General features: G+C 43.9%; 5 protein-coding genes and 1 non-coding gene across 12 annotated transcripts in view; 5 read left to right on the top strand and 1 right to left on the bottom strand.

The window, feature by feature from the left end:
* Positions 1-7,803: 7,803 nt before the first annotated feature.
* Oaf (out at first homolog) lies at positions 7,804-11,621 on the top strand. The gene is made up of 4 exons (XM_041656876.1): positions 7,804-7,837; positions 8,214-8,506; positions 9,349-9,532; positions 10,684-11,621. The coding sequence occupies exons 1-4, from the start codon at positions 7,804-7,806 to the stop codon at positions 10,941-10,943; spliced, it is 771 nt and encodes a 256-aa protein (XP_041512810.1). The 3' UTR covers positions 10,944-11,621.
* Positions 11,622-24,301: 12,680 nt separating this feature from the next.
* Positions 24,302-107,925, top strand: Pou2f3 (POU class 2 homeobox 3). 2 transcript variants are annotated; one of them, XM_041657552.1, is made up of 13 exons: positions 24,302-24,329; positions 30,833-30,901; positions 53,611-53,645; positions 85,974-86,078; positions 87,488-87,590; positions 89,986-90,068; positions 92,772-92,954; positions 93,352-93,493; positions 95,628-95,764; positions 97,948-98,109; positions 103,680-103,746; positions 104,951-105,086; positions 106,717-107,925. In XM_041657552.1, the coding sequence occupies exons 1-13, from the start codon at positions 24,302-24,304 to the stop codon at positions 106,754-106,756; spliced, it is 1,290 nt and encodes a 429-aa protein (XP_041513486.1). In that variant the 3' UTR covers positions 106,757-107,925. The 2 variants fall into 2 exon arrangements, with proteins under 2 accessions (XP_041513486.1, XP_041513485.1); XM_041657551.1 differs by having other exon boundaries at positions 85,974-86,097; positions 87,486-87,590.
* An 11,817-nt stretch (positions 107,926-119,742) lies between these two features.
* On the top strand, positions 119,743-127,352 carry Tlcd5 (TLC domain containing 5). 4 transcript variants are annotated; one of them, XM_041656715.1, is made up of 4 exons: positions 120,774-120,957; positions 122,384-122,583; positions 124,241-124,795; positions 127,124-127,352. In XM_041656715.1, coding segments are annotated over exons 1-3 (741 nt in total). In that variant the 5' UTR covers positions 120,774-120,955; the 3' UTR covers positions 124,780-124,795; positions 127,124-127,352. The 4 variants fall into 4 exon arrangements, with proteins under 4 accessions (XP_041512650.1, XP_041512651.1, XP_041512649.1 ...); XM_041656716.1 differs by lacking the exon at positions 120,774-120,957 and adding an exon at positions 119,743-119,829 and having other exon boundaries at positions 124,241-127,352; XM_041656717.1 differs by lacking the exon at positions 120,774-120,957 and adding an exon at positions 119,764-119,829 and having other exon boundaries at positions 122,409-122,583; positions 124,241-127,352.
* A 2,487-nt stretch (positions 127,353-129,839) lies between these two features.
* On the top strand, positions 129,840-261,928 carry Arhgef12 (Rho guanine nucleotide exchange factor 12). Of its 2 annotated transcripts, XM_041657884.1 has the most exons (41): positions 129,840-130,813; positions 187,487-187,510; positions 188,563-188,648; positions 190,782-190,838; positions 205,387-205,485; positions 206,268-206,317; positions 209,611-209,668; positions 211,848-212,026; positions 213,201-213,278; positions 213,456-213,575; positions 215,334-215,474; positions 221,109-221,183; positions 223,143-223,235; positions 225,258-225,368; positions 225,573-225,671; positions 227,608-227,650; positions 227,919-228,024; positions 228,589-228,726; positions 229,268-229,300; positions 229,573-229,687; positions 230,457-230,562; positions 232,659-232,871; positions 234,061-234,193; positions 234,484-234,519; positions 235,014-235,168; positions 236,447-236,593; positions 237,517-237,602; positions 240,282-240,407; positions 241,666-241,780; positions 243,899-243,999; positions 247,844-247,921; positions 249,180-249,255; positions 249,714-249,881; positions 251,739-251,826; positions 252,503-252,589; positions 252,702-252,781; positions 253,031-253,264; positions 254,866-255,336; positions 256,053-256,369; positions 257,641-257,710; positions 258,243-261,928. In XM_041657884.1, the coding sequence occupies exons 1-41, from the start codon at positions 130,782-130,784 to the stop codon at positions 258,251-258,253; spliced, it is 4,635 nt and encodes a 1,544-aa protein (XP_041513818.1). In that variant the 5' UTR covers positions 129,840-130,781; the 3' UTR covers positions 258,254-261,928. The 2 variants fall into 2 exon arrangements, with proteins under 2 accessions (XP_041513818.1, XP_041513819.1); XM_041657885.1 differs by lacking the exon at positions 190,782-190,838.
* On the bottom strand, positions 193,966-194,072 carry LOC121452041. Its single transcript, XR_005974778.1, has one exon. It is a non-coding gene; the product is annotated as a U6 spliceosomal RNA (small nuclear RNA).
* Positions 261,929-283,268: 21,340 nt separating the features above from the next.
* The window catches only part of Grik4 (glutamate ionotropic receptor kainate type subunit 4), a 426,914-nt gene continuing 422,620 nt past the window's right edge, over positions 283,269-287,562 (top strand). For both annotated transcript variants that reach the window (XM_041657560.1, XM_041657559.1), the window contains exon 1: positions 283,269-283,423. The gene's annotated coding sequence lies outside the window, so the exon portion shown is untranslated. The remainder of the gene's footprint in view (positions 283,424-287,562) is intronic.

Below are 287,562 nucleotides of genomic sequence, written 5' to 3'. Positions count from 1 at the left end.
GAGGAGTAGCGGGTAAGCTCACACAGACACCTACCCCACAGGCAGGCAGGCGGATGACCCAGCCTGGAGATGCAGACAGGGTATGTGGCATCCTGTATGGAACAGTTACTCTGATCACGCATGTGGTCCTAATTGTCCGCACTGCCGCATCATGAGGCACATTTGCCTGCTCTCTTCAGAGGCACACACTCAGCTTGGAGGTGACATTGGTGACAAGCTCGGTCAGACAGCTGGTAGTGACTCAGGGTTAGCTCCCAGGGATCCTTGTACCACATTCTGACTGACTGGGCTCCTCTGGCACTCTGCGTGGGCTCCTTTGAGAAGGATGGAACACACTGTGGAGAAGCAGGAGGAGTGTGGAAGAACCCAGTGCACAGGAACCCACAAACACTTCTTTATATACGGCTGGTGTGGGCCCTGTTCCCCAAACTCATCATTCCCAGGGAATCCACGGTTGATTTCTCACCAGTGCCCTGGGTGGCTCTGGGGGGTAAAAGGCCAGGTCCCTGCATTTTTCTTCCCTTTGCTGGCTGTGTGATGCAACCGGCCGTTTAGCCTCTGTGAGTCTGGGCAGAGTGACTGAGGGGACTCTACAGAACAAGGGACCTATGAAAAATGTATGTCGTCCCAATGCAGGCAGCCAAGCAGGCCCCTCTACTGCATCTCTCCATCCCACATGTAATTCCAACTTTTGTCTTCTGCACTAGGGACCAGTTCATCACTAGGAACTTCTGTCCTTTAAATTGGCCAGTGTTTACTTACCTGTCAGTGGGGATTCCGATGAAGGACAGGGAGTGAGGGAGGCTGGAATCTAACTGAGAAGGAAGTGTGGTGCCCCATGTCAGGAGCTCTGAGTCAGCTAGACAGTGGGGAGCAGTTGATCCACATAAAGCCTCACATTGTTCCCCTGGGGCAGTCAGGATTGCCGTGACCTTTAGGATTTGGCTGACAGAGCATGAGGGGCTCTTGGGAAGGCTGGGAACTGGCAGTGAGGGGCATGGGTCCTGGGTAGTAGTTGTACTAACCCTATAACAAGAAGCCTCTGTCCAGGTCTGTGTGCACAGTGAGGGTGCCTACGTCTCCTGTACCATCCTACCTCTGGGTTGAGCGCATCTGGTTCTCCTCCTGGGAAAGAGCCTAGACAGAGCTACAAGGGGCTCCTGAGTCTGCCCTCCCCAGCCCAGCCTAGTGAATCTGGCCCCTTGTCTGGTCATGAAGCAGTTCCAGCCAGGAGCTGAGGGATAAATATTTAGATTGGCTCAGCCAGGGCCCCAGAGTCACGAGCTCTGCTGATGAGGGGATGGGGATGGCAGAGCACACTCCCCAGAAGGCAGTGAGCCCCCAACTGGCCAGTAGCAAGGGGAGTGGGGCTAGAAGGGGTGGGGGTAAGTATTGCTTTGTGTAGGCCCTGGAGCAGTGGCCAGTGCTGTCTGGCCTGGGCTCTCTCTGTCACACACACACAGAGTTCTGCTCCCTGAGCCCCTGTAGGTTTCAGCTGCTCTGTAGCATAGTGGCAAGTGTGATGAGGAAGGGTGTCCTGGAGCGCTGGGAGCTGGAGTCTAGGAGCCTGAAGGGAGTGAGGGGAGCTGAGGTGATGGTACGTGGCTCACAGCGCCTGTCTAAGCAGAGTGGTTGGGCTGTGGGTGAGATAATGTGTGAGCCAGAGCCTGCTGAGGGGTGTGTGTGTGTGTGTGATGGGAGGCAGAGCCTGCTGAGTGTGTGTGTGTGTGTGTGTGTGATGGGAGACAGAGCCTGTTGAGTGTGTGTGAGTGTGTGTGTGTGTGTGTGTGTGTGTGAGCCAGAGCCTGCTAAGGGTGTGTGTGTGTGTGTGTGTGATGGGAGCCAGAGCCTGCTGAGGGTGTGTGTGTGTGTGTGTGTGTGTGTGTGTGTGTGATGGGAGGCAGGGCCTGCTGAGGGTGTGTGTGTGTGTGTGTGTGTGTGTGTGTGATGTGAGCCTGCTGAGGGTGTGTGTGTGTGTGTGTGTGATGGGAGGCAGAGTCTGCTGAGGGTGTGTGTGTGTGTGTGTGTGATGGGAGGCAGAGCCTGCTGAGGGTGTGTGTGTGTGTGTGTGTGTGTGTGTGTGTGTGTGATGGGAGCCAGAGCCTGCTGAGGGTGTGTGTGTGTGTGTGTGTGTGTGAGTGGTGGGAGCCATTATGTGAGAAAAGAACAACAGATCTGTGTGAAAGATGGCAGACTGTAGCCCAGGGGTAGGGAAAGCCAGTATAAACTTGGGTGTGTCAGCTGGACTAGACTGACTGAGGGTAAAGTAATATCCCAATAACAGTGGCCCAAGCCGTGTGTTGCCCTCTTCTCTAAGTCTCACAGGCAGCCATGGAGGGCCATGCTGCTCCTGTCTTGGCCCATCACAGGCCCAGGCCTCCCTCCCCCTGCAGGAAGCACTCTCTGGGCCTCTCTGGGGAAGCGGCCTGAAGGGCCCACACAGGGTGTCTCCTGTCACGGGTGTTTTTCCAGCACAGCTGTCTGCTGTCATTTCCCTGTTCCCATGGAACCCCATCAAGGCTGAGCCAAAAGTAGCCCCCCTCTCTCTGGGAAACACGGTGGGTCTCAGAAAGATAGACTGGTGGGGGGGAGGACGCAGAGGAATCCCCTCAGGGTGAAGCAGAACACTGCCCTAAGAGTAGGAAAGTCTGGTTTCTGGTGCTGGCCTACAGCTGTGTGACTAGTGAAGTCCCTTTCCCCTCATGATCCTATGAAGTGGCCTTTTAGAATGCAAAACAGTGGTAGCCATTGAATGTCCGCTTGCTGGAGTATGTCCCTCCACCTCCATAGGTAAGGCCAAGAAGATACAGAACCCATTCGCCCAGCTAGTGAACGCGGAGCTTCTGCCCTGTGCCAGCCCCAAGCTGCCACATAAACAGGCTTCAGCCACTTGTCTTTGACCCCAGAGCCAGACCACAGAGGACCTGGATGAATCATTCCCCAAGCAGATGTAATACAAGGACCGCAAGTGGCTTTAGAGTTAGTGTATACCCTCCGGGGCACAGCCTCACACTGAGTCAAAGCCAGGTGTGAACCACACCAGCCCCAGGCTCAGAACCCACCAGTGACATCCAGGGACCTGCAGAGTTAAGCCCAGGCTCTTTAGCCAGTTCCTAGACCCCAGATCCTGCCACTCTTGCTGATTGCCTCTTGAGTCACCTCCCACCCTCCCCTGCTCCCCCTCTCCTTCCCACCTGGCCCTTCGCTGGTCTCAGGACCCCCTCATACCCTTGCTGTTTTGTCTGCCTGGTCAGGCATTTCTTAAGCATCCACTGTGTCCTAGCGGGCAGGAGTGCACTGAGAAGGAGATGTGCCCCTGGCCTGGAGCAATGAGTCTAGGAGAGAATTTAAATGAGGTGGGCTGGGCACTGGGAAGGTGGCTCTAAGGACTGGAGATCCTGACCTTGAACCGTGCCTGAGCAGCTGGAGTGTGTGGGAGCTGAGACAGATCCCTTCTGTCCACCTTCCTCAGGTGTGGGACATCCCCTCTGAGTAACAGACTCACAGAAAGGTCCAGGAAATGATCCTACACTGCTCATGCTAGGAACTGCATTTCACTATAGAAGCAACCTGAGAGTTACTCTGGGCAGGAGCCTGGGGTGGCAGCCTCTAGGGTACACTTTATAGTGCAGACAGTGACGACATTAAATACTCGAGGCCAGCAAAGTGGAGGGGTGATTGGATGTCCTACCTCACTCTTGGCTGGAAAGTGTACATCCTTTCTGTCTCAAGAACCACCCTCAGTCTAGGGAGCCTTCCTGTCCTTCCTCCACCCCAGCCCTGCCCTTACAAGGATAGCTACTCCCTTATCCATCTGTTGCCTCCATAGTAGTGAGCATAAACTTCAACTCTAGGCGTTATACCTGCTCTGAAGGTGTAAGTGTGTATAAGAGTGACTTCACTGTGTGAAGTCAGCCTTCCTCTCCTCACAAGTCCTATAACGACAGGGCCCTTATACGTGGTTCTTCCTCTGCCTTTCAGAAACTTATGAAAGTCCTGCCTAGGGGAAGACTAGTCCTTGTTCTCCTACTTATTTCCTGCACGCAAGCCTCACAGGGGTCCCCGACCTGCCTGGACCTCCAGTCCATCTACAGAGCAATCTTTACCACTTCTCAGGGCTGGAGTAGATGATGTCTGGAACGAGGGATTGCAGAATCAGGGGAGAAACCCAGAGTTCCACCCACGCACGTCCTGAGCTTTTTCACTTTTCCATTGCTCCCAGCAGTCCCTCAAGGCAGTACTCTTGCTGGGCCTATTTTGCAAGTGTGGAAGCTAAGACTCAAGAGAATTTTACACTGATTTCGCCCCAATGTTATGTAGCCAGTAGCAGCAAGGCCAGGGACCAAAGCAGGGAGCCCTGGCTCTCAGCATTCCATTTTATTTTTTTTTTTTTTTCCGAGTCAGGGTTTCTCTGTGGTTTTGGAGCCTGTCCTGGAACTAGCTCTTGTAGACCAGGCTGGTCTCGAACTCACAGAGATCCGCCTGCCTCTGCCTCCCGAGTGCTGGGATTAAAGGCGTGCGCCACCACCGCCCGGCTCAGCATTCCATTTTAGCTACTGTGATATGTTGCCTCATCCACAGACAGAACTTCAACCCTCCCTGTTCCTGCCTGGCCTCTTCTTGCTGTATGCCACAGTACTTCCTTATGGGCTGAAGGTTCCTGGGAGAAAGGACATTACAGAGCCCTCCAAGTTTGGGAGGTCCAGATGCTAAATCTCTGTCCCCTGCCAAAGGCTCTTACTCTGTTGTGCTGTCTGCCTTGAGCATTTGACAACATCTAGGTGGATCATCCCAGAGGACTCTAGGCAAGGAGAGAGGCTGGGAGCCGGGTTTCCATCTGGCTTGGACTTAACACCTGTCCAGATGTTCCCAATGCATCTGCCCCGCAGAGGAGCTCCATCACACTGTCCTTCTGTCTGTTCTGGAGCCTTGCCTGGGGGTCAGGATGTGATGCCCACCCCCTCTCTGGGACCAGCAGAGGACATGTGACTTGGGCGGGGGGAGAGAAAGGATCAAGAAGACCAGAGAACCTGGATAGAAAGAGTTTTTCACAGTGTAGCTAGATGGGGTAGGCGATGTTCCTGCCTCGTGCTTTATTTGCGTCAGGCTGTTTGTTAGGCACACACAGTGAGAGCAGAACTGCCATGTTCCTGGGCATTCAACCAAGGATTTAGTGATAGTGGCCAAATGAATATGATGGGAAATGACCCCGGCTCTAGTCCTGTCTGCCGCTCTACTGGCTCTATGGGCCTAGGCCTCAGTTCATTCATTCTTCCCTCCCTCCTTTCTTCCCTGATTCCGCTTTCCCTTCATTTTCTTTTGAAACAAAATCTCTCTATGTAGCCCAGGTTGCCTTCAAACTGGCAATCCTCCTGCCTCCACCTCCCAAGTACTAGGAATACACTACACCTGTTCTGCCTATTTCTTTAGTTTAACATCAGGGAAATTAGACTAGTTGATTCAGGAAGCAATTGTGTTTTCTGGGGAAAAAGCTCGACTTTGGGACAGCATGGGCAGTTTTGGAACAGCCTGGACCACCTGGGTTAAAATCCCAGGGGCATTGCCCCTAAATCCATGACCTTGAGCGGGTTACCCAATCCAGGCTCCATCACAGTTGAGCCCTGCCGCCTGTCGATGCGACTTCAGATAAGATGTTGCAATCCGTTTGACACACAGTAACAGCAGTTTCTCTTTCCCAGTTATCAACATCAGTGAAACTTCGCCCTCCACAGTTAACAGAGGACTTCCTCTACCTCGGCCAGAAGCCCTCCCTTCTGCACCCAGGCAGCTTCCCATGTTGGTAGCATCTGGTGCTTGTCGTTGCTGTTGGTTTCTAATTCTGAAACAGGGAAGGAACTCAAGCAGGTTTCGTGTGTGTGTGTGTGTGTGTGTGTGTGTGTGTGTGTGTGGTGTCTCAAGCAGTGTGCATACAGCAGCTATGTATTCACGAATGCACAGGTACGCACGTGTGCACCTACATGTGAACATGTATGCATATACATGTGTGTGGATGAAGCCAGTGGTCAACCTCAGGTGTCATTACTCATTTTTTTTTTTTTTCTGAGCTAGTCCCTCATTGGGACCTGAAGTTCATGGATTAGACTAGCTTGGCTAGCCAGAAAGCTCCAGGGATCCTCTGGCCTCTGTCTTCAGTGCTGGTATTACAAGCACATACCAGCAAACCCTCTTTCTCCATAGGTGCTGGTAATTGGACTCAGGTCCTCGTGCTTGTATGACAAGCACTTCATCCACTGAGCCATCTTATCAGCTCCTCAAGCAGAGCTCTTCTGGTCTCAGGTCTGGCTCTAAATGTTCGGTGCCTTCCACTGCTTATGGTGGGCAGGTGGCTGGCTGCTCACTGAGCCCCGCAGCAGCCCTGAAGCCACCCGGTAGTTCATGCATGTGGCATAGAGAAGAAGGCATTATCCAGATAGCCTTCCCACAAGGGGCAGAGCTAAAAATACCAGCAAGGTGGACTTTGGATCCTACATGAGACACCTCCCAGGTACTGCCTGACTCAGACTCTCGGAGAGAGAGAGATCTTGTGTGGATTCCCACCTGACAGGAACTGTGCCCGGGATGGGATCTGCCACCAGCAGATCAGCCCCAGTGTCCCCTCAGCCGACCTGAGTGGATGGAAGATCAGATGGCCCAGGCTGGCAGGATAAGGAGATGCCAGCATGGTGACCCAAGAAGGGATTTCCTGTCTAGAGGAAGTGGGAGTAAAGCCAAGCTGACTCACCTTCCTTCCAAGGCGCTGGATGAGAAGGGGCCTCGTGGAACCTTTCTCCCCAGCGGAGACTCCATTTCTCTCTTTTAGGAAATCGCTCTCCCCATTCCCATCCCCAGCATTTATAATAAAGTCATTACTAAAGTCATTTCTAGTAAAAGTGCAAGAGATTCCTTGCAGAGTTACAGGGTCGGTGAAAGCCACAAGGCTTTAGAAGATGCTTAGCCCAGTGTGGTGGCACACGCCTTTAATCCCAGCACTTGGGAGGCAGAAGCAGATGAATCTCTAAGTTCGAGGCCAGCCTGGTCTACAAAACGAGTTCCAGGACAGCCAGGGCTACATAGAAAACCCTGTCTCAAACCAAACAAAGATGATGGGCACTTGTCCCAGATCATCGGTGACATTTGCTGGTCGCTACAATGATGGCAGTAACCTCTGCTTACAGTGCTCAGGGCTCTTTCCTTCCATATCACAAGCTCCACAGTAACCTGTCAGGTACACAAGCTGTCCCCTGTCACAGTGAGGCCTGGAAAAGCCTGGGGCAGCTAATGGTGGAACCATCTACCCCTCCCTGCCTATATCTAGAATCCCAGGGAACTCTCTTGAGCCTGTTCTACAAACACTTGAACCCTGGCAGTTGTACAGCAAGCCCTCAATGAAGGGGCCTTCCTGGTGGGGCAGCCCAGGTGTAAGTGTTGAGCAATGAAAAGCCTAGGGACGCATCTCCGGGTGTCCAGGAAGAGCCATTGGCATAGGGACCAGGAAGATTCCCAGCCATAGTGGCTGAGGCCAGGATGCCCCTGTGGCAGGAGGGCTCTTCACAGATTGAGACCTCTGCTGACTTCCTTCTCCCCAGGGAGGAGCAGAGTTAGGAATGTAGTAGGTGAGAAAGGCAAGGTGCTTGGGGTTGGGGGTCAGGGTGTGGAGGATGGAGCAGAAGGTTCTAGCTATAACCAGACTACACACGGTGCCTGAGGCTCTGCTCACTCTTCCTGCTCCAGCCTCCCTCATGCATGCAGTGATTCAGAACAGGAAGGAGCTGTTGGCCCATTGGTCATGCCATGAGTACCCCCATGGGGAAAGGGGAAGTGGAGAGGGAAAGAAAAGGTAAGCCTTTCCAGCCTTCGAAGGCTGCCACAGCTGCAGCCAGCTGCTTCTGCCTCCTGATCCCGGATGGAGGTGGAGGGCCAGGGGCTAGGCTGACTGCAGAATACCCAGGGATGTTCTGAGTACCAGAAAGCTCTGGAATGGGTGCTTGTAAAAAACGTAGCCACTCCCCCATGGTGTTCTGCCCGGTGGTCTCAGGAGCCCTGATCCACTCTGATTAAGGACACTGGGGTCTCTACCATGGGGAGATAATCTGTATCAAAAATAGGTGCTGTCTTTTTTTTTAGATGAAGGTCTGTCTGGTCAAAGGGTTCTTTTGAAAACCTCTTCAGTGGTTCACTTGTCAGTTTTCCAGAAAGCTGTGGAATCATTTGAGGTGTGATCTTTGAAGTCACGGGTATAAATGGAAAAGATAAGCCGTTTCCTAGGGCAGGAGAAGGCGTTGTCTTTGGGGAAGGCACTGGGGCAGTGTCCAGGGCTGGTCTGGGGTTCCTCCCTCCAGCTGGTCTCCATCGTTTCTCTCTTCCTCTTCAGGATGTGAAGATCTTCCGAGCCCTGATCTTGGGGGAGCTGGAGAAGGGGCAGAATCAGTTCCAGGCGCTCTGCTTTGTCACCCGGCTGCAGCACAATGAGATTATCCCCAGTGAGGCTATGGCCAAGCTCCGGCAGGTGAGCACCCACCCAGGCTTGTCTGGTCAGGCCCTGACCCAGAGTTCCCACCCTTGAGGTCACCCTGTCCTCATTCAAACTCAGACTCCGACCCTGCTCTTCCTCCCCACACTCTCTCAACACTGCAGTCATTGAGAGTCCCAGTCCCCTGGTTTTGCTCCAGGCCAGACTGACTACAGAGCCCCAGATCTCTAACCTGTATCGAGCCCCAACTCTCAGGTCACCCCAAGCTGCTGGCCCAGGCCCTACCTCTCTTTGGATGGAGATAGAGGCGTGGATTCTGAAGATGTATTGAACATCACCTCTCCCCGTGTCCCTCATTAGCTAGGGATACTGGACAAATGACCTTGTCTGTAGAGCCTTCGTCTCCTTGTTGAGGAGCGGTTAAAATCAGAACTCAACCATGAAAGTGTGTCAGAAAGGCCACTTGCAGCCTTTCAACTCACTGACCACTGGATCCCTCCCTGGAGTTCCAGCTTTCCATAGCCTGTCTTGGCTGCCTTGTGGCGTCTTCCCTTCCAGGGCTTTCCCTTTGCCTGCTCTTCTTGGAAAGATGTAGTCCCTTGGATTCAGCAAGCATATGTCCACACTGACGTACCCCGAAACAGCTTGCCTAGCCTACCTAACCCTAGCCTGTCTCCCAGCTGCACCTTGAACTTACCAGCAAGCTCTAGAAGTTAGTTCTGTATACAGCCCACTTCGTGTAGAAGCCAGAAATGCCTTAACTGCCCCTGAAGCATTGGTTTCTTGGGTTGGGGCTCGGTGCCCCTCCACTGCTTTGGCTCCATGGGCCTGGGATCAAGGAGGGCATGGCAGGCGATATTCTCCTCTTGCATCTACAGAAAAACCCCCGTGCGGTGCGGCAGGCTGAAGAAGTGCGGAGTCTGGAGCAGCTACACATGGACGTCGCTGTGAACTTCAGCCAGGCGGGCCTGCTGAGTCCCCATCTCCGCAATGTATGTGCCGAGGCCGCTGAGGCCATCTACACACGCCAGGATGATGTCCGCTTCTGGACGGAGCAGCGAGGTCAGCTGGGGGCTGCCCTCGGTGGGGAGAGGGAGAAGCAGGTTGGCTGAGCGACTCTTTGTTGTGTTTGGGGGCGAGTTCCTGAGGCCCCTCACGGATGGACCACACAGACAGGCCCAGTGTGGACACCCTGTTGCTGCAGCTGGTGGCGGGTAGATCTGTTTGGCACCAGTTCAGTGTGAGTGTGAAGTCATGAGTGGCAGGCATTCTGGGAGGAGGGCGAAACCCCCCAGGGTAGGCTGGGACAGGGCACGAAGGCTTCTGGAGGAGGTGGTGACTACGTGGCTGGGATGAGGAGACTCACAGGAGACAGCCTGCCAGGTCTGGGAAAGGAGACTTTGCCACATTCTTGTCACTACCCATAGTGAAGACACAGATGTTCCTGCTGTCATGTCTGCTGGCACCTCTCACAGGAAGCATCTCACCGTCCCTGGTGCCGGCATTGCTCCCAGAGCCCTCAGGGTCTCCTCCCAGCTCCGAAGGGCTCCTCTGCCACTCTGCTGGTCCTTCTCCAGGTCCCTTTGCTAGGACTGTCAAGTCCTGTGTGTAGAAAGGACAGGGAGATTCAAGATGCTTGCTCCTGGGCCTTCTGCCCAGCCAGCTGCACAGAGAGAAGCCTGCCCCTCCCAAGGCAGGGCTGAACTTTGTGTCCATTTCCATAATACCAGACCACACCCCAAATGAAGGGGCAGGCCTGACCCTAGCGCTTGTTCCTTCCCATAGTCGCCAAGCAGAGTCCTGGTCGGGTGGGTCCCTGTCACTCCTCATGCATGCTCTTCTTGTATCTGTCCCCATCCCTGCCGTGCCCACTCAGGTGATGTCCTTCAGGTAGTTTTATCTAAAGCATTGGTGGCTGCTTGACCCAGTGTAGTCTGTGAAATCAGACAGGCCTGCTTCAGGTCCTGACCCCCACCCCCCACCCCCTTCATTGTATGACTCCAGCCATGTCAGTGAACTTCTCTGGGCCGACTTTGAATCCCCAGCACATAGTTGAGACTCCGTGGAGGATGGCTATGATTTGGTATAACCCATTAGCCTTGCCTCAGGCCTGGGTCTCAGCCCTGTGTCCGTCCGCAGGGCAGCCTTGAAAGGGGAGACAGGAGAGAAAGCTGTGCTGTTTCTACCTTCTTCCTGCTTGCCTCTTCCCCCAGGTGTGGATGGTTCAATGTTCGAGGCCCTCCCCAAGGAGCAGACGGAGTTGCCCCGCTGTGGGCAAGTGAGGGACCGAGGAAAGCCCTGTGCCTGCCGCTACAGTCTGAGCCTGGCCTGGTACCCTTGCATGCTCAAATATTGCCACAGCCGTGACCGGCCAGCACCATACAAGTGCGGCATCAGAAGCTGCAGGAAGAACTACAGTTTTGACTTCTATGTACCCCAGAGGCAGTTGTGCCTCTGGGATGAGGACCCCTAACTGTGGGGAGCTTGACCCAAGGAGAGCTGCTTGGGTCCACAAGTTCTTCACTGGCCACCAGAGGATGTGGCAACCCTATCTAGGGCCTCAGGTCCCTTCCTGTGCCTCACATGCTGAAGCCACGGCCTCATTTGCCTGACTGTGAAAGGGTGTCGCCCAGCAGGGACAACCTTGGGCAGCCCTGATGCCTACCTGTGCCCATCTGGGGACAGAGAGGGATAAATCATTCTGCAGACTGGTGCCCTTCCCTCTACATGTCCCCTGAAATGTCCCACATACATGCAATCAAAATGCACAGGCCCAGGTTTCTTCTGTGGAACTTGTTCCGGGGGTGTATGTGCCGACATCATGCCTACCCCACCAACAAAGGGACCTTTGACCAGAGAGGAACTTCTGGGGACTCATGTCCCAACTCCCGTGTCTGAAGTGCTTTCTCTCTGCCTTGGAGGCACCGGGGAGCAGGAGACTGCTGCCCCAGAGATCACCACATGTGCCTTTCCTGGGACCAAACTTGGCTGCTTCAGCAAGCAAACACCAATTCTTCCTCCCGTTGGACTGAAGTACTTCGGCAAGGTTCTGGGGCAGGAAGAGAGCATGAAGTACAAGGAAAACTTGAATTCCAGATTTTTAATGCAAAATATTTATCGTTTGTACCAGAAATAAAAGTTTTTAAAAAGTTTTCACTCACCTAATGGCGCGCGGCCTAGGCGTTCTGAGAGAACTTTTGCCCAATGCTGCCACCTAGTGTCAGAAATGCGCCTCTGCCCAATGAGTGCCGGTCTGGGCAAAGCAACTTCTAAAGCTCCTGCTATGTTGTCTGGGAGCGGTTCTGTGCTTAAGGTGATGAAACAAGGGGACCGGGAAGACGCAGTAGTTAAGAGCACTTGCTGCTCTTCCAGAGGACCCAAGTTCAGTTCCTAGCACCCACATCGAGGGTGGGGAGGCTCACAGACACCTGTAACTTCAGCATAATGGGGCTCTGTCACTCCTTTATGGTCTCCAAGCACTCACACTTAAACATAAAAGGGCTAGAGCAATGGTTCTCAGCCTTCCTAATGTTGCACAGTTCCTCATGTTGTGGTGACCCCCCCATCACAAAATTATTTTCATTGCTCCTACTTGGCTGTAATTTTGCTACTCTTATGAATTGTAATATAAATAAATATCTGTGTTTTCCGATGGTCTTAGGTGACACCCCCCACCCCACAGACCCACGTGTTGAGAACCGCTGGGCTACAGGATGGCTCAGTGATGAAGAGCACTGGCTGCTGGTCCAGAGGACCCATGTGCCATTCTCAGGACCCACATGGCAAGTTGATTGCCCCCTTCTGGTCTCTAAGGATACTGCATGCATTTGATACTCAGACATACCTGCAGGCAAAACACCAATGCAAATAAAAATAAGATTAAGATATATATTATATATACATATGTATTATATGTGTATAATTTATGATGAGATAAGGGCTAAAGGTGTAGCTCAGTTACAGACCTTTCCTCAGCATGGACAAAACCCTGGGCTCAATGTCCTGTATAACATAAAAAACAAAACAAAAAAACAGTGAGTAATGGCCAAAGCAAAGGCAGAAACGCAGGGCTGATATTAGAACCAGACATCCAGCATCCACATCTGGGCCCTCGCCAAAAATGGTGTTCACCTGTAGTGCCAGCACGGTGGACGCAGAGGGTCTTTGCAAATTAAAGTCCAGCCTGTGCTGCATAGCGAATTGCAGGCCAGAGGCTGCTGTGCTAACTGAAGAATCTTGAGGTGGGTGTGAGCCGAGGCTCCAGGACAGTGACAGTTTGGCAAGGTGAAGGCAGCAGGGGTTTGTGGGTAACAAAGTCTCTGGTTCCACAAAGGACCCAGCTCCTCAGGAGAGGAGTCAGATGCAAACCCTCCTTCAGAGGCCTTGGGGAAGGAAGCAGGGGGCAAGCAGTCCCATCTATCCAGTGCCTCCAGAACATGCTTGCTGGCCAGAGCGTCTGCTGAGAGCCAGGTCAAGTGCAGCGTCTGTGGGAGACAGCCTTCTCAGGTAACAGCCTTCATTCTAAGCCCATCGTTAAGGGCCCTCTGCAACCTTGCCAGTAGACAAGGAATGAGGCACATTGCCCTTTTCTCTTTCTCCGTCTTGCCTAATGGAACTCAGTCGTGGTCCCCAGTCTCTGCTCTGGGTGGAGGAAGGGCTTCTTGAAGGTTTACCCTTCCCTGGTGGACTCCCTTACTTCTTTCACTCTTCCTGCAGACTTCCAAATGTTCAGGAGTAGCACATTTAAACAATGAATGCCTTGCCAAATATGGTGACCCAGCACCAAGGATACTGCAAGTTTGAGGCCAGCCTGGGCTACATAGCAAGCTCTGTTCTGGGCTAGGGCTACGGAATGAGACCTTGTCTCAAAAACAAACAAGGCTTCAAACCAGGTGTGATGCCTTATGCCTATAATCTTAGCATTTAGGAGGCCATTAGGAGTTTGAGGCCAGGGCTGGAGAGATGGCTCAGTGGTTAAGAGCATTGCTTGCTTTTCCAAAGGTCCTGAGTTCAATTCCCGGCAACCACATGGTGGCTCACAACCATCTGTAATAAGGTTTGGTGCCCTCTTCTGGCCGTCAGGCATACAGATAGAATATTGTATACATAATAAATAAATATTTTTTTTTAAAAAAAAGAGTTTGAGGCCAGCCTGAGCTGCAAAACAAGTTCAAGGCCAGCCAATGTGTATTACTTGAGGTGGCTCAGCAGTGAAAAGCACTTCTGCTCTCCCAGAGGGCTAGAGTTCGATTCTCAGCACCCGTGTAGGGAGGCTCACAACTCCAGCTCCAGAGGATCCAGTGTCCTCTTCTGGCCTCCGAGGACTCAGACCCACAGCACACAAAGACATAATAGAAATAAAAATAAAAATCAATCTTTAAAAAACAGCAAGCTGCCAGGGAGTGGTGGTGTAGGCCTTTTAGTCCCAGCACTCAGAGGCAGGTGAATCTCTGAGTTCAAGGCCAGCCTGCTCTCCAGAGTGAGTTCCAGAGTAGCCAGGACTATTGGACAAAAAAAAAAAAAAAATCCCTGTCTTAAAAAAACAAATACAAACAAACAAAAACCATAACAACCAGTGCTATGTAGAGAAACCCTATCTTGAAAAACCAAAAAATAAAACAAAACCCACAACCCAACAAACAAAACAAAAAAGACATCAAGAATGTTTTAAACTAAGGTTTTAAGAGAGACATAGTGACACATGTCTATAATCCCAGTACTTGGGAGGCAGAATGTTCTGATTAGGTGTGGTAGCACACACCTATGATCTCAGCACTCAGGAGTTATGCCAGGAGGATTGCGGGGAGCTCAAGTCAGCCTAGGCTGCAAATCAAATACCAGGCCAGCCACAGCAAGACTGTCTGAAAAATAAACAATAGGTAAAATGAATGTCAAGACCTAGAGTGTTTTTCTCAACTTCCTGTCTGGGGACCTCTGAGCTTGCCTATCCCCTGCATTGATGGACCTCTGAACACTTTCTCTCTGGGCATCTTTGACTAGGGCCCCTTGCTGGGCATCAGGGATGGGGGTGAAAATGTAAGTTTGCCTGAGTCTTTGGGGTTGGTCTTACATTCAGTAAACTAGAACCAGTTACTGTGATATCCCAGGGTCCGAGTAACAGATGTCCTCCCAACCTCATCCCCACCCCTGTCTTGGCATCCCAGATGCCACCACAGTAGTTAGTGCTTTGTCTGGACAAATGGTTCCAAGTCATCACCATTACTGGGCTGTTTAGAGCTATGGGTGGTCAGCCACGGGAGGCACAGGGAGAAAAGGCTTTGCTTACTGTCTGTCTTAGTCACTGTTCTATTGCTGTGAAGAGACACCATGACCAGGGCAGCACTTAGAAAACATTTAACTGGGACTTGCTACAGTTTTAGAAACTTAGTCCATGATCACCATGGAAGGAAGCAGACAGGCTTGGTGGAGTAGGAGCTGAAGGCTTTACATCATGATCCACGGTCAGCAGGAAGAGAGAGAGACATTGGGCCTGGAGTGAGGTTTTGAAACCTCAGATCCCACCCCCATTGACACATCTCCTCCAACAAAGCCACACCTCCTAGTCCCGCCCAACAGTCAACCAAATGGGAACCAAGAATCAAATATGTGAGCCTCTGGGGTGTCGTTTTCATCCAAACCATCATGCTGCCCTGGGACGTTCTGTGACAGCCCCTGGAAGAGGTGATTTCATCCACAGCCATTCCTCTGTGACACTTCAGTGTTTACAAAGAACCTTTCTAGCAAGGTGTGGGGACTCAGGCCTGTGGTCACAGCACTCGGAGACCTGAGTCTCAAGAACTGAGAGCTTGAGGCTAGCCTGGGCTACATAGCAAGATGTTGTTTGATAAAACGAAGCAACAGAAGTGTCTGTATCAGCTATTCCACTGGATGCTTGTAGGGTCAGGGAGCATTTTATAGAGGAGTAACTCACATATAGAATGGAGTGGCTTGCCCAAGGTCAGTGACCAGCCAGCACAAAGCTGAGTCAGGCATGGCGTCACACCTGTAATCCTAGCCCTTGGAAAGTGGAGGCAGGGGGATGGGATGCTCAACACTAACTTTTTGTCAACAAAACAAGAAAGAAACAACACAAAAAGAACCAGAATGTGGTGTAGGAGGGTCCTTCTGTCTTTGTGTTGCTCTCATTGGTTAATAAAGAAACTGCTTTGGGCCTGTTGATAGAGCAGAATTTAGGTAGGCAGGGAAGACAGAACTGAATGCTGGGAGAAGGAAAGAGTCAGAGAGAGACACCATGGATCTGCAGGAGACAAGATGCTGGGAATTTTACCCAGTAAGCCACTGCCACGTGGCAATACACAGATTAATAGAAATGGGTTAAATTAAGATGTTAGAATTAGCCAATAAGAAACTAGAGCTAAAGGGCGAAGCGGTGATTTAATTAATACAGTTTCTGTGTGATTATTTCGGGGCTAAGCTAGCCAGGCAGCCTGGATGAACAAGCAGGCCCTCCTTGCAACAAGAATGGGTATGGTGGTTTGAATGGGAATGGCCCCCACAGGTACATATATTTGAATGCTTGGTCAAGGAGTGGTATTACTTGAGAGGGATTAGGAGGTGTGGCCTTGCCATAGCAGATGCAGCTTGTTGGAAGAAGTGTGTAACTGGGGGTGGGCTTTGGGGTTTCAAAAGCCCAAGCCAGTCTTGGTTTCTCTCACTTCCTGCTGCCTGTGGATCCGGATATAGAACTCTCAGCTACTTCTCCACTAGGTCTATCTGCATAGACACATGCCTACCATGATGACAGTGGGCTAAACCTTTGAAACTGTAAGTCAACCTCAATTAAGTGGTTTTTTTTTAATAAGAGTTGCCATGGTCACGGTGTCTCTTCACAGCAATAGAATGCTGTCTAAGACAACAAGGTTTATCTGACTGACCAACTAGAGCCTTCAAGAACATAGCTCCTGGGGCTGGAGAAATGTGGCTCAGTGGTTAAGAGCACTGGCTGCTCTTCCAGAGGAGCGGGGTTCAACTCCCAGCATCCACATGGCAGCTCACAACTGTCTGTAACGTAAGTTCTAGTAGATCTGACTCCCTCACACAGACATACATGCAGGGCAAATACTAACACACATTAAAAATTAAAAATGAATTAAAAAAGTAAAATTACTTTAAAAAATGAACTTGGTTCACCTACAAAAGAGGGCCCAGGTTTGGGGGGGGGGGGGGAATCTAAAGTGTAGGAGCAGTGCCCTCTGGTGGTAGCCACTGGACAAAAGAGGAAGAGGAGCACAAGGGACACAAGATACACAGTGAAGCTGAGATCAGAGTTGGCAGGACAGGATCCTGACTGGTCCCCTTTTTATGAAGTGAGAAGGCTCCAAGGAGAGCAGAAGTCTGAACTGCTGGGTACCTCTGCCTCAGAGGGAAAAGCTCACACCAGCCACACCCTTCCCCCTGCAGCATCAAAAGCCTCAGAACCTTCTTGCAGGTTTTCCAGGCTTCCTTTCCACAGCCCTGGAAGATCTGAAGTAGAGGAATTAGGGGCCCCACAGTTGAGGGGTCTCTGCTTCAGAGTCTTCATAGGACCTGGGTCTGTAGGAAGAAACTTCTCGAATAAAGTAGGCAAGGGTCCCTTTAAGAACCAAAGCTTTACTGGGCAGTGGTGGCACAAGCCTTTGATACCAGCACTAGGGAGGCAGAGGCAGGTCTACAAAGCTAGTTCCAAAGACAGGCTCCAAAGCTACAGAGAAACCCTATCTTGAAAAACCAAAGCAAACCAAAAAAAAAAAAAAAAGCTTCATTAAGTGTCGGGGACAATGGCGCATGCTATAATCCTAGCATTTGAAGGCTGAGGTACGTACCGTAACCTCAAGGCCATGCTGGGCTATATAGTGACTTCCAGGACAGCCAGGTTCCCTTAGACCTGCTGGCACCCTGTAAATAAGCCACAGCTTCACAAAAGGCAAGCCCAGTTGGTTCTGCTCCCTGCTGATAAACACCATAGTCCCAGCTTGGGACCTTGGAGGATGGCCATAGAAGGGAAGAGGACAGAGTAAGTGGAAAGCACAGGGTCACACAGCAGGGACTCCATGGAGACCTCATGAGCACAAGTCCAGAAAGGAAAGACCGCCCCAGAACCTAGGCTCGGCTGAGCAAGGTTGACCTTTGATCTTCAGGAGTGGTGGCTTTATCTTATGGACTGGTGGTTTCGCTGTCTGGCTCTGGCTTCTGTTGCATATCAGGACTTGAAAAGCAGGGAGAGACAGAGATAGTCCACCCCTGCCTCCCTCCCCCTCTTCTTACAGGAAGTAGAAGCCTCCAGCTCCTCCCTGATTCCTCAGTAGCTTCTCCACGTGGGCAGATTGCCCCTTCGCTTTCTCTCTACTTCTCTTTCCTACCTCTTACCTTTCAGCTAGAACCGTTCAACTTTTCCTCTCCTAAAAGAAAAGCTGAAACCACACCAAGTATGCATTGGTCTTTGCCACCTAGCTCTGCTGTGCTGCTTCAGCAAGCAAATGCACTTTTTTGATTTTTTGTTTTTGTTTGCTTTGTTATTATTTGTTTATTTATATGAGACAGGTTCTCTCAGTGTCTTCCTGGTTGTCTTGGAACACTCTGTATAGACCAGGCTGGCCTCGAACTCACAAAGATCCTAGTGCTAAGATTAAAGGAGCACACTACCTTGCCGGACTTGTTATTTTATAGACAGGGTCTCGCCCTGTGGCAAAGCTGAACAGAACTCACTATGTAGCCCAGGTTGGCTTTGAATTCAAAGCAATCCTCCTGTCTTAGACTCTCAAGGACTGAGATTACAGAACAGACTTTTTTTTAAATTGATTTTTATTGAGCTCTACATTTTCCTCTGCTCCCCTCCCTTCCTCTCCCCTCCCCTTCAACCCTCTCCTATGGTCCCCATACTCCCAATTTACTCAGGAGATCTTGTCTTTTTCTACTTCTCATGTACATTAGATCCATGTATGTCTCTCTTACGGTCCTCATTGTTGTCTAGATTCTCTGGGATTGTGATTTGTAGGCTGGTTTTCTTTGCTTTATGTTTAAAAACCACTTATGAGTGAGTACATATGATAATTGTCTTTCTGGGTCTGGGTTACCTCACTCAAAATGACGTTTTCTAGATCCACCCACTTGCCTGCAGATTTCAAGATGTCATTATTTTCTTCTGCTGTGTGGTACTCCATTGTGTAAATGGACCACATTTCAGGACGGACTTCTTAACAGCAGTCTCCTCCCTACAAGCTCCTAACCCAGGAGTTCTCAGGCTAGGCTGGGCTTCAGTCAGCTGAGCCATCCCTGAAGCCAGGCCCCTCTCCTCTGCCTAGGAAGGGCTGATTGACTGTATTCCAGCACCCCATCACCCCACTCCCAAGCCTTTCCATCCCCTGCACTTGGTCACTGCCCCCACGAGAGCTGCTCATGACTCTCTTTACCTTCCATCGACTACTCTGGCCTTTGCTTTCTATTCCTGGGCTCACTCATCTTAGCTTAGAGTCCTTTCCTATGAGAAGCCCTTCTTGAGGTTTCCTGCCAGATCCCAGCAGGGTATACCTCATTCCAAGGGAGCTTCATGACAAACCTATATTTTCCTTTTAGGCCCTGTACTTCAGGATGAAGGACTCATCTTAGGCTTTAAGAGACTGGGAGCTTGCAGAGGAGGCCAGTACCTGTAACGTCTCGAGTTCCTGGGCTAGTATGTGGCTCTGGTGGGTGTTTGATACAGCTATGGATGCATGGCTGACCTCTAACGCCTCCATGAGTGGGTTCAGGGTAACCACAGTGACGGGTAGCTTTAGAGGACAGTAGGGGAGAAACATCCCCCCCCCAACCCAAATTGTCTCTGTTTTGATCAATCTTGGATCCATAGTGATGTATGGAAGGGTTTGAGGACTTGAAAACCACACAGCATCAGTATCTCTGCTCGCCTGGAGCTGGGGTCCTGACCTATGGTGGTGCCCTAGACACAGTGGGGTCCATTTCTGGAATTTTATAGGCAGAGATTACACCCCCAACTTCCACAAGAGGGCGCGCTGGGCCTAAACTTGCTCTCAGAGTGCAGGTGTCCTGAACCATCACCACCTGGTCTTCCAGAGTCAAGAAAAAAGTGGCTGAACCAGGCTGGAGGGAGGTGTGGTTAGGGTTCACCTCCCGGGCTCAAGGTCAAAAGCTGATTGGGAATGGCATATTCAATCTATTATTCTAAACCTTCAAGAGCAAAATGAGCTATGAATTTCTATGATGACATGGGGGAGGGCTAGAAGCTGTCAGGAGGCTGGGGAGGCTGAGAGAGGGGCACAGGTAAGTCAGCATCGGGGACATCAGAGCAGAGCATGGTTCTGTGTGTCCCGTGTCCTTTCCTGTCCACTCCTCAGACGCAGCTGCTTTTATCCTGGTTCCTAAGACACCTCTGGCTTTGTCACCTTGGCACTTCCCTTCTGTCTGTCTTCTGCAATTTGCCTCTTGGCAGTGGTGCCATCACATTTACTCAGCGGTGTTATTCGAAACAGGCTTGGAAGTCCTTCCCGGCCTCTACCTTCCTTCCTTCTGTTTTTCTGTGAGGTGGGGGAGCTGAACTTGAATTTGCTGGCTTTGATGAATTTAAGCCAGAGAGAGAAGGGAGAGAGATTCCCCACCACCCCAGTCAACAGCCCCATGCTAGGGGCCCTGGAGCTCATCTGGCAGAAGGAAAAAGCTAGAAGGGACTTGTTGCTTGGTGGCCTTCCAGGATGCCTTGCTCTCCACCCTTCTCCCAGCCCTGACAACTCAATCCAGCTGACAAGACAGGAAATGGGAGTGCTTGGCAGGCCAGCTGCCAAGAAGGCCACTTTTCCCTCTGGGGAGAAAACAAGGCTGGGGTGGCCACCCTCACCCCCATCTCAGCCCCTCTCAGGAGTCTCATGCTTCCAGCTCAAGTGTTGGGAAGAGGAAGTTAGACCCCAGTCTCTGGCCTTGAAGCAAGAGAAGCTAATCCGAGTACAAATGGAACCTGGGGCAGCTTCTGCTGCCACTAGAAGTGCAGGCAAGAAGGGGACAGATGTCACACCAAAAGGACTCAGGGAGGGGTCAGAGACATCACCGTTTCACAACCACAACGTCCAACTTGGGCTACTCTCTGAATGATTCTTCTAGCTCTAAGGAGAGGGCAGAGGGAGGGAGAGGCAATTTGCATTGTATTTACATGTCATTTGCATACAACTCTTTTGATGTCCAAAGGCATTGAATTTTCCTGCCCTTCCTTCTTTCTCTCTTTCCTCTGTCCCCCTTTAAACCTCCAGGCAGCCTCCTATCTCAACCTCTTCTCTGTGGTTTCTCTCCTGCTGACAGAGAGGCAGGAGGATTAAGCCTGGGGGGGGGGGATGTTGCTCACCAGGCCCAAGCTCAAAGCAGGTTTTCATGCAGCTGTGTTGGGAAGGGGGGGTCTCAATTCACTCCATCTAATTGAAACAATTATCAAGCAAGATCACAAGGGAGAGAATAGAGTGGTCTAGCTCTCCTCCTTGGCCCACACATCATGCATGCGCGTGCGCTCTCTCTCTCTCTCTCTCTCTCTCTCACACACACACACACACACACACACACACACACACACGCCAGTGCCGGACTGGTAGGCCTGAATCTAAACCCTAACCTTACCATCTACTGGTTGTATTAATCTCCCTGAATCTCAGTTTTCTCATCTATAAGTAGGGGCTAATAACTTTTCATCTAAATGACAGTGGACTTAAAATTCAATGGACAAAGAAACAAAAAAGATGCCCTGTGGGGCCTGGAGACATAGCTTGGTGGGGGAAATGCTTATTTTGCAAGCACAAGGGCCCAAATTCCATCTCCAGAGTCTATGTAATCCCACTGGCCAGCTAACCTCTCCTGCAGTTCCAAGTCAGGGCAATGATAGGCCCTGACCCAAGAAATAGGGTCTATTAAGGAATAGGTCAATAAATAATGACCCTTGAGGTTCCTCTAGCCTACGTGCACACCCATACACACCCACGCATGCACGCATCGGTGTGCACACACATGCATGCACAGGAACACACGAACACAAAGATGTCGTATATTCAACATGGAGCACAGTTCTCCATACTAGGGAAGCACATACTACTAATTGATAAGTAAAGAGATGAACAATAGCTAAAATGATATTTGTCAACTTCACCCCCTCCCCGTCTTATCTCCCTCCTTCCAAATCTCTGGAACTTTTAAGCTTTGCTTCCAACAGTGAACTCCCAAGATCCTCTCTCCTCCTCAGTGCTTCCCTCCCAGAGAACTCTATAAACTGCCCACCCCACTAACACACACACACACACAAACACAAGCACACATACACACAACCCAATCCCAGAATCCTAGGTAGTTCTTGGACATTGGCAGATATAAACTTCTCTGACTTCTGGAATACTAAAGTGCAGAAAAAAAGCAACAAGATTACAGTTGGGGGAAAAGCAAACCGGCAACAGATCCTAGATAGTGGTGAGCCAGACCCTGAGCGCACAGGGCCATGCAAATATATGCAAATAGGGAGCTGGGACTCAGGAGCACACGACAGACTTGGAGCAGGGGCTTCTCTGGGATGCTGGCAGACCAGTGCAGCAGATTAGACCTTGAGCACAGGGAAGAAGCCAAATAAGGAAAGGACGGGAGTAAGGAAGGAAGGGACAGGCTGAGAATGTCCTAAGTGGGACTTCCAGGGTCACTCGGACCTCCAAAAGCCCTTGCTGATCTCTTTCCAAGAGCAGAAGAAAGAAAAAGAAAGTCCCTTCCTTCTTGCCAGGAAAGGCAGGGGAGTTTGACTAGGACAGGCAGTTTGCCTAGCCCTGAAGACTCGCTTATGCCCTCCCATCTCCTCTACTTGGCACTGATGTCTGGTGTGTCCAGCATTGTTCCAGGACCTGAAGACAACAGAACGAAGCATCCAGTCGGGAAACAAAGCAGCAAACAAATAAAAACCTAAGAAGTGAGCTAAGAAGGGCCCATACCACCCTCCTTCACACAGGCCAGGAAGCTCTATCTCCAGCATCTTGCTTGCATGATGCATGATGCCCAGTGCAGGGGGTAAAAACAGAGGGGGGGGGAGCATCTCCTTCTCCCCAGCGCCAGACCCCTTCCAGCTGCAAAGAGAGGGGGCATTTGAATCATTCACTGGAGAACAAAAAGTTTCTGTTCTTGGTGGTATGGGCTATGTGACATGGCAGGTTAAATTCCTTAAGCCTCAGTGTTCCCATCTGTGAAATAGAAATCATGGTACTTCAGGGTGTGGTGGCACACACCTTTAATTCCAGCACTCAGGAGGCAGAGGCAGGCAGATCTCTGTGAGTTGGAGGCCAGCCTGGTCTATAGAGTGTGTTCTGGGACAGTCAGGGCTACACAGAAAGACCCAGGGGGAAATAAATAAATAAATAAATAAATAATGGTACTATTCACAAGGTTTAATACATGCTAAATTCAGGAGGATGGAACTTAAAGGCCTAGACTACATAAGGTGACTCTATCTCAAAACCAGAACAGACAGTCTGGGAATATAGCTCAGAGCTTGCTTTATGCCTGGAAACATCTTGATTTGGAATCTGTGGCAATTCAAAATAATAATGATAATGGCATTAGAGATGCTTTTAACGTTTTTCAGTACCCTGCCCAGTCAAGAGTGGAAGCACAGTAAACTTGGGGTGTCATGAATGGAAATCCCAGGAGGAAAGAACATTATATAAAAGGTCTAGAGGCAGAAAAGCCCAAAGCCAGCCTGGGAAATGGCCTGGAACCAGGGCAGTGGGGATCCTAAGTGAAGAGGAAATGGGAAGTGTGGCTCTGCCCTCCTGTCTACACGTGGCTTTCTGAGCTGGCTGGACGTTTCCTAAGCCAGAGTCACTAATTAACTTCTGAAGAGTAAGAAGTCTTCTACCCCTGCAGGGTGCCCTGGAATCGGAGTTTGGGCTCCAGCGCTAGGGAATTACGGGCTTTGGATAATTCATTTCCAGTCCCAGAAAGGTGAACTTAAGAACAGCTGCTGGCATTGGTGAATATTAGCCACGTCCTTCTCTCTCATAGCCTGGGACCGGAGTGGGTGACAGCAGGGAAGGGGCAGGCCTGCCTATCTAGAAAGGGTGAGGAGAAGCTGCTGCAATCTAGAGCTTACACTGACGAGGGTAAGCCACGGGGAACCAACCCTGTTTGGTCGCCTGCTTAGCCCTGATAGATACCAGTTATTAGCACAGGCCCCGTTTTACAGATGCTTAAAATGAGGTCAGGGAGGTGAACAGTACGACCCAAGCCACAGGGGTGGTAAACGGTTGGAAAGGAGGATTGTAAGACCATTCGCAGCATCCCCTTAGCTTCTCCAGACTCTCACGGATTCTCCGTAGCACTGTTTACTTTTCTTGAGCCCAACCAGGCAGAAACTTGGGGTTCCCCAAAAGGTCAAGCTACCCCAGTAGACTGAGCCGCTGAGGGCGTGATGGGGAGGGACTGCCAGGCGGGGTCTCGACAGACAGGTGTTCCTCAGGGCCGGGACCCGCCCCGGCAGCACCTCGACACCCCTCTCCTGGCCCCCAGCTCCATGTATGCAAATCGCTGTTTTGCATGGGCTCAAGGCCAAGCGCGGGGGCCCTGCCAGGGGGCGTGGCCGAGGCCCCCGCCCCGTGCCGCGTGCTCACCTGGGGAGTGTGCTAAACCTGGTCGCGGAGTGCTGCTGCCCCAGCCGGAGCAGCTGAGCGCGCGACTGAGGTGGCAGCGGTTCCCGCAGTGGCGGCAGCTGCGGCGGCAGAGGGCGGGAGGAAGGAGACCCTGGCTTCTCCGGGGGCCAGGCTGGGGCAGCCGCGAGGGACCTGGGGGGGCGCTGGTTTTGGCCCCGCCTGGGGCAGGATGGTGAATCTGGAGCCCATGCACACAGGTGAGGGACGGAGGGAGTGAGCTCCGACAGGTGTCACCGCGCACGCGCGTGTGGAAAGGGACCAAGGACAAGGGCACCATTGCACCGCTCGAGGCACTGTGAGGGGCTAACTCCCCGGCGGCCAGGAGAGGGCGATGTGGATAGCGGGCCCTTTTGGGCGGGTGAGGATAGGTAGATGTTGGGGGCAGGGAGGGGGTAAAAGAGGCAAGTTTGGAATATGAAACCTTGGAGAACAATAACGAGGTGCATGAAGTTCCAGAAACCTTAGATCTGAGAAGTTAGACAGTGCGTGGGCCTTGGGTGTGCTGAAGTGCTGGAGTCCCAGGAGCTTGCAGATGGGTGGTTCACTCACTCAGTTAGGGTGTGGACCTGGGAGTGCATACAAGTATCCACATGCTGCGTGTTTGGTGTCCGGGCACCTGTGTGAAATGCAGGCAAAGTGGGCATGGGGGGTGCCTAGGGGAAATGCTAGTAGGGCGGAGCAAAACCAAAGGCGCACCTGGGGCAGATGCCACGCCGCAGGATCGTCCATTGATTAGGACTTGTGCAAGCATGTGTTTGTGTGTGTCGGGAGTATCTGACTGTCCCGAGCGTGTGCTGGGAGAATTGGTGGAGCAAACCCCAAGGAACGTCTTGGGCCACACGTGTTCCAGATGTGTCTGGATGTGTTGCAGGTGTGTCCACTCACGTTATCCATCTGCGCTATGGGTTCAGTGTATAGTAAGCCTGTATCCCAGAGGGGATGGTGATAGACACCTCTGAGCACGATATCTCACGACCTCCTTTCCGGAGGAATAGGAGCCCTGGAAACGAAAAGGCCAGGGATGGACAAATGAGAGGCGGGTGTGGAGAGACCAGGACCCATCATCATTCTCTGATCCTTCCATTCACAGCTGGGCTAAGGATGCTACTAAGCTAAAGGGTTGGACTTGGTGATGTGGGTTGAGGTGGGGAGGACTGATGTTCTGATTAGCTGCCTGAGGTGTTGAGCAAGGAGCAGAATCAAAGTGAAAAAAAAAAAGCTGGACCTAAGTTAGCTACTCAAAGCCTAGCCTCTTACCTCTGTCATACACAGTGCAGGAACCAAGTAATTTTTCTTTAGGACGTCAGGTTGCTGCAGAGATTATGTTAATTGCTCTAGAGAGCAGGGAGGTGGGGAGGAGTTGGAAGAAAGCAGATCTTCTGACCCACCGCACAAAGCAAAACAAGCTAGATCTTCCTATCTCCCACCATTCCCGGAAAAAGGTATCAGTAGGGGCCCAAGGGGCCCATGATTCCTAGTTCACTTCCCAGCAGGGCTAAGTGCAAGGGTAGCTGGCAGAGAGATGCTGGCACCCAGTGCCTGGTGCCCCAGGATTTGCCAGGAAGGACTAGGTGAGGCTGAAGGAGCCATCCAACTGGGTGTCGTCCAGTGTCTGAAAAAATTCTCAGATCCAAAGTGCTACAGCGGAACTGAAAGTAGCTGGGGACAGGGCCTCTGGGGGAGGCATTTCATCCCTCATTTCCTATCAGGAAGGCCAGTGTTCAAATGGGAATTTGTCTTAGCCAAAGGTAGCTCAGTAGAAAGTGGGGAGTTCTTTAGAACCAAGATCAGGGACTTCCTGGGGGGTTTCCACCTCCCTGTCCTACCAGAGGTTCTGCCTGGGGAAGTGGGAGGAGGTGGAACAGCTGGATCCTGGTAGGGGAGCAGCCTGGGAGCTGGGAAGACCTGGTGGAGAGCAGGAAGGGAGATGTTGGGAAGAGAAGGCCAAGGCCCTCCACCCATGCTAGCCCCTCGTTGATGCTTCTCAGAGACCCATACACCCCCGCTGCTCGGCATTGCTGTGAGCAGTGTGCTGAACGCACCCCAAAGTGGGGTGCTTCCTCCAGATGGGGGTTCACCATTCTTTGTGCTCATTGCCTGATTTACCTCTCCAATTGTCTTAAAGGTCGGCTTGCCATATTCTTTTGCCAGTTCCCCCAGGTTGTTGGTCTTCCTCCATGTCACTCATGATGTCTTGGCCCCTCTGTGGTGTGTGCTCACCTCTCAGTGACATAGCCAAAGATTCTCTGGGTTTGGAGTTTTCTGTGCTGTGCTTACTTTCTCAGCTTCATTATTGTTTGTTTAGTTTTGTTTCGTTTGTTTGTTTTTGGTTCGAGACAGGATTTCTCTGTAGCTTTGGAGCCTGTCCTGGAACTAGCTCTTGTAGACCAGGCTCTCCTCAAACTCACAGAGATCTGCCTGCCTCTGCCTCCCAAGTGCTGGGATTAAAGTTGTGTGCCACCACTGCCCGGTGAAGTCATTGTTTTTTGAGACAAGGTCTTGCCACATAGCTCAGGTTTATCTCAAGCTCAAATTAATTTTTTTGCCTCAGCTTCCCCAGTTCTTGGAGTACAGGCATAAGCCACTATGCCAAGCTTTTGAGGTCTTTGTAGGTCTTTTTGGTGTGGTCCCTGCTGTGTGTGTGTGGAGGGAGGGATCCCCTTCTTTCTTTGGATTGTCTCATTATAGTCTCTTCCCCTGGGTAGGTCTCTTAAGCCTAGCTCCTCTTTCCTTTAGTCCCTCCATAGTAATCCTATATTCTGCTGCCCCTTAAATGTCCTCTGGAATTCCCAACTCCAGGCCCTTAAGGAAGCCTCCTGGTTGGTTTCCTGGAGTAGTATCAGTGTGGAAGGAGGATGATAGCCGTCCCCTAGCATGGACATAGACTTGCTCCTGGGTCCCTTTTCAGAGGGCTTCATAATTGTGAGAGCCTGGGGGCAAACTCTGATTCCGGTGTGCCACAGCCTCCACGCTGTGTTCTTATAGAACCTTTCATTGCGGAGCCTGGAGATCTGAGCAAGTAGCGTGGGAGTTCTCAGATAGAGAGGGGCTTCCTGCGCTCAAGCCTCAAGGGATGGACAAGAACCAATCAGCTAGGAAGGGAGAGAGGTGGTGTAGTCAGCCAGAGGGTCCCCGTGTCTGGCCTTGTGGGTCTTTCTGTTTCTCACTGTCAAATGGGGGAGGGAGACCGAATGTCTGAGACCTGTGTTAGCCGGAGCTCAGGAATGCTATTCCCGTCAAAAGGCCTGTCAGAGGGAGGGAGAAGAAAATAAGTCTACAGCAGAATAGTTGGAGCCTTGGCTGGCTCAGAAGTGGCACTGGAGGGTCCTAGGAAGGCCCCCTTGTGGAGGGACCCACAAAAGCAAGTGTTTGAGAAAAGAACCAAGGACAGGAATAGAGAGAACAGTAGAGAGGGGTGGGGCTCCCATTTGCTCAGAATAGCCTGGACTCAGGAGGACACTGCCTGTGCCCACCTCAAGAGAGCACTGCCTTTGGGTGCTTATGTTTCTAGATACCAACTAGGGGAACTACTTCTGACCAGGCCTCAGGAAAGCCAGGTCATCTTCACTCTGTGACAGTGCTAGATGAGGCAGATTGGGGTCTACTTGAGGTATCTGGGCCCTTACACTCAGCAGCTGAGCCTCCTCAGGGAAGGGAGGGTGGCAGAGAGCCGACTCAGACAAACTAAGATAAGAACATAGCCGAGCTGGCCCCACCCCACACCTCTCTCACTCACCCCCGGCGGTGCTGTCGGACAGGTGAAGGGTTACTGCCAACATCTCAGGGAGTTTCGGTGTTGGCCCATTTTTAGGCTGAGACCCAAGGATTCGTCCCACCCATCAGCATCAGCCTCCTACCCAACAAGAACAGGTTCTTAGCATCTGAGCTTGCTGGGGACTGATGGAGGGAGAAGGTTTCCAGGTTAGCTCACCCTGCCCCTCACGAAGCCCCTCCCCCCTCCCCCACCTGGAGAGTCAGGCTGTCACCAGGTCAAGGCAGCATGAGCAGACTTGGATGTCTTTAGAAATAACTTTTGGACACGATTAAGACTAAGTTCCAAGTTTATTTAAAGGACAAGGGAGAGACTTCCTGGTGGTTGGAGGAAATGGGTGTTGGAGGAAAGTTGGGGTGACAGGCAACAGAATAAGGCTCAGCTCAAAAAGCTACCTGTTTCAGCCAATCCTCATGGTGCAGGCATGTATTCCCAGCTAGTCCTGGAAGGCTAAAACAGGAAGAGCATAAGTTCAAGTCCTGCATGACCTAGAGTGAGTTCAAGGCTAGCCTGGGCAACATTGAGACCCTGCCTCAAAATAAGGAGAGCTCTGGGGATATCTCAATGGTAGCAGAAGTAGGACCCTGATTCTACTCTCAGTAGTGCACACACCATGTTATCTGTTTAAATGTCCGGAGTTTGGAATAAGTTGATTTAGTAACTCTGATTGTCTTCATGTTGTTGCTGTCCCTCAAGCTTTTCCTGTCCCCATGAGCAGTTTTCCTTTGATGTGGAATCTAGAGAATTCTAGTGGCTTCCTTGGTGAAGGACAGTTACAGAGACGCAAGACTGAAAGCCATAGATTTCCCAGGGAATCGGGAAGGGATAAGGAAGGGGCATGACCAGGATGCAAGAGGGGACTGGAACTCGTGTCTAAGGCAATGCGATTTAGTAGGCACCCTTCACTCCCATTCATCATCTCATTAAATCTTGTCCATGCCCCTGGGAGGTGTGTTCAGCATCCCTGGTTCTGGGGGAGAAACTTCACACTCCCATTTGTAGCTAAGGTCCCCTGGCTACTTAATGATGGCATTGGCATACACTCTGGTTTGTCTGCTGCCAAAACCTGCGCTCTGAAGTCCTGACTTGTGTGTGGCTCTGCTAGAGCAGGTTCAAAACCAGCAGAGGGAGAGACTTTCCCTCCCGAGACTTCCCAGCAGGCTCTGGTTTGGGGCTTTTTCTCTGCACTTCAGCGGGGAAGTGTGGGGGACAGATGGATGTTAGGCTTTACCCAGCTCCAAGCTGGGACAAAGTGAAGCCCATTTCCCCAGGAGTTGCAAATGAACAGAGGCCCCTGCCAGTTCTGTATACGCATGCATATACTACTGTCTGGAAAATGAACATCTGCAGCAAGAAAAGCTAAGGTTCAAGGGAAGCCGCCCAAATGCAGAGCAGAGGGGGTGTTCCTGAGACTTCACGACCCCCTCCCCAGTGCAGCAAGGCTGTCTAGGAAGACCCTACCGAGCTCTTACTATATACCTGGGTGTCTTCCCTCTTTAAGCAGTGCCCTCAAACCCATAGGGACTCCTAGGGTGGCCTGATTTCTTCCCCTACTTCTGGTACATTTGCTGGTGTCTGCATCGCTGCTTTGCCTGGCACCACAGTTACTTCCTTACAGAGCCGTAAACAGATTTAAGAACTACACACATTAGTGCCATACCAAAAAGAAAGGGCTGGCGCTTTCTCTCCTCTTTTCCTGGGGCAGAGGTCCACTCTTTTCCCTCATCCTGATCATCTCCAGACCTCCAATGTCTACAGTGCCAACAGCCTGATTACCTGATGCAAATTAAGGCTGCCTCCTTGACTGGGATTGGCTGAGGAGCATCATATGCAAATGAACTCACCAAGACTTTATCTGGTTTGAAAGAGTTAAAGTGCTGCCCCAGAGAAGAGGGTGCGGTGGGGGTGGGGGGGAGTCCATACAATTTGAATAAAATATTCTCTGTCTTAAATGGCCAGATTTGGACGGTTTAATAAGGAGAGGAGCTGAGAGAGCTAGTTCAAAGTTGCCTCTTTCTGTCCCTCAGCTGACCAGGGAGGAGATTTAGGGCTTCTTAGGTGGTGGCAGCCTTCTGTTATGGGTAAATGTTTAATTTATTGCAATGGAGCAGAAAGTAGAGGCCAGAGCAGCGGCACTCGGACACTGACACGGGACCCTGAGCAGGTTTGCTTTCTCAACTGAGCAGTTTGGAGGAAAAAGAGGAAAGGGAAGGAGCCTCAAAGGGCAAGATCTCTGAAAAGGGTGGCAAGCAGGTAGGATTTGATTCCCCAGGCAGTGCATGACCCTCTGAGAACCAGACAGCTGAATTGGGGATAGAAAGGTAAGAGGGGCAAACTTTGGTTAAAGTATGCTTACCTTCTTGGGTAGCCTTGTTATATAGAATGGGAAATGGAAGAGTATTGTTTGATTTGTATTTATCACTGTTTTATTATTTTTAAGACAATGTCTTCCTCTGTTAAGTTCAAGGCTGGCCTGGAAGTTGTGATCTTCTTGACCTAGCCTCCTGAGTGCTGGGCTTAAAAGCATGTGCCACCCGGATTTCTATGAAATTTTAAGAAAATGCATTCCCCCAATTCCAAAAGAAATTAAGGGTGGGGATGGGCAGCTTCTAGGTCCTTATTCTTGTTAAATTTTATTCACTACGTCCAGGCGATGGAAGGGTGGTGATGGTTGAGGCAGACGATGAGAGACTGCAGTAGCTGTGGAGAAATGGAGGAAAGGTCAGGCTAGGAAACTAGCCCAGGAGGAGGGGATTTGCACCTCCAGGCTGATGAATATTCTATGGCTGTGTGTTCAGGAATCAGGAATTTGAAAGTCTGATGGTTGCGGTAATTACACATTCATCCTCGCTGTTTAGTTAAAGTCACCTATGTCACAGCAAGAAAAATGGTGACCTGCTGTTAAAATCAGTCGTGTTTTCCTTGCAGAGATCAAGATGAGTGGGGATGTTGCAGATTCAACGGATGCCCACAGCACCTTCAGCCAGGTGGAGTCAGGTAAGGTGTTCTCTTCTGGGGGTGAGTGGTTAGGAGACACTGCCCAGCACTGTGATGTTGCTTCTTGCTCAGCGTTTCAGATCCCAAAGCTGGATCTTGGTCCCTGAGGGACTTGTCTGGAGATCCCAGGGCCTGACTCTGGAGCCTTGGAGTAATAGATATTGACCTTAATAGAATAGGCCAGGAAGGAGCCAGAGCCTTGGGAACAAAGGACAAAAAGTTATCAGGGAGAGACTTGCAGTGTTGGACATCCAATCCAGGGCTTTGCACATGCTAAGCAAGCAGCATTCTACCACTGTATCCTGTGATGTGTGTGTGTACGTGCATGCATGTGCACGTGTGTGAGCGCGCGCACATGCACAAGCACATTAAACCCAGAGCTTTGCTATGATAAGCAAATGCTCTTCCACTGAGCTATATTCCAGCTCTTTAATTTTATTTTGAGACAAGGGTTTGCTAAATCAACCAGACCTCTGAAACTCACCATGTAATGCAGGCTGGCCTCAAACCTGAGATCCTCCTGCCTCAGCCTCCTAGGAAGCTGGTATAAGCATATGTTTCATTTTAAAAAAGACTTTATTTTTATTTTATTATTATGTGTTTATAATATGTATGCATGGGTGCACATGCCATGTGTGCATGAGAGGCTGTCAGAGGACAACTTTGCAGAATTTCTTCTGCCTCTATGCAGGTTCTGGGGATGGAACTCAAGTCCTGAGGCTTGCACAGCGAGCACCTTTATCCGCTGAGCCATCTCACTAGGCTACGACCCATGCCTTGATGTGCCGTTCTAACATAGAAACAACCGGCTGTATTGCCAGCTCCAAAGAGAACCTGTCTTTAGTAGATGCAGACCAGGGTCTTCCATCCATGGTTCTTTTTCTGTTTGGTTGTTTTTTCGAGATAGGGTTTCTCTGTGCAGTCCTGGCTGTCCTAGAATTGCCCTAGACAGGCCTCGAACTTACCGAGATCTACTGGTTTCTCCCTTTGAGTGCTGGGATCAAAGGCATGCGCCACCGCACCCGGCTTCCACCCAGGTTCTTAACAGTCTTTCGTAAAGAACTAAGCAAACGGGTCTGTGTACAAGCGTTGGCCTTCTGAATGTTCTGTGCGTAGCCAGTGTGTGAGCTCCGAGAGGGATTGGTGCCTGGGCATGACTTTGCCTTGTGACGAGAAGAAAGGAGTCAGGAAAGAATTGAGATGTTTCTTTCTTCTCACTTGTTTCCACCATAGCCCAACCCTTGGTTTGAAAATGCAGCGTAATTAAAAAGAACTTGAAGGAAGATAACCAGGAAGATAACTTTAATAGCCTCCCAACAAGGCCCCAATTAGTGTTTCATCTGGATCATTAGAGACACAGAAGGGAGAAGGGGAAGGAATCGATGTCATCGAAAACTAAAATCTTTTAACTGTTCTCGAACATTCTAGTTCTTGAAGCTAAAAGAGTGACAGGAGAGCTGAGGAGGGAGTATGGGCAGAGGCTGGTCTTCAGAATCCACTTGCTACAGATTCTTCTGCTCTTTAGTTTAACATTGATACAGTGTCATTTGTTTGGGTAGCAATGGTGTAGAGCTACAGTCCTTATGTTCTCCTTTGTATAGAACAGCTGGACTAAAGAGTATGGACTAAGTGCACGCATTTCTCAGGGTGTTGTTAGCCCCACCATATTGGTGATTGAACTTAAGTACTTATGTATAGTGACCAAGCACTCTACAATTGAGCTATGTCCCTCCTTATTTACTATCTATCTATCTATCTATCTATCTATCTATCTATCTATCTATCTATGGTGTTTTGCTAAGTTGTCCTTGAACTTGCTTTGCAGCTCAGGCTGGCCCCCAGCTTACAATCTTCCTGTCTTAGCCTCAGCTGGGATTCCAGGCCTGCGTCATCATCAAGTCTGACTTCGGTCAGCTTGCTGGTGTCATATGTGTTACTAAGGTTGGTGGGAAAGGGTGATCTCATTCTAAACTTCCTTCAATCTCAAAAAGCCGAGATGAGCTCTGTTGACGGTTGCTGGGGGCTGTGCCTGTACTAATAATCTCCCCTGGAGGAAAATGGAGTTTAGAGCAGTGGTTCTAGGGAAACTGTTTTTTTTTTTTTTTTCCTGGAACCAACTCTGTTTGCCCAGGCTCCGTTGGGCAGGACACAGTTGAGCAGTGTCCACATAGACAAAGACCACCCTTATCGACAGAGCCAGGCTTTGCTGTTAGTTATTCTGACCAAGGTAGGGGTCAGTGTGAGGAGTCAGAATGAGACACCCGAACCCCGACAATGAGAAGGAAGGTGAGGCTTCAAGCGCAGGAGGAGGCCAGGAAGTCAGTGTGCTATGTGCTGCTTGGGCAAATTCTAATCTCCTATGTGGGACTAGGGGAGCTGTGTACCAAGAGGATGAAGGGAGAGGGCATCCAGGGATAAACTGGGACTGTTGGAGGCATCCTGACATGCTGACAACCTCTCCTGACTCTTTGCCTCTTCAGGAGGTAGACGTTTGAAGGGCATGGTTTCAAATCAAACGGACCTGGGATAAAGAGGGGGCCAACACGCGAGGCAGGGTGCTGCTTTTCTGTAACCAACACTCGAGTTCTGACTGTAAGGAGTTCCAGGCCAGCCTGGGCTACAGACTGAGTTCCTGCCTCTCCCTCCACATGGCCAAGAAGATGCCTACAAATGGAGCCACTTACTAGTTATCTGATTTAATCATTTATCCTTTTCACTAAGTGACAAGAGAAAATGGATGTTGTCTTAGAGGGTAGATAGCCAGCCGAGGGCTAACGTCTATACCACTATCTTGTTTTTGTTTTATTTGAGACAAGGTCTCACTCTGCAGCTCTAGGCTGTTCCATAATTGTACGTGTACTACTTGAGTAGACCAGGCTGGCCTTGGACTCACAGAGTGCTGGGATTAAAGGCGTGTGCCACCGAGCTTCGAGCTACCACTGTCTTTTTACAGCACAGAAAGTGCAATGAAAAGTGCCTGTGGAGGTCAGAGGTCAGAAGAAGGTGTCAGATCCCCTGGAGCTAGAGTTTGGGTATTAGGTTCTCAATAAGAACAGCAAGGGCCCTTAACCACTGAGCAGAGCGGGAGCTGCTGTCTCTCCAGCCCTTATCACCACCGTGACTCTGTAACCCTGGGTAGTACTTCAAAGGGCCACAAGTGCCTGGGGTTCCCTTTCCCCTTCACCCGAGCAAGTGGGTCAGTTCCAGAAGTTGGTTTTGCTCTGCTTGCCAATCAAGAAGAGATTTTACATGGGTCCTCTACTCCGGAGAGAGATAGTGATGCCTTCCGTCTCCTGGAGATTTTCTGCCCTCCCATCTGCCCTTCAGGGCTTAGCTCAATGGTAGGATTAATGCTTAGGTGATCCTAAATTAAGGGTACAGAAAAAAAAAAGAAGTAGCTAATTAAAGTAAGCAAACTTCCTGGAAAGTCATTCTGACCCCCCCCCCCCCTTTTTTTTAAACCCGTGGAATGGAAAGCTTGTTACCAGTTACAATGGTTACCAACTAAGTTTAATGGTTTCCTTTGAAATTTTTAAAGACACATTCACCTCCCCAGCAGGGGCTGAGTTAATGGGTGGTTTGCCTCTGGGTTTTAAAGGAACTATAAGCAAAGATGACCTAGAAAAAGCCCTGTGTACTGGAGAGCACCCACAGTGTTGTGTGAAATCCCTAGGGCATTAGGGCTGGGAGCTGGGAAAAGGAAATGAGTTGTCCGGTCCACTCTGAGTTGGCGGGAATCTTTGGAGGGCTTTCTCAGACCTGCAGGGCAATTCATACTCCCCTTTTCTGCACAGCCGAGGACAGAATGCTCAGGACCTCAGATTCTCTTTTTTGCTGGCAACCAAGGAAAACTCTGGAACTCCTGTCTCCATATACCCCCCCCCCCCCAACTCCCCTCCGCAGCAGGCTCTAAAGCCTACCTCCTCTGCATCCAGCTATTGACTTTTCGTTATTCCTATTACTTTCTCCCTGCTGCTATTTTGCCTTCACTCTGTTTTATTCATTTTGCAGCACTGGGGGTTGAACCTAGAGTATCAGACGTTCGAAGCAAATGCTCTACCACTGAGCTATACCCCTAGCCATGTGTGCACCCTTGCAAATGCATGCACATGGAGCCCAGAGGACACATCTTTCCTCAGCTACTAACCACCTTGTTTTAATATAGGGTCTCTCGCTGGTTTGCTTAATCGGCTGGGCTAAGCTAGCCAGCAAGTCCCTAGGCTCTTCCTGTCTTGCATCTCTGTTCCAGCTCTGGGATTACAAGAGCACGCCACAATGTTTTATTATGGCGGTTCCAGGGATTGAATTCAGGTCCTGATGCTTATGTGGCAAGCACTTTACCAAGCCGTCTGTCTGTCTGTCTGTCTGTTTGTTTTTGAGGCAACCAGACTGGTCTGAAACTCACATAGCTCAGCAGGCCTGTACTTCAGGCAGACTCTCTGCCTCAGATTCTCATCTCCTCTTCTCAACAAAACAATTGAATAAAAATACAGTCTTACTGGAGCTGGAGAGGATGGTGCAGTGGTTAAGAGTACTGGCGGCTCTTCCGGAGGACTTGAGTTCAATTCCCAGCACCCACACGGTGCTTCACAACCATAGGAAACGCCAGTCCCAAGGATCCTATGCCGCCTTCTTACTTCTGAGGGCACCAAGCGTGTATGCACGGTGCACACACACATGCAGACAAAACATCCACACATAAAATAAATTTAAAAAAATAAACAAAAATATAACCTTACCCATGTTTCAAAAGCCCTCTGGTGACACCAGCACAGCTGGCCTTTGGGGCTTTTGGCCATGCTGATCACTTGTAGCCTCAAACACGAAAGAGGAAAGGCAAAGCCGTGATTTCAGCAGGAAGGAAGGAAAGCCCGTTGTGGCATATGCCTCCTCCTGCCCGGCCACATGAAAAGCTTTATGGACATCATCTCATTTAAGTCTTACAATAAACATAGAGGTGTTCAGCCCTATTTCCCCCAACAAGGAAATTGTGGCTAAGAGTGGAAAATTAATGTGTTTGGAAGCTAGAAATGTGTTTGGAAGCTACCACCAGGTTCTCATCTCGTCTCTACCTGCGTATTTGGCCAGCATTCCTCCATGGATCTTTAGTCTCCTCTTTACAAGAGAAGACTTTGAACTAGATCGCCTGGGAAGGCCGATGCTTAAGGTCTCTTCCAGTGTGCTTTCCCCTCTGTGTGCACCTTTCTCAGCTGCATGAAGGTTTCCCAGGGAGTTGAGCGCCGGCTTACAGCCCCTTCCTCCCAAGTCTCCTCAGTCAGCACTGCTTCTCTTACTGCCTTCCATCCTATTCTCTGGCCTAGCCGACAGTCCCATGACCATGGTCTGTGACCTCCACATTGCAGCCTAGGCTGGGCTCTGGAGTCCCTGCCGCCGTGGAGTTTTCCTTCAAGGACAAGGATTCCTGGTGCTGTGGATAACAGTGATTCTGGGGTCTGTTTATGAGCTGTGAGCACATTTTGGACCAGAGGCACTGAGAATGGGTGCCATTATCCCACTTTGCAGGTGGAAAAATTGAAGTTGGGGATGAGAAAGGATGTTATCTCAGGTTCCCAAGGTCCCTTACCCAGCACATGACTGGCTGAAGTTTCCTTCCTTCCTTCCTCCCTCCCTCCCTCCCTTCCTTCCTTTCTTCCTTCCTTTTTTCCTTGCTTTTTGAGACAGGGTTTCTCTGTGTAACAGCCCTAGCTGTCCTGGAACTAGCTCTGTAGACCAGGCTAGCCTCAAACTCACAGAGATCCATCTGCCTCTGCCTCCTGAGTGCTGGTATTAAAGGTGAGCACCACCACCACCCAGATAGTTTGGACTTTTCTAGTGACTTTCTACCCATAGATGCTAGTGGGAAGACCAAGACCCGCCCACTATGGGAACCCAGAGGAGGGGCAGCATCATAGCAGGTGTCTGGATGATGAAAGGAGGTCTTGGAGGACCAGAAGGAACTTTGGTCCAACCCAAGACACAAAGCCCTGCCTGGAGCCAAAGAGTCTTTGCTGGGTGTCTTAGTTAGGGCTTCTGCTGCTGCAATGAAAACAAAGGCAAGGTGAGGAGAGGAGGAGAGGGGTTTTGTTTTTTTTGGTTTTTAGCTTAAATGTCCATATTGATGTTCATTATGGAAGGATGTCAGGACAGGAACTCAAACAGTGCAGGAGCAGGAGGCAGGAGCTGATGCAGAGGCTGTGGAGAAGTGCTGCCTCCTGGCTTCTTCATGTGGTTTTGCTCATCCTGTTTTCTTATAGAACACAGGACTACCAGCCCAGGAATGACCCCACCCATAATGGGCTGGGCCCTCTCCCATCAATCACCAATAAAGAAAATACTTTGCAGCTGGATCTTATGGAAGGCTTTTCTTAGTTGAGGCTCCCTCCTTACAGATGGCTCTAGCTTGTGTCAAATTGACATAAGAATAGCCAGCTTACTGGGGACCAGAGGGAAAGAGGAGGGTCAGCTGCTTCTGTTGGTGAATGGTGAGGGTCTAGCCTGGGAAAGAACTCCCTCCCCCACCTCTTTTGGGAACCAGTGTTCATCATACTAGCGGGGAGGGAGGATACTGGGCTTTGTTGTTCATTCCTCCCAGTTGAGACATCCTTGTCTTATCTGTGAGACTGAATGACTAACATCAGTCTGCAGTCTAGAACCACCCAGAAGACTCAGTTGTCTGGTGGCCCAAAGAACTTCCAGTGTGACTTTAAACAAGATGGGCATGTCTATCCAGGGGAGGACCAGCAAGGCACAGAGAGATTTGTGGTCTCCTCAGACCTTTGAGAAAGAGTAGTGATGCCCAAGGTCTAACTAATTCCCTCTTGGGTAAGGGTCTGCTCCTTCCTGAAACTCACAGAGATCCACCCTCCTGAGTTCCTGAGGAACTAAGCTGAGGATTGCCACCAAGAGGCGGGGTTCCAGGAAAGTCTAGGAGGGAAGTTTTGGGAGATGAAGGTAGCTTTCAGTTCCTATGTAAAGTGGTCTTTCAAAGGCTGGAAGGACAGGAGGAACCCAGAGGTGCTTTAGGGTCAGGTAAGACTCTGGGACTGTGTGTAAAGAAAGAGGCTCCTCTTGACACCTGTTCTAAGGAGACTCGTGTGTGAGCGCGTGTGCACACACGTCCTGCCTGTTTATGACTAAATAAGAGTGGGTGTGAACTGCTTGAAAAGGACACACCACCACAAAAACACCATCTATCATACGGTTGTAATTAGGAAACGTGCTATTACCGAGACGTGGGGAAAGTGCCGGAGACTTCAGCTTCCTTGTGATGGGATGGGGTGGGGGAGGGGGGTGATCTGCAAAAATAAAACAATGAGAGGGTGTAGCTGGTCTCTAGGACTGATCCTCAGTCTGCCTCAGATCCATCCCTCACTTCTGCAGAACCAGGATGGGTTCCTGACAGTATCAAGATTCTGAGAGCACCTCTTACTGTGCACCCTGTGCCCTTTGTAAACATTCAAACCCATCCTTGGAAATGAGATCCCTGTTAATGAAAGTACCTAGTCTCCTTGTTGGTCACTTGGTGACCATCCCTAAGAAAAGCCAAACCCACAGGGTAGTGGTGGCACGCACCTTTAATCCCCACACTCGGGAGACAGAGACAGGTAAATCTCTGTGAGTTCAAGACCAACCTGGTCTACAGAGTTCCAGGAAAGCAGGGCTACACAGAGAAACCCTTGTCTCAAGAAACACACAAACAAAAAGTCAAACTTTCTCCTTTCTCTTGGTTCCTTGTTCATATAGGAATTGAAGTGTCTGAAGTTCTTACTATCCCTCACATACAAGCTGGGTGGTGGTGGCACACACCTTTAATCCCAACACTCAGGAGGCAGAGGCAGGCGGATCTCTGTGAGTTCGAGGTGAGCCTGGTCTACAAGAGCTAGTTCCAGGACAGGCTCCAACGCTACAGAGAAACCATGTCTCAAAAAATAACAAAACAAACAAACGAAATCTCTTATGTGCAACCCTTGTGCTGTAGTCTCGTTTTGACTAACTTCAGAGTGGCTTCCATCTCACCTTATTTCTGTGTGACAGGGAAATTAGAAGTGATTCACCACCAGGCTTCCAACTGCGACTCTATTTGCTGAAGGAGAGTAGCCTACTGATCTCCAGCCCTTGGAGAACCATAGCAAATAGAACAGCCACAGAGGTAGCTTGTACCTATGCCCTGATGATTTCCAGCTATAGCTGCTCATCTGTGGGTTCCCAGCCCAACCTGCATGAGTAGCCAAGGCTACAAACCCAACCAAAAGTCCTACCTACACCACTATCTCTTTCTCTTGGAAGTCTATTTAAGGAAATGGCTTCCTTCTTTTCCAGCATGACAGGGGCCAAGTTGAGGACATAGGCAGGCAAGTGTGAGCTGTCTTTATCCCCTGGCTTTCCTTCCTTGCCTCTGAGTATATTCCTGTGTCCCAAACAATCCCAGAGGGAGGACCATTGTTTTTCCAGTCTGTCACAGGTTCAGGCCCGCAGTGTTGTTGTGATGGGATTGAGTGAGACCCTAGGGTCTGACCTAAGACTGCTTCCAGCAACATTGAAAGAGCTCCAGGTCAACAGGAAGCTCCTGGTGAGCCACTAGCCTTTCTAAGATCTCACTCTTTCAGTCTGTACCTGACCACAGACCTTAATGCAGATAAGCCTTGGCCAGTTGGTGCACTGCCTAGAAACAGTTTGTGTTTGGTAGAAGGATATCTCTTGCCTTTGACTCCCTTGAGCTGGATACACCGGAACCTGGGCACATCTTCCTATGGCCTTGGTCCAGAGATGGCGGACATGGGTGGATGATGTTGGGTCTCCGGTAGGAGACAAGGCATTAGTATATTCATGAAATGCGTGGCACCTTGCCTCTAGCACACAAGGAGATCAGGTACTGAACAGTGTGTCCAGGCCACTGCAGCAACCTAGGCCTTCATCCTTTTCCAAAACCCGCTTCCTCCTCTAGAAACAGATGAGGATGGGGCTGCAGGGACAGGTAAGTTTCAGGCAGCACCTGTGAATGAGTTCCACTTTCTAAGCCGTTTGCTGTGGCCTGGGGCACTGCCAAGGACAAGAACAGAAAGGGACAAGGAGGCCCAGCTTCTCTCTCATTCCTTTTTGGGGAAGTGAGCCTCTGATTTGGGGACACAGGGACCAATTCAGAGCTGAGTGTACTTAAATGGGGGGGGGGGGGGGGACTATACGAAATCATCCCAGCTTTCTCTTATGTGAGTCTGAGTGGCCAGGGCAGAGCAGGGCAGGATTAAAGTATGTTCAAGGTCCTTCCTCTAAGATGACCAGATTAGATATTTAGGGGCTTCAGCCACCAGCAGTTCAAAGTGACCTCCTGAGTTCTCCAGAGACCTGTGAGGGGTCATGGGTTAAAGGCAGGGAGGGGAGACCTTTGTGCCAAGACAGGCGCCTGGGAAACAGAGCTATGGGCATCTCCCAAAAAGCACCAGTGAAATACTGTTGTTGACTCAAACAATAATAGGTGCTCATTTGCATGGTATTTTACATATAGGTTCCATCAAGGGCTTTCATCTCCTATCACTGCAACAATGGAGCCCCTACACCCCCTCACTCCTAACTCCATTCCTGGGGAGTTCATTGTATCCCCTAGAGTCTAGAACCTCTCCCCCACCTCCCACCCCCCACCTCTCACCCCTACAATCTTTGGTTTATCCTAGAAAAAATTGTGGTTGGCCTTGCTTGCGTGTGCCTGGTCCAAGCGTGCTCTCGAGCAGGTGGCCTGGCAGGTCTGAGCCAGCAGGTGACCTCAGGGCTGGATGCCCCACCTGCCGACTGTCAGTTCCAACAAGGCCCTCAGCCACGGGACTTGTCCGCTCCCCACCCTTGTTCAAGCTGGAAAGAGAATAGAAAAAGTCAAACCTGAGAGCCCAGAAGAGGTACAGAGAGGAGAGGAAACCGGGAGGTTGCTATGACAATGGGGTCCCGCTCATCATTTGCATAGGGTGATGATTTCCATACTGCAGGATAAATTTCCATATTCCTGCCTCAAAGCCCGTTGGGGTGGGGAGGGGGAGAAGGGAGAGGTCATTTGAAATTCAAATGAGGCTGATTAAGGTTGTCTTGAGGAGGGAAGCGTGGACAAAAGGGGTTAAGCTGGCCGGCAAATGTTGGCTCAAGGGCTCCAAGTTATCAAAGGAAGGCGTGCCCAATGCTTCCTAACTCCCACCTCCCCAGACCCTGGAAACCTGCCTGTGGAAGTTATGACTACCCAGCCAGAAGACAGACTAGGTCTCTATCCCCTCTTACACCCTCTTGGTGGCCTCAGGTCATGGGGTCAGGACCACCACATTGTAGTTCTAGGTTCTGAACTTCGTTCCTCTGAGGGCTTCAGGACTGGTCATGTCTGAGTTTTTATTGTCTGAGAAACAGTCTCTGTAGTTTGTTTGCCCAAGAAGATGAGAGGACAGCTGGATTCTGGTCTCCTCTTTCCTACTCTACCACCCAAACTGGCGATGTCCCTCTTTGAGGTTGTGTTTGTGCCTCAGGTGAAGAGTGGCGAAATGGGAGTTCCCTCTAGCCATGGTCAGCGCTAACCCACGAGGATGGTGTGCACACCCAGTCTTTTCCAGGCTCTTTGAATGATGTGAATGGCTCAGGAAGGGCTCTGTTGCTTCTCTAGCCAACTCTGACCTCGGGGTCATTAGTTAAAGGCTTACTACTCATTGCTCATTATTTAAAGGCTTTCTGCTCATTTTTCTCATCTATAAAATGGGATTAATAATAGTATCTACCTCATAGGCTTCTGTGAGGATCAAAGTTTGTTTGTAAAGCACTTAGAACAATGCTTGCCAGTTAGTGTCATTTCTTAGTATTCATTCCTGGAGGACAAAGTGTCCATGCAGTGGGTGCAGTGACCTAATAGCCAATTAGAAGCATGAACTCTATCTCCTAATCAAGCTGGTCTGTGGTCCAGGACTTCAGAGCTAAAACCATGCTCCAGTGACTGCTAAGTGTAGTATGTAGTGTGTGTGTGTGTGTGTGTGTGTGTGTGTGTGTGTGTGCACATACTCTTGTAAGGACTGTGTTGGTCCTAGCTCGAGTGTGTCTCCATCTCTCAGGAAATAGGGACAAGAAGAAGGGAGGGACCTGAGGCAAGAGCCCTCTTCCACCTACTGCTAAGAGATGGGAGAGTCAACAAGACCAAATGTTATTTAAAATTCTAGAAAACCTAAAGCTTCTTTCTTGCTTACTTGACTTACTTCAGCCATTCCGAATGAAGTTTATGTTGGCAGTAATATGGTGGCATTTGGATAGCCAGTCATTCATTAGCCTTTCTCTAGGGCTTAGTGTCCTTACCTGTAACTGATAAGTCCGGGTTTTAGACCCTGTCTCAGAACTTGCTAAGTATCCAAGGTTGACCTTGAACATGTGACCTTCTTACTTCTAACTCCAAAGTACTGGGATTACAGGCAGGTGTTGTATTGTCCTGCAGGTTTCAGGTTTGACCTCATGAACACACAGAGGACAGACATCTTGCCTCTCTGATCTCCTCTGATTGAAAAAAAACCATGGTCAGTGTGCTACATTGAAATGTGCATATTGAGTATGACTAGAATAGAGGTTTACTTCACAGAGCATAATTAACTGCCTTTGAATGCAGATTCAACTATTTTTCCAGGGTCAGGAGACTCTGATGTGTGCTTTTGATGAGAAATCTTAGGTTGCTGTGTACTGCTTCCTTGCATCGGGGAACTGAGACCCTAGACCCTTTCTGATCTCAGGAGGCTCTTTCGTCTTGGTCCTAAACCATCTAGCCCAATTGGATTCCTTCTATTAATGATTTCAGCAGCAGTGCTTCATCAAGAAGAGATGCAGGGGCAATGTATGGATGCCCCAGAAATCCCTATCCATAGCCCAAATGGAAAAGGAATGGGGATTATATTTCCTAAGATATTGGAAGACTGTGGTGAGATGGATTTTAGGGAAGATGATAAAGATGCTCAGGTTCATGAGTGATGTCTGCCCTAGGCACAGTGTCCATGATTATGGGCATGTGTAGAACTTTTCATCACCATCCATACCCTGACCGGACCAGCGATACTTAACGAGTAGAAAATTGAACCTCCTCCCTCCTAATTCCTACGACAGCCCTCTTCCCACAGTTCTTCTTGGGTCCTTCTGGGTCCTGCTCTTCAAGCAGCTTCAAGGGTTGCCTCTAGGTTCTAGGTATTTCCTCTTAAAAGGAACGTGGCAGGAATGTCATTAGGAACTTTTGTTTTTGTTATTTTAAATTATGCATATGTGTCTCTGTTTGTGAATGTGCATGTGAACATGGGTGCCCTCAGAGGCTGAAGGTATCAGTCAGATCCCCCTGGACCTGGAATCACTCTTGGTTTGTGAGCTGCCTGTTGTAGGTGCTGAGAATTGAACTTAGGTTCTCCAGAGGATCAAGAAGAGCTCTTAAGTACTGAGCCAGCTCTCCAGCCCCTAGAAACTTTTCATTTTCATATCGAAGGGAGATGAACATTTTCAGAAAATTCAGGAAATGTAAAACTGTTTTGAAAATGAACCTACAGCCCATTCACAATGTGTTCTGAGGACAAAACCTTGAATGGGTGGGTTATACTTTCTAGTTCACTGGTAGAATTATTTATTTTATTGGTGCGTGTGTGTGTGTGTGTGTGTGTGTGTGTGTGTGTGTCTATGTCTCAGAATAACTTTCCAAGGGCTTACCTTCATAGTTGCTTGCTTAAGAAGTACCAGCAAGTTGTCAAATTGTCCTTAAGTGTCACTGGATGTTCTAGTGAGTTCTATTGGGAAGAAGAGCTGCTGAGAACCATCCAGAAATGGGAGAGGCCCAATCTCTGTGCTGAGTGCTCCTTGCATTGTTTACCAGGCAGAAGTGAAAAATCCTGCTGGAACAGTTCTTGGTATGGGCTTCCACCTCCCTCACCCAGAGAATTGTTCCCCAGGCAAAATCACATCCCATTGCTGCCAAAGCCATGCAAAGCAGGAGGCCCATCAGTCTGGGTGTCAGCTCTCTCGGTTCAGAGGTGGGAGGGCAGGCCTTCTCCTGGACCCATCTCCTGGTGCTGGGGAGGCCTGGCAGGCAGCACAGTTCATTTGCTGTCTCTTGTTCGTCAGATGCAAAGGGGAGGAGGGCTAGAAACAGGAGCTGCCCCCCTCCCCCCCGAATCACACCTCCTGGATTCCGACCCTTTGCTTTCTTCTCATCTGTTGGGTATTTTGACCATCCTGGCCTAAGGGGAGTCTACCTAGAATCCTGGGAATCTAGAGTTCAATGTGCCTTTTACACTGTTTTGAGCTCCTATAGTCTGTTCGCTAGGATGTTTATTCAGCTCAATGCCTTCAACTGTGGCCTCTCTGTTGAGAGCTTCTTGGTAGAGATGGGGTCTTGGATAGCAGGTAGGACCAAGGTGATGGTAGAATTGGGAAGTAAGCTGAGCCTTGGATGAATGCTCAGACGTTCTCTGAGTTTGTGCTGTTGACAGTGGAATTGCGCTAGTGGGGGAAGTCACACCACATTAGGCTCAGTGACCTAGAGCTTTGGACTTCCCGCGGGGATCATCCCCAACCCATACCAACACTTTCAAGCTTCTGTCACAGTGGGTGCAACGACCCATCAGCCAAGCCTGTGGACTTGTGTTGGCAGTGTAGACTGTCTCCCAAGCAGGCTGGGCTGGGCTGTAAATTCACTCCTGTCATGTCTACACGTAACTTGAACTTCAGAGTTGGGAGATTGTTTCGGGGATGCTTGAGACTCAGCTTCTCATTTGTAAAATAAAATAATAATTAACCTCATCTTCCCTAAAGCTAAAAATCTACCTGGGCAATTCCCCTGGGTTCCTGGCAGGCCCAAGAGCCATGGTTCCAGGGAGTTTGCCTCACCTCTTGCTTTCTCTCCTGTTGCAGAGATTCAGAAGGACTAAAAGCTAAAAGAAGCTTACAGAGACCCCAGAAGGCGGCCCTTCCAGTTTAACAGAGATGTCACCCATTAATCCTTAGGGTCACATACAGGAGATTCTGGATAAGCTTTGGGAGCCCTCTCTGCCCTGCCCCTCCCGCTCCTTCTTCCTCCCATTACTGATCTGTTTGTGTACACAGCAACTGCAAGGAGGCAGGTGAGCCTTCCTGCATCTGAAGAGGCCCAGGTAGAGGGAAGAAATGGCCCTGATACCTTTTCATCAACTGCATCCAATCCTTAGATTTTAGAGATGGAGAGAACTGTAGAGCTCATCTGATGGCCTTTGATAAGTTAGTGATGTCTGCTTGAGTGTTTCCAGGGCCACAGCAACTACAGGCTCCCCTGTGGATAATTCCAACAGAATTTCCCTATACCCCGGGGTGAAGCCTGCTTTCCTATACACCCTTGCTCTTCTCTTTGAATGGATCTGGCTAAGCTTGCTTCTCTTCCACACCAGACTTTGGGAAGGACGGAAAAGAACAGCTGGTTTCGGCACTTGCACATGAGATGCAGCAGCAGCTTTTAGATGTCCCCTCATTGAATCTTTTTTCAACTTTTACTTTAAAAAATTTTTTTTTTAGTCAGAGCTAGAGAGGTGGTTCAGTGGTTAAGAGCGCCGACTGCTCTTCCAGAGTTCAGTTCCCAGCACTTGCATGGCAGCTCACAACTGTTGGTTGTAACTCAAGTTCCACTGGATTCAACTCCCTCACACGGACATACAGGCCAAATACCAATACAACTAAAATAATAGTAATTTAAAAAATTTTAGTCATATGGACAAGAAAAAATTAGTTTAAGAATTAACTCATCTCTCTGTCTCTGTCTCTGCCTCTTTCTGTCTCTCTGTGTATGTTTGTGTATGTATGTCAGACTTGCCATGTAGCTGAGCTTGACCTTAAATTCCTGGTCCTCTTATATCCACCTCCCAAGTGCTGGAACTATATAGGCCCGTATCACCATACCCGGCTCATCTGTATTTTATTGTTATTTTAAGTTTTAAATTTATTTTTATTTCCTAGAAACTCACTATTTTTTAAATTTTTTTAAATTATTTATTTGGGAGAGGGATGCTTACTCTGTCACTTGTGTGGAGGCCAAAGGTCAACTTGGCAGGAGTCGGTTCTCTCCTTCCACCATGTAAATCCTGGGATTCAATGTAAGTCTTAGGCTTCTTGACAAGGGTTTTTAACTCCTGAGCCAACACACTGGCCCCTTACCTGTATTTTTTTTTTTTTAGATTTATCTATTTTATGTCTATGAGTACTTTATGTTCACATGTGTATATATACCACGTGCAAGCCTAGTGACTTCTGAAGTCAGAAAAGGGCATCAGATACCTAGAACTGAAGTCACGGATGGTTGTGAGCTACCATATAAGGGCTAGAAACAGAACCCAGGTCATCTGCCAGAGTAACAAGTGCTCTTAACCACTGCCGTCTCTCCAGCCCCCTATATTCTGTGTTTTTGAAAGATATAATTGGTATTTTATTCATGTGTGCTTAGTCAAACTTATACTGATTTATCATGGTCCTATCAGGTATGGAATGCCTTTTTAAATTTTTTTTAAAAAAATGTATTGATTGTGGGGTATGTATGTGCGTGCCATGGTCCATGTGGAGGGCAGCAGTCTCCACGTGGCTTTCAGACATCACTTCTTGCTTGCTGAGACCAGGCCTTTCTTGCTTCTGCTATGTAGTATATACCAGGCTAGCTAGCATAATAGCTCCCCAGCGATCCTCCTCCCCCTCCCCCTCTTGCCATAAGAGTGCTTAGAGCACAGATGCACACCATTGCATCCAGCTTCTTACATGGTTCTGGGGATTGAACTCAGGTTGCCAGGTCTGTGTGGCTTGTGATTTTTACCTACAGAGTCATCTCCTGAAACCCCCTCCCCACCTGGAGACAGGGTCTCACTGTGTATCTCTCTGGCTCTCAAGGAATTCACTATGTAGACCAGGCTGACATTAAACTCATGGAGAGGCTTGCCTGCCTCTGCCTCTTGAGTTCTGGGATTAAAGACACAAACCACTATGCATGCCAGGGTTCCCGAGCCCATTTTTACAAATATTACCAAGCAAAGTAGCGGTATAGAGAAACACAAGGCCCAAAGGAGTAATCAGTGAGGTCTATTTCAGCTTAACCCTTAGCATGAATAACAGGCTTTTAAACAGGTAAATCCTTCCAATCATCAAAAATGAGAATAATAGTTCCTCACACAGCCTTAAGCCAGGCTTGGTGACACACACCTGTAACACCAGGACTTGGGGACAGAAGCAGGAGAATTGCCACAAAGTTAAGGCCAACCCGATCTACACATGTTATACTTCCTATACTTGAGGTTCAATTCTGTGTCCTAGAGATACTTGTATTAGACCTACCGATCTGTTCCTGGAGGTGTCCTGTCTGTAGCAGATGAAGTTCCCAAGAGCTCCTTGGTTAGATTCTGACTATAGCCCTTTCTCCAGATGGACATGGCAAGAAAGTTTCAGACAAGAGATCTAGGGAGCGGAAACTGGGGCTGTGACTTGGCGGGAGAGTTCTTCCCTAGCATTTTGTCACAGTTGCTTCAGCCACTCGTTTCTGCCTCATTTTATTTAGCTTCATTTACTTTTGTATTTTTTTTATTGTGTATCCTTTCAAAAGCACAAAGGGTAGAGGCGAATACAATCAGCCCCCCCCCCCCCCCCCAGGTATCACTCTCAACTGCTGTCAACTTTCAGCCATTCCTGTTGCTGGAATATTTTCTTATAAATTATAGACGTTGTAATTCTCGACTCTAAGTGTGGGAGTATGCATCTCTAAAACATAAAAGACAGTTTCCTTTTCATGTCCAATTAGCATTATTACACATAACAAAACTAATCCCTCATTTTAATTCCTGTGGTGGTTTTGGTGGTCAAGTGTCTTAAAATATGCCACTTGAGTTTTTAATTGCCCGGTGTATCAGCTGTGATTATTTCTATTCTTGGTTCCAGTTTGACGCTAGCTATTAGCTTTGTTGACAAAAGACTTCATCAGGATCCTCATTGTAACAGCGATTGTAAAAGTGGGGTGTATCTGTGCAATTTGACCGCTTTGGCTGACTATCCACTCTAGACAGAAAAGCAAATTGCCAGCTTGTTTGTTAAAACAATTTCCTAATTAGAATAAACCAGTGGTTTACTGATTTTAAAAGTGATTGACTGATTGATTACTGATGGGATCTGGGAAGGACGACTCACACATCCCACAGCACATTGCGGGAGGTGGGAAGACTGACTTTCTAGAGTTGGTTCTCACCTTCCACTTGCAGAGGCAGAGGCTCAATTGTTTCTGTCTCTTCACTCCAGGCTAGCGCTCCACCCCCCCCCCATCCCTATCCCAGTATCAAGTGCTGGGACTGCAGAGCAGATACTTGCCACCATCACAGCTGATTTTTAGGTTCCGGGACTGAACTCAAGTTCACAGGCAGTGCTTTTACTTGGTGAGCTATTTTCTAGCAAGAGAGAGAGAGAGAAAGAAAAAGAGAGAAAATATGTTACATGCCATCGTGGTGGCACACACCTTTAACCCAAGCACTCAGGGCAGAGGCAGGCGGATCTATGTGAGTTGGAGGCAAGCCTGGTCTAAAACAAAGTTCCTGGACAGTCAGGGCTACACAGAGAAACCCTGTCTCCAAACCAAAAACAAACAAAAACAAAAAACCCCAAACCCCGAAATACATAACATAAATACTTCCATCTAAGCTGTTTCTAATTGTATGATTCAGTCTCCCCCTCTTTGAGTTGTATCATTAACTTACCTGCACTGCCTCCCACTTTGGTTTTCTATTAGCGCCCACCAACATGTTTCCTAATGCCAACCCTGTCACCCACTTTTTTGTATTGTCTTCTGTCTGAACCGCTTACAAATCCAGTCAGCGTGCATCCTGCTTACTCGCCTGAGCTGTGTATTAAAGTCTAATGGTCACTTCTGTGTATCAAACATTGGCTTGGGTAGATCTGTTGGGTTGAGAATTTAATTTTATTGTATAGAATTCCTCACCGGAGTTCTCCGAGGCCAAGCGACTGTGGGAAGGGGTTTTCTCTTTGGTTATCCTACTTCAGTGTAGACTCTAAAAGGAAAGGCCCTGGCTGCATGTGCTTTGCTATGCTTTTCTGCAAGTGACAGAAGAGGCTCCCAGAGGGAGCTGGGGCTTAGCAAGGGAAGTGCGTTTTGCGTGCGTGCGTGCATGCGTGTGTGTGTGTGTGTGTGTGTGTGTGTGCATATGCACACGCACACGTGTTGCATGCACTCAAGTGGCTAGAGAGGTGCTAATGCTTGGAGATTCTATGTGCAGATAGGTTAGCTTTAACAACAGTCTCGGTAACTCAGATTAGTTAAGACAGTCATTGAACTGTGTTAAGCACTCAGGGCCCAGAGATAAAGATTATAATAAACCTGGATTCCAGGAGCTCATGAATTCACGAGGGAAACTAAAGCACAAGCCACTGACTCTAAAAAATTTGGCACAGTCAGGTATGGTGGTATACACCTGTAATCCTAGCACTCAGGAGACAGAGGCAGGAGGATCATGAGTGTAAGGACAACCTGGACTATATAGTAAGTTTCTTCCTCAAAAAAAAAAAAAGAGAGTAAACAGGGCTGAGGTTGTAGCTCATTTAGCAGAGTGCTTGTCTAGCATGCAGGAAGCCTTGGGTTCCATTCCCAGCCCTGTATAAATCAGGCATGATAGTGCAAGCCTATAATCCTCTCTGGAGGTGGAGGCAGGAAGATGGGAAGTACAAGATCACCTTTGGTTATATACCACATTCAAGGCCAGCCTGGGATACATGAAATCCTGCCCCCAACAACACCACCAGAAGAAAAAAAAAAGGAAAAAGAGAAAAAAAAACAAATGAAAATGAAGAATATAGCATGTACCCTAAGTAATATAAATGAAAGGAGATGCGGGAGGAGAAATTACTTGCTTTGGGAATGCCTTGCTGAGGATGTGACACTTGACTGGGACCTGAAGGACACTCATCAGATGCTCCAGCTAGAGAAGGGTGTTCCAGTCAGCACGGGCAAAGTCTCTAACACAGGTACTGCCCGTGGGAAAATGGCCCAGGACATATCAGGACTTCCCAAAGGAAACTGTGTAATTTCCAGTTTTGTCTCACGCAGGCCTCTGTGTTTCTGGGAAGGAGGAGATGCTATAAGTCTTTGTTTAACACTGAGAAGCCTGAGACTTCAGCTGGTCCCTGTTTTGACCAAGGAATTCACACAGCTTGGGGCCTGGACTGTAGCCCTTTGATGACAAGTCTGGGATTCCTTCCAAGAATGCTCTGCTGTGCCCCACACCTTGAAGGGATGGCCAGCATCCTAAGAAGAGTCTGGTGACCCTGGGCCAATGCTTAGCACGTCACTACCACCACCTCCCTTCTCTGTGAAAGGGAGCCAGGAATAACTCACCAGACATCTCGATCTGGAGCACTGGGGCAGCAGCCGAGTCCCAGTAAGCCAGGTCACAGCCTGAAGTTCACAGGTGCCACTTCCCAGGCTTCCTGGAGGCTGGGAGGGAGAGCTGCCAGGTCAAACAGATCCAGGGCAGTCTGGGAGGGAAGCTGGGACTTGCACAGAAAAGAAGTGAAGGACGAAGCAGCTTCCTCATTCAGATCTGGAGAGGTGGGCCACGATGACCGTCAGGCGTGTACCTCATGCCTCTGTTGGGTCACAGCATCTTGTTTTAGCCTAGATATCCACATGCTCCCAGTACCTTCTGAGGGGAGCTGGGGAAGTCACTTGGGCCACACCCAGCCATGTCTCAGGCATTTCTCAAGCCTCTGATTTGTGTTAGGGTCTCGAGAAATTGACTAGAAACCACACAGATGAATGGGAATTTAAACAGTGTGTATCTCACGACTAGAGGGTTCTGCCTTGCCGAGGAGGGAGGGAGAGAGGGACTGAGTTACCCTGTGAAGTGGGGTGGTAACATGTGGACCCTTTAAGGTTCTGAACAGAACTCAGTGGGCCTGGGAGGGAGGGAGGGAGGGAAGGAGGGACGGAGGGAGGGAGGGAGGGAGGGAGGGAGAAAACCACAGAAGACAAAACACAAAAGGGCTGCAGAAAAGAGGGCAAGCGAGGTTAGATGCCATGCTAAGCAGTAACCCATGCATTTATTAATCCATTTAACCAGTATTCTGAGATTCTATTATATTCTAAGTTCAGTGCCAGCTTATAAGTGAGCAGTGCTTTTTAAAAGGTTTTTTTTTTGTTTGTTTGTTTTGTTTTTTGTTTTTCGAGATAGGGTTTCTCTGTGGCTTTGGAGCCTGTCCTGGAACTAGCTCTATAGACCAGGCTGGTCTCGAACTCACAGAGATCCGCCTACCTCTGCCTCCCGAGTGCTGGGATTAAAGGCGTGCGCCACCATCGCCCGGCTAAAAGGTTTTAACATTAATTTATTCACTCATGGGGGATACGCATGTGCCACGAGCACTCTGTGGAGCTCAGAGGACAGCATTTCTGTTTTTTAAAGATTAACTTGGGGCTGGAGAGATGGCTCAGCGGTTAAGAGCATTGCCTGCTCTTCCAAAGGTCCTGAGTTCAATTCCCGGCAACCACATGGTTGGTGCCCTCTTCTGGCCTGCAGGCATACATACATGCAGAATATTGTATACATAATAAGTAAATAAAAAAATTAACTTGTGTGTGTATGGGTGGGTGGGTAGGTGCATGCATGTTCCCTGGATCTGGAATGATAAGCAGGCTATGAGTTGCCCAATGTGGCCGCTGGGAATGGAGCATGGGTCCTCTGGGAGAGTAATTTAACAGCTGCAGCATCTCTCTGTCCCTCAGAGGACAGCTAGCAGCAGTTGGTTTTCTCCTTCCGTTGTGCTGGTCCCAGGGATGAACTTGGATTATTATCAGGCTTGGCAGTGGGTACTTTAACCCACTGAGCCATCTGGTTGGCTGAATGTACAACGTAATGTTTAATAAATGCTAATTTTCCCCCACACATATGGAGTCAATAGTCCATGGGGCCCAAAGGAAGGTTGTATTGCAGCTTCTCTCATTGAGGGATAGCTGAATACAATAATAAAACTACCGTCAGGTGGCGCAACCTTTAATTCCAGCACTCAGGAGGCAGAGGCAGGCAGATCTCTTGAGTTTGAGGCCAGCCTGGCCTACAAGAGCTAGTTCCAGCACAGCCAGAAGTACACAGAGAAACCCTGACTCTAAAAACCAAAAAAAAAAAAGGCTATAATTACAAAGAGTAGAAGCAGTTTATCTAGTAATAAGTATATATTTAAGCAAATTACTGTATGTCTATATAATGGAATATTATGTATCAATTAAAGTGAAGTTTGAAAGCATAGGAGAAGTAGTCATAGTTCTAATAGCATACAAAAGCAGATTTACCATGCTCCCTGGAAAAAGGGTAAAAGTCTAGACAGATGATAATCATTCACAGAAAAAGTTAGAATGAAAGGCTATAAAATGGCCCTGGGATATGGACAGGTGATAGGGTGGTGGATTAATAGGCACAAAGCCCTGGGTTCCATTCATAGCATAGTTTAAACCTGGGGTGGTGGTACATGCCTGGAATCCCAGCACATAGGAAGTAGAGGCAGGAAGATCATGAATTCAATGTCATCCTTAGCTACATAGCAAGTTTGAGGACAGTTAAGAAGAGACCTTGCCTCAAAAAAGAGGGAGGGATAAGGCTGGAGATGGCTCAGTTGTTAAGAGCACTGGCTGTTATTCCAAAGGATCTGGATTCAATTCCCAGCACCCATATGGCGGCTCACAACTGTCTATAATTCTAGTTCTAGGGGATCTGACACCCTCACACAGACATACATGAAGGCCAAACACTAATTTACATAAAGATAAATAAATCTAAAGATTTTGGAAAAAAAAAGAGGGATACTACAAAATACCCACAAATATTAATTGTGGTTATGTCTCTATAGAGAAATCTTCTTGCCATTTTAGGCTCTTGCACCAAGCAGCTTTTCTGTTAACCATGTGTTTATTTATTATTTTATTTATTTATTTTGTCAAGAAAAGAAAAGGTTGGGTGTGGTGGCACACACCTGTTAATCCCAGCATTTAGGAGGTGGAGGAGGAGGATCAGGAGTTCAAAGCCGTCCTCAGGAAAGAAATAGGCCTGGACTACACTTGACCTCTTTTTTTTTTTTTTTAAGACAGAGTTTTTTCTGTGCAGCTCTGGAACTCACTAGTAAACTAGGCTGGTCTTGAACTCAGATCTGGTTGCCTCTGCCTCCTAAATGCTGGGATTGAAGACATGGGCCACCACACCCAGTCACACCTGATCATTTTAAACCAACAACGGAACGGAACAAGATGATGAAGGAAACAAGAAGTACAAGTGGACTAAGGGGAGGGATGGAGGGATAAGACAGACGGTACCCGGGTACCGTGATTTAGGCATCAGAATACCTAGACGACAGGGCTGGTTGTCTCAGTTACCTTAGGACAATCCCTGTATTAGTGCGGCTGGTCAGTCCCCTCTTCTCCTCAGTGAAGGACAGAACACCTGCGGGGGGGGGGGGGCATAGACTTTAGGTGGTAGATCCGGAGCTCTGGTTGGTCAGATAAAATGTCTATCCCTAGGGGGACTGTCTTGCTGTGTGACCTTGGGCAAGTCAGGGCACCCCCCAAGGTGACTCCCTGGCTACTGAAGACAGCAGAGGCAAACCGACTCCCCTCCCAGCATCCTTTTCCCTTCCCTCACTCTCTTCTGGTTGCACTGGGGTCTAATATATATGCATCTGTTCTCTCTTTGCAGGAAATGATCGAAATGGCCTAGATTTCAACCGACAGGTAAGAACTTGGGTCAGAAAACATTCATCCTATAAATTCTGGGGGTGTCAGACAAATATAGCATTTGTTGGTGATTATTCTCCATCATCCCTTCTAGAGAGCTCTGGTGGGGGGGGGGCTGCTTTCAGATGAGTGTCTGTAGTTGGGAAAACTACCTGCTGAGCTTCAGCCTTTGACTGAGCCTCAGGGGATCTGTGGCGTGAACTGTCTGAGGATGGAGAGGAAGTTGCAGAGCCCCAAGGAACAAAGTGGCTCTTCCCAAAGAAACGCTTGACCCAATGCAAGATGATAGAGGCCACGGCAGGGAAAGAAGCATTTGGACAGAAGCACTTGGGGACTGGGGAAGCAGCCTAGGGGAGGGGGCACAGTGCTTGCCTAGCATGCAGGAGGCCTTTGGTTCTATCCCCAGTATCAAGGAAACTGGGCCTAGTGGCCAAAGGAAGATCAGAAATTCAAGGTCATCCTTTGCTCCTAGCAAGTCAACTGTCTAAAAACAGGAGTGTGTAACCAGGCTTGGGAAATGGAAGCACTAGCTTAGGACTTCGGATGGCTCCTAAAGCAGGTGAAGTTAGACTTAATTCGGAAGGGCATTAAGTGCCACGTGGAGTTGAACAATAGCAGAGAAATCAATGGGAATGGTATAGAGAAAGTTGAAATGACGTTGTCAAGGTGACAAGCTGGTGGGAAGCCTGGGAGTGGGGGAAGTAAGGTAGGATGTGTTGGGGAGCGGAAGTCTGGACTGATACCAATAAAGGGAAGCTGGGGGGTGGGGCTAAGGGTAGACACAAGGCCAGGAAGCCTGGGTGTTTGCTTCTGTTTCTGCCGGTCTCTAACTGGTTAACGTGTGTGTGTGTGTGTGTGTGTGTGTGTGTGTGTGTGTGTGTGTGTGGTGTGGTCTTAGATGATCACCGGGCTCCTTTCCTATACTTTGATATTCCCCGTCCAGGCTTGGGTGGAAATCTGGGAAGGAATGAGTCAAATGTGCATTCCAGGAATTGCATATATTCCTGTGTTTTCTTATCTGAAGATGGAATCCAAAGTTATTTTTAACATCTCCTAAAAAGGGGGGCTGGAGAGATGGCTCAGAGGTTAAGAGCATTGCCTGCTCTTCCAAAGGTCCTGAGTTCAATTCCCGGCAACCACATGGTGGCTCACAACCATCTGTAATGGGGTCTGGTGCCCTCTTCTGGCCTGCAGGCATACACACAGACAGAATATTGTATAAATAATAAATAAATTTAAAAAAATTTCCTAAAAAGGCTGTTTATTCTAGAAGCATTCTTCATGGTTAAAAAGAGGGTAGAGTCCTAAACCAAAACCTCTCAGGCAGGCAAGTGATCCACTTTTGTTCATCAGAAAGGCTGAGAACTTTGTCAACAAATGAAAACCAACCACTCTCCCCCCGCCTTGGAGATCAGGGGTCATAGACCCCATCAAAGAGAGATCTGGGTTATCTATGAGGAAGGACTCCCAGCTTAAGCAGGATATTAAATTCTGGAGCAACTAGAGGTGAAGACTACAGAATTAGCTTCTTGCTCAATAGCGCTAAATAGGAGACGGGTTCCTCGTATCTGAGAGAAAATTCCAGCCAGGCAGACATGGGAGCCCCCACCTGGTACACTCGTGCTGTGGGAGGCAGGATTATTACTATGAGTTTGAGCCCAGCTTGAGGTGTGGGAGTTAGACCCTCAATTGCCCCCAACAAGATGGGACAGAGTTGTAATCTAGGGAGGGGATTGGAGGGAGAGACTTGCTGCCTAGGCATTGTACCCTTCCCTGGGACTCTGCTCACGTTCACAGCCTCTCAAGACTCCTCTTCTCTGCCCCTGTCCCTCCAAGGCCGTCAGATCTCAATATCCACACTCTCAGAGCACCCTCCTGCCTCTGCTTGGCAGTCACGTCTGTTTTCCCTGTACATCCTGAGAGAAGGCAGCCCACCGTCACTGACCACCAATGCTGCAGGCCCCTTTATCCCATATCATTCCTACTGCATCCAGGAGATAATTATGTGTTGCTAGTCTGACTCTATGGGTGAGGAAATTGCCTTCCAGGCAGCCCCACCTTTTTTCAGCAAGGACCTGAGAGATTAAGCAATTTGACAAAGGTCATGCAGTTGGTCAACTGGCTGGGCCAGGATTTGAACCCACGCCTCTGATTTTAGCGCTTATTTTCCCTTGGTTCCTTTGCTGAATCCTCCTCTGCATCTCTCCATCTAGATAGAGCATCCTTGGGGAGAAGCCTGGGAGCAGAGACTGCAGATGACCTCATTATGACTAAATGGGAGGCAGAGGGAGTAGGGAGAGGACACGAGGAAAGCGCGGCTGTGCTCAGACACAAACAAGGTGTTGTCAGACTTCCCCAGAGCGAAGGAGTCTGTTGCCCTTGGTGTAGCCCCTGTGCAAAGCCCCAGGCTAGTTGGTGCAACTCAGGAGTTGCAGTCTGGAGCTAGATGAACTGTAGTTCTGAAGTTGCATGATTCAGGGGTGTTGATTCATCCACCGTGTGTGAAGTATGACCACGCCGAGCCAGTGATCTTTAGGAGATGGTTGGGTACAGGCGAAGGACCCAGTAGTAGAAGTACTTCTTTGTAGTGAGATTTTGTTTGTGCTTTCACAAATAAAGCTTGCCTGAAGATCAGAGTGCAGAGCTAAACCACAAGAGGCCAGGCAGTGGTGGTACACACCTTTAATCCCAAGACTTGGGAGAAAAACAGAGGCAGACAGATCTCTGTTAGTTCAAGGCTACCCTGGGTTGCTCCAAATTGATCCAGTCTAAAAGACAGATCTCACACAAAGGTGATCCCAGCACTTGAGATCATATGCCTTTAATCCCAGTACTAGGGAAGTAGAGACACGAGTGATATGGTTGGGTAGAGAGAGGAATATAAAGTGGGAGGAGACAGGAGCTCAGTGCAGTCAGAGGCAGCAGTCTGAGAAGCAGTCAGTGTGGAAGATGAGGTCAGTCTGAAGATGCAGTCTGAGGACAGGATCGCCCCTTTGCTCTGAGCATTGGCGGAGGTAAGAACCCTAGTGGCAGCTGGGCAGTGGTGGCGCAAGCCTTTAATCCCAGCACTCAGGAGGCAGAGGCAGGCGGATCTCTGTGAGTTTAAGGTCAGCCTGGTCTACAGAATGAGTTTCAGGACAGCTACAGAGAAACCCTGTCTTTAAAAACAAAACAAACAAACAAGCAAAAAAAAAACCAAACAAACAAGACTCCGAGTTTTTATTATTAAGAACAAATAGAATTTGTGGCACACCTCTTTGTCCTAGGGCAGACACATGGGATTGAGAGGTAGCTGGAGGAGATCAGATACCTGGATAGAGGGAAGCAGGGGCCTCCAGTGTTGCCTGCTCTTTGTTAGTTGCTGGCTTCTCCCTTTTGAGCCTGAGCTTCCCCATGAACAAAATGAAGAGGTTTGGATATGATGTCTCCAAGATTCCTATAATGTATGTGCTAAGGAAGCACTAATGAGTTGGACTGGGGCTTCCACTTTTGTTTGAGACAGAGTCTTGGGCTCATTCTGCCTTCAAGGTCACTAAGTAGCTGGTGATGACCTTGAACCTTTGACTCCTGCCTCTGACTTCTGAGTACGGTACCTCAGCTGTCATTATTATTTATATTCTTATAAAAGAAATGGGGCCGAGAGTTAGCCTGACCTGTAGAATTCAAGGAAAAGTAGATCCCTGAAAGCCTTTCTAGACTTTTCAATCTTGGACTATACGATGAAAAGAATCCTTTGTAATGCTGGAGCAATGGCAGAAAGACCCAGGAGGTCATATTGCTACCCTCTGCTGATTCCCTGGATATCAGTTGTTCTTATATGTGAGACAGGGGTGCCCCTTGTAAGAAGAGAAATTACAGTCTGAGTAGGGAATGAGGATACTGAGCTCGGCAATATTGCCTGAGGATCTCTCTGAAATGAGGGTCCTGGAAGTGTGTGGCTCAGGACCAGTGGGACTCTTAACTGGCAGAAAGTGTCGAGAGTGTTCCAGGCATAGAAGACAGTGAGTATGAAGACTTCACGCAGAGAAAGGGCTAAATCTGGGGAAACTGGAGAGGCCAGGAAACAAGCTGGCAGAAAATGAAGCCGGAGCTGTGGGTTGGGCCAAATCAGAAAGACTTCTGTGTGCTAGCCATGAAGTTCAGAACTTCTGCAGGGAGTAGGGGCTCACGAGGCATTTCAAACACAACTAATACCAGTCAAGGGCAGAGCACTGATGGGGCACAAGGGTGAGGAAGAGAAGGAGGACAGATGGAGAATGGATGCTGGATAGGTTAAATGGGGTGGTGGTGTAATGGACAGAGCTGGGTAAGTTTACAACCAGGAGACAGCAAAGATGCCGAGTGTATCATCAGAGCCACCTTGCCTGGGCTCAAGTCCTGGCTCTGTGCTCCATGACTGTGTGACCTTGGGCATGTTCCTCTATCTCTGCGTGGCTCAGTCTCATCTGGAAGATGGTGAGAATAATGTTATCTGTTGCATGGGGTGGTTGTGGTGTTCAAGGGTGACATGAGTATGTGCCCCCTACACAAGATCCTGAACACATGGACTGTAGCATTTTTCTGTGACTAGCACATCACTGGTTGGCAAGAGTCTCAGATTTGAGAGAACCCTCTTTGAGATATGATCAGGGGGTGTTAGGGCAACAAGGTAGATGTAGACCAAAAAAGAGGAGGCTGAGTAAGATGTAACCTTAAGGCCCCTTAGCGCTGGTAGGAATGCCATCCAAAGACAAGAGGGCAGAGCCAGGGCCAGCTCATTCAGCGGTGGGTGGAGGAGGGGGGATGAGATATGGAAGTACAGGTACTCATAGTTAGTGAGAAGTTTGGATCTGGAGCCCAAGCTGGACATGGGTCAGGACTGAGGCTACCCTGATTCAGGCTCCATGAAGAGATGAAGGGATGCACTTAAGGAAGGGAGAAGGAGCTCTCAGAGATGGGCTAGAGACAGGGTGCTTGTAGATGAGTCTAAGAAGGGATGGTGACGCGGAGTAGAGGAGAGCCACGCTGAGGCAGGGGCAGTTTTGTGGTGATGGGAACAGTGTGCAGAGATACTGGTGAGCCCCGTCTAACAGTGGGAGAGTAGACTAAGTAGGGAGCAGCAATGGTGGTGGCCTGTGTAGTCCTTGGTGAGAGCCAATACCAAGCAACCATGGTTGGGAGTTGAATGAGTTAAGGAAGTGATGAAATTTGTACTGCAGAACCCCCTCTCAAGAAAGGGGATTGTGAAGGTGTCAAAGCATTGGCTTAGAAAGAAGATTGTAGAGAGAAGACTTTTGGGCGCTGAGGAGGCAAGAAGTGGGAAGATGCAATCTAGACAGGGGATATGGTGGCACCCAGGGGAACCCAGTGGAAGCCTTAGGTGATGAGCAGGGCTCTTCTGAGAGGGATGGAGGCTGCCTTGAATGGTTTGGAGGCTTTCTATTCTGTTTTGTTTGAGACAGTCTCATGTAGCCTAGGCTAGCCTTGTACTCATTATGTAGCCAAGGTTGGCCTAGAATCCTTCTGCCTTTATCTCCGAGGCTCCAGAATTACAAAGGTAAACAGCCCCCTAATTCTGTGAGCCACCAGGAAAGTCTGAAGCAAGTTGGAAAGTTTATTCTGTCCTCCAAGCTGGGCATCAGTGACCTGAGGTTTCCTGTCAGTCTGAGCACGGCAGTATTTGGGGCCCACTAACACTATAAATGGCTTCCCTGTGTCCTGTTGACCTCATTGTCATATTGTACAGAGCAGTTGCCCTGCTGTGTCCCTACACAGCACTGAGTTTGTCTCTGGCTGCTAAGACACAGACTGACTTGTAGTATTTAATTAATTGGCTCCACAGGGCACCTTCTCTAAAATCAGCAAGATTCAGCATAAGGAAAGGTCTCTGCGCACTCAGAGTACTGGAGAATCTTCTCTAAGGAGGCCCACAAGGGAGACAAACAGGCAACGCCAGTCTCCACAGCTGGCATGAAAGAGCTTGTGGGTAGCAGAAGAAGCTCCTCGCAGGGGGCACCTAGGAACAGTTGAGCTTAAAGAGAAAAGAAAGGAACTGCCTGGGTTTGGCTTAGTCCTGCAAACCTGTGCTTGGCTGGGTGCTGTGGAGTGGGAAGGTGGGAAGCATGGTCCCTGCCCACAAGCACTCCCGGTGCAATCTGGGGAAATGGACTGTGTCTAGCAGGAGGAGAGCCTGCGTATAGTAACATCCATGGGGTGAACCCCTAAGTTAAGAGTCCCATGAGCAGACACAACTTTGCTGGAAGGAAACAGAGGCTCCTGTGAATGGCCCAGGAGGCTGAGAATGAAGGCTGACAGGTTCTCTGATTTTCTGGGGATTCTGAAGTATTCCAGAACTGTCCTGTGTGGATGCTGGCTCTGCCAAGATGAGTCTGGATAAAAGAGAGATGGGGCTAGGCCTGTAATTCAGCTACTCAAGAGGCTAAGGCAGAAGGTGTGGTAGGCACATGGGAGCCTCCCTGGGCTACAGAGGGAGTTCAACACTGGCCTGGACAGCTTAGCACGATCCTGTCTCAAAACATAAAGTCAAAAGAGGGCTAGGACTGCAGCTAGTGGTAGAGTGCTTACCTACTACGCGCAAGGCCCCAAGTTCAATTCCCAGCACCAGGAATAAAAGGGAGAAGAGGAGCCACTAAACCACAATCTGTCACCTCTGTGAAGCAGAATTGGATTACAGGATACCATTATATATCTCCCCCTGGCCCCCACTACAGCTCCAAGTCAGCAAAGCATTGGAAAATAAAGAAACTGGCAGCACTATACTGGAAGCAGTGTTTTGATGGATGGCCACGGCAAACTTCCTGAGACCCCAGAATTACAGAATTATCCACACAGAGTCTGGCAGAAGAAAAACTAGACACTGGAGCCAAGCATAATACGCACACACACTTTTTTCTAAGTCACATCCTCACCAGACCCAGCATTACAGGATTCTGAAAAGCCCCCTTCAAATCTTAAAATGAAATTGTTATAAATTTTAAAAATTTCCCGGCATGATGGCTCACCTCTGTAATCCCAGCACTTGGGAGGCATAGGCAGGTAGATCTCTGTGAGTTTGAAGTCAGCCTGGTTTACATAGTAAGTTCCAGAGCAACCGGGCAGCATAGTGAGACCCTATATTAAAAAAAAAATTAATAAAATTTGCCTGGTGGTGGTAGCACTTGGGAGGCAGAGGCAGAAGGATCTCTGTGAGTTCAAGGTCAACCTGGTCTATAGAGTGAGTTCCAGTCAGCCAGAGCTACACAGGGAGACCCTGCCTAGATAAACAAACAAAAATTAACAAAATTCTCTAATTTGAATAAAAAGGAGAAAGCTAGGAAATTTACAATTAAAACAATTTACTTCCAGAAAGCAAATCCTTGGACACCCCCCTGAAAGGATTAATGAGATGGCTGTATGCTTACGCCTCTCTGGATGTGATAGACACATGCAGACAGGGTTTGAAACTGTCCATTGGCAGTTCAAACAATATAAAACAAAAATGTCCTCGTCAACATGAAACTAGGCATTCTGTACATATGTGTAATCCAAGTTCTCAGGAGGCTGGATGGGGGGTCACCTCCAGTGTGAGTGAGCTCTCAGGAGGCTGGATGGATGTGTTACCTCCAGTGTGAGGCTAGCTCTCAGGAGGCTAGATGGGAGATCACCCCCAGTGTGAGGTGAACTCTCAGGAGGCTGGATGGGAGGGTCACCCCAGTGTGAGGTGAGCTCTCAGGAGGCTGGATGGGGGGTCACCCCAGAGTGAGGCGAGCTCTCAGGAGGCTGGATGGGGGGGTCACCCCCAGTGTGAGGCTAGTTTGGATAGTGAGTTTAAAGTCAATTTGTTACAGAATATGACTGTTCTCAATCCAAAAAAAATTTTTTTAATTAAAAAGGAATTTGGGCCTGAGTTTATAGTTTAGTGGCAAAGCATCTGTTTGGCTTCTGTGAAGCCCTGTTGGATATATAATACCACCAACAAAAAGAAAACAATCTGTGCGCTGGTGGTGCACATCTTTAATCCCAGCACTTGGAAGACAGAGAGGCAGGTGAATCTCTGAGTTTGAGGCTAGCCTGGTCTATAGAGCTAGTTCCAGGACATCCAGGGCTATACAGAGAAACCCTGTCTTGAAAAACCAGAGAGAGGGGGAGGGCGGGAGGGAGAGGGACAGAGAGAGAGAGAGGGGGAGGGCGGGAGGGAGAGGGAGAGAGAGAGAGAGAGGGAGGGAGGGAGGGAGGGAGAGAGAGAGAGAGAGAGAGAGAGAGAGAGAGAAATAGAAACACAAAAAGCAGCATATATATACCCAGGGAAAGTGCATGCTGAGTGTACAAAAGGACCAGGGAGATAGTTCTGGTCAGTGCACTGCCAACTGATTAAGCACCAGGACCTGAGTTTGGATTCTTCAGAACCCACGTAGAAAATCTGGGCATGGTTGCCCTTATATGTAATATAACACATAGGGCAGAGCTTTCTGCCCCACTAGTCAAGCCAATGACGAATGACAGGTTCAGTGAGAGACCTTGTCTCAAAAGATAAGGTAGAGAGGAAGCTGTCTGATGAGTTCCCATGCGCACACACGTGAATACACACACACGCACACACGCACACACGCACACACGCACACACACACACACAAAGTCTATAAAAGAGCTGGGCATGGCGATGCATACCTGTAATCTGAGCACTTAGGAGGGATAGCCAGGAGAGTCACAAGTTAGGATCATTCTCAGGTACAAATGGAGTTTGAAGCCAGCCTTGCCTTCATAAGACTCTGCCAAAGAGAGAGGAAGGAAGAAAGAAATGGAAGGAAGGGCAAAAGATAGTTTGTGTTTGCCTACAAGGTGGAATTGGGGTGTAAATTTTGTGATTAAAGATCAACCATTTGCCAACTCAAATGTCCCGTGGGGCATTTGAAGATACTGCAAAAGCTGTTTGTAACACGAACACATGTTTCTTGTTTGGCTCCGTGTCCTGCGGCGCTACACAACTCTACGGCAGACTCTGCCCAGTGGATCTGAGTGGAGCCGCCTGTCGTTAGGACAGCCAGCAAAACAACCCCATGGACTTCAGCAGACAGCTGTCCCGCCTGCCAAGAGGATGCCACTTCTGCTGCACCAAGAGCCAGAGCCAGATGAACCTCTGGCTGTTTTCCTTATACATAGAGATACAGGAAGTGAGGCCTGGGGGCTCCCCCTGGTCATGGAAACGGGCTCCCCAGAAATAAAACACAGCCTCTGTGTCCTGGAACTCAGTTTGCTATCTAGCCTAAAAATGTCAGGGTGATAATACTGGAGGACCTAGAGAGTTGCTTCTGCTGCTTATCTGTTTCTCTCTCTCTTGTTTTTTCGAGGCAGGGTTTCTCTCTGTAGCCCTTGCTATCCTGAAACTCACTCTGTAGACCAGGCTGGCCCAACTCAGAGAGCTGGCTGCCTCTGCCTCCCAAGTGTTGGAATTAAAGGCATGTGCCACCATGCTGGGTACTTCTTGCCACTCATTATCCTGCTGTCTGCAAAGCTTAGTCCACTTGGTACTGAGGCTGCTGCCAAGGCAGGGAGCAGCTGATACTGACCCTCCGGCCATAGTACAAGCATGGCTAGCAAAAGGACACATTTTTTTTTAAAAAAAATCATAACTACATTATTTTTTTAATTTAAGAATTTTGAGAATTTTATTCATGAGTACACTGTATTTGCATCATTTTTAAAGACATTTATTTGTTGGAGAGATTCAGTGACTAATATGAGCAGTTTATATCCCCGAGTATATTCTTTTTTTTTAAATTGTTTTTATTGAGCTCTACATTGTTCTCTGCTCCCCTCCTTGCCTCTCCCCTTCCCTTTAACCCTCTCCCATGGTCCCCATGCTCCCAATTTACTCAGGAGATCTTGTCTTTTTCTACTTCCCATGTACATTAGATCCATGTATGTCTCTCTTAGGGTCCTCATTGTTGTCTAGGTTCTCTGGGATTGTGATTTGTAGGCTGGTTTTCTTTTGCTTTATGTTTAAAACCCATTTATGAGTGAGTACATATAATAATTGTCTTTCTGGGTCTGGGTTACCTCACTCAAAATGGTGTTTTCTACTTCCATCCATTTGCCAGCAAATCTCAAGATGTCGTTTTTTTCTGCTGTGTAGTACTCCATTGTGTAAATGGACCATATTTTCCTTATCCATTCTTCAGTCGAGGAGCATTTAGGTTGTTTCCAGGTTCTGGCTATGACAAACAATGCTGCTATGAACAGAGTTGAGCAGAAATCTTCACCTCTCTAAAAGTGTACGAGTTTTATCGTTGCTTTCCCATTCTAGCTTGGGGAGGTGCTGCATCTCAGCTCCCAGAATTTGGGAGGTGAAAATAGGATGGCCAGAAGTTCAAGGTCACCCACTGCAAGAAAGCAAATTGATGGTTAGCCTCGGCTATATGAGATCCCATCTCAGATCCTCTGTCAAGAAAAAAAGAGTCATTGAATGGAAAGAGTGTAAGCCAGGGCCACCTCCGCAAAGAATAAGCTGGCTCGACTAGGTGACTAGGGAGGGGTGGAGCAGAGTTTTCAGGCAGAAGATAATCGACAAGATTAAGTGACTCTACCGATTTCCCCACCACAGCCATCGTGTGTATGATAATGTGTCATTCATTGGCATTTGACCATGCTCCAGACACCACATAAGAAGTGTTTTTACAAACATTGTTTCTTTTAATATGTGTAGCAACCCTGTTAGATAGTTGGCGTCGTCCCCAGTCTATAGGTGAGTAAACCAAAGCATTGAGGGGTTAAGGGATTTCCCATGCCACGCTATACACAATATCCAGGTTGAAAGCTGGGCCGATGAGTCTCCCAGTCCACAGTTCTGTGGCCCTGATGCTCTGCTTGTCTTGCACAGGGTGGTTTGATGAAGAGGTACAGCCAGCCAGGTTGCCCTGGTTACTGACTCCTCTTTATAACTTAGTTTTCTCATCCAAACTTGACATCAGTAACTGTGTCGACTTCCCACGATGTCTTAAGAATGAATGCAGATCTATACAGTACTCGAGAGTGTTGGCATACAGTAGCCTGCCGATAGTCATCAGCCCTTAATACTTGCCGATAAAAGGAAACCAGTGTCTCTTCTTCTTGGCTGGACTTAGACCAGGTAGGTCAGGCTATAGATGCTTCTAGAAAGGCCATTACCCACCCTCCCCCAAGGCTCTGTCATCTTCTGGTCTAAGCTTCCCCAAGCTTGGACAGGGATGCAACAATAAACGCGTGTGCTTTTTGCAGAGGTGATTTGTCCCCCTTTGCCAGCCATACTTGATGCTTTGGGCTAAAGCTGGTTAACAGCTGTTTCTTATTTACAGCCTGGGCAGAACCCTCAGTACTGAGTAAACCAAGCCTTTTAGAGAGGAGGGTAGAGTAGTGAGTGGCAGGCAGGAACAGGAGGCTTCTCCAGACTTTTGTCACAGAAACCACCAGAGAGGCTTTGTGCAGTAAGATTAGGTCTGAGTGTTCAGGCTCTAGTAAGTTCTGCGGTTACTTGTGGGTCCAATCTGGAAACCTCTCTTTACCCAGGTTGTTGGAGCCTGTCCTGGAACTAGCTCTTGTAGACCAGGCTGGCCTCAGACTCACAGAGATCTGCCTGCCTTTACCTCCTGAATGCTGGGATTAAAGATGTGCGCCACCACTGCCTGGCCTCCCTTATTCTCTAAGCATCAAAGATATGAGCTATCCTGGAAGATGTCAGTGAGTGGCCTTTCATGTGCACAGATGCTCGTGAGGCTACACGTGGGGCTAGCGATCTCCCTTCCTGTACAGTCTCTCTGGAACAGAGGTCTTAAAAGAGGAGCCGGTTTTGGTTCCAAACAGTAACAGAAGTCAACGCCATTTATTGAAGCTTTAGTTTACAGAAGTCAATGACTGTACACAGTATAAGCAGTAGCTCATTAAAACCTCACACTGGGCTGGGATTATTATACCTAGCGTGAACAAAGCTCTAGGCCCCATCACCACAAAAACAAGCAAAACAAACCTATAACAACCCAGAGAGGTTGATTCTTTTCATCCATTTTTAAGGTGGGGAAGAGGTCAAGCTACTCGCTAAGGGCCTGGGCTCCAGCCTAAGAGGCTGGGTACCCGGCACTTTCCATAGGTTCTACTTTATTTGAGATTGCTTAATCCTTACGACAGCCAGTGAGGTGAGCGTTGCTATTCCTATTACAGAGCTGGGGAAACTACAGCTCAGAGAGGTTCCGAAACTTCCCTGTGGAGGGCCTTGGCGGCCAGGTAGGCCTGTCTGACTTCTCACCACACCAGGCTGGTTTGAGAAAGAGAAGCAGGGGTGAGCAAAGAGAAAGGAGACTCCCGCTAGTGATGCCCTGACTGAGTCTTACCCAGAGCCCCTCACTGGATGACCTGTACTTTTCCACACCGACAGAACCTTCTCACTCCTACCATCTCCTGCAGACCTCTCCTGCCTGGGGCTTGCCAGTGGGGAAAGCAGAGATCATATCTTCGCCTCATGGAGGGTTGCCAGGTGAAGGGGTGGGGTGCAGAAGCGTTCCCACCCAGAGAGGGTTCCCCTGGCCCTGGGAGTTACCACTTCCCTGGGCTGTTCGTGAGAAGGGTACAGGGAGGAGAGCCTGTTTTCATGTTGTGCCCGCAGGCCCGGGGCGGGGCCTGGCTTTCTCTCTGCCCTAAGGCAGAGGGCTTCCTGGGAGACTGCCCTAGTATCTCTTTGAGAATATTTCTCGAGGAATTATAGCTTCAAATGAAAATATTCCAATTTCCACCAGTCCGGGGTCCCTCTGCTGGGCTTTAGTGTGTTTGCTCTGTTTTTTTTTTAGAGATGAACCATTATAATCTTTATTATGCATTTATTTATTTATTTATTAAAGATTTCTGTCTCTTCCCCGCCACCGCCTCCCATTTCCCTCCCCCTCCCCCTCCCCCCAATCAAGTCCCCCTCCCTCGTCAGCCCAAAGAGCAATCAGGGTTCCCTGCCCTGTGGGAAGTTCAAGGACCACCCACCTCCATCCAGGTCTAGTAAGGTGAGCATCCAAACTGCCTAGGCTCCCACAAAGCCAGTACGTGCAGTAGGATCAAAAACCCATTGCCATTGAGCACCGGACAGAAATCTCAAGGTCCAAATCAGGAGCAGAAGGAGAGAGAGCACAAGCAAGGAACTCAGGGCCGCAAGGGGTGCACCCACACACTGAGACAATGGGGATGTTCTATCGGGAACTCACCAAGGCCAGCTGGCCTGGGTCTGAAAAAGCCTGGGATAAAACCGGACTCGTGTTTGCTCTGTTTATGCTAAGACCAGGTCACCTCACACTGTGTGTTTCTTGCTTGATTATTTACAAAAGACTGCTTTAAACCAATAGGTTTGCCCTCTGGAAAGCCTGTGCAAAAACCAGGCGTGTAAACCTAACACTGGTGGCTGAGGCACGAAGATCACTGAGAGGCCAGCCTAAGCCATGGTGTTAACAGCCTTCCTTAAACAAAAATAAGAGGCCAGGTGCATTGGCAAACACCTTTGATACCAGTACTGAGGAGACAGAGCAGGCCCATCTCTGAGTTCAAGGCCAGAGTTACACAGTGAGAGACGGTGCCTTAAAAACGGTGGAGCTGTAGCTCAGTAAACAGGGCATGATGGTGCATGCTTGTGATCCCAGCATTGAGATCAGAAGTTCAAGCCTAGCCTCAGCTATAGAGAAAGTTGGAAACCAGCCTGTGATAGACGACCTGTCTCAAACAAATAAAAATCCTGGGGCGGTGGGGGAGGGGAATGTGTGTGAATGAGACTTTCAGACTTTGCTATAGATAAGGAAACTGAGGCATAGAATTCTAAAAGGACTTGCAGTAGAGGGACATAGTGGGACTTAATCCCCTTCATTTAGTGCTGTGGTCACAGGTCGTTCAACCACTTACCCTTGCCTTCATCTTCATCACCCCACTGCCCTCTAGGCTTCTGTGGCTTGTACCTGAATTGTGTGTGGACAGTTGACCTCTTTTATCCCATGGCACAGCCCTCCCCAAACCCTTCTGACTCCTATTCCCTGAGGATCCCAGTCAGAGCTTGTTTTGCTTGTCTTTATAGACCCCTCTCCTGCCCTGGCATCTTCTGTGTGCTCCCTAGATTTGGTTACACGGACTGCCACAGAAAGCTCCAGTCCAGCCCTGCAGAGGACAGTGTGGTAGCCGCAGGTCCTGGATGCACCCTGCTCAGCTCTATGCTCAGGAGCTGTGCAACCAGGGCACTGGTGAGCTCCAAGCCTCAGTTTCCCCTCTGTAAAATGGAAGGGAATAATAACATTAAACATAACGAAATGAACTCCAGGAGAAAGTGTCTGCACAAAATAAATGCTCTTCTTGGTGGGTATATTCTTAGTTTCAAATGCTGAAGCAAGATTGGTCTCCATTGCACTGCTTTTACACCAGCCTACCTCCAATGAGCCCCTTCTTCTCAGGATTGCCCTTGGGCAGGCTCTGGAGCCCAGCTGACAGTTCTGCTTAGGCCTCCCCATCTGCTGGCCCTCCCCCGAGTCTCCTTACCTATGTCCATGAGCACAACCCAGCCTGTTACTAAGTAATGAGGAGAGAGATATGGCTATCTTGAAACACACAGGCGTGCCTCACTGCACCTAGACGAGTGATTTTTGAGATATTTACATAAATCACTTTGGTAAGTGGTATCTTATTTTTTCATCACCTAGAGAACCTGCATTAAAGAAATACTAGCCAGGTGGTCTAAGACTATAGTCCTAGCAGTTGGGAGTTCAAGGACATTCTCAGCTATATAGCAACTTTAAGGCCAACCTGGGCTACATGAGACCCTGTCTTTTAAAAAAAATTGGGACTGGCAAAATGGCTCATTGAGTAAAAGCTGCCAAGACTGACAATGTGAACTTCAACGCTGGGACACACATGGTAGAAAGATAATCCTCTGACCTCTGTATTTGAACTGTGGTACATGAACACTCACACACATACACACATTCATACATACTCACTCCTGAACACACACACACATACATGCACATGTACAGACTAAATACATGTAATATATTTGTTTAAGTGCTAGGTTGAATCTTTTCAGAAAACAATGCTTTTTTGGGGGGGGGGAGGGGGCGCAGTTGAACCCAAGCATCAATAGGGCTTCTTGAATGTGAGTTACATAATAATCTCACTTTTCCTTACTGTGTATTTGTGTGTGTGTGTCCGGGCGTGTGCAATGTATGCACAAATACAATCATCCACAGGTGCATACGGAAGCCAAAGGAGTACATTCCGTGCCCTACTAGCCACCAGATTTTTTTGGGATGCACAGATTCTCAGTGAACCTGGAGCTAGGCTAGGTGATTGCAACTCTGTCTCCAATGCTCTCTCTCCCTGCCTCGGAGCTGGGATTACAGGTGTATGTGATCAGGCCTGGCTTTTACCATGTGCACAGGGTTTTAAAATCAGGTCCTTGTGCTTGAGTAGTAAGCACTCACCCGCTGACTCCTTTCCGGAGCCCCCGTCACTGTTTTTGAGACTATCTCAAGTAGCACAGGCTGACTTCAACTTTGCTTTGTAACTGGCTTTGAACTCCTGATCTTCTGAACTCTGGGATTTATGGCTATGTGCCATCATGCCCAACTCCTAATAAGTTTGGAGGTTTGGACCCTTAATCCTACCTTACTCAGTAGGAAAGGGCATTTTCCATCAAGCCTTACAACCTCAGTTCCTCATCATGGGAAGAGGGAACGGACTTCAAGTTGTTCTCTGGCCTCCAGACGTGCGCCACAGCATGCGAGTTACATATTAATCTCACTCTTTCCCTTCCTGTGTGTTTAAGTGTGTGTGTGTGCATGTGTATGTGATACATGCAGACACGCCACAGCATGCTTCCTACACGGGTAGGCAGTAGAAGGAACATGCCGATCTCTTACTCCCCTCCATCCTGGGTGCTATGAATGGCTGTCCTCCCCTTGGATAGGTCACCTATCTGCTGTCAAAGACTTTTCTCCTTTGGAGCCACGAAACTTGCTCCTTTTTTCCAAGCAAGGTGAGCTTATTGGGTTTATGCAAACAGACACTCTAGTCAGCTCTGGGAAATATTTCCCAACTTCACATCTTGCTGCTAGGCCCTGGAGCTGTTTGTGGAGGCACCCTAGCTCTTGGCCAAGTGGGTGTTGAGTGCTGGGGCCTGTCTCTAGGGACCCAGGGTGTGAACAGGACTCTGCCAACTCTGTGTGAGCTTGGTCATTCAGCTACTATCCCAAGTCAAAACAGCCCTCTATAAAGACCCCTTAGGAAGCCATTTGACTTCTTTGTCTCCTGCCGTCCTGGCCATTTTAATGGAAACAACATGATGGGGATGGGGTCATTCTTGACATCTGTACCATTATGGTGGTTTGGCTTTTTATCAACTATGGACATAGGTTGGGGTTGAAACTCTAGGGTACAGAGTCACCCAGATTCCTAGGCCTAAAGTGCCAATGAGGCTGATGCCCCTGTCCTCAGTAGAGATTCATAGATCTACCTGTCCCGGCATGAGGACTTTCTTTTTCCCACCTTCCATCCTGTGCCTTGTCCTGTTGGGTATTCCCAGTCTAAGATCCCATGCCTTAGTTTATGCTCTCTTCAGTGAAAGTAGAAAATAGAAAACAAAGTGAACTTTTGTGAAACTGGACATATTCCATTCTTTTTTTTTAAGAATGAACTATTTTATTTTTATTTATTTATTTATTATATTATGTGTGTAGCATTCCTTCCACGTGTGCCTGCAAGCCAGAAGGGGGTGCCAGGTCTCATTATAGATGGCTGTAAGCCACCATGTGGTTGCTGGGAATTGAACCCAGGACCTCTGGAAGAGCAGTCAGTGCTCTTAAACTCTGAGCCATCTCTCCAGCCCACATATTCCATTCTTATAAGTCAAGATTTTGCTTGCACTGGAGCTGAAATATTTATGTTATATAATGAAGTAGTGGTGAAAGCGGGTGGTACTACTTTAACATCTTCCTGTGTATGCATTGTGTGTCTCTCTGTGTGTGCACGCACACACATGTTTCTATGCACTCACATGAGTAGAGGTCAGAGATCAACTTTGGGTCTCATTTCTTTTGCATTGTCCACTTTAAGTTCTAGAGACGGAGTCTCTCTTTGGCTTGAAGTTCACTGAAGCTAGACTGGCTGGCCTTTGATCTCTGGGGATTTGCCTGCCTCTACCTCCCCAGTACTGGGATTATAAACAGGTGCCAAGCTTTTTTACACAGGTTCTGAGGCTTAAATCCAGGTCTCCGTGCTTGCCTGGTAAACACTTTACAGACAGAGCCATCTTTCCATCTACTTAACATTCTTATTTGGCAAAATAACCCTACCGAAATTCATCAAGAGAAAAAAAATATTGCCAGTCATGAACCTTAAAAACCCAGGCGTGGGAGACTCTGGTACGCAGAACCCACATCACATCTGTGCGAGACGGCCTGTGTCAATTAGAAGAGCACACAGAGCTCTTCTGGATGTGTTCAGCTCACTGCGTAAAAGGGAGCCAGCCTCAGTGCTGTGGGGTGAGGTGTCAGGCCCTCTTAGCTCCAGGCCCGAGCGGGTCCCGTTTACAGCGCAGTTCGTTGGTTTTTGCGAGGAGTCAACTCCCACCACCTTCCCAGGCAAACACCCTGACTTTGGTAACCCATTCCATATATCCTGTTTCCTGCTGCTTTCCCTATGCGGGGGTTCTCAACCTTCCTAACGCTGGGACCCTTTAATATGCTTCCTCATGTTGTGGTGGCCCCAACCATAAAATTATTTTCATAACTTTAATTTTGCCACTGTCATGAATTATCATGTAAATATCTGATATGTGACCACAAGGAGGTCGCAATCCACAGATTGAGAACCACTGTGCCTATAGCTCCTATGCTCTTTCCCATAGACTTTCCCCTGTTTAGTCCTGAGCCGAATCTGGGCAGTTATTCCTATGATCAGTGCACTGTGCATACGTCTAGAAGACTTTTCCCCTTAAAATAGTTGAAAGGAAAATGTGTCCTTTCTGTGGCATTTAAAAATACTTAATGTGTATAAATGTTATAAATGTTATGGTATGTGTTCTTTTGCAACTTGCTTTTAAATCTAAAAATATGACTAATAGATTGTTTCTTAGCAGTACACAGCTGAGTTTTGACTTTTGTTAACGACTATATTCTAATTGTTTTAATATAATTTTACATTTCTCTTCCCCCTCTATAAACTGCTGTCTCAATAGGTACAGTTAATTTCAACAATCTAAGTAGAGGGTTTCCGCATGCTTCTGTATGGTGACTAGTTAACTCTCCCATCCTGGGTAGGTTCAAGCTTTTAAAATTTTTTTCTTTCTTCCTCCTGTCATCCCCGTCTCCTGCCGCTGCCCCCCCCCAAAAGGGTTTTCCCATGTAACTTTGGCTGTTTTGGAACTTGCTCTGTAGACCAGACAGGCCTCGAAAGCACAGAGATCTTCCTGCCTCTGCCTCCTGGGTGCTGGGATTAAAGGCATGTGCCACCGCCTGTCTTAAAATTTCTTTATCTTGATGTCTTTGTGGAAAACACTATTGGGTTCTGCTCCGGGTAGAGTTTTGGTGCATCCATGCTTCATCATCATCATCCACAAAACTGAAGGTATTGCTTGGGTGGCACTGAATACCATCTTGGTGGCAGTGACCCAATGGTCTTTGGTTTTAGTGTTGAGATAGGATCTCACTGTGTATGGAGACCAGGGTGGCCCCAAATTTAGAGCAGTGCTTCTGCCTCTGTTTTCCAAATACTGCAATTACAAGCCACACCCAGTTTAGTGACCCAGTTTGGTTAACCAATCTTGACAACTCTATCTTGACCCCCCAGAGTCATGTAATTCGGCATCTGTTTGGTCCCTCACCTTGGCCCCCCTGCCATACACATGTAGTAACTGTGGTTTGGCGTGACTTTTTTAGCCATGTAATCTCATGAACCTGGATTCAAATCCCAGCCCTGCCACTTCGTAGGCGTTGGAGAAATCACTTAGCTTCTGAGGCCCCGTTTCCTGTATTTGAGAATTACTATGGTGGAACCCTTGCCTAATATTCATGAAGCCTTGGATTCAATTCCTAGGGCACTGTTAAAAAAAAAAGGACTTAGACAGGCCGCCCACACCTACTTGGTAAGTCACTAAGCAATGAAGCCTCATAAGTAAGCTGGGTTCTCTCGCGTAGTCATTGAGCAAAACCAATATCTTTATGTATATGGTTTTGGTAGCAACAACAAGGTTAGCTCTCCCTGAAATAGGTTTTATAGACACATAGCCCTAACCCTGGAGGGAAATGCCCAAATTATCTCCTTTCATAGGTAAGAACACTAAGGGGCAAGTTGGGTGTCTTTTGGGTGTGGCAGTTAACACCTGTAATCTTAGCACTCTGGAGGCAGAGACAGGATAATCATAGGTTCAAGACTAGGAAGTGAAGAAGTTGAATATTCACAATGTTTCAAAATCCAAGACCTTTCTGAGTGTCAGAAGGACACCTGTAAGTGGAAGATTCCGCACTTGACCTTGTATGGTTGGTTACTGACACAGTGCCGGTGAACTAAGAAGATCCTACCAGATTGTCTTCAGTCTGTGTGTATAAGGTGCATAGGAAACAAATAGGTATTTTGATAAGACTTGGGTCCCATTTCTAAGAACATTCCATTATTTTGTGCAAATATTAAAAATCTGAACAATTTCTAAATCTAGTCTGAAGCATTTCAGATAAAGGATTCTCACCTAACCTGGATGCCCCAAAGAGAGTTTCTTGACTCATGTTCTCAGCCTTTTGATAACGAGTTGGGTAGCTGCTCCCAACCTTGGAGAATTTCACTTAAAATGTCAGTGGTGGGCTGGGGTAATAGCTCCGTCAGGGAAGCATTTGCTTTACCAAAGCTTGAGGACTTGGATTTGATTCCCAGAATACGTGAAGAAAAAAAGGTTGAGTGTGTGTTGTGCACTTATAATCCTAGAGACGGGAGGTGGAGACAGGAGGATCCCTGGGGTTAACCCACCTGGCAAGCTCCAGGCCAGAGAGAGACCCAGGACTCAAGGGGTAGCAAAGGCAAGTGTGCACTGCCTTGTTGATTCAGAGGCAGCTGTGCTACTCCGTATAGAGAAGAGAGGTGACAATAGGAACCGCAAGCCAGGTCCTTCCTCAGATGCTCAAACTTAGACATGGTTTTATACCCAATGGGCGAGCATAGATGTGGTGTCATCTGGCTGTAATCTCAGAACTGGTGAGACGGAAGGAGGGAGATCTTGAGTTGCAGACTTAACCCTGGCTGCTTAGTGAGAGCCTATCTCGAAACTGTTCTAACTAGTCTGGTTTTAAATGAATGATCCAGTTTTCCCAACCCTTAGCAATTAATGTGAGCTGGAATAGGGGGCTTCTAGAAGCAAACATACAAACAGTAGCAGAGAAAAACATAGTCAAGAGGAAAGAGGCAAAAGTTCCGGAAAAACAGAGATCCACCCTGCAGAAATAAAGAAGTGTCTGGCTACATGGGGTGTGTATTGGCCAATGCAGGTCGAAGCCCTCGGAACCCCCGAGGGGATGATTGCTTTCCAAATGAGCTGGAATTATGGTTCTGAGTCATTGGCTAAATTAGCGTTCAGGTGCTCTTCAAGGGAATGTGGAAATGTATATAATTTCTCTTAGCAAGATCTCTATTCAAACAGAAACCAATAAATAGCTCCCCAGACTGAACAAGGTTTTGGAGCTTCAAGGGATAGATTTCAATAACTTTGAAAAGTCCACTTATTTAGAAAGATTTCCCATGAAACCTATGTGTCTGCAAGGCGGTTGATTTCTAAATCAGATGATGTAGATTCTGATCACAACCCTCCTGCTAGCCAGCCTCATCTTGTGGACAAATCCCTTCTCTTCACAAATGTTACGCGTGTGCGTGTGTGTGTGTGTGTGTGTGTGTGTGTGTGTGTTCTCTCCTCATGAGTGTTGTTCCCCTCAGTAGTGTGGGAATCCCAATCCCTGCCAGCCTTTGCAATCTCCTGGGACTATTCCGAAAGGCAGCGGACAAGATAAGATTTGAGAGTGTATTGTAAACGGGGGGCATGGTGGAAATTACGAGCAGGTCTACAGGTCATGTGCCGGTGACTGCTGGGACGGACTCTGGATGTAGTGCAAAGTGACAGGTTTCCAATTGTTTTAAACGTGTTTGTGAGTGTGTGTGTATATACAGTGAGTGCTAGGACTGAACCTAGAGCTCTTGTGCATGTTAGGAAGCTTTCTACCAGCTGAGCTACGCTCCGAGCCCCTGGAAATACATTTTATCTCATTAAAGGCTCTCTGCTTTCTGTCCTGTCTCTTCCGTGTGTGCCTGCTGCTTGGCCTTTTTCACACTCTGGTGGGTCCCAGCCTAGACTTGTGCAATGGGGCGCTGGGTACCAGCTGCCCGTTTGTTCTCCAACACCTGTGCTCTCCTCAGCACCACCTGCCTCCTCGCTTTCTTCCCTATAAGCATATGCTACTCCAGAGTCCACTCTGACCTCTTCACACACCCACCAGTCTGTCTTCTCCGTGGTCCCTACTGCTTCTAGCCCACATGGCATCAGAATGGGACTGAAAGGGGTTCCCATTGTCACCTCTGACTTTGGACAGGCATCTTCCACTCCTTTCAAAGCCCCTCTTGCCTTCTTGGTTTATTAACCCCTTTCATACTTCAGGGCTATGAAAAAGGAATTTCTGAAAGTCATCCCTGCCTCGTCCTCCCCCCATTCTCTCCTTCCTCCTGCCCCTCTCATTTCTTCTCCCTCTCATTCCTTCTCTTTCTCTCCCTCCATTCCTTTTTTCCCTCCATCCCTTCCTTTCTTCCTCTCTTCATATTTTACTGGAGCGAGAGGGATATGATAATATCTCACTATGTAACTGAGCCTGGCCTCAAGCTCTCCCTGCTCTGGCCTCTGTCTCAAGTGCTGGGATTAGAGGTGTGCACCACCACACCCAGCTTCCTTCCTTCCTTTCCTTTTGTCTAACTGTCTTTCTCCTCAATGTTGTCAACTGCAGCCCTTTCTGTGCTTGCCATCTGTAGTTTTGATTGTGGGCGTTGACTTTCTCAAAGATCCCTGCACCGCTGTGTTCCTGTTAGTGTCCACTAGGTGCCTCATAGATGCGCTGAACTAAACTGCGCTAGGAAGGGACCCTGATGGTGCATAAGGCTCTGAGCCGCACTTCCGGCTGGCTCATGGAAGACCACCCTACTCTGCACTGCTGCTGGCACAGACCTGGTGACATCTCACTTGATTTTGGTGGCACTGGTACATAAGAGACAAGTCTGTGTATTGTGGTATGAGCCTGTTAATCCAGCGATTGGGAAAATATAGCAGGATGATAGCCATGAATGCTGCCATGAGGCCTGCAGGCTGGTCTGAAAACAAAACAAACAAAAAAAAAAGCAGAAAAAAATGAAAGACAAGAACCTTAGTTTTACTACAAGGCTATTCTAAAAGATGAAAATTACCAGGGAAACCTACTTTGTCTAGTGCTCTGACTTTTAGGGACAAGCTTTGAAGTCACCACAAAATACCAAAGAAAATCCCATTCAGATTTATTTGTTAGTTTGTTTGCTTGTTTTGGTCTTTTGAGACAGGGTTTCTCTGTAGCTCTTGCTATCCTGGAACTTTCTCTATAGACCAGGCTGGCCCTTGAACTCAGTGCTTGCCTCTGCCTCCTGAGTGCTGTAATTAAAGTGTGTGCCATCATACCTAGCCCTATTCATTTTGAAATTTTACTTATTTTTGAAACAGACCTTTCTCAACCCAGTTTACCTTCAAACTCATGATCCTCCTGCCTTAATCCTTAGTCTCCTCTCTGATCGATTATGGACATACTGTATCATACTGTACCTCCTAACCTGGCTGAAACTTCATTTTCAAGAACCTAGCCACATAAACCTATGGAGGTTCTAGGCTACGCTTGAAACTCTGCAGGGGTGGAGAGGTGGAGGCAGGGATATTGGAGCTGCTTAAGGCCTGGTAACGAGGATGGAAAGGATGAGCGTGGAGGCCAAGGGTCCAAGTAGTCAGTATGATTGTGCCCTTCCGAGCTGGTGGCATGAGACGTGTTGTTTATGCTCTCTGAGCTTTCGTTACCAAAGTTATAAAAATATGAGATGGAGTCGGTCAGTGGTGGCGCATGCCTTTAATCCCAGCACTTGGGAGGCAGAAGCAGGCAGATCTCTGTGAGTTTAAGACCAGCCTGGTCTACAGAGCTAGTTTTAGCTAGGACTGTTACAGAGAGAAACCCTGTCTTGAAAAACCAAAACAACAACAACAGCAAGAAAGATGGTTTAGTGGGTAAAGATACTTGCTGTCAAAACTGATGACCTGAATTCAACCCCCAAATCCCACAGAGTGAAAGGAGAAAACCAACCTCTGTAAGCTGTTTTCTGACCCTAGATGTTCTCCATGATACTCCATGACACTGACTAGCACATTTGCATGCCTGCACACACACACACACACACTAAATAAATAAATAAATAAATAAATGCAATGAAAAATTTTAAGTCCTTTCCCTCATTAAATATTTGACAAGACACCTCTTACTGATTTCTTGTAAGAATATCTTTGTTTATTTTTGAACATGCTATTAATCTTTAAGGTACTCGAAAACTAGTTTCTGTCCTTCTTTCTTCGTCAGAGACAGCCTGTGGAGCGCTTTATATGCATGCATTGGTGCTGTCCACATGCATGTATCCAGAGAGGCAGGACACCTCCCCCCCATCAGTTTCATCTGAAGCCCACTCGCATCTCGTCCCACCACTGCTAGCAACATTCTCAGCAAGATGCATTGGTGGCCGGTCTGAACCTTCTTCTTTTTCACCTCTGCCCCACAGCACAGGAGGGAAAAACAAATACTAAGCCCCAGACATTGTACATAGAGTCAAGGATGCGGGATGCTGGTCCCCTTCACCTGCACCAAACCTCACCCTGAGTTGTAGCCAAGAGTTGAGTGTGTTCTATTTTTTTTTAAAATATTTTTTTGGGGTGGGGAGGGAATGAGAGAGGAATTCTCCGTGTAGCTTTGGAGCCTGTCCTGGAACTTACTCTGTACACCAGGCTGGCCTCAAATTCGCAGAGATCCTCCTGCCTCTGCCTCCTGGGTGCTGGGATTAAGGAAGTGCGCCACCACCGCCCCGCTAAGTGGGCTCATTTCTTGTCTGATGCTAACCCTCACTAGGGCAGCAGGGTTAGGGCTCCTTTCGGTTATTACTGGAGCCAAGGGGGGCAGCAGTGTGAGAGACAGAATGGGGAGCAGAGCCACAGAGCAATGCAGAGGGGGAGCTGAACAGAGTGTGGGGAAGTTAGGAGCCCCGACTCGGGTGCTGGCTTGGATGCAATGCCGCCCGCGCTTCTCTTAGCAGGTTACTTCCCCTGTCTGGGCTTCAGGAGTCATGCCCCCATGGTATTTGCATTTCCTCCCCGCTCTGATGGAGAAGGAAGAGAAGTCATACTTTCCAAACGCCTGCTGTGTAGCTGGCACACTGCACCTGATGCCTTAAAGAGCCTCAGTGACTCCATCACACACAGTGAGTCAGGATTACGGAGAAGAGCTTCAGAGTCAGACAGGCTTGGGCTGAAATTGCAACTCCATTATCTGCCAGCAGTGTGACTTTAAACAAGTTTCTTAAGAATGCCAAGCCCTCAGTCTTCTCATTTGTAAAAGGGGCCCAGTAATAACAAAAACTCTCGTGCAAGCCTATTCCTGCTCTCTTTTATATGTGATAAACTGCTTAAGTAGTTTACATCCAGCCTATTTCCCTTCTTTTATGGAGGAATAATCTTGGTCTGAAAAGAGAGTGAAGCTGTGTGTGATGATCGTGCCTATAATCCCAGCACTTCAGACTTGCTACTGGAGGACTGAGCTGGAGATCATCTGGGCTACATAATGAGACTCTGTATCAAAAGGAAGGGAGGGAGGAAAGAAAAGAAAAATAAAGAAGAAAAACAAAAGCAAAAAACTGATTGTGGTGGCTGGTGTGTAATTCCAGAACCTGGGAGGCTGAGGCAGGAGAATTACTTTGAATTCCAGGTTAGCCTGGTCTACATAGAGAGATTCTGTCTTAAAAAAGAAAAGGAAGAAAGAGAGAAATAGCTTAGTAGTAGATGATGGAGGGCGAGTAGTAGATGTACCCGGGTCAGGCACCCTGCGAATGGTGGATGTACTTCAGTCAGGTACCCCAGAATGGTGGATGTACCCAGGTCAGGCACCCCAGGAAAGGTCAGGCACCCAGGAAAGGTAGATGTACCTGAGTCAGGTACCCCAAGAATGGTAGATGTACCTGAGTCAGGTACCCCAAGAATGGTAGATGTACTTGAGTCAGGCACCCCAGGAATGGTGGATGTATCCCGAGTCAGGTACCCCGGGAATGGTGGATGGACCCGGGTCAGGTACTCCAGGAATAGTAAATGTGCCTGAGTCAGGCACCCAGGAATAGTGGATATACCCGAGTCAGGTACCCCAGGAAAGGTGGATGTACCCGAATCAGGTACCCCAGGAAAGGTGAATGTACCTGAGTCAGGTACCCTAGGAATGGTGGATATACCTGAAGCAGGTACCCTGGTTGGTTCACAGTCTTGCCCTTGATTCCTGGATGCATTTTATTTTTAAGTAACTTCAGCTCTGATAGGAATAGCAAATTCCTCCCATGGTGAGCATCAGCCCGGGCAGTGTGAGGACATACTGCATCTGTACACTGACCTTCCCAGGCAATGCCACTGAGCTAGGAAATAGTTCTCAGTGTTGTGCTTACTTTTTCCCACCAGCTTGCCTCCTGCCTCATCTAGGAGCAAACAGCCCTCCAGACTCCAGAGCCATCCAAGAGCTCCCTGTGGTACCTCTACTTGACTGAAGACTTGGAGTGACCACTGTGTCCTCTGGTCTATCAGGTCAGCCAGCAAGAGAACCAGGAATCAAAGAGCATCAGGGTACTAGAGAGAGCATCCATAGGTACTCTGTGGTGGTGTCCTAGGAGGCTGCACAGCACTCTGCTCAAAATTGCCCATCTCCTAGACCCCAGGAAACACCGGCAAGTATGTGTCTTTCCTGAGGGCCCAGCCCCATTCCACTCAGCGCCAGCACTGCATGTCCTGTGTCCTGCCACCAGAGACCCAGAACCATGAAGAGAAGCCTCTTGCCCTTCTTGAGCAGACACAAGCAGAATACACCAGATCTTCCCATCAGAAAGCTGCCTTTGGGGGCAGTACCTATCAAATGGCTCTGGAAGAGCTTGTGTTCCTTAAAGACCCTAGGGCTGAGAACGAAGCTCTCGCTTAGTAGCTAGGGTGCCTGCTTAGCGTGCAGGAAACCCCAGGTGCCATCCCTGACCCCACACAAACTTGGCGCGATGGCCCACACTTTGCAATCCCAGCACTTAGGAGGTACAAGTCAAGGCCATTCTCTGTTATGTGTCCAATTCAGAGGCCAGCATTCGAAGGAGACCCTGTCTTCAAACAACAACAAATAAAAATAAAGGACCAGTGTCCGCTTGTCCATGGCTTTGTTGTGGGAAAGTTTGATTTTTCTCAGGGAGATGACCCCAGTTAGCACAAGAAAAGAAGCGGCACAGTCAAGTCAGTCTGCCTTAGGGGAGACCAGAGACCAAGGACTGGATGAGGTTATTTCTGCAGGCACCTCCTGGAAGCCTCGAAGCGGGACAGGGACCTTGGGCTCTGAGAGAGAAGCCAGGAACCCTAGAGAGAAAAGATCTTCCAAGTAGAATCAGCCGTGTTGGGGGTGTGGCTCACGCTAGAACACTTGCTTAGTATGTGAGGTTCAGTCTCAGCACAATTTAAAAAAAAAATAGATAAATTAAAAAAAAAGGAGGGGAGGCTACCAAAACCCAACCTCAGCCAACACCCACCAAATGGGGTGCCTTCAGCCCTGTTCACCCGAGATGCATTCGTTACCTGCCTGCCCGATTCTCCTACTTGGAATATATTTTTAGAATGTTTTCGTGGGGTGCACCTTTGCCAGCTCTTTATAGATAAGCTACACAGAAACTTTGCCTTGCTGCTCAGGAGAAGCATAGAAGGAGGAGAGAGAGAGAGAAAGCACCACCTTGCCTGTAATTGAAGGCAGGTTAGGAGCTGTTCTGCTTTGAAACGCGCCTTCTTGTGAAATATTTTATGAAACACTTTCCACAAACGAGTTATGCAACCAGAACAACAGCTTTGATCGTTTTCATCACCAGTGATATATTCATTAGTGTTGGACTGTTTTTCCCCTGAGTGGGTTATGTGATTGTGTCCTGTGGAGGGAGCTAAGGAAAAGGACCCCAGCTCCACCATGCACTTGTCCGCAGGGGGAGAGCACAAGTATGTTGTAGGCCTGGGCACCACCTTGCCCATTCCTGGTGATTTATTTCTCAGATGTTTCTATATAGTGTCTTCTGGTAGAAGAAATAGTGGAGAGGGTCAGGAGACCATGGCCTTGAAGTTTGGGGGTAGCTGGCTGTGTATCTGTATCTGCGTCTTAAGCTCACTAGACTTCTGTGGGATGAGAAGGTTCCACATCCTCCAGGCTAAGGAAGACACCAGTGAAGCCAGCGAGGGCTTCTACCTCTTCAGGAGGAGCATCTTCCTTCTAGAAGGAGGCTACTGCTTTCTAAAGTAGTGAAGTCAGGGAGTTCACTTGGATTAGAAAAGATAATCACTCACGATAGCTTTTTACCTCCCTGGTCACTGCCCAAGACTCATTGCAATACTTCTTCAGAGAGTCGTGGGTGGAGGAGATCCTACACTCTCAAACCTCGTCTGCTAGAGTGGCTAGGATGTTCTGGGCCTGGGCCAGCGTGAGTGCACACTGTGGCGGACCCTGTCCCCAGGATTAGCCTGCCCAGGTAGAACCCAGAGAAGTCTTTCCACTCAGGTAACAGGAACTGCCAGTGAGACCCTGGAGACCAGCTTTGTGGTTCCAGTCAGGCCGTGGGTTTAGTTGGATTTTCACAAGGATGGGGGAAATTGGGTTTTCATCCAATTTGCCTGCGGTTCTCACCTTAGAAGTCAATGGGATCCGACAGAAGTCTCTATCTCATCTTACAGACCCACAGCCAACACCCAGTTGGCCTGGAAAGGTTCCAGCCTTTTCCACTCTACAGCTGTGAAAAGGGATTTTTTGTGGGGATTAGTGACGGCTTTATTTCTTAATTTCTTAGGTTCTTTAGCCCCTGAGAGTATCAAAAAAGAAACACACACAACAAAACAAAACAAAACAAAACAAAAACAAACCCACAAAAAAAAAAAAAAACCATGCTGGAGGCAGTAGTTGTCTGTACACCAGCTTCCCATACCAGGGAAGAAAGGTTTCTCAAGAAAGGGTTTCTTTGTGTAACCCTGGCTCTCCTGGAACTGGCTCTGTGTAGATCAGGCTGGCCTTGAACTCAGGGACGTGCCTGTCTCTGCCTCCCTGCTGGGACTGGAGGTGTGCCACTATGCCTGGTTTCCTGTGTCTTTTTATTTGCTTATGGCTGTCTGCTTTGGGAACTACACTCGGCACTTCTACCCCAGGGGGTGGGGAATTGTAGGAAAATGAATGACTAAAAAGATCGGTGAATCAAAACAAGACCAATTAATCTCAGAAGAGTAACATAGAAAGTTACCAAGAAGCCCACAGCTTGAGAGGGTTCGACAGCCAGGTATTTTGTTTGTTGAACTGGGAGGTGCGCGTGCCCCCCCCCCCCCCAAACAGGAGAGTGTGGGGGCATCGATCTAGGAGGCAGATGAAAGGATGCCTTTTCTTTTGTGGTGGTGCTGGTTTCTGAACTTCAGCATTGCAGGAAGACCTGGCAGCGATCCTAACAGATAGCACCCAGGTTGGAGGCAAAGCGCATGCTTCTGCGCTCCGTCATAGCTTATCTCTCCCTTCCGAGCATAATGAGCCTGGAAAGGAACCCGCCACTTGCCTGTGCGCTGGAACTATGCCAGGCTGCCCGGGGTGGTTCTACCGGTGTGATTTCTCCTCCAGGTTTCCGTGCTCTCCCTCTGTCCCCCTTCCTCCATCCTGCCTCCTCAGCCTCTCTGGCACGGGGGTGCCTGATGGCAGACCGAAATTTGCTTTGGTGGTGGTGGTTTTGGTTATCTAGTCTTTAAAAACCTGCTAACAAATATTTCAATGTGGAGACTCTAAGGACGGTGATGGAAGCTGGTGTCAGCACCTCTGAGATGGAGGTACCAAGTGTGATGGGAGAGCTAAGTGGCCGCTGGGAGGGGAACTCTGTAGGCCAACCCACATGCCATGCCTTTTGAGTTCTCAGAACCCCTCTGTCTGCGTAGTGCTACAAACCCATTTCTTTTCCTTCCTCCCTATTGCTTCAAGGTTCCAGAATAATCTGTCTCTGTGTGGGCAGTGATTTGCAAAGCCTGCTTGGAAAAGCCAGCTCTTTCTCCAAGCTGTCTGCCCAGGGCTTCTCTGGGGTCTCTTGGTCCACCATGTGTGCACGTGACTAGAGTTGACTATTCCCTTTTAGAGCCAAGAGGGAGAAAACCACATAGGAACATGTAGCAGGTGGCCAATAAACCAAGTCTCCTATTGCTCAAGATCACATAGGAAGTTAGAGTCGGGGTTATGATGAGAAACAGGGTCCACCTTGCCTGGTGTTCAGGGTTTTCCTCATGAATAGGTTTTGTCTTATTTTAAATAGTAGATTTATTTATTTTTAAAGATTTGCTTACTGATATACATATGTGTATGTGTGTACATATGTGTGTAGGTACCCTTGTAGGCCAGAAGGCGGCATTGGGTCCCCTGTAGCTGGAGGTACAGGTGAGCCTCCTGATGTGGGTGCTTGTCGTCTGGAAGAGCAACAAGTGCTCTTAACCACAGAGTTATATCTCTGGTCCCATTATTGTCTTTTAATCAAACAATATTCTTTAGATTCCCACTATTTGCCCCTTCCTCTGTCAGCCAATGAGAATCCTTTCCTTAGTGATCAAAATCCATTTTCCATAGGGATTCAGCACAGGCTCAGATGTTAATCTCAGTTTATACATTTATTTATTTGTTTGTTTATTTATTTATTTATTTTTGTTTTCTGAGGCAGGATCTCCTATGTGGCCTAGACAAACCTCATCCTGGAGATGCTCCTGCCTCATCCTCTAGCAGCCAGCATGCCCCATCTGTCTAACTCAGATTCAGCTTTTGCTTGGGTTAGTCACATTCCCAGTGTAGGCCGAGACAACATTCTAAGCCAGCATCTTTTATGCACCAGAGTTTTATCGGTCAAGAAAATCAGCTGGTCTATTTCAGAAGGTCCCACCAAAGTTTCTTGAGGGGCGGTGTAGATTCTGCATTCCTCGATATATTGTATACACTCAAAGTCACTTGGCTCCCCTCCCAGTGGACTTCCTGAAATTTTGCGAGAGAGTAATTGTTTAGGAGTGGGGGGGGGGCATAAGCAGTACTTCCTGTCTTTCTCAGAGATTCCTGGGAAACCCAGGAGTGGGTGGTTCTTGTGTCATGGAAGGGGGGTAGAGACTGGAAAGAACTGGAAACCACCAAAGGTTCCTCAGGCTACGGTATGGAGGGCACGTCTCTGCTCGTAGGGAGACTGCCACCCTGTCACCAAAACCATGCAGACCCAGCGGGCCTCAGCAGATGCGGTTGGCATGGGGAAGGTGGAAGGAGGAATGAGGAGACGGAGTCCCCTGACCTGCAGCTTTCAGGCTTCTGGGCCTCCCAGATGGGAATTGATACAGAAATAAAGAGCAAACTTTGGAGACCAATTCAAGGATGTCATGTGTTTTGCTCTTTTGAGGTGGGGAGTTTTAAGGATACCATTTAGAATCTTAGTCATCTCAAAGGAAATTCTGATAGTGGTGGAAAAGCAAAGGATTTATAAACATTTGCTCTAGTAAGCTTTTGTGTGTTCCTGTGTTTGTTTTGGTTGGTTGATTTTGTGTACACCCAGGCTGAGTTCAAATATGATCCCTCTGCCTCACCCTCCCAATTGCTGAGATTGCAGTGCACGCACTACACCTGGGCACTGAAGATTATTTTTTGGTTTCGGGTTTTGTTTTTGTAGTTTTTGTTTGTTTGTGACAGGGTCATATTGTCCTCCAAGCTAATCCTTCAGTCATGACAGCCATTTTTGTCATCAGAACAGCTGGGACTGTTTATAAGAGACCCCCCAGATCAGGCTGTTGACTGTTGATGTTCCCACATAGTAGGGGTGAGAAGGGTCTTTAGACCTTCCCCCAAGATCCCTGTCATTCCCTCTGTACCTTCTGGCCAATTGTCGTAATTCTGACCCCATTATGTGTGTACAGACCACGGACAATTAACTGGAGGGGGTACTCTATGGAGGGGTGAGGAAGTCATCATCAGTGCTGGGTAAAGATTTTCCAGTATGGCTGTTTTGGGGTCCCTTATTCTCCTGTATGTACCCCTCCTCATGCTCTCTAAGTAAACCTGTTAAACTCACTGCTTTCCCAGAATGCACTTTGGTGGAATCATATTTGGTTTGTTGTTGAGGCCTTATAAGGAGAAGACAGACTGTATATATATCTCCCCAAGGCAAGAATTCTTCTTTATTTTAAAATAATTTGTTTATTTTTATTTTATGTGCATTGGTGTCTTGCCTGTATGTATGTCTGTGTGAGGGTCTCAGGTCTTAGAGTTATAGACAGTTGTGAACTGCTATGTGGGTGCTGAGAATTGAACCCAAGTCCTTTGGAAGAGCAGTCAGTTCTCTTAACCACTGAGCCATCTCTCCAGCCTTGGCAAGAATTCTTATATAAGCCCCAAAACTCACTATGTAGCCCAGACTGGCCTTAAACTCATGGCAGTCCTCCTGCCTCGGCCTCCTAAGCATTGGCATCACAAGAATGCACCACCATTCCTGGTTAGCTTTCTCATTACAAACTTTTAAGTTACATTTATTGTGTGTGTGTGTGTGTGTGTGTGTGTGTGTGTGTGTGTGTGTGCACGTGTGTGTGCATATGTGTATACATGTGCCACGGCACACATACGGAGGTCAGATCATCAGCCTTGGGAGCAAGTGCTTTACCCACTAAAAGTCATCATACCAAAAGGGTGAGCAGGTCTAAGCTTTCTTCTCTTTTTAGAAGTCACTATGCTACCCTGGTTTTTCTCATTCCAAGGAGGAAAAGTACTGTGTGCTGACACAGCAGCAAGGTGGTGCTGCTGGTAGACTGGTCCGCTTTGCAGACTGGTCCTGTAGAATCAATCCTCTTGGGACCCATCCATGCCTTCAGCCCAGGGGATACTGAGCTACCCGCTTTCTTTCCAGACTTGTCACTCATCTCCTGCTTTAGCCTCACAGTGCTGTTTCTGTCTGCTGGGGGTGTCCAGGACTCACCTTCTCCTTCTGCCTCTATTGCAGATTAAGACAGAGGATCTGGGTGACTCTCTACAGCAGACCCTTTCCCACAGGCCATGCCACCTGAGCCAAGGGCCCACCATGATGCCTGGAAACCAAATGTCTGGGGTAGGTGCCAGCCCGTGCCATGGACCCTGCTATACTTTCTAGGTTGATGAGTCTGTTCCAGCCCCTCTGCAAAATGTTGGCTCTCTATACTTAATACCCTGTGAATTCATTCAAGGAGCCCCCATTACAAGCAAAGGAGGCCTTTGCAGAAGTGAGACCTGGTGAGGGACACAAAGGGACATGTCACTGCTTTTGCAGTACCAAAAGCTAGTCTTGACAAAAAGGATCCAATAGCTATGTTGCAACACTGAGGGCCTCCGGTGATTAATGCTGAGTAGTGACAGACCCTCTCTGTCACCAGTGGGCACACTCGGTCTCCATCAAGATTATATGATAAAGCTAAACTAGCGAGGAGGGCTCGTGTCTGGAGAGCAGTGAGCCTCAGCCCAGTAGCATAGAAGTTTCCAGGGCATCTTGTGGTTCATCCAGGGAAGAAAGATCTACTTTCTGAGCCATTCCTGCGACTGGCATGTGTCACCTCCTTCATTCTTCGAGGTGTGTCAAGTGTGTATGCCACAGGTCTCAGGTCTGTGGGGTCTGGAACCCCCAGATGCTGGGTTCGCCATGTGTATGTCTTGAGGCGGTGAGGGAAGCTTAGAGCGATGAACATTCTGTTTAATATTAAAAACTAAGCCTGGGGCAGAGCTTGATGGTGCACAGCTTTAATCCCAGTACTCAGAAGACAGAGGCAGGTGGATCTCTGTGAGTTCAAGGCCAGCCTGGACTATGGAGAACACTCCAGGCCAACTAGCATTATATAATAAGAGACCCTGTCTCAAAACAAAACAACTAAGTCAGGCATGGAAGTGTATGCCTGTAACCCCAGTGCTTGCCAAGTTGAGGCAGAAGGAATAGCTGCAAATTCAAGGACCCCCTGGCCTATGCAGTGAGTTTGCAGCCTTTCTTGCTAGAGAGCGAGACCTTGTCTCAAATAAAACAACAACAAAATAACTCATAGCTTTGCCCCATCTTCTAGTACTTTCTAGAAAGACTCGGGTACAAGAAATAATTAAAGAGTGACTTTTAGCATAATCGAGTGACATGACGGTTTAAGAAAATGTACAGTTGGGATTGCTACCACTTCTAGATAAGCCTGTGTAACATGGGTAATGCCTACTGTAGGTCCTCAGGGCACCTGCAACTGGGAGTCAGGACAAACGAAAACATTAGGACAGAGTTAAGTAACTGTATATACTTCAGGGACTGCTTGGTGGGTTGCAGGAGCAACACCAGCAATAGTAGCAATGTCTAGCTACTGTGTGCCATGTGTTAAGGACGCATGGCAACATGAAGCAAGGACGCTGCCCACAACCTCCCAGAATTTGCAATCCTAGGCACTACAGGAGTTGTAGGTCAACAGGCTTCAGGTTCCCCGACTGTATAACATCTGTGCATCTCCCCACCTACAGGATATGGCTTCTCTCCATCCACTCCAGCAGCTTGTGCTAGTCCCTGGCCACTTACAGTCTGTATCCCAGTTCCTGCTTTCCCAGACCCCACCTGGACAGCAAGGTAAGCACCCTGGGCTTTGTACAGTCATTGCCTGAGTCTAGAAAGGACTGTTGCTGCTTACTGGGCATGAGGGGTAGGTAGAGAAATTGCTCACCCCTCCGGTATGAAAACTAACTTGGGGCTGGGAATAGCTCTCATCTGAGAGAAAGTTTACCTAGCATCCAGGACGCCCTGGGTTTGAGCCCCAGCATTACATAAAACCAAACCTAGTGGCACCTTTAATCCCAGCACACATGTAAGTGGAGGCAGGAGGCTGATCCTTGGCTATACAGCAAGTTTGAAGACAGCCTGGGCTATATGAAATCCTTTCTGAAAAAGACCAGCTTTCCTGCCTGGGACCTAGGAAGGGGTTCCTACGGGTCGGTACGGGGGCTCCAGATTCTTTATCTTCCTTGTTTCACCTCTCTGCTCTGGCTCTTGCTGAGACTTCATTTTCATAGGAACCGACTCTAAAGGTGCAGGATGGTGGGCGTGGGGGTGGGGTGGAGGTGACACAAGGAAGAAGCAGCTAGCTCCCAGGGATTCCTTTGGAAGTCTGGCTTGCTTTGAGCCTTTCCCCTCCCATTGGCCTGGCTATGATTCTGTCTGGATGGAACAGCAGTGCCTCCCACAGGCTACAGAAAATAGGTCTGGTTGTCTTTGGCAGGGAAATCACTCCCGAGCTCTGAGCAAACACATCAGAGCTTTAATAACACTAAGTATCATTGCTTAACATGCCCGGGAGTCTGTTGAGTTGTTTTCCTGGCTTATTCCTCAGAGTAAACTTGTGCTATTGATAGCCCTATTGCATGCTGGTGGACCTACTAGAAAGTTCCAAAAGAGTCTAAGACCCATGTTCTAGATGACCGCACTTGTCTTTCCACTCACCACTGCCAAACGGGGCTGAAAATGCTATCGGAAGTATAAGCTCTCCATAGCTCATACTCTAGAGGAGAATTTGGAAGTCCAGGTAACTGTTCTCCACTCCGGTTACCTGCCTAAGACACAGGCCCTATGCTTAGCTTGCCAGGAGTCTCAGACTAGCGCTAGGATGAATGGGAATACATCTGAGTGTTTATTTTGGCTAACTGACACCCATCATACTCCTGGACTAGGAAAGAGAAGATAAGCATTGGTTCAGTTTATTTCTAGATGACTCCAAGTGACGTGAACATGGCCTAGGTACAGAATTCACAGGCATTGGCATATCATATACAATGGAGGGGACAGAAAAACAGGCTAAATTTGAAGTCAGAGAAACTCTTAAAAAAAAAATACTGGCTGTGCTTCTCTAGAAAACTTACATAATCTCTACAAGTTTGTTTCTTCTGCTACAAAAATAAGAAAATAAAGCTCTGCACCCCAAAGTTATTATTGATGGGTACTTGGGCAGAATGCAGTGTAAGCAAATTAATACTCCAGCTTCCTCATTCCTAGACCAAAGTTCCTCCAAGACCTCTCTTACCTTTTGACCTTTGGGGTAGAAAGGTCAACTCTAGCAAATGTGGTACCTCGGTGACCCAGAACCGTCTGGGGACAGCAGATATGCCAAGGAGCTCCTCTATGCTGAGTGGCAGAGATGGCCTGCTCCCACTGTCGGTCTTGCTGCTTTGGGCCCTCCCCTCCCCCTGCTAGGAGTGAGAACTGCTGACTCTGGCCATCTGAAGACAAGAGCTACTGATTACAGTCATCAGGCGGGCAGAGCCTTTTCTTGGCAGTTTTCCTGAAGATGGAGGGAGAGGGAGGTCCCTAGGCAAGGTAACATGTAGGTAGAGTCTACACTGCCCAAAGGGAGTTTGAAGTCCCCAGCATCTGGCCTTCCCTTTGCTCTCAGACCTCCTTCCAATGAATTTAATGACCAATGAATTCCAATGAATTTAATGAATTTAAGGGCACTGGGTCACTAAGAGCCTCTAACCAATGACCCAGTGCCCTTCTGAGCAATATGGCGCCAGCTGCTTGCTCTGCTCTTACAGATCTGGTGGGCCTAAACATCCCAGCTGCTTTCCCTTGCAGACAGTTTGAAACACTCTGGTCCCCCAGGGCTCTGTAGTCATCCCTGTGTCCTTGCCCCTCTGGGCAGATTCCAGGGAGACTGTCCTGACCCTCCTAAGCAATAGCAGCTCTCCAGTCAGGCAGGCAGGCAGGCAGGCAGGCAGGACAGGTTTGGGGACTGCTGTTTACATCTGTTTATCTTTGGGTCTGGTTGGCCTCCACCTGTATGTGGCAATTCCTGGCAGTGCCCACAGGGCCTTTGAGTCAGGCTTAAGGTGGGTTGTGGGACCTGGATGAGGTGAGCAGGAGGAGGGGGCAGTTAACATGATTTCAATGTCCAGCTGGTCTTTCAAATGGCCTGGATTTTGTTTGTTTTGTTTTGTTTGTTTGTTTGTTCCTTTGTCCCTCCCCTGTCACTCAGGTCTGCAGCCGAATCTTCTCTCCTTTCCACAGCAACAAAGCACTCTACTCCTCCCACAGACAGGGCCTGGCCTCGCCTCCCAGGTAACTGCCAACCCCTCCTCCTGCTTCTTCATAGATCCTCAGACTTCCTGCCTCTTTAGCAGGACACTTGCTCCTTAGGGCCTCTCTCCCTGTTGGCATCTGAGAAAACCCCAAGCTACTCCTAAGGAGGTAGGTTTCCCTGTCACTAAAACATGGCTCTCCGGCTGGCCTTATATCTACTATGGGCACACAGTTCCAGGTCTGTCAGGTTCTGGCTTCACCCCTCTAAGAACTTAGCCAGCTACTGCTACTCAGGATGCTAAGCTACCCCATTCCAAGTTCCACCCAGATGCCATCAAGCCCCAAGAGGCTGTTTCTTGCCAGCCTCATGTCAGGGTGTCTCCAGGACGTCAGATGCATTATTTGTTCCTACAAGGGATGACTGGAATTGACCACAGAGTCTTGTAACACTCCTTCTCTTGGTCTAAAATCTCCCAGACCCAACGTCCACAGAAAATAGCAAGAAGGAGAGCGCCACCTAGTGGTTGAAAGAAGTGGGAACAGCTAAGTTGGATGCTGCACTTTTCTTCTGGCTGCATCCAAGAATGGCATAGTTATAGAAACTGATCTATATGACATTGAGGTCCTAGAGCATACCCAGGACCTACTCAAGAGACTTGTGAAATATAGTCCAATTAGAAAACAATTAAGGTCTTTCTACTTGGGGTGCCAAGGTTTCTGTCTGTAGTCCTAGCTACCAGGGAGACGAAGGCAAGAGAATTACTTGTTGAAAACCAGCTTGGCTGTCTATAAGTAAATAAGTAGAGGAGTCCTCCTGGAGTAGGATGACTGACCAGCAGTCACAGAAACGAGAACAGAGAGGGCTAAGTGAATGGTGTCTGGGACATCAAACTGATACAATTGGGCAATTGATGGGATTGTGGAGGAGGAGGGGAATGTGTAGCTCAAAGTTCTTGTCAAATGCAATAGCTAGTGAATTTACAGAAAGGAGTGTTCCAGGGTGACCAGAGCTTTTCTCTGGGGATCTGGTCTGGGCTGCCTCTCTCTGCTCCCATCCTCATCTCCTGCCAAACAGGACCCATCTGTGATGTCTCTAGCCACTCCAATCTAGAAGACTGATTCCTCCTCCTCGTAAGGATGCCTATCTCTGGGAAAGCAGAACAGGAGAGAGGATTGAAGCTCCTCTAAGGAAAAAAGAAAACCAGGAAGGAGAGACAGGGGATTTCTGCTCATTGCAGTGCGCAGTTCTGTGCTAGACACAGTGTCTGGCCCCCAGTTCTAGACTGCACTCCTTCTTGGTGGAATAAGAGATAGATCAAGCGGCTGGAGAAGTGGCTCAGGGGTTAAGGGCTCTTGCTGTTCTTGTAGAGGACCTAGGTTTGGTTCCCAGTACCCACATGAAGACTCACAACCATCTGTAAGAACTCCCATTCCTAGGGGATTAGATTCCCTCCTCTGGCCTCCAAGGGTCGCAGGCACACGTGGGGTGCATTTACACACAGACAGACAAAACACCTGTACACATAAATAAATCTTTTTAAAAATAGATATTTTAAACTAGATATATTCTTGATCTCGTGTGAATGCAGTGTGGTCCTAAATTAAATGGTAGATTTTCCTATGAAAACAGACTAAAGAAGAGATATCTTCTGGCAAGTTATGCTGAGATAGCAGTAGTTAAAACAAATAAATAACAAACCTTTGCTTGGGGCCGGAGAGATGGGCCAGCATTCTGCTCATTCCCAACATTCACATAGTGACTCACAGTAATCTAGTTCCAGGGGATCAAACACCCTTCTTGCTTCCACAGGCCATGGGTACACATGCATGCATGCATACATACCTGCATTCATGTATATACACACACATATATGCAAAACCACCCAAACACATAAAATAAAAACAAATAAGTCTTTAAAAACCACCTTTGATTAAAACTTAACCCTCTCCAGGAATGGTGGTGTGTATATCTGTAAACCTAGTATTGCAGAGGCAGGAGGATTGTGAGGACTAGTCAGATTGGGTGACATAGCAAGACCTTTTCTCCATCCCCCCCAAAACGGATACATAAAATAAACTCATAACATTCTCATTAAAGAAAACTGGTATAGGCTGAGTGGTGGTGGCACACGCCTTTAATCCCAGCACTTGGGAGGCAGAGGCAGGCAGATCTCTGTGAGTTCAAAGCCAGCCTGGTCTACAAGAGCTAGTTCCAGGACAGGCTCCAAAGCCACAGAGAAACCCTGTCTCAAAAAACCAAACCAAACCCCTCCCCGCAAAAAAGAAAAGACATCTGCTCTAGGAGGAAAAGTGACACTCATAACTATATCTTGAATTTCCAGATGTCCCCCACTATCTTCAGTCTGTGACTGTAGTGCCTCTATCACCTTGCTCTGTGGAAAAGAACAGGCAAATAACCTTTTCCTTATCCCGTGCTGGGATTTATCCCATGCTGAGATCTTAGATCTTGTAGTAAACAACCCTTCCAGTTGCTTTTATGGCGGAAAGCTAACAAGAGGAAGTCACCTACTCTGAGTCAGTGAGTCACAGACCAACACCGAAGAGGCCACCTCCTCGTCCTGCTTCATTCAGTGTTGGATCCAGATTCATAGAAATGCCAATCTCTACCGCAGCAATAAGGCTCAGCATGTTCCCTGGAAGTGAACCATTAGTAACAAACGTAGAGGCCTGTGCTTGGCTGTTGAAACACTGTGGCTCACACCAGCTTGTGTTCCTTATCAGGCAGTTGGGCGCCCTGGGCTGTCCGGATCCTCTTTAGAGTCCCATCTGGAAGCCCCTCAGCATCTACCAGTGCCCAAACATCTACCTGGCCCTGGAGGGACTGATGAGCCCAGTGACCTGGAGGAGCTGGAGAAGTTCGCCAAGACCTTCAAGCAGAGGCGCATTAAGCTGGGCTTCACACAGGTTTGCTTTGGGAGCAGTGGGTGGAAGAACTGGGTTCTGTGACAGCGGCTAGGTCTTCCTAGTGCAGTCTTCAGGAGTGTCCTAACACCAGTTTGGAGTGCGTTCACTGCATCCTGCTCCCTGCCAACAGTGGACAGGTTGCTAGTGGGAAGGAAACTGAGGACATTGTACTCGGGAGAGACAGGAATAAAGACCAGGCAAGGGCATGGCCCATTCAGAGCATAAGGAAAGAAATAAGACAGTTTTGTATCCTAGAAGAAAAAGCCCTGGGAAGGTGCGAGGTCATGGGCTTCATGGTTCAGAGCTCTGTCTGTGTGGTAGCCCTGGGGCCATAGAGAATGCAGGCAAAACAGTGACATCTGTCCCCCACCTTCCTCCCTCTCAATACCTCTTGCAGGGAGATGTGGGACTGGCAATGGGAAAGCTGTATGGCAATGACTTCAGCCAGACTACCATCTCACGATTCGAGGCCCTCAATCTGAGCTTCAAGAACATGTGTAAACTCAAGCCACTGCTGGAGAAGTGGCTGAATGATGCAGGTGGGTGGCAGAGAAACGAGAAATGAGCATGGAATGGGCCCCAGGAGACGCCACAGGGGTGATTCTAGGGGCGTGTGTGTGTGTGACGGGGCTTGACCAAGTCAAGGCATAGAATCTCCTTTATGCCCTTTTGAGCCTGGTGTGAACAAAAAGGTAAAATCCAGGAGAATGGTGAGCAGAGATAAAAATGTGTCTTTTTTTTTTTTTTTAACTGAGGGAGTCTTTTGGCAGATGTGGCTCCTCTGTAACAGGACAGCTTGCTTCTCTTCTCTTCTCTTCTCTTCTCTTCTCTTCTCTTCTCTTCTCTTCTCTTCTTGTTGAAGAAGCTGTGGTCTGCGTTCCTTCCGCCCTGCTCCCTGCCGCCTGGCTAGCTTATGCCCCGAAATAACAACACACAAACTGTATTCTTTTAAAAACTGCCTGGCCCATTATATATAGCCTCTTCTAGGCTAATCCTCATGTATTAATTTAGCCCATTTCTAATAATCTGTGTAGCACCAGTAGGTGTGCTTACCGGGAAAGATTCATCATGTCTGACTTGGCGGCTTGCTTCATCGTGTCTGGCTCTGAGAGGAGCTGCATGATTTCTGAGCTCACTTCCTCTTCCTCCCAGCATTCTGTTCTGTTTACTCCGCCTATCTAAATTCTGCCCTATCAGATGGGCCAAGGCAGTTTCTTTATTAGCCAATGACCTTCCTCCATCATCTTTTCTCCTCTCCTCTCCCCTCCCCTCCCCTCCCATTCCCTTCCCTCCTCCCCTCCCCTTCCCTCCCTTCCCCTCTCCTCTCCTCTCCCCTCTCCTTCCCTTCCCTCCTCCCCTCCCCTTCCCTCCTTTCCCCTCTCCTCTCCTCCCCTTCCCTTCCCTTTACCTCCTTTCTTTTTATCCCTTGTCCCAGAGCTACCTATCCTATATTTCAAGACAGCAGCTTAGAGGTTAAGTTTAATCCACTGACTCAAATTGTTGTATGGGATCAGTCTAGGTCAGAAGATGGCAAAGAGGGCCCTGCAGGGTCCCGCTGAGGCAAAAGACCCAGGCCTAGCTCAGGTCTTTATTTGGCTGTTCTGGAGCAGGATAGGCAATTGCTGTGATGAGTACTGGCCAGAAAAGCACGACAGCAGGAAGGGTGATGAGGAAGTAGGTTTTGTAGGATCCAGGTCAGGGGGTAAGAAGATTGGCAGGGCATTTGGAATGATGGCCAGAACTTGGCATCTAGAAAGAGTGAAAGGGAGGGCTTCTGACATTTGGACCGAGTGAAACTGTTCATCCTTAGGAGCTGACCTCGGTGTGGGAGGTGAGCAGCCTGAATCTCTACCTACTCTAGCATCTGCTTCACCTCCCCAGTTGAGAGACCTCCCAGAATATCTCCAGACATTGCCAAGTGTGTGGGGCAGGGTGGCCCCTGGCCCATGTGGAGAGGAAAGGAATAAGCCCCTCTCCAGGGCTAAGCTCTGTCGAATAGGAGTGTAGGTTATGAATTACTACTCCAGTGTCAAAGGCAGGAGTAGCTTGGGTGGCCAGGCTGGGTCCCTTTAAGGAAGTCCCCTCACTCAGAAGAATACGTGGGAATCCTCTTCCTCCTCCTCCTAAATACAGTGCTCCCAAGACAACTTTTACTGAAACATCCAAATAGAAGAAATGATAGAAGCTCCTAGTATCTTTGGGAAAGGGTTTGCGGGCTCATCATTACTATAACTTTTCCCCACCCTGCGGCCTTGGCTTCCACCTTTCACTCAAGGACAAATGTCTTCAGAATAGCTTAGGTTCCTACGTGCCAGAGCAAACTGGTTTCACTCAGTACGCACAGAGGGTCATATCTTTTAAAACAGGCCAGACCACGTGACTCATAGTTCTACCTCATCCCCCACACCCAGACAGGCCATTGAGGCCTAGGCATCCCTGAACTGTGGCGGCGAACACATGGAGACCTGTGGTGGGAGCCCTGGGGGACATTCACCCGGAGCATCCTGGAGAAGCAGGACTCCATCTGTTCTGGATTCTCTGCTGGGGTCAGGGCTAATTCTGAATATAGCCCTGCAGGGTCCGTGGGAAGGGCTGAGAAACCTCAGGTTTACTCCAGCAGACTGGGCCAGCCACACATCTCTGTCTCTGAGCTTCATTTGTTCCTCTCTCCAGAGTCCTCCCCATCAGACCCTTCGGCAAACACACCCAGCTCCTACCCTACTCTCAGCGAAGTGTTTGGCAGGAAGAGGAAGAAACGGACCAGCATCGAGACCAACATCCGCCTGACACTTGAGAAGCGATTTCAAGACGTGAGCAACCAATCTCCTAGGGTGGGAGTGGGGGGGCCAGTCTTGTGCAGGTAGGTTAGCAGGTCCCACATGTGCAGGAAGCTGGGTTCAGTGCAAGATGCTAAACACTACTCTCCCCTGCTACACAAGTACCTGTCTTGGGAGGAAACCTAGTCACTCTTCTCTAGGAGCCCAGAAATGCTTTCTTCAAGAGTTCCAGAAAACTCTTTTCCTTGTTGACATGTATTTGGGTCTCATTATTCTTCTCACTGGAAGATTCAAGAACAAGCACAGCATACCAGTAGGGCATGTGTTTCTATATACATTTGAGGTGACAAATGAAAGCCAGGGCATTATGTAAAAGTCTCCATCTCTTTTGAAACAAATTTTGCTTCTCAACTTAAAAGTATAATAAAGGGCTGGCAAGATGGCTTAGCAAGGGGCAAAATAGGGCTTGTAGCCAAGCCTGATGACCTGAGTTCAGTCCCTAGAATCCACATGGTAGAAGAAGGACCAGTTCCTGCAAGTTGACCCCTGAACTCCATCCTCCTTTGCCATAGTATATGCCCCATTCTCAAATAAATAAACGTTAAATTTTAAAAAAAATTCTAAAGTTTTTAAAAAAGATTTTCAACTTAAAAAATAATACAGTTGCCAGGCAGTGGTGGCGCACGCCTTTAATCCCAGCACCCGGAAGGCAGAGGTAGGCAGATTTCTGTGAGTTCAAGGCCAGCCTGGTTTACAAGAGCTAGTTCTAGGACAGGCCCCAAAGCTACAGAGAAACCCTGTCTTGAACAAAAACCCCAAAAAACAAAAAAATAATACAGTCAATGTTCATTATGAACAATTTGGAAAACATAGGAAGAAAAGTAGAAAGGAAAGACAACCCATTGCCTTTTGTTTTCATTTTGCCTCTTGTCTGCCTGTCTTGTCTTTGCTTTTTAAAGATATGGTCTCACACTGGAGTTTACCTAGGTTGACCTGTATATAACACTATGTAGCCCAGGCTGGCCTCAGACTCATGCCAATCTTCTTTGTGCCCGCCCCCAAGTGTTAGGATTATAGGCTTGTGCCGCCACCCAGCTTCCAGTGCCTTCTGAAAGCAATTGTAGTGTTGCTCTTAGTGCTCATTTAGACACTTGTGATTATATTGCACAAGTCTCTTTTTGTTCCACCAATTAGAATGTTTTGCTTCTTACAGTTATTTCTAAAACATGTGTTCATTTTTTTTAATTAAAAGTTTTCAAATCTTTCCATGTTCTCAATTAGATATTCTAACCATAGATTCTCAAGGATAGTAAGAGCATATTCTTGAGGCAGTGTCTGCTGGCTGTGAGCCTCGTGGGAGCCGGGGAGGAGTGAGAAGAGGGAAATACAGGTGATAACAGCGAGTCTCTATGAGATCTGTCGTGTAGCTTCCCCTAGAGCCTCCCTGTTACTGAACACTACCCAGTCTAGGCTTGTAGGTCCTGGCTGCTAGTTCTGCTGGCCTGGAGCAGCTCCCCTGCTGAGTCTGGCTCAGGGATTCCGTGGCTGCATCCTGCCAGCAGGATGGCTGGAGTTGAGTTTCCCATCTTTCGGGTTTCTTAGAGCAGTATAGTTTAAGTTGGGGGATACAAGAATGAGGAAAAGGGGCTCAAGCCTCAGACTGGGTGGCAGGTCAATGGAACAGAGCGATGACATCATACGGCCTGCAGCTCTCCCACACACCTGGTGGGCCTGAGCAGTCCAGCCTCCTCGTTTTCTAGGAAGAGATGTGAAGGGAGAGGTCACGAGGAAGGACTTAGGAGGGAGGTTTTCCTCAAGGACTCCACCTCCCCTCCATAATTCACCCATGGAGGCCTTGCTGTGTGAATACTCCAAAGGGAAGGAGGACAGGAAGGGACCAACCTTTGGTATCCGCTCATCCATTCCAGCCCTGTGCACATGGTGGACACATGCTTTCTCTTGTAACCCTTACCATAGTCCTGTGTGCTAGGCAGGTAGTCTCACTCCATATCTGGAAAGACTGGGGCTCAGAGGTAAAGGGAATTTCTAAGGACGCTCAGTGCACAGATGATAAAGTCAGTATTCCACCCTTGGTCTGACTTTAAGGCATTTGACCCATATGTTCAATGTTTTGTGTTTGGAACATCTGACCCTCACCTCTAATTTCTGCTCCTGTTTCTGTCTCCTGACCACACCCTATCCCTTTGTCCCTATAGAACCCTAAACCCAGCTCAGAAGAGATTTCCATGATTGCAGAGCAGTTGTCCATGGAGAAGGAGGTGGTCAGGGTCTGGTTCTGCAATCGACGGCAAAAGGAGAAGCGGATCAACTGCCCTGTGGCCACACCTATCAAGCCGCCCATCTACAACTCCCGGCTGGTAAGTGACTTGGAGTTGGCTGACAGGCTGCCAAACACTTGGGGGCCATGTACATGGAGGCCAGGAGTCTTCCATACCACAGCATGGTAGGTAGTAGGCAGGGGAGATTCAGTACATGAATAAACAAATAGATACAACATATAAAGTATGCATAATATAAGAAGATTAAAGAGGAGTGGAAGGGAAGGGGGGCTGTTGGGATGGCTCAGCCAGTAGAGATGCTTGCTGCCCAACCTGATGATCCAGTTTCCATGTCTGAGTTTCCATGTCTGGAAGAAGACAGCCAATTCCCAAAAGTTGACCTCTGACCTCTCACACATGCTATGTGTCACCCACATGCCCACACATATTTGTAGCATGAATAAAGTGTTATACAGTTAAACAAACAACAACATGAACAAGATGATTGGTGTGTTTTCGCCTTTTTAACAGGAAGGTTAGAGATGCCCTGTCTGATTAGGTGGTATTTGAATGAAAATCTAAATTTTTTAAGGGGATAAAATATGTGTATATCTAGGGGAAAGAGGTGGAGGGACCACCAAGGAAGTCTATGCAAAAGGGTCAAAAGGCCGATGAATTCAGAGAAGTACCAGAAACTAGACTACCTCAGGTCTTGGAGTTCAGTGAGAGGACTTCAGTTGACTCGAATAGGAAGGTGTTGGAAAAGCCTGGATGTATAAATCTGAGCTGGTTGACATGGGCTGCTGAGTGGAGAATAACTCGGGAAGCCGGAGACATGCCAGAAGACAGCCATCAGGCTGAGCAGAGGAGGTGTGGAGGGTGGTAGCCATGGTGATAAGAATAAGTGCTTGGACTCTATGTTCTTCAGCTGTGAAGTCAGTAAGATTTGCTAATTGCTCAGATTCCAAAAGCAAACTGTTTTTCCCCGGATGCTTTGGTTTTGTTTTGTTTGTTTTATGGTACAGGGTTCAAGTAGCCCAAGCAAGCCTTGAGCTCACTGTGTAGTTGAGGGTGACCTCTATCTCCTAAGTGCTGGGATTATAGGTATGCACTAGCACACCTGGTTTTTCTGGTGCTAGATATGGAACCCAGGGCCTCCTGTATGCTAGGTAAACATGCTACCAACTGAGCTACCTGAGTACTGGATGCGTGTTGTTGGCACTGCCCTTTTAAAAAATGTCGGTCTGGACATGGTAGCACACACCTTTAATCCCAGCACTTGGGAGGCAGAGGCAGGCAGATCTCTGTGAGTTTGAGACCAGAATGATGTGCATAGTGAGTTCCAGAACAGCCAAGACTACCTAGAAGGACCCTGTCTCCAAATAATGATGATGATGATGATGATAATGATAATAATAATAATAAATTTGGAAGACTGAACGAAGAACAGGCTTGAGAAACAAAGACAGCTGAGAATCTGAGACCATTTATATTAAGTTGTGTGTGCTTCGTAGGCACCCGAGAGGCAGTACCTAGCTGGGGTTAAATCTTAGCCTCTGATGTTCTAGGAAAAGCCAAGTCTGAGAATAACTTGAGGTTCTAGGGAGACACAGAGGATTGGGAATTAGAATGTGTCCTGTTCTGTCTAGGGAGAGATGGGATTCAAGTTCTATGGAGACACAGAGGATTGGAAATTAGAATGTGTCCTGCTTCATCTAGGGAGAGATGGGACATGGTTAATGGTGTAGTTTTCTATCTTTGGTAGCGGTAAAAGGGTAGAGAAGTTGGATAAAATGATGTCCTCTAGTTTTCCAGCAGGCTGGTTGCAGGCTGGGTAAGACCTACATAAAAAACTCCCACATTGTTGACTTCCCCTATATATCCACAGACCAGCTCTATGTTGGTCTTTGTGCCAAGTGCTGGAGATAGATGCCATTTATTCCCAGTGCCAGGGGACCTCATCGTCTAGCAGAGGAAACACACAAGTAAACAAGAGACAAACAGCAGAATCATTTCTCTAAGCGACCTTAGGAGCAGCTGCTAACACACCTTGGGGACCGTGGCTAGGAAGGCTTCCCCACGGGAGGTCATTAGTGCCTGAGTTGAGTTTACAGTGGCAGGTATGTGTGAGGTGGAGCTGTCTCCAGGGGAAGTGTGAGAACAGCAAGGTGGGGAAAAATACACAGCAAATTCATGGAACTTCAGGCGGTTCCATGTAGAGGAATGTTGGAAGGTGGGGCTGAACTGGTCATGGGACAGGGGAGAGAGGAGAGTGTCAAGTGATAAACAAGGGTTATGGGTGTGGTTTAGTTGGTAGAGTGCTTGCCTACTATGCATGAAGCCCCAGGCTCCACCTACAGCACCACCGTGGAGTCTCAACACCTGGGGTGGCTCAGAAGTTATCCTCTGTTACTCAGCAAATACATGAGGCCCTACGTCAAAAACAAACAAAAATATAAGCAAAAGGCCTCAGTTAATAAACTCAGAGCTGGCTTGGAGCAGGGAGAGCAGTGGAAGGGGAAGCCTGGGAATGACTCAGTGTTCAGGCTGGGCTAGCTGGGTAAATGGTAGCATTCTGTGTGGACCCAGCAAACAGGACCAGCTGGTTTTGGGGTGCGGAAAGGTAGTGCTCCAGTTCTTTGCGTCGTCATGATGTAGGCCTGCAGCACACTTAAGTGGGACTGCCCCTGGAGGCTTGGGACATTGGCTACAGGGGCCAGGAGAGAAGCTGGGAGGGAGCCATGGGTTGGGACTATCACAAGCAGGTGGCTGTTGAAGTTCTGGGTAAGAAGAATTCCGTTATGGAATTTGTATAAAGACAGAAAGGTTCACTTCCACCCTCTGGTGACATCAGCCATTTGAGAACAAGAGGATCAAGGGAAGAAAGCGAGAAGGAAGAGACTGATAATGCAGGAAGTAAAACCAAGCATGTGTGAGAGGTCTAGCCTGGTGAGTCCCACAGCAGCATTGTGGGAATGCAGATAAAAGACACTCCACTCTCTGGGCGAATTTAATCCCAGCACTTGGGAGGCAGAGGCAGGTAGATCTCAGAGTTTGAGGTCAGCCTTGTTTTACAAAGTGAATTCCAGGGCAGCCAAGGCTATACAGAGAAACCCTGTCTTAAAAATAAAAAATTAAAAAAAATTAAAAAAAATTAAAAAGTCAGCATGGCAGCATTGGGGAGCCCAAGATTTGCCTGAAGAACATGAAGTAGCAAGAGTGCTTTAGTAGGCAGAAAGAGGAGCCTGTGAGAAGGCATGCGCTTGAAAAACCACAGGCTAGGGCTGGAGAGATGGTTCAGCAGGTAACAGCACTAGCTGTCTTCCAGAGGAATCCAGGTTCAATTCCCAGAACCCACATGACCGCTCACTCACAACTGTTCAGGGGATCCTCTGATGTCTTCTGGTCTTTGCAGGCACCAGGCATGTCCATGGTGCACTGACATACATGCAGGCAATATACCCGTACACACAAAATAAAATTAAATAAATCTTTAAAAAAAAATAAGCTTCTGTAGATAGTAATGGTCATATCACGCCTGGAAGACAAGAGTTCCGCACCCGACGTCATGTAGGTTGGATGAAGGTGTGTCTTCTGATCCTGTCTTTTCTTCGGGTCTTGGTGGGATGAAAACTGATGTCTTCTATTTCTGACACAAAGCAATCCCGAGCTAGCTAAGTCAGAAAAATAAATGAATAGGCACTGGAGAGATGGCTCCGTGGTTAAGAGTTCACCCTGCTCTTGCAGAGGACCTGAGTTTAGTTTCCAGTGCCCTCCTGTGCACCCGTCTACCAGCTCCAGGGTATCTGACGCCCTCTTCCAGCCTTTGTGGGCACTGCAGGCACATGCACCCCCCCACACACACATACCAGCACATGTATACATAATTAAAAATAAAATCTTTTAAGAAATAAACAATAAAATTTTAAAGGGGGCTGGAAGGTATATGTAGCTCAATGTTATATATAACCCTGGCTTAGCATATATAAGACCATTGCCTCAGTCCCCAGCAAAACACACACACACACACACACACACACACACACACACAAAGCATCTTGGTACTGTTTTGCTACCATATGTAAAAACAATGCTTAAAGTAAGGGACCATATATATGTATGTTTGCATATGCAGAACCCATCTTTAGCTGGAAGTGGAGGAAGCAATCACAGTGACTGTGCACACACTATTATTTATTTGAAAACAACAGGGTTCTTGGGTGTGGCATCTGGGAGAGGAGGAGAGGAGGTGACTGATAGCATCTCTTACCACTCTGCCACCCCTCCCAAACTGCCTCCACCCCTCCAGGCCCTGTCCATTGTAAACCCAAGGGTAAGAAGAAGAGAAGGAGTTCTGATTAGTTAGGAAAACAGGCTACTTCCTGCTGGAGGGGCTGTTCCAGAGTTGTTTGGGATCCTAGCAGATGGCAGGTCCCTAAGTGGAGTCTCTGTATCAATATCCTATGAAAATGCTGGTCAGAGCTTCCTGGTCAACAGGAGAAAAGTAAGAGGGGCAGAGCTCAAAGGTGGCGCTAAGAAAGCACCTAAAGATAACCAACAGTCCACAGCCCTTTTCTTCCGGGAGCAAGGCAGCTAACCTTTAACGAGCCGGTGCTCTTTGCCAGCCACAGGGCTGGAACCTTTATAGACATTATCTCATTAAATCTTAATTAAAAGAAATATCAGGGAGGTGCTGCTGCTGTTTCACAGAAGAGAAAACCAAGCCTCCCTGGGGTTGATAGCTTACTCATAGTCACGCAGACCGTGGGTGACAAGGCCAGGTCTCACACCCAGATCTGTCCACTCATTATTTCTTATCCTAGGCTGCTCTTGGATAATCATAGTGAGGGATAGATTCCTGAACTGGGAAATTAAATGTGTGTGTGTGGGGCGGGGGGAGATGGGAGTGGGGGGAAGGCAGAGGGCAACATTGGGTATTTTCCTCAATTGCTTTTCATCTTATTTTTTGAGATGGGGTCTTTCACGGACCCTGGAGCTCCCTGGTTTGGCTATACTGGTTGACTAGCAAACCCAGGGATTCTCTTGTTTTTCCTCCTCAGCTTGAAATTGCAGGCTGTGACTGTTAAAACTGAGTTTTCACATGCTTGGGATTGAGAGGCAGCCACTTTAGTGACTGAGCCAAGGTGTCTCCCTAGCTCCTGAATGGCCCCTTCTGGTGTTTTAAGTCTCTACCTGCTTTCTTTCTTTTTTTTCTTGACAGTGTCTTGCTATGCATCCCTAGCTGACTCAGAATTTATAGTAGTCCCCTCGCCTCAGTCTCCCAAGCACTGAGATTATAAGCATGCAAAGTAGAAATAGAGCAGGCAGTCAGCAACATCTGCCGGAGCAAGGGTTTCAAAGGCTTGCTCATCTCTCCTCGGGGCACTGGAACAAACCTCTAGCCTGGCAGTACCAGAGGAACTTTGCCAGGGGCACCAGCAGGAGGGGGAGTGGTCTGTGTCAGCACCAGGGAGCTTCTGCAGCAGGCCAGAAGTGGGTCCTGATGGCTGTATGTAGTCCACAGGTCTTCCTATGACGCACAAGGTGAAAATTATGGAGTAGGAGGTCACTGAGGAAGGCGAACTGCTCTCTGCAGCCTTTCACCCAGTGTCCTGGCAGAAGGAGGAAGGACACAGCATGGACATTCACAGGCCTCTCTTGCCTTTCAGGTCTCTCCGTCAGGATCTCTGGGTGCCCTCTCCGTCCCTCCTGTCCACAGTACCATGCCTGGAACAGGTGAGCTTCCAAAGAGGTTTCCAGACAACACAGGATTAATCTAAATAATATATTAAAACTGAAAGGACCTAAGTGTGGTGGTGCATACCTTTAATCCCAGCACTTGGAAGATAGAAGCAGGTGTTCGAGGCCAGCCTGGTCTATGGAGCAAGTTCCGGGACAGCCAGAGCTACCTTGAGAAACCCTGTCTCAAACAAAACAAAGCAAAACAAAAAACCCTTAAAAGGCTCTTCACCTAAGTCAGCATTTCCTCAGTGTGTCTCAAAGGACATTAAAAATAAGGGCTGGGAAGAATAGGGTTCTGTGGTCACATAAGTTTGGAAAATATTGTTAAGCAAAGTTTAAACAAACGCTTGTTTTTATTTTACTTGCAGCATGGCTCAGTACTCAAGGGTATAATACATTCCAAAGTGAATTGTATGGAAAACCTGGAGGAAGATGGGCGTCCAGAACACATTTTCAGGGTTCTGTTTCTCCCAAAGCACCCATAGCATTTCACAGACCTAGATAAGGATATGTCCAAGCCCCATATGCTGATCTCTGCATGATCTACTTTTTTATTTCCTTTCTAATCTTAGTTTGAATAGTAAAATATATAGCGCTCTATGCATGAAACACATATTGGGATTCCAAACAAGAAGAATATCTACTTAGTGCAAACCTGCCCTTTTATAGAGGATGACCATGAGTTCCAGGGTGGGTCAGGACAGGCCCAGGGCCAAGACAAGGCTTGGGTTCCCTTTAAGGGGACCATGTCCATTTTCTTTGTAGAGTCAGGGAACTGAGAGTCTGGCGGCCTTTCTGCTCTCCCGTATGCCTCATGCTTTCTCCCCATGCCTCTTCCTTTCCCGAGCTTCATCATCTTCTCCCCTCCCGCCCAGGGCGTGTCCCGCAGATTTTGGCATCTGTCCTCCATGCCTTTGGCAAGTCTTGGACTGACAGAACCAGCCGCACTGCTCTAAGGGCCTAGGCTGCCGAGAGCACTTGAAATAAAGGCCCCCGCCAAGGATGGGCTGATGGGTGGGCCTTGCTGTTCACAGGGTAGAAGGTGGGCAGACAGGCGGGGGGGGGGGGGGGTAGGGAGATGGTAAGGCGCCCTTTGGGGATTCCAAGAGAAAATTATATGTTGGAAAGGCTGTGTCACAAAGGTCCCCAGACCCAGCAACATTATTTTGGCCTTGTTTTTGTCTCTCTTTGTCCTCAGTAACGTCATCCTGTTCCCCCGGGAACAACAGCAGGCCTTCGTCTCCTGGCTCAGGACTCCATGCCAGCAGCCCCACAGCATCTCAAAATAACTCCAAAGCGGCGATGAACTCCTCCTCCGGCTTTAACTCCTCGGGGTAAGTGGACGGCAGCGAGGCAGCATCTGGCAGGCTCAGGGGCATGTGAGGAGTTGGGCCGGTGCCATAGATGAGAACTGGAAATGGGAAATGGGGTAACAGTGGAGGTGGGAAGGGGGGGGGGGCGCAGAGTGAAGAGCTAGACTGGACTGCATCCCCAGGGAGTGAGGATTTTAAAAAGAAGCGGTAGCCGGTGAGCAGTCCTGGCAAGGGCTGATGTCAACAAAGCCAGAATTTCCATCCTCAGCTTTGATGGTGGAAATTTCCAATGCTCACATGAGAAAGGACCAGGTCCTGGGCTGGACTCAGGAGTGCTTCTCACCAGGAGCTCGAACCACAGGTTGTTATGACATGAGTCTGGAGCTCAGGCATAGACCAACTCTGGCCCTCGGGTGCAGCTGGCTCACAGAGAGAAAAGTGCTACTGAGATCTGGCTCCCAAGTCCGCTTGGGAAGCAGCAGGGCAGGCCCTGGCGGGTCTTAGCTCACAAGCCAAATAAACTCCTGGAAAAGTATTCTTAGGATGGGTGTCGTGAGAATCCTCCCTGATGCAAAAGACACCAGATTTGAAGCAGGTTGTGGTGCTAGGGAGACAGTTCCATTGGTAAGATGCTTTCTGGAAAGCAGAGGACTGAATCTGACTGCCAGAAGGACATACAAATAAAAAAAAGCCAGGTGTGGCAGTATGTGCTTGGAATCCCAGTGCTAGGGTGGAAGTGAGAGGGAGAGGCCTTTGGGCTCCAGGCCAATGAGAGAACCTGTCTCAGTGAAGGTGGGCGGGCCAATGAGAGAACCTGTCTCAAAGAAGGTGGGCAGGCCAATGAGAGAACCTGTCTCAAAGAAGGCTGTTGGGGCAATAAGAGAACCTATCTCAAAAAAGGTGGGGACAACACCCAAGGTTGTCCTCTGACCTCCATATGTGTGCACAGTGATGCACGCATATATATATATATATATATATATATATATATATATATATATAACTTTTTTTAAAAAACAAACAAATTTGGGCATGGTGGTACACACCTGTAATCTCAGCATGCAGGAGGCTGAGGCAGGAGGATTTGGAGGAGCCTGTCTTGAACATGGACCCTATCTTTTCGTTTGTTTGTTTGTTTTTGTTTTTCGAGAGAGGGTTTCTCTGTAGCTTTGGAATCTGTCCTGGAACTCACTCTGTAGACCAGACTGTCCTCGAACTCACAGAAATTTGCCTGTTTCTACCTCCTAAGTGCTGGGATTAAAAGCATGCATCACCACTGCCCAGCTGGAGGCCCTATCTTCAACATACAAGCAAGCCAAGTTGAGTGATAGGTTACACTCTTGAGCTTTACAGGAAGAGAGGAATCCATTTGTCCAAATCTAGGCAGTTCAGCAAGTAGCTTCTATTGTCCAGATGTTTCATAGTCTAGGAAGTCAGAATTTCTGGGGTCCAGGAGACCCAAATAATATTAGTAGTTTAATATTTGAGGTATGATTCATACGCCATAAAATTCACAAGGTTGTACAACCATTACTGTTATCTAATTCCAAAATGTTTTCATCACCCCTTAAGGTCCTCTCTACCTGCCTTGTAGCTGTCACCTTCCCATCAGGTTTGTAACTCTGGCTTGGTCTTTTTTTTTTTTCCCCAGACCGTGGTACCGTTGGAATCATCCCACCTACCTCCACTGAGACCAAAAACTTCCTCAAGTTCCACCTGGCCCCTTGTTCCCACCAGGACACAGGGAGTCATGCCTTCCATGAATGGACAGACTACTTGGGAACGGGTGGGACAAACGGCCACTGCTGAAGAGCAAACCCACATTCTTGCCTTCTCGGTGATCCAGAGACTCCAGAGAACCAAACTGTGACTGCAGACCACACTGATGCCTCGCTGTAGGCCACGCTGATGTCTCAGGCTCTTGATAATCCTGCTGGGAGTTTACCGTGCTCGCCTGCCGTGCCTATGGCCACCTTCTTTCTCTAATGTTTTTGATGGCTTCATCTTACGGAGAAAGGGATGTGTGCCATTGGCTTCTGGGGACAGCCATTTGCTCGGTGGGCCAAACTGTAAGAATGGTAGATCATGGTTTTGGCTCTGCCCTCGGCCACAATCCTGAACAGATCGCAAATTCTGTGGAAAGACTGAAATCTCATGTTTCCACCAAAGCCTTATTTTGTCTAATTACCACAGTTTCTAGTTTTGCCTCATTTTCTTTTGCCCTTGCTCCCTTTTCTACAACCAAATTCTTCCATTCTTGTGCCCTACAAAGTCCCTTCCTCTCTGGAGATGGCAGAGCTACCCTCCGGTCATATACTTCCATCCACAGGTTCTCTTTGTTGCCCACATACACCCAAGTTAAAAAATACTTGTCTTTTCTCTGCTCCCTGTGTTTCTGCTTGTCCTGCCCCCTCTCCTTTCTCTTGAGCACAAAAAACTGAGCAAACCGAGAGAGAGAGATGGAGGGAGGGAGCGCCATGCCCAAGATACTGGCCACGCTCTTGTACATAGCCTTTTCCTGTTCTGCACTATGACCTTTTCTCTTTAATGTTCCAGCAAGATGTCTAACTCAGGTGTGAATTTTGATGATGTCTCTGCAATATTTTATCTCATATTAGAAAAGGAGGGGGGATACCAAAGTGTGGGATACTTCCACAGAGTTTCCATGTGGGCTGGGGCTCTGCTGACTTTGGGGGGAACATTATATGTGGAGTCTCCTTCCGTGGGCCTGTGTGTTAAGCTGTCACATGAAGCCATCCCAGGAATTAGTAACTTTTTTGTTGTTGTTGTTTTTTAAAGACTGAATATCCAGGAAACTGTTGAGACTCAAAGGAATCTGTTTCTAAATATATTTGTATAGCAATGACGTAACTATTCCATGTTAATAAGCGGCTCTGAGGAGGGTTCCGTGCCTTTCTGTGTGTGCAGATAATGGAAATGGGGTGGGGAAAAGGAGCTCCATTTGGAACATGAAGTGGGTGCTGGCGGTGGCCTTATTGACACAGGGTCCCGAACTTCTCAGTGTTTTACTCTGTGGGACAGAACTACTTTGGGAACTGAGTGAGAGACTGTTCGCCAATTTATAGGAGGGAGAGTATGGTGAATATTTAAGGTCATGTCACTTAAGGAGGTAGAGGCCAAGGCAAATCTATCTTGCATATCCTAAATATTAACTTCTCAACTGTTGTTAAATACAATGGAAAGCAAAAGGTGTTTAACAGAATAATTTTATGACGCGATTTATTTCATGAAGACATCTCCACCTAGTGAGACACTGAAGGATAGAGAAGCTATTATTGAGCTTTTTATTAGGTTAACATTTATTGGTGAAAGGATTTTTTTGTTTTGGTTTGGTTTTTTTTTTTGCTTTGAGGTAGGGTCTCACTCTGTAACCCAGGCTGGCCTCAAGCTCATTATTTAGCCAGGTTGACCTTAAACTCATTGCAATCTTCCTGCCTCAATCTCCTAAGTGCTAGGATCATGGGCCCGGAAGGCACCACATCTTTAATAAAAATTTAAAGAGTTGGCAGTTCTTGAGGTAAATATTGATCTGTGGGGAAGAAAGACCTTTTCGTGTTACAGTTGGTGCGGAAAAACAAAGGCAGGGATCTGTGCTGCTTTTCCGTAGCTGCAGTCAAAATGCCCGATAGAACTACTTGAGGCAGGAAAGATTTCTTTTCGCTTCCGGTTTCAGAGATGTCTATAGTAGCTGGAAGGGCATAACAGAAGGAAGTAATTCTCAGCACGCCAGAGAAGAAGCAACAAAAGGTTTTCAGGAAGGACTCATCATGGCTAGATAGCCTCGAAGGCCTTCCCCTAAGTGGGCCTCCCTCCCCATATTGCCATCACATTATGAGTCTCTCAGATTATTCCACTCCTTAGGCCACACCCCTCATGACCTCATCTGGAAATAGCTCTATATAGGTAGGGGTGTGCCTTGCCAATGTTCCACATGTCTCAAAACCCAGTCAACTTTCAAGTCAAAATTAGCCATCTCAGAATTTTACATTTGTTGCAAATAATAACAGCCTCAATATGGAAAACCTAGCCACCAATCAACATGGGTCTGTGTACCTGGGGTTTGAATGGGACTCAAATTCAGACTCCTGTTTGGTGCTATAAAGTGGGGGAAAGTCCTGCACGTGGTGGTGACTTTTGAAAGAAAAGAGATGTAGTTAAAAGGTGAGCTGAGTACACTAATGTGTACCCACAGGCTACACCAGACACAGGAAGGTTGCTTGAGTCTAGGAATTCTGGGCTAGCCTTTGCAGCATAATGAGGCCCAGTTTCAAAAAGAAAGTGCATGTAGGAGGCTGGATGTATAGCAGAGAGACAGCAGAAGGAGCCATCAGCAGTGATTTAAGTGCCCCAAAAAGTATATTGCTATACAAGCATGTCTGGTCAATCACTGCACATGCACGTGTGTTACTGACATCAGAGCTGACCCTTTCCTGCTGCAGTGATGCCCACTTTGACATCCTGCCCAGGTAAGTACCTGAAGACAATCTCTAGCACCATCCAAAACTCTGGTTTTCACCCACTGGTCCACATTTTGTCTAAAAAATAGACAGAATGGTGGAGGCAGGTGGATCACTGTGAGTTAAAGGCTAGCTTGATCGCTATAGTGAGTTCCTGACCAGACAGGGTTACAAAGAGAGACTGTGACTCAAAAATAAATACAAAAGGGTAGCCTAATTGCTTGGCCTCTAATAGCGCCTGCTGCTCACTGACCGGGGCATTCACTGAGCAGAAACAAATTTGCAGGTGGGCATGGATTCAGCATTCATATCTGTAGGAGTCTGTAGAATTCATAATCCAAAGAAGTTTAATAGAAATTCATTTTAGCTGCTTTGCCATCTGCAAGCACCTAAGAGCAACACGAGCCGGTGTGGGAGGTAAAGAAAGAGGAAAGGATTGTGGCTGCTGCTCATTTCATGCTGTCTGTCTGTCTGTCTGTTTATATATTTACAGTAGGCCTGGTACTCCAATGTGACTCAGATTCTGTCGGATTTTTTGTGTTTGTTGGACCTCTTGTGGCACAGGTTAGCCTGAAACTCACTATGTAGATCAAGATGATCCTGAGCTGCTGACCTTTCTGCCCCTGCCTCTCAAGTACTGGGATTACAGGCCTGCGCAGCTTTGCCCAGCTTCCAAAGCAAAGGAAGAGCTTTGGGTCTAATCAGGGGATGATTTGAGTGAGGGAACCTGCCTCTAGCCCCCAGGTGTCTGGGCACAGGATCCTCTGGCATATCTCTGGGACTCCCCTGTCCCCTGGATCCTTTTATTCTCTGTTGTCTCTAATGGCTAGCATTGTTACTTGCATATACTAGGGCATTTAAAAGGTTTAAACCCAGGCATAGTAGCACATGCCTGTATTCACAACACAGGAAGTTGAGGCAGGAGGAATCAGGAGTTCCAAGCCAGCCTTGGCTACAATAGTGAGCTCAAGGCAAGCCTGGGCTAGGATGAGATCTTGTCTCAAACACTGCTAAATGCAAGAAAAAGGAATTTTAAAGTGGAATTCCTTTTTTCTCTCTGAACTAGAAAACTGTAAGCTTTTCTACTCACAACCCCCTTTCAGGAGAGAAATTCTTATAAGACACCCCACATTATATATATTTTTACATTTCCTGGTAGAAAAATCATAGAGAATTTTATTTTAGGACAATTCTTCTATGTAAATATAATTTTACCAGTTAGAAAACACATAATCAAATCTGCATACTCATGAAATGGATCTGCTTGTCTATTTTTACAAAAAGCTTAAATCTTGGCTGATTTTTTTTTAAAAAAATATTTATTTATTATATATACAATATTCTGTCTGTGTGTCTGCCTGCAGGCCAGAAGAGAGCACCAGACCCCATTACAGATGGTTGTGGGCCACCATGTGGTTGCTGGGAATTGAACTCAGGACCTTTGGAAGAGCAGGCAATGCTCTTAACCGCTGAGCCATCTCTCTGGCCCTGATTTTTTTTTTTAATTTAAGCTCTCACTATGTAGCCCCAGGTAGCTTAAACTCTCCTTGTAGATCAGGCTGACTTCAAACTCAGAGAGATCCACTTGCGTCTGTCTCCTGAGTGCTGGGAGGTTTCTGGAGGTTTGTGCCACCGCACCAGGCTTGGCTGAATATCTGATGCTAGAGGATGCAGAGCATTTTCAAAATTTTGCAAAGTTGATCCGTGTTCTGACTTTATGATCTTCAATGCTGAGAATACTGTTTCACTTAAATATGTGGTACAAAAACGGCACAAGTATGTTGGGGGCCATTCAACCAACTGTTGAATTTTATCCTGATCCCAAGTCTAAGTTCATGTAACAAAATGTATGAAACCTACTGCTACTCAATTGGCTACTTAAAAACACCATTTTTAAAATTTTCATTTATTTACTTATTTATTTTACACCTCTGACGCAGTTTCCCCTACCTCCTCTCCTCCAGACCCTCCCCCCATTTTACACCCCCCCCTTTCTCACCCCCAATCCATCCCTCCTCCATTTAGGAAAGGGCAGGTCTCCCATGAGTATCAACAAAACATGGCATATCAAGTTGCAGTAAGACTAAGCACCTCCCAGGGGAGCAGGGTCTCAAAAGCCAGTAAAAGAGTCAGAGATAACCCCTGTTCCCACTGTTAGAAATCCAACAAGAGGACCAAGCTACACAACTGTCACTATATATGCAGAGTGCCTAGGTCAGTTCCATGCAGACTCCTTGGTTGTTGGTTCGGTCTCTGTGAGCCCCTATGAGCCAGGTTAGTAGAGTCTATGAGTTTCCTTATGATGTCTTTGATCCCTCTGGGTCGTACAATGCTTTCTCCTGCAGGATTCCCCAAACGCCACCTAATGTTTGGCTGTGGGTCTCTGCATCTGTTTCCATCAGTTGTTGGATAAAGCCTCTCTGATGACAGTTGAGCTAGACACTAACCTGGTCACAGGCAATGGCCAGTTCAGGCTACGTAGCTACTATTGCTAGGAGTCTAAGCTGGGATCTTCCTTGTAGATTCTCTTGTGCCAGGTTTTCACCCAACCCAGAAATGCCCCCCTTTCCAGGAGTATCTTTCAGTACTCTCCCTCTCCACGCACCCATAACCTGATCATCCATGTTCCCATCCCCACCCACCCTCTGTCCACTCATAAAATCTCTTCTCCTTAAACCCTTCCTGTTACCTAGCCTCCATGGGGCTGTCTCCTCCTGTTTTATAATCCTCTCTAGTTCTGGGATTAAGGGCATGCACCACTATCGCCTGGTTTCTGTGGAAAGCTAGTGTGGCTACGGGGATTAAAGGTGTGTGTCATTGTGGCTACTGGGATTAAAGGTGTGTGTCGTTGCTGCACGGTCTGTGTAAGGCTGGTCAGTGTGGCTGTTTTACTTTTCTGATTCTCAGGCAAGCTTTATTTGTTAAAATACAAATGAAATGCCACTACACACATCCTCACCCGCATGAGCGGTCACTTGTGCTTTTGATCTTAGCCATTGTGACAGGTGTAAGGTGGAATCTCGGCTAGGGATGTTGAACATCCTAAGTGTTTCTCGGTTGTTTGAGAGTCTTCTATTGGGAATTATCTGTTTAGAATTGTACCCCATTTTTAAATCCCAGTAGAAATCCAATTTTAATCCATGGTGGTCTAATAAGATAAAAAGGGGTTATTTCAATTTTATTTTGTATCTATTGAGACTTGCTTTGTGGTCAAGTATATGGTCAATTTTGAAGAAGGTTCTAAGCAATGCAGCGAAGAAGGTATATTCTTTTGTGTTCGTATGAAATGTTCTGTAGATATCTGTTAGGTCCATTTGAGCCATAACATCGATTTCATGATTTCTGTTTAGTTTCTGTCTGGATGACCTGTCCATTGGTGAGAGTGGGGTGTTAAGGTCTCCCACTATTGTTGTGTGGGGTTCTATGTGTGATTTAAGCTTTAGTAATGTTTCTTTTACAAATGTGGATGCTCTTGAATTTGGGGCATAGATGTTCAAAAGTGAGACATCATCTTGGTGAATTTTTTCCTTTGAATATGAAATGTCCTCCTCTGTCTCTTTGATTAATTTTGGTTGGAAGTCTATTTTGTTAGATATTAGGATAGCTACACCAGCATGCTTCTTAGGTCCATTTGATTGAAAAATACTTTTCCAACCCTTTACTGTGAGTTATATGTCTATCTTCAGTGTTGAGATATGTTCCTTGTATGCAACATCATATGAGGGATCCTGTTTTAGTATCCAGTCTGTTACCCTGTGTCTTTTTATTGATGAATTGAGCCCATTGATATTGAAGAATATTAATGACCAATGATTGTTAATTCCTGTTATTTTGTTGGTTGTGGTAGTGTGTGTGTGTTTCCTTTCTTTGGGTTTTGTAGGTGTGAGATTATCTATTGTCTGTGTTTTTTGTGTAATTAACTTCCTGGGGCTGGAGTACCTTCTGTAGGGTTGGGTTTGGTGATAGATATTGTTTAAATTTTATTTTGTCATAAAATATCTTGTTTTCTCTACCTGTGGTGATGGACAGTTTGCTGGGTATAGTAGTCTCAGTGGGCATCCGTGGTCTCTTATAGTCTGCAAGATATCAATTTAGGCCCTTCTAGATTTTAGGCTATGTATTAAGAAGTTGGGTGTAATTCTAATAAGTCTGCCTTTATGTTACTTGGGCTTTTCCCCTTGCTGCTTTTAATATTATTTCTTTGTTTTTTGGTGAGGATATGTTCTTCTTTAGGTTAGAAAAATTTTCTTTTGGGTTCTCATCAGCCCTCATTGTTCGCCATGCTCAGAGAGTCCAGTTTTATCCCATGCTTTTTCAGTCACAGTTCAGCTGGCCTTGGTGAGCTCCCAATAGATCAGCTCCACTGTCTCAGTGGGTGGGTGCTCCTCTCGTGGTCCCGACTTCTTTGCTCATGTTTTCCCTCCTTCTGCTCCTCATCGGGACCTTGGGAGCTCAGTCCAGTGCTCCAGTGTGGGTCTCTGTCTCTGTCTCCATCCATCACCAGATGAAGGTTCTATGATGATATGCAAGATATTCGTCAGTATTGCACGGGGTTTTGAACCTACGTAATGTGCTCGCTTTGTGGGAGCCTAGCCAGTTTGGATGTTCACCTTCCTAGAAATGGACGGAGGGGGGTGGACCTAGGACTTACCACAGGGCAGGGAAATCTGACTGCTCTTTGGGCTGGAGAGGGAGGGGGAGAGGAGTGGGGGGAGGGGGAGAAGGGTGGGAGGAGGAGGAGAAGGGTGGGAGGAGGGGGAGGGAAAGGGGAGGCTGGGAGGAGGAGGAAATTTGTTTTTTTTTTCTTTTCTCAATAAAAAAAATAACAAAAAAAATAAAACATTTTTTTAAATGACAAAAAAAAAGAAAAATTTTCTTTTATGATTTCATTAAATATGTTCTCTGGGTTTTTGAGTTCAGTTTCTTCTCCTATTATTCCTATTATTCTTAATATTTTCTTTGAGTGATGAATCTATTTACTCTATTGTGACTTCAACGCCTGAGATTCTCTTTTCCACCTCTTGTATTCTATTGGTGATACATCTGTAGTTCCTGTTCACCCACCCAGATGTTCCAATTTTAGGATTCTTTCCATTTGTGTGTGTGTGAGTGTGTTTTGATTGCTTCTGTCTCTGTTTTCAGGTCTTGAACAGTTTCTTTTATTTGTTATTTTTTTCTTGGCTTTCTTTTAGCTAGTTATTGATTTCTTCCAATTTTTTGTTTGTCAACTTTTTTTGATGGTTAGTCAATTTGTTTCCTCAGTTTCTTTAAGGGATTTGTGCATGTCCTCTTTAAGGACCCCTACCATCTTTATAAAGTAATTTTAGGATTATTTTCTAGTGCTTGAGCTGTATTGGATTGTTCACATCTTGCTGTTGTAGGATAGCTAGACTCTGATGGTGCCATAGTGTTGTTTCTGTTACTGTGTTCTTACACTGGCATTTAGGCGTCTGGATTTGGGGTGATTGTAGGTCTAGGTGTTGATTCCTGCATTTATTTGTCTTTGTTGGATGGGTGTTTTGTTCCTTGGTTTCTCTTTCCTTTCTGGTCTTCTGACGTAAATGGCCAAGGGTTCTTGTGACTAAGGAAGTCTTCAGGTCCAGTAAGGTGTCCCCTTTGTGATTTTGGGGATTAAGGGTCCCTAGATCCAGCCTAACCTCTTGTAAAGCTGAAGTCTTCCTTTGAAGTTGTAGACTAGGGTATGGATCCCAAGGGAGGGGGTGCAGAATGAGGTCCCTAGATCTGATCAGGGTTCTAGGTTCCCTAGAACCAGCCTGGGCTCCAGTATTGCTTCCAGTGCTGGGGTCCCTAGATCCTGCCTGACCTCCAGTAAAGCAGAGGTCTTCTTTTGAAGTTGTGGGCCTGGGGTCACTGGATCCCACCTGGCCTCTGATAGAGCAGAAGTCTTTTTAAGTTGTAGACCCGGATATTGAGTCAGGGTTGCAGAGATTGGGAGGCAGGGGTGTGCAGTCTGGAGTTGCTGGGCAGGCTTTAAAGGGGTTCAAAACACCATTAAAAACAAAACAAAACATTCTGGGTCTGCAAGATAGTTCAGCAGGTAAAAGTGCTTGCTGCCAAGCCTGAGGACCCGAGTTCTGTTAGGCTCGAAGTCTGAATCCCTGATATATCGCCATGAGACTGGCTCTGATGCAAAAGCAGAGTCTTTATTGCGAGTTAACTCGGGTATCCTCCATCCATTCGGAGCAGCGGCAGTGGCGGCGGCAGCAGCAGTGACAGCGGCAGCAGGAGCAGCGGTGGCAGCGGCGCTGGCAACAGCAGCAGTGGCAGCCACGGCAACAGCAGCAGTGGAGCAGGAGAGACCCGGAGCAGCTGTTTTCATTAATGTTGCTTTTTGGTTCTTTGGGACAGAGTCTTGATAAAAATAGAAAAATCTCTGTGTACGATAAAAACACTGTAATTCGTAACAAGACAGTTATGAATTGATCCAGTTGGCCTACACTGGATAATAACTCATAATGTAGCTGAGAACAGCCTTGTTCTCCCAATCGTCCTATGCCACCACACTGACTCCATGTAGCAAATTTCAGCATGTTTCCTTAATCATTTTGTCTGAATTTATGCCGAACTCCTTTCTACTGGCCATGTCATTTTGGGAAACTTCTGGACTGCTCTGTGCCTTAATTTTTCAACTCTAAATTGGACCTAAAAATAGACTCCAGTCTGTATAAATTATCACAGTCAGAGGACTTGGGACAATGGCTTTTGCAGGAAGACAACACAATCCAAATGTCACCTGTGATCGTTATTGTCATTGTGATGAAGTTAATGGAGAGCTTCTGTGCTAGGCTTGCTCTAGGAGTAGTGAAGCAGAGACTGACTAAGGATAAATTGATAAAGTTTAGGGGCCTGGAGAGATGACTCAGTGGGTTAAGAACACTGACTGCTCTTGCAGAGGATCCAGGTTTGATTCCCAGCCCCACACATTGGCTCATAACTATCTGTAACTCCAGTTCTAAAGAATCGACTCCATCCTCTGGCTTCTTTGGGCACTGCATGAATATAGTGCACAGAAATACTTGCAGGCAAAAGCACCCATATGCATGAACTATCTTTAAAAAGATAAATCAGTACTAGTTCATCTCAAATAATGAGGCTTGATTTCAGAACCCCAGTCACTTTTGTATAAAGGTTCATTATCCTTGGAAGGAAAGACACTTCCTCACCCCCGAACCTGTAGCCTCCTTAAGTCTTCAACAGTCTGTTCATTTGTGGGAAATAGAGGCAGCAAGAAGAAAGTCCCAGATCAAGAGATTGGAATGAAAACAAAATGCTGAAGCAAAAACAAGCAAGGAATTGAAGCTACTTAGAGTCCTTTTGTGGCGCAGATTTCATGGTCACCATTTCCTAGGCCTTCACTCTTTGTTATCTGGTCTATCTCAACACACTTTTAAAAATCACTCTCTCTCTCCCTTTCTCTCTCTCTCCCTTCCTCCCCCCTTCCTCCCTCTACCCCCTCTCTTTCTTTCTCTCTGTCTCTCTCTCTCTGTCTCTCTCTCTCTCTCTCCCTTCCTCCCCCTTCCTCCCTCTCCGCCCCCTCTCTTTCTTCCTTCCTTCCTTCCTTCCTTCCTTCTTTCCTCCCTCCCTCCCTCCCTCCCTCCCTCCCTTTCTCTTCTTCCTCCCTCCCTCCCTCCCTCCTTCCCTCCCTTCCTCCTTTTCTCTTCTTTCTTTCTTTCTTTCTTTCTTTCTTTTCCTAACTACAGTTTCCCCTCTCTCCTCTTCTCCCAGTCCCACCCTCCCACCCCACCCTCTCTGTTAGCCCCACCCCAATCCTCTCCTCCTAGGGCTGGTCTCCCAAGGCATATTAAGTTATAGTAAGACTAAGCACCTCCCCCATGTATTAAAACTGGGCAAGGCAACCAAGTATGAGGATTAGGGTCCCAAAAGCCTGTAAAGGAGTCCGAGACAGTCCCTCCCTTTACCCTTTGTTACGAGTCCCACAAGAAAACCGAGCTACACAACTGTCACAGATGTGTAGAATGCCTAGGCCAGTCCTATGCAGGTTCTCTGGAGTTGGTTTAATCTCTGTGAGCCCCTATGAGTTCAGGGTGGTTGATTCTGTGGGCTTTCTTGTAGTGTCCTTGACCCCTTTGGCTCCTTTCTCCCCCTCTTCTGCAGAACTCAAGTACTACCTAATGTTTGACTGTGGGGCTCTTTATCTGCACCCATCAGTTGCTGGATGAAGTGTCTCTGGTCTCTGATGAGGACTCTGCTAGGCTCTGGTCCTAGAACACTCTGCAGGCAGGACAAACTGTAGGTCGAAGGTTTTGTGGCTGGGTTGATTTCCCAATCCCTCCACTTGTGGCCTTGCCCCCCAGGCAGATTTTAAAACACACTTCTTCCTGCACCATATCAGGCCTACTGAATCACAGCATTCAAGATGCAGTCTGTATGTGTGTTTTGAAATCACTTTCCAAGTAATGCAAATGATCAACAAGCTCTGGAAAGTCATCTCTGTTGTTTCTCATGTAGTTTCCTAGTAGTCCTGGTTTCTCTTCCTTTTTGGGAGGTTTCCTGTAGCCCACACTGAATTTTCTACATTGCTGGGAATGACATGAGTTCCTGATCTCCCTGCTTCCACCTCGTCAGTGCTGGGATTACAGGGGTGAGCCATCCCAACTGACTTACTCTTCATAATTCAACCAGCATTCGTCATACCTGCCCCATACGAGGTCCTGGGGAAACAGATGAAGAGTGTAAACTTTCCCTTTGAAGGGTTAGCAAGATAAACGACTAAAATGAGAACCTTTACAATTCCTAGACATGGACTAAATACAGCTCTTCTAAAGAGCTTTACTTCTGGGCTCCTTAGCACCCAGATATGTCAGCCTTGATCAACAAGCCAGACTGCTCCCCGTGTATAGGTGTGTGTTTTAATTTTGAAACAAAATATACATGCTAGCCTCTAATTTACAAGTCTCCTGCCTCAGCATCCCAAGTGCTGGGATTACAGGCTCATACCACTACATTACACTCATACTTCTTGAAACTCAGTATCCTCAGACCCAGAGAGAATTTGTCCCAAGATAAAATAAAGGCCTGAGAATACAACTCAGTGGCAGAGCATTTGTCTCGCATGCTTGGGGCCTCTGATTTAATCCCAGTATTGGGGAGGAAATACTCCAAAATTAAATAAAGACAATAGATGGTTTTTATAGGGCCTTCCATGTGCCGCCCATTGTTCTATGTACTCGTTAATGTGAACCTTTCACGTTTTCACAATAATCTACGAGCGAGGCATTACTCTCCCCATTCTGTGATGAGGAAGGAGGCATAGACTTGACTGGCCCAGCTGCAGACCAAGTAGAATTAACGCTTAAAAAAAAAGTTTGCACGTTGGGTGCACTTATGTGTGGTGCTACCAGAGGCCAGAAGAGGGCGTTAGATCCTCGGAGCTAGAGTTAGAGGCAGTTGTGAGCTGCCTGACATAGGTGCAGGAAATTGAACCCTAGTCCTGTGCAAGAGCAGCAAAGCCACCTTTCCAGCTCCTTTTTTATTTTATTTTATTTTATTTTATTTTTTGAGACATGGTTTCTCTGTTTAACAGCCCTAGCTGTCCTGGAACTAGCTCTGTAGACCAGACTGGCCTCAAACTCAGAGATCCTCCTGCCTCTGCCTCCCGAGTGCTGGGATTAAAGGCGTGTACCACCACCTCCAGGTTTCTCCAGCTCCTTCTAAACCTTATCCGACAGTTCTGAAAAGAGAGCGCTGTAATTCCCAGGCCTAAGTACTTTTCGGGCATTCAGTGTGCTTGTTTCCCCACTCAGATTCAAGCAGGAGATCAAAGATGGGCTATTGCATCACCTATAGGATAGTGTAAATTGTAGGTGCTTAGTAGGTGCTCAGCAAATGCTTAGTGAAAAGGCTCACAGACTGAGGAATGGATCAGGATACTCTACTGCGGCAGAGTACTGGGGGGTTGAATCTAGGGCCTCACACGTGTTATGGCAAACGTTCTATCACTAAAAATCCAGACAGATACTACATTCACAGCTCCATGATGATTTAAACCGACCAACAAATAAGCGCAACACAACACCCTTCCCTTCCCTGCCCAAAGTAGGACCCTCCATCCCTCTCCCTTCCTTGGCCCAGCATCCACTCTGCGTTCCGTCCTCCCAGCCAGCAGGTGCCCCTAGACCCCCGGCTCCTCCTCCTCCGCCGTCACAGCCTCGTCTCCCCCTCCCTCTACAGCTTCCTGTCGCCGCGATCCGGGCCCTGGGCTGTGGGCGCCCGGGCGCCCAAGGCTTCCCGGTGCGCTCGGCCAGGTAACAGAGCTCGCTGGCGGGATGGGCACCGGCTTGCCTGTGGCGCAGGCAGGGAAGAAGGCGGGCGGGCGGCCAGGTGCGCTCGGGCTTTTCTGCCCCGGGGCGCCGGGGCCTCTCTGCGCCAAGCTCTGGGCACCCGGCTGGATGCCTAGATAACGGTCCATGATGAGGCGATCCGGGCTGGACGCCGGGCGTGGCCGAGGCCTTCAGACACGTCCCTTCTCGGGATGCAATCTTGCTGCTGGCTCGGAGCCCCCGGCTGCAGCTTGACCGAGGCCTGGAGCCAGGCGCCCGCCCAGCGCCGCTGCTCTCCGGGATGGGGGAGCCTGGGCATCGAGCTGTGAGGGCCTGGGAACCTCCCAGACCCACACCAGACACGAAGGCTCAAGGTCACAGAGCTGGGTCTGCCGTTTACAAATGCCTGCTTTTAACTGGAGTGTTTGTAAATGGGCTACTGTTTCCTCTCTTGGGCCAGGGAATTAGGATTCAGAGAAGAGGACTCTAAAAATACTAATCGCCGAGTCCCAATCAGCTGATCCGCCTTACTGGCCAGTGACCCTGGCCTTTCAAAGGAAGTAAGAGGGACAGCGCTTTTCACTCGGGTACTTTGTATGTCTGGCCCTTACTCTGAAGATTGGCCTAGAAGTTTCAGAAAAATGTGTCTTAGAACTGAACTGACCCTTTTTTTTCCCTTTCTGCCCTTTTTCTGTTCTCTAATTTTAGTTTAAACTCATTCTTCAGGTTAAAGTGATTTACCCACTTACAGGTTTCTGATGGACACCTACTGTTTTCTTGGATGGAAACCTGATTTCTCATGAAAGCTGGGCAAAACTTGCCCTTTGTCCAAGCCCTCTCTGGATAGCATTCCTGGGAGTGGCCCGTGTGTTGAGGAGTGTTGGTCAGCATTTGTCAGAAAAGGGTGAGCGGTTAAGTCATGCAGAGAATTCCTGCAGAGATGAGAGATGTAGCTGGTAGCTGACGTGTTTGGGATTTCTTTATTTGTACTTTCAATAGAGGGGCTAATGTATATTAACAAGGACATCTTAGTCCTTTTTAGAGTCTACTTTTATACGACTAATGTTAGTGATGACTATTCTTGTTTAAACGTATCAGCAAAAATTAAAAAATGTAAGTTTTCTGATTTTACCATCTCTATCTATCTATCTATCTATCTATCTGTCTATCTATCTTCTATCCATCCGTCCATCCCTGTGTCCTCCATCTATCATTTTGAGACAAGATCTGTGTAGCCCTACCAGGCCTGGAACTCACTGTGTTGATGAGTCTGAGCTCCTACTCTAGGTGATCCTCCTGCCTCTGCTGCCCCAGTGCTCGGATTATAGGCCCTTAGCAGCTACGTTTGCTTTGCTTTTAACTGAATAATTGCCTTAAGGATATTTTTGTATCTCAATATTTATTTAAAAATTCTTTTGCTTCCTTGTTGATGAATGATAGAGTTGAGATGTCTTCCAAGAGGTCTGGAGTCTTTGTTTGGCTCTCGATTTACATTTGCCTCAAGTTTTGATCTTGTCTGATAAACCTATGACCCAAATCCAGACTTCAGTCAAATTTAGTTTCAGCTTAACCACATTAAGATGCCTGGTATCATGTGACTTCTAGCAGAAACCAAAGTGGTATTTTATTTATTTATTTTATTATTTTTTTATGAGAGCATTGCCACTGTGTGCAGCAGTGCACATGTGAGCACACACCACACACACACACACACACGAACTCTGGTGGTATTCCTCTGTCCCCGATGACCTTGTTTTTTGAGATAGGGTTTCTCCACAGGAATTCATCTTCTCCATCTCTCAACAATGAGATTACTAGCATGCACTGCCACACTTGGCTTTTTTACATGGGTCTGAGACTCAGGTTCTCATGTTTATCACCAACTGAACTGTCTTCGCTCCCTTCTCTTTTTGTGTCTGGTATTGGAAATTGAACCCAAGGTTTCACACATGGAAGTCAAGTGCTCTATCACTGAGCTGTACCCCTAATCCTTTCTCGCGCTGTTTTGAGGCGTGGCTTCTGTAAATAGCCCAGGCAAGACTTGAACCTGCTCTGTAGACCGAGCTGACTTTCAACTTGACATCCTCCTAACTCAGCCTCCTGAGTAGCTGAGATTACAGGCACATACCACTCTACCTGGGTAGTGCTGGCATTTGTGAAGTGTGTATTATCAGGTACAGGTGCTTTGTCACCTGTGTATCACAATCCAAAGTCAGGGGTCTCTGAAAGGTCCTTATTGACATTGGGTTGTTAGTTAAGTGTGCAGTTAGCTTAGTAATCCAGAGGGCTGTTGCTGGCTTCCAGAACACAGCTTTTATCAAGTGCTTGACACAGTATCTCAAGGGGACTTGCCGTCATAAATACAGCAGCCACATTTATGTACAAGAGGCTTGGATACATATACAGTAAAGAATTTCAGAAAAAGTCGCGTTTTCATGTTATTTTATAGTAGCAGTTTGGGCATATGCACAAAATTACCCGCTGCTGTTTTCTTAGGGTACATCCTTTGTTTTCCTGGTTTTGGTCTCTTCTGTCATAGGATGGCATTAGGTCTATGTCTGCAGGTGCTGTGCAGCCTGGGTGGCTGGCTCTCACTCTATACGTCTTTCTGCCGCCTGAATAAGCACCGAAGCTATGAGTGGAGCTGCCGGCTGGTGACCTTCACCCATGGAGTCCTCTCTATAGGCCTGTCTGCTTATATTGGCTTCATTGATGGCCCTTGGCCTTTTACCCACCCAGGTAGGTAGAGGGGACATTGGAGATTTTTTTCCTTAGGAATTTATGATTTGGGGCACTTGAAAAAATAGATTTGAATAATATTGAAGAATAATTTCCATTCTAATGATTTGTATTGCAGTCCTCATTGTTAATTTTGATACTGTGTACGTCTAGCTTCTGCTTTTCGTGACTCTTTTGTGCTATTGAGGTTCTTTTCATGCCTTTTTGTGGTAATGGGGATCGAATCTAGAGCTATGAATGTGTCCCCACTCTCTTCTATTTTCTTTCTATTTTCTCATATATATTTAAGAGGGTCTCACTAAGTTGACCAGCTGACCTGACTACTCACTTGGTAGTCAAACTGGCCTTGAGTTTATGAACCTTCTGCTTCATCCTGCCAAGTAGCTGGGATTATGGACTCTTGTGACTTTGTTGTTGATTTTCTTTGAGGCAAGTTCTTGTTTTATAGTCCAGGCTGGCCTCGAATTCCTAATCTTTCTATCAAACTGAAATGAAATAAATTCTTTAGTTTTGTGTTTCATTTTTAAGGTTCTTAATGATTTTAAATATGTCAGGTTATTGTACCTGATGTCCTTGGACATGAAGACACTCTGGGAGTTCTCTCTGGAGTCTGTTTTCAGGATGGGTTCGAACTGCCAGTGTCCAATAACCCAGTCTTCTAGGTTAATCTATGTTCTGAGTTGGGCGGTGGTGGTGTACTCCTTTAATCCCAGCACTCAGAGGTAGAGGCAGGTAGATCTCTGTGAATTTGAGGCCAGCCTGGACTACAGACTGAGTTCCAGGACAGTTAAGGCCAAACAGTTAAGGTCTCAAAAAAAAAAAATCTGATGGACATGACAGAGTGACCCATGAGTCTGGGAACAAGAGTCTGGTTAAAAGGGAGGAAAATAGAACATTCACGGAAACAACAAAATAACTTTTATGTTCTTCCACAGGAAGAACACTGTGGTTAACAGTCAAATCACTCACTGAAGTCTTTGAGGTTTATTACTATTTTAGTATTTTTCCTGATATTGTTTTGAGACAGGCTAACCTTGAGTTGACTCTGCAGCCCTTGTCTGTGACCCGCACCTTTGGAGGATGAACCAGGTAGAGCGTTAGAAGTCCAGGCCAACCTTAGCTCCCCGAGGACGTACTAGGAAGACCCCGTCTCAGAAAACAAAAACAAAAAAATCAAAACAAGAAAGACCACGGTTTTAGACTTAACGTTTATTTGTCTTTTGAGACAGGCTTTCTTGTAACCCAGGCTGGCCCTGACTCCCTGTGTAGCCAAGGTTGGCCATGTCCTGATCTTCCTTCTTCTACCATCCAAGTTCTGGGATTATAAGTAAGGGCAGACTTTAGATTTTTTTTTGTTGTTGTTGTTATCATTTTTAAATGCTTTATGCTGGGAAGTGGTGCTGCACACCTTTAATCCCACAACTTGGGAGGCAGAAGCAGGCAGATCTCTAAGTTTGAGGCCAGCCTGGTCTACAGAGAGAGTTCCAGGGCAGCCAGGGCTACATAGAGAAACCATAATCAAAAAAAAAAAAAAGCAAGTTTATGTCTGTGTCTGTCATTGCTTTTGTCCTTTTTAGTGGTTCAGAAAGATAGAGGCTCCCTATGCGGGTGACCCAATTCCCAGCCATGTTGTCTTTTTTGTCTTGGTTTGTTTCAGGCTCGCCGAACACACCTCTCCAAGTTCACATTCTGTGTCTTACCTTGGGCTACTTCATCTTCGACTTGGGCTGGTGCATCTATTTCCAGTCCGAGGGTGCCTTGATGCTGGCTCACCACACACTGAGCATCTTGGGGATCATCATGGCCCTAGCACTTGGGGAGTCGGGCACAGAGGTCAACGCGGTCCTCTTTGGAAGTGAGATCACCAACCCGTTGCTCCAGATTCGCTGGTTTCTCCGTGAAACCGGGCACTACCACAGTTTCACTGGAGATGTGGTGGACTTCCTCTTTGTGGCTCTGTTCACTGGTGTGAGGATTGGTGTAGGCGCCCGTCTCCTTTTCTGCGAAATGGTCTCACCCACACCCAAGTGGTTTGTGAAGGTTGGGGGAATAGCAATGTACGCTGTGTCTTGGTGCTTTATGGTTAGCATCTGGCGCTTTGCGTGGAAGAAGAGCATCAAGAAGTACCATGCGTGGCGGAGCAGGAGGAATGAGGAGCGACAGCTAAGACACAATGGGCATCTCAAGGCACACTAGCCAAGGCTTGCTCCTGGTAAATGGACTGGGTTGACTTGGCCATGGGACTAGAGTCAGAAACAGAACTGAGCTTATAGTGCTTAAGAACTGAGCTTGTAGGATACTAGGTTTTGAAAAAGGGCTCAATGTATCCATCGCTTTAGTAGGTTCTCAGGCTAAGCATATGCAGTGTTGAGACACTCACTCCTACAGTGGCACTTGTACATCCTCACTGGTGACTGGCAAGTGGCATTGTATAGTGTGGACCGTTGCCACTTGTTTTGGGGCCCCCATGTTCACGGGAGGCCTGATGGATATTCAGATGGCTTTGGAAAGAACTTGAATGAAATCAGTGCTGTCTGTCTCTTATTCCTTTGGAAATGACTCCTGAGTTCCACGAGACAGTTTAACTATGTTTGGCCCATGTGCTATAAAGGGAGGGACTCACAGGAAGGGACGTGCGTTTGACATTCAGGCATCTGTGAATGGGATCTGTTATGTAAAGAGAGACAGAAGGATGGGAGTGAAATAGCAATGGCAGACACTTCCCACCGAGCCTCCCTGCACTGACTGTGTCAGAGGTCCCCAAGGACACCCTTGGGTTCCATGATTCATCAAGAAGACTCAGGGCTTAGTACAGAGTCTCACAGCTTTGACTTATGATAATGAAAGGATACAGGGAAGACTCAGCAAAGGGAAAAGGAACCTTTGTCAGAGCCTGTGGGATCTAAGTATGAGTTTCTAAAGTCTCCTATTTGGATATACAGGAGTGATTCGTGTCAACACACATGAAAGTCATCAAAGACTTGGTGCCCAGAGCTTTTACTGGCAATAGGTCATGGAGGAACCTTCTTAGCACAAGGCAAAATTCAAGATTCCCCACAGCAGGCATTCAACATAAGCCATATTGCTTCAGAAACAGTTTAGGAGCAGTGAGCCAGTCTTAACAGTTTCTGGTGGGAGCCCACTGTAAGTTGAAGTTCCTAGGTGCCAGCCAAGGGCCAGCATTGCAAGCAGGCCTTTTCAAGGATAGCAGTTCAGGCTTGGTATGTTAACTCTTGTGTGTGCAGAAAACTGTAGAGCTAATGCTTTGGATGCAAGATGAATGAGGTGTGGGTAGATTTAGATTTACTTAGTCCTGTTGTACGGGTTCTGCCCTACCAGGAAAAGTATGCCAGTTCTCAGGGCTTTTGAGAATTAATCTGCTAGGCATGAGAGGCCATGGCTAAATTCCATGGGGATTTACCATGCGGATTCCACTGTACTTGAGATGGAGTTCAGGTTTCAGCTCCTAGTATATACTGCAAACTAGAACCAAAGATTTCAGTGTACGTATTGGCCTCAGAGTGATGAGGTTGCTTCCTTCCTTCCTTCCTTCCTTCCTTCCTTCCTACCTTCCTTTCTTCCTTCCTTCCTTCCTTCCTTCCTTTTTCCTTTTTCCTCTTTCTTTCCCTTCCTCCTTTTTCTTTGTTGCCGATACATTCCCTTTTAATCACTTTTTCTCCCTCTCCTGAGATATGGTCTTGCTTGCATAGCTCAGGCTAGCATTGAACTCTATCCTTCCTTCTTAAGTCTCAGTGCTAGGATTACACTCTTGTGCCACCATGCCTGGCTCTAATGTAGGGCTTTAATGAAAAAAAAAAAAAAGTATTATTTGTTTATTTGGTATTTTTACCGTTATTTAGATCAGTGGTGATTGGCTAATTCAGTTGGTCAGCGCTACTGAAGCAAGGCTGTAAAGGTCAGCAAGTAGTGTCCGCTCATTCTATAGTCACTGGTGACACTGACCCAGTGAGTGACCTTGTGATCAATGGTATTGGCCACAGAAACGAGTCGTGGGGGAGAGGCTGGAAACGTGTAGACGTTCTTGCAAATGGAAAGGCACTTTAACCGTGGACCTTTAAGGTGGCTGTTAGCTCTTGGACTTTCCTTTTTGTTTTTTGGAAAGACAACACCATGCCCCCCCCTCCCCCCGCCTTTTTTTGTGATTTGTGTCCCAGATATGCCCGTGTGTTCCTTTCCAGCAAAACTGTGGGCAGAATTGGAAACTGGGGAGTGCTGATTTCAGCAAAAGTGTCGTCAAAAAGAGTAACTTGGCACACAAGCAGAAAGGAAATACAAAATAAAACTGGCTTTTTATTTTGGCACCGTGCAACCTGCTCCAGACCAGACAAGTGAGCAGGCTTAATCTAATACTGGCTCTTTTCCCCCTTACCCCTCAGAAGTAAAGATTGTAGATCTTTCTGTTTGAGGAAAACTCCAGGGAATGTCTGCAGGTTTTATATTTATTTTTTGATAACAAGACACCTGAACAAGTGATGGGGGGGGGATTCCTCATCTCTGCTTTTCTTGATGTTTTAACTAGTAACTATGAAGACAGCTCTCTCAGAGATCAATGTGAAGATGACTCAGCAGTTAAGAGGTCGCCTGTTTTTTACAACCCAGGTAAATGAAGGGCACGTTGGCCTGTGATGTGTCCCCAGACAAAAGGAAATACTTGCATTTGAATTACTGTGCAGTCAAAACTGATATGCTCAAGAAGGATTTATATTTCAATACAATTTGTACTAAATTTTATAAAAAAATAAAGTAACTTTTTTATAAACCCGGAGTCTGCCTTTGTATCTTGGTTGTGACTTAACAGCCTTTGGCTTGTAGAAATGTTGACATCTATTCAACTTCGTGGTGACAGTAATCTACTCTTTGGCATTAATCATTCCTACTTTTTTATAGGGAAGATAGCAATCAGCACACAGAAATAGTTTGCCTAAAGAGGAAGAATATCATTCTGATTTTGCCACCTGTTTGAGCAGTTGCCCCGAACACCCCCCTCACATTAGGGTTGCTAGGCAAGCACTCTACCACTGAGCTATATCCTCACCCCTGTACCCCCCCCCCCCCCCACAGGGCCACACACTCTGTAGACAGGCTAGCCTGAAACTTACTATGTAGACTACCTCCAAACTCAAAGCAATCCTCCCGCCTCGCCTCCCAAGTGCTGGGATTATAGGTATAAGCTACCATATTTAGCTCGATGGGATTTCTAATATTTAGAACAGTTCTGGACACAGTAGGTCCTTAATAAACATGTTGAAACAATGGATCAGAGCACAAATGTGGCTTAGAGGAAGTCTCATTGGAAAACTGCATGTTCAGTGATTGGGTCACTGCTGTCACCTTCCTAGGTAAAGGGCAATGTATGACCTAAGGAGTGGGCCTTGGTTTGCTTGGCTCTGCTGAATGCATTCTATAGGTAGACTTTTTTTGGACAATGGAACAGTCAACAGCTACAACCAGGCTTTCTGGATAACTAGATAAAACCAAGGCCTTGCTAGTGATTAGAGATTCTCCTTATTGAAACAGCAGTTCTGGAGTGAGTGACTGCTGGCTATTCAGTCCTTTGCTGACCATCTTCTGAAGCTTTCCCACAGCAAAATGCCTTCTCTGCTCACAGCTAGAACCTTGGTGTTTGTTAAATTTGGAAAGATGTGGAAAGCAGCTTGCCAAAAGGTTTTGTATGCAAGGAAGAGAAGGTGAATTAGGAAACGTTCCCAGTTTGTTTTATTCCTGAAACTTAAGCATTGAGGCGGACTGGAAAGGAAGATGGGAACTTATTTTTAAAGTGCATGATTTGATGAGTCATCAGACTCCATTCATTGGAAGCTTGCATTGTAACACAATTAGAGCAAGGCAAGGAGGACAGCACACGCGAGACAACTTGAGGAAGCTTGGGGCTAAGGTCTGCATTTTGGTTATTGTATATAGATTTCTGGAACTCTTTCCAGCTATAGGTAGAAACAAGTGGCGTCTTCAGGATAGAATTGCCATGTTGGGATTTACCAGCAGATGGCAACGTGTCCAGGTCTGATCATTAGGAAAGTGGCTTGAACTCGAATCTGCTTCTATTCTTTCCAAAAATAAACATTACAAAATTAGCTGGCTGTGCCCTGAACTTAAAAAAAAAAAATCCAGCAAGAGAGTCATTTCAGGCGCCTGTTTATCTTCCCCCCTTTGTACCCTGTATCACGTCACCTTGAGCTCATACATCTATTCAGGGATAATGAATCCTTCCACGAACTGTTGTGGAATGACTTGGAAACAGCATTATTAAGAGGTAACTGTTTCCTCTCCACATGCAGTTTATTAGATTTGATTTCCACAAAATGGCCGAAGTCTCTTCCCACTGACACGGCTCGAAGCTCCGAAGTCTAAAGATAATTGTATGAAAGGAATAGCCACTTGATGTTTGCAGGCAGAATTGGAGAACCCTGCTGTGTCGTGGTACTTCATTTCTTCAGGGACAGAATTATTCAATTATAAAACTGCATGGATAGCTGAATGCCTCTACCCCATCGAAAAAGAAACCGGAAAACAATCTTTGGGAACTCTTCAAAGGGATCCCTGATACTGTTTACTGGACACATGTATTTCTTCTCCCATCTCTTTTCACAACAAGCTTATTAATTTGCTGTGGAAAGCACCATGCTTTCTCAATTTGGCAAATAATACAGTGCATTTTGCCAAGGCAAAACAGCCTAAAAGCAATATTTATATCAGGAACTCCTGGCTTCAGTGTGGGCCCAGATCCTTTCTTCTCAGTCTTTTCTGGCCACCCCCGGATGCAAGGCTAGGCCAGCAGGTGTCCCAGGTGAGTGGACCACCCCCAAACCTGTCTTTGTGCGGGTTTGCCTAACACTGTCGGGGCACGTGGACCCGGGCTCGTGTGCAGCCATCAAAAGCATTTGACACCGGGAACGAGTACATTCCCTTCAAGAATAAAAGTTTCCAGCTCGAGAGAGGCAGAGAGTTCCCCGAAGACCCTTTAGATGTGAACTCCGGGATTGTAGAATGGCTCGTTTGCTGTCCCGGGTGGAAGCTACACTCTGGACTGGACCTAGAGGGCATTCAGGGACAGTGAGGACAGCGGCTGGAGGCGGAGAGAGAAGCAGCTTGCTTCTGCCCCGCAGAACTACTTTTCGCTCCCCTCCACCCCCCTTGACAGCGTTGCGCGGAGGTATCCGCGCAAGTTTGGAGAGTCCGGGAGCGGAGGGATCCCGGGTGAACCGGCTTCCCGAAGTCCCAGGGAGAAGGGCCCAAAAAGTCGGCGGGGGAGGGGACGGCTCGGCGCGCTCTAGCCGCGCCGGGCCGAGGAGACAGAACCGGAACCGGAACCCGCGCGCGTGCCCGCGGTGGTCGCAAGGCCCATCCCCGCCGGCGCCCCCCTCCCGCCCTGCGCGCGCTCCCGCGAGTGCCCCTGAGGACCCGGCGAGCGGCCCTCCGCGCGGAGCAGCCACCGCCGCCGCCGCCGCTGTTCGGGGGCCGGGCTTCCGGGCCGGGCCGGGACCTCCCGCTCCTCGCGGGAGCCGCCGCCTACCAGAGCGTCGGGGAGGAGCCGTCGTGCCACTGCGGAAGAAGCGCGGGGGCCTCCGAGGGATGGGGAGCTGCCCGCGGCACTGAGACAGGGACCCTGTCAGCGCGGCGGCCGGTGCCGGGTGGGGGCGGCGCGGAGCAGCTCAGAGCCCGGGCCCGGGGACATGGGGCGGCGCGAGCCGGTCGCGGGACGGCGCGAGACGCGGCGTAGTCTGCGGCCACGAGCGGCCGGCAGCCCCAGATAGAGCGGGGACCCGAGGGCCGGGCCCCGCCGACTCCGGGACAGGAGGCGACGCCCGTCCTCGAGCCGATCCTACCACAGCCCCGGAGGGATCTGGGATCCCGTCTCGCGACTTCCCTCTGACGAAGTTTTCCTCTTCGTGCTTTGCTGAGGATCATTCCTAATTCTAGAACTCGCCTTGTGGCCGACTTGTTCGGTTTGTTTGGGGAGATAACTTGTTTTGCTTCAACCCGCATCCCCTTTCCTTGACCCCTTGCAATCGGATGTTCTAGATGACTGAATGGAGTTTTGAGTTGGACTTTTGTGTCCCTGCCGAAATTGAGCCTGATCCCAGAGTACTGGGGGTGGGGTGTGGAGGTGTTACTGTAAAATGCAAGTTGGATAAAAAGAAGACCTCTCGCCAAGGGCCCCAATGAGTGGCACACAGTCAACTATCACGGACAGGTGGGTATGAAGTACCTCGGTCGCTAACCTTCCTTGGATTTGGCCCCACGCAGCAGGGGAGTCGGTGATCGCAGATTTGCCTTCAACTGGTGCAATTGACAGGCATAGGAAAGAAGGTTGTTTCGGAGCTGTGCAATTAGTCTAGGGTTGCTGCCAAGTTATCCGGTTGATTGAATTTGGAAATGCAGTTTTTTTGGACAGAAACTTTCCCCATATTCTCAGAGGAAATGAAGGAAAGCCAGGATTGTGGTTTTCTGTCGGGTGCATTAAGATAGTGTGCTCATTTTGGAGCCAGAGGAAGGTCATTTTGGGTGAAGGTCAGAGCCCGAGGTCGGTGGGTATTGGTGCATCATCAGGTTGATTCCTGTCCTGTGGTAGTTCTAGACTCTTCATTTTAGGAGTTTCTGTGGGTGAACTTAATTTTCATTCTGTTGCATGGTGATTTGTGAATCTGAGCTTGGTGATTTGTGAATCTGATCTCTTTTTACGTGACCTGCACAGTGTTTAATTATTAATTACCTAATTTTCCAGAATGTTGACACTACCAGTAAATCACGGGCTTTTGTTGGGGACAGTTTCCAGGAGCTGAAGGAAACGAGGGAAAATCATGGGGCCTGCTTCTAATTATTCTTTTTTATATTTCATCTTCAAGACGCTCTAGCATTTAAAGATGTAAACCCCAAGTCTGGTTTAGGCATGGCAGGTGGATCTTGTTTGTTAATCAGGGTTGCATGGCGTTATGTATAGAAGATGTGGCCAAGTGTCATTCTCTGACACTTTAGAGTTCTTTTGAGTACTTTTCAGTGAAAGCAAGTTGGTTCCTTGAGCGTATTTATTTCTCAATTTAATTATGACATTGTATGTTACTTCCAAATTTTAGCTTGCTATTTTTTTAAGTTAACCTAAATATTGTTACCAAAACAAAACAAAATCCAAATACTTGAAGCAGAGTCTTTAAGTGCAACAGTAGTGCTCCTGCAGAAAGCAGTTTAATTTCTGATGAGAGAGTCTCACCCAATTGTGAGACTTATTTGTTGATTTTTAAAGGGGCCAAATTCCATTATCATACCATAACAGTTCCTCCAGAGACAGAACTTCCTTTTCCTGTTGATGCTTTGCAGTGTCACATGAGCGTTCACCTAAAAGATGCCCTTAAATATTTAAACTACGTATGTTTACCCTTTGTTTGTGTACTTTGCTAGGCAGAATTTCGTTTTCAGTTTTCCTGCAAATACACTTTACATATATGTAGAGACAGTTGTTTTGTGTCTTCCCGCCTCCCCATCCTTGCTCCTTCTCCTTTCATGGTGTTTGCTTCTGAGAAATCACTCACAGGTGTCCAGATAATTGTTTTGCTGGTTCGTTCAATTCCTGTCCTGTCAGTTGAGCGCGTAGATAAGCAGACTTCCAGAAACTGACGGAGTCCTGCTTTTCATTAAGATGCTGTGGAGTTTAATTTGTAGAAACAGAATTTAGAGTCACTGACTCATTGCACTCAAAAGTCACACAAAAGCTCCCATGTAAGGATTTTTTTTTTCTTAAACCAACTTTGCTTCTCAGGGTTTTTTGTTCTCTTTCTTGGAAAGAAAACATTGAAATTTGGATCTTTTTAATAACATAATTGAACATATGAACTATAAACATGCAGTTTTTTAAAGATTTATTTTTGTATTTTTACTTCTGCATATGTGTTTCTCTGTGTGAGTATATACATTTGAGTGCAGGTGCCTCAGAGCCAGGAGTGGCTTTAGGATTCCCAGGGTGATGGTGAGCTGTCTACCCTAGGTAATGGAGATCTAACTTGGGTCCTCTGCTCTTAAGTGCTCAGCCACCTCCGGAGCCCAGCGTTGTTTTGTTTTGTTTTTGTTTTTGTTTTTGAGTCAGATTCTTGCTGCATGTTTTTGGCTGTACTTGTAGCATAGTCTATAGCCTCCAGCTCAAGACATTCAGTCCCCTGCCTCAGCTTCTAGAGTGCTGGGGGTTGAAGAGATGGGCTCCTTCCCTGCAGGATTCTTGCTCTTATGTATTTGTGTGCGAACAGTGGATGCACATCCTATGAAATCGAGTGTTGTACCCTTTTTTTTCTTAATTATTTTTTTCTCCCTCAGACAGGGTTTTTCTGTGTAACAGCCCTGACTGTCATGGAACTCACTCTGTAGACCAAGCTAGCCTCGAACTCATAGAGCTCTGCTTGCCTCTTCCTCCCAACATGCTTAAAGGCATATTGTATCAAAACACAGAGGAAATAAAGTTGACATTGGTAAAGGGAAGCAGTCTCAATATGCTAATGCTTTGTGGGTATTCTCCATGTAAACCTTTACTAGGTTGCTTTAGACAACTGAGTCATATAAAATAAGATTATAGAAGGGTTATTTTAAAACTGATTGAAATCCTGATCTTTGTCAGGCACTGGGGTTTGGCTTTTCTTTTTTCTCTTCCTTCAAAAAAGAGAATTAGTATGTGACAACTACTTTTTCTTGTAAACGTCTCTGCAAATGTGAGGCAGCCCTTTCTCTTTAAGAGAGTAGTTCCTGGTTTGAATATATGTTGAGGTGAAATCTGGAAGTACTGGTTTAGTAATGCTTGTATGCCAGAGAGCCTTAGCAAAGTTCTCCATGTAAAACCTAGTTTCCCTCAGCTTTCTGTACTTCTTCTCTCACTGACTCCAGCGTACAGTAGATAGACTTTGCTAACTCTAGGGCTGTTGGCAAATTAATAGTGCCAATGTAGCTTTTCAGAGACCCTTTCAAGTTTGAAGTACTGTATGTGGCATGGCTTTGTTCTGTAGAGTGTGCAGAGCCACCAGGCCAGCTGTGTGAGTTGGAGTTCTTTCATTGTGGTGCTCCTGACTACAGAGTCTGTCTGTCCTCAGTTGAAATCAGACGAGCTGGTTTTGGGCGTTGTTCTGTTTTGCAGTTTGTGGCAGGCGACACATGGCTGAACAAGATAAGAAGGGTTTTATTCTTGTGTTAGGGACGTGCTGGGGCTGGGATGGAATTCAGCTATGTTTAGGCTCTGATTGGTCACTTTGGATACTCAGAACTCTGGTACATCCTGTTATTATTTTGCAGTTAAATTCACACATTCATTTGTTTCCTTTTCTTTTTCTTTTTAAACCCCGGCACCCACTGTTTTTTAAACCTTCAAACTTATGAAGTATGTTTATAAAAGCTGTTGTTTTTATGTAGTATATCTGAAAAGCCTTTTTTAAAATCAAATATTTTATGTATGCTTTCTGGTCACTGTAACTGTTGTGAGTTCAGAAGACTAGAAAAGTGATAGAGATGTCCGATTGCCATTTTTCTATCTGCATTAGTTGCTGTCTTTAGCCCTAACATATCCTAATAACTTTCAGTGCTCCCTGGCTTGCTTCTATTCCTAGAAGATACTGTGGCGATTGACATTTCATTTAAAAAGTAGAGGGGAGAGAATGTATTTTTCAGTGGACCCAGTGAATGATTTCAGGCCATTCTGTAACAGCAAGTTTTAAGGGTGGTGCAGGTTGGAAAGTCAGCAGAGTCTTCCTTGAGCTCCATGGACTTTGTTTGGTCCTTAATTTTGGTCCTTGACTTTTTTTGGTCCTGCAGATCTTGCCATTTTTGATTTGTAGATTGGCAAAAGGTTTTGATATGTTGGAATTTACTTAGCACTGAATTTAGCTTTAAGGTTAACTTTTAAGCAAGCTTTTAAAGTGAACATTGAGACCTATACCTTTACATTCATATATAAAGTAGAGCTATTACTCATTTTTTCTGTCAAAGTTGTCTTATAAGTTCTAGTTAATAACAAAAACAAGCAACCTACCCTCTTAGTGTTGTGTGTTATTTTCAAGGTTGCATGAGTCATTATCTGTAAGATGTAATTATTTGTAACATTTTCTTACGAAATGGATCCATTTTAAATACCGACCTGAAATTGAGAATAAGGAGGGTCATACTGCCAGCTTCATAATGTTTTGTCTTTTCTAAGTTCAGAATAAAGTCCTGATTCGTATAAGTCTGCATTATAGTATATGTACTCCTATAGTTTTACCAGTCAACGTGGAGAATCCAAATTAACCTTTTTAAAAAAATTGGAGTTGTAGTCTTCCATATTAAAAGCACACTCATTGTACTTGTATTTGTTTCATGAGCGGACAAAGGATGTTTTATTTGAAATCATAAAAAGTGTGTTAGCCTGCTGATACCACTTGATGTGTTAGTGATTTCTGGTTGTTCACATGTTAGCACTGCAGTGTTAACTGTTCTAATGGTTCTGCACAGGTGATGGAGGGATTTTTAGCTGTGCTTGTCTGACAGTTATTAGAAATGCTGCTTGATGGTGGGGTTGTAAGGCAGTGACAGTGCTGGCGTTCCTTCTCCAGCAAAGCAGCCGCAAACAGGTCTTACTACATAATTATCTCCCAGAAGTGGACTGGGATAATGTTTTCAGAAATAGGAGGCTTAACTTAATTTTGTCTCCTCTGTTAAAATTTGGATCTGATGATTTGATTAACATGGAGATATGATCCCTTCTCTTAATTAGGAATCTTCAGAATACTGACATAACTCCTTTTGAGTAAAATACTCTTTTGTGTATGCAGTGATATTCTGTGGTAGTATAATTCTTAGAAAACTGCTTGAATCTGGATTTTTCTGGATTCAAGATGTCCTTTTAATTTTTGTTTATTTGTTTGTTTTGTTTTTCCAGACAGGATTTCTCTGTGTAGCCCTGGCTGTCCTGGAACTCACTCTGTAGACCAGGCTGGCCTCAAACTCACAGACATTCACCTGCCTCTGCCTCCCAAGTGCTGGGATTAAAGGCATGTGCAACCACTGCCTAGCTCTTTTTTTTTAAAACCTTAAATTGTTTTCTTTTTGCATATATTATTATTTTTTTCTGTTCACCATTGTTTAGTAGCTTTCCAACCTCACCAAAAAAGAATAGGGTATTTTTTTCTCACAGGATGCTTTCTTCCTGGTCCCTTATCTATGCTAACTTTAAATATCTCTTGAGAATAAAGCTTTTGTCACTTCCTCAGGAGACTGAACAACGTCGCCAATAGGTTTTGTAGTCAGGAAGCTTTTCCTGCTCTCCGGCTCAAGCTTTTCTTTTTAAGTTGTCCTGGTAACTTGTGTCTCCTTGCTGTACAAGGCCAAATGATGCTCTCTGGCCGTTTTGAGTTTGCATGCTTGTATTGGTTCTCTTGGTTAGCTGCTGCGTTCCTTATGGTTCTCTTCCCCTTAATTCTTTGTTTAGTCAAGTTATGTTTTTTCTTGTTCCATTGTCTAAATGTCAGTCTGTCTCTCTTAATATTTTATTAGCTTTGCCTGATTTGCTATCCTAGTACATTTCTTAGTTGGTCTCGTGGTACAAAATGTGATATTCTATATGATTCATATTCTAGAGAAGCAAGTTACAACTTATTTTTACTGTGATTCTAAATTCTTTGATTTTTCTCCAGCTCTAGCCCCCAAATTACTTGTGGAGAGATTCTCAGAAGAAATGTAGATAGATAGATGTATGCATGTACGTGATTAAATCCAGGGCCTCAGGCTTGCTGGGCAAACAGCTATATTCTCTGGCTCTATGTTTATTTTAGGTAGCATTCAGAATAGGTGTAAGAGATTGTAGCAACCAAATGAAACAAACATATACAAATAACATAATTACCAAATCAGCTAATTAAACAATTACTCATGTTTTAGAAGACTTCTTTATAAAGTGATTCTTTCAAATGTAGTTCCCCTAATACATCAAAAAGTAGAATGTAGAAATATTGTCTGGAGCCTTTGCTGATTCTGATTAGTCAGAAGTAAAGACAAAGCTAGGGATGAAGAAACACAACTGTAACTTTAAGGTAATATGGTAAGAGTCATATGGAAATTGTTATTCTTCTAGTGGTTTGGTTCAGTCTGTTACTTAAAATGTTACCTCCTTTATATCTTCATATTAATTTTAAGAAATAGCTCTGCAGTGCTTGCTTAGTAGTAATTTCCTGTTAGACTAGATTAGTGTTAAAATTTAAATAATGCTTTCTTCTGTCTGGAGAGATGGCTCAGGGTAGGAGTATGTACTACTCTTGTTGAGGACCCAAGTTCAGTTCCCAGCACCCACATCAGGAGACTCTTAATAAATTACAGGTCTGGCTCTGGGGGGATGAACTGCCCCTGACTTTATAGGCACTTGCATTCATAAGCAGGTACCCTCCAATAAGTACACATATAATTAAAATATATAATTAAAAATGAATCTCAGAAAACCATTTTACTTCCTTGTATTTGTGAGAATTATTACTGACAAGATATCAACAGGAGAAAGTGTATATTTCAATTACTGTAAAACATCTAAGATTATAGAACTCGTCAATGTTTTTTTTAGTAGACTTTCTCCTTTGATACTTAGCCTAATGTTATTTAAGTAGCTATTCTTGATCTTTTAGGTTTTACCAGTAAGTTTTGGAATTTGGAAAATATGAGTTTTATGTTTTTGACTTAGGATGTCTGGTGTCATGTGTGAGATGTCTATATGATCCTTGTGGAGCTGATTCCTGGAATACTGTGTAGACTGTGGTCTTGCTGAGTAGTATGTAATGGTTCTGAAGATGAGCTGTTCTCCAAGTGCATAAGCGTGTGTTTTTGACTCTTAATGGGAGAACCTTATTATGGTTCCTGTATTAAACTGACACGCCTCAGTGTAGCTGAGAGTGCAGACTCACACCCTAAATGATTTTTAATGGATTCAAGTGCTGACTCTTGGTCTTTAAAGTCTTGGTCATGTGTCAGGCCTAGGTGGCTTCCTTCTGTTTAGAGACAAGTTTAATAGCCAGAAAAAAAAAAAGAAAAAAGTCTTTCTGGCTTGGGACTACGCATAGCAAGCATATAGCAAACAATTAAAAATATAGTAGTGACATGCCTCTAGTTCCAGCCCTTGGCTGCTACGGCAGGAGGATCTTTAGTTCTAGACCTGCATGGGCTGCATAGTGAGATTCTGTTTCAAAGAAAAAGAATGCTAGAAGGGAGGACAGAGGAAGATGTCTTAATGTTAGCCACTGATCACACTGCCATTTATTTTGACATTGTAAAGTATATTGTAGTTATTAAAGATGCTACTTTTGAACTATAATATAGTATTAAATATAAACTTTTCAGTTTGTATAATTAATATGTCAGAAGCTTTTTTTTTTTAGATCTTCCATGGATTCAGAAAATGTTCATTTTCGTATAAAACCCAGAGCATCTGAAGGTACTAACTCTGAAGTCAATCACTTAATGCAGACAGTACCTATTAGTAGAATAAAATGTCCCTAAATAATATGTAAATACATGTAGCTCACTTATGTTTTTGTATAGATTTTAGATGGGTTATCTGTCTTGCCTGTGTTCAACACACATGATGTTGTGCTGTGGTTTGCCTGGTGTCTCTCTGTGGTTTACTCAGAGGAAGTGGTTATTGTGGGTGAAGGTCTGGTCTTCTTAGAGATTGTTGGTGGCACATGCACTGTCAGCATATTTCCTGTTTTATTGGCTGCTTGGGCCAGACTTCTCAGGGTGACTACTGTTGAAGGGGTATCCGAGTATTTTATGGTAGCGGGATAGCTGGTTACAGTGTTGTGTAACACCCATGGCTCAGGTGATGCGAGAGTTAAATTGATGTTTATAAAGGTCTTTGAGAGTCTAGGATGGGAAGTACAGACATTATTTCTAATTGTATTTGCAGGGTATTCTGGTGGTCAGATATTGTTGAGCCCAAGTGAAAACATGGTGGTGCAATACAGTGTTACTTTGTGGAACTGATTTCTGTAGGCATTTAAGTGGTTTCTAATCACCACCAGAATCATGGTTAGAATTTTTTCTCTCTGGGACTAGGGAAATGGCTTAGTTGGTAAGGTACCTGCTATGTTATCATGGGAACCTGAGTGTGGATCTCTAGCACTGATGTAAAAGCTGGGGGAGCACAGTGGAAATCTGTAACTCCAGCAACGGGGAGGGGTGGAGATAGGCAGATCCATGGGAGTTTATTTGTCAGCCATCCTAGCCAATGAGTGAGTTACAGGTTCAGTAACAGGTCTTGTCTCTGGGCCTACGAGATAGCAGTGGGTAAAGGTGCTTGTCAGCAACCCTGGGACCTACATGATGGAAGTTGAGAACTGTATCCCAAGAGTTGTCTTCCAACCTCTTCATCAGTGCCATAACACTCTGCTAACACATACCAATGCTGTGGCGCTTGTGTCCCCAAGTGTTGTGACACTTCATGTGTGCACACACACACACAGATATAAAATTTATAAAGTTAGAGACTTTGTCTCAAAAAAAAAAAGGTGAAAAGCAATAAAGACACCAAAAAATTGACTTCTGATCTCCACATGCTTAAGCAGCCACACGCACACGCATATGTACCCACATACACCACCCATGGAAAGAATTTCTCTCTCTCTCTCCTCTCTCTCTCTCTCTCTCTCTCTCTCTTATAAAGAGTATTTTTTTTTAAATGTGCATTAGCATTTGCCATGGGTGTCAGGTCCCCTGGAACTGGAATTACAGACAGATGTGAGCTGCCATGTTGGTGCTGGGAATTGAAACCCAGTCCTATGGAAGAACAGTCAGTGCTCTTAACCACTGAGCCATCTCTCCAGCCCCTAAAGACAGTATTTTAGTATATAACTCTGCTCTATGTAGACCAGGCTAGCCCTGAACTCACTGAGATCTACCTATTTCTACTTCTGCCTCAGTGATTAAAGGCATGTTCCACCACTCCTGGCCTTTACATGAGGAAACGTAAGGAAGCTATAGACACCTTGTCTATAGTACTGGTGAAGTCCTGTTCACAGAATTAACACTTAGAACAAGCTACTTCATCAATGGGGTAAGTGAAAAGCTAAAACAATGAAATGGAGAGAATTTCCTTTTGATCAATAGCTTCATCATCCATATGCAAAAATTTTTACTTTCCTGAAACCTAAAAGTTAGCAAACTGATAGAATTAAATGTTACACTTTATTTTTTTCCCTTTAGTCCATGATACTTAAAAAGGAAACAATATTTGTAATGAGGAATTTTTACGTAAGTTTAAATTTAAATCTAATTGTCAGTCCTCCAGACCAGAAAGATGCTTGTTCACTTTTAAGTGCTGGATACTAGCTCTGCTATATTCTTGGTATGGAAAAGCATAAGGAAGAAGCAAGTGGCTTAAGTAACTCTGCGTGTGGCAGAGATACCAAGAGAGAATAAATACTATGAATTCACGTCGCAAAGTAACTTTTCCTGCTCTTTTCCTCAATTTCCACACCTCCATTGGTTCTCAGACACACTACTCAGAAGTAACTATGTTTAAAACTGTTCCTGTTTTGGAGAAAAGGTCTTGCTGTGTAGTTCAGGGTAATCTTGAATTCAAAATTCTCTCATCTCTGCCTCCTGAGTGCTGTAATTAGAAGTGTTTATCACCACCCCTTGCTTTCAAAAATACCACAAAACATAGCCGCCTATCATTTTAAGATTCTGTGCACATGTCCCAAAATGGTGGGTGTCATCTGCAAATATCTGCAGATTATGCTGTTACAGCAAACTTCAGGATTGCAATGTCAGGTGTGGAGTGGCTGCACCATCACTTCCTGGGTCTTATTTTGGAACCTGGCTGAAGGAATGTCCCCATCTGAAATTCATGGATACTGTGGCAGAGACAAGAACAAGGACATTGATAGAAGCATTATTCTGACTCTTGCTTGTTTCAAGACAGGGTTTCTCTTTCTCTCCCTGGTTGTCCTGAAACTCAATTTGTAGACCAGGCTGGCCTCAGATATCAGAGATCCACTTGACTCTGCCTCCTGGAGTGCTGAGTTTAAAGGTGTGAGCCACTATACCAGGCCACATATGATGACTGTTAAAGCTTTTGTTCAATTATGCATACATCACATTAGCTTATAGGACATAGGCTAGAACAAGATAAAGTTCATTGTCAGTGGGGTAGGGATGCAATCTCTCCTACAGGTGACATTGCAAGGCATGTGATCATCGGTAAGACTGTGAACTCCTTCTAAGGAAGGAATGTGGAGGCTGAATTAAGTAGGGACAATAATACAGTCTCCCAAAGGAGTTGTTCAGTAAATGTTTATCATATAGGTTGTTTGGAGTATGTGAGAGGTTTATTTCCATACAGAAGTACGAAAAGTGCTATGTTGAGCCTCTGTGTTCCTGTCATTAGCTTCAACAGTGATCAGTGTATGTCTTTCTTGGTTTATCTGTTTGTTTCCCTTGCTTCTCCTCAGGGGATTACAGTGAAGCTTCTGGATATCCTGATATCACCAGCGAGTGTCTCACTGAGACTGTTTAGTTGGGACCATGACCTCTTATATTATATCCTCACCGCCTAGTGGTTTGAGACAGTGGTACTGAGAACTCTAGAGTGCCGTCATTTGGAGAGGATGTTCATGGAGTGTGTAGAGTTTGACAGCCAGATCTTGTTTTGATTTCATGGAGTGTTTCTGGAGGAGGCTTTACAACATGATCTACTTTCCCAACCTCTTTACTTGACTTTAGTGTGTGTGTGTGTGTGTGTGTGTGTGTGTGTGTGTGTGTGTGTCAGAAGCAGGTAATTAACCTCTGGAAAAAAATAACATTGCAACAGATTTGATTTGCAGGAGGTTTCATTTCTTACTGAGCTTCTGTTGGAATAATGCCAATTGAAAGGATTCCCAGCTCTTAATGGCTCCAAGTCTTCTGGGAGCTCAGTCAGTGATGTTATTTAATGTGGAGAAGAGTATCAGAATCACTTATAAAAGCCCTATGTTCACCTATATTGTCAGAGAAAAGAGCTATCATCCTGAGATTGTCACAATGATAACATAGTAAGAGTAAAGGGTCCAATTTTAGTTTAGAAATCAATGTCATTTGCTCAGGCAAATGAATCAATGGGCCTTCAAGCCTTCATTGTGACTCAGAATATCAGTGCAGGCAATATATTTGTTATTTCTCTGTAGGGAGTAAGGGGCTTATGTTATACATGTAGGAGTATTTAGTTTTGGTGAACAGTGGAGAACAAATCAAAGAGAGAACCCCTTTTTAAAATTTGTACTTGGCATGTGACAGTGGTGCCAGCAAAGAGAGTGTGCAGTGTTTAGTGAACAATTATGGTAATATATTTGTTATGATGGAAATATTTTAATATAATACCATTATTGAAAAATAATTTTAACTGACTTCTTATTTCTGTAGATACTTAGGTATTGAAATAGCTCTTGGTTCCTTTAATTAAATTGTTGTTAATCTAATTTCAGAGTCCATGTAGGAGATACAAACTACAGTTGCAAATGACTATTGTCAGCTTAAATAAAATTATTTAAATTTGGGTTTTTCTTGCTGTTGAGTTGGTTCTGGTTTTGGTTGCTCAGAGCAACATATTCTATTTAAAATGAGTAAATTTTCCATGGTGAATAATTCTTTGATGTGCCGTTCTTCTTATTTGCAGTGTTATCTCACAATTGAAAGCACTAGTTTTCAGAGATAAATACTTGTTCCGTCCTTGTCAGGACAGTAGTACTTTGGTTGCATTTTAGTTGTATATGCTGTTGCCAATTTAGAAAGGGTTTGTGGTTTTTTTGTTACTGTATTTACCCAGCAATTCTACCTGCTTAGAATTCTTGAGACAGTGTTTAAAGGAAAAGAGGCTCTGTTGCCTGGATGGAAACAGCAGGGAAAAGAAGTCCTCCCCAGGGCTACTCAGTGCAATGGTGAGGGAGCTGTTTGTTTCTAAGAATAGGAGTAGGTCTATTACGTGTGAGAAGTAATAATCATATCTTCTTCCTCCTCTTCATGTTTCTCTCCTCCTTTCCTCCTCCTCCTCCTCCTCCTCCTCCTCCTCCTCCTCCTCCTCCTTCTTCTCTCTCTCTCTCTCTCTCTCTCTCTTTCTTTTTCTGTGACAGGTTTTAGCTCTGGCGGTCCTGGAACTCTCTCTGTAGACCAGGCTGGCCTTTACCTCAGGGATCTGTCTACCTGCCTCTGCTTCCCAAGTGCTGGGATCAAATGCGTGCACCATCACACCCAGTATCTTTTTTTTTTTAAAGTAACTTTTAGAAGAATAGATATCTCAATCCTGTATTTGATGTATGTAATATTTACTTTTATTTTTGTCTATGTTAGAGGTTCAGTAATGGAAAAGTGAGTGACGCTGAAGTTGAAAAGAGTCTTAAGTTTTGGTGTTAGGCTTGTTCTATACTAGCCAGGATACCTTGAGCAAATTTACTTTGTCGAGTAGCATCTGTCAAAGTGCTAGATAAGGTGAGTGTGATGGTATTAAATCAGGTGGGTATGATGATTCATGCCTACAATCCCAGCACTCAGGAAGCAGAAGGATTGGTACAAATTTTCAGCCAACCCAGCCAACCTGGGCTACTTGGTAAGTTCAGTTCGTCTTGTGTTACTTAGTAAGAAGAGAGAGACATAGTGACTTTTTTTGAGATATACTGTGAAGACTGCAAGAAAATCTATTTAAGTTCTATTGTATTGAGCTGGGCAAGGTAAATACACGTCTTTAATCCCAGCACTAGAGATAAAGGGGATCTATCAGAGTTCAAGGCCAGCCTAGTCTATATAGTTAGTTCCAGGACAGCCAGGACTATGTAGCCATATCTTGTCTCAACAAACTAAAAAGAAGAAAAAGTGCTAGTGTATATAACAAGAGGCCAATAAGTTATTGACTCTGACTCTTTTATAAATTTTAGTTAGTTATACTTTATGTATTAGTGCTCTGCATGAATACCTGCATGCCAGAAGAGGGCATCAGATCCTATTATAGATGGCTGTGAGTCACCATGTGCTTGCTGGGAATTGAACTCAGGACCTCTGGAAGAACAGCCACAACTTTTAACCACTGAGCCATTGCTCCAGTCCCAGCTATCTCTCCAGCTCCTTGACTGTGACTCTTAAACCTTAGAAATAATTGTTTCCTAAACTTTTTTAATGATTGTAAAATGATTTTGAATTTATGCATAATTTCAGCTGTTTTCCCTTGCTAAATAATAGTTTTTTAATTTTATATTTAAAAACTTAAATTTATAATTCATATTAAGGAGATTATCTGTAATAATGATATTTGTTGATTTATGCTAGAAATCATAGCAAGAAGTCAGTTTATTTTGTTTTGTCAGATGAGATCTTGCCATGTTGTTTATGCTGGCTTGGCCTCCTGGGCTCTTCCTCTCAGGTTCAGGCACATAGTAGTGCAAAGTAATAATGATTAAATTGATTTTACTTCTCAAGTTAAAAATGTTAATATGGTTACTTTCTATTACACATTACTCTTTTGTTTTCTTTACTTTTCACTCTCACTACATAGTGTGTGCATTACCTAGTCTTTAGAAGAACTGAAATAGCATCAGTATAGGTGAAGGGTTTATCTCTGCTTTTGGGTTTCTGAGACAGGGTCTGAGTCTGCAGTCCAATCTTAAATTGCAGGTATGAGCCACCACACCCAGCACATTTAGGATTCTTGACATTTGCTGTTGGTACTTTGGTTGGTGTTTTGAGAGACAGGATCTTGCTGTGTAGTCCTGACTGGCCTGGAATTTGATATGTAGAGTAGGTTGTCCTAGAAAAGGCAGTAATTCTTTGTCTCCTAAAGACTGGGATTATAGATATGCACCACCACACCCTGTTGTGCTGCTGCTGTTGCTGCTGCTGCTGCTGCTGCTTCTTCTTCTTCTTCTTCTTCTTCTTCTTCTTCTTCTTCTTCTTCTTCTTCTCCTCTTCCTCCTCCTTCTCCTCTTGTTACTTCTTCCTCCTCCTCCTCCTCTTCTTCTCCCCCTCCTCCTCCTCTTCTTCTTCATCTCCTCCTCCTCCTCCTCCTCCTCCTCCTCCTCCTCCTTTTTCATTTCTCTTCCTTCTCTTATTATTTGAAGCCTAATCCTTGCTTGTAAATCATTTTCTGTCACAATTATTAAGTTCTTTTAATATGTTTATGATCTGTTTGATACAAATATTTTTTGCTGTTAAAAGACAGAAAACAATAAGAAAGAACTCCACAATTTATTATACTGACTGTGTAAGGTGGAAAAACAAAGCAGCAAATGCCTTTTAATAGAATATGATTGCTTGTTTTATGGTCCTGGGGCTTGAACCAGGGCCTTGTACTTTCTAGGTAAATGCTATCATTGCCTTGATTTTTTTCTTTTTGAAACAGGGTCTCACTCTTGCCACAGGCTGACCTTGAACTGTAGCTTCTCTGCCTGTGGAGGGTTTGGATTGAGGAAGTGTTGCTTGCCAGCTTGGCTGATGATAGGGCTTTTGTGGAGCATAAGTAATAGAAGCAAGTTGGCACTCCCCCTCCCCCTGCTTTTTCTTAGAATCTACATTGAAAATGTCTTGTTAGAATAGTTATCTCCTTTTTTGTTGTTTAGTTTATATTTTAGTAGCACCAGAAAAATTAGTTTTTTTTAATATATAAAAATACAGCTGTTTTAAAAATATAAGCCCCTAAACAAAGTCTTTTACTGAATAAGTAAAAGGTTCTAGGTAAAGAAAGTCTACAGAAATGTTGCTTTAGAATCTTTCTAGGTCTAAAATGTATTTATAAGAGATTACATGGAGAAAGTGGTATTCTTGAAAGCATTGTTACACGTGGGGAGACATCATAGCCCTGAGGGAGAACTGCAGACCTCTGCCTGCAGGATTCTGGGAAACTGCTTTTTCCCATGCTTACAGCCCCTTTATGGGTAAAAGTCTGTTAATTTTGCATAAATATTTACCATATCTCATTTTAGCTAGCATTGCTTCCTCACACTGGAAGCAACAAGAAGAACTTTGCTTATCCAACTTGGAAAATTTATTGTTATCACTATCGATAATCTGGAGAGTGTTCTGTTATCTTGAAGGGCTGAGAAGTCAAATAGTCAAATTGGAGGGCTGTTGTAGAGCTTGGCTCCTGCCTAGCATGTGCAAGGCCTAAGCTTCAATTCCCAGGAAAAAAACCAAAACAGAAATTCAAATAGGAAAATAACAAGGGTAACAACATGATCCCCAGAGCCATAAACTTTCATTGTCTAGTACAGTAGATACTGAATATTAATTTGGCTGCTTAAATTAATTAAAATAAAAATGGAAAATTTAGTTCCTTGGTTACACTAACCACATTTTTAGTGTTCAATAGCCACATGTAGCCATTCTATTATCATAGGGCATTTAAGAGTGCAAAAAGTCAAAACAAAAAGAGTACAAAAAATATGTATTTTGGTGGTATTAGAGATTGTATCTAGGGTTTCACACGTTAGGCAAACACCCTAGCTCTCTTTTAATTTAAAAAGGTTTCTTTTTTGAGACAAAGTCTTTGTAGTTTTAGCTGGCTTAAGCTGGCCTTGAACACCCCTCCTGCCTCAACACCTCAGGTGTTGGGATTACATACATGAGCTATTACACTTAGTGTCTTTTTGTCTTATTTACTTTTGAATATTTTATTTTTTACTTTTTAATTATGTGTTTGTATATATTTCTGTTGGGGTTTGTGCACATGAGTGCAGTGCCTGTGGAGACCAGAAGAGAGCATTGGATTTTAGAGGTGGAGTTAGAGGCAGTTGTGAGTCATTTAACCTCAGTTCTGGGAACCAAACTCAGGTCTTCTGCAAGAGCAGTGCCAACTCTTAACTGGTGAGTCGTGTCTCCAGACCTTTTCATTTTTGAGACAGACATGCTTTAAACTTGTGATCTCCTCTTGCTTCTGGCTCCCAGAAATATTTGGGATTATAGAGCTGTGCTACCATGCCTATTTTGAAAAAAAAAAAAAGTTTGGCCAGAGCTACCAAATATTATCTCATACAATTATGATCAGAAATCTTGGAGTCATTTAACCGAGTGGTTCAAGGTTCCTCATGAGGTTGTTGTCCAAATGTCTGCCCAGTGGAGCAGAGACTTCAGGTATCTGAAGACTTGGCTGGAGCCGATAGGGCTACTCTTAAGGTTGTTCATTTACACTGGGCAAGAGACTGATGATTATTAATAGAAGACAATAGTTCATTTTTCATTTCTGGGATCTCTTTAGGGATACTTAAGGCAGTCTGCTTTGCTTGATGAGAGAGCAGAATGGAAGCTGTAGTAAGTTTTATGAGATGACCTCAGAAGTTACACTGTCATTTCTGTATTCTTCTATTGGTTTATAGGTCAGCTTTGTTCCCTGGCAGGAACAAAGGGCATTGGTGTCTGGGAGCTCAGAATCAGTTGGGGTCATTTTGGAGGCTGCCTACCTCAGAAACTTAGGATGTTAAGGTATTTAGAGAGTATATTTTTAAATTTTTATGGTAGTAAGAACCAAGAATCCTAATTTTCAGACTTATAGTTGGAAAGACTAATATAGTTAATGGTCTACCTTAGCCTGTGGTTAAACGCTAATAAAAATTAGGCAGTTTGATAAAAAATTCAAAATCATATTTATACTTTACTCATATTTTATAGTTCTATTTTTGCATTCATCTCCATTTTGTTTTGTTCACAGAATACTTATAATTTCAAGATAATTTAAGTTGTTCACATGAATAGATATATTTGTCAAGATAAGGTGATTGCAAAACTTGTCTTAGTCATGCATATGATCTTGCAAATGAAAGACTTCTAGAAATATTTGAAATTCTTCTTGAAGCTGGAATGGATGTGTGAAGAGTTTTCCATTCTTTCTGCCAAACTCAGTATGTAGCTCTAATTTTGAAGTTAGATAATGAATAGTTTTAGAAGCCTCCCCCCTCCCCCAGAGACAGGATCTCATATACTCCAGGTTGGCTGACTCTAACTTCCCATCCTTCTGCCTTACCCTCATAGGTGTGGGCTACCATACCCAAGTCTGTCTCTGTCTCTGTCTCTGTCTCTCTCTCTCTCTCGCACACACACGAAGAGTTCACAGGACAACTCAAGGGAATGGGTTCTCCTCTCACTGTGTGGTTTCTGGGATTCACTCTCAGGTCATCAGGCTTAGTGGCAAATGCCTCTACTGACTGGGCCATCTAGCTGGCCTACATCCAGCTCTTTCATAAGATTGTAATGGCTGACAAATAAAAAAGCCCAACTAAAATAAATATCATGAAAGTATTGAGAAAGGACATTATATTTGAAGTTAAAAGCCCAAGGATGCCTATAGGTGGTGGCGTGTATTTCAGAACCTATTTAGAGGTAACATAATAAAGATGGGTAGACACTTAGGGTTTCTTGGAGTCTTAGAACCTTAACAGAAGAGGTAGTCAATTTATTTAAGACGTAGGAGGGTGTGCAGTCGTGGCTGAGATAGCTAATAAGCTTAGTGAATTCATTCTGTTCTGTAGGTGAAGTGCATGTGCATTAGTCAGTTTTGTGTATATGAAGACTCCTTCTACTTGAATGGTGTAATCCCAGTCTTGTACTTATATTGGAATTATTTTTGATAATGTTATGAAAACAGATGAAATATCATTATAAAATTCAAGTATATCTGAGAAAAAATTTATATGATTTGGAAATGTGAAGTAGACCCACTGAAAAATGCTGTCAAATTGGATGGGAATAAAAATAACTTAGTTATTTGGGTAAAGATTTAGTGTATGTTTTTGTATATATCCTGCTTCTTGTTCCTCTGTAAGTAAACTGAATTGGAAATTCACCTCTACATATTTGGTATAGTTTATATGAGAAAGATGCAGTCACTCATGATTATCTTTTTAAAGAAAAAGGTTTTATCCCATATCCAAGAATTGGCAGATGAATGCACATTTATATATTCTAGGTTGAAGTAGAGTTTAAGATTTCTACAGTATCGTTTAATACCTTCTTGATGTAACTATTCTTTTCCATTAAGTGACCAACCACTGGCACTGGTAGATGGGCTAAGATAAACTTTGTTGTATGGTTAAGGGGAACATCCTGAATTCAGGAGGTGTGAAAAGAAAGAAGTATGAAATGCCTCCTGCTTGAGGTAATGACCTGGTTGTAGTTGTGCTGACTGAGTTAATGCTATTTTCTCAGAAACATTGACTTGGATTTTATTGCTAGTATTTTCAAATATAATTTTGTTCATATATTTTTTCCTAGTGTTACTTTCTTTTTTTTCAAACAATGCCATTTTTTTCCCCCTAATTAGAGTAGTGAAGTAAAGTTTCTTTGGAAAAATCAGCAATGTTAAAGGAGAGCATTAAGTATCTAATGGTTCAAGGCTCTGCTGTGGCAAATCACTGGGTCTGTATAGACACCAGATAGGCCTTCCTCTTCTCCAGTACAGGCCTCAGACTAGGTTTAGAAGGTGATTGGCACAGAGGATTTGAAAGCTTGGAGGACAGTGTTTTGGTTAGAAGAATCTTAGAACTTAAGTTTTCCAGATTTATTGAATTTCCCTGTCTTTACTTTTCTGCTCTTAGTACTTGGAAGATGTAAGTATTGAATTAGGCGAATGAATGAACAGATGAAGCCAAGTAAGAGATATATTAGCATAAGGCCAAATTGGACACCTAGCAAAAAGTTGAGAATTCCCATCCATGCTGTACTGGGAATGTTCTCTTTTGTCGTTGTTTATTATTATGCCAATTGAAGCAAGCAAATTGTTATTACTTTTTTTTTTTTTTTTAAACAGAGTCTCTCTACATAGCCCTGGCTGTACTGGAACTCACTCTATAGACCAGACTGGCCTCAAACTCACAACGATCTTCCTGCCTCTGCCTCCTAATTACTGGGATTAAAGATGTGTGCCACCATGTCTATCTTGAAACTAATTTTTTTAAATTTAATCACTGCTTGGCCTAGCTTCTTATTGGCTAGCTCTTACATCTTAATTTAACCCATTTCTTTCTATTAATCTGTGTATTGCATGTGGCTGTGGCTTACTGGCAAGGTTCCGCCTGACATCTGTCTCTAGCAGGGCTACATGGCTTTTCCTGACTCAATCTTCTTTCTCCCAGCATTCAGTTTAGTTTTCCCCACCTAGCTCTGTTCTGTCCTGCTATAAGCTCAAAGCAGTTCAAACTAATTCTTAATTCGAAAGGAGACTTGGTGTAATGTTTCTTATCTGAAGTAGGACATCTAGATAAGTTTAAACATTACATAAAATGATTTGAAAGTATAGCTTAAAAGTATAAGAAATGTTTAAATGTTTTGATCTAGTAATGCCAGTTTTGGAATATTATCTCAAGACATGAAGAGAATAAAGCCTATAAAATATTAAAAACAATGATGCTATTTTGGCACTGGTGGCTTTCGTACCTCTGAAGAGATGGGCTTGGACACTGATGGCAAAGAGCTCCAGGAAAGAGCTGATAATAAATTATTGCCTGTCACTTGATTCTCAAAAGGAACAAATGGCCCAAAGGTTCCTTTGTGGAATGGAGAAGAAAGTGGATCTTTGACAGAAGAATGTAGAAGTGAAGAATAGCTTGGTTGACATAGTGAGTTCCAAGTCAGCACAGGTTAGCGAAGTGAGACCCTACCTTCAAAATAAGTGAATAAATAAACAAACAAGTGGGGCTGGAGAGATGGCTCAGCGGTTAAGAGCATTGCCTGCTCTTCCAAAGGCCCTGAGTTCAATTCCCGGCAACCACATGGTAGCTCACAACCATCTGTAATGAGGTCTGGTGCCCTCTTCTGGCTTGCAGGCATACACACAGACAGACTATTGTATACATAATAAATAAATAAATAAATATTTAAAAAATAAACAAACAAGTAAGTAAATAAATAAAATGAAATGCTGGCATTTCAGGAGGTAGAAGAACTTGAGTCCAAGGTCATTATCCTCTGCTATAGCAAGTGGGAGAGTAGCCTGAACTACACGTACTTTTCCCCCTCCCCTTCCAGTGCTGTGGGTTGGACACAACATCTTGTGCAAATACTCCACTGCTGTGTGTCATCCCCAGCCCTTGTTGTCCAAGTCTTTTTAAGCCAGGCTGGCCTTCAACTCTTATCATCCTACCTTGCCTCCTGAGTCCTGGGATTACAGGTCTGCTTCTCAGTAAGTAGCCATTTTATTAAAGGGAACCAACATCTGCTTATTACCTGAGATGCCTGACTATACGGTTTTGTACTTGGCTTTCTTCATCCTGACAACATTTCTCTAGAGCAAAGTATTTAATCAATTTTGAGGTTCAGTAACCTGCTCAGGGTCAGTGAGCATGATGTTTTGACAACCTTATCTGTACGAAACCCATTTTTTTCCTTACATATAGTCCATCTTTAGAAACTATTTTTAAGTAACCATCATCTGCATCTGACTGCTTGGAGGGGTAAATTTTGTCTGGAGTTTAGCTCACTGTACTGGCAATAGCATTTGAGAGACGTGCATAGTAGGGTACCCGTGATCTCTCTCATTAGTTGAAAACTTGTTACTGTTTAGAGAAGAGAGCTACCTGGTGTAAGTTTTAGAGAGTCAGGGATGTTGATATGTGCCATTTAAGCTTTGTATTTACCTTTTTATAGAGATTAATTGGAATGATGCAGCTTCAGCAAAGAGCTTTCTGGAGTATACACGAACATCACACTCCAGCTAAATCTATAACCTAAACATGGGAATCTCTTCTTGTTTCTGTGACTCAGTGGCTTTCAGTTTGGCAGCAATCTACAGATTTAATACGTTCTTTTCCCCTTTGATTTACTTCATTCTGAAATCCTGTAAATATAAGACCAAAAAAGAACACAGAATAAGTATCTACTACTGTCTAGCACCGTCCTTGGGTGGAGAAGGTGAAAAAATAAAAATTATTTCTGAGTTTTCCTTATGCTTTTCTTTTGATTATTTCAACCTCATAAATGTAGTAAGATTTTTTTTTATCTTTGGCATAGTGGTCGCACCTTAATCTACTGCTATTTCAGCCAGCAGTTGCAACTCTGTTACTGGCCTCCTTCTCTGGCAGCGGCTTGGCCGCTCAGGCTGTAGCTTGATGGGAATCAGCACCCGCAAGCCCTGGCTCTGCCACTGCTACTAAAGGTAGCTTGAACTAAATTTCTCTCATTCTATTTATAAACAAGACTCAAGATTCAAAGGCTGGGGTGAAAACCTGCTAGCTCAGAGAGGTTGAGTGGCAACTACTAACTTTCTGTCCTTGTGGGTGTCTCCCAAAGATTGTCCTTCTGCTTCACCAAACAAAAAAAGTAGCACCATTCCAAATCCCTCCCTTTTCCTTCTGGTACCTCTCTCCTTCCTGATGACCTTTCATGCTCTAATGATTACTTTCTGTTAACTACTTGTTAATTCAGCCTCCTGACCCGAGGTTAATTTTATTTAATTAATGCAAATGCACACAGTGTGATTGAATATCCCCCAACATTCCCTCCTCTTTTTTTGTCTAAATGAGAAGGAAAGGTTTTAACTCTAACACAGCAAAGCTATATACAAAAAGAACAATGATCAGGTAATGTCTAAATAAAAAGAAAGGTTTTAATGCTAACATAGTAAAACTATATACAATAAGAATTATCAAGTAGAGATTATATTCATAATGTTCAGCCCATTTGTATTTGGCAAATTTAGAGAACTACTCTATTATCTATCCTATCTTGTATTACCAACCCAAAATATGGTTTTAGACCTCCAAAACATTTTCTTAGATAAGCAATTTAAACTTTTATGTTTCAAGCTTATATACTTTATACTTCCTTTGTGAGTTCTTTTCTGAATTTGATAACAAAGAAGACTATAACTACTTATTCTTCAGCCCCATCAGAGACCTTAGAACCATATAATATTACCAGGGCAAACAGGAAGAGTAGAGCACACAACTTCCAAAACTATAGAAATGACAGAAAGCAGATGTCAACTGAGGGTTTCTCTGCAACATTGGGGCATTCATCTTCTGCCTATAGACCTAGAATATCTAACGGACTTTTCTGTGAAGCAGGAGGACTACCTAGTCTTGGCAAAGTTTGACAGTCATCTTTTTGTGTCCTGTACGTCCATTTTGGATAGCATATTGTGTCAAGGCAAGGGAAGTTTCTTGCCCAGTGGCTAACTTTGTCATAACAAAAGCAAACTCCATATGGAGGTTCTTTGATGCCCATTATCTTTTTTTTTTTTTTAAGTTGGTGCTGCTGGAAGGAGACATGTCTCATTGTCATGAAAAGCCTTAGGTTATCGAAACATCTTAAATATCATATTCTGTAGGTATCTGAAGTATCTGAAGACCATATCTAAAACATAACTGTTTAACCTTGAAAACATATCTAAAATAAACTACAAGTTTGATTATAATAGATGGCTAATTACTAACCTGTATTCCTTAGTCACACATTTTAAAATGAGCTGCATAGATATATACCTTAAACAAGAGTAGACACACACACACACACACACACACACACACACACACACACACACATACACAGTATAACAAAAGTAACCTTAAATTTGTATCAGTATACAAAAATATCTTTTTGGCTTTTCAAGACAGGATTTCTCTAGTTTTGGAGCCTGTCCTGGAACTAGCTCTTGTAGGCCAGGCTGGCTTCCAAGTCACAGAGATCCTCCTGCTTCTTCCTCCCGAATGCTGGAATTAAAGGCTTGCGTCACCACTACCCAGCTACAGAAATAACTTAAACAAGAGCAGAAACATATATAAGAGTATGTTCTAACAAAAATAAGTTTAAATTTGTATCAGTATATAAAAATCCATACCAATATAAAATATTCTAGATTAATAGTTGCTTTTTAGTTTAAAGTAGATTCAATAATCTACGCTTTTATCCTTTCCATAGTCCCTCCTTTTTTTTCTTCCAGAAAGAGATCCTTAAATCCAACCTCCCTTGCTTAGTTTCCTTCCTTACTGTGACCAGTAACAATTTGCAACTAACCCCTGTAAGTGATTGCAAACATTCATAACCCACCAAATGACTGGAAACCCATCCCACCTCTTGTGAATGTGGGTGTCGTAGTCTCAAAATTGCTTCCTGTTGTCTTCATCTTTAGGGAATCTTGAGAAAATTGAGATAATGATCAAGTCCTTGGAAAACTAGCTGTAACATTGGTTGTCCAGTCTGTGTGTGGTGGGAAAGTGCAGGGCTTCTCTGAAGTCCTGGCAAGAGTAATCTGTGAGGCTGGACCACCTTGAACTTGTCCTAAGCAGTTTGTAGTTCAAAGCTGATCTTTGGGTGGTGTTTGTCAGCTTAGTGGTGTTACCACGCTCCAGGTGGAATCGTCATGGTGGGGCCCCATCATCCTTTTGAAGACTTCAAAAGGTAGCTGTTAGAAATGGTCATGGTTCAATGCAGGAAACTTAAACATTTTAAATGTTATATGCAGCAGATTTCAGAGAGGTTAAAGGACCAAAGTCTATTAAGTATATCTGGGGTACATAAACTTAGTTCCTAGTTTCCTGCTGCAGACTCAAGCCCAAAGTCATATACAGGAAGCTAGATAAAGTCTAGTTTTAGAATTAGTTAGTACTTTAAATAGCGATTAGTACCATGACAGAAATACATATATGTATTTTTATTTTTAAGAAAAGTTTTAAAGAGTCAAAACCAAGTGATTATGAGATTCATGACAAGAGAATAATTGCTTAATTTTGGGTTTTCTTCTGTCCTATATCAGGTGGCTCTTCTGACGTGAGACAGATTTTGAATTTTCTTTAACAAGCATTCTTGTTTGGAGAGGTTTAGAGAGGGAGAGAGCCATGCTTCAGCTTCAATTTTTAATTGAGTTGGGACCATGAAAAGACCATTTCCATTTTATATTTGTAGACAGAAGCAGTAACAAACATTTGGGGAGATTTATGAAAGTTTATCCTGTTGGAAATGTTATACCAGTAGGTCAATTTCACTCTTTTCCTTGGGACATTCTCTCTGGATGACTCCCCCCGTTCTTCAGATGATTCACTCATTTGTCCAGTGCTTTTTAGATTCCTTGGTTGGATTTTTTTTTTTTTCTCCTGGAAAGACAAACAAAACCCTTCCCCAACCCTAACTTTGGGGAAATCCTTTTTTTTTTTTTTTTTTTGTCAGGTTCCATCTTTGTTAAGGCAAAATATATTTTTGCAAACAGAAAAAGTATTCTTTTAATAAAAATTATTATTACTATTATTTTCATACTTGATCAAGTGAAAGGCATTTGTTGGCCTTAGAAGTTAGTTTAGATATTGGCTACACTGTTCAATAAACTATTACTTTTCATAACCAAGAGGTCTCTCCTGTTTGATTCTAATCTTTATCAATCTTGATGATATCCATAGCTTTTCTTTTTCTGTGGAAACAAAAGCAAAACCTTCCCCAACATAATACATATCCTGGTTTCCATTCTGAGAGCAACACATCTTTAAAATATATAGGCTGATTTAATTCAGCAGTTTTTTCTGTTGTCCAGTGTCTCTGCATCCATTGTTCCTTTTTTATTAGCATTTACAAAATTTAAATTCAATAAAGCATTGCATAATCCATCTCTGGGAATCTTTATTACCTCTTTCTTTTCATTCAGAATATCTTTTAAATTAAAGTGCAATTAGATCTTTCTGTAAATGCTTGTCCTGTAGGATTATGTGGTATATCTTAATATGATTTATGTTGTAATATGCAAAAAAACTTTTATTTTACTAGTGATATATGCTGGAACATTGTCAGTCTTAATTTGTACAGGTGTCTTCATAATGGCCATGGCTTTCAGTAAATGTGCAATTACAGAATCGGCCTTTTCAGAACTTAAAGCAGTTGCTCATTTACATCCTGAATATGTAAATATAGTATGGTGGACATACTTTGATTTATCAAACTCTGCAAAATGAAAAACATCCATTTGCCAAATTTCATTTCTTTGAGTACCTTTTGAGTTAGGTTACTTCCTGCAGGTAATGGAGTTTGATTATATAAAGAACAAGTAGGACAGTTCCTTGTAATTTCTTTGGCTTGTTGCCAAGTGATTAAAAAAAATATATCACATTTGTTTCTTAGGTTGGAGGGATGTTAATTTGTGTTTTCCATTGCTGCAACAATCATGTTCCCATAAATTCATTGCTAATCATGTTTCCATAAATTCATTGCTATATTAGCCATATATGACTTTAATTTTTTTCTTTGTACTTCTGGACCTATCTTGCACATTGTTTTACTTGAGACCCTAGCTTCCTCTTTCCATCATGTTTTACATTGTAACCAAGGACCAGCTTCCAATATTGCTGTTACTAAATCTTTTGGTCTTATGAAATAATTCTGTTCCTCATTGCCCATGAGTTTAACATCTGCTCCTCAAAGGATGAATTCATACCGTTTGAAATGACTGCCTTCTTAAATCTCTTTAAATCTAACATTTCTATAGGACTCCAGCGAACTTCTGCATGGCCTTAGGGGTGCCTGTCACCTGGGGCTTGTTCTTGTGTGGTAACTGGATAAATTAAGGTTGGTGTTCTAATCACTGTTGGCTGCTCCTCTTCAGCATCGTAATATAATGGGGTGGTGGGTTCTGCTCTAAATGCCTCTGTGTGTCTGAGTATTTTTCTTATTTTCATCAGTAGGTCTTTTGAAAGCTTTTGTATCTTATCAATAGTAAGTCCTTCTCAAGCTTATATCTTATCAAATTTTTCTTATTTTCATTGGTGAGTCTTTCTAAATCTTGTATCTTATCACAGTTGGAAGTCTTTCTAAAGCTCATATCTTATCAATAGGAAGTCTTTCTAAGGCTTCTATATATCAGTCTAATTATATCTGACACAGTTATGTGAGATTCAAACAGTTATTCAAACCACTTTTTGAAGAATAAAATATTAATTTCCAAACTGAGAGTAACTTCCATCAATATTACGTTAATCCTGTCTAAGTCATTTATCCCCTTCTTTAAATTTACCATTTTCAAACCATCCATAGTAGCACCGTACAGGGTTCTAGTGCCCTGCATTGTGATGTTCCGCCTCCTAAAGGACTTCCCCAGTATCTCACCAAATCTGCTGACTTCTTAGTTTGTCCATGGTGTTGGCAGTTAACTCAAGTGTCCCACCTCCCCCCCCCCCCCAATTTCCAAGTATGAGCCTGCATTCTGGAGTCCAGCAAATAGCAGCTGCCTGTTGTGAGTGCTCGAGAGGAGAGGCCCAGACACAGCTAGGATTTGACTTCTCTGTCCATGTGGTTGTGCCACGTGTTGAAGTGCCAAATATTGTTTTATCTTTGTCATAGTGTCTGTATCTTAATTTACTGCTATTTCAGCCAGCCATTGCAACTCCGCAGTTACCAGACTGCTTCTTTGACAGGGGCTGGATGTTCAGACTACAGCCTGATTGGAATTTTGTTTCTGCATTCCTTAGTGATCAGGGAAATGCAAATCAAGACAACTTTAAGATACCATCTTACACCTGTCAGAATGGCTAAAATAAAAAACACCAATGATAGCCTTTGCTGGAGAGGCTGTGGAGAAAGGGGTACACTCATCCATTGCTGGTGGGAATGCAAACTTGTGCAACCACTTTGGAAAGCAGTGTGGCGGTTTCTCAGGAAATTTGGGATCAACCTACCCCTGGACCCAGCAATACCACTCTTGGGAATATACCCAAGAGAGGCCTTATCATACAACAAAAGTATATGCTCTACTATGTTCATAGCAGCATTGTTTGTAATAGCCAGAACCTGGAAACAACCTAGATGCCCTTCAATGGAAGAATGGATGAAGAAAGTATGGAATATATACATATTAGAGTACTACTCAGCAGTAAAAAACAATGACTTCTTGAATTTTGCATGCAAATGGACGGAAATAGAAAACACTATCCTGAGTGAGGTAAGCCAGACCCAAAAAGAGGAACATGGGATATACTCACTCATATTTGGTTTCTAGCCATAAATAAAGGACATTGAGCCTATAATTCGTGATCCTAGAGAAGCTAAATAAGAAGGTGAACCCAAAGAAAAACATATAGTCATCCTCCTGGATATTAACCTTCATCAGGCAATGAAAGGAGACAGAGACAGAGTCCCACATTGGAGCACCAGACTACAACCCCAAGGTCCAAATCAGGAGCAAAAGGAGAGAGAGCACGAGCAAGGAACTCAGGGCCATGAGGGGTGCACCCACACACTGAGACAATGGGGATGTTATTTCGGGAACTCACCAAGGCCAGCTGGACTGGGTCTGAAAAAGCATGGGATAAAACCAGACTCACTGAACATAGCGGACAATGAGGACTGCTGAGAAGTCTAGAACAATGGCACTGGGTTTTGATCCTACTGCACGTACTGGCTTTGTGGGAGCCTAGGCTGTTTGGATGTTCACCTTCTAGACCTGGAAGGAGGTGGGAGGTCCTTGGACTCCCCACAGGGCAGGGAACCCGGTCTGCTCTTCGGGCTGATGAGAGAGGGGGAGTTGATTGGGGGAGGGGGAAGGATATGGGAGGCGGTGGCGGGGAAGAAACAGAAATCTTTAATAAATAAATAAAAAAAAAAAGAATATCGTTCTGCTCTACCAACAAAAAAAGCTGTGCTACTCCAAATCCCTCCCTACTCCTTCTGGTGCATCTCTGTCTCATCCAGATGCCCTCTGATCCTCTGTGATTACTTTCTGTTAACTAATTGATAACACAGCCTCCTGATCAAAGTTAATTTTATTTAATTAATGCAAATGCAAACTTGGGATTCACGATACAATTAAATATTCCGCCAATAATAGGACTCCTTGTTTAGTTTTTCTTCTTCAAAAGTTTCTTTGAAAAAAAAAAGTTTCATTGATATTTTTGGTCTTTATAAATTTTGAGATTAACTGCCAGATTTCATGTAGAGTCTTAATGAGGTTTTAAAAAATTGTCATTGTGGCCCGGCGGTGGTGGCGCACGCCTTTAATCCCAGCACTTGGGAGGCAGAGGCAGGCGAATCTCTGTGAGTTCGAGGCCAGCCTGGTCTAGAAGAGCTAGTTCCAGGACAGGAACCAAAAAGCTACAGAGAAACCCTGTCTCGAAAATAAAAAAAAAAAAAAATTGTCATTGTATACATTGCATATATAATTTAATGCTTTTTATACATGTTGTATTTTAGTGATATATATATATATCAAGTTTATATACACACACACACACACACACACACACATTTATATTTGGTTTTTCGAGACAGGGTTTCTCTTGTGCAGCTGTGGAGCGTGTCCTGGAACTCACTCTGTAGACCAGGCTGGCCTCAGACTCACAGAGATCCACCTGCCTCTGCCTCCTGAGTGCTGGGATTAAAGGTGTGCGCCACCACTGTCTCGCTTAATTTTAGATTTTTTATGGTAATTCTTCAATAATAATTTGCAAACTTTACTCAGGGGTCTGGAAACTTTTGCTAGGCTTATTACCAGGTGTTTTATGATTTGTTACTGTTATGAATTGTTGGTCATCGTCTTTCCCATTTTTCTCTTTCCTCCTTATTCCTCCATTCCCCTTTTCTTCCGTGCCTTTCCCATTCTCATCCTTGTTTTGTTCTCAGTTCCCCCTCTCCCTTCTTATCCTAATCTAACATAAAATTTACTTAGTCTGGGCTGAAAGTTCTGTTTAAAAGATTATATAGATGCAAATTTATAAGACTCAGAGTCAGGATTGCTGGGACTGAGTCCCTGCTTTGTTTCTCAAAGATCACACAGATAATTAAGTCAGCTTTTCTGAGCTGAACTTTTCTCCAGCATAGGGAGGATAATACTATTTTTGTAAAATTAAAAAAAAAATTACTTCAGAGAATCAAATGACGTGTGTGAGGTGGTTTTTACCTAATTAAAAATTCTCATGCAAGGGCTGGATGTATGTGTGTGACTTAGTGATGGAATGCTTGCCTAATACCCAAGGCCCTGGTTTCTCTCAGCACTAAGACAGTCATAAAAAAACTGCAGTCAGCATTATAAAACAAAGCATATATAGTGCTTTTAACAGCAAATAGACCAACACACTCCAATTAAGGTGATAAAATTAAGTCTTGAGAGTTTGTGCTTAATGTTAGAACATGTGCTTAGTAATATAAGGCCCAACAGCACACACACTTATACACACACACAAATAGAAAATCAAGTTATTATGATGAAGTTAATGCAAGTATAATTATGAGGCTTAATTATGTGGCTAAGCCCCCCTGTTTAGGAGATGCTGTGGGAAAAATATTTAAGATTCTGTTATATTGGTGAGTGTATTTTCTTCTTTGAAATGAAGAAACCTAGTTTTACTGCTATTAAATGGCAGGTTTTTTAACTTTAGACCTGTCTAAAATTTGTGTTTTTCCCGTCTTAATCTCCTGAGTGCTTGATTCTAACTTTGGCCCCAACACTTGGCCCATGTGTACCAAATTCTTTATTATATTTGTCTGTCTGCCTATCTATCTCTCTATCTCTCTATCCTGTGTGTCTGTATATGTACATCACAGCACATGTGGTCAGAGGATAACTTTCTCGGAAATCGGTTCTTTCCTTCCACCATGTGGGACTAGGGGATCAAACTCAGATCATCAGTGTTGGTGGCATGCATCTTTACTCACTCATTTCTCTGGCCCTGATACTAAATTCTTATGCAACATTTTGGTCACGTGTGTTTCAAGAGACTGATAATGGAGACAGTGTCTGTTAACAGTGTTTCATGGATGAGTGTCTCTACAGCTTTTAGACTGAGGGAATAACATAAAGTGAAACTTAGTTTTGTGTGGCTTATTCCTCTGAGCTGGACATGCTCATTGATTGCTCTCTTCAGTCAGAGCAGCTGTGGTCACATGCCTGGCACCCTCACCAGATGTGACCTATTAACATTACTTTGTGATTAATTGCTGGGGATTGTGGCTTATACCACCAATGACAGCAAGATTGTATATTCAAATTTAATATATTTATATATCAGGTTAAACTTGAATACACACACACACACACACACACAGAATCATATCCTGTCTCAAAAATTGATAAAGGAAATTCCCTTGTGCAAGGAGGGAGAGGCTCACCTCATCTTCCCATCCTTCCTTCGTATGTAAGACATAAACACTTGACTTCTGGTAGTGCCTAAGTCACCCAAGGGACTTCCTGGTGGTGTAGCTGCCTTTGTGCCTTCCTGTAAGTAACCCCACTAAGCTCACTGGTTCACCAACCTGGACTTGGATAGATCTTTTTCTGGCTCTGTCCATACCTAGTCTATCTGGGGTGAACAGTCTCCCTAGGAAAAGTCATACATCAACTGGGAGAACTAAGCTGATGTTCCACTGAGGATGTAACTTGGATTATAACCTAGAGCTAGGCCTTAGTCACTTTCCCTGTTGCTGTAAAGATTAAACAGTGAGAGAAGACAATTTAAATATACATATTTATATTAAGTAAATAAATATATTATGTTAAATATATTTAAATTACTAAATTGTAGCTTTATGAGTTTTTATTTAGGAGTAGTCTGTTTGAGGGACCCACCCCTAGGTTTAGAAATAAATATAGACCAGAAAAATGATCCAGTATGAATCTGGTCTAAAACAGTATTTTAATAGAAGTACTTGGGTGGGTTGATTTTGTTTTTGTTTGTTTTTGGTGGCATAATCTCATTTTGATCAGGCTGTTCTGGAACTTGCTTTGTCAGCCAGCTCCAGATTGGTGATCCTGCTTCTGCTCTCAGAGTGCGAGGGTCTTAGGTGTGTGCCACAGAAGCAGTTTCTTAAAGTACAGCGACATTGAAAGTCTCCACTACCTAAAATTAGGAAAGCATAGTGAATCTGTTGCCCACTGTAGTAATAAAACCACATCATGGCCTTTCCCGTGATCAGTGCATAGCTGCAGCTTTCCTTCTTTGCTCAGCTTGTCTAATCTGATTTTTCTAGCAGCCACCACCATTCAGCTGCTGGACATGATGATCTTATCTCATGAATTGTGTGCAACTTGAAATTTCATTTGGCAATATGTATTCCTCCCTCCATGTATGAGTGATTGCATTTAGTCATACACATTCGTGACTCAAGTCACTGCCATAGCTCTGTTACTTTAGATCTACCTGCTTTGTACCTTCGAATTTCTAAACTGTTGAAGAATTATTTCTAAACTGCTTAGAAGGATGGCTTGATTCCATGCACCAGTCCTTTTCAGAGAAAGAAATGGAAGAGATTGATATTTCGATTGTAATTTCCCAATAAAGATTAAAAAGTGAGAGAAGACAATTCAAATAAGTGTGCCCAGAAAAACCCTGTGTTCCTGTCCTCCCTATGACTAGCCACTGTGTGTCTCAGGTTAGAAGCAGGGCTTTCTTCTCCTCCTGGAACAGCTAGTTTCACTTTGAAACTTACACAGTGAATTGTTGCTGTAATCCATGGGAGTCTTGAGATTGACGTCAACACACAGTGCAGCTGTCTAAGCAGTCGGAAGAGTATGTCTAACATCCCTGTTAGGCCATCACTGGCCCTCCTTTTGTTCTTTCTTCTCCGACAGTGTGTAGAGCAGCTTTACAGCGCTCTGATGAGCCTCACTGGCTGTTTTTGCTTTAGCTCGTACAGCTCCTCTCTTCCCTTGAGCTTCCCTTTTTCTGCACAAGCCATTGTAATGAGAACTTTTTCCTAAAAAGTTGTTTTTTAGAAAGAGATTTATAGCTTGAGACACTGAAGATGATATTGGATAACCCATTCAGGTACTCATGTTCCTCAACTATTAACATGTTATATTAGTATGGTACATTTGTAGCATTAATGAATCAACAATGACATTAAGTTCATAGTTTATTCAGATTTCAGACTAAATTCATAGTTTATTCAAATTAAGGTCATAGTTTATTCAGATTTTCTAGCAGTTTTTCCTTTCTGTCCAGGATACCATTTTAAATTCAGTCATCATGTCTTCTTAGGTTCTTCTCAACTGTGAGAGACTTTGTTTTTGATGGACTTGACATTTCTCAGGAACTCTGAATATACATATTTTAGAATTTTGTGTAGTGCTTTCCTCATGAATAGACTGGAGTTACCTGTAGGGCTTAGGCTGTAGTGTGGCTCAGGGATGGAGGTGTTAACATAGCATGTCAGAGACAGGATGAGTTCAAGCTATATAGTGAGTTCTAGGCCAGCTTGAGCCACTTAATTACCCCCCTTTGCCTTTCTACTTCCTTCCCCTAACATGCACATCACCAGATGCACATACAGGTGCACGTGTGAGTGCTTGCACACACACACATACCTGTATATACACAGAAATGGAGAAACCATTCTGGATGTGGCAATCTCTTGTTGCTAGAACAAGAGAAAGGAGAGAAACCATTTAAAGAAGGGAGGATAGATTTGACTCACACTTTCGGAGGTATTGGGCCTTGATTGGCTTGCTCCATTGCTATGAGCCTGTGCTGAGAACAGCATCATGGTGGTGTGAGGGTATGGCAGAGCAGTCTGCTCACCTCCAGGTAGCTGGGGAGAGACACAAATAGGTAGGTAAATACTTACTAAAAGTATGGGAGAAAGACAGACGGAAGAGGCTAGAGAGACATCCTCAGTAATATATCCCTAGCTTCCCTAGTCTGAGTTCCTAACCTCTAATCTATATGATATAGCATTTCCAACTAAAATGCAGTATTTATGTATAATTTTCTTTGTTATTAGCCATACAGTTTCAAGTAATAATGTTAATTTTCAAAAGTTAGGTTAACTTCCTTAATTTTTAGATTTATTTTGATACTGGGGATTGAACCTAGGTCCTTGTGATGCTAGGGCATGTACACTTCCTCCCAGCTATATCCTTTGTAATTTTATTTTATACTTTAAATTTTTGAGACAGGGTCTCAATGAGTTACCGAGGTTGGTTTAAAACTCTGTAGCGAATGCAATCCTTAGTTTATGATCCTTTTGCCTTATCAGGGATCATAGGCCTGTGCCATGAGGCCCAGCTAGGGAGATTGCTTCTTCTGTCGTTTGGTTAACACTCGATGATGTGTATTTCCGTGGGTTTAGACAAAAGTACAGATCATGTATCCACCATTGTAATATCACAGAATAGATTCTGCATTGCAAACACTCTTCTGTGGTCTTCCTTTATAGTTGCCCACACTCCTCTAAGTCCTAGCAACTAGCAATCTGCTTCTACACTGTACTTTAACATTTTCCAAAGTGTGGTATGAATGGAACAGTTGCAATGCTTAGATTTGCATATGACTTCTTTGACATAATGAAATTGTTCATTCCTTTAAAATTGTTGAATGGTCTTCCTTTGTGTGGATTGAATCATAGTTTGTTTTTCTATTTCTCCATTGGTAATTATGAATAAAATTTCTCTAGCTGTGCATGGGCAGTTATTTTTATTTTCTAAATTTATTAACATGTGCAAGCACACATACATATATTCATGTGCCATATTGTGCATATTTAAATCAGAGGACAGCTTGTTGGATCATTTCTTTCCTTCCACCATGTGAGTCCTGAGGACCAAACTCGGCTTATTAGGTTTGGTGGCCAGCACTTTGACTCACTGAGCCATCTCACACTCCCCATGGGCAGTAATTTTTTTTTTTTTTTTTTTGATTTTCGAGACAGGGTTTCTCTGTAGTTTTTGGTGCCTGTCCTGGAACTAGCTCTTGTAGACCAGGCTGGCCTCGAACTCAGAGATCCTCCTGCCTCTGCCTCCCGAGTGCTGGGATTAAAGGCGTGCGCCACCACTGCCCGCTCATGGGCAGTAATTTTATGTAGACGTAAATTTTCAGGTCACTTAACTACATAGCTAAGTTGTAATTCATGTGCTCTTTATGAGAACCCTCTCACTGTGTAGCCCTGGCTGGCATGGTTTGTTTTGAACTCACAGAGATCTTCCTGTCTCCGCCTCCTGAGTGCCCAGCCCCATCCTTTATATCTTTGAATACTCTACATATTAATTCTCATTGTCATCCTCCCATTTATCTCTCTCTAAAGTTAAACATATTACTTTTATTTATTGTGTGTGCATATTACACAGAGTTCAGGGGACAGCTTGTGAGAGTTGTTTTCTCCTACCATGTGCATCCCGAGGATCAGTTTCAGCAACCTTTATCCCATGAGCCATCTGACTGGCCTCAGCACCTTTTTAGTGTGTGGACTGGTTATTTGGATTTTCAGTGAAGTTGAGAAAATTATGTACTCCTTTGGACTTTATATTATGTACTTTCTGGACACAGGATTTTGAAAGAAGGGGTGGTGTCCATAAATAAGATTATTAAGAGAGACAGTTGGGAAGCCAAGTTAAGTATGTCTATGAGAAAGCTGAGATTGTTGAGGGGTTTGGTTTATTATATAGTAAGGGGGAATTGTAGAGATTTTGATCAAAAAGAGATGTTTCTTGATCTGTAGATGACTAAAGTTGTTCCTAGTAACCCATGATGTAAACTGCTAAGATAAGGAATTAACTGGTTCAGGTTCTAAATACATATGCGTGGAACTACTTCAGCAGTGTAGAACTATGAAGACCTAGGCAAGGGGGACTTTCAGGGTAGATGAGATTGGTGGGAAAGTGCTAAGCATGGAGGGGGAGCCCCAAGGCCAGGTGGAGGAGGTTTACTAGGACTAGCAATTAGTACGCAGCCACCTCCTTTGACTGATTTCTTTTGCTGATCGAAGATAGTTTCTTTGCTCACTAACTGTTAACTTGTTAAGTGCATAGAAACCATAAGCTTAGTGCATCTGTATGTTAATATTCAAGGGTGTTAAAAGCCATTAGTCTTGTTTTGAAGAACCACAAAATTTAAATGTATGTACATGCATAAAGACTATAGATCATGTACATTTATAAACTACATTTGCCAAGATGTGGGTTTTTTGTAAACTGATTCTTAGATCAGTAACTATTATTGTTCTGAGGTTTTTATAAATTCAGAGAAACTTGAACTATAATTTATGCAGGTAAAGGGTTTTTAGGGTTGATCTAAGAGATGTATTATTATATGTCTTTTTATAAGAAGAATGTATAACTTCCACTTAGTACTGATATAGTGGTCCTAGAAGTTATGTGCATATAAATTGTCGTCAGTTTGAGTTGATGCTTCAGAACAGGAAAGTAGAGGCTAATGCTTAGTGTGCTTTTGTTAGGGAAATGTTTGACACATTACTGTCTTAACAAAATCAAATTGCTTCTAGGGATTAGAATGGATGAGTCTGTCTCTTACCCTCTCCATTCCATTGGAAGTGGCAAGGGTGCTAGTTAACAGTGTGCCAGACATCATAGTGCCTGGGGCATAGTTGGGGACCTGGGAAGATTTACAGTAATCAAACACAAACAGACAGAATAGCATGAAGAAATTTTAGCCCTCCCAGCCTAGCTTACAAACTTAATAAGGCTTATTGGGGCAGAAAATATTTTTCTTTCTCCCTCCCAATTTTTTATCTATTTCTCCTCCACTCCCACCTCCTTCCTGTTTAGTTTCTCACATTCTCTTTGTGGGGGTCATATTGCTAACAAAGGGAGTCTTTTTGTTTGTTTGTTTGTTTTTAATCCCATCTTGTTTTTTTTGGCTTATTAGGAGAAAACAAAAAATTACAACAAAATGCATACATATAAGACTCCATTTGTGGTACTGTTTTCAGGAAATTCGTTAAAAATTCTGTATTGAGAAATAATTTTTTGTGGTTCTATAATTAGATCTTGTACATATCTTTGTGATTTTATGGGAGGCTCTTGGCTTGCTGTTTTCAAAATTGTCAGCTGAGCTAACTTGCTCTCTGTCTGTATGCATTGTATGGTGTAATGCAGGGGATGTGCATGGTCGCTGTGCTCTGCTTTCCATTAGCTGTGCAGTGTTGGGCTTCAGATGATGATGGCAAATGATTGGGGGTAGAGAAGAGGTGGGGTTTCTTCTTATCTTCCCTCTTGTGGTCAGTAAAATCATTGACAAATGCCCTCCAAGGCTGTGGAATGTATGGATAAAGGAAAAGCCTAGGATTGCTAGGGGAGTGGCGTTAGGTGAAGATCTTCCTCTCCTGTGCTCCATGGAAACAAGAAACAAGCCTTTTGAGCTTCTACTTGCCTGCTGATTTGTCCGGTTATCCAGGTAATCTATGGCAGTCTTTGTTTTCTCTGTAGTGAAAATATAAGGCAAAATGATTGAAAAATAGCTTCAGTAAAGGGAATATATCTATAAAAGAATGGAATGAACAAGGAAAAGAATATTTGTATATCATCATTATTTCTTAAAATAGCATTTTTTATTGTTTTCTTCTTGCTTTAAAAAGCATAACTTGACCTTAAGAAAGAAAATTCCTAGTTTTGAAAACCCATGCTTTAATGACTTCGCTTGAGAACAAAGGTTTTAACATCCAGCATGCAGGGATATCTTTATTCAGAGGACTGGAAGCATCACCCTTCTGTTACCTTTGTAGAATTGAGCTGGCGTAATGGCTCTTGAATCTTAGCTAGGGATGCTGAACTATTATTCTGTGAATTGTGATTTAATCATCTTGAATTTTTCTGATTGTTGTCTCCCTTTGATACCCAAGGGACTATGAATGGGGCATGGGGGCAGGGATTCATCTTTCAGTGGGGGAAGGGATTCCGTTTTTTACAGAGTAATCTTTGTGAATATTTTCCAGTTTATTTTTCCCATAAATTGAGATCTATATTTATTTAGAAAAGGTGCTAGCCATAGCACCAGGAACTCTTGTATCCATTTGAATTATTTTATCCTTTGTTCAGTTACTGATATTTTTGCTTGTGTCAGCTAAAATGTTGATTATAACTATAAAGCTGCTGCTGAATTGCAGTGATGGCATTAGGATGGCATTCTGCCTTCCCTTCCAGTGCTGTCTGTGAGTGCTGGAACAGAGGGGGAGTGTGAAAAATAGAAGTGCTGTAAAATGGTTTTCTGTTCTTAGGGTTTTACTGGCATTTGAACCCAGGACCTCTTGTATTCTAGGCAAGTATTTTACCACTGAACTATATCCCTAGCCCAGGTCTTCTTTCTTCTAAAGGTGTTGATCATGTTAGAAGTTATTTTATTTATTGATTGATTTATTTTTGGTAGACAAAAAAGCCTTAGTACTATAATTTATAACTCTGAAATGTTTGATACTGCAGATTTCTTTATAGACAGGTTAGGCTCACACTTTGGAGCATACTGTAAAGCTTTCAATTCATTTGCTGATCTTTTTTACAGTGAGATAAGTTTCTCTACTATTTGTTACATTTTGAAGAATGACTCCTCAGGAGTATTAGCAAATTAACATGCTTATTGGGCATTTACATTATACCTTGAACTGTACATAGACACAGAGTTTATAACTGAATGGAAGATATAAGAAACTCATGCAGATGATGTACCACTTTGGTGGAAATTATATAATAAGCATTACTTATGTATTTCTATACTGACATGTAGGTGTTTTTCATTAAATGTTAGATTTTTTATTTACTATTAAAATTACCCTTATCTCTTTCAAATCATACTTTATGTACAGTAATAGCTTCTCTTTTTTATTTTCTTATCTTTTTTTATAGATGAGAAATAAGTTAGTAACCACAAAATTAGTAGTTACGGAATTAGTAACCATGAAATAATGAAGTAAAGGCCAGCCAGACTGTAAAAGATCTTTCAACTGTTTCCATCTGAGCAGATTAAAACATTTTCTAGAATTTATTGACATCACAAAAAAGGAGCAACTAAGACACAGGGATTGTGGGCTACCAAAAGCTGAGTGGTCGAATCCACCGCTCAGTGGTATAGTGTAAGGACTGGACTCGGACTTAATGCTCTGCTCTGACTTTTGTGTATTCCTTGTGTGACTTACTGAGACAGTCTGTTTAGGGTTTCCACTGCTGTTACATTTAGTTACACTTAGCTTTCTTACTTATCCTTCATAGCCATGACTTTATGGTATGAGGGGACATCTAGAATGTGTATAGCCTTCTAACTTACTACATAGGATATTCATCTATTGGTTAAGACCATTGTTGTCTATTGATTGTCTTTTCTCTTTCTTCCACATAGATTTCAAGGGCCTGTATATTGCCTGTCTGTACAGTGTGTGCTGTTTTAAATGAATTTTCTGAGTGGGTGGATGAAGGAAGACCAAACTTATATAGGTAGAATAAATAACTAACCCAGCTCCAAACACCAAAAGATTCTCTTGGTGCCGACATTATTCATTTCACTATCACATAATTCTTTAAGGGATTCATAAGTTTAAAAATCTTAAAGTTACAGAAAAAGTATCTTAAATTGCTGGACTTGTCCCTGCAAAATTGTGAATAGTTTAAAATTCATAGTAAGAGGAAAATATCCAGACCATTGAGTCTTTTACATTTCATAAATTATAACAATGTTTATGGACAATAGGTTGTACAATTGCTTAACTTTTTTGTGTATATATGTGTGTATGATTGTGTATGTGGGTACACATGCATGTGCCTGTGTTTAGTGTGGAGGTTAAAGGTATACTTAGGTGTTTCCAGTGTTCAGCTCTCCAAGTGTATTTTGATCTGTGTCTGTGGGGTGTGTCCATGTGTGTGGGTGCATATGGCTTGATGTTGGGAGGCTTGCTGAATTGCTCTTCACCACATATATTGAGGTGCGTGAGCCCAGAGCTCACTTACTCAGTTGGTCTGGCCTCTTGATCAGCAGGATTTCAGGTGGGACACCACTTCCACCCAGGGTTACATGGGTGCTGGAGATCTAAATCTTCTCCCCATACTTAACGTGGCAAGAACTGTACTTGCTGAACCATTTTTACAGCCCTACTCTCTACCCGTCTTTTGAGATAGGGTGTTTCTGTGAGCCTGGTACTGATTTTAGATTGGCTGCTCAACAAGGTCTGGGGACCAGCCTGATTCTGCCTGTGCTCCTGATCCCACCCCCACCAGCACTAGGGTCAGCAGTGCCTTACTTTGTCTGGCTTTTAAAATTAAATTAATCTTAATTAATTAGTTTAATTATTTTGTGTGGGTGCTGGGGCTCTGAACTTAAAGGCCTTGCATAGCATGCACTTTACTGACTGAGCCAGTTTTCCATCCAAGGTGTATTTATTTTTTATTTCTTTTTAAAGATTTATTTATTTTAATTTTATGTTTTGGTGTTTTGCCTGTGTGTGTGTCTGTCTGTCTGTGCACCATGTGTATGCAGTGCTCAGGAAGGTCAGAAGAGAGCATTGGAATTGGAGTTACAGATGGTTGTGAGCCAGCATGTGGGTCCTGGGAACTGAACCTGGATCCTCTCCAAGATCAACAAATGTTCTTAATTGCTGAGCCATCTCTCCAACCACATTTATTTTTAAGAACGTATCTCATGTTGTGAATTTTGTCTTAAACTTGGGGGGTTCTTTTTTCTTAGCATCCTAAATGCTGGGATTTAAGGGTGTACCATTTGCATCTGGCTTTATGGGTAGTATTGTTTCATTTAAACATCAGTTTTGTTTGAAAAGTCTAAAAGCTTTATTGAAGTACAATTGATGTGTAATAAGCTTTAAATGTTCCTGTGTACATGTGTGGTGTGTGTGTGTGTGTGTGTGTGTTTGTGTGTGTGTTTGCATGCGTGTGTCCATGGCTCTGGATTCAGAGATCAACTTTGTGTGCCATTTCTTGAAAGCCCTCTACCTTTTGTTTTAAGGGCTCTTACTAGGATCTGGGGCTTGCCAATTGGGCCAGGCTGGCTGGCTAGCAAGCCCTATGGATACACCTGTCTTTTCCTTCCCAGTACTGGGATTCTAAGGACAACTCTCATGCCTGGCTATTTATATGGATTTGGGGACCAAACTCAGGTCCATGGTCTCATGTGACAAGCACATGAGAGGGACACAAGACTTGTGGTTTGAAAGTCTGTGGCTACTTAACAGAAAAGGAACTGCGCAGGACTGAAAGTCCTACATTATTGCAGGCACCAGGCTTGGCAGAATGGGTCACTTTAAACTAGCAATGGAGAAGGCCAGAAGTAGATGAATTCAAGGTATTCATTAGTAATGAAGCATTTGAATGTGATGGGAGATACAAACTGCACAGAGGCATTGCCTTAGTATTGTGTAATTCTGACTCTGTAAGTGCTGGTATACAGTAGAGGTTCAGGAATGGCTATCAGATAGATAAATATAGTTGTGGAGCAGAGGGAAACTGGATGTCATTAATGACTTCCAAATTTCTAATTTAAAAGTGAAAAATTATATGTATATGTTTAGTCCATTTGTATAGATGTGTACTGCATGTGTGCCTTGTGCCTGTGGAAGCCAGAAAAGGGTGTCTGATTCCTTAGAATTACAGATTCCAAGCTGTATTCTGAATTCTGGGAATTGAATCTGGGTCCTTTGCAAGAGCAGCCACTGGAGCCATCTCTTCAGCTCAAATTCTAGATTCTCTAGACCATCTATGTGGATGAAGGTCTATTTGTTAAGACAGAAAAGCAATTTTGTGGGAATCAAAGTTAGTTGTGTTGAACTTGAGATCCCAATGGTTAATCTAACTAATATGCCTAGAACAACTATTGGTTGGAACTCTGAAGATAGATATATCAACCCGCCTATGTTTGGTGTCTATTCTCACATTACACAAACATTTATTGGGTACCTTTCCTGTCTAGTACTTTGCTAGAATGCAGCAGTGAGCGCTAGAACCCTGTTACCCTAGAGCTTACATTCCAGTGAGTGGATAAGAATAGGAAGATTCTCCTTTAAAAACAAATCCCATATATTTATTTATTGTATATAGTGTGGGGGCCAGGCATGCCACAATGTGCATGTGGATGGAGGTCAGAGGACAACTTGCGGGAGTCAGTTCTTCCTTCTACTGTATAGGTTTGGGGATTGAACCCAGGTCCTTATGCTTGATGTCAGCCTCTTCCACGAACCTCTGAGTCATCTCTCTGGCCCCGTATCCTCCTTAGAAAGACAAATGCATTTGTTTAGTGCTTACTGTGTGCAGAAGTGTGGATATCAAGTTAAGATTAGTTCTTCAGTGAGGAAATACTTGTGTTTTGTTTAATAGAGTAGAAATGGCTTTTGTCAGAGATATTTTATTAGATCTCTGTTGTTTGATTCAGTGCTTGCCTTCCATCCTTTTATCCTCTATGTCTGAGTTTTTTAATTTTCTATTGTAAGGATTTTATCTTTAAGTAGCCCCCCCCCATTAGAAGGACGGCTTGTGAGTGCTTATTTCTTTAAAGATTTCTTATATCTCACCTGGGAGTGATGACACACACCTGTACTTTCTTTTTTTTTTTTTTTTTTGGTTTTTCGAGACAGGGTTTCTCTGTGGTTTTGGAGCCTGTCCTGGAACTAGCTCTTGTAGACCAGGCTGGTCTCGAACTCACAGAGATCCGCCTGCCTCTGCCTCCCGAGTGCTGGGATTAAAGGCGTGCGCCACCGGCGTGCGCCACCACCGCCCGGCACATCTGTACTTTCAACACTCCAGACTCTAGCAGGAGACTCAATCACAAGCTCTAGTCCAGCATGGGCTACACAAGACTGTCTCAAAGAACAAATGGCTTCCTTAAATCTCTCAAATTCCTGTGTGAGAAAAGAAAAGATAAAGAAATTTACATTGGACTTTTGACGTGTGGGTTCTCAATGTGAAGAAGTACTAAGGTTAGCTTCTTCTTGCCCAGTTACACATGAGTGTTTTGATTTTTTTTTCTTTCCTTTCTTTCTTTGCCTTGATGCTCATACATTTTTGTATTTTATAATTGAAAGTAGAACATGGCATTATAAGCTGAGTATAGTGGTATATACCTAAAACCTAGTTCCCAGATGCTGTTGTAGAAAGATTGTCATGATTTTGAGGTTAGGCTGGGTTACATAGCAAAATCTTGACAAAAAAGCTTTTTGGATAGCCTGTGTAGTCCTGGCTGTCCTAGAACTCTCTCTTGTAGATATATATGTAATCTCTGTAATGTGTGTGTGTGTGTAAATATATATTATGTTTCCTGACTTCCCAGACCCGAATAATCACATAGAAACTATATTAATTACAACACTGCTTGGCCAGTTACTTAGGTGTATTCCTAATTAGCTCTTACATTTTAAATTAACCCATTTCTATTTGTTTATATATCGCCAAAAGGCTGTGGCCTACTGGTAAGGTTCCAGTGTCTGTCTCCTTCTGCAGCTACATGGTGTCTCTTTGGTTCCGCCTATTGTCTATATATCCCTTCCAGCTTGGCTATATTCTGCTCTGCCATAGGCCAAAGCAGTTTCTTTATTAATCAGTGATATTTAAAACATATTCACAGCATATAGAGGGAAGTCCCACATCAATATGTGCCATATGTGGAGGTCAGAGGTCAACTAGTTCACCCTACCACATGAGTCCTGGGGGTGAACTTGGGTCGTCAGTCTTGGTAGTAAGTACTCTTCCTTGCCGAGCCATCTTGCTAGCTGTTTACTATGTTTTTGACTTAAAAAAAATCTTGTTGGGCTGGGGAGATGGCTCAGAGGTTAAGAGCATTGCCTGCTCTTCCAAAGGTCCTGAGTTCAATTCCCAGCAACCACATGGTGGCTCACAACCATCTGTAATGAAGCCTGGTGCCCTCTTCTGGACTACAGGCATACATGCAGACAGAATATTGTGTACATAATAAAATAAATATTAAAAAAAATCTTGTTAAGGGAATGGAAAGATGGCTCAGCAGTAAAGAATACTTATTTCTCTTGCAGAGAACCTGGGTTTGGTTCCCAACACCTATATGGTGGTTTATAAACATCTATAATTCCAGTTCCAGGGGATCTGATGCCTTCTTCTGACCTCCAAAGGCACCAGGCACACACATGGTTCACATGTGTATATGCAGGCAAAACACTCACACACATAAATCTTAAAATTTAAAAACAATTTCTGTAAAACTCAGTGGTTCAAAATAAGAATCTAGGGGGTGGAGAGTTGACTCAGAGGTTAAGAGTACTTGATGCTCTTGCAGAGGACCCAGGTTCAATTGATTGCTCTGTAACTCCAGTTCTGGGTATCTGATGACCTCTTCTGGCTTCTGTGGGCACCAGGCACACATGTGGTACACAGATATAATGCAGGCAGAACACCCATATATATAACATAAAATAAGATAAAAATAAATACATTTTAAAAGACTCTAGAGCTGTAAGCCCTAAGTTTATGTCAGCTTCTGTGCTTGTTGTCGGACTGTAGACAAGCTCCTTTTCTGTGTAGTATTTTTTCAACCATAAAATATGTGTAATAATGGTGTTTGCTGAAGATTCAGTGAAGTAATGCATATAATGCGGCTATAATGGTTACTGGCATGTGCTAAGCAGTGTTATCTGCTATTATTAGCATTTTCATTTTTCTGTCATTGTTCAAATAACAGAGCATTTGAGGTCATTGTTTTCTGTGTTGTGATTGGTGACAGTTGCTTTGTCTTTTCACATCTCCATTTTTACCTCCAGCAACATCCTAAATCTTGGACTGTGCCAATTCTGAATCTCTACAGTAGACTCTCCTATTCACATGTTCCTCCTACATGCTTGAATATTGCCTTACAAATCCAGGGAGAGTTGAATCTGCATTTCAAATCTGTGATCCTTATGCTTAGGCAATCCGATTCTTGTTTAGAGTCTACTAAGACCTCTCTGGTGCAGATCCCAAACCTAACAGATGTGGCAAAGTAATTTTGTAGTTAGTGACTGGAGGCTATAATCATGTCCTTTCTTGAAAGATGAGTCTTTGCTGCTTAGTGCTGAGGAACACTACTGTGGTAGAATTGTTTTTGCTTTCTTCCATCTTTATCTGGAACTGAATACATGTTTAGAAGCAAGCAGTTGCTGTTCAAGTGGCAACGTGATCTTTTAGATGTACAGCTGGCAAGTTGCCCACCGGGTGAATAGCTATGAACTCCACTGGGTTAATTCTTCACTGAGCTTTTAGGACTGGAAGTTGCAGGCGATCTCTTGAACTCTTTGATATTGGCCTATCTTTTCTTTGAAACTATGAAAAATTATATGAATACCTTTTAAATTAAATATCCTACACACACACACACACACACACACACACACACACACAGAGAGAGAGAGAGAGAGAGAGAGAGAGAGAGAGAGAGAGAGATTCATTGTGTGGTATTTTTCTTGAAAGAGTCAAGAAACCTATGTTATGACGATTACTCCATTAGAATTTGGGTTTCAACACTGGTGGAAAATTAAATTGAGCTCCTGTGATTGTAAGTTTCACCATTCACAGTCCTCCAACCTCCCAGGGTAAAGTTGTATCCCCCAACTCACAAGAACTGAATAGCTTTATCTAGCAGGGTCTTCCTGGCTTTGGCAGTGGAGCAGTACAAAGGCCACATTGAGCATAGCTACTGGGGAAACCTTTTTCCTTCTCTGGCCTGTAAATGCTGTTCTGTCTCTGAAAAGCCCTGACATCAGCTCTTGGAAAAATCCAAATACTCGTCTTGGAAGAGGGTAGAAACCCTTGCCTGGACAGTGACTAATGGCTCTGTTACAGTTTCAAGTTACCAGACATCTCTTAGCATATAATATACTTGAAAATCTTTATAAAAAAGTTATATCTTTAAATTTAGTACTCTCCCCCCCATTGCTAATTTCTTTTTAATACTTAGTTTTGAATAACAGTCTACCTTCAGTGTAGACCAAGCTGGGCATAGTGACTCACCTGTGATCCCAGCACTTGGGTGGCTTAGGTAGGAGGATCACCATGTGGCCATCCTGGGATACATAGTGTTCTGGGCCAACCTGGGCTATAGAGTGAGAACCCTGTAATTCAGAGTTCTTTCTTGAGGGACTCAGAAAACCATCAACATTGTAAACTTTGTGTGTTTTATTTCTACCTACTAAGCTCTTCTGAGGTATTTGATAATCTGGGGTGAAATGCACTGTTACTGTAAGCATAAACTACACTTGACTTTCTTAGTATTCTTTCTGTAGAATGTGAAGTTTTATCATTGTTTCTTAATATTTTAAGGACCAGAGAAACAGCTGCCTTTTATTTTATTAGTTAAAGTAACTTATTTGTTAATTTTTTTAGTTTTTATATAATGTTTTTATTTCTGATTTGAGAATTCCATGCATGTATATAATGTATTTTAAGCATATCCACCCCCATTTCCCTGTTTAGTTTTTGAGGACAGAGTTTTGCTATACAGCCCAGGCTGGCTTTGAATTTAAGGCAATCTTGTATCTTCAGCCTCTTCTTAGTTGCTGGGATTATAGGTGTTTGCTACCATGCCTAACTCTAGTGTTCTTTTAAACATAAATCAGATTGGGATTAAAACTTTCTCGTCTTACATTATGAATAACTTTCTTTTTTATAACTTTATTTTTATTTTATGTTCATTAGTGTATTGCCTGCATGTATGTCTGTGTGAGGGTGCCTGTCAGAAGCCCTGGAACTGGAGTTCCAGACAGGTTCGAGCAGCAGGGTGTCAGGAATTGAACCCAGGTCCCTTGGAAGAGCAGACAGTGCTCTCAACTGCTGAACCATCTCTCTAGCCCCCATGAATAAATTTTTTACATTTTTGGCTTCTGTCTATGTTTATGTCATCTCAGTACTACTTTCTGGGCCATTCTCCACCCTCAGGTCACAGTAGACATTGTAGTTCTCAAATACACTAAGTTGATTATCCTTGCAGACCTTTATCCTAGTTTTTTTTTTTTTTTTTTCGAGACAGGGTTTCTCTGTGGTTTTGGAGCCTGTCCTGGAACTAGCTCTTGTAGACCAGGCTGGTCTCGAACTCACAGAGATCCGCCTGCCTCTGCCTCCCAAGTGCTGGGATTAAAGGCATGCGCCACCACCGCCCGTCTATCCTAGTTATTTTTATTCCCCTTGACTAGTTCTGGGCCCTAGATCATCTCATGGCTTCCACGCTTACCTTACTATCTTAGGTTACAAACCTTCAAGGTCTTTGAGCACATTGAATGACTCCATTTACTCACAGTCACATACCAGTGGGAGAGGGAAGATATGCCACATGGTTCTCTCTTAAGAGGAAAAAAGTATCTTTCATTTGTACTTCCTGTGGACATAATTTCTCTTTTCATTGCTCTGTCTATGCCAGTCAGCTCACTCACCATTAGGCCAAAAGGTTGTTGTTACAGCTAAATCTACTGTTCTTTGGTCACTGGTCTTTGAGGGGAGTAGTAAACCACTGAATTAAATTTTTTATAAGGAAGACTATATTTCCTAGGGTCAAGAATAGCTTATGTCCTCTGTTCTCAGTGAAAATTTATTGAATAAATAAATTTGTGTAGAAAACATGTCATATTCTTAAGTATATTCTCAGAACTATGTTTGTTAATTAGTCTATAAAATCAAATACATGGAACAGTTCTTCAAATAATTTTTTAATTGTTTTTGTTGTGCTGAAAAGTTTTCTCTGCTCCCCTCCCTTCATTCTCTCTCCCCTTCTTCCCTCTTTCATGACCTCCATTTACTCCATTTACTCTCCCAATTTACTCAGGAGATCTTGTCTTTTTCTCCTCCCTATATAGATAGATCCTCCTGTGTCTGTCTTAGGGTCCTCTTTGCTGTTTGGTTTCTCTGGGGTTATGGATTGAATATATGCTGATTTTTCTTTGCTTTATGTCTAAAAGACACTTATGAATGAATACGTATTATATTTGTCTTTCTGGGCCTGGGCTACCTCACTCACTGTGGTTTTTTTTTTTTCTAGATCCATCCATTTGCCTGCAAATTTCAAGATGTCATTATTTTTTGCTGCTGTGCAGTACTGCATTGTGTAAATGTACCACATTCTCTTTATCCATTCTTTGGTTGAGCAGCCTAGTTTGTTTCCAGGATCTGACTATGACACACCATGCTGCTGTGCACATAGTTGAGCACATGTCCTTGTGGTATGACTGAGTGTCTTTTGGGCATATACCCAACAGTGGTATTGCTGGGTCTTGAGGTAGATTGTTTTCTAATTTTCTGAGAAATCGCCATACTGAAATCCAAAGAGGCTGTACCAGTTTGCACTCCCACCAGCAATGAAGGAGTGTTCCTCTTACCCCACATCCTTTCCAGCATAAGCTCCCATCAAGTGTTTTTGATCTTGACCATTCTTACAGGTATAAGGGGGAATCTCAGAGTTATTTTGATTTGCATTTCTCTGATGGCTAAGAATGTTGAACATTTCCTTAAGTGTCTTTCAGCTATTTGAGATTCATTTGTTGAGAGTTCTCTGTTCAGGTCTGTACCCCATTTTTAAAATTTGGATTATTTGTCTTTTTGATGTCAAGTTTATTGAGTTCTTTGTATATTTTGGAGATTAGACTTCTGTCTAATGTGAGGTTGGTGAAGATCTTCTCCCAATCTGTAGGCTGCTGTTTTATCTTGTTGACCATGTCCTTTGCTTTTCAGAAGCTTCTCAGTTTCAGGAGATCCCATTTATAAATTGTTGCTCTCAGTGTCTGTGCTACTGGGGTTATGTTTAGGAAGTTGTCTCTTGTGCCAGTCCATTCAAGTGTACTTTCCCACTTTCTCTTCTATTAGGTTCAGTGTGATTGGTTTTATGTTGAGGTCTCTGATCCATTTGGACTTGAGTTTTGTGCATGGTGATAGATATGGGTCTATTTTAATTCTTCTGCAAGTTGATATCCAGTTATGCCAGCACTATTCGTTGAATTTGTTTTCTTTTTTCCATTTTATATTTTTAGCTTCTTTGTCAAAGATCAGGTGTTTGTAGATGTGTGGATTGATATCTGGGTCTTTGATTAGATTTCATTGGTGCTTCTGTCTGTTTTTATGCCAATACCAGGCTGTTTTCATTGCTATAGCACTATAGTAGAGTTTTAATTCAGGGCTGGTGATGCCTCCAGAAGTTCCTTTATTGTACAAGGTTGCTTTGGCTATCCTGTTTTTTTTTGTTTTTGTTTTTGTTTTGTTTTGTTTTTGTATTAAGTTGAGTATTGTTCTTTTGAGGTTTGTGAAGAATTTTTTGCTGGAATTTTGCTAAGCATTGCATTGAATCTGTAGATTGCTTTTGATAAGATTGTCATTTTTATTATGTTAATTCTACCTACCCAAGAACATTGGAGCTCTTTCCATTTTCTGGTGTCTTCAATTTTTTCTTCAAAGATTTAAAGTTCTTGTCATATAGGTCTTTCACTTGTTTGGTTAGAGTTACTCCAAGATTTTGTTATTTGTGGCTATTGTGAAGGGTGATGTTTCTCTGATTTCTTTCTCAGCTGTTTATCATCTGTATAAAGGATGGCTACTGGTTTTTTTTTGTTTTTTTTTTTTGTTTTTAGTTAATCTTGTATCCTGCTACATTACTGAAGTTGTTTGTGAGTTGTAGGAGTTCCCTGGTAGAATTTTTGGAATCACTTTGTAAACTATCATCATATCATCAGCAAATAGTGAGTGTTTGTCGTCTTCTTTTCCAATTTGTAGCCTCTTGGTCTCGTTTTGTTGTCTTATTGCTCTAGCTAGAACTTCTCCAAATAATTTAAAGTATGGGAAGAGATGAATTAACAAAATATTAAAATTATTCTAAGTCAGCTAATAGGTTTAAATAATGTAATCCAGTAGAAGGAAGAGACTGTAGGAAATAACAGCTGAGAAACCCAATAGGATGGTGAATCTGCCTATGTCAGCAACCTCAAAAAAAAATGACAATTAGAATCAATATGGTAAGGTATGCCTGTAATTCTAGCATTGGGTAGGCTCAGGTGGGTGGATCATGAATTTCAGATTAACATGGGCTACTGAGTAAGACTCTATCTATAAAATAAAAGTTGGTTTAAGACTGTAGCTCAGTGATACAATGCTTGGTCAACATGTTCAATCTCACCATAAAGAAAACCAATTAAGGCAGAAGTCATCAGATTAAATGAAAGACCAAACCCAACTGTGTGCTGGCTTTAGGAAACACATCTTAAGCTGGGCGATGGTGGTGCATACCTTTAATTGCAGCACTTGGGAGTCTGAGGCAGGTGGATCTCTGAGTTCGAGTCCAACCTAGTCTACAAAACGAATTCCCAGACAGAGTATTACACAGAGAAACTGTCTGGAAAGGAAGGAAGGAGGAAGGAAGGAAGGAAGGAAGGAGGGAAGGAAGGAAGGAAGGAACGATGGATCTTAAAAATAAAGACATTTTGAGGTAAAGGCACCCTGTGATAACATTAATCAATAGAAAGCAGAAGTGACTACATTAATATCGTTGTAAAGTAGATTTACAAACATAGACCATTACTAGTGGTTAAGAAGCCCTTCTTCCTCATGTGTCTAGGTTCATACTGGTGACACATGTGTACTTGTGTGTTTGGGAACTGAAGGTAAACCCTGTGCGCCTTTTATTTTCCATCTACTTTTTCTTTTGAGAAAAGGTCTCTTATTGGTGTGGAACTAGCCAAGTAGTCTAGACTTACTGGTTGGTGAGTCCCGGAAAACTGCCTTTCTCTACCATGTGCAGTGTTGGGACTGCAGGTGTCGCCAGGCTTTACTTTTTCATCCAGGTCCTCATGCTTTTGTGGTAAGCGGTTTATGGATGCGCTATCTCCCTACTTCCTTGTTCCTCTGACCTCCCTTTTTTAATGAGATAGTCTCACGTAGCCAAGGCTGGCCTTGAACTCATTATATAGTCAAAAATAGCCCTGAACTCCTGATCCTTCTATTTTTGCCTCCTGAGTGTTGGCATTACTGATGTGAACTATTATTTTGGACTTAAGAAAATCATTTTAGGGCTGGAGAGATGACTCAGCGGTTAAGAGCACTAACTCTTCTTCTAGAGGTCCTGAGTACAATTCCCAGCAACCACATGGTGGCTCACAACCATCTGTAATGAAATCTGGTGCCCTCTTCTGGGGTGCAGGTACACATGCAGGCAGAATACTGTATATGTAATAAATAAATAATCTTTAAAAAAAAAGAAAATCATTTTATAAGGATAAAAGGATCAATTTAAAAAGAACATAGCCTAGTTAAGTTTTATTCACCTGTTATCTCAGTTAATTTAGAGGCTGAGTTCAGACTGGGTGATTTAGAGAGACTATCTTAAAATTTAAAAATTAAATTAAAAAGAATAGAGGCATATTTCAATTGGAGATTACTTGTGTAGCTTGTAAAGCTTTGCAAAGTTCTCAGGACCTTATAAAAACAAAAACTAGGAAAAATGCTCCCTTCATTTATAAGTGTTTGTGCATCAATAAAAGAGCTTCAAAATTCATGACAAATGAACAACATAAACTTAAGGACACGCATACAGATCCATAGTCATTGTCATGATAAAATGATTCAGTATTCTGTCAATGATTGGTCAAAATAAACTCAGTATGGGTGTAGAATACTTAACACTATTGGCCAGTTTATTTGTTTGCATTTATTGGTAACACTACAGATAACAGCTTGATGCATCTGTCTTGTATGTGCATGTGGAGCATTTGTGAAGGTAGACTGTGTTTCAGTCTATAGGTACAGTAAAGTGAATGGCTGCCAGTCATACAGAGTATGCTCTCTGATCACGTGAAGTGAGGTAGAAATGAATAAAAGAAAGATCTCAAATCTCCAAATATTTGGAGATGAAATAGCACAATTCCAAATATCTCATGGGTCAAAGAAGAAATCAAGAGGGACATGAGAGGTATTTTGAATTGAAAGAAAAAGTAAACACAACACACCAGAATTTGGAGGATGACGTTGAAGCATTACTTAGAGCTTTGTGGATATTAAAGATGTGTTAGAAAAGAAGAAACTTCTAAAACCAATAGCATCAACTTCCGTTTTAAGAAACTAGAAAACAACTAGACAAAGAAGAGCTAACCAAATTCAAAGCAAGTAGAGAAGAAAAATAATGAAGATTGAAGCAAGGGTCAGTGAAGGAGAAAACAACAGATTAGTACCCCAGAAGCTGGTTCTGAGAAGATTACTAAAATGCTACCTTTAGCTATGTAGCTTGAGTAGCTGCAAGGTAATGGAATAGAGAGATGAGACAAACATTACCAATACCAGGGTTGAAAGGGACACCACTACAGGTTGTACAGCTATTAAAACAACAGTAAGAACATTAGGAATAGCTTTAAGCCAGGAAGTTCAATTTAAATGAAATGTGGTTTGGGCTTTTATACATTGTAACTATGTATGTAATATGAAAGCATGTAACAATTTTACTACATAAAAAGGAGGAAAACATCTTGTTTTATCTGTATTTTTTATTCCCTGGCTTACAACATTTGAGTAGGAAAATGTTCTTATATTTTCCAGTGTGCTAAGGAGCCTGGAGTACCATATAGTGCCAGAAACAAAGAAATACTCAATACAGAAGGGAGGGGCATGTCAGAGTGATATAAGTGCCAACCGGAAAGAGCATTCAGTGACTTAAACTAGAGCAACTTGAACATGGAAATAAGTATTGCAGTATTGGATTTGATCTCAGAGTACAATAAACATACAGAGTCCACACTGGTAGATGGGAGAACACAGAAACTCAGCTCTTCTAGAAAATTCCAGAACATGTAGATTCTTCTTTGTCTAGAAAATTGAGCTTAATGTCTTCAACTCCTAATAGGGGTTGGATTAAAACAAAACAAAACAAGACTTTAAAATTTTCAAACTTTTATTGTGTGTGTGTTGAAAGAGAGAGAGAGAGAGAGAGAGAGAGAGAGAGAGAGAGAGAGAGTGTTTCTGTGTGGAGATTGGAGAAGTTGGTTTTCTTCCACCTTAATGTGGGAAAGTAGGTTCTGGGAGTCAAACTCCAACTGTCAGGCTTGTGCTGCAGGGTCCTTTACCCCCATGAGCCATCTTACCAATCAGGTTGGATTTTTGATTTTTTTTTTAAAGTGTAAAGTACGACAAGCTAATAGCAGTAGTGTTACAGGGAGAAACCTGTAAGATATCACCTTAACAAATGACCAAAGCTTGTCATTTGTATAACTTGTTATCAGCTTAACATGTTGGTAACCTGTACCCCTGATGAAGTAAAGAAATACACTTTGTTAGGTGATGAAATGGACATTTCACCTCCATATTCTTCCAAAAATAGCCAATACATACATACATGGACAACTGTTTTTCAATGGCAGTCCCAAAGCAATTCGGTACTAGAACAGTGAGCTATGTGAAAAAAGACAAACATTTGTCTGTAATGTCTCCTGTAAAAATTATAAACACAATGTATACCTAAAAGTAAAACAAATTTATCAAACTATCAGAAGAAAATATAAAGCATTTGTAACTTGGGGTTAGGCAAAGATTTCTTGGAAGTGTGTGAAATGTCTGTAAAGACCCAGCTTCTAAGAGGCATGCTCAGAGAGACCAGGGCTTAGGAGTTTGGTATGTCTCTGAGGCCACACATTCAACACAAAACAAATGCAATGATTTCTTAAACTTTCCATCATTTCACCTTTAGTTCAGTCAAACTGAGACTCTCTTTGTACATAATTCTTTTCAGAGACTTGTTAAGAAATTTTTATCATTTCCTCATTCCTGATATATTGATAGGGTTAGTAAAACACACTTTCGTCTGAAAATGTTACTTCTTTGTTACCACTCTTTATCACTTACCAGTTTGTGTATCATCTAACCTGTGACTGATGTTGTGTACTTACTTTGTTTGTTTTGCTTAAAACAAGCAGGGATTCTCTCGCCCACATACAGTCAGTCACTTAGGCAGCAAAGTAGTGCTATCTGGTTATTTGCCTTATACGATCTATTGTTAGAAAAGTCCCTGCTGCTGTGTCCTTTCCATTAAAGGTAGACATGAATGCATGGGATTAATGCAGCCAGAGGAGCGGTTGCCATTCCTTTTCTGTTTCTCCAGGATGCAGGCTAACTGCCTTTATCTCTAGTCTAAACTCCCATGTGGATTCCTTCCTGTTAATGAGTTCATCCTGAAACTACAAAGGGGGAGTTTTTGCTTGGAGTTAAGTGTGTATTGTTACAGTCTTGTCACTGTACTGAAAAACTGTACCTAGCCTGAATATTTATAAAGGAACTAAATTAAGTATCCATCTTATAGAACAGATACTTTGAAATAATTATGTTGTAGGATTCAGTTTTCAGTAATGAAAAAAAAAAGAATTTAGAATTCTCCTTTTCAGATTTTCATTTATTTGGAGGCTCTATCTGAAACAAAAGCCAAGCCATTCTAATTATGAGGAGCTTAGAGTTCTTCCCCTCTCTTCATTCATGATAGACCTTGTATGAACTCTGAGGGTCTTAGGTTAAAGTCAGTGCTGTAATGAAATGTTAATGATGTAAAATATGATGTTTGTTGACCGAGTTTTCTGTCCCACCTGGTCCCGCAGTCATTCAGCTCCAAAGAAATACACAGAGGTCTACATTAATTAATAAACTGATTGTTTATTAGTTCAGGCTTCTTGTTAATTCTTACATCTTACATTAACCCATTATTCTTATCTGTGTTAGCCACGTAGCTTGGTACCTTTTTTGATGAGGCAGTCACATCTTGTTTACTCCATGTCTGGCTTCCTCTGTGTCTGGGTGATGACTGCAGACAGAAACTTCTCTCTTCCCAGAATTCTCCTGTTCTTATCCTGCTTATACTTCCTGCCTGGTTGCCCCACCTGTATTTCCTGCCTGGCTACTGGCCAGTTGGCATTTTATTAAAATATCATTGACAGGGTACAGACCATTGTCCAACAGCAGTTCCCCCCACCCCCTTTTTTTCAAAACAAGAACTCTGAATTGAATCTTGCTTGTTTAGCTTTCTTCCTGACCATTATCCATACAACTTATAACTAACACTCTAAACAAAGACAAACATCCATAATCTATATTATGGGAATGTGGGTGTAGTTTTCCAGACTATTTCTGACTGGAGGTGCTGATAATCTTATGGGGACCTAAAGAAAATTTAAGATTATGGTCAAGTTTTGACTGGCTTATTCTGTGAGGCTTGATCATCTCAGGCAGCAGTCTTGAAACTGTTCTGGATGCAGAACTCAGAGGAAACTCCAATAGAGGTCCTCTGAAATGTTGGATCATCTGGACCATCTGCTCCTATTGGGGATTCTTCAGGGGAGACTTCCTTGGTCAAACCTAATTTTTCTTAGCTCAGAATGAATCCACAGCTCCTCATTTCCTGTGGAAACAAAAGCAAAACCTCTTCTTGAAAGTAACATACATTTTGACTTAAATTTTGAAGTAAAAGCATTTAAAAAATATATATGCTGTATTAATCCAGCAGCATTTGTAATCAGATGACTTTTAGCAGCTGTTGTTCCTTCCTGGTGGCGCACGCCTTTAATCCCAGCACTTGGGAGGCAGAGGCAGGCGGATCTCTGTGAGTTCGAGACCAGCCTGGTCTACAAGAGCTAGTTCCAGGACAGGCTCCAAAACCACAGAGAAACCCTGTCTCAAAAAACCAAAAAAAAAAAAAAAAAAAACCATTTAAAGACAACACAATAACATATAGTATCCAGACTCTCTGTGTATTTTCCTTCTTTACATGGCTTTATTTTAAACTCTATTTCTTTTATTTTTATTTTTAATTTTTGACTTTTTGAGATAGGGTTTCTCTGTGTATCTTTGGCTGTCCTGGAACTCCCTCTGTAGACCAGGCTGTCCTTGAACTCACAGAGATCAGCCTGCCTCTGCCTCCCAAGTGCTGGGATTAAAGGTGTGTGCTACCACACCTTGAACTCAAAGAGATCCCTTTGCCTCTGCTTCCCAAGTGCTGGGATTAAAGGTGTGTGCCACCACATCCAAACTTTTTATTTTTTTTCTTTCCCCCCCAAGCCCACATATATTTTAAATACACTGTAAACCATTTAAAGGTTCTCTTCTTCTTTGAATCTATCTCTATTGTATATATCTCTTTTTTTGAGCACACGAGTCTTTAATTTGCTAAGTGATATGGCTAGAATGTCTTATTTGTTTGCTTACAGAGTGAGTCTGCCAGTGGTTCCCAGGCAGGTCTTAAATTCCTGGGTCAGATGATCCAAGTCAGCCTCCCAATTAGCTGGGATTACAGTGGCATGTGCAACCATGCCCAGTTTGATGTTTTACTAAGTGAAAGTTACCAGGTGGTATGTTTAGTATGCATTAATTTTCATAAAAGAGTTTTGTATTATATGTAGAAATCCATGTAGAGAGCAAAAGAAATCATTCTGTTACAGAGAAGAGAGTCTTTGCTTCATAGGAGGCTTCACGTTTTGGAAAGGATATAATCTCATTTCTAATTCACTTGGGAGTGAGATTCTCTTGATTGTTATTTATTATTGATATGTAATATAATAATTTGTTTAGTAATATTAGCATTGTAGTCTTATGTATAAAGTGTATTAGAATAAGTTTCATTTTAGTAGCTAAGAGAGAGAAAATAGAATTAATGGTCTATGAATTTTAAATGTCCTTCTCTTAAAGGATTATCAGGTGACACAAGAACATTTACCCCTTTGTTGTCCTTTTGGGATTACCCGTTTTCTAGAACAGTGTCCTCTTGATTCAGAATCCTTTTCCATTTATCACTGTCTTTTTTTTTGAAAAGTTTTTTTTTTTTAAATCTCTACTGAACTATACATTTTTTCCCACTCCCTTCTTCCCCACTTCCCTTCTCCCCTCTCTTGTGACCCTGATGCTCCCAAATTTGCTCAGGGGATCTTGTTTTTTTTCACCTTCCTATGTAGATCCATGTATGTCACTTTGCTGTCTAAGTTCTCTGGGTTTGTGGCTGATTTTTCCTTGTTTTATGTTTAAAAGTCACTTATGAGTGAATACATACTATATTTGTCTTTCTGGGCCTGGATTACCTCACTCATTTTTTCTGGATCCATTCAGTTGTCTGCAAATTTCAAGATGTCATTATTTTTTTACTGCTGTGCAGTACTGCATTGTGTAAATGTACCACATTCTCTTTATCCATTCTTTGGTTGAGCAGCGTCTAGTTTGTTTCCAGGATCTGACTATGACACACCATGCTGCTGTGCACATAGTTGAGCACATGTCCTTGTGGTATGACTGAGTGTCTTTTGGGTATATACCCAACAGTGGTATTGCTGGGTCTTGAAGTAGATTGTTTTCTAGTTTTTTGAGAATCGCCATACTGATTTCTAAAGTGGCTGTACAAGCTTGCCCTCCCACCAGCAATGGAGGCGTATTCCCCCTAACCCCACATCCTCTCCAGTGTAAACTGTCATCAGTATGACTCTCTTTATGTTAACATGTGATATATGTTAGCATGTGTGGAGATTTGTAGATGCTTTGACTCTTTCTGTGGATCAGTTTGATTTAATTAAGGGGTGAAGTGACTTTTAATTAAACATGTCTATTAGGGTTTGTTTGGAAACCAAACTGCTTCTATGATAAATGAATTGCAGTTATTCACCAAGAAGCCTCTCTGGCTAGGGGTATAGTATATAGGCCTCTTATCCCCAGCATGATAGAGGCCATAGCAGAAGAATCACTGGTTTGAGGACAGCCTGGGTTGTGTAAGGTGACTCTGTCTCAACTCTCCCACCCTCAAAGAAATCAACCAAACAGAAAAATCAACCCACTTCCTCTTCTAAAGACAGTGTCTTACTCTGTAGCCCAGGCTGGCCCAGGACTTGTTATGTGGTCCACACTAGCTTTGTATTTGGAACTGCCTTGACTCTGCCTCCGGAGCTGAAGCCTTGTGCTGCCATGCCTAGCTATAATATTTCTTTAAAAAAAGACAGCCAGGGGGAAACACTTGGTTCTTTGAGCTTCAGAACCCAGAAGAACAAAGCAAAACCAAACTTATCCTTTTGTTTTCTACTTGAGGAACATATTTTTAGTAGCTAATAATACTCCAAAGGTATTTTCCCCCAAAATTTCTGTTATAAAAGCTAAAAATAAATGAGAATGAGATTGAAAGAACAGGTTGAAAAACAGAGCAGGACCTCTGACCCCGTTGTTGTCTTGCTTTGGGAAAGTTAGTATAAGATTGTAATGCCTTCATGCAGTCAGTAGCTGTGATAATAGGATCTTTATAAGGTAAACTAATGACGAATATTTGTTCTTGTTTTCCCTTTGTTTCAGGTTTCCCCTCAAAAAACCTATAAGGTAAGTTGTTCAGTTTCTTTTATACGGAAGTTGGAGTTAGACTTTAATTAGAAGCATTCCTTTGAAATGATGGGGATTTTTGTGGTTTTTGAGAGCGTGGATTTAAGTAGTACAAACTTTCATAATGCTTCACAGATTTCAAATACAACAGGTGTTGCATATTTTTTCTGGAACACAGCCTTGTTTTGATAATATTTTCAATGTTTTTAATATAAGCATTTTAAAAGTTTATTCAAATTGACACTTTAAGGTCACTCCCTATGAAGAAATTTAATTTTAAAGCCTGTTACTGTTTTGAATTGTGAGTTGCTCGGGGAGGTGAAAATGGATCGCTAGTTTGGGTATGTGTTGTCACTGGAGTGCCTCTTGCTTCCTTTAATGAACTTTGGCACTGATTTAGTTTTAATTATTTTAAGACAATAATGGGAAAAATACTGAAAAGACTCAGATTTGTTTGTGCCTGTGGCTGTTGCACACATTGTGAGCCACCATGTGGTTGCTGGGAATTGAGCTCAGGACTGCTGAGCCGTCTATCCAGCCCTGTGCTGAATTCTTTGAGGCAATGTTTTATGGTCGTTAAAAGGAACTGTAAAAATTAGTAAACTGTAGGCTGTTATTCTTAAGAATAAAATTAATGATAAGTACTGCTACTACTTGAGGACCTTTCATAATCAAGAAAATAAATTGTGTAGTATATATGGCATAGGTGGAATTGTAAAGATCTTTGAAAAAATAATATAGAGACCTATGCTATTATAAGACAAACTTAGTGTTTAGTTTTTTTGTTTGTGTGGGGCCGAGAAGATGCTTCAGTGGTTTAAAGGGGCTTGCTGCTCTTGTAGAGGATCAGATTTTGGTCTCCATCACCCACATTGGCAAAATACCAATTGCAAGAGACCTAATACTTCTGACTTTCATGGTTACCTGCATACACATGTGCAAATAAATACACACATGCACACCATAAAAATATACATTTGTGTAGGTTTTTTACATGAATTTTTATTGTTATGCTTTATTTTAAAGTAAATATTTGATTTTTTTTAACTTAGGCATGGAAGTATTTTGAATCGAGAGTCACCAACAGATAAGAAACAGAAAGTTGAACGCAGTACATCCCATGATTTTGACCCCACAGGTAAAAATACTCTTGTTTTTCCAAAGAATAGTGAAATTCCGAATCATAAAATTTAAGTGAATTGAAGCATTCAGGTGTGGTTGTTTCTACCCCTCGGTCATGCCCTGCAATTATATAATATTGCTGCAATCTACAGGAATGAATGCATGTTGAACTCAGCATTGTAGATGCCACAGAGGAAGCATCATTGTAGGAATCATGAAAGTCATAGAAATAGTGGTGTAATGATTGGAGATTGAGGGTACACCGAGGTCTTAGAGTCAAGATGAGTCATGGCATAAGTACTACTCGTGTGTCATAAAATGAAGGATGTTAACATCTGGGAACTTGTGCATTCTTTTAGAATTCAGGTGTTATTGCTGTGAATTATGTAGCTGCGATGCAACTTGAAAAAATTATAATTACCACATTTTGAGTAAGCAAATGAATAGAAATCCCTTTATTTCCTCTTTCCTACCCACCATTTTTTTTTTTTTGGTTTGTGTTTGTTTTTAATTTTTGAGACAGGATTTCTTTGTGTATCTCTGGAACTTGTTCTGTAGACTAGGCTGGCTTCGAACTTAAAGATCCACCTCACCTGCCTCGATTGCTGGGACTAAAGGCATGCACCATCACTGCTCGACTTGTAATGTTTTTGTTTTTTGAGACAGTCTTCTTCTGTAGGCCAGGCAGGCCTTAAATTTATGATCTTCCTGTTTCAGCCACCCTAGGCATGTGTCACGGTGCCTAGCAGAAATCCTTCCTTTTCTTCAAGTGTTCCGAACTCAATGGTTTCACAGCCTCCATCATGCTGAGTTTTCCTAGAATTTTCATGTTAGCCAACATAATTTATAATTTTTTTTCCCCCCTTTGGTTTTTCAAGATAGGATTTTCCCTATGTAACAGCCCTAACTGTCCTGGAACTAACTCTTGTAGATCAGGCCAGCCTCAAGCTCATAGAGATCTGCCTGCTTCTGACTCCCGAGTGCTGGAATTAAAGGCATGCGCCGTCACCGCCTGGCCCATAATTAATATCCTTAATATTATACCCGACATTGAATTCTGCTGTTTTTATTTTCTTTCTCCTTGTAATCTTAGTGTTTGGTTTTTCTATTTGAAATTTATTTGTTCTTTGAGCATATATTATTTTATTTAGTTGCATGTCCCTGTGGCAAAAGATAAACAGTACACCATTCTGAGATGCATAAATATATTTCTTAAAGAATTCTTACTATTACCAGTCATGGTAGCACATGCCTCTAATCTCAGTACTCAGGAGGCAGAGACAGGCTGCTCTCTATGAATTTGAGACCATTCTGGTCTACAAGGCAAGTTCTACACAGAGAAACCCTGTCTCAAAAGGCAAAAAAATTTTTTTTTTACTTAGAAATATTAATTTTAAATATTTAATAGAATGTTGATGTTTTGTGTGAATAATTGAAATATTTCATGTGTTTTAGCATAGTTTTCTTAATTTTGAAAAAATATTGTAAGTATTTGTCTAAGAAGGGAAAACTAAGAAGTAAGTAATGAATTATTTGCTTTACATCTTGGGTAGTAGTAAAGAAATTAATAGTTATTTTAGGTGGCTTTTGTGGTGAGAGTAGTAACATGTCAGAGATCTCCATGGAAGCTCTGTGCTTCTCATGCCCAGATTCCAGGTCATGGGCTCAGAGGCTTATAGTTATTTCTATAGCCAGTTATTGTCTTTAATAATGGTCACAGTTTCTTCCCCAATTCATGAAACTGTCATGATCCTTTTAGTCTTGTTAAATATATTCTGTACGCTTGTCTATGAGACACCCATTTCCAAAGACAGATCTATCTAAGAGGCACCATACTTCATGGTGAACTGAGTATAGCTTGAAGTGCTTTTGCCAACTCTACAATTATCAGATGAGATATTGTGTAGACTATTCATGTGTTGTTTTGTTTGTATTTTTTATTCACTGTCTTTTCTTCCATAATCTGTAAATATGTCATTACCTGTGCTGTTCATGACTGACTTCTAAGTTCTATCACCTGTGATGTTCATACTTCATGTTTGCACGATTTAACTTGATCATGACTCATTCTTTTATTCCCCATAAAGTTTCCCCCTTCCATTGGTCTCCATATTTTCTATATCTCTCCTTTTCTCCCGCTCTTGTGCAGATAGTTCCTCCAAGAAGACAAAGTCTAGTTCAGAGGAAAGTAGATCCGAGATCTATGGTAAGCTGATGTAGCTAATGCGGCCTTGCACCTTTGCAGCTTGCTTCATTTTGTCTCATTTTGTTTTGGTAACTGCAGCCTTTCTTGTCTGCTCTGCATGGCATGATCTTCTGCAGGGAAAGGGAGCCTGGGGTTCGATGTGGCTGTGATATGGAAGCTTAAGATGATAAGAAACTAACATGATAGGTTGAGAATAGGCCGTGTTCCCCATTTCCCCCTTGTTTATCTTAGGAAAATGGGGTCAGGAGCCTCTGAATAGCGTGGATGGGTTTTGAATTTATTGCCAGCCTCTCTGGTCTCATTCACAGGTTTTGAATTATGTAGAATTTAAGCAACTCAGTCATTTCTTATAAGAAGAGTTCTGACATTATTTAAATGTGTTAGGAGTTCTTTGAAGTTTTTGTTTTATCTTTCATTTATAATTTTTAATTGTTTTATCACCTGGAAAAGTCATCCTTATAAAATGTATCTCTAATTGCAAAAAATTTTAAGTATTTTATTTTTAGGCTTAAAACATGTGTTCCTTCTTTCTGAAAGTTTTCCTGTTAAAAACATAAAGAGTAAGTCTAACCTGAATGATGAGTGAACACAGTGAAAATCCAAGTGTTTCCAGACTCTGTCCTGCTGTCCTAAATACAACAAACCATTAAGAAGTTCATGTAGATCTTTCCTCTTTGTTTTTTGAAGCTCATTGGAGCAGAGTTTTATTGTGCAGCCCCGGGCTGCTCTGGAACACTCTTTGTAGTTCAGCTCACCTCAATCTTGCCGTGTCCTCCTGCCACTGCTTCCTGAGCACTGGGATAGTAGGCCTGCACCATCCCTAGTTAGGTTGTTAAGGGAAATAAGTAGGTAAGGCATTGTCTGGAACAAAACTCTGAAAATCCTCAATGGAAGACTAAGCAGATGAAGTCTTCTCTAACAGAGCCAAAATCTGTTGGGTGGAAGTTTACTTAGGTGTATTTGTTTCTTACTTGACCCTATATGAGGAAAAAAAGGAAGGAATTAATTGTCCATACTTCTTTGAGAATATTTGACAATTGATGCCTGCTGGCATTTGATACTGCTTAGTGCCGTGAAACCTTAGTATTTGGTTTTGAAACAGTTAGTACTTTATGTTAGGTACATGTTCATAACGCTTTTCTGTTCAAAAGGAAATGTTTATCAAGCCTTGTAGCACATTGCATTTTTCCTTCCAAGTTTCTTTGTTTGTTTTTGTTTTTTTGAGATAGGGTTTCACTGTTTAGTCTGGGAGTCTGTCCTGGATCTGGCTCTGTCCAGGCTGACCTTGAACTCACAGAGACCCTCCCGCCTCTGTCTCCTGAGTGTTGGGATTAAAGGCGGCATCACCACTGCCCAGCTAAAGTAGTCTTTAAATATTCTGTGTTTCTGGTGTAAGATTCTTCCTGTACTTTTTCTTTGCTGAGGATTGTGAATGTCATCTGTGTGTCTCGTCCTTCCCAGCAGCCTGTTTAGTGTTGCAGTTCACTTTGCTCACCAGTTTTCTAGGTCTTTGCAGTGTGTGTAGGAGCTTGTTCATGTTGTATGAGATTAATAATTTAGGAGTCTGACAGAAAATACCGTGCCAATAATTTTCTTAGAGTGATAGGAGTTTTATACTAGTCCAGACGCGCCGTTGCCCGGGGGAACAGAAGCATTTTGAGTGGTGCTCAGGAAGTAGGGTGTGGCCTCTTAGTGCATTTGTCCCTTGAGAACCCTTGAAATTCCTTTTTTGATTGTTGTTGAAGGAACTGAACTATGACTCCTCGATAAACATTCATTAGAGAGATGAGTTAATTAAGACAGCTGGCATGCGAATGCTAGCCTCTCTTTGTGAACATGGTGTGTGCAGTTAGCTTAGGTGAAGAGTACACACTAGGGAGTCATGGAAAGACTGGAAATAGGGCATGACTTAAGTAGAGTCCCAGCAGCCAAGGGCATCCTGCTCAGTGAGGGTCTTGTTAGAAGCCCACTTCAAGCTGTGGAGAGTGTACATTCTCTTCTCTTGGGATCAAATTCTTTAGTTGGGTGCCCGGTATAGATGTCACTTATAATTTCAAACTCACTTTGCCATTCTTAGAGCTGCTTTGAGGGTTAGATTGACTTTGCCCATTTGAAGAGGAAAGCAAACTTTGTAAAACTCCAGTGTAGTTTGGTCAACATTCCATTGTTCTCCTGTACCTTTTGGAGTTCATTGCATGTGTATGGATATATTTTCTGAACTGTAATTTTAATATGCCCGATTTCTTATTGTATGTACTCTTTTTTTTTTTTTTTAAGATAGGTGCTCATATAGCCCTGTATAGCCTTCAATTCCTGATCTCTGCAACCACCTCTTGAGTGCTGAACTTACAGGTCTACACCACCATCCTGGGATGTTGTTGCTGTGAGACCGTCTTTCTATGTGACTCTGGCTGGCCTTGAACTCAGTAGTAGTCCAGATTGACCTTAAGCTCAACACAACTTCTTGAGAATTGGGATTGAAGGCATATGTCTAATACTGTAATGAAGAACTTGGTGGACTGCTATGGTGGTATGAGGGAATCTGTAAGAATAAGCTATGTCTTTTAAAAGCCGTCTTAACATACTTGGGCTGCTATAGCAAAATACCATAGTCTGTGTGGCTTAGAGAATAGAAATTTTATTTTTTGAGCCTTCTAGAAGCTGGAAGTTTGATATATAAGTGCTGCTGTAAGCTGGTGGGGTTGCAGATGACTGTTTTCTTATTGTCCCTTTACATGGACCTTCTGGACAGAGACTAAGATTCTGGTGTCTCTTCTCGTTCTGTCATGAGAGTCTCACCCTCATCACCTCCTCTTACTCTGCCTACCTCCAAAGCCTGCCTGCAGGTACTATCACGTTAGGAGGTAGGGTAGCAACATAAGTTTTTTGTTTTTTGTTTTTTTTTAGGAAGGAAGCACGCAGTAAAACATTTATTCTATTCCAACTGTCACCAGTGTGAAGGGAATGGCTGCATGGCTCAGAGGCACACTGCTCACACAAAGTTCTGAGCTATGGCCAACACTTTGGAATACTTGCCTTCCCTCTTGCGAAGGCTGGTTGGGATAGGTATTTTAATCCGAGTCCCCACAGGGTTCCCATTGTCCTCAATGAGGACCACGTTGTTAGAAAAAATATGGAACACTTCACGAATTTGCGTGTCATCCTTGCGCAGGGGCCATGCTAATCTTCTCTGTATCGTTCCAATTTTAGTATATGTGCTGCCGAAGCGAGCACGCAACATAAGTTTTGAGTGGAGATGAACATTTAGGCCATTCTAGAAGCAAACTGTTAGCACAAGTATCCCTTACCTGAACTGCTTGAGACCAGGTGTGTTTAGGATTTTGAAATACTTTCATATATACAGTACATTTGTAGGGGTGGAATTGAAATCCTGGCATAAACTTTGCTTGTATTTTATACATTTTATATATATATATATATATATATATATATATATATATATGTATGTATATATATATATACTAAATATACATAGTCTGAAGGTAGTAGTTTTAGTAATTGTGAATGGTCGATTGAGGTTTATTGTGTGTAGTTAATGTGAAGCTTTTACTGTGATATTATGCTGGCATTCAAGATATTTCAGATTTTTGGAATATAGAATTCAAATTTTTGTATTAGGAATGATCAACCTGTGCCTGGATATGGTTTGTGTATTTCAGAGAGTAATTTTTAAATATTATGTGTTTCTCTCATTCAAGTTTCTTATATCTTTAAAAGGAAAACTCTTGGTTTGACTCTTGCTCCCACCAACTTATTATTTTCTCTGTCCTTCAGCTTTGCAAAGAACATTCCACCCGGCTAGCTTACACCCGAAATAATCACACAAAAACTGTATTCATTAAAACACTGCTTGGCCCATTAGCCAATAGTTTCTTATTGGCTAATTCTTACGTATTAATTTAACCCATTTCTATTAATCTGTGTATTGCCACGTGACTGTGCCTTACTGGCAAGATTCTAACCAGTGTCCATCTCAGGCAGAAGATCCATGGCTTCTCCCACTCTGCCCTTCTTTCCAGCATTCAGTTCTGTCTTCTCTGCCTACCTAAGTTCTGCCCTATCAGGAGCAAAGCAGTTTCTTTATTCATTAACTAATGAAAGCAAGATATGAACAGAAGAACCTCCTACACCATTTCCCCTTTTTGTTTAAACAAAAAGGAAGGCTTTAACTTTAACATAGTAAAATTACATATAACAAAACAGCTATCAAATAAGAATTACAGTTAAAATACTTGTATTTACTTTATCTTTTATCATAACCAAGGAAAACTATAACTATAAATTCTTCAACTCCACCAAAGACTCCAGAAGGATATATTATTACCTAAGTAAATAGGAAGTGCATTGTAAAAGCAACTTCCAAAACTCTAGAATTGACAGAGACATCTCACTGCCTGGACAGTCACCCAAAATTTTTCTGTAGTGTTGGGGCATCCATCTTTATCCTACAGGCCCATAGTATCCAGCAGACTTTTTCATGAAGCAGGAAATTTCAAAGACAGTTTTGCCTATATTGGCAGTTTGCCAGTCACTTTTTTCTGTATCCTGCAGAATGTTTCACAGACTCTTTTATGAAGCAGGAACCCCTAAGGATCATCTCACCTTTAGGCAAGTTTAGCAGTCATCTCTCTGTGGGTACTGTATGTCCAGTGAAGCAGTCCAGGCAAGAGCAGTTTCTTACCCAAATGGCTAGCAAACTCCATAAGGAGCCTCTTTGATGTCCATCTTCCTCTTGAAGTAGCTGGTGCTGTCACGAGCAGATGCGTCTCATTGTTATGAAAAGTCCTAAGTTAGTAAAATAATTTAAATGCCATATTTTGTAGTCTTTGAAAGATATTAAGAATGCCTATCTGAAATATATCTATGCACATCTAGAAAATCTAACTAACATGACTACAAACTTGACTATTATAAATGATTATCTATTAACCTATATTTTTTAATTATACATTGCATTTTTAAATGAACTACACAATTACAGTACCTTAATCAAGATCAGAAATACATATATACATATCAAAATTGACCTTAAATTTGTATCAATAAATAAAGATTTATACCAATGCAAATTATTCATATCTATATCATATCCCCCTTTAAATGTAAAAGAACATTTATAGACAATATTTGAGAATATGGGCGTAGATTTATCCATACTGCTTTGTGCTAATTGGGGGCGCTGTTAATCAGGTCTTTTATGGTGTATCCTGTGTACTAGTCATCTCAGTCAGCAGTTGGGTGTTCACGGCAACCTTTCAGGAGGGTGTGGTCTATGAGACCATATTTGCCTGGAGGCCATCCACAGGTTCTCACCTTCTGTGTAAACAAAAGAAGAACCTCTTTTTCAAAGCAACATATCCTTAAACCCAAATTTGGAAGTCATGATAAGTTTAGAATATATATGCTGGTTTAGCTTAGCAGCCCACACAATGAAATGTCTGTACTTAGCTCCTTTACAGTCAAAAAATTTAAAGAAAACAGTAATATACAGAATCCAGACTCTCTTCTTTTACTCTTTTCTCTTCTTCCTTGAAATCTGGCTTCTGAACTCACACTATCTTAAAGGTAAATCAAAATATCTTGTTTGAGAACCTGTTAGTGTTGTCTGCGTTCACACCTCCTCTCAACTGCTCAGCAGTGCTGAAACCTTTTCTTGCTCTCTGGAACATTTCTTTGATCTGATTCTTTTCCTTTTGTTATTGTGTTGTCTGTTTATTTGATTGGCAGCTCACTTTAACCCTACAGGTTTTTGTATGTGTGTGCATGTGTGTTTGTATCTCTGTTCTTGTGTGTATACACATGTGTGTTTTTGTCTGTTTTGTGCCAATGTATGTATACATTTGTGTTTGTGCCCATGATCCTGTGTGTGTGCATGTGTTTGGGATTAAAGACCTCTGTTACCATGTCCAGCTTTAGATTCATAACTTTGTATACCTCAATTTCATGTTGATTCTATAGCCTGTTTTGACCTGTCAAATTAATATTACTAAAATAATGGTTTTGTTATTCACTTACTAGGCAAGCACAGATGTATACTGTACATTGTTTCCAATTTATCATTCTGCTCTAATCTTCTGTTCACATCAGAGTACCAGGCTGCTTCCAGATGTTTATTTCCTGAGTATGTCCTGGTCTTCTTGTTTTGCTCAGTGCAATTCCTCTTATCTTGAGTGTTTAGTTTTCCTTCTGCAGTTTCTGATACATCATTTTCATGCAGTTAGATAAGAGGAGTAAGTTTGAGATAGCAGTTGTCCTTCATGCCTTAGGAGGATGTGTTATATTCTTGAGCTGTAAAAAGAGTGAATTAAGTGTTCTTACCAGAATAAGAACCATATGAAGGAAAATTTTGATTAATTAGCTATATTTAGCCATTCTGCAGTGTGTGTACTTCAGAACATTATATTATAGACAGAAAATAACACACAATTTTGTCAATTAAAAATTAAATACTGCTTCCCTCGCAATGCTTTTCTAGGATTGCCCGGCTACATTTGTTGTTTCTGAACACTGGCGTTTGGCTTTGTGTGGAGTTGCTTACATCTGTACTCATTGTTGCAAATCCCATAATGCCTGACTTGCTGGAAGTGAGTTTTTGAATGAACCATTGTTGAAATCAAGATGATGTATTTTAGTAGAGAGAATAGATGGAATAAAATCTAGGCTCATCTTAATTGGCTCTTTTCTTCTCTTCCAAAAAAACTTTAAAAGAGAAGAAAATGTAGTGTAGAAAAGGGATTTGTTTCTGGTGGGCATCTGAAAGAATGAAGTCAGTGTACTTGGAGCTTGAGGTTCCTCGTGTTGGCAGTTTTGTACATTTAGAAGGCAGAAGCTTCTTAATCAAAGGATTATCAGCGGTCTTACTCATAAAACACGTACGTCTGGCAGCAGTTTAAAACTGAGCTGTTTTTATTAGGTTGCACATGGTTTTTCTCCACACCCTTCCCTGCAGCTAATTCTTAAGAGGTGAGACTTAGAGAAGTTTGTTTGTTCATGCTATAAAATAAAAGGTGAAGAAAGACTAATGTTTGCTTTTTAAAGCAAATGTAGTATGGAAGGCTTAGCATATTGCCTTACATGTTTAACACTTTAGTTTCTTTAAATTTACTATCTGGCACTATAGTTGTAACCCTCTTTCAGGAATATATTTATAGTAGAACTTGAGCATATCTTCTCAGCAATTTTCGGACTTTTTACTGCTTTTTTCCCCCCTGCAAAGCATTCCAGAGATTAAGTTTTTTTCACTTTCAAAATACTCTCATTGGTAGTTACCTGTTGAGTAAGATGCAGTTTTAGATGGGCAGGGCAGTGTGCTCTTGTAAGCCCAGCAGAGGAGGACCACAGATAGTGAGTTCAAAGCCGACCTCCTGAGCCACCTAGCAAGATCTGTCTCAAAACAAGGAAGCAACAAACAAAAAAAAAAAGTAATTTTTGTTTGTTTGTTTGTTTTGTTTTGTTTTGTTTGAGATAGGATTTCTCTGTGTAGCTGTGGCTGTCTTGGAACTTGCCTTGTAGACCAGGCTGGCCTGGAATTTACAGAGATCTGCTTCCCTAGTGCTGGGATTATAGCTGTGTGCTTCCAAAAGCAGTTTTTATGTTGGTTTTATGTCTATATTGTTATATCAGAAAACTGTTCTTTGTTATTATGACAAAATACAACTTAGGAAAGGCTAATGTTTGTGTAAATTTGATAGAGCATCTTTGCGTCACTAAGTGAATAAGCCTGATCCCAACTGATTAGCTTTGAGGTGAAAGCTCAAAATCAAGACAGGAAATAAAGAAAACTTTATCAGTAGAGGTATTATTAGTTAGGGACAGGTGGGCAATTAAATTGTTACAGCTGGAGAGTTACCAGGCAGATCATTTATTACCATGCCCTTAAGTTGTTTTTCTACTGTGAATAATCTTCAGGGCTATGATTTTTATTATTAAAAATGAGATGATTTAGGGCCCAGAACTAGTCAAGGGTAATAAAAATAACTAGGATAGCCAGACGATGGTGGCGCATGCCTTTAATCCCAGTACTCGGGAGGCAGACGGATCTCTGTGAGTTCGAGACCAGCCTGGTCTACAGAGCTAGTTCCAGGACAGGCTCCAAAGCCATAGAGAAACCCTGTCTCGAAAAACAAAAACAAAAAAAACCCAAACAACAACAACAACAACAACAACAAAAAATGGTTGAGTGTTATTTAAATTTCCTTTGTGGAAAATAAATTTTTCTACTTTTTCAAAGATTTGAATTTATTTTGTTTGTGTCTGTGTATGTACACACACGAGTGAGGGTGCCCACAGAGGCCAGAAGAGGGAATTGGACTTCTTGAAACTATAGTTACATGTGGTTGTGATAGGGATGCTGGGATTCAAGCTCTACTCTTCATGACTGAATAAGCATGCTTTACCTCTAAGCCGTCTCCTCATCCCCATAGTACATTAAAAAATTAGTGTGTGTTTTTTTGCGTGTGCGTATGTTTGCACACACATACATACACACTTTTACAAGCCAGGGTATTGAATGTGGAGATCAGAGGTTCAATTTGTTATTGCCACAAATCTAATTGTGTGCAGATAACACATAGGATTGGGCAGAATAGTACTGGTAATTTGGATTCAGCTGCTTCTGAATTGGCTGTATGGGTAAGACTTACTTGCATTTTGCAGTGGCCTTTTTCTTACATATTAAAAAACACCAGCATCTCAGATTAGCAGTTAGAGATTTAGGTAGGGAGAGTGCAGGGTATCTTACCCAGGGCTTCATGCCTGCTAAGTACATGGCCTTCCACTGAGCTAAATCCTCGTCTGCAAAGGTACACAGAATCACCAAAGTGAGTAATATGAAAGAAATGGCAGAAGAGAAAGAAGTAGGATGTGTGGGCTGCTCTTCTTCTGCCTCTTTCTTTACCTATCTATCTATCTATCTATCTATCTATCTATCTAATCTTCTTTAGGTGTAGAATGGAAGAGCCAGGGATAGGGGACACAGGTCTATGATTCCAGCACTGAAGAATTTTAAGTGGGAGACTATTTGTGCTGCATAGTGAGGTCTCATCTTAAAGAACAAAACAACAAACAGTAAAAACAGCAACAACACAAAACCAAAAGCAAATAACTCTAAAACCCAAACAAAAATTTAAAAAGGAAGTGTGTTAGGCAGAAGCAACTTAAAAGGGAGGAAGTGGACTTTGCCTTTCTACAGCATCCTGACATACCAGCCCTTAGCAGTCTGCTGGGGCTCTATGCATGTGTATAAAGTTGACTGTGCACAGTAGGCACTTTCTATGGGATCCTGATATACCAGACCTTAGCAGTCTGCTGGGGACCTAATCATGTTTATAAAGTTCACTGTGCCCAGTAGGCACTTTTGTTTTCCCATGGCTGTTTATCTTCCCTTCTGAGCTTCTCTCCATCTAGAGACTCTTCTGCTTTTTGGAATTAATTACTTAATCAATTTTTAAAGAATTTCCTTTTTTACCAAGTAGACTGTACACCAGGTTCTGAAGCAGGTAGAACATCTCTACCCTTGGGACATGTAACAGTAATAGAATAAAAACAAGTACATGTCTATGTGAAGCAGTAATGAATTTTAGGAATAAACAGAGGGTGTAGTGGAAGTCTATAGACTCTGTCTTTTACCAGGATACCAGGGAAAACTTTTTGGTCGCGGTGTTTAGAGAAAGCTTTTAAGTTCTTGGGGACTTCCTGTTGTCTCATTTTCTAAAACTGCCTATAATAAGAAGCCCTGCTCTTTGACAATTTTCTTCTCTTTTCATTATTGACAGCTAATTGCCTTGTTTAAACAAAAGGTAGTTGGAGCATGGTAGCCCACACCTGAAATCCCAGCACCTGGTGGTAGAGGCAGGAGGATCAGGTGTTCAAGACTAGCCTTGGCTACATGGTGTATCTTGAGACCATGTCTTAAAACAACAGTAAACACTTAGACAAAGATGTAAAGGGGTTACTCCTTTTGAGGATCATTTATATTAATGGTATGAGTGTATTAGTGTACTTGTAAAGCTGAGGCGACAGAGACAGTTAGATCCTTGGGCCTTGCAGACCAGCTAGTCTTACTGAATGGTGAGAAACTGTCTTAAAGAATAATGTAACCTGACATTGTGTTCTGAGCTTCCCACATGTGCATACTTGTGTAAGCACACATGCCTGTACCACACAGAGAAGACGCCTTTTATACCATGGTTTTCAGCTCTTATAAGACAGTATGCAAAAACAGGGAAGCATCTGAATTTTATTTTTAAAGTCACAATGCCAGTTTTGAAATTTTGAATAATGTTGAGGCAACAGATATTTATATTTACAAAAAGCAAGCATGGGGTTTAGAAAATTTCTACAAAATGCTGCTTATTCCTTTTTTAATTTTATTTGGATTATTTTATTTATGTATTTTTCCTGCATGTGTACCACGTGTATGCCTCATGGCCATCAGGGGTCATAAGAGATCATTTGATCCCATTGAACTGGAATTAAGTATGGTTGTGAACCACCATATGGGTGCTAGGGACCAAACCCAAGTTCTCTGGCAAAAGCAACAAGTGCTCTTATCCTCTGAGCCATCTCTCTAACCCCTACTCTTTTTAAAAAATAATATTTTTGTTTTTAATTATGTGTGTGCCAACTTGTGGTACGTACAAGGGGTCTACATAGGCCAGACCCTTGAGTTTCCTGTAACCCCAGCTCCACTTATTGGTGTGGGTGCTGGGAACTGAACTTGGTCTTTTAGAAGAACAGTAAATGCTCTTAACACACTGAGTCATACCTCCAGCTCTGCTATGCCCTTACTCTTTGATCTTGTTTACTAGAGATTTGCAGAGAATGCTTTCAAAGAACAACTAATACCAATCAATACTTCTCAAACTGTTCCACACAATAGAAACAGAAAGAACACAGAGAATGCTTTCAACTTCATGTATTCACATCCATCCTTCTCTGATGCAGAAAGAAACAGTGCAGAGCATGTGAAAGAGATCGAATCCATCCTTTCCCTCACAACTCAAGAGTCTTCTGCCTTAGCTTCCTGCAATTAAAGGGGTCTCCATAGCCCATTTTTTCTTTTTGGGTGGTGGTGGGAGCAAGAATTAAGGTCTTGCTATATATCCCAGACTGGTCCTGAACTTGTTTATCTTCTTATATTGCCATACCATATCAAATCTTAAAAGGTTTAATTCTGGGGCTGGAGAGATGGCTCAGTAGTTAAGAGAACCTCTGCTCTTCTAAGCAACCCAGCTCTAATGTCAGTTCAGTGACTGCCTCCACCTCCAGTTCTTCTGGACTTTGTAGACGGGGAGTGCTTGTGGTCCACAGACACACATACATGCAGGCAAAACACCCATAGACATTAAAAAAAAAAGATTGGCCTCTGATGGATTATTTTTATTCTGCCCTCATTACAATTTAATGTTTTGTATAGATGGTGTGTTTGTGAAAAACAAATGCTGTTTACAATTGAATAATTAATAGAATTGAAAGATTATAATATTTCTTAATGTTGAAAGCTGATTTTATTGAGGTATTATTACAAAAAATAAGACTGTACTCTTTTGACTGTGTGGCTTGGAGCAGTTTGGCAACTGAATATCCTCATGTAGCCATTATGCTAATTGAAGCATAGATCATGTGCATTGCTCAGAAAGTTCCCTGTTCCTCTGCAGCTGCATTCATCCCTGGTGATCACTCTTCTGCTTCCTGCTGCTGTAGCTTAGCCTTTCTTACTCCTTCTTGTATGGTGTGGGCTCATGTAGTTAGCATGATGCTTCTGTTATTCATCCATGTTTGCTATATGCATGAAAGTATCCCCCCCCCTCTTCTCGATTGTATGACTATGTCATAACTCCTGTCTGTATGGACATTTGAATTGTTTTCATATGTAAATGTTACTTGATGTGTTTATAGGAAGTTCCCAAATTGTTGTTCCAAGAGTTTATATACTTCCACTGACAATGTTAAGAGAATTCCAGTCACCTGCATCTTTGCTGCACTTGGTGTGCTCAGTCTTTCCATTGTTGGCCTTCTGATTGGTACATAGTAGTTCTACTCTGGTTTGAACTCAGACTTTCCTCAGTGTTGCAGTACCTTGCATGTGCCTTTTAACTATCAGTGTGTCTTTCTTATTCTCATTTACATACTTTATTCCTTTTAATATTGCTTTCATTATTGAATTAGATTTTTAAAGAAGACATTTATTTTTTTAAGATGTATTTTTATATTATGTGAATGAATTCTTTGCCTATGGTACGTGTATCTACTACATATATTCCTGGTGCCCTTGGAGGCCAGAAGAAGGTTACTGATCCTCTGAAACTGGGATTACAGGATGTTGTGAGCTGCATTTGAGTACTGGGAATTGAACCCGGGTCCTCTGCAAGAGTAGCCAGGGCTCTAGACTGCTGAGCCAGCTCTGCAGCCCCTGGAGTTGCTTTTAAAGCATAAGCTGGACACAGAGCACAAAGTTTTTCTAGATTTTATTTTTATTTTATTTATTATTTTGATTCCTCTCTCTCTCTCTCTCTCTCTCTCTCTCTCTCTCTCTCTCTGTGGAGTTTCTCTGTGTATTCTTGGCTATCCATGAATTCAGAGATCAGCTTGGTTCTGCTGCCAGTGCTGGGATTAAAGGCATGCACCACCACTACCTGACTTTTACTAGATTTTATACTCCATTGTGTATGGCTTACCTTTTCATTGCTACAGCTTCGTTATAAGTTTTTTCCTTTGATGATACATTTTTTGCCTAATGAAATTTGTGCTTACCTCCTAAGGCAGCAGTTCTCAACATGTGGGGTTGTATATCAGATATTCTGCATATCAGATGCTTACATTACGATTCGTAGCAGTAGCACAGTTACAATTGTGAAGTAGCAATGAAATAATTTTGTAGTTGGGGGTCACCACAACATGAAGAACTGTATGAAAGGGTTGAAGCATTAGGAAGGTTGTGAACCACTGTCCTAAGGTCTTGAATTTTTTTCTTTCGTGTCTTCTAAGTATTTTTAGTTTAGGTTTTTTTTTTTTTAAGTTTTATTTTTTTTTTTATTTTTTTTTTAAGACTTGGAATTTACTATGTAGCCCAACCAGGCTGGTCTTGAAACTCACTAGATTTTCCTGCTTCTGCTTCCAGAGAGAGGCTAGATGAAAGGTGTGCGCCACCAGGCCAGTGCTAAAGTTTTGGTCTTATATTTAGGCCTTTGGCCCATTATTGTGATGACCCCATCCCTTTCTGATTTAAGCTCAGGATTTATGCAGGAAGAGCAATGGCACGAGTCCTCAGCCCTGGGGGTTTAACACTAGATCTGTGTGAGGTGCATGCTCAGGTTCATGCCTTCTGTGTGGAGATTTGCTTTCTCCACTGTTTGGTTTGCTCTGTTTCGTGTCTTACATAGTCAGACTCATCAGAAAGTATAAATGACAAGATTATGTCATTATTATACAACCGTTCACATATCTTTTATACATTAGTTAGACTTACTAAAGATTATTTGTAAACTTTTAGAAGCTTTGGTTTTCTGATCATCATTTTTGTGCTATTTTATATGTCATATACTTTGGCTTTGGATGAATTGCTCTGTGTCTGTGAAGCTGAAAGCATACATTAAGTCTCAGGCTACCCTAGAGTTAAGGGTCTTCATTATTCTCTTTTTGGTTGAGTTCCATTTTCTCTCTTTTAAAAATATTTTTTCTTTTCTTTTGTATATATGTGCATATGTCTGTGTAAGTATATGTCACATATGTGTGTGGGTACCCCATGAAGGTGAGAAGAAGGTATTAGGTCCCCTGGGGTTACAGGCCTTTGTGAGCCTCCTGACAATAGTTCTGGGAAGAGCAGCAAGTGCTCTTAACCATGAGCCCTCTATCCAGCCTGCGGGTTCCTATTTCTCTTATCTTGCCTTGGTGTTGGTTTCTTATTTAGATAGAAGGAACTAGCTAAGTATGTGCTGGAGATGAAATAGCTGAGTTCACAGGTACTTCCGTGTGTGCTTTCCTCTTGTTCTTCCCCTTCCCGTAGCCCCTGGGAGAATAGCTGCAGGTATTCCGCACACACCTCCTGTCTTTGTACAGTCTTTTCTTCAGTATATTTTTATGAGATTAAGATTGGATTTCTCCGAAATTTTCCGTATGATATTCATAACCAACAAGCCTATTTGTTTTTTTTTTGTTTTTCTTGGGGGGGAGGGAGGGGGTTAGTACCTTGCTCTTTAAGCACAGAGCCAGGGGGAAGAATTTCTATTATATATTAGTAGCATAGCTGTGAATTGCCTTTCCTTTTAATTGTCCCATCTCTAAAAATCCATCCGTTTCAGTTTGTTGTACCTTGTCCTTGATAGTCCACACTGTTCTCCATTGTCACTGGTACCCATTGTTCTTTGTAATGTTTTTACATTTGTTTTATGGGATTAGTGTTCATAGGGGCTTTATGAGTTACCCTTTATTTCTCCAGGTGGAGAATAGTTCATCATTAATACATAATCATTGTCTTTCATTCTTTTTTTTTTCTTCCTCCTTCCTTTACTGTGTGGTTGTTCTGCAGGCCTTGTTCAACGCTGTGTGATCATCCAGAAAGACGACAATGGATTTGGGCTGACAGTCAGTGGAGACAATCCAGTCTTCGTACAATCTGTCAAAGAAGGCAAGACATTTTAAAAAAATAGTTTTGTTTCGCGGCATGATTGTACATTTTCTTTAATCTTTGCACTCAGAAAGCAGAGGCAGGGGGATCTCTGATTACTCAGACAGCCTGATAGATATAGTGAGTTCCAGGCTAGCCCGGGCTGCATAGTGAGACTCTGTCTCATAAACAAAAACCAGTTTTGTCACTTGGAAAGCAAACAGGGTAGCATAACAAAGCTTAAATGATGTCTCTTGCTCAGAGTAGACTTACACAGACTGCAGGATCTGGACCTTTGTGCTGTATTTGTCTTTGGGGTTATAGAATTGATTTGTCTCAAGTGACTTTATAGAAAGAAAACAGTTCTTCTGTAGCTATAGAAACCACACGATTTCTTGGTCATGATGTTTTACATGTCATCACTTAACAGGTATTTCTACAACTTGATTTCTTTGTAGCATTAAAGTAATACTTTAATAGAAATAAAGACATATGGATGTTTCTTCCAAATGGTAGTCATATCTTTTGTTATTATAGTACATTGGATTGTTTTGTTTTGGGTGCTGTGATTTCAGGTAGATTATATTGTATTAAAAGTGATAACACTTTATAGATAATATTGAGTTTTCAAGTAAAAAAAATCATAAAACAAGTTTTATTCACACAGCACTGGGTGGTAGTAGGAGGATTTGAACCCAAGTCTGCTATACTTTACAGCCCATGTTTTAATTGTTGTTACATTACTTCTCTTTCAAGAAAGCTTATCAGTGAATGGCATGTTAAACAATTCATTTCTTCCACAGATGGAGCAGCCATGCGGGCTGGAGTACAAACAGGTGACCGAATCATCAAGGTAAAGTGACGTCTACTGTGGAACTCATGATATGATTGCATAACATACATCGTCTCTGTTCCTTTTTCTATCTAGATTTTTATAAAACCAGCTCTCTTTCATTTGTTTTAAAGTTAACATCACTGTTTACTTAAAGGCATGATAAAAGGCTTGTATATACGGAATCGTATTTGTTCTTGAGTAGGAAGTTCACCTTTTAAAACTCAGTTCTGTCCAAATTAATCTGTTAGCAAGCAGTACTCATACAAATAGGATTGTGCTGATGTGTTGTTTGTTGCGAACTGATGGTTGTTGCAGATGAGCTTTTTAAAGAGGGCTGGTATAGAGTCCTTGCATACTCCAGGCCTGCCTTTGATCTCCAGCTCCAGACCAAGAATAAAAAGTAAAAATGCAGGAGATGAGTAGCTGAAGCCTGCTAACCAAGCATTTTACCTGCTGAACAAGAGCACTTGTGTGTGCGCATGGTATATGCATGTAGGTCCACATGTTGCAGGTATATGTATATGCACATGTGTGAAGATCAGAGGAGTCCTCCTCTAGCAATGCCTGCCTTATTCCCTAACAGAGTCTCTCACTGAACTTGTTGCCCCTTGTGCCCCCATCTCTCTGCTGGCTTGCAGTGATGAATTCCCAGAAATCCTTCTGTTTCTACTTTTTGTCCTTCTCCCCAAACCTTTTCTTCTGCGTGGCATAGAGGTCTGGGAAGCCACACTAAGATTTTTCATGGAGCCTAGGGTTCCAAACCTGTGCAGCAAGCATCTTACCTACTGTGCTGTTTTCCCGGCCCAAGAGTACCTTTTAATTACAAAAAATAAACTTACTTGGTGGGGCACATCTGTAATCCAAACTCTGGGAAAACAGAGGCGAGAGGATATTTACAAATTTAAGGCCAGCCTGATCTACCTAGCAGGTTCTTAGACTACAGGCCCTATCTCAAAAAAAATAAAAATAAAAAAAATTAAATGAATAAATTACTAATAAAATAATAATTCTGATAGAAAAATTAGCAAATAATTTTATCAGATAATTCTTCAGAGTAATTGAGGTAAATGGCATTTTCATGAAATATGGTCAGTAGAATTGATAAGTGAAAGAGAAATTAAAATGATATGAAAAATGTATTTCATTGTCATTGTTTAATGATTAATGATTCACACTTGGCATATAATAGATACAGTAGAATGGCTTCTTTCATAGGTTTCATTATCAGTTAGGTAAAATCTGTTTGGTAGAAATTTGTAAATATGTATTAAAATTTTTAAATGTACAACCTTTGATCAGCCAGTTATTTTTAGATATATCGAAGGAAATTTGTGTACAGATGGACTCCATGAGATTTATTACACACTGAAAACTTGTCAGTAACTCACAGCCTAAGTGTGCATGAACTGAGGATAGAGCAGAAGACCCATGGCTTTAAGAAAGGCTAGATTAGATGAAAAAAAAAAAAAAAGAAAGTCACATAAAGGCAGTTTTTCAGGAAATTTATATTAATATTCCTTAAATAAAATTTAATAAATAAATAAAATAAATAAAATTTCATCTTTGGAAAAATGTCTTTTATTAATTGAATTATTTAACTCAATATTCATGAACTAGCTTATTTCAAATTAATTTAAATTTCTAAAGTGGATGTCAGTCCTAGCATCATATCTCTCTCTTTAAAGTTGTTATATGGAATCTATTCCTCTTCGTAACAGCTGCTCTTGTATCATGTAGGCTTTCTTTATAAGGGTCCTTCATAAATACGATCCTTCCTCACTAGCCTGGGTGCTCTAGACTTGTTCTCTCCTCCTTCTGGTTCTTCTTAGGAATTTGGACCCATGTAGCAGTTTGGCATAAATATGATTAGGACTCAAAAATAAATTTAACATAATTTTATCACTGAAAAAAAAAAAAGAAGGTTCCAGTATCAGTGCTGAGAGATGACGGTATGGTAGAAGAAAAGCGGAGCATCCCATGTTTGCAAGTTTATCTCAGATGTTAATGTTGTAGTTAGTAGCAACACCTCCAGGAGACATGATGAGCATACTGTTGTATTTTTTCCTTGTGTGTGTATTGTGTATATGTTGTACATGCATGTATGTACATGTACACATACATGTGTGTGTAGAAGCCAGAGGACAACTTCTAGTGGTGTTACTCAGGTGCTGTTAACCTGATTTTTAGACAGGCTCATTCATTGGTCTGGAGCTTGCCTATTAGACTAGGCGGCCTAGCCAGCAAGGTTCAGGGCTTGTCCCATCTCCCCAAAACTAGGACTGTAAGTGTCTGACACTGTGTCATTTAATGGAGACCTTGGTTAGCATTTTTATACCCAATTTGTCTGAAAATTAAGTTTCTTTATAAAGATTACATTGTATTTGGGAAAAAGTAAATTGAGTGTTGTTACATAATTTGTACTTTTCATTTTTTTATTATAATTTTGAAAAATCATTCAACTGTTAATAATTAAAAGCAAATAAAATTTTTGTTGAATGCTATTGTAGGTGATTCTCTTTCTCTTCCTCCTCTGTGCTGGAATGACAGTCATGTACCACCAGTGCCCAGTTTATATAGTCTTGGGAATAGGACCCAGGATTTCATGCATGTTAAGCAAACACTCTGCCAACTGAGCTACATCCCCAGCCCTAAAGACATCTTTTTGACTTGGAGTATGTCAACAAATCTGTGAAGGTTTTGTTGTTGTTGGCTTTTTTTAACTTAAAATTTTTTTTAAAAAAATATATGGATATTTTGCCCTCCTGTGTGCTGTACACCACACTGGAGCCTGATGCCCATGGAGATCTGAAGAGGGCGTTGGATGTATTCCCTGGAATTGGAGTTACAGATAATTGTGGGCTACCATGTGGGTGCTAGGAATTGAACCTGGGTCCTCTGGAAGAGCGATATAGTTTTCTTAAACTCCAGCCATCTCTCTCTAGTCCTATTGTGAAGAATTTGTAAATCTTTTTTCAAGTATATTTTGTATTTACCATTTTGACTAAGTTGAAACTTTGTTTAAATTATGGATGTTCACCCCTTTTACACTGCAATATGATATTGTCATCTGTAAATGTATTGGCTTGCCTTCCTAGCTATCCTAAGATGCATGTAGCCAGGTGGCCAAGTACCACCACCTTTAAATGAAGGTCTTGTTTTGTTTCAAGTCATTTTGTTGCTGAATCTGTAGTGTTAAAAATTAATTTGGATCAAATGTTTATTATAATTAGTCCACAGTAATTCCTAAAGTCACTATATAGCTATTGTTTTAATCAGGTCTGTCTGATGCATACCTTTTCATTTTCTCACAGGTGAATGGGACTCTGGTGACTCATTCAAACCATCTGGAGGTGGTGAAACTAATCAGATGTAGGTGAATGTTATTTCTTTTTAATTGTTTTCTCAAACTCTTTAAAGGGTCACCAAGCATTTTTCTGGCACTGGCCAAATAGCAAATATTTTAGGCTTTGTGAACTACATAGTGACTACTGGAACTTGTTGTTGTAGCATAGGTTCTAATAAAGCTTCATTTGACAAAACAGTCTGTAAACTAGATTTAGCTTCATGACTGGTGGTTTTTACTCCCTTCCCCATATACACACATTGGAAGGTCTAAGTAAAAACTTACTAGTAATTTTTTTTTCTTTTGAGTTTTCGAGACAAGGTTTTACTGTGTAGCCTTGACTATCCTGGAACTTACTCTGTAGACCAGTTTCACAGAGTTCTACCTGCCTCTGCCTCCTGAATGCTGTAATTAAAGGTGTGTACTACTACTACCCAGCTAGTAATTATCTGTGTCAACTTCCTGATCCAATACATGTATTTGAAAGGCATATATGAATCACCTGACAGCAAGGAGGTTGAGAATCAGATAGAATGCCCTGAAGAACTTTAGAAATTATGTAGTACCTTACCTCAGATCAGTAAATTATTGTGTCATTCAAGAAAATCTTTTGGTGAAGTGCAAAGTTATGTCCTGCCTTCACCTACTTCCATTAGCAACTGGCAGCACTCATGTAATGTGGAGTCTAAGTGGTTGATGTTTCTCTGAGCTGATAGGGAGGCAGGCCAAGCTCCAGCACTTGGGCTGCAGTTTCTCTGTATTTACAGGTTCAAGAGACGGTTCAGTGGTTTTGTGAGTTTTGCTTATAAGTGGATGTGATGGGGTGGGACTTGGGTTATTGGAACTGAGTGGTCTGAATGACATGCTGTACACCGGAAGCCCCAGATTCATTCTTTGCACCAATGACATCATGACTGTTGCAGCAGCAATAGAGAAAGAAGACACGAATCTCACAATCCTAACAACCTAACAAAGAAATTGTTCTGATCTGGCTTGGGTATTGGGGGTTTGTCATGTTTTTAAGGAAAAATAAAAGTTCAAAGAGAAAGCTGAAAATAAATGGCATGTAATAGAAAAGGAATGTATGATTATGTCAGATAATTTCATAGTAAGTACACTAGTTATTTATGGCCAACCAGAATTACTTAATTGTTATTACTGAGCAGACGGATGTTTTTTGGAATAAATTCAGTGAACTGGGTTATACTGTATAGGTAAGGCTTGACTAGTACTTGCTAGATAGCCTAGGCTGGCATTTGAACTTGAGCCTTCCTGCCTCAGCTTCTTCAGAGATGGAATTACATGTGTGTACCATGTCCAGCTTAGTCAGCTATCTGAGTTCTTTTTAAAAACAAAAAACTGGATTTTTTTTTTAAGGCCTTTTTTGGGGAATGTGGATGGGAGTGGAGATTTGGACAGAGTCTTATGTAGCCTAGGCTGGCCTTGAGCCCACTGTATAGCCAAGACTGACCTTGAAATTCTGATACTACTGTCTTTACCTTCCTAGTGACAATATATAAGCATAAACCTCATAACTAGTTTATACACTGGCAGGGTTGGAACCCAAGGATAATGCATGGTAGGCAAGCACTCTGCAAACTTAACTATATCACCAGCTCTAATGGTGATCTCTTTTAAAGACTGTGTCCTGGCTGTTTGCCTCATTTAAGTAACCCTGGGAACCACACTTATACTAACGAGCTATCTTGTGGCCTACTTTTTAATGTGCATTCCAAACATTATCAGAGTGATTGAATTCTGATTTCCTTGAACCAGTTAAAGAAGGCGAGAAAGAGCTGAAGCGAGGTAAGCATATGGGCTAGTAAGATGGAACGAATGACTTTCACAGAGAGCATAAGGCTGAAAGCCTTGCAAGGTATACTTGTTGGGCATTGTGGTGCACAGTTGTGATGCCAGCGTATAGGAGGCTGAGGCAAGAGCTCGACAAGTTCAAAGGCTGCCTTGCTGCAGAATGAGTTCAAGGTTAGTCTTGGCAACTCAGTGAGGCTCTCTCGAGATAAAAAGTATTTTGAAAGGGTACAGATTTAGCTTAGGGGTAAGTCTAAGCTGATGATTAGCATACATTCCCTTGGTACAATCCCCACTACCCCAGTTAAAGAAAAAAAGAATGAAAAAAGTTTTAAAAAGATTCTCAACACTGTTATTTTTCCTTTTCTTCTTTTTCTCCCACCTCCCCACCTCCAGCTGGTTCCTATGTAGCTCTCACTGTCCAGGGACGCCCACCTGGGTCGCCCCAGATTCCGCTTGCTGATTCTGAAGTAGAACCCTCAGTCATTGGACATATGTCTCCCATTATGGCATCCCCTCATTCCCCTGGAGCAGCTGGGAATATGGAGAGAATTACTAGTCCTGTGCTCATGGGGGTAAGACTAGAACATCGTCTCAGTACATGCTCAATTAGATAAAGATGCCTTTGCTGTTATATGAGGAATTTTGATGCATTAAATTGATTAGCAAGCTTCCATTCAAGAATCTAAGAAATACCTGCTTAACATAGAAGCTACATAGTTATTTGGAATAATTGTTGTTATAGCAGATTTAGTTGAACATCTAAATTAGACATCTGCCATGTACAAAACAATGTATTATTCACAAATATATGATTATATTTTTTAGGTTATATTCAAACACTTTAGATATCTTACAGTGTATGCTTTATAAAGATAGAAGTTTGTTTATTTTGTTTACTATTGTGTCCCTAATGCCTGAAATACTGCTTGACATATTGGAGATGTTTAATAAATCTTTACTGACTGTGGTTAAGACTCTAAGTAACCAAAAGAGACAGAATGTAGACATAAGAGAAAAATGCTAGTTTGTGTGAGGACAAAGGGTATCCAGTTGTGATAAAGGTCTTCATAGAATAAATGTGTTTGAATTTAGCCTTTTGTAATGGCTAACAGTGGTGACCATGGAGAGGAAGTGGAAGACACAGAATAAACCTAGCTGGAGAGCCAGGAAAATACCAGTACTGTCAGAAAAGCAAGACTTTTGTTTAGCTTGTGCCGGTTAAGGAGGTGCGTGGTGGGAGATGGCTTATCAAAAGGAGGTCACCTATGCATTTGCAGTTGCTGAGCAAGTTCACAAGTTACTGAGTAAGCAATGCGAATCCATTCAACACTGTTGTGAATGGGAGAGTGATGTGATTATAGGAGACACAGGAATTTGTAAAACAAGGAGCAATGAATTGGGAGTTGTCTCAGAGTTTGGGCAAGCTAGACTGGAAACTAGAACCAGTCCTGGGGATTGATAGTAATGCCTCACTTGAGAGAAGTAGCAATAACAGATTTGTACTTCTGTAAATCCAGTTCTCCAGCCAATACCCACATTTAATATTCTCTTGAACACAGTCTAGTAAAGGCAAAATGAGAAGGTAGAACTGTGTCTCTTAATGAAATGAGCCATCTTTATTCATAAGTGCCAGGAGTAAGAAAATCCTAAAGAACACTCAGGGTTGTAGCTGACACAGAACACCATCTTTCTTGTCCTTCAATTTTAGCCTCATTTTCCTTGTATTGTATTCTTATCCTTTTATAGGAGGAAAACAATGTGGTTCATAACCAGAAAGTAGAGATTCTGAGGAAAATGTTACAGAAAGAACAGGAGCGGCTGCAGGTACGGAGTTAGAATGTATTCTTTTCAGGCCAAGGAAACTGAGTGTTTGTAGAATTGCTGTTTTCCATTTTCAGTCAAAAAGATTGTACTGGTCCCACCAACTGCTATGCTAGCAGTGGCCTTCTCTATTTTCATGACTTAAGTAATTAATTTCTAAAATACCTTTATAATTTTCAGTTATTGCAGGAAGAATACAACCGAACAGGTACCCCAAGATTGCTCAAGGAGATCCAGGAGACCAAGAAGCACATTTCTCAGCTGCAGGAGCAGCTGTCCAAAGCCACAGGCTCTGCTCAGGTAGTGGCATTACTGGAAGTTCTGCCCAGTGTTTATAGGAATTTTTTTTTTCTGGGAATGTGTCACAGAATTTCATAATTGCCTTTTAAAGTGATTTTTCCAGCTTAGAATAACAGGATGTTCTATGTAGGATGTTATGGACCCAATGATTAACGAAAATAAATGTGGACTTGTGATTGTTTACTTGCTTTTATTCCATTGTAATTTTAAGAAAGGGTTGAATACTTTTGCTTTGATGTGACAAAACAAAAATGTAGTTGAAAATAGTTGCATTTCTGTAGTTTACCTTGTCACAATGAAAACTGATATGTTTTTACGTAGGGATGTGAGATCCATCTGTCCGTCCATCCATCCATCCATCCATCCATCCATCCAGTCAGTTTGGTTATTCGAGACAGGGTTTCTTTGTGTAGCCTTGGCTGTCTTAGAACTAGCTCTATAGATCGGGCTGGCCTCAAACTCACAGAGATCCTCCTGCCTCTGCCTCCTGAGTGCTGGGATTAAAGGCATGAACCACCACTGCTTTGTAGTGTTTTTTTTATAGGCAGGATGTAACTTTTATAGTCCTTCCTGCCTTATCCTTCCAAATTCTGGGATTACTGATGTGCTCTTACCATAACTAGCCATGTTTATATTCTTTGTTTTTCTTTATGGATGCAGGGTCTTATTGTATTGTCCTGACTAGCCTTGCACTTGGCTGTGTAGCCCAGGCTGGCCTTGAATTTACAGCAATCCTACAGCCTTAGCCTCCTGAGCTCTAGAGTCACAGGCATGTCCCGCTTTTCCCAGTTTCATATTTATGGTCTTACTATCCCTAATTTTTATTGTAATTTTAAAGTAGATTTTAGTAGAACTTGCTGTAAAGGTGTAAGTTATGGAGGTAATCGACCTGTGGTTAATGTGAGTCGGACGTCCTATAACATTCTTATTTGAGATGCACGGGGCTTTGTGTACTTCATCTCAAAGGAAGATGCCTGTAGAATTACTTAAAATATGTAAAAACTGATGAGTTGTTACTGTTTTTGAGTTGGTACAAGTCATATCTTCACAGAACTGACAAGAATTCTTTGAGATAATTTATTTTTGCTAATTTTAAAGTAAAATACTAAGTTGTTGTTGGAAAAACTAGGGCTTAAACTGGTTAAATGACATAGTTAAGGTGGTATCTGTATGTGTGTTGTGTGTGCATGCATACATGTCTATGCATATGCTCATACATACGTATTTGGTAATACTGGATTGAACTTGTTGCCTCATGAATATTAGTCAAGCTATACCACTGAGCTATATTAGGAACCCTTTGTTTTTTATTATTGAACAGAAGTAATGTATTTATTCAATAAGAACAGAAAAATGTAGTTTCAGTAATTTACCTTAATAGTGTGTATTCAAGTATTAGACATTTGATGAAATTCTGAAGCAGTGGAAGGCATTTGAATAGAAGTAGTGTAATAATCTTTACTAATGGGCAGATAATCTAAAGATTAGTTTAGTTTAGTTAATGCTATTGTACATATGTTTATGCTACTATTTGCTGTTGGAATTTTTTATTCTATGTTAAAATATTGCTTTCTCTATCTTTATGGTTCATTTTAGGTTTCTAAAACTCATAATTACTTGTTTTTTATTTTATGTATTTTTACCTTAAGTATTTTTGGTCCCATTAGTAGCCAGCCTTCAGCTGCATCCGTGTAGTAGGTATTGTTACTGATTCTCTTCTTTGATTGTGTCTATGTGTAATTCTTTAATCTCTTTTAGGATGGCACTGTAATTGCACCCTCTAGGCCATTAGGTGATGCCCTAACAGTCAGCGAGGCAGAAGCAGATCCTGGAGATGGCCCGTGCAGGACTGATGGGAACAGTGGAGATGCTTCTCGGCCTAGTAGTGACAATGCAGATGTAAGCATTGATCTTTAAGTCTGTATTTTCTTGCATTCTCCTCACAGTCCCTTTCTTAAGTTATGTGCATTCAAAATGTTATCTTTTATAGTAAGGGTTTTTATATAGCAATTTGATGAGCAAAGTTCTGAACATTGTTAAATGTGAGCTTTTAATTCCAGAGGTCACTTTTCCCTCAGGCATTCACTGCCAAGTGTTCTTGTAGGGATGGAATTTCCCAGCAGGCTGCTTGTGGATTGAGAAGCTAATGCCTGTGCTTTTTTGCTCAAATGAGAGGCCAACTGTTGGTATCTTTAAGAGCATGTTAATATTCCAATTGTGGTCAGAATGACTCAGTCTTGAATCATGAGGCACTTTGCCATGACAAAGAGAAGAGGCCTTTATCCTGTTAGACTCCAGCTACTAGCCTGGGTTTACAACAGCTTCATCCTGATTCACACAGAGATTACCAGATGAATACAGGTATTTGTTTATAAAAAACATGTTAGATTGAATATGATATAGAGCCATAATTTCATGACTATTAAAAGCTAAATCAGGCAAGCATGGTAGCACATAAACTTTAATCCTAGCATTTGGAAGGCAGAAACAGGAGGATCTCTGTGAGTTCAAGGCTAGTTTGGTCTGCATGGAGAATTTCAGACCTTCCAGGGCTTCATTGTAAGACACTGTCTCCAAAACAAGAAAAGAAAAAGGCTATTAGCATTGCTTATGCAACATTATTTTTTATATAGTATATGCTGATAGGTGTAGAAATAGATCATCTCCTCTAAGGACGATGAGGTCATAGTCTGAGGGTAGTGTTTTGTGTCTGTGGGCAGTGGAATCAAGTCAGTGAGTTGTGACTGTTTTTAAGACAAGCACAGCACATTAGGGTGCTCTGTGTGTAGAAGAGGTGCTGCAACTCATGACTTGTGTACCCACGAGTACTGGTGAACAGTGTAATGTTTCTGCATTGCTAAAGATGAGGAACTGAGAGCTGTGGTCTAAGCTATTACCTAGGCTACCTTTGAGGCTTGACTTACTGATTCGGTTTCTCAGGCGAGGAAAATTTGAGAACTTTTTTCTTTTTGTTTTTTATTTTTGAAAGATGACAATGGGGGCTGGAAAGATGGCTCAATAGTTAAGAGCACTGGCTGCTCTTCCTAAGAACTGAGTTCAATTCCCAGTACTCACAGCTCACAGCTGTTTGTAACTCCATTTCCAGGGATTCTGACACTCTCACATAGACATATACTTATGCAGGCAAAAACACCAATGAATGTAAAATAAAAATAAATTAGTTTTTTAAAAAAATTATAAGGTTTTTAAAAGTTTGATTCTTCAAGAAAAATTATAGCTAATATTTATCAAGTATTATACTACAATGATGGTAAATATTAATATTTTTATATTAGTTAAATTCTGAAAACATCTTTATGAAATATTGCTACTGTCACTTTACAAAAGAAAAATCTGAGGCCACAGGGAAGCCATGTAGTAAATGATTTGCTTCCACCACACACAAGGCTGATCCTTAAAAATATACACAGAGGTAGTGATTCATGAGAACAAACTTTTTTTTAAGAGAGTAAAAGTTAGAACAACCCAAAATATCAGGTTTGTGAGTGAAAGGCTAGAGATGAAATGAGACAGATTGGAGGCAGGTGTGAGGGCTGCCTCTGCTTGTTCTAGCAGTGCGGCTTAGGTCTATCTGCACTCTGGTTTGTGATGCCGTACTGTTCCTCTGCCTTCTGTGTGGTTATCTGCTGTTAACCACCGTGTGGGCATTCAGAGCAGGTGGCATGGATGAGAAATTGGATTTTTATTTTTATTTAAGGAAATGTTACAGTCATAATCTGTGCTTTTCAAATACAGCTTTATAAAATGGAGTTAATTGATGAGTGTAGGATTAGGCATTACAACAAATTAATTCTGACATGTAATTGGTAAGAATTAGAATAAATAGTGTCCTAGTTAGGATTGCTATTGTTGTGTTGAAACATTGTGACCAAAAGGCAAGTTGGGGAAGAAAGAGTTTATTTGGCTTACACTTCATATCACCATTCATTACTGAAGGAAGTCAGTCCAGGAACTCAAAGGCCAGAACCTGGAGGCAAGAGCTGATGCAGAGGCCATAGAAGGGGTGGGGTATTTTTTACTGGCTTGCTCGTTGCTTGCTCAGGTCTCTTATAAAACCCAAAACTACCAGCCCAGGAATGGCACCACCCACAATGGCCCGGGCCCTCTCCTATCAATCACTAGTTAAGAAAATACCCTGTAGACTCGCCCGCAGCCTGATCTTAGGGAGGCATTTTCTCCATCGATGTTTCTTTCTCTCAGATGACTCTAGCCAGGACAAATAGTAAAATGTTTCACTAAAGTATTTAGGCTTTATCATGTATACATAGACAAGAAGCACTATCATAAATGTCAGTGTAGGAAACAAATTGGGGGAAAGAGATAGAAATGGGATAGGGAGGATATCTGTAAGAAAAGGAGACTGGCTTAATAGGAATTCAAAAGATGTGTGTTAAATGGTTAACAGATACCATTTAGTGAATGCCTACTCTGTGCCAGAGATTATACTAATGATTTGAGATACTCTTTTTATTCTCAGAGTACCTTAAGTTGTACTTCCATTATATATAAAGAAACTAGAAACAAACAAATAAATATTGTGAAAACCCTGAGAAATAACATAATTCAGTTACCTGCTGAACACATAGCAAACTTGTATAATTCCCACAAATTTGTTTAATTTAAACTGACACGTTTTAGACTAAAAGCAGCTTATGAATTTCCATATTCCTTTGAACTGTACCACAGTAAGTTTGGAGAGATTAGTTTTCTGAGTTACCATTTTTGGTTTGTAAAATTTGTTTTGTGTGTGTGTGTGTGTGTGTTTGTGTCTGTCTGTATGTCTGGTGGGTACACATTCACGTGTGCATTTGGGTGCAAAAAAGTCAGAAATCAAATCTTTCTCATATTGCCATCCATCTTATTTTTTGAGACAAGTCTTTCACTGAACCTGGATCTTACCAGCTGGTTCGCCTGGCGAGCCAGTGAGCTCCTAGATCTGTCTGTCTTGCATCCTAGGACCAGGGTTACAGTCATCTTTGCTCAGCTTTTGCATGGCTGCTGGGCTGGTGGAATAGGTATGGAGCAAGCACTTCACTCACCGAGTCGTCTCCCCAACCCTCTTCTCAGTTTTATAAAATAATCTGCTAGTGCTTGTGATTTTAAAAATCCCACTATTGCTCAGTTTGGTGAAGGCTTAAAAGAATGTCACAAATCAGTTTCCTCCGACGTGACTTATGTGCCATCTGCAATTCAGAGTATCTGTTTGTTTTCTTTCTTTTTTTTTTTTAAGATTTATTTATTTATTATGAATACAGTTCTGCCTGCATCATGTATGCCTGCCTACCAGAGGAGGGCACCAGATCTCATTGAAGATGGTAGTGGGCCACCATGTGGCTGCCGGAAATTGAACTCAGGTCCTCTGGAAGAACAGCCAGCCCTCTTAACCTCTGTGCCATCTTTCTAATTTCCTGTTTTAATTTTTTTTTAAAAAATTTTATTTTGAAAAGTTCTTCATAATGCTTAACTGTATAGAAGTTCATTGAAATGGGTGGACTCTGGGTCTAGATGATCTTGCTATATGATTTTCTTATTTGCAGGTATTTTAATCATAAACCTTTAGTAAAGATAAAAAGTTGTCAGATGTATTTAAAAGTAGAGAGAAAGTAAAATGAGCCCCATCACACCCTTATAATCCAGTCTCAACTCAAAATTGCTGTCTGTGACTCTGGATCCTCACATCTCAGACTGTTTCGTTAATGTGGCTTTAAGAGGTGTGATACTCTAAAACAGGACTTCAGTACTGTCAAACCTTATGAATTAACACTTTCTCACATATAGTTGGATTACCCTAATTGTCTTACAAGGATCTGTTTGTATTTTGTTTATTTGTTTTGTTTTGTGATGCTGGGTATCAAACCCAGGACTGTGATGCTTGAGTCCCACATTAATACAACCCCAGTTCTAGTTTGTTGATTTGAATCAAGATCCCAGCAAGGTCTTTATAGCCTTTGGGTGATATGTAATTCATCACCTTCTTTCTTTTCTCTCCCTTCCCTTCCCTTCTTTTTCTTGATATATTTTGTTTGAAATAAATTGGGTCATATATCAGTTAAATAGTCCACTTTCTGACAGTCTTTTCATGGTATTTTATAACTTGTTCCCCTATCTTTGTTTCCTGAATACTTCTAGTTAGAGCTAGAGTCTCAGTCAGATTAAGATTTAGTAGTTATTGTTTAGTGGAAGCAATTCATGGGTAGTACTGGATGCTCTTGTCCTGTCACACCAGGAGGTAAGTGGCTGTTTAAGGTGTTAATGATTGATTTTTTTTATTATAAAGTTCCCTATCAGTCTGCTGTATAATTTTGTTTTTACATCCCTTCTAGAGTCAAAATGCCTAGATCATTTGATTAGTTAAGTCTTTCAAAAGCATAGTTTGTTTCTTTTTTTTTTTTTTTTCCGAGACAGGGTTTCTCTGTGGCTTTGGAGCCTGTCCTGGAACTAGCTCTGTAGACCAGGCTGGTCTCTAACTCACAGAGATCCCCCTGCCTCTGCCTCCCGAGTGCTGGGATTAAAGGCGTGCGCCACCACCGCCAGGCTTATTTCTTTTCTATATGTAGTAGCTGAAAGATTAGTTCACCCTAAAATGGAGCTTGTATAAAAATGCAACATTGTGATACTTCCCTGGGGACACTGTTTCTATCACCCTGTACAGAGAGGTAGAGGCAAGCCAGAGACTTGCTTGGTGAATCAGCTTATTGAGTCTGCTTACAAACGATTGGGTGACTCAGGCGGTTGCATCACCAAATAAGCCTACCCCTGCCTTCTTGATGACTCAAGAAATCTGTATTGTGGCAGTCCTTTGTACGGCTTGCAAGCAGTGACACCACAAAGAGCTATGCCTGTGTTCTAGCAATTTGGTTTTGTTGATACTATCCTCACACAAAGACCAGAGTGCTCTAAATTTCTCCTGAGTTTCCTGAGCCTCCTCAGTCCTTTCTTCCCCCAGGGGTGACTTTTCTGTTTGGGGGAATGGTTACATTACATGCAGAATAAACACTTCTCCTTGACTTTTTTCATAGAGTCCAAATTCTTAAATTCCGAAGTTGACCAGTGAGGGTTGTATGACTATGGTTGTAATATTTTTGAACTTACAGTTGTTAATGTGAGCCATCAGTACTAATGTGAATAATCTGATTTTGGTCACTGGGAGAGAGGTAGAGATAGTTTGATAAGGCATAGGCTAAGAAAGATGATAAAGTTAGAGTTTTCTTTGAAATAATAAGTTTGAGGTATGGAATATGTTCATAGTCATGAACAAGTTAAGTTGCTTCCAGGCTGGAGATTAGATGAAACAGTTTCAGTGGGCCTGTATTATTTTCAGTATTAAATGGAAAAGCTGACAGAATAAGTGAGTGACTAAAGGTAGGAATAAGAATAACAGGCATGTATTATATGAAGGATGCTTTGTTTAAAATACACATCAGTAGTGCAGAACTTTCTCCCTTACTAATTTTCATTTGTTGCTTACTGAAATGAATTGGTACATGTGTATGTGTGTTCTCTTTTCATTAGAGTCCCAAGAGTAGTCTGAAAGAAAGAATTTATCTAGAGGAAACCCCAGAGAAAAGTGAAGGAATTCAGGACACTGTGAGTATGACATCTATGCAATGTGTGTTGTCTTTGCTTTTTGTTTCTCAGTTTGCATGTTTGGGGAGTGAAACAGCATGAGCACCTGCTGGCAAGTGCATCATAGCTGAGCAGAGCTAGGAAGGTCTCATTTAGGTGCTGTTCCAGGAGGGAGGGTATGAAAGATTGGAATAAGTAGGAAAGAAGTTCATAGCATTATTAGTGTGTTGTTATGACATAATATATTATAAAATTTACTGTTAACTATTTTTAAAATATAAAAACAAGTATATTGTTTTGCAACTATCACCACTTTATGTCTCCAGAGTATTTTGTCTTCCTCAACTAAAATTTGGTGCCCATTGAATGTTCAATTCCCGTGTCTGCTGTCTTCAGCCCTGGCAGTCCCCATACTTTCTGTTTTCGTGACCTGTTGATGGGAACAGAATCGCATCATATTTTTCTTTTGTGATTGACTTATATCAAGTAGCATGATGTCTTCAAGTTTGTCCTTGTTGGAGCCTGTGCTGGAATTGTCTTCTCTTTTAGGACTGAATAATACTCTTCTCCTGTATCCTCTCTGCATATATTAAGCAGAATGTAATATATAGACGTAAGGAATTTAAACCCCTCCCATGTGTGTGCTCACTCATGCACCTTTGTGATACTTCCAGCCCTTTTGGGTATCTACTTAGATGTGCAATTGCTGGATTTTCAAACTCTTTAATAAGATTAAAAATACTCATTTGTATTGTGTATGTGTATGATGTCGAATCAGTATCTCCTTCTACCTTTCCACACTCAGGTTCTAGTATTTACTTTCTGAGTTCCCAGTGGATTTTACATACTCACAACTGGATGCTTTGGCATTATGATTTTATTTGGTATTTTAAATGTCTCGGTGTTTTGCTTGCATGTATTTCTGTGAACATATGTGGAGTGCCTGCAAATGACCAGAAGAGGGCGTCAGAACCCCCTAGAGGTGGTGGTTGTAGACCACCATGTGGATACAAAACCTGAACCCAAATCCTCTGCAAGAACAGAAAGTACTCATTAACTGCTGAGTCATCTTTCCAGCCCTATGACTTTAGTTTTTAATAAATGTACTTGAAGTTTTATTGTAAAAGACTTAACAGAATTTCGTGATATTATTAGCAACATGTTCTGAGTAGTCAAGAGACATCAGTTAAGTTACAAAATGAAAATTTGACCATTGTTGAAAATAAATGTCTATTGTTTCACTTAGTTTTTAAATTTAAAATTTGAGGTTAGAGAAAATAAAAGCAGTTTTTAAGTAGAGATTGAGTAGGGATTGGACCCTTCCCTAGAATGACCAAGGCCCTGTATTTTACTCCTAGTATCACAAAAAAGAAAAAAGATGTAACCCAGTTTCAAGTCCATTCATTACAAGGTATAAGCATGTGTGAATGAAAATGTTAGGACTCGCTGGGCAGTGGTGGCACACACTTTTAATCCCAGCACTCGGAAAGGAATAGAGACAGGCGGAACTTTGTGGGTTCAAGGCCAGACTGGTCTATAGAGCAATTTCCAGGACAGACTCCAAAGGTACAGAGAAACTCTGCCTCCAAAAAAACAAAACAAAACAAAACAAAACAAAAAAAACCCAAAATGTTACAAACCAAAGTTGTGTAGTGAGCACAGATGGTTTATTAGTCCTAGGGAATGTTGACCCCTCCTCCCTCCTTTGCTGTCCGGAAAGCAGCCAGTGCTCTTGTGGACATTTGACTTTGAACATCTGAGAACAGATACTTTGAAAATAAAGCACTTCAAAGAAGATAATAAAATGGACCTTACTGATGAAGTGAGCCTTGTGCCTGTCTGTTTTACATTGTGTCTTACTCAGAGGTGTCAGCCCACCAGACCCAGTGAGCCTCTTCTTTCCAGTAGTTTGGTTGTATTCTTTCTTAGCCTTTGATCATCAGATGGTTTTTTTCTGTTGCTCTTCCCTGATGTTACCAGGACACACAATCGCTCGTCGGCAGTCCCTCTACCCGTGGAGCACCTCATATTATTGGAGCAGAGGATGATGACTTTGGTACTGAACATGAGCAGGTAATGTCTCTTGCTATAAAATATTAACTTATCAACTTTCTAAGATGTTTGATTTGGTAAACATTCTTTGGAAGTTGAAATAAAACTTGTTAATGATGTAAGCCTAAATCTTAAAAACAAATTACTTGGGTTAGTTGCTTATTTTAGCTTTGAATAGTAGAAATTAACCCTGCAGACTGCAGAGGTCGTTATTTGAGTACTTGAATATTTAATTTTATTTTGGGGGTGGGATGTAACCGAATATGACACCTAAAAATAAACTTTACAAATTCCAGTTATTCATTGATAGAAGGAATATGATTAGCCTAATTCTTGTCCTTTTATCCCGTGGTCTTGCTAAATTCAGTGGATATTTTTAGGAAGTTTATATATTAGGAGGATTTTTGAGGCAGTGTCTCTTTAGCCCAGACTGTCCTGAAACGCTCAGTGTAGCTGAGGATGGCTTTGAGCCCCTCATCTATGTTTCTTCATCTCCAAGTGCTGGGATTCCTGGTGTGTACTACCATTCCCACTCTTTAGTAGTTTTTTCAAAGAAGTTTTTGGAGCCCCTAAGAGGTAAGAGGACCACAAGTTTGAATCTGACCTGTACTGACTACATTATGAGATCCTGTCTGTTTATTTTAATAAACAAAAATAACAAAAAAACCCCTTCATAATCTTTATATAACATTCACACTGTTTCTTAGAGATGTGGCTTTGTTTCCTTCAATCACTTTATGTATTTTTTGTTTCTCATCCTTGCTTTATTGTGTGGCTGGTCTTCTGTAGGAGGCTAGTAATTTTGGAGGCATCCTTGCCTTAGAAAGCCCTCTTAGGCAGAAAATGCTCAGTCCTTTATGCTTAACCATGTGACTGACAGGTGTTTTTGTAGATGTTCCTGATTAGGCTATGAGGTATAAGTTGAAGACTAGTCCTAGCTTAACGAGAGTTTTCTTCTTTCTTTCCTTCTTTAAATCTGGACTGGATGTTGAATTGTGTTGAATGACTTAGGATGACTTATTTTTGTTGTTTTTTCTGATTTACTGTCTTAATAAGACGGATTGTGCTGGTTAGTATTAGAGTATTGAACTGTTTTTACATTACTAAAATGACCCCCAACCAGTCATGGCATATTCTCACCTTTTAATTTTATTTAGGATTTATTTAGTGTTGTGTATGCATGTGGAAATGTGTATTCACATGTGTACATATGACATACCTCACAAATATAGGTCAGAGAAATCTTTTGGGGGTTGGTTTTCTCCTCACACTGCTTCTGCCACTGTGCTGCCTGTGCAGTTTCTGGCCCATTCTCCACCTTCTCCCTCCTCCAATCTGGCTGTAGGAGTGCTGGAATTACAGATGAGTTTCAATTTGCTTACTTTTATCTTATGTGTATGAATGTTTGACCTGCATATGTGTTTGTGTATTTTATGTGTGCCTAGTACCTGTGGAGGCTGGAAGAAGGCTCCAGAACCTTTGAATTGGAGTTAATAGACTGTTTTGAGTCACCATGTGTGTGCTGGGAACCCAGGTCTTCTGCAAGAGCAGCCAGTGCTCCTAACTGCTGAGTCATCTCTCTGGCTTCCCTGTCTGAATTTTTATTTAAAAACAAACAAAAAACAAGCCCATAAGCATAAGTCCAACACTCGAGACAGAGGCAGGAGAACTCTTAGTTTGTTAGCTTGGGCAGCTTTGTGAGTTCAGGCCAGCCAAGGGTACATAGCAAGAACAAAACCAGAACAAGAAAGGCTGACAGGTTAAAAAACAAACAAACAAAAACAAAAAACAACTAAGGAAAAAATAAAGAGAGACAGAAACAGAAACAGGAAGGGACCCTTCAGAGGTACTCTGCAGGGACCTCTGTCCTCCACCGAGGCCACCTCTTCAGATTCCCACCACTCCCTAAGTGCATCTCCAGGTGGGCACTCAGCCCTCAACACATGAGCCTGTGGGGACATTCTAGGCCGAAACTGCAGCTGATCTTACAGTACAGCTTTTAATTATCAAGAGTTACTGACGTACAACCATTTCTTCTTCTAGATCAATGGGCAGTGCAGCTGTTTCCAGAGCATTGAACTGCTGAAATCGCGCCCTGCTCACTTGGCTGTTTTTTTGCACCATGTAGTTTCACAGTTTGACCCTGCAACATTGGTAATATACTTTATAGTTCACGTGATTCAGGTTCTGCATAGTGATTCATGTGCTGGAGAACTTTTCATCTGTAAAATGAATGGACAAACTTGTTTTCTAAACATATAAGGATAGGCATGCAGGACACTTCAAATGTTATTAATTAAATTACTACACTTTGTGGTTTTTTCACTGTGTCTTTTTCCATTTCTTTCTCCATGACAGCTCTGTTATCTCTATTCAGACCTGTATAAGCAGACCAACTCCAAGGAGACTCGGCGTGTCTTCCTTGAGTTTCATCAGTTCTTCCTGGACCGATCTGCAGTAAGTTAACAAGTTAATGCTAGAATCTTTCCTTCAGTGCATTCATTGTCTTAGTGATCCTGATTCCTCTCCCCTAACCATGCTGTTGAAGTGTATCATGCTTTTCAGCATCCATATTATTATCTCAGTTCTTGATTATGCTTTGCTGGCTTAAAAGTAATTTCTAAATTAGTTTTGGATATATGAATTCTTACAATTGATTTTAGGGAATATATGTATATATGTGTGTGTATGTATATATTATACGAGTGTATGTATACACATATGTACATATATACACACACATGTATATTTGGAAATTTATATGTGTATGATTAGAATGGGGGCTAAAAAAGATAATATAAATGATAGACATGTGTATTAGAATCCAAAGGATAATGCTTGGATCATTGAATTCTGAGTGATCTCCTTGAACATTAGGGATACAAATTTAACTAAAAAGTGGTGGTAAAGGTCGCACACTGAACTCAGTGATAACAGCACTTTGTTTTATCAGTAGCAATGCAAGGGAAGTGGCTCAGTGATTAAAGGGCTTGGTACAAAGTCACGAAGACCCAAGTTTGATCCCCACATCCACATGCAAAGGCAGAGACAGGGAGACCCTGGGGCCTTGCTGGCCATCTAGCCAAGCCTTTGAGCTCCGGCTTTGATGAGAGATTCTGTCACAAACAGTAAGGTAGAGAACATTTGGCCTCCACTCATGTGCTTTTGTATGCATAGGGTCTCATGATAGTCCAGGCAGGCCTTGGGCTTCTAGATTCTCCTATCTGATTCCCAAATGTTGGGATTACAGATATTCATGAATATGTCTTGCCATATCACTTTTCTTAACATGAACATAAGGGGCCAAAGAGATGGCCCACTCAGTGGGTTAAGTGCTTGTTGTGAAAGTATAAGCACCTGAATTAGATGTTTGCACCCACATAAAAAGCCATGCATGGCTGTGCACGCTTGTAATCCCAGGGCTAGGAGGGAAGAGGTGGAGACAAGGGTCCCAGGGGCTCTCTAGCCAGTCAGTCCAATGGAATCAGCAAGAACCAGGTTCAGTGATGAGCCCTGTCTCTAACATTGGCCCTCACAGAGTCATGCCTGGCAAGCAGACCCACCCACATGTACACACACACAGAGTAAATGATTTAAGCATCTCATAATACTTTATACTGACTTATTTTCAAATTTAAACTTCAAATCTTTACAGAAATTATTTAAATTTAGGAAGTATATGACTTTAATACATGTTTAGTACAAAATAAGTATAAGAACTAAGTTACTTCCTCTGAATACAAAATAATAAGATTTTTCTTTCAAACTGTTGGGTGAAAAACATTGCAGTCTGACAGTGTGACCAAAGTCTACATGCTTTTTACTGGGAGAGTCCCTGCACAGAAAGAAATTAATTCAAAGATGGTTGCCTTCATTGTACAGCAGGAACTACAAATGGTTACTAGAGATTTTAACTTAAAAACTCAATGCGACATCCAGTACTCCCTCATTGAGATTTCTAAACACTGACCTAAGAAAAAGATGAGACTGGCATGATCTTTTGGATAATATTGAGATTCAGAAATGAAAATCATGCTTACATATGAGTTAGTTTTTCCTGTGTAAATACACAGTTTAGGTTTTATTTGTATTTTTCAAGTAGTGTATAACTGATTATATTGACCAGTGTTTCTAGTAAGCCAATGTCAGATATTTATTTGGAGTAATACAGAAACGTTTGTTCTGCTGTGTAGTAAAATGACTATAGCTATTTCCTTCGTAGCAGAACACTGGAAAAGAGTTTGTTTCTGTGTTAATTAATAGACTAGTTCAGGACTATGACATGCTGCATGAGGCTGGATTATGAAACACACCTTCAGAAACTTAGACACGTTCTTCTGCATACCACGGAAGTCTTGGTGCTGTTTTAACTTTCCTTTGCATTCTGTTTCAGCATCTGAAAGTTCCTGTTCCCGAGGAAATCTCACTGGATCTAGGTAAGTTTGGAGCACTCACATCAAGATGATTAACATCTCCATAGAAATGTAACTTGCTTCTGTTCCGATATTATATTTGTTAGTTTGTTTAGACAGAGTAAATCACGTGAATTACAGCAGAAAGAGAGTCTACTACATTGAAAAGATGAACTCTGAATTCTGACAGGAAGTGTGTTAACTGCACTAAGTAACTTATCTGGTGTGTTAATTTCTGTGTAGGATCAGATCTCATAGCGTTTAGATCAAATCATCCCTTTTCTTTGTGCAGAAAAGAGAAGACCCGAGCTTATTCCTGAGGATCTGCATCGGCACTACATTCAAACTATGCAGGAGAGAGTACACCCTGAAGTTCAGAGGCATTTAGAGGATTTTCGGTAAGTTTGTGTTAGATAAAACTTGACAGATTTACTGGGCAGAGGTGGCATGCACCTTTAATCCCAGCACTTGGGAGGCAGAGACAGGAGGATCTCTGTGAGCTCAAGGCCAGCCTGATCTATAGAGAGAGTTCCAGGACAGCCAGGACTACATAGAGAAACCCTGTCTCAAAAAACCATAACAAACAAAAACAATCAGTATTTTTTTTATTGTTCTAAATAGGAAAAAGTTATATAAAATACTACACTCATTACTAGGTAAACTATATGGTCTTACCCTGTTATTAAACATAATAGGCACCTGAAATCAAGGGTTGGATGAGAGCTAAGAGTACATAGTCTCCATTCATGCCCTTTCAGGAGTCAAGTTCAATGCTGTATCTGTGCTGTGTTCCTTCAAGAAATGTGTCTTTAGCTTTGACCACCACTAGAACCCCATCTGACTGGGTCTCAAGGAAACATGACATTCTACCTGTCCTAGAAACTTGTAGCTAGGACTGTCTAGACAGCTAGAACGACATGTTTTGTTCTCTGCTAGCTGAGATTTTCCCCCAACCCTTTTAGACAGAAACGTAGCATGGGACTGACCTTGGCGGAGAGTGAGCTGACTAAGCTTGATGCGGAGAGAGACAAGGACCGGGTTACTCTGGAGAAGGAGCGAGCATGTGCGGAACAGATCGTTACCAAAATTGAAGAAGTATTGTAAGTGAGAGAATTGTGTGCGGAAATGCTGGTTTTGCTTTGAGCAGATCTCACTGGCAGGTTGTACATGTAGGGCTATTTGTCATAACACTTGGAGACAGGATATTTTCTTGGTAATTTAACGTTCTAGCCTTCTTTCTTTTGAGTGTTGGCTAATGCATAACACCAGACTTGATCAAAGTCAGGTGAACACTTTCACTGCTAAATTCACAGGCTTTGAAAATACTTGTTGCTGTAAAGCATGTAAAACTACAACACAGCTGTGAAATCTTGTGGGTTCTTTGGGGATTAGAGTTCTGTCGATATTTTATTCTAGATGTAGCTGGGATCATTAGTTCTTTTCTATTGTTTCGGGTCTCTGATTAAATGTGTTTCTCTGTTTTTTGGTTTTTTTTTTTTTTTGTTATGTTTTGGTTTGGTTTGGTTTAGTTTTTTTTTTGATGGTACTGAACCTTGTACCCTACTAGGTAAGCACTCTGCCCCTGGGTTGTAGATCATCTTCAGATGTATATATTTCATCTTAAAATATGTTTATTTTTAGGATGACTGCTCAGCCTGTGGAAGAAGAAAGGAGGTAATAGAATCTTACCCCACTACAGCTATTTTCTGTCTACCTTCACCAGCAATTTCTTTTAACTTCTGTAGGTTGTCAGCTCCCTCTGGTGGCCTGTATTTTGTTTGACTAGCACTCCAGTGTCATGGATAGAATCAGTTTCTGTGCGCATATCTTTAGTTTCTGCCTTAATTAATTTCCAGCATTGGAGCTCTAGAAATCATTTGATCTCCTTTTTCTGACCGTTCTTCCCACATCAGAACTCTTATTTTACTTAATCATTTTTCCTCCAGTTCCACAATGCAGTATGTGATTCTCATGTACATGAAGCATTTGGGAGTAAAAGTGAAAGAACCTCGAAACTTGGAGCACAAGCGGGGTCGAATTGGATTCCTTCCAAAGATCAAGGTAAGGCTGGGAAAATGACAGAGTGCTACTTCTTCACTTTTGGTTACAGTGTTTACAAACTAGCATATTAACACTAAGTAATAGGTCTAACTTGTTCTCTAAATAGACATCTAGTGAGAAATCTTGTGACACACACGTATAAGCTTATTATCGTTAGATAATGAGAAAAGAGTTCATATGCCTGCCATCGACAACACAGAGCGTTGTGTCTCAGGGTGCCTGTCTCAGTTCATAATATTTTGGTTTTATTTAATGTTTGTTAAATTGTAAAGACCTAGGAAGGCCAGCATGTTCTTCATTAGTAGTATGTCTCCAGTTTTTAGCACGATGTCTTCAAATATTTTGAAAGTGATGAGTGGATGGACAAATGTTGTAAAACAGTCTCCTGACAAATATGTAAATTTTTGTCAACAAGCTTCTGGTAAAATTATCCTCTTTTTTTTTTTCTAAAAGTATTGTTTCTGTTGAAAAGTTTTGAAGGCTGGGCATGGTAGTTAGAATCTGTACTACCAGTATTTGGGAGGTATAAGCAAGAGGATCCAGCCCAGACTACATCAGATGCTATCTCAAACCAAAAGATGCAAAAATAAAAAACAAGTCATCTTGAGTGTGAGGTTCACAGATGATTTGCCAAGGTCCAGCAGTGCTTATTAGTTGTATTTCACCGGTTCCTGTCAACTAACCACCAGAATCACATTACTGTATTTGAAAGCAACAACAACAAAACTTACTGTTTGGTGTCTCTTATCTTATTGTACCTCAAATTTAGCAAAGCATGAAGAAAGATAGAGAGGGTGAAGACAAAGGGAAGCGAAGAGGATTCCCCAGTATTTTGGGACCCCCAAGGAGACCAAGCCGCCATGACAACAGTGCAAGTATGTTGACACTTGAAACACTGTTCCTGCTGCCTTTACTCAGAAGTTCATTTGGCCAGGATGCATTGCAGGAGGTGGTTGCTCTGGAGATAATGTTGCTGATGCTCCACTGTGCCTTGCTTCCCTTCAGTGCTATTCCTAAAATAAGTTCCCTTGTGTTGCTGTATTAATTGTTGTAAACATCTTCATCAGTCACAGTGTGCCATTCACGACTGTCATGACTTACTTCCTGATTCTGGTTTTATGCATATGTTTTTACGTTATGTTGGTTAAATTTTAAATTTTTTGTTGTTGATATTTATTTATTTATTTATTTATTATGTATACAATATTCTATCTGTGTGTTTGTCTGCAGGCCAGAAGAGGGCACCAGACCTCATTACAGATGGTTGTGAGCCACCATGTGGTTGCTGGGAATTGAACTCAGGACCTTTGGAAGAGCAGGCAATGCTCTTAACCGCTGAGCCATCTCTCCAGCCCCTATGTTGGTTAAATTTGAGGGGGAAAAAAGTTTTGGGCCAGGGAGCTAGGGAGCTAGTTCTGTAGGCCCAATGTTGAAGGTAAAAAAAATAAATTAAAAAAAAAAAGGTCTAATGTGGTGGCTTATATCTGTAATACCACCACTGGGGAGCCAGAGAAAAATGAATTCCTGGCCTGCAAGCCTGGCCTGTTTACTGAGCTTGTCTCAGAAAGGAGCGTGGACCTTGACTGAAGAATGGAAATGACAACTAGAGTTGTCATCTGGCCTCTACATGTTCAGACTTGCACACACATGTCCACCTGCACACGGGGACACACACACACCTCCACCATAACTCATTTAATCTCTTTGCATTTACTGTTACTCACTCTTTGCATTTTTATAGTTAATGCCTGTCCACTGTGTTTTTTCTGCTACCCTGTCACTTCTGTCCTCAGAGACAGAGAGAGAGAGAGACAGACGAGGCCGGTAGACAGGACTGCAGCAGAGGCAGAAGCATGGTACTGTGGGGAGATAGCCAGTCTCTGTACTGTGGGGAGATAGCCAGTCTCTGTACTGTGGGGAGATAGCCAGTCTCTGTACTGTGGGGAGATAGCCAGTCTCTGTACTGTGGGGAGATAGCCAGTCTCTGTACTGTGGGGAGATAGCCAGTCTCTGTACTGTGGGGAGACAGCCAGTCTCTGTACTGTGGGGAGATAGCCAGTCTCTGTACTGTGGGGAGATAGCCAGTCTCTGTACTGTGGGGAGATAGCCAGTCTCTGTACTGTGGGGAGATAGCCAGTCTCTGTACTGTGGGGAGATAGCCAGTCTCTGTACTGTGGGGAGATAGCCAGTCTCTGTACTGTGGGGAGACAGCCAGTCTCTGTACTGTGGGGAGATAGCCAGTCTCTGCTGAACATTTGGAGATCCTGGCATGCAGGGGTGACAGTGTGGCTGAGGAACAGTGATGCCACATCTCCGGACCATGAGGAGTCCTCATGCAAAATGCCAGGAGCACAGATGGGGAAGTTGTGGCAGGTAGAGGAAGTCTTCAGAGAGAAGGAGAGGAGAGGGAGGATTTCACAGTTGCTGACCTGACTTCATGCCAGAGACAGATGGATCTGTGGCCTGCTAACTTGTCCTACTTTCTGGGTTTGTCTCAGAAAGGAGCGTGGACCTTGACTGAAGGATGCCAAAAGAGTTTTGGGGATGAACTTAAATTTGGGGTTTACAGAGCCATGTGAGAATGTGTAAAGTAGCAGAAGGCACCCGAGTGTCTATAGTTTCTGAAAGTACTTGGTGTGAACAAGATTAGTGCGCAGGATGGTCTTTGACACCTTATTGTGGTGACAATGTGAAGTAGAGGGAAGCCTTCACTACTGCTACTCTCCCCGCCTCCTCCTTTTATATCCTTTCTTCCCCTGCTCCACCCCTCTTAGTTTTTCTCATCTACTTTCTTCTTCCTTTACCCCTTTATCTTTCTTTCATCTCCCCATCTTTCCATGTCTCACTCTGTCTGTCCCTTGCTGTGTGTAGTAATTGCAGACCCTTTTTCAGATATTTTTATCCGCCCTTTCTCTCATCTCTAAGCTGATTCACTGGTGACACAGGGTGTTAACCATGGCTTTCTGTTTAGTTGGCAGGGCCATGGAGATACAGAAACTACGCCACCCAAAGCACTTATCTGCACCCTCGTCTGTGAGTCCTGAGCCTCAGGACCCTGCCAAGTTGCGCCAGAGTGGATTAGCCAGTGAAGGAATAGATACTGGATACCTGCCTGCCAGTACCATATCCTCTGCCACTTCAGGAGCTGCTCTTTCCCAAGAAGGAGGGAAAGAGCATGATGCAGGTGAGTCTTGCTGTAGTTCAGCCTAATGTGGGGTCAAGATTTGGATGCCAGCACACTGAGCAAACACTGGAGAGACAGAGTATTTTAATTGAAACTGAATTCCAGTTTACTTTGATTTAAATAATTTAGTGTCTGCGAAGAACATATGCTGAATGATAGTTTGTAGTTTGAAAATGATAACAACAAAACGACACTCACTGAACTCCTGAGATGTTAGTTTTGTCCTGGGGCTGGCGAACATTAATGGTGCACAGATGCATGCCATTTGAAGCTTATAAGTTGCACACAGAAAGTCACAAAATTAAGTATTCACATTGGAGACCCTGGTGTGGTAGTACACCTAGAGTCTTATTCCTCAGGAGTCAGAAGCAGAAGGATCACAAGTTCAAGGCCAGCCAGGGATACATAGTGAGACCCTGTTCATAAACAAAAACCAGCCACCGTTGTGTGTCAACTAATGACGAGGACATCTTGCAGACTTGTAAGAGTTAGAAATGAAGATGGTGTCGCATTACACTGCTCCTTGTAACAGTGAGTGATAGAATAGAAAAGAATAGGGCTTTCTGCAAGAAAATGATTCCACCTCTCCCAAAATCTACCAATAGGCAAAAGGGCCTGTGTGGAAATCAGGGAGTTGCAGAAGTCAGGGTACTTTTTCATTGTTGGTTACGAGAATACTTTAAAAATGATTCTCTTTCCAGGCGTGGTGGCACACACGACACACACCTTTACTCCCAGTGCTCAAAAGGCAGAAGCTGGCAGATCTCTGAGAATTCAAAACCAACCAAGGGCTGCATAGTGTCCCCCCCCCCCCCCCAAAAAAAACACTTTTCTTGGGACTAGAGAGAGAGCTCAAGGGTTAAGAGCACTTGAGTTTGATGCCCAGCAATCACACGGTGGCTCACAATCATGTATATCTCTCTGGCCTGCACATTTATATGCAGAGCACTCATACATAAAATATAAGTAAATAAAACTAGAAAATGTTTTCCCATTTATGTTTTAGTGCACTGGAGAATTTTACATATTGAATTTTGATTCTGTCTAGATAGCCTATTTAAATAGAATGTGGCTATGAATTAAGTCGAACTTTTTCTGGGGATTCATTCATGAGGGTTTTGGTTTTTTTTTGGTTATTGATGTTACTGTTTTATTTTAAACAGTTAGTGACTGGCGTTTGTCCTTTTAGGATCAAAACAAGTTGGAGAAGCACCGGTGCCTGGAGACTGCTTGGACAGCACACCTCGTGTCTCCAATACTGTTTTTGACTTCCCACCTCCTCTGTTAGATCAAGTGCAGGAGGAGGAATGTGAAGTAGAGAGGTAATTCCAGCGAGAGTTAGAGAGCTTTGTATATCGCTTAAAGTGCCTTGAACTATCACTTTTTATATCTGGCAGCATTTTCTGTCATATAATGTTTTGAAAGACGTCTGGTTGGTAGTAAATATTAAATCCTACTGAATCTTTTCTGTTATTTTGTGTTAAATAACTCCTGGATCTGGGCAATTACTTATCCAACCATTGGGATTTAACCCAGTTTGGGGGACCCTGGATATGTCTTTCTTGATCTCCATTTTGTTCACCTGTGATTCTTAAATCCTCTATTGTTTTAGGATGGCAGAACATGGAACCCCAAAACCCTTTAGAAAGTAAGTACATCTAAAATAGCTTTCATTGAAATAGAGCCTTTTCTCTCGAAGTCCTAGTCTTAAAGGGGAAGATATACTCTACATAGTCTGTGAGTATAAAGGGGGGTCGTAGTAACCAGGTCACGTGACGGAGTATCACCCAGGTACAACCTGCGTGTAAGAGAGACTCAGTGCTGATCAGATGCAGAAAAAATCCCCCTGGGGCTGGGTAACAGTTGAGCTGGTAAAATGTTTGCCCCACAAGTATGAGGGCCTCAGTGCAGATGCTCAGTACCCGTGTAAAAAGCCAGGCATGACAAGGCCATGTCAAAAAGAATAAAGTGAAGAACAGTCAAGGAAGACACCTAACGCCAACCTCTGGCCTCCATATGCATATGCACACTTATCTATGTGCATCCATACACATATGAACATACGCAGAAGATTTGCAAGTCTTCCGTTGTCCAGGTGAAGCCCTCAAACAGAATTTGCCATCTATTTGTTTGTTTTCTTAGGTTTGACAGCATCGCCTTTGGAGAAAGTCAGAGTGAGGATGAACAGTTTGAGAATGACCTGGAGATGGATCCTCCCAACTGGCAGCAGCTTGTTAGTAGAGAGGTGTTACTGGGACTGAAACCTTCCGAGATCAAAAGACAGGAAGTGATTAATGGTAAGTTTAATCATCTGTTGCTGGCCATATACACTGAGACTTCTAGAATGAAGCACTTCTCCTAGCCTTTGAATTTGCTTTGTTTTCTATTGGCCTTTTGTTTTACATAAAGACAGAATTAAACTAGATGGATTATTCTTGAGCCATTAAACATAAGCAGTACAAGTGCACTGTTTGTATTTATAATCTAAAAGGAAAGGGTGTTTAGCTTTCAGGATACTGAAGATCCATAGCATTATAGGTATGAAATTTGAAAAAAACAAAACAAAACAGGATACTAGCCCTGAACTGCCTTGAGGTTGTATCGTAGGCATAGATTATCAAGAGTAAGCTAAATTTAAGAGATTATTTGAGCAATAGGCAGTGAGTAATGAGGTCAAAAGTCAGATTTAGATTGTCCAGGTGCAGTGCTCTTTAGTTCCTGTCATAGTTTCATTTATGTTGCTGTGACAAATACTCTATGAAGACTGGCTTAGAATTCCAGGTCACAGCCATTACTGAGGGAGAATCGAAGCAGGAACTCAGAGAAGCCAGTCACATCACATCTACAGTGGAGCATAGAGGATGACTGCTCCTGTGCCGTCTCACTTGTTCTCCACTAGCCTTCTCCTGCCCTATATGGTCCCAGATCCCCTGCCTAGGGAATAGTGTTGCCCATGATACATTGGGTTTCCTATGTCTTTTAACAAGACAACCCCACCCCAGATACACTCACAGACCAACCTGTTACATTTACTCAATTGAGACTCTTTTCCCAGGTGATTCTAAGTTGTGGCAAGTTGGCATCACAGTTAACCTAACATGTACGTAACAAGTATGTGACATGTATGCTGTACCCTCTGCTATCCCTATGATTTGATTTTACTAAATATATTATTGTTGATGACATTGAGCGAGTTATAGTATGACTCCAGAAATGAGGTTTTATGGGTAAATATGGAAAACTAAATCCACTATTACTTTTGAAGAATGCTTAAGGCTGTATGTTATTAGAATTTATTATATTCTGGTGTGATAAGGTCATATTGTAAATGGATGATTTGGGGGTAACTTAATTAGCTTTTAAATATAAAATTGTTTTGATGATACTGTTCATTAGTCTGGTGTGTAGGAAATTTTCATGGAATCAGTGTGATTTTTTTTTTAAAGAGGCTACCATCCTTTCTAAATGTTAAATAGTTTATTTATATAATGCATTTACTGCTTAATAACAATGAAATATTATATTTAGTCTAAATAAAGCAACATTCTGTGCCTCCTTTTCCTCTTCCTGCCCAGAATTGTTCTACACTGAAAGAGCTCATGTCCGAACACTGAAGGTTCTTGACCAAGTATTCTATCAGCGTGTGTCCAGAGAAGGAATTCTATCACCTTCAGAACTACGCAAGATTTTTTCAAACTTGGAAGATATTCTTCAACTTCATGGTAAGAGAAGTTGACTTGTGATCATTGTGTCTACATTTCTAGTAAAGACTATGACTATGTAAAGGTACCTCTATAACACATGACAGATAGTTAAGTATAATTTTATTCATATCTGACATTGTATGTGAATACATCCTACAAAGAGGAATGATCAGATCTTTGATCTTAAATCTTTTCCCCATAATCAACAAAGTATTAACATTGGGATTTTTTTGTCTAAAGTTAGTATTTACAGTAAAAAACATGAGTAGTCATAATTACTTTTGAAAATGTTCTATTACAGTATATATATGTAGTTTTTAAATATATATCCTATGTAATAATATGCATATATTTTGTAAATAGTAAAACTAATATTAATCCCATGGTTGGATAATTTTCAGACACAGTTATAGCTTTGTTGCTTAGGATACATTTTTTGTGTCTTGTCCCAGTTGAATAACCTGTGTCTGCAGGTAGTGGTAAGACACTCTTGTCTCTGCAAGTAACAGCTTCTCTATGACTCTTGATTTTCAGTCTTTCTTGGTCAGAGGAATTATCACTTGTTCACCAAAGCAATGCCTTTTGTGAGCAATTTTAGATTTCAGTGACGTGCAGTGTAATGTTTACATCCAGGGTCTTTCTGAGCTCGGTTATGGAATGAGTCCTTGAGGGTAAATACGTACTTGAAGTAGCCACACTTTAGGCAATATGCTAGTTCCTAAAATATAGGGTTTAATGCTTTAAGATCCGTTTCCAGGAGGAACTTTTGGAATCTAGCTGTGTAAGGGCTGTGTGCATATTATGTTCTCAGAGATCAGAGAAGCTATGCTATTCTGAAAATTTAAATAAAATTTTAAAAACGTCAATTACTTAGTCCTACCAGTAGTTCTGACTAAAATAAACATGGACTTTCTTTTTTCTTTTTCTTTTCCCTCCCATAGTTGGGTTGAATGAGCAAATGAAAGCTGTCCGGAAGAGGAATGAGACCTCTGTTATTGATCATATTGGGGAAGATCTGCTTGTCTGGGTAAGGAAATTGAGAATTTCTTTTAATACTTCTACAGACACTTGATTGAATTTAGGGGTAAGTAATAAATGCTTCCAATCTGTAAACACATCCATTTTGCAGAGTTAATATGCAAAACTAAAAGGGGTCCAGAGGATTATTTCATTGGTTAGTTCATTCTAATCAACATGCAGTCAGGCTAAGTGTTTGATTTTATTGAGATATGAATACACCGGCTTTTTATGTTTTGTAGGCTAAAGAGTAATGTGTCTTACTAGTTTAAGTGATCCAGAATTTGTATCATCTTCTGTTCAAATCTTAGACATGTATTGTACAGTATTAGGCAATTATAGATCATATGTGTCAGTAGTGAAAATTACTTAATTTTGTTTCCAGTATAAGGAAAGAATCCAGAGGCTGTAGTAATTCTCAAATTCTGTCTATCTTTCTGCCTGTCTGTACAGATTTATTTTATAGTACATATTTGATTGTATGTGTGTGCATACATATGTGTCTTGTGCCCACAGAGGTAAAAAGAATGCATCAGATCCAGTCTGGATTCCTGGAACTTCAGTTATAGATAGTCAGGAACCACCACATAGGTGCTGGGAACCAAACCCTGGTCCTCTGCAAGAGCAGCAAGTGCTCTTAATCACTCAGTCATTTCTTCAGCCCCTGGCTGTCATTTATATGCAACAAAACTATGTATAGTTCTGGGGGACAGTGGCTTCTGCTCTTACAGAACTTATCATGGAAAAACTGTGTAGTTGTTTTGTTTTAGACAGGGTCTCAGTAGTTAACCCTGGCTGGTCTGGAACCCAATGTTTTTGTTTTTGAAACAAGGTCTTATTGTGTAGCCCAAGTTGATCTGCCTGCCTCTGTTCTCAAGTGCTGAGTTAAAGGTATACCATACAATGCCTAGCTATTGATTTAATCTCTCTCTCTCTCTCTCTCTCTCTCTCTCTCTCTCTCTCTCTCTTTCTGTGTGTGTGTTTTGTTTGTTTGTTTGTTTTTCCTTCCTTGTGTTTTTTCAAGACAGGGTTTCTCTGTGTAACATCTCTGGCTGTCTTGTATCTCACTCTATAGACCAGGCTGGCCTTGAACTCAAAGGCCCCAGTCTCCCAAATGCTGGGATTAATATCATCCTTGATTCCAAATATTTCTTTTAAAACACACATAGAAAGGTGTCCTTTTGTTTTTGTTTTTCAGTGCTGAGAATAGAACCCAGGGCTTTACATAATGCGAGGCAAGCAGTGTACCATCTCCAGTCCCAAGAGTGTATTTTTAACCAATATTGTATTAAAAAAATGAAAGGAAAGCAGAATTAACAAACCAGTCTGATTTATTATCTGTTGTATATCAAGGGTTGATTTATTTTTATTTTATTTTATTACTTAAAAAAATACCAATCCAAATTCCCACTCCCTCCTCTCCTTCCACTCCCTCCACATACCCTCCCACCCCACCCCTTCCTATCCTAAGAGAGGGCAAGGCACCTTGCCCTGTGGAAAGTCCAAGGTCTTCCCTACTACATCTAGGTTGAGCAAGGTATACATCCAAAGAGAATAGGATCCCAAAAAGCCTCAATGGTTGATTTAGGACAAAATAGTAATAATAAAAACTAAAAGTAAGAATAGCGGTAGGTCTTTAGATTTGTATTTAATATTCCCAGTTTTTATATACCTGCTTTTTGTGGTGCTTGCCTTTGTGGCCAGGACCTTGTACGTATACTAAGCTTGTGTGCCAGCTCTGAGCTATGCCTTGATTGCCTCTCTTTGTATCTTTAAAACTTACTCATCTCTTGTAATTGTGGGGGAGGGCAGGCACGTGTCATAGTGCATATGTGGAGGTCAGTAGACAGCTCCTCTTGGGAGTTGACTCTTTCTGTCCCAGTGAGTTCTGGAGGTCAAACTCATGTGTCAGGCTTACATGGCAAGCACTTCACCTGCTGAGCCATCTCACCAGCCCCTCTCCTATTATTTTGTTTTGTTTTTAAATTTGAAAGTTTTCTATGTGAGTACTGTATTTACATTATTTCCAGCTCCTATGTCTTCCCCTACTTCCTCTCAAATTCATGACTCCTTTTATAATGATTTTGTTACATACACCCTATCTTTCTTCCTCTCTCAGGGACACATACACACGTGCACACACACTAACCTACTGAGCCCATTTAATGTTGATCTTACACGTGTTTGGGATGAACACTTGGGATTGGATAAAGCTTTAAGAGTCTTACACATGGAGCAAACAGATTCTCCCTGTCTTAGTAGCCAGCCATTGATTGTCCATAGCTCTTCATCTAGGGTAGGGTCTTTATGACATTTTCCCTATCTGACTTGGCCTGTCAACTGGTAGTGTCATTATATAGATCTTGTTTAGGTAATAATATTGTTGAGATTTTGTGGATACAGCATCCCTTTGATGTCTAAAAGACTATGTTTAGTAGCAGGTGTCCTGATTCTCTTATAATCTGTTCCTCCACCTTCATTCTCTGACCCTTTGGTGTAGGTGTTGGGTTGTAGGTATACCAGCTGGGATTGGGCATCATTGATACTGCATATACGTACAAAGGTTTGTCTCTTGCCCTTTGAGAATGCTTCCTGGAATGTCTAAAGGATTGCAGTCGTCTCTCATCTTACTTGGCCTTATGAAAACCCAGGAGCTCATTCTCTTGTCTCTTTTGCTTTCTTGGCACAGTTCAGTGGACCAGGGGAAGAGAAGTTGAAACATGCTGCTGCTACATTCTGCAGTAACCAGCCTTTTGCTCTGGAAATGATCAAGTCTCGTCAGAAAAAGGATTCTCGATTCCAGACTTTTGTGCAGGTAAGTTGAGCAAATTATGTGCCCCCCTCAAAAAAAAAAAGTCACAAATTTTGTGTCAATTATAGAATAAACTTGAAGAATTCTGGCTTACAATGTTTCATCTAGGTTAACATTAATTTTTTCCCCTTCATTTATGTTTTTATTTTATGAATATGGATGTTTTTCCTACCAAGTATGTGCACCATCCTCAGAGACCAAAAGAATCCCCTGAGGCTAGAGGTACAGATAGATATGAGTTGCTGCCATGTGGGTGCTAGAAATCAAACCTGAGTCCTTTGGAAGAGCAGCCAGTGCTCTAACTGCTGAGACATATCTCAGCCCCACCCAATATATTGACATTTTAAAAAAGCTTTACATTACTTCCTAAATTACTGTAAGGAATAAAGATGATTTCGGAATGATGAATAATAAAAAAACACATATGAAGACTGAAATATTTGACATAGATATCCACTTTGCCATAGCAGTTTTAATTAGGAAAAAGCTATATTCAGTTATTTTTGGGCATTTTCCACTGATCTATAGCCCTTTTTATAGTCTTTTGAGGTAAGGGCTTATTAAACTGCCCAGGTTCATTACATTGCTCTTGCTCTGTAGCCATGCTGGCCTTGAGTTTACAAGCCTGTGCCACCAGGCCTGGCTCATATTCACTTAGCTTATTGTTCAAGTTTGAGATGGGTTTTTATGAGGCTCAGGAAGATTTCAGCAGTGCTGAGGTAGGGATAGGAATAGGTAAGAGTCTGAAATTGTGGTTCCCAGGCCTTTTCCATCCACCTGCCTGATTTATAAAGTTATTTGGACACAATACATTCATTTTCTTTTGCTGCATTGTTAGTGGCAGTCGTGGCCTTTGTAGTTTAAGAGTATGGCTACAGTTTAACAGGATCCTCTCCCTTGTATTTTATCAAAATGTAAGTTGAGTTGCAGTCTCACCTGAAGCTCGTCTAAGCCCAGTGGTGGTTGTTAGAATTCTCCTTCCTTCCTTCCTTCCTTCCTTCCTCCCTCCCTCCCTCCCTCCCTCCCTCGCTCCTTCCTTCCTTCCTTCCTTCCTTCCTTCCTTCCTTCCTCCTCCTCCTTCTATTTTTTTGGTAATTGCAAGACAAGGTCCTACTTTCTTGCTTATTGTTGGCTAGGAACTAGTCCCAGCTCCTGGGGAATACCCCATCTCCCTTCCTTGTAGCCTCTCAGGCAGGTGGTTGATGGATTTTTTTGCTTTTTTTCCAAGCCAGTTGGGTAACTTCTTTCTCTTTGATTTTAGGATGCTGAGAGTAACCCCCTGTGTCGTCGCCTTCAGCTGAAAGATATCATTCCCACTCAAATGCAGAGGCTTACCAAGTACCCGCTTCTTTTGGATAATATTGCCAAATACACAGGTACAATATTTTTGCTGAAACAAAAATAGGGGATCAGAGAAATGGCTGTGTGGTTAAGTGCTTTCGCAAGGACCTAACACCCACACTTGTGGCTCATTTTGGAGTTACCACACTGTAACTCCAACTCCATGAGATCCGACAACACCCTTTCTGGTCTCTGCACACCCACATGTATAGACTCTTATACAGATATACACAAACCATGTTTTTCTTAAAGTCAAGAACAAAAAACAAGAATATGTCCTGCTAAATAAGTAATCTTTCATAGCATCTTGGTATGTAGAATTGATTTCTGTCAGTGATAAGGCAGAAATTCTCTGACTAGACATAGTGCAGTCTTCTCTGACCTGTTTTCACTAGTCCTCTAGTAGTGGCTTAGGCGTGGAATTTGGCATACTGTGCTGCACGGGCCGCATTAAGGTCACTGCCTGCTTTTTATTTCAAAATTACTATGCTTTAAAAAAAAAAATGTCTCCCAGAATCCAAGCTCATGCTGGACTCCACATGGCTAGGGTGGCCTTGGACCCCTGACCCTCCTGTTCTCACCTCCTAGGTGTGGGATTGCAGCATGTTTTTGTCAATAGTCTCTTAGAACACAACACATCTAGTCAATCTGTTTGCATAAGGTCTCTCTCTGTCTCTGTCTCTGTCTCTCTCTCTCTCTCTCCAAGACAGGGTTTTTCTGTTCAACAGTTCTAACTGTCCTGGAACTCTCTTTGTAGACCAGGTTGGCCTTGAACTCATTAAGATCTGCCTGCCTCTGCCACCCAAGTACTGGGATTAAAGATGTATGCTCCACACCTCCAGCTTTTGCACTTAGCAGCGGAACTGACAATTTGGAGTAGAGGTCATTTGGCCTGCAGAGTATGTAGTATTGTCATCTGACCCTGTATAGAAAAAATCAACACACCTTTGTTTCAGCCTGTGTAATTGCTTTGAGGAGGCTTCTTACTAGGTCAGATGTTTTGTATCTGAAAGTACTTTTATGAAGCCAAATGAATTATCATTCCAGCTTTCTCATCTTGAAACAAGAAATGATTTCTGAGTTTTATGTCCCAAACTCCTGTGTTTCTTTTTCTTTTCTTTTCCTTTCTTTCTGTTTTTAGTTTCTTAATACAAGGTTTCTCTGTGTAACAGCCGTGGCTGTCCTGAAACTCGCTTAGTAGACCAGGCTGTCCTTGAACTCACAGAGATTGCCTACCTCTACTTGAGAGCTGGAATGAAAGGCACGTGCCACCACTGCCTGGCCACACCCCTGTTTCTTTCACTTGAGACAAGGAATGCATGCTGGGGACCACTAACTATGCTACCTGGCAGAAATGTAGCTTTGCATTTTATTCATTGAGTTTTACTCTGAATGTGTCTGTCGAATGAAGCTGTCACACGGTTTGAAGATTACTGCTTTGACTCTAGTTTTGTAGTTTAGTGTAGAGATGACAACATCTGCAGTGTTGGTGAACTTAATCTTTCAGCACTACTAGCGTTGTAATCATTCCTTCCTTTAAATAAGGTTCCAAACACAAAACTTATCCTGGGATTCTTCAGAATTATTATATAAAAAGACTGCATATGAAACCCAGTGGTCATAATCATCTAGGTTATGCAATGCAGTTCCAGGAGGAGGAGAGGCCCCTTCTTTGTTCAGCTTACAGAGACTTTTCTTAGAAGTGTGTAACATTGGGGTTTTAATTCATTGTACAAGGTAGCATTTGTGCATCTAGGATTCAGTATTGTGATTTCTTCTTTTTTCATCCTTTCTGTCTTGGGGATTGGACTTGGGTTTTGCACATGCTAGGCAAGAGTTCTACCAATAATTCCTATTGCCAATCCCTTTAAAAAAATTATTTTGAGACAGGTCTTAGCATGTAGCCAAAGCTAGCCTCAAGCTTGCAATCCTCCTGCCTAGTTTTGTAAATAGCATGTACTTCCATGCTTGTTCAAAAACTACCTGAATAGAGGCTATGCCATAGGTTTAACATGGTATAGAAATGTCCAAGGCAGTAGTATATATCTTCTTATATTCATTTGAATAAAATTAAAGTGTGTGTGTTCACATGTATGTGCATGTGTATATTTTTCCCTAATTTTCTCCATTTTCTGTCTCTTCCCCGTATTTAGAATGGCCACCAGAAAAGGAAAAGGTGAAGAAAGCTGCAGATCATTGTCGTCAGATCTTAAATTATGTAAATCAGGCTGTCAAGGAGGCAGAAAACAAGCAGGTAAAAAGGAAAAGCAAGATATGCAGGATGCGATTGGAGAAAATTAAAGTAGTATATCTGAAATCTGAAGTAACTGAAAGTATCATTATACAGTTGATATGCAGAACGTTTGTTTGCTATTAATATAGTAGCTGGGTCCAGACGATCAGAGATGCATTTGACTGCTGATCATCTCTAGCTCCGTTTGCTCATTTGTTCTGTTTACTTGGCAGGTATTTGTGGGAAATGTACTGTATGGCAACTGTAGAGGACTGGGTGCATGAGAGAATGGAGCTTGTTTTCTAAGAGCAGATTACAGTGCTCATGTCTCATGTTGGCTGTGACACAGGTTAGAAAGAAGAGCTTCCAGTGCTGGGAGTGTCTGATTGGGGCCAGGCCTAGTTTGGACATGTCAGGTGGTAGCTCTCAGAAAAAGACTGTTTGAAGAATTAACAATTGAACTACATATACTCTGAACAAAGGACAGAAATGAACCAAAAACAGTGTGAAGAGCAAGGTAGATGCAGAAGGAGCAATATGAGTAATTAAAAGTTTAGATGAGGATTAAATCATACAGGGCTTTTCCTACCATATTAAAGTCTTCAAGTTTTGTTTTCCTCTTTTTAAAAAATTTTTTATAAATTCTTCTTACATACATTACAGAATCAATTAAGCAGGGCTCACAGGGGCTCACAGAGACTCCAGTGACAGTCATGGACCCTGTGTGGATCTGAGCTCTGCATATATGTCATGGTTGCTAGTTTGATGTTTTTAAAAACTTGAAGTTTTAAAAGCGATAGGACCTTGTTTCTCTCTGAAGAGTGGGCTGAAGGAAGAAGGTAGTCCAAGATCAACAATGATGGAGCAAGGGTGTAGAGCAAGGTGGGATCTGGAGAAGTACTTATGAGCACAATTAGCAAAACTTGTTAACTGACTCAGAAAGGCATGAAGGGAGATGATGTCCAGGAGAGATGCTCAGGTTTCTGGCTTGCGTGTGTGGATAGAGAAGAGGCATAGGGAAGCCACAGGCTTGTGGAAAAGTTGAATTCAGTTTGGAGCAGCAGGTGGAGATGTGTGCTGTGAGGAGTTTCCTAGAGGGACCCAACTCTAATTAGATTCAGCTGAAGACAGAATGTAATGTTGTGCACATAGAGAGGCTCTTCGCATTGTGGACATGGTTTTTATTTCTTAGGAACTGAGTGTGACAGCTTTATTGGAGAGGCTTTAGAAAAACTGTACAACTCAAAAATATCATTTGGAGTGCAAAATGGTGAGGCCGCAGGAGGAATATGGCAATGTCTATGTATAAAAGGGCCTGTTCCCTGTACTTTTGTCCTTTGGCCTGGAAGTTCTGATTGTAGCAATTTACTGAAGAGATATGAAGATATATACCTACAAACAAATTTGCTCAAGAATTTTTTTATGGTAACTTTATTCATGGTCTCCCCAAACTGAAAACAACTCAAGAATTTAGCAGGAGAGTAGGTAAACCTCGTAGAATATAACTTAGGCTACCAGACATATACAAGAATGGATCTAATTAACATTATAATGAGTGAAAGAAACCAGACACAAAAGAACACACACACACACACACATAATTCTATTTGTATAAACTTGTAAGAAACTAAACTGATTTGTGATAGGAAAACAAATAAGAAAAGCAAATGCTATTGGGGACATAGTGTAGAGATAAACTGGGAAAAAATACAAGGGACCTTTCTGAGACCATACTAAAAATGTTTTGGCAGGAGTTTGAGTTACACAAGTGTATTTGTCCATGCGTCTTACTATGTGTAAATTTTAAAAAGAACCAGTGTTTGGGAGGATTGCTTAACAGATGAAGGACCTGCTGCACAAGCCTGACAACCCGAGTTCAGCCCCTAGCACCCACACGGTGGAAGGAGAGGACAGACCCACCACAGGCTTTCCCCAACTGCCACATGAGGATCCTACCGTGTGCAGAGTCATACACATACACCTCTGCATACACAAACTTTAAACATAGACATCATTAATAAATACTGAACTTAATGATATGCATACTGCAGTATTTAGTGGGACATGTGCTCATACTTGATTATTTAGAAATGCATCTAAGGTGGACTGATGGGAGATGGGAGATGAAGAGACAGTCTGTAATAGATGCATCTACAGCATGAGGTGGACCGATGGGAGATGAAGAGACAGTCTGTAATAGATGCATCTACAGCATGAGGTGGACCGATGGGAGATGGGAGATGAAGAGACAGTCTGTAATAGATGCATCTACAGCATGAGGTGGACTGATGGGAGATGGGAGATGAAGAGACAGCCTGTAATAGATGCATCTACAGCATAAGGTGGACTGATGGGAGATGGGAGATGAAGGGACAGCCTGTAATAGATGGTGAGCATTGGTTGTGGAGTGTGGTGTACAAATTTATATTGGAACATTTATGATAAAGAAAAATGCTCAAACCCTTTGAAGCAATAGTTCTTTTAGAAACATATCTTACATATATATATATATATATATAAAGGTGTTCAACATACATGATTAAAGCCATTTATTACAGTAATATTTGTTACTGCTTAACATTGGAAGTAACCACAGGACCCATTAGTAAGATATAAACTATAGTTGATTCACAGAGTTTGAAGTTTGAATGCTGTGTGGCTATTGAAGAAAAGACACATCTCTCAATATGCTACTGTAAAACAATCTCCAAAATATACTGGTAAATCCTGTACCCAGAGAAAGAGGAATACCTATGTGTCCTAGTTGGTTTCTTTCTTGCTCTGATAAAACACTGACCAGAACCATCTTGGTGAGGAAAAGGTTTATTTGGCTTGCATTTCCATATTACAGTCCATTATTGAGGGAAGCCAAGGCAGGAACCTGGAGGCAGGATCTGAAATAGAGATCATGGAGGTAGCTTCCTCGCTTGCTCCTCATGACTTGTTTAACCTGCCTTCAGATACTACCCAGTACCCAAGAGTGGCACTACCTGCAATGATCTGGGCCCTCCTGCATCAATAATTAGTCAAATCAATGCCCCACAGACTTGTCTATAGTCTGATGGAGGCATATTCTCAATTTAGATTCACTCTTTCCAGATGTGTCAAGTTGACAAAAAAACAAAGCAACAGTCAGTATATTATATGAACAGATAAGAGGGCTGTATAAGCCGGGCGGTGGTGGCGCACGCCTTTAATCCCAGCACTCGGGAGGCAGAGGCAGGCGGATCTCTGGGAGTTCGAGGCCAGCCTGGTCTACAAGAGCTAGTTCCGAGACAGGCACCAAAGCTACAGAGAAACCCTGTCTCAGAAAAAAAAAAAAGAGGGCTGTATACTGGAGGCTAAAGGAATGCCAGTGTTATGCTCCCACATCTTGTCTTTAAAGGATTTATATATGCACACAACACACACAGAGACAAGCATACTCATATACATGTGTATTCTGTTTGCATAGGATTTTCTCAAAAGTCACCCAAGAAATGACCATTAATGATTACTCTTTAAAGAAAACAGGAAGGGAACCAAGGGTGGGAGGAGACATACGTTTTATTATGTACATTATACTCCCTTCTGAATTTTGTACTCTGTACATGGTTTACATATTCAGAAAATAGGTATAAGCTTACTTAGAGGTCACCAAGTTTGAAAAGAATATTGAGAAGGGACAGCTGGGGAAGAAGGAGAAACTGGGAAAGCATCACTAATTATGGGAAAAGGTGTGCTAAGGAAGAGTGGGCTGTCTGTTGTGTCTGATATTGCAGTGACTTTGGTAAAATACAGATTCAAGACATCTCTGTGATTTAGAAACAAAGAGGTCATTGATGCCCAAAGCCTTAACCCTGGCTCTATCCTGTTTAATTTTCAGCGCTTAGAAGATTATCAGCGTCGCCTTGACACCTCCAATCTCAAGATGTCCGAGTACCCAAATGTTGATGAGCTCAGGGTGAGAGATGCTCTAATCATAATTAAAAACATAAAGTAAAATGTGAAGACCTGGCAGGCAATTAACATCTCAATGGGAATAGCCATCCTTGAAGGAGTTCTGTGTTGTGGATGTCTGCATTTATGACTACATTCTGCTTGTTGATGTCTGAGCTGTGTCCAGGGTGTTTCATCTTCATCAGAGATTATTTTGTGAGATCCTGTAACTGTGTGGCAGGAATTATTAGAAGACTTGGGAGCACTAGCGATTACCAGATTTTAATTGCTCTGTACTTTTTACTGTTTTATTATAAGAACTTTTCAGATCACTGAGTCAAGATAATTTTTCCATGACACTTTTGAAAAGCATGAGGGGTGAAACCAATATAAGAGTAGTTAACTTTTTATTAAATTGTTATTTCCTATGCCTAGGCTTTAGTATTAATAACCTTTTAGTATATTAAGTCTTTTTTTTTTTTTCTGAGACAGGGTTTCTCTGTATAGCTTTGACTGTCTGGAACTCACTCTGTAGACCAGGCTGACCTTGAACTTGCAGAGATCCACCTGCCTCTGCCTCCCAAGTGCTGGGATAAAAGTCATGTGCCACCACCAGCCTTAAGTCTTTTTTTTTTTTAAATACCAGTTTACTGATATTTGTATTGGCAGATTTACTTGATATCTATTTAAAATAAACTTGTATGCCATCTATAATAGTTTTATCAGAAAACATGCTAATGTATGTATTTTCTTACCTGCCAAAGTGTGAGAGTTCCCCTCGAGATGCTAATGCTAAAACATGGTGTTTTTAATGATAAGAAGTTGCTGGCATAGACAGTAATTGGCATTTTCCTAATAAATACTGCCATTTAAAACTTTCTTTGGGAGGCTGGGAAATGTTAGGAATTAGGGCCCTAGAACTCAGAAGCCTTGTATACACACACACACAGCACGCACCATCTGCTTCTGGTTTATTGCAGCTAAGGAGTGGGGACATGTTGTGGCTCTTTGTAATGCCATCCATAAGCTTTTACCCATCTGGAGGGTTTGCAGAGGATATGCAGGATTGCTTTTCTGTAGAATTCTTGTCTTTTAGAAGGTTTGTTTCAGGCTGTTTTAACATGGACTGTTTCATTTTCAAGACACAGCAATACTGTGTTTGAATGTAAATGATATCTTTTGTATTAAGACCGTTTTGTAAAAATACTAGTTGTGGTGGCTGTAACCCCACTGATAAAATAATCTTGGAAGTAATTTATGTACTCTTCTTTTTACTTTGGCAGAATTTGGATTTAACAAAAAGAAAGATGATTCATGAAGGGCCTTTGGTTTGGAAGGTGAATCGAGATAAAAGCATCGGTAAGTCTCTGGAGAGGGTGGAGAGAAGAGAGTAGGAAAGTCTGCCGGTGGGAAGCAGACTCGTTCACAGTTTTCAGTTAGCAGTGGTATTCTACAATATCTGAGCATTTGTGGGAGCTCTGCTTGTGTGCTTGTTAAGTGTAAGCCGTGTTACATATTCATCTGGGAATGTAGCAGAAAACTATCCCACTTGAGTTCTGTCGTCATCTCCTGAGGAGTCTTTGCAGTGAGTTTTCTGTGGACTAGCATCTTTTGAGTTCTTGCCGTGAGGGAGCATTACTTTTAATTCTTGTAACTCTCAGATGATATTTCCACAAAGCATACTAAAATGAATTATTAAAAATGAAATTAAAGAGGATAGTTTCCAGATGTTTTTAAAATTAGCTAGGCTTTCCAGAAATAATTTCCTTTATTTTAAATTTCTGTACTTAACAGATTCTCTACATTTTTATTTCTAGATCTTTACACACTGCTACTGGAAGACATTCTTGTACTGTTGCAAAAACAGGATGACAAACTGGTCTTACGGTGCCATAGTAAGATCCTGGCATCCACAGCTGACAGCAAGCACACCTTCAGTCCCGTCATTAAGCTGAGCACAGTGTTGGTTCGACAGGTGGCAACAGGTGGGTGTGTCTGCTGGAGGATGCTGGCTTCTAGATGGACTGGGAAACTGCAGGATTCTCAGTGTTGCATAAGCAGCACAGCGATTTCAGTAGTTTTGTTGTTTATATGTGTAGAAACTTAAGTGAAATTTGCTTATTGTTTAGACATCTAGTTGAAATTTCATACCACCAAATTATTTAAAAACAGTTAGATTGGCTCAGTTATAGTGGTGTATTATTTGTGTTTTAATAAATAAAGCTTGCCTGAAGATAAGAGTTCAGAACTAAGCCACTAGAGGCCAGGGAGTGGTGGCACACATTTTTAGCCCCAGGACTCAAGGCCACTCTGGGAGAGTGAATCAGTCTACAAGAGAAACACATTTCACACATTGATTCTAGCACTTGGGATGATGCGCCCTAATCCCAGTCTCGGTGCAGTCTGAGGTTTGGTCTGTAGTCATGCTAGGACAGAATCGCCTCTTTGTTTGTCTGAGCCTTGGTAGAGGTGAGGACTCTCTAATGACTTGGCTGCTTTGCTTTTCTCATCTTCAACCTGAACCGCAATATCTACCTCTGGGTTTTTATTAATCCTGCTACACTCAGTGGTTTTCTGCATTTAAAATTTTCAATACATTTACTTTTGTGTTTATTCTGTTGAAATTGGTGATAGATGTCAGGAAAGGTAATGAATACTTTGAGGGTAACCCCAGTGAGAAGGCTGCCTTTAAAACGGCATGTTTGTTTGTTGGGGAAAAAGTGAAAATTGAAGAGGTGGGTGAATTTTTTTTGTTTTATTTAATTTTATTATTTTGTGTGTATGGGTGTTTTGGCTGCATATATGTATGTCTCTGAACCACATTTGAGTCTGATGCCCTTGGAGGCTAGAAGAAGGTATTGGATCCCTGAGACTGGAGTTACATACAGTTCTGAGCTGCCGTGCAGGTGCTGGGAACTAGTGTTCTTAACTGCTGCACCATCTCTCCAGTTCCGAGTTTGGGTTTTTTCTAGCAGTTTAGGTTGACAAGTTATAGTTTAGTTGTATTAGGACGAGATCCTTTATATAACTTAATTTCGTGACAGCAAACTTTGTAACTCTTTTTTGCAGTGTTTCTCAAATAATCTTAACAACTTGGAAGAACAGCAGTTTAAAATAAATGTGAAAGGAATAGCATTGGGTTCGGTAGTGTGTGTGTTTTCATGTATGTGTTTAATTTCATAAAGATAGAACTCCAAAGCACATTCTACTTGAGCAGAACATAATTGTTATTAAGACAGAACTTGTAGGGGCTGGAGAGATGGCTCAGTGGTTAAGAGCATTGCCTGCTCTTCCAAAGGTCCTGAGTTCAATTCCCAGCAACCACATGGTGGCTCACAACCATTTGTAATGAGGTCTGGTGCCCTCTTCTGGCATGCAGACATACACACAGACAGAATATTGTATACATAATAAATAAATAGATATTTTAAAAAAAGAGACAGAACTTGTATGAGGCCAATTATTTTTTATTGTTTGAGAATTTCACATATGTATGTAATATAAAGTTTTGGCTTAATACACTCCATGTCCCCTCCACTAATTTTCTGTCCCAACTTAGTGTGTTTTTGCTTTTTTTTTTTTAACTCACTGAGTCCAGTAAACTATGACTTATTTTTGTTACTAATGAAATACTGTATTGACTTTTTATAAATTAGTTTATTTAAGTGATAGATAATGTAGCTTACAGAGAGTTTCACAAAATTCATTTTATAAACTTGATAAAGTTTTGTAAATAACTTTTATCTAAATTAAGATGTAGAATATTTGTATCTGCATCTAAAAATATCTCATAGCTTCCTTGGTCATAGTGGTAGAATAAGGTTTGTTTTCTTCTTTTCTAGATAACAAAGCTTTATTTGTCATCTCCATGTCAGATAACGGAGCCCAAATTTATGAATTGGTAGCACAGACAGTTTCTGAAAAGACGGTGTATGTATCAGATTTAATTACTTTTTTCTAATTGATACTCTATTATTCAAAGTACAAATGTTCCACAAACTTTGTTTTACTAAGATTTATTTCATTGTTTGTGTACTTGTATGTGTGTGAGAGAGAGAGAGACAGAGAGAGTTGTGCACATGTGTCCAGGTGCCCGCAGAAGCCAGAAGAAGGTGTCAGATCCCCTGGAGCTAATGTTATAGGTGGTTGTGAGCTGACTGACATGGGTTCTGGGAACTGGATGGTTTTCCTCTGGAGGAGCAAGCATGTTCCCTAACTGCTGAGCCATCTCTCCAGCCTGCAACTTGCCTTTGTACTAAGATTATGAAAACCACTCTAGAAATCAAGTACTTCCTCTTGTACTCTTGCAAATATTCCTCTAAGATTTCTTTTGAAATTGATGGTTTTGTTTTTATTTTATTCTACTGAAAATAAATTTTCTAAAGAAAAATTCTCAGAAGTGCCAAATTACTCTTTTAGATGAGTACTGTGTTCATGCTAGAGTTTTCTTTGAAGTATATTTTAGAGTCTCTACATGAGTGGTGCCAAAATAAAGATGTTCTCTGGCAGCATGGTGGTGTTTGGGTGTTTTCTCCTTTTCCTTGAGTGTATTGATCTGGTGTTTCTGCTTTCCTTCTGCCTTCTGGACCCCTCTCACCCCCTGAAGCTGGCAGGACCTCATCTGTCGAATGGCTGCTTCAGTGAAGGAGCAGTCCACAAAGCCCATTCCTCTGCCACAGTCGCCACCTTGCGAGTAAGTGCGCTGTTGTGCTTGTTGGGAAGACATGCGAAGTTCTTCATTAGAATGCCATGGAGTTTGGACATCTTTCGATGCTCAGGGATTCTTTCTTTCTTTTTTTCTGCAGAGGAGACAATGACGACGAAGAACCATCCAAATTAAAAGTGGAGCACCATGGCCTTTCAGTCGCTGGTCTCCAGAGCCCAGGTGAGCTGCAGAGGCAAGGCTTCCTGGAGGATGTACTCCGCTGCCTGTGAGAATAAAGGCTCTGAGCTGGCACCAGCTTAACAGCTGCTGCCTGGGAGCCCTCTGTGCCAGTCTGCATTGCTCTGTGCTGAGTGCTTTTCCCAGTGCCTGATCTCTGTAGCTTACCTGGTTTACACTGCTCCCAGCGTTTCCTGATTGAAAATGAAATGTCCACTAAGGTATACTCTACCTTTTCTGTTCCACTGACAGACAGAGTTTTGGGATTAGAATCGTCCTTAATTTCATCAAAACCTCAGTCTCGTTCACTGACTACCCCTGGCAAATCAGAGGCAGAACATATCTTTGTGACTGCAATACAATTGGTAAAGGAGCAGCATGCAAATGGGACACTGAAGGAAGATGATGGCAGTTATCCAATCCCAATCCCAGAGCCACACTTGCCTGTGTCAGAGGAGCGGTGGGCGTTAGACGCACTGAGAAATTGTAAGTTTTATTCCTAACTTTTGGCAGAGTGCATGGTATACTGGAAAGCCTTTTAGAGAGAAAAAGCAATGTGTTTTCATGAAAAAAAAGTCTGAACTATGGATATCTTCCCTTCAAGAAATTATGGTCTTATTCAGAAGAGGATATGAACCTCACCTCACCCCCCTGCCACTTTTAAAAGCAAACATTCCAGGAGTAATAAGGCTTTTTTGTCAAATCTCTCTGGGTTGGCATGATTAGAGAAGGGAAGCAGTAGAGAGAAGACAGATGTGCTTGTCATCTTGAAGGGTGATTATAAATAATTGAAATAAATGTGTAAAATAGAACCACTCAGACAAAAGCAATAGCAGAATGCAAAGTGAATGCAGGGCTCAGGGTGCTTGGAGAACAGTGAGTGGACAATTGGCCTGCACATACTGTACAGGTTGGAGGAGCGTAGGAGATCGATTTAAGAATCAGGAAGATGGTCTGAGAAGTCTTGCTGTTATGAATTTTAAATGCCAGGTTGCATCCTCCGTATTTGATGGACAGATACATCACAAAATTTTAGGAGCTTTTCCAAATTATACATCTTCTGCATTTTATGTGGAGATTTAATATTCTTCACAATAGCTTCTTACATGCAACCATCCCAGGGAAAGGGGTAGTGGGGAGGTGGCGTTTTAGGACTGCCATTTTGGGGAGAGATTAAGGTACTTGAGAAAGAGGGAGGTCTTCTTAGACCTGAACTCTACTTGGAGAAGAAGAGGGTCAGCCTGTGGTGGAAGAAGGGAGTTACAGTTATTTAAAATCTCATTTGTTCTGGATTCTTCCGAAGTGGCAGACTTGGTGGTGTCTGGTAGTTTACTGCATGGTCCTAGAACTGCCACCACCTGCATGAGTTCAGCATAAATTTAGCCCAGGGGTGAACTGGATCTAACTTTTAACATCCTAAAGAGGCCCTGCCAACAGTGAATAATGTAATTTTAAAACCTAATGAATATTTTCCTTTGAATTTATATATACTACCACCAAATTATTGGAGTTTGAATTTATTATACAATTTTATTGTCTTTACCATATAGGAAAATTATTAGAAAAGATAATGTCTATTCTTGAGAAGAAAAAGCATAACATTTAGTTTTGCTGGCCTAACTGCTGGAGTGGACACCTGGTATTAATTGTATTTAGAACTTTTAAATAAGAGGGCCTCACTACTCAGAATGCTTAGCTCTGGTCACGTGCAATTTAATGTTATATTGTGTAGAAGATCATATTTTTATTGTATTTTCCAAGATAAAAATGATTATGTAGGCTGGATGTAGTGGCGCACACCTTTAATCCCAGCGCTCAGGAGACAGAGGTAGGAGGATCTCTGTGAGTTCGTGGCCTGTCTTATCTACTAGAGAGAGTTCCAGGACAGCCACGGCTGTTATACAGAGAAACCTTGTCTCCAAAAACCAAAACAGCAAAACAAATTGTGTAGGATTCATATTTTGGTTGTATGTTGTTATGTGTTCTTAGTTTTAGAAGTAATGGGAAACAGCTGCCTGATTCCAACTAGCAGTCAGTCTATGATGGTCAGTTTCCTTTTGTTCTCTTCACCCCCCTGTGACTCTTAGTGGGCTTGTTGAAGCAGCTGCTAGCCCAGCAGTTTGGTCTGACTGAGAAGAGCACCCAGGAAGACTGGCATTCCTTCTCAAGATACGGGTCAGCTTCTGAAGAGGGGCAGGCAGAGAGTGCCATACAAGACTCTGAAAATGTTAAGGCTTGTCATGCCGGGGAAGGACAGATGCCTTTTAAAACTGGAACTGGTGACTTTGCAACTTGTGACAGTCCACGGACTTCAACTGAGTCTTGTGCTACACAAGATTCAGTGATACTGGCATCCCAAGACAGCCAGGCAAGTAACATTTTACTAATGGACCACATGATCCTGACCCCAGAGATGCCTACTGCAGAGCCAGAAGGGGGTCTGGATGACAGTGGAGAGCACTTTTTTGATGCCCGTGAAGCACATAGTGATGATAATCCATCAGAAGGTGATGGAGCAGTTAAAAAGGAAGAGAAGGATGTTAATTTACGCATCTCAGGCAAGTGGCTTTCACATTTCAACTTTGGTTTTGGTTATTGTTGACTGTCTTATTTGCTGGGATGAATGTTGTTTCAATATCTAAATTGTGTGTGTGTGTGTGTGTGTGTTTATTCCTTCATAACAATAAATACTGAATCTGTTCTTTACCAGACCCTGTCATAGGGACTGGGAAATTGAACAGTGAAAAATGCCGGAAACTCCATTGTTCTTAAGAAGCTTAAGTGCCTGAAGGGAGAGAGTAATGGAGAATAAAAAACAAGTGGTAAGCGTCAGATGGCCAGACGGATTAGGAAGAAAATAAGGGCAGCTATGGCCAGAGCGGAGCACTGAGGGCACACGTGGTGATCGGTCTAAGAAGAAGCGAGTGAAGTGCAGGGAGAGGCCCTGTGGATACCTGGAGAGAGTGTTCAGCAGCGAACACTGGAAAGAGTGCTGTTGTCGCTAGGGGACAAAGGCGGAAAGGGCATTTGGTAGTGAAGTGGAGTCCGGTTGTTATGTAAGCATTAAACTCTTAGAACCCTGACTAATATAAAGTTAGTCAGGAATTGTTGTGAAAGTTTACTGAGGTTGGCTTTAATCTGAAGTAAATTCTGGTGGAGTTAAAGCTAAACTTGGGAGCCGTTGTTCCCCCACTGTAGTTGCTTTTCAAGTTGTCATATGATCCATTCTGGTGGCAGTGCTAATCTCATCAGATTGTCCTGTCTCCACCAATAGGAAACTGTTTGATCCTTGATGGCTATGATGCAGTGCAGGAGAGCTCCACAGATGAGGAGGTTGCCTCCTCATTCACCCTGCAGCCTGTAGCAGGCATCCCTTCTGTGGACTCCACCCACCAGCAGCAATACTCCCCTCAGAATGCTCATTCTGATGGAGCAGTTTCACCATTCACCCAAGAAGTCCTGGTCCAGCGACGCTGGAGAGCTATGGAGGATGCTTGTTTTGAGATCCAGAGTCCCTCTTCTTGTACAGATTCACAAAGCCAAATCCTGGAGTACATTCATAAAATAGAGGCTGACCTCGAACACTTAAAGGTATGTCATGTTTCTATCTCCTTAGCACTTGATCCTAAGAGCACAGCAGAGTGTATGTTTGGAGTGATGGAATCCTGAATCCTGATGTCCAGGTTCCGTGTCTACCTATTTTAATTTTTTTGGCCATTAGTCATGAATAGGCCTGGTTAAAAGCTGGTAATGACACTATTTGTCTTGTGACAAAATTACAAGAACAGAAAAGTTGTAGGTATGTAGCTAATTACATGTCTGTTTGGGTTTTTTAATTTTAAGAACCTAAAAGTACTTGGGGCAGTTGGTCTCCATCATGTTGGATGATGTGGAGTGAGTTAAGTGGGTGTGAATCAACACCAGGTAATGCTGTGACTTGCTGTAGCCTATTAATTATCTGTGACTCATGGAGTAGTGTTGGCAGTTGCCCAGAGGCCATGACAGGTAGAAATTGGCTCCAGTGGCCAATTTCTGTTATCCAAACCACATGAGTATGAATGGAGTGTTTTGGAAATTGGTCGTTAAAGACCACACTGTGGTGGTTTCTATGAAAAGGACTCTATTTTAATTTATTGAAAATAAATTATTTTCAAACAATATGTTCTGATTATGGTTTTTCTTCCTCTAACTTCTCACAGCTTTTCCCTACCTCACCATCCATCCAACTCCACACCTTCTTTCTCTCTCTCTCTCATTAGAAAACAAGTAGGCAATTTTCAAAAAGCAAAACCAAACCCAGACTAAACAAAAGCAGGAGAAACACACACAAACAAAACCCATAAACACAAAATTGGAAACCATAACAGGAGCGAAAGACCAGTAAGGTAAAAACTGTGTCTCTGGTAGACGCAGCTACTAGAGCCCACACGCTTTTTTTCATGACATCATTTAGTTGGGAGATGTAGTGTTCAAGACTTTGCTCCCTTGGTTTTCTTTCAACTCCACATAATAAATAGATTTTCCCCTTTTCAGTCTATTTCACGTATTATCGTTATGTGGCTAGCATAAAAGGCTATGTGTTCATCTGTCACATGGTGTGAGACCATTTCCTGGGTGACTTCCGCCATGGGCAGGTCACCTTTACTTGCTTCTCCAGTATTTTACATAGAAAGTTGTTACTTGTTGAGGTGAGAAATGGGAGAAGGAAATTTACCTCCTTCTCGGCTAGCAGCATCTTCAGTGGTCAGTGTTAATGCTGAAATTCAGGGCCATGCGCCTATAACAGGGAATGCCTTCATTCCCATTTTCAACTAATTTTATTTTTCTTGTGCCATCCCCATGGAAAATCTTGGATGTTGCAGAAGGTGGAGGAAAGTTACGCCCTTCTTTGCCAAAGGCTGGGTAGCTCAGCCCTCCCTGACAAGCTCTCAGGTATGTGAAATGGTGGCTCATCTTGCTTAACAGCACATGGACATGTGATTTATTATTCTTTAATATGAAAATCTGTGATTTCTTTTCTTTCCTGTCCGTAGAAACTGCTTGTTTCTAAACATCATATATCAAGGCTGCTGACTTTGCCCTTCCTGCTCTCAGAAGAGCTGTGGTTGTCAGCTCCTGTGCCAGCCCCTCCTCTCTCTCTCTTCACCTTTTCCAGGCTGAAGGCAGAGTGGAAGGAAGCCTGGTGAACCATAAATTCAGTAGTAGAACCTGCACTGTGCTGCTTCAATTCCCTTGTGAGGAGCCCTGCCATACTTTGTGCCTCTTCTGACACCGAGGCCAGCAGGGCCCCTGGTGCAGCTCAGCCTGTGTTCATGGGCCAGTTCATACTCATTTGCTTGTGTACTTGGAGGGTATGTTTTATGGTTTAGAAGTGGACAGGACCATGTCTGCGGGTTGCACATGTGTTCTTCACAATGTTAATTTTTCTCTTAACTGGACTTCCACATATCTTCATTCTTCTCAGATAAAAGTTAGAGCCCGTGTCCCGGAGGTGACTGCAGGCTGTTGGATTTTGAGTGTCGGTCCTATATCAACCACATCCCGGCTCCAGTGTGGACACAGAGAGAGTGTGACAGAGGATCTGCCTGGAACCACCTGGGCTCGGCCATGCCCCAGGGTGTCCCAAGTGGGACTAGTTCTTCAGTTTGGCAGCTGCACAAGTCTGTCAGTGAGGGAATGTCAGTTCTCTCCTCTCCTCACTATCAGAAATGCATTTTGATTCAGAATAAAACCAAATGTATAGAGCTTTGGGTGTAGGATATAAAATTGTACGTAGGTAAGACAAAGAGAAAATCAGATGTATTTATTTGATTTCATTCCATATTTGAAAGCACACTTTAATTTTTACTTTGCCTTGTTTTGTTTTAATTGAGTAGTGGGAGTTTTAGCCCCTTGTATTTAGCACACCCAAGGATCAATTGTTCCTGAAGCCAGGGTCAGGTGGGGGATGGGGAAGTTAGCAGAGAGGCAACGCAGAAGAGAGAGGAATACCTGACCTTCTCTAACCTGTAACCCCAGCCGCTCTGTCTAGAAGACTGCCTTTCTGGGGGTCATCTCAGCGATGTTACATGACTCCTGTTTGCGGATGCAGAAGACATGAGCTATGTGCTGTGCAGTTGGTCAGTGCAGGTGGACCTCTTCCCACCCCAAGGCAAGCATCTCTTCTGTATAATTGGCCTCCACCCCAATTAACAGGAATCCTCAGTACACTAAATGGCAGGCACTTGAAAATGGGTGTATTTCCTTTGTTGTCTTTTCTGTTGATAGCTGGGATTTGGGAGAAGAGAAAACAAATTTTTATTTTCTTGATTATAAATTTGTTATTCTTGGTATTGTTGAATTTGTATAATTATATATTGACTGGCACTTGTATGAAAAGTTCCCTGCAGAGTGAGCAGGACATAGGAACAAAGAAATGGAATGCTTCAGTGGTGGTGGGGTGCTGCGGAGGGGAGGGGTGGGGGGAGAGTCTGAGAAGGTTTTCTAAACTGAATCACTACTGAGTTGAACCATGGCTGTCACTAGCCACGGGTACTGCTGATTATAAGGCCAGTAAAAAATGAGTACCTGGATGTTTGACTCTAATTTTTTGCACTGATGGTGCCAAAGGGCTCTTCAAAGTCACAAGCAGAGCCAAGAGTGGGCAGAGGAAGGTGTGGCAGAGAGTTGCTCACATCACCACACTGCCACAGCCCTGCCTGCATGGCACCGTGACTGGCCTTGGGAACTGAGACCAGAGGTGAGCAGTACAGCCACCAAGGTGCTGGTAGCTGCAGTGTGGGCAGCACCTGTGGAGGGTGAGCTAGTCAGAGCTGTGGCTGAGAACTCCTTACTTGTGTTGGCTTTCAGTGGTTTTCTTTGTGTATTTGGTAAATATGTTTTTGAAGTGTTCTGTAAAAAAAAAAAATCATTTGTCAAATCTAAATTCTGTTAATAAACAAGGAGTTCACATGTTACTCACATCTTGCAGGAGGGCCCCCTGAACTCTGGGGGCAGTCAGGATGTAATTTTATTCTCCCCTTAGTGCCCCTCAAACCCAGGTTTTTCTCACTGTGGATGGTCCCCCAGCTGCTTTTATGAACACCTCTACAACTTAACAAGTTTGTCTGTCTGGGTCCAGATTCCCGTTTCTGCCCTTCTTAGATCGATCAGCTTGGATCCTTGTACCTCATCTCTAAATTGGAATTGTGTTTTGAGTCATAGGTCAAGCATAGCTCAGAATGGGCTTTGAAATTTTGATGTGGAACATTATAAGTGAAGTTTGGGATTTTGAACTCCCTGTATCTCTTAGGAGAAACAAGTAGAGACCAAATGATTCTGTTGTCTTCCAGGCAGCCTCTTAACACTACACCATCTGGGTAGCTCGTCAGGAGAAAACCAGACAGCAGCGCACTACAGGACCTTCCATGGTCTTCTAGTACAGCTCAAATTGAATTCCGCTCTCCTGGTTGCTTGCTCTCCTTTTCCTGACTCTCAGCCTCTCTTAGGGTTACAGCAGGGCTAACTGGAAAGGTACTTTGGCATTGCTCCAGTACTTCCAAATAAATGTGTATTTATTACATCTTCAGGTGAAACCTCAAAACCAAGTGAAATCTGAAAAGAAAAAAAAAACCCGCTTTTTTGAGAGCTCCTTTTTCTTACCAGCCTTACTTCTTGCCTGTCCCTCCCCTTTTGGCCTCCCGTGCCTTCCATTTCATTTTGGCCGTTATAATCACATCCGTTTGACCTTGACATTACGTATCCCTTCCATGGTGGTGACAGTAGGTATTCCTCCTCTTCTGGAATGAGGTTATCATCGTCATAGTTATCTCCAAGTTGGATGATGAGAAGGTGCAATCTGTTTCTGTCCTGAGGAGTACTAGGCCAGCAAGAGGGACACAGCATCTTCTGCAGAGCCAGAAAGTCGTGTGTGCCATGGGCACAACCCCTGACACTGCTCTCTTGTGAGCTTAGTGGCTCTTCTGTCGCTAAGTGGCAGATTATGTGTGGAGTGTCTCCTTTTCAGAGAAAAGCCGTAATCAAGCCAAACCAGCAAACCTTCAAAGTACTGTAATTTAAAAGGATGGCTTTGGCCATGTATTTTGTATAGTTTCAAAGCAGCTAACTGGACTGTTGGAGTTCTGCTGCTTTCACAACCCAAATTGTAACTATTTATTGTATCACATGGGAGGTTATTACATGAGTGTTTTCGCCTTTGTCTTCCCCAAACACCTTCTAATGACCTCTAGAAAGAACAAGCCCTCTTTTAGAAAGTGTTTTGTTTCTTTGTCTTTGGGGGAGGGAGGAAGAGAAAAGTCCTTCTTTGCCTATTTTTAGGAGCAAAAAACTGTAAGTATGCTTCCTAAGATGCAGTAGTTTACTCTCTGCTCTGTTCCTTGGCATTGGCAATGGTCTGGTGCCTTCGCCTGTGTTCCAGCCAAGCAGTCTCGTCTCTGCAGGTGTGGGAACTTGTTTAGAGCCACTTATGCATGCTCTGTACTTCCTTCCCTCTGTGTTGCAGAAGGCACCATGGGACCTTAAACTACAACATTAGCAAGACTTTGCAGAAGTGTTTCGTAGACCATGGTTTTGTTTTTATCACACTTCACCCCCATTTAGTGTGATCTGTAAAACTGTTCTTTCTTCAAGAAAGGAGCTTTCTTGTTCTGCCTGTTTGCCTTCCCCATGGGGACTGAGGGTTTGGGTAATAAATTGATCAGGAAAAAGGGGGACTCCTAGAAACCAATCCCTCCCCGCCATTTCCAGGTGCCACCCGCTAAGCAGACACTACAGCATGGTGACCGTAGCGTGCACACTGTTGGTTTTTAATGAGCCTCTTCCCCACTAGAGCGTCTCACTTTCCTCGTTCACCATACAATCATGTACTCTTTAACAGAAATTGCTTTTAAGAGAAATCTGGAACTATCTTTAAAAAAAAAAAAACCTTATTAATAATCATGTATTTTTACTGATCACATTTTGAAATGCCTAAAAGACTTTATTGCTCTAATTATCCAGATGTACCTTTGTAAAAAGCTCTTTTATGAATTAGCTGATAAGGCTGTATGTTTCTGGAACAAAATATTGGGTCATCTAAAACTTTCTGTTTTCTGGGGTCTGGGAAAATAGAAAATAAGAGTTCAAATATTAAATAAGCTTAAAAGAACCAAGTATGTGGCTTTTTATTGTATGAATTCCGATTTGTCTCGTGCAAATAGTTCATTATTTGAGACAGGGTCTCGTCCTGGGCTGGCCTCGAGTCCCTGCCTGCCTGTGCCTCCCAAGAGCTGAGATTACAGGTGTCACCACCACACCTGGCTATACAAGTTATTTTTGAAAAATTGAGTGGACAAGGAGCCATTAACTAGTCTCCCTGGCAGTGGCTCACATGCCTGTCCTGCTTCTTGTGACATCTTTACTGGTGGACGGATCTTTGGATCATTGTCAAGTGCAAACCTCTGCAGCGGGTGCAGGCGGCTGACATCCCCCTGCTAGCAAGGCCTTGTCCCTGGCTTTTAAGCAGTGGTGGGTTGGGCATGGCAGAACATACTTTTGATACCACTTGGCACTTGGGAGGCAGAGGCAAGTACATCTATTGAGTTTAAAGGCAGCCTAGTCCTCATAGCGAGTTCTGGTCAGCCTGGGCTACACGGTGAGACCATGTCTTTTTTTTTTTTAACTCTTGGTATATTCCTTATTACTTTTTAAACAAACTCGGAATTATACATATTAATTTTGCTGTTTTCACCATTTTTTGTTTGTTTTTTTGAGGCAGAGTTTCTCTAGGTAGTCCTAGCTGTCCTGGAACTCATTCTGTAGTACAGGCTGGCCTCAAACTCACAGAGATCTACCTGCCTCTGCCTTCCAAATGCTGAGATTAAAGGTATGTGCAGTTTTTCACCTGGCAAAAGCTGACAGGTTTTTTTGACATTTTTGAGTGGTGAGGTTCTTTTTTTTAAAATAAAAGATTTATTTATTTGTTTATTAATTAATTAATTATGTATACAACATTCTGCCTCCATGTATGCCCGCACGCCAGAGGAGGGTACCAGATCTCATTACAGATGGTTGTGAGCCACCATGTGGTTACTGGGAATCGAACTCAGGACCTCTGGAAAACCTCTTAACCACTGAGCCATCTCTCCAGCCCCCAAGTGGTGAGGTTCTTGCGCCAGCTTTTTCCTTAGAGAAAGTGACTTACTGCTGTCCTGGGTGAAAAGATGTCTTCTATCTCTCATGCCCAGTGCTGACTTCCTCAGGGGCAGCAGTTTTGATTGTTCAGAGATGCCGTTCATTCAGAATGCTGACTGGCTTTTGCTGTTTTCTGTATTTTGAAGCATAGGTGTAATGTTCACTTATTCATGGGAGAGTAGTTTCAAATATTCTGGGGTACAGCACCTGAAAAGCCTATTAAGATGCTTAACAAAATATGATTAGTATTTTGAAGTATTTTTGGTTAAACCTTTTGGACATTAGATTCTCAAAAAAAAAAGTTCACTATACTCTACGCCTTGTTTGAAATCGACAGGGGCTGCAGAGATTGCTCAGTTTAAGACCATGTACTGCTTTTCCAGAGGGCTGGAGTTCAGTTCCTGGGAACCATTCCGGAAAGCTTATCACCCTCTGTAACTCCAGCTCCAGGGGACCTGACTCCCTCTTCTGGCCTTCGTGAGCACTCAACATGTGTTCATGGAAGAGCCTCCACCATACGTAAGGCGCATACAGTAAAAATAAATTTTTTTAAAAAAAGAAATAAGTTGGGCTGGAGAGATGGCTCAGTGGTTAAGAGCATTGCCTGCTCTTCCAAAGGTCGTGAGTTCGATTCTCGGCAACCACATGGGGGCTCACAACCATCTGTAAAGAGGTCTGGTGCCCTCTTCCGGCCTGCAGGCATACACACACACAGAATATTGTATACATAATAAATAAATAAAATAAATGTTAAAAAAAGAAAGAAGTAAGTCCTTACTCCTATCTCCAATGGCAAACATGCATGCATCAGGATATAACTTGAACACCATCCCCACTTGCTCCCAGCCAGCTTTCTTTTCAAAATACAGAAAATGAAGCAATTTTCATATAAACACTTAGGTGTGCTTTTTATGTTCCTCTTCCATACCCTATGATTATTTCAGCAAATATTTACTATTAATATAAAAGGTAAGAGGTCTAGACTGAGGTGTCACTCGAGGCTCTGGGTTCAGTCCCTGTCATCACCTGCGTATGTGTGGGTGGTGATATGTCAAGGATTGAGGCTTCAGAAAGTGACAGCTTTTCAGCTGGTCATCCAGGGCATCCTTGAGGGAATCTAGCCTGCTCTGCAGGTGAGCAGCGGTGAGGAACCACTGACTGTAGTTAGGTATCCTGTCTTCCCTCACCAAGACTACCACTCGCCATTGCTTCTTGTCATCATTGCAGATGTCAGCAGGATGTCAGCAGGAAATGGTCTCCTCGCCAATATAGGAAAGTAACTGTTGACTCCCTGACATAATCAAGAGGTACACAGACCACACAGCATCAGGATCCAGTTCCACCCCATCTTCATCTTTGTCACATGATCTTGACTGGGTAACCCGCAGGTTTCCACTTTTCTCACATGGAACAACTGCCTACATGATATTGAGTCAAAAAAGCCAATTTATTATACATTCAAAGAAGATTGCCCTTACCAGGTGAGGTAACACAAACTGTAAAGGTATTCAAATTTCATACAGCTCTCTCCATATGAAAAATTAAACTCTACCAAATTCCATTTCTGTGACCTCATGCAGTTTTTTGATACTCAGTCTTAAACTCAAGTCCAATAAACAAACAAAAAACCTTAAAAGACAATAAACTAAGTATGCAGTCAGTACACACACGCAGTAAGATGGCTGGGGAGATGGCTTGGATTAAGCAGTTGCTGGCCAAGTATGAAGACCAAAGTGTGGCTTCTGAGAACCCACGTAAGTGCCAGGTGGGCTAGCAGTCTGCTTGTGATTTCAGCCTTAGGCAGAGACGGTGTTCCAGAGCAAGCTGGCTAGCCAGACTAGCCGTATCGCAGCTCCGGGCTTGATTGAGAGCCCTTGCTGTGGTGAGTAAAGTAGAGGAATGATTGCGATAATTCCACCATCAGTCTCCGCCTGCATGCACACATACTTGATCAATCAGGAGACTGGGAAAGGGAAACTATAGTGGCTTTCCAATCAACACATCTTGTATCTTTTTTTCAAAAATGTGCCTATGTATGTACGTGTTTGTGTGTGCAATGCATATGTGTGTGGATGCCAGAGGACAACTTTGGGTGTCATAAACTCTGGCCATCTCCTTTGAGACATGTTCTATCTTCAGCCTAGAACTGCAGGCTGGTTGGTGAGTGAGCCCTAATGTTCCTCCGATCCCCAAACTGGGCTTCCAAGTATGTGCCACCCCAATGAGTCTTGTGTCCCAGAATGCAGTTTATATGCTTAGTAAAATAGGAGGTTTGCTTTTACACTTGCAATTTAGAATTTATTGATGGAAATAAAATATACACGCATAACTGGAAAAGGTAATTAGAGTTAAATACAAACCTACAGGGTAATTTTATTTTTAAAAATCCCACACACCTTTAATTCCAGCACAGGGAGGGAGAGGCAGGAAGATAGATATCTGTAGGTTCAAGGTCAGTCTGCTCTACCTTGTGAGTTGTAGGGCCTGCGTAGAGCCTGTTTCAAAATAACTAAAAACCCAGTTTACTAGGATTGGCAGGATGGCTCAGTAAATGACAGTCTGACAAACATGAGGATCCGAGTTAATTCACACTTGCGTGAAAGGCTGGCAGGTTAGCAGAGGAAGAGCTGACTGCTGGTTCCTGGGAGGATGGTCAAGCATTGTCTGAGGAGGACAGTGAAGTCCCATCTCCCTCCCATCTCTGCCCTCAGCAATGGCCTTTTTGGAATGCAGGGGCTAAACTCTGAGTCCCCAGAATATGAGCTAACTGGATTGATGAGTTGGCCAGCTGATGTGCTACCATAATGATGGTTCTGGCGTGGAGAATAAGCCCCAGGGAACTCAGAAGACGACCATGTATTTACAAACTAACAGCTCGGGGGAGGGATAAACTTTTTTTTTTTTTTGAAATGTCCTGCTCCTGAAAGCAAAAGACTCAAGTCTTATGTTCCCAAGCTGCCTTCTTAGAAACCTTTGTGGATACCTTCTAACTAGGGCAGTCAGTGACATTCCTTCAACTATAATACATATGGAGTCTAATGTTTGCTCCCTGTGGGGGGGGATTGGCTTTCTAATGGGATTATGTGGGGAAAGTTCGGGATCTTTAAACATGAGTTATGATTAACTTACATGCTCAACTTTTTTCCTTCATCTCTCTTCAAAGATACATCGAGCGGAATTGCAATCAAGGCCTGGCAGACCTAGGAAATGGAAATAGGAATCTTGTTATCTGGAGCCAGAATAGCTGGGCAGCAGTGACTAAAGAGGCCATTGATTAATTGGCTCACTTATTCCTAGCTTTGTTCTTGAAAACAAGGGCTTGCTGAGTGTTTGATGATAGCTTGAAGAAGGTAAAAAAAGGAAAGGAAAAAGAAACATAGGCCTCGGGATCCTTGTAGTGTTTGTTACCAGGCCCTATGATCTCTTTCTTTTTGACTGCCTGATGTTCCCGTTGCTATATTTCCAGTGTAACCAAGTCATTTTGCCACACAGCTCCACACTAACATCTGCATAAATTGCTTCCTCCACTCTCCAGCCTGCCACACATACGACTACCCATTTGACTGTGCCAAAGGCCCAGCCTTTACCATGCCATTTGCCTGCCCAAGAAACTACACAGACGCTGGTTACCACTCTAGTAAGACTGAATTGCTCAGTCTCTGACAGGTTTCTGATTTACCGAGCCAGCTTTATTTTCTTCCACATCCCACTGTGACCTCTCCGGAGGAAATTTAGCCACTTCCTGTCTCCCTGGCCTGGCTTTTCAGGTCCTGCCTGCCTCCACTCCATGTGTCCCAAAGTCTGAATGCACCACTTCCTTCCAGCTGTCAAGGTCCTGCTCACCCTCTTCCTGTCACCACCAGTTACTGCCCTCTGTGCGTGAGTCTTCCTCGTGACCCTTCTGACCCCCTCTTCTTAGTTAAAGTTAGTGTTTTTGAGTGCTTACTCTGTGAAAGCTAACTAACCACATTTTTATAGAGGACTCAGACACAAGAATGAAAGATATCAGTTCCAACTTACTGAGTATAAAGTGTTTTGGGTACTGTACATTTGACAGACACTACCTGTCATCTTTGTTGGAACCTGGAGGCAAGTGCGTGTCACCTTTTTCATAGATAAGGCCCCTGAAGCTAGTGGCGATTCTGATGCACACCCTTACTGGAAGCAGGGTTCAGGACTTTGTCTTTGCTACTGGCTGCAGAAATAGTTTCTTCCTTAAAAGAATGTACAGCCAACTAAACATTAGTGCACTAAACCTATAATCTCAACCCTCCAAAGACTGAGGCAGGAGAATCATGAGGCTCACCTGAGCCAAATAGTGCTACCCACCCTTTAAAAACAACTGAAGCATTTGCAAATCAAATGTCCTGCGAGGCTGGGCAAGTGGCTGGCTGGTGAAGTGCTTGTTTCTCAAGCAGAAGGACCTGAATTAGGATCCCCAACACCCATTAAAAGCTAGACCTGGTGGCATGTGTAACCCTAATGCTGGAGGTTATGGGGCAGGCAGATCCCAGAGTCTTGCTGGCCAGCCAGTTCAGCTAAAATGGCAAGCCCCGGGTTCACTGAGTCAACTTGTCTCAAAAAAAAAAAAAAAAAAAAAAAGTGGAGAGGCTCAGCCCAGCCAATAAAAGTCCTGAACTTCACAGGGTGGTTTTCTGACTTTCACCGGTGTTAGCACAACAAACACACAACAGTGGGAGTAAGAAACAGAAGAGAAAAAAGAGTGGAGATCAATAGAGGAAGATGCCGTGTGCACAGAAGTATGTACAGGCGTGTATGTCGCACACACAGACTTGTATGTATGCATACATGCACATGCGCACACACAGTTGCATACACACTCATACACCGTGTTCCATAAAGTGCACTACTTAGTAGAAAGTTCAATGCTCTTTGTATACGCTCATATTTCCAACCATAATTGCAACAATTCCAGGCCATTTCCTCGCCACATCCCACTAATCTCTTCTCTCAGCCTCTAGCAACTGCTTCCTGCCCACGGACTTATCTATTTGTATTTCACACAGATGGATCATATACTATGTGACCTTTCGTGACTAGCTTCCCAGCATAAAGTTATCAGGGTTCACATTTCATGCATCAGTATGTCACTCTTTTCAGCTCACTAATATTCCATTGTATGGATACACCACATTCTGGTCCCCTTCATCTGCTGAGAGATTCTATACAGCCCTTGCAGCTGTGGATTTCCGGGAATCCCAAGGCACCTGGCATGAGTCAGCTGGAATGCGTGGACCAAAGTGCCACGTGGTTCTCCATTGGCTGCTATATCCTTAACTTCATGATGGACATGCCTGAATTGATTCAACACTGCTAACGGGACCTCAAATTGGCCATAAATGAACTGTATTTACCTTCAAGGCCCCCCACCACCACTCTTCCTTCCTCTAATGGCAAGCTCAACCTCTTGGGTTTTGAGTTAGTTTCAGCCCCTTCCTCTCCACTATGCTGTGTTAGCCTCTGTGCCTATGTCTGGGAATTACCTGTTAGTTTCCTCACTCTGCCAAATTTAAAGTTCTGGTTTAGATGCTACCGTAACCGTCCATGGGTCTCCTCTTCGCTCTCCTTTTCCGTTCTGTCCTACGTAGCAGGATCCAGCTGCTCAGTCAATCTCCCTAAAGTCGAGCTGTGCCAGTCCCGAGATCAGATGCTTGGGATGCAGTGGAAACGTCAGGATTTCTAACCAATTTCTGGCTAGATAGCAGCAGAGGATGGAGGGAGGATGGCAGGAAAGCAATGCAGGTACTTGTCTTGTAAGACTCTGTGTGTGTGTGTGTGTGTGTGTGTGTGTGTGCATGCTTACACGCGTGTGTGAGAATATGTATATGAGTGAGAATGTGCATGTGTGAGTGTGTCTGTATATGTGAGAATGTGCATGTGTGAGTGTGTCTGTATATGTGAGAATGTGCATGTGTGAGTGTGTCTGTATATGTGAGAATGTGCATGTGTGAGTGTGTCTGTATATGTGAGGATGTGTGCGTGTATGTGTGAGGGTGTGCATGTGTGAGTGAGTGTGTGTATATATGTGAATGTGCATGTATGAGTGTGTGTATGTGTCTGTGTGTGCGTGTGTGAATATATGTGCCTGTGAGTTGTATTTGTATATGTATGTGTGAGTGCATGTGCTTGTGCAAGTATATGTATCTGCGTGTGAGGGTGTATGTACGTGCATGTGTGAGTATATGTATGTGAGGGAATGCGCATATGCGTGTGTGTATCTGTGAGTGTGTGCACATGAATTAAGCTGGAGCCAGGTTCAGTGGCGTATGTCTGCAGGCTCAGCTATTCGGGAGGCTGAGACCTAATTACCTGAGTTGAGTCCGGAAGTTTGAGACCAGCCTGGGCAGAATAATGAGATTCAGCATAAGAAAACCAGCAGGTGAGTAAACAACACTAGTTCTGAGGGACATTGCTCAGTGGTAGAGTACCTGTTTATCGGGTATGAGAGCCCCTGTTTAACTCCAGCATGAAGGGAAAAATCTGGAGAAAGAGAAAGTATTTTTGTGACCCAAACCCAACTGACGACTCAGTGTTCCACTCTTTGTCTGTGACACTGGGGTTGCTGAACTACCCAAGGGCGCTTGACACCCACACAGCAGGCAATTCCATTGTCTCAAGGCCCCCAGTTGTACAAAGATTCTAGGTTTTGGACACCAGACAGTCTTGACTTTGACCCTTCCTAACGTGTGTGACATGGGGCAGGCGGTAACTTCACTATGATGTAATTGCGTCATCTGCACGGCAGGGAGAACAGCAACCACCTTGCGGGCTGAGTTCTGAAGCATCAGCGATGCACTGAGAGTGCACAGAGCCGCGCACAGAGCGCCGCTTGATGAAGGGCAGCAATTAGCATTCTGTTATTTCCTACCTACTCCTCCCAGCACAAAATACCTTTTGAGAGCTCAATTATGCCCATTTTCTTAATTGCCAGAGAGCCTCAAAAGTCTATTGCACCAAGGTGAGGAGCACAGGTAACAACAGAACTGGAGTAAGCTATGAAAATGTGTGGCTTGTTTTGCTTTTCAAGGATCTCATTAAGATCTTCGGATGCAGTTACTTTAGGTCAGTTTGCCAGCGACTTTGTTTTTCCCTGTAAAAGGCAGGTACGCTGTGTGGCAAGAGATCCAAGGTACCCCTGCATATGCACAGACTCATGCTAGCCAGCCAGGAACTCTGGGAGCTTCCTGTAGCCCCTACCACCAACCAAGATCCAATGCTACTCAGGGAGTCAAGGGTAGTTTTGCTCAGCATCAGGTAGCTGGTGTGAGCTTTCCAACCTGTCCCCATGGTCATTAGTAACTGGAAAGTACAACTAGAACCCAGTCTGTAAAGTGAGCTGTTTCCACCGATTGTCATCCTAACCTCTAACATCTTTTCCTTGTTTGGACTATGACTAGACAAACACTATGAGATGATATGATACCAGAAGCCCAGACAGGAGACAATTTATTTAGGTTCAGTCATCTAGAAGATTCCATAACCTTTTATAAGCCATTTGTTATATTATGTATCTATTGCAATCCTGGTGTAGGCTGAAGTTGTCTCTTGTATTGCTTCATAAAACACTGTGATAAACCCAATGGAAACCGCCCTCACTCAGTAGCTTTGCACCAAGGGCCGCCCCTCCCTCCTTGACTTCCTGGTTTCCCACTCCCCACCAGGCCTCACTCCCTGCAGGGCAGCCACAAATCAGCAGTGAAACTTCGTAGAAATCAAACAACCTCCATCTCGCAGCCTGCTCCGCCTTGCTGCTCTGTCTGCTTCCAGATGTCAGCTCGGTGAAATATTTCTCCTAATCAATGTTTTAACCTTCTCATTGGTATTTATTCAACTCTGTTGAATATATTGTATTACACCGAGCTGCATGGAGGGGAGAGTAAATCTGAATTTTCCCTCTGTTCTCTGGAGACATCACAATATTTCCTATTAGCTGAGGTTATTGCTTTGCTAGGGTATTAATGAGTGGTTTCTCTACTGGAAACTACATTGCTTCCTTCCTCCCCCAACCCCCAAACAAACAGTTCTGAATTAGCATGGAAACCAGGCTTAATTTCTGGACACATCTCTCCTGTCCTGAAGTCTCTTTCTCCTCTTCTGGTAATTTGGGGCTTCCATCTGTCCATCCCTCTGATCCTGCCTCCGATAATGTGATTAGCGCCCCCACCCTATGGCTTTTCATTTACTCTAAATTATTTCAGATCCCGTGTGCTGTATTTTCATTATTTAGATTCAAGCTATAATTGAGGAAGAGGCCAAACAAAAGAGCTCCCTTCCCCGTTTCTCTCACCATAGTGTTGGTGAAATTCACCATTCGGTGTCTCCATATCCACTTAGAAATGGGAGCTGTTTTTAATGACAGCCCAGAGGAAAGAACCTTCAGGTGTAGTGCAGAAGGGTGATGGCGGCTTGTTTACCCTACTTTGTGCTTAATGAGACTTTACAGATACTGTGAGTTTGAAGCACTTCATCTCTTTTTATTATCTAGCATTTATTAAATGCCAACCATGTGCTCTATTAAACACAGCGTGGTTCCGTCTGGACTAAGTTTGAGTCCGTGAACAACAAGAAACAACCTGGGTGGTATGCTTCATCCCGGAGATGATTTTCCAAATATTTTCTCCTAATTTATTAAGATGAGATCCTGATTCGGAAACTAGGTGCAAACATAAAATAAAGCATCCATGAAGAAAGATATGGCAGGATGCCTGCTGAACTTTCTACATAACGTTGATTTGACCTGTAGTTTTACCTCCAATGTGGGGTTAGATTTTCCAGTTGTTTGGGTTTCACCATACTTTTCATGCCTCTAAGATGGTCTTGATCTTTTCACCTGACACCAAGTGAGGCTGGAGACATGGCTCCATCTCCAGAAAGGGACCAGGAACCTTACAGAGCCAGAGCTGGGGTTTTAGGTCACTAAAAGCAGTGGTACAGCTTCATTCCATGTGGTACCCAGCATTCTGGAGGGTTGGCACTAGCTGGTGGAGCGGAACTGTGTTTCAAGCAGACCATTCTCATCTGCAGGCAGAAGATGCCGCTCCGAGACTCATAACTGACTAAGTGAGGTACTTCCCTACTGTGGCAATAGTTGGGGGCCACATATGGCGGTGTCTGTGAAAGCCCTCTGTGAACCCTGCAGTGCCGTGGAGGTTAGACATTAGAGTGTCCCAGTCAGGTAACAATTGCTGTGAGGAAACACCATGACCAAAAGCAAGCTGGGGAGGAAAGGGTTTACATGGCTTATGCTTCTCCGTTGTAGTCCATCACTGAGGGAAGTCAGGACAGGAACCCAAACAGGGCAAGAACCTGGAGGCAGGAGCTGATGCAGAGGCCACGGAGGGTGCTACTTACTGACTTGCTCCTCATGGCCCAGTATCGATTGCTCAGCCTGTTTTCTTACAGAACCCAGGACTGCCAGCCCAGGGATGGCACCACCCGCAGTGGGCTGGGCCCTCCCCCGTCAATCACTAACTAAGAGGATTGCCCTTCAGGCCTGCCTACAGCCCAGTTTTATGAGGGCATTTTCATAATTGAGGTCCCCTCCTCTCAGATGACTTTAACATGTGTCAAGCTGACATAAAACCATCCAGCACAGAGATGGAGCTGGGACGACACAAGGACAGCCACAAAGTCCTTACTTGAGAACTTGCTGTTCCATCTGAACACTTTCCTGTGGGAGCCATATAGACTCAGTGCTGGGCATTGGATTCAGGGCCTGTCCCGTGGTAAGTACATGCTCCCACTGGGTGACTCTGTCTTCTAGTCTGCTTTTATTAAAGTTCTTATGTTTTTACCCCCTCATTACCCTCACTTGTTCCCTTCTCCCTGACCCATTTAGATCATTTCTTTTCTCCTCAGAGGTCTCTTCATGTGTGCATGTATGTATGCACCTGTTTGCTTATGTGTGAGACTGGGCACCTGTGTATGAAGGGCATCTCTTCTCTCTTATTGGTAGGGTCTCTCCCTGAACTTGGAGATCAGCAGTTTGGCTAGTCTAGGTGGCTTGCTCCAGGGATTCCCATCTCTCTGTCTCTCATGGAGTCTGGAATTATAGGTGGTCTGCCACTGTATGAAGCAGCATCTACATGGGTGCCCAGGATCCAAACTCCAGTCCTAAAACTTGCACAGCAAGTATTTCATCGTTGGTTGTGTTTCCTCGGTCTATTTTCACACATACACACACCACATACACACACGGACACATGCACACACACAGCTAGATTGTACATCTGAGAGAAAATAGGCACTATTTGTCTTTCGAAGTTCTAGCCCTGCTCCTACTGAGTGAGACACAGGGCAGCGGCTGAGGAGGGTAATCAGTGAGTTCCACTAAGGCAACACTTCTGCTTTGTATGCCATCTCAGGGTTCCTCCGGTGAGCCAGCTTAGGATGTGGGGGTAGCCTTGCAGGGGTATCCCCAGGACCAAGTATAGTGCGAGGTGCCTAGAAGCCCCTAATTGCTCACTGAGTTCCATTGCAGGATGACCGCCCATTGCAGATGATTCCCCTCTGTCCAGTCATTTCTTCCTTCACCTGCACTATAAAACAAGTCTCACCTCTCCCCTGGATAATAATCTCGTCTCTATGACTTGGGAGAGCAGACGCTTCCTGTTTGGACTATTAAGTTTATGTAGGTATTTCTGCCTTGGGTAGCTATTTTTGCTCTTATCTTGTAGGTCGCTTTCCATATCTAGTTTATAAAAAAGATCCATTTTATTTTTAAATTATGTGTGAATGTGTCTATGTGTATGTACACATGAGTGCAGGTGCCTGCACAAACCAGAAGAGGGCAGCAGATCTTCCTGGAACTGGCATCACCGTGGTTGGGCACTGCTTGATGGGAGTCTGAGCATTGAACCTGGTCCTCCACAAGAGCAGGAAGTGCTCTTAAGCTCTTAACAGCTGAGCCATCTTCCCAGTCCCTAAGCCAAATATTTAAGACAATCACACAGCGGGTTTAGTCAGCATTTGAAAAGCAGTGTGTGCTATCAGAAGTTGGAGGACAACTGGGATATGTCTGTCTTAGAGGAACGAGGTATCATTGTGTGCACTGAGCTCCACTCAAGACTTAATGCTCAGGGACTGGAGACCACTGTCCTTTTAGTGGGAGGCTTAGTCTCAGGACAAAAGTGGTAGATAAGACATGCTGAGAGATCATGCTCATTTTTATCCCATCTGCTGTGCTCATTCCTCACTGTGTATTCATGAGTGTTTGTAAGGGATCCTTTTATCCTTCCTTCCTTCCTTCCTTGTGTGTATGTACATGTTTGTGTGCATGTGTGCATGTGTATATGCATGTCTGCTAAGGTCAGAGCTCAGCCCTGGGTATCTGCCTCCATCACTGTCTACCTTATTTTTCTGAAACAGGTTCTCTCACTGAGTCTGGAGCTTGCTGATTTGGTTAGACCAGCTGACCAAAAAGCCCATGGACCTGACCATCTCCACCTTTCCAATGCCAATCACAACCCAATTTTATTTTTGGCATGAGTTCCAGGGATTTAACTCAGGCTCTCGTTCTTACAGGGCAAACACTTTGCTGAGTGAGCCATCACCCCAGTCCTGTAAAGTGTCATTTTAAAAATGAACGCTGGTCTTATTTTAGAACTGTCATCCTCTTTTGTGGATACGTGATCTTTCTCAACAAGGCCATTAATGCTATTTTCCCGGTAACACTTGAGTTTGTCAATACTATTGCTTTGGTCAATAGAGCACTTAGGCAATTATTGCGTGCTCTAGTATTGAGCATCTTCACTGTACTTAAGGAAAAGTACCTATGTGTCTCAAAACAAGGTCCAAACACACAAACGAGTGGCTGCTGGTGGTGTTTCGGAGAGAGGGATGTTGGAATATAAGCCAGGGCCATAGAGGAGTTTTTTTTTGTTGTTGTTGTTTGGATTTTTTGTTTGTTTGTTTTTGACTTTCCACAAGAAGTGTCATATTTTCCAAAGATTCATATGCTTTTTAGTCTTAGGCTAAGGAGAAACTGGGAATCCAAGAGTTCAAGATGGAAGATGCTTCATGCAATCTCCTACTTCTCTGGAATGCCCATGCCTCAGACAGGCCTGGCAGATGGCCATTCATCTGCTTGTGTACTCCCAGTGCCGGGGAGCTCATTATCTTTCTAGGAAATTCATAAATTCTTTCTTATTTGAGCTAAAATGAGTCCCTCTATGGCTTTGATTTATTGGTCCTGGTTTGGAACACGGTAGGGAAGATCTTAAATATTTGAATGTGACTTTTGTCTTTCCAAATTTAGGTAATTAAATTCTTTGAAAATTGAGGGTGTGTGTGTATGTGTAGCTGGAATCTAAAAGAACAAATGAAGGAACGATTGCATGTTATACTCTATAACATTCAACATGAAGCTTTTGCTGCAGGCCCAGCTAGCTGGTGAAGTATCTCTTAGCATGTCAAAGCTGGGCACTGCCCACTACCTAACAACTCAGTGGTCCTCCCTTCAGCTGGGATGAATGGGTCTGGCCAGGGTGAAGAGAAGTCCTACTGTCCTTTTTCTTCTGCTGTTCTCAGTTCTCCGGGGTGTCCCACCCCATTATGTCTTCTGGAAGCAGAAAGCATGCCCACTTTTTCCTTCTGTCTCCTATAGTGCCCAAAGCCTTACCCAGCTGCTCAGTGCAGCTGACAGAAAGGACTGGCCAGCATTCTGTTGACATACACAAACATGTAGGAAAATGTCCATGTGAAATGTAAGGAGATACATATATCCAATGCATACACATACACATATAAAAATATATATACAAACACGTTTTTAAAGAAAAGATCAAGCCCCATGGCCTTGAACTTCTGATCCTCCCTTATCCACCAGCAAAGTGTTGGGGTTATAGCGAGCACCAGTACCCCTGATTTATGCAGTGATGGGGATCAAGTACAGGCCTTGGTGCGTGTCAGACAGGCATTCCACCAAGTGAATGATAATCTCTAGCCCGGTATGCACAGTTAAGCACTACAAACCTTCAAATAACTTCCTAACAGCCCCGTGTCACTTCCAGGAAGACTTAATGCTACCACTCAGACGAAACTGTACCCTGCATAAATTCAAGATGCCAACCCCCTAGGGTAATACAGGAACTGTCATCTTATTTTTGATATCCTGGGACAGGTCATTGAATAGGGATGGCAGACCCTGGCCTCTGCTCGAGTGACAAGCTTTGCTGCTGGGTAGAACAAGCTGCCCAGTTCTTCACTGTCTTACCTCCTGGTCCTGGTCAAGGGTGAAGCCTCTCCTCTCACTCTGGAGGATGGAGAAAGAAGACAGCAGAGGCCGGGGAGATGGCGCTTCTTTAACCCTTGCTCCCATTTTACCCCATCAGAGCTAAGATCACCCGCTTCTTCACTGTGATTATTGCCCAGTTCACTTCAGGCGGTGGGCTTTCTTCCTGGGCCAATTTCAGACAGTCCGAGTCCTAGATCAGTTCCGTCACTTCCTTTTTGGGTGGTTTATTTCTTCAGTGGGGCAGAATCACTAGCCTAATGGAACCAAGTGAGGAGGGGCATGGCATCAGGAGAGGTGGCTGTGACAGAGGACCCCTTTGACGGTGGAACTAGATGGGCTAGCATCCCAGTTCCCAGACCAGCACGCTGTGCAGTAGACCTCCAGCCCCAGGGCAGAAGGGGATTCTGAGTTTTTAACCCACAGCGCCATATACTAAAGCCCCTCAGCCACAACTGTTGAATTCCATAAATAGCATTCCCCTTCCCGACTCTTGCCCAGCCTCCCAGCCTGGACAATGTCCCTGTGTCATGTGACTTTTCTTCGGTAAATACCCACTCCAGACAGAATAAAGAAATGATTCTAGTGAGGGTTACTTATGTGGTATCACCCCACGGGTGTCACCCCGACTCACAAAACAACATCCCTGGAGTGAGGTGAACAACATGTAGCCAGTGTGGCCTATCAGAATCTCCTCCCCTCAGCAATTGTTACCCAATCCTGGGCAGAGTGGATGAAACAAACGTGTGCCTTTTGGGAGCTTTTTTTTTTTTTTTTTAAAGGGTTATGCATTTCCTGAGCCTTTTAGATTCTGCTTGTTTTCTGAGTCTTTGCAAGGAAGTAGCCACCTAACATCAGCACCCAAGTGATCTACGCACGGGACACAGCACAGCAAATATCCGAAGCCGGAATGGAGTGACGCTCCATCTACAGTACCCATGACCAACCTCATACTCCATAGGGCAACTTCTGGGTCTGCCTTGGTTCCGCTTTACTTCCGAGCCTGGCAAAAGATCAACTTTGTTTGTTTGTTTGTTTTTGTTGTTTTATTTTGTTTTCTGAGACAGGGTTTCTCTGTGTAGCCTGGCTGTCCTGGAACTCAATTTATAGACCAGGCTGGCCTCAAACTCAGAGCTCCACTTGCCTCTACCTCCCAAGTGCTGTGATTAAAGGTGTCCACCACTACCACCTGGCTAATTTAAAAAAACCCTTTTAAAATACTGTTTTAAAAATGTTTAAATTATGTGTGTATGTGTGCAATTGCATGTGTCCCAGGAGGCCAGAGGGGTCAGAGTCCCCCAGAACTGAGGTCACCCGGCAGTTGTGAACTGCTTGCTGTGAGCACTGGGAACCAAGCTGGGGTCCTCTGGAAGAGGAGGATGCGCTCTGAACTGCCGAGCAGCCCAAGGGCTTCTTGAAGAGCTAATGGCCATGACAGTTCCTCTCTTTGGCTGAGCAGAAGTGAAAAGTGAGACCCGTAATGGAGGTAAGTCAGGGCTTCACACTGGCGGCCAGAGCCAGGCCAGAGAGCTGAGACACTTGGGCATCTCTGGAGGGCAATTTGGATTTTCATTTTTATTTTAGTGTGAGCAGCAATCTTTATGCCCAGGCTAATGAAATGGAGATAAGAGGTGCTGGGGGAAGCGAGCTGCATTCTAATACAGCTGTCAAGTATGGGGGGAATCTCTCTAACACTCCACGGAGCCTCTGCAGCCAGCTCGGCTGAGCCAAGTGGTGGCATGAGGCGTGGGAACTACACGTGTCCACCTTACACGCCACATGTATTTGTTCTTGGCCAGTACTTGTCTTTAAAGCTTGAGTAAACGTTAAAGAATATTTTTTTGGGGGGGGGGGCTGGAGAGATGGCTCAGAGGTTAAGAGCATTGCCTGTTCGTCCAAAGGTCCTGAGTTCAATTCCCAGCAACCACATGGTGGCCCACAACCATCTGTAATGGGGTCTGGTGCCCTCTTCTGGCCTGCAGGCATACATGGAGGCAGAATATTGCATACATAATAAATAAATATTTTTTAAAAAGAATATTTTTTCTAACAGCAATTCTGTTTACAAACTAGTTTTGTTAGACAGTATCTTTTACCAGTGAACCACATCTCCTTCCAACAGGTAGCAAGGTCACAGGATTTATTTCGATCTGGGATTTGGGAGCTAGGCTCTGATAGGGTCAATAGGCTACACCACAATGTGGATGGTGTAGCCGGGCTCTTGCTTCCTTCAACCTCAAGGTTCTTCAATGTGAACAACTTCAAACCTAGATTTTGCAAAGACATCAAATGTAGCAAGTTCACATTACACATGGTTGCTGGGTGGATAGATAGTTTTCACCTGAGCCAGGGCCAGTCTAATATGCCAGAATTATGATCCCCCACTAACTCTATCCTATATAGCTTGTACTCTCTTTGTGAATGTGTGACAAACCTCCACAGGAACCTCGGGGAGAGAAACTGCAGGTACGTTTGCTAGGTGGAGGAGCAGCTCCCAGCAAGGTTAGGAGTTTCACTGGTGCAGCTGGCAGCTCAAGCCAAAGGAGCAAGGAGCAGAGAAGAGTTGCGCTGAGTGACTCTCCAGAGATGACTGACAATCAGAACCCGCAACAGGCAGTGGCATCCATCCCTGGATGACCCCAGGCAAAGGTGGCAGCTGCCAGAAACACAGATGAAGATCCTCAGTAGCAAGAAACAGAATCAAGAGCCCAGGTGCAAGCTGTTCTGTTGTGAGCGTCTGCCAGCCTAGACATGGCTTCCCGATAGCCTGTGTGGAGAGAAAGGGGTCAGAGCCCCTGACTCAGTTGAAAACTCTTCAGGTTTGGCTTTTGCTCTGTCCTGCCCACCAGATTTGGCAGCCCCAATTGGTCCTTATTTTATGCCTTATTTGCATAGACCCAACCAACCAATCAGAACCCACCTTGGACTCTATAACTCAGGTTCATGAGCTGTCTGTAGTCAAACTTCAGATGGAAGAAGAAAGGAGGAAACTGCTTTTGCCTGTAAGATCCATAGGAGACAGTCTACTTCAAGACTCCAGCTTTAGGGACTGACCTACTGTGTCCAAGACCTGTCACACCTGACACCTGCTTTTCACAGACTTGGCCTTCAGGCGACTGCTCTCGACTGGCATCCAAGGCTTGCTGGAGCCTAGATCTGTACCTCCTGCTGGCAACCTCTTTGTTGGTACTGGGCTATCATCAAGAAGTTTGGACCTTGCATTTTGCTGTCACTCCTGTGTGGTAACCCTCTATCCTATTCCAAGGGTTACCCCTATGTAAATAAATTTCCCCATGTTTGTTTACCCTTCACTGTCTACCCATGCCATTTTTGGAAGAGGGCAAGACAAGAACCCAGTTGGAGACAAGAGAAACCAGTATCTTCCACTGAAGATAAAATATTCTGCTTCCTTCATGGGTATAGCTGAGGCAACACACCAAGAGGGGAGAGAGGCCAGAATGTAAGTATGGAAGAACACGTTTACAGGCTGTTAGAGGAGATACGAAACAAAGAAGTGAGCACAAATCCTAATGAGCACAGGAGAAGACCAGATGAAACTTTAGTTCTGCTGTGAAGGGATCAGACTGTGAGGTCGGAGGAACCCCTGGCAGGACGATTGCTAAGAGATTTTAATGGTAAAGACGCACTTGCGGGTGGGGAGATGGCAACTGCACACATGCACACACACACTCACCCCTGTGTACTTGTGTGTCTATGGGGAATTCCAGGCAGATTTCAGGGTGCTAAGGCTCAGTGGCATAAAATAAGGTAAACAGAGGGATCAGAACACTGTTGTCTTGTTTGGGGACAGGGATTCATGTCACGCAGAACTTGGACTCAAACTTACCTCTAAGGATAACTTTGGAACTGCTCCCCTCTCCTCTACATACTTAGGTTCCTCTAATTGTGGAATTACCCTATTTTGGGGTACTGAGGATTGAGGCAAGCAAGCCCTCTACCAATTGAGCAGTATCCCCAGCTTCAAATTACTTTGGTATTGAAGCATGCAGTGGGAAGATGTGGTAGCAGGGACCTTAGACCCATGCTAAGGCAGTTTGGACTCAATTTTACCTTATGGGTCATATGAGGTCAGTGGAAGGAAAGGTAGCCCATGTTATCACTATCCCTCTGGCGGTTTTGATTGAGAAAACACTGAAGGGAGCCAGTCCCTCAGACCTGGAGCCAGTAGGCATGAGTGGCAGGTGATGTATGCACAGTCACTTGGTGGCTGGGCATCTTGGTTGGCCCCAGTTTTGCAAGCAGGTTATCACCAACTTGCGCTGAATCTTCCCAGGTGATTTTGGAATAGACGCGGTAGGTGATGCAAAGCAAGCACTTCTTCTTGTGGCTGTACCTGCAACCAATACAAAGCGAGATGAGCTAAAAATAAACACAGGAGAGCAAACTTGTGCAGGCTCCAGCAACCAGAGAGCTTGGATCCACCAGCTAATCATGATGGCCAGGTACACAGAGTCCTGTCTGTCTAGTTCAGCATGGGAGCTGGCTGCGAGAGATGCTTCAGGCAAGAGGGCCCCATTTCCAATCTCCTCTGCACTACCCTTTAAGATGAGAGGCTCGCTCTTGTCTTCTGATCTCTCCCAACTTCTAGAAGTTACCTTGTGTGGAGCCGAGTCTGCACAAGCGGCACTGGCTATGAAGGATTCAGATGGAGTAGGAGTATTGAATATCTCACCTCCTCAGCTAACCCCGGGGGTGGGGCTGTCAGGAGGATAGCCAAGGTAATGGTAAGGGCAGGATTCTCCGCACCAATTTGCAGGGCTTCTTCCTTCTAGGCGAAGACTTAAAAAAGACAATCCACATTTGCAGGAAGTGAAGAGATTGGGGTTTTCACAAGGCAACAACTACAGTTACCTCTAGCCACCAATAGCTGTGGAACTGTGCCAAAGACGCCCCCCCCCCCCATCACACCTTCCTTGGCTCATAAAATGAGCTTCCAAAGCCAAAGAATCAGAAGAAACATTTCTCATGCCTAGTATTTTCCTTTTCCTCACAGTGTCTACTGTGCTGGTCGTGAGTGCTTCCAGTAGACCCTGCATGTCACTCTGAAGTCTCCAGATGTCACCCAGTCAGCTTCCCTTGCTTTTAAAGAGGGAACTGGAAACCATGGACTTGTGAAGCAGATTGTTCTGGTCACGGGGATGCCCTCCACTATTGTCATCCCAGGGCAGGTACTGCATAGGTTACTGTCCTGCCACTCATGCAAACCAGTTCTAGAATCCGAAGGCAGAGAAAGGCACTGGAGTTAAAGCTCATGTTTTTGGAGTCCATTCACCTCAGGATGGGAATGTCCCACAGGTTATTCATAAGGTGATGTTAGGGTCTGCTGGGCAGCGGTGGTGAACACCTTTAATCCCAGCTCTTGAGAGGCAGAGGCAGAGGCAGATGGGTCTCTATGAATTCAAGGTTAGCCTGGTTTACAGAGCAAGTTCCAGGACAGCCAAGGAAGCACAGAGAAACCCTGTCTCGAACTTCCCCTCCTGGAAAAAAAGAAAAAAGAAAAAAAAAAAAGAAAGAAAGATGCGGTTAGGTTCACCTTGACATCTACCTTGCAAAGCTGATGTAAAAGCTTTTGGTTTTGGAAATGATATTTGAGTGGTGTAGTCTTGACATACAGTAAGTTTTAAATAATACGGGACTGGAGAAATAGAAGCCTATCCAACATGGAAACTCCTGTCCAATATGGCGGCTCTCATGCCAAAAGAGCACGCAAAAAGCTTGCTCTGGCAGTGGAGGAGGGAGAAACAGGATCTTGTAACCACATTTCTCCCAGCTAGCAGGTAATTCGGGGCTGATTCGGCCTTGCTGCTCTCTCAACATAGGCAGTCTGTGTATTGTGTATTGTCCTAGTAGTCCCAAGAACCAGACAGGTAGGTCGACAACAGTGGTCCTCAACCCTTGGGGGAGGGGGACAAGGGTCTCCCAAGACTTGGGGAAACACATATTTTTACATTACAATCTATAACAGCAGCAAAATTACAGTTATGAAGTAGCAATGAAAATAATTTTATGGTTGGGAGTCACCACAACGTGAGGAAATCTATCTTTTAAAGGGTCGCAGCATTAGGAAGGTTGAGAACCACTGCTCTAGAGCGACCCCCTCACAAAGACTTTGGGGTACGCTAGTGGTTGGGTGTAAGAGCTGAGGGTAGAAGATGGGAAGACTGGCATGGATGAATTCTGGGTTCGTCCAAAGCTGAGACATTGGGTTTGAGGAAGTCACGTGATCCTAGGCCTTCTATTCTCCTGTCCTCGCCTTTTCTAGCCTCCTTTTCCAAGCAGCTATGATGTAGTCAAATGGTCCCTGAACCTCTTGCCAAAATGCTTGGTTACCTCTTGCTCCTGCCCCCTGCTCCAGGTTGGGCCCTTCGCCTTTCCTAGCCGGGATTTCCTTGTGTGCAGCATGAAGCGCCAACTCCTCCCAGGAGGAGTGTGTGCCTAAACCGGCGGTCTACCAAACGTGAGCTGTTGCTCTTCGGCCTCCTGAAACGGTGTGGTTTATTTGGTCTTTCTAAAGCAAAGCCTCCTCAGCTACGCGCCACCACGCGCCACCACCAAGGCCACCTTCTCTACACTTCGTCCCTCGTTCTGGTCCCTAAAACGCCACCAGGAGTCGCCCTTTGCCCGCGGAAGCGGGCCAGACCAATAACTCCTCCGGACCGGGGCGGGCTGCCCCTTGGCGCAGGGCTATGGAGTGTGTTCCAGTTCCCCTCTTGGGGTCAGTCCTCTGCAACGCCCACCCGGAGCCCCCTATCCCCGGCCGGCCGTCTCCTGCTCGACCCGACCAGGGCAGCTACAAGTTTGGCCCGGGCTGCTCGGTCTCTCGCCGCTCCTCTGCCCAGGTACCTAGGCCCCGGTTGCCAGCGAAAGCCCCCGCCAACGAGCTGAGACACTGGCGACCGCAGCCCCGAAGGGACGCCCCCTCCCCGGCCCGCCGCTTGCGGGGCTGCAGCAGTTCCCTCGTTGCCCGCCGGGCGGCGCCCCAGCGCCTCTCCGCGCGCCTCCCGCGCTGCCCGCTCCCGGCTCGCTCGCAGCCGGACACAGACTCTGCCTTCGGCTGCTGGCGGATCGAGCTGGAGCCACCGCCGCTGCTGCGGAAGAAGAAAAAAAAAAAAAAAAAAAAAAAAAAAGGAAAACAACAGCCCGGCCGCGGGCCGAGCAGCGTCGGGTCCCCGGCTCGGCGCCCGGAGTGCGGAGCCGCCCAGGTAAGGGCAGCGGCCCCCGCGCCGCCCCCGGCCCGCGCCCTGCGCTGTCCCCAGCGCCCCCCGGGGCTGCGCCGCACCCCGACTTCTGACGTCTCCGCCGCTCGCTCCCTCCGGGCCGCGGCCCGCACCCTGCCTGGCCCCGCTCCCGCCTCCAGCTGCCCAGTCCCCTGCACTCCGATGCCTGCGTCCCCCAATTCTCCACCTAGACCCCGCCACCCTGCCCCGTACTTCCTCTAGTCTAGCTCGCTCCCCACCTGCTTCCCCCTGCGCAACCTCTCCCCGGTTCCGACCCTCCCGCTGTGATCCTCCCTCTTCCCAGTCCAACTACCAGCCCAGCCTCTGCCCCCTGCAGGGATGACGGCCCCTTCCCGACACCGGCGCTTCTCCCCTGCCTCGTCACCCTCGGCTTCTCCTGCGGGCCGCTCTTCCTTGCCACAGTTCCCGGTTAGACCAGCCCGACTCTCGAGCCCCCTTCCCTCTTCCCCCTTTGCCATCTGTCTTGACCGCCCCTGCCCGGGCCCTGGACTCCGGCCACCACCACACCCCCAACCCTGAACGCCGTCTTGCTTTGGGCGAAGCCAACGTCCTATCAAAAATGACCCTCCTTCCTGCGACTAATGGGCCTCTTAGCCATCCCACCCTAGTTCACCCGAGTGGGAAGTGAGGGAGAAACTCTGGAGACCTGCATTGGGCGCTGGAGGGTGAAGGGGCTAGGTGGAGGGGGAGGGGAGCTCAGGAGATGTTCTTCAGTGAGGACCCGGCAGTGCCTAAGTGGCTCCGACCTGGCTGGGGGTTGAGGGCGCTCTGGTGACGGCTGGGACGGGGGTTCGTCCAAGGCGCCAAGAGCACCTGTGCCTCCCTCCCCAGGCTCCCTGGAGCTGAGGAAAGTGAGGGAGGAGGTGGAGCCTGGGGAGAGTTGGCCCAGGGCTTTGGGTTGGGGGGAAGGTGCGACCAAGGGGATTTTAGAAAAGGCCCTCAAGCCAGGTTCGCTGGCAGTGGCCAGGTCATGCAGGCTGAGCTGGTCCCCGCCTGGACCTTGGGCTGTATGGTTCTTGGCATCTGTACTTGATGCTGCCATCTTCCTCCTGGTGCTGTTGTCTGGTGATGCCACGCGGTGCCACCTCCCTGCCTCCCTCCAGTGGCTCTTCTGGGCATGTCTCCCAGGGGCCTGGGTTGTCTGGAAACAGGAGGGGAACTCTGGCTGGGCCTGGCCACTGTTTCTGGCAAGTAGGCATCTCTTAAAGACCAGAACAGGAGGGCTAAGGATTGGCCAAGAGGGTTGAGCCCTGCCAGGGACAAAGAGAACTACCTTCTTTTTGGCTCCCACCAGTCGTCTGGTAGTAGTGACCCTTCCTGGAGCAGCTGGCTAGCCTTGCATCCCCTGGGATGGGGCTGCAGGGGTGTGGCTTGGAAGGGAGCAACCCTGCCCTGCCTTAGTCCTGGAATGTTCTAGTGGTGGCGAGGGGCTGAAGAGGTGGGCTCTGTTCCAGCTCTGCCAGGGAAGGAAGCCCCTGGAATTCCACAGGGCATCCTCAGGCTGGCTTTATTTGCAGAAGCAGTGGCTTATGCCTCATCGTTAATCAGGTTTATTATTTTCCTCACTGGCTGGATGTGTTCCTCAAGGTCGTGACCCTTTAGAGAGTTAATCTAATACGCACACGTTACAGTGACTGGCTTTGTTTAATTTTCCAGATTATATTCATTTCTTGTGGCCTGGGCTTGCCCACCAGTTTTGTGCTTGTCTCTCCAGCTCCGTCCCCCGTGTCTGACTGAACCTGTCACTTGAGACCTGGAGGCAGGGCTAGTTCTAGGAGTGGAGAAAAAGCAGCAGATCTGATGGGGATGTGTGTGAGTTTTTGTGTTTTTCCCACCCTCTCCTCTAGACATCTCAATCATTAGCTGAAGCTTTCCCAGCTCCGAAAGTTTGTTCTAAAGCTCTTGCTTTCCAGTCTGGCTTCCTTTAGGATGCAGAGAGAACTTTTGTATGCTCCAGAGAAGTGCATTCTTCTCTCCAAGACGCGAGACACGGGAGATCTTGGGGAGCTCAGCTGCTCCCTGGGGATCTGGGTGAAATGGAAAGCCCAGAAGGAGGCTAGAGTGGTTGATGAGGAGGGGGGCTGTGTGCTGTGCCTGGGAAGAGAGCACTCTTGTGCTGCCTCAGAGAACTCATCCCTTCTGAGTGCAGCTCACGGGGCCCACTTCAGCCTCAGCACTCAGCAGCGTTTGCTGTGTCTGCCAAGAGCGCCCCCCCCCCCCAGGAAAAGGCCTATGGATTGACCCACAGGAACCGAGGTGCAGAGATTTACATGTTTCCCAGACTCTGGTTTGCAGCACTGTGCTCTTGGGCAAGTTCCTGTTGCCTTCTTCTTAGCTGCTCTGAAAGCCCCCCACCCCAGCATATGCTCTTTCTTTTCACCCTTTTGTTAATACTCTCTCCAGCATCAGCATAGCTGACCACTTGGGCTTCCCATAGTGGGGTTCTCACAGATTGCTCCATTTCCAGAGCCCTTAGCACGGAGGACTTTGCTTGGAACCGAAGGCCCTCGGTATATGGGTCCCAGTGTCTTGTCATGCCATGGCCTCTGGAGTGAACTGCCTGCCCCTCAGCACAGGCGCCTGGTGTTCTCGCTCATGCCCTTCCTCCTTTCTGCTCTGCACAACATCTTGAGCAGCCTTCATGGAGCAGCTAGAACCTTCCATAGCAGGGAAGGGCAGATGCTCCAGCTGTTATCCGGAAACACCTGAATTCCTAGCCCCACATCATTACCTGCGTGACCTTGGCTCACCTCTCTAAGCCTGACTTCCCTCCCCTGTAAAAGGATAGTCTCTGCTTCAGAGTCCTGACACCACGGGACGGGGACGTGAGGGCACAGGGTTGTGATTTGTCATGAGCTCAGGTGGGAATCTAGGGTGTATTCCCTGCATGGCCCCTCCTCCACTTTCTCTTGGTGGGTTGGGTCAATTCTTAGCCCTGCCTGGTATTGAAAGTGATCTGCCTTGTAAGTGTCCCCACCCAGACAGTGACTCCCTTGAGGGGCAAAGCCTTTGCCTGACACCTGTTCCCCGTTCTCCATCCTCCAGCAGAGTGGCCCTGCCCTTCAGCCCCCATTACCTGGCTCTGTTCATAGTGTGGACGTAAGAACTGGATGTTACTTGATTATAACATTCTGCTATGTAAAATAGAGGACACTTAATGTTGAACAAATCCAACACGAAAAACAGGATTATACCACAGAACCAGGCTGGCTCAATTCTGGGAAGGAAGGAAGAAATCAATTTAATATTGTATTAGCCGAGAACTTGCTTGTTTCGCTCAATCACCCAGCTGCCCTGTGAGTTAGATCTGAGCGTTTGGGTCTTTACAAATGAGGGCTGAGGTCCCAGGGGGCTTTACGATGTTCCATCCTCTGTCCTGTGACATGAACCAGTGACAGCTTCAGACGCCAGCTTCCTCCCTACACTTGAGCAACATTTACTTCCAAAAGCAGGAGTAGCTGAACAACTCCATTGACTTCCCTGCAGCCCTGGGGTTCTGGAAGAGTCCCTCCATGCGGGGTGGGGCTCCATCCACCCTTCTTTCCATCCATATAGGATCTGGGTGGAAAGCGGTCCAGGTACCTGTCCTGGCTGAAAATGACAGCTTGATTGTGAGTGTGTAGAAATGTGTGAAGCTATATGCACATGAGTGCAGGCTGGAGCCGACAGGGGGCTCAGACATAGGAGAGCTTCACTGTAAGGACACTGAGCAGGAGGAACCCTGCAGGCAGAGCAAGGGGAGAGAGAACAGAGCCAGCGGGCAGACTGGACAGGGCTGGTGGAGAAGATGTGGCTGTTGGAGGAGCTGTGGAGACTTTAAATCCGAGAAGTCCTTGAACGCCGGAGGGAAAAAAGACTCAGGTGATTGCAGCAGGCCTGGGGGAGTTGTTGAAGATTCTTGGGCAGAGAGTGTTATGCCGAGAAGGGGGTTGAGGGCTAAGCGGGAGTGATGGCAACAGGAAGGGGGAACTTGAGTGACATTTCCAAGGCGCAGCAAGTGCGGACAGATTGGTAACAGCAGATGAAGGAGCAGGAAGTGTTGGGATAACTTTGAGATTTCTAGCCCGGGAGCCCAGAGAGAAGGGTGATGCAGCTTTTAGAAG

The sequence above is a fragment of the Microtus oregoni genome, unplaced genomic scaffold, assembly GCF_018167655.1.
Source record: "Microtus oregoni isolate MIOR12 unplaced genomic scaffold, Mior012 000008F_ref0000371, whole genome shotgun sequence".
Taxonomy (NCBI): domain Eukaryota; kingdom Metazoa; phylum Chordata; class Mammalia; order Rodentia; family Cricetidae; genus Microtus; species Microtus oregoni.
Note: the sequence above shows the minus strand (reverse complement) of the source record. Positions and strands in the feature narration are given on the sequence as shown.

Coding starts and splice junctions, on each gene's coding strand:
- Oaf (XM_041656876.1), top strand. CDS start 7,804: ATGGGGAAAGGGGAAGTGGAGAGGGAAAGAAAAG. Junction 7,838..8,213: donor AGTGGAGAGGGAAAGAAAAG/GTAAGCCTTTCC, acceptor GAATCATTTGAG/GTGTGATCTTTGAAGTCACG. Junction 8,507..9,348: donor CTATGGCCAAGCTCCGGCAG/GTGAGCACCCAC, acceptor TTGCATCTACAG/AAAAACCCCCGTGCGGTGCG.
- Arhgef12 (XM_041657884.1), top strand. CDS start 130,782: ATGAGTGGCACACAGTCAACTATCACGGACAG. Junction 190,839..205,386: donor AAGTAGATCCGAGATCTATG/GTAAGCTGATGT, acceptor GTTGTTCTGCAG/GCCTTGTTCAACGCTGTGTG. Junction 225,369..225,572: donor AGTTTGACCCTGCAACATTG/GTAATATACTTT, acceptor TCTCCATGACAG/CTCTGTTATCTCTATTCAGA.
- Pou2f3 (XM_041657551.1), top strand. CDS start 24,302: ATGGTGAATCTGGAGCCCATGCACACAG. Junction 24,330..30,832: donor TCTGGAGCCCATGCACACAG/GTGAGGGACGGA, acceptor TTTTCCTTGCAG/AGATCAAGATGAGTGGGGAT. Junction 87,591..89,985: donor GACCCCACCTGGACAGCAAG/GTAAGCACCCTG, acceptor CCTGTCACTCAG/GTCTGCAGCCGAATCTTCTC.
- Tlcd5 (XM_041656715.1), top strand. Junction 122,584..124,240: donor TTGGCCTTTTACCCACCCAG/GTAGGTAGAGGG, acceptor GGTTTGTTTCAG/GCTCGCCGAACACACCTCTC.